This window comes from Bactrocera tryoni, chromosome 4 (assembly GCF_016617805.1).
Source record: "Bactrocera tryoni isolate S06 chromosome 4, CSIRO_BtryS06_freeze2, whole genome shotgun sequence".
NCBI lineage: Eukaryota > Metazoa > Arthropoda > Insecta > Diptera > Tephritidae > Bactrocera > Bactrocera tryoni.
In genome coordinates this window covers 19,585,877-19,873,583 of record NC_052502.1, presented here as the reverse complement: position 1 = coordinate 19,873,583, position 287,707 = coordinate 19,585,877, and the positions used below count along the sequence as shown (strand labels likewise).

At 36.5% G+C, this 287,707-nt stretch overlaps 15 protein-coding genes across 30 annotated transcripts; 5 read left to right on the top strand and 10 right to left on the bottom strand.

Annotated features, from left to right (window-relative positions):
- Nucleotides 1-209: 209 nt before the first annotated feature.
- Nucleotides 210-10,562, bottom strand: LOC120775145 (D-2-hydroxyglutarate dehydrogenase, mitochondrial-like). Of its 2 annotated transcripts, none has more exons than XM_040105173.1 (8): nucleotides 10,322-10,562; nucleotides 8,131-8,226; nucleotides 3,106-3,247; nucleotides 2,643-3,034; nucleotides 2,416-2,584; nucleotides 1,094-1,223; nucleotides 692-1,014; nucleotides 210-632 (listed from the first exon to the last, which is right to left on the bottom strand). In XM_040105173.1, exons 1-8 carry the CDS (start codon nucleotides 10,433-10,435, stop codon nucleotides 382-384), a joined length of 1,617 nt encoding a protein of 538 aa, XP_039961107.1. In that variant the 5' UTR covers nucleotides 10,436-10,562; the 3' UTR covers nucleotides 210-381. The 2 variants fall into 2 exon arrangements, with proteins under 2 accessions (XP_039961107.1, XP_039961108.1); XM_040105174.1 differs by having other exon boundaries at nucleotides 10,311-10,334.
- A 1,967-nt stretch (nucleotides 10,563-12,529) lies between these two features.
- Nucleotides 12,530-40,682, bottom strand: LOC120775146 (D-2-hydroxyglutarate dehydrogenase, mitochondrial-like). 2 transcript variants are annotated; one of them, XM_040105177.1, is made up of 8 exons: nucleotides 40,664-40,682; nucleotides 20,936-21,025; nucleotides 18,513-18,654; nucleotides 14,662-15,053; nucleotides 14,399-14,567; nucleotides 14,211-14,340; nucleotides 13,812-14,134; nucleotides 12,530-12,847 (listed from the first exon to the last, which is right to left on the bottom strand). In XM_040105177.1, the coding sequence occupies exons 2-8, from the start codon at nucleotides 21,020-21,022 to the stop codon at nucleotides 12,597-12,599; spliced, it is 1,494 nt and encodes a 497-aa protein (XP_039961111.1). In that variant the 5' UTR covers nucleotides 21,023-21,025; nucleotides 40,664-40,682; the 3' UTR covers nucleotides 12,530-12,596. The 2 variants fall into 2 exon arrangements, with proteins under 2 accessions (XP_039961111.1, XP_039961110.1); XM_040105176.1 differs by lacking the exon at nucleotides 40,664-40,682 and adding an exon at nucleotides 25,642-25,745.
- Nucleotides 39,674-62,152, top strand: LOC120775144 (polyhomeotic-proximal chromatin protein). Its single transcript, XM_040105172.1, has 6 exons — nucleotides 39,674-40,561; nucleotides 55,914-57,069; nucleotides 57,148-57,766; nucleotides 57,859-60,066; nucleotides 60,230-60,529; nucleotides 60,615-62,152. The coding sequence occupies exons 1-6, from the start codon at nucleotides 40,527-40,529 to the stop codon at nucleotides 61,439-61,441; spliced, it is 5,145 nt and encodes a 1,714-aa protein (XP_039961106.1). The 5' UTR covers nucleotides 39,674-40,526; the 3' UTR covers nucleotides 61,442-62,152.
- Nucleotides 62,153-74,276: 12,124 nt separating this feature from the next.
- LOC120774769 lies at nucleotides 74,277-103,827 on the bottom strand. 11 transcript variants are annotated; one of them, XM_040104533.1, is made up of 7 exons: nucleotides 103,754-103,827; nucleotides 103,139-103,441; nucleotides 98,067-98,677; nucleotides 97,232-97,875; nucleotides 75,082-75,230; nucleotides 74,925-75,005; nucleotides 74,277-74,801 (listed from the first exon to the last, which is right to left on the bottom strand). In XM_040104533.1, the coding sequence occupies exons 4-7, from the start codon at nucleotides 97,290-97,292 to the stop codon at nucleotides 74,676-74,678; spliced, it is 417 nt and encodes a 138-aa protein (XP_039960467.1). In that variant the 5' UTR covers nucleotides 97,293-97,875; nucleotides 98,067-98,677; nucleotides 103,139-103,441; nucleotides 103,754-103,827; the 3' UTR covers nucleotides 74,277-74,675. The 11 variants fall into 11 exon arrangements, with proteins under 11 accessions (XP_039960467.1, XP_039960465.1, XP_039960468.1 ...); XM_040104531.1 differs by having other exon boundaries at nucleotides 103,174-103,441; XM_040104534.1 differs by having other exon boundaries at nucleotides 97,232-97,845; nucleotides 103,174-103,441.
- A 4,548-nt stretch (nucleotides 103,828-108,375) lies between these two features.
- On the top strand, nucleotides 108,376-113,111 carry LOC120774823 (tryptophan 2,3-dioxygenase). The gene is made up of 7 exons (XM_040104630.1): nucleotides 108,376-108,549; nucleotides 108,666-108,826; nucleotides 111,859-111,992; nucleotides 112,054-112,413; nucleotides 112,479-112,728; nucleotides 112,793-112,886; nucleotides 112,970-113,111. The coding sequence occupies exons 1-7, from the start codon at nucleotides 108,524-108,526 to the stop codon at nucleotides 113,076-113,078; spliced, it is 1,134 nt and encodes a 377-aa protein (XP_039960564.1). The 5' UTR covers nucleotides 108,376-108,523; the 3' UTR covers nucleotides 113,079-113,111.
- A 13,381-nt stretch (nucleotides 113,112-126,492) lies between these two features.
- Nucleotides 126,493-174,770, bottom strand: LOC120773712. The gene is made up of 9 exons (XM_040102753.1): nucleotides 167,853-174,770; nucleotides 144,012-144,465; nucleotides 136,157-136,327; nucleotides 133,292-133,662; nucleotides 131,118-131,500; nucleotides 130,678-131,029; nucleotides 130,007-130,606; nucleotides 127,909-128,601; nucleotides 126,493-127,819 (listed from the first exon to the last, which is right to left on the bottom strand). Exons 1-9 carry the CDS (start codon nucleotides 174,768-174,770, stop codon nucleotides 127,271-127,273), a joined length of 10,491 nt encoding a protein of 3,496 aa, XP_039958687.1. The 3' UTR covers nucleotides 126,493-127,270.
- Nucleotides 174,771-193,161: 18,391 nt separating this feature from the next.
- LOC120775331 (period circadian protein) lies at nucleotides 193,162-215,372 on the top strand. Of its 3 annotated transcripts, XR_005705317.1 has the most exons (14): nucleotides 193,162-193,515; nucleotides 201,913-202,179; nucleotides 207,005-207,088; nucleotides 207,244-207,404; nucleotides 207,502-207,618; nucleotides 208,745-208,836; nucleotides 210,502-210,925; nucleotides 211,000-211,356; nucleotides 211,417-212,759; nucleotides 212,827-212,955; nucleotides 213,015-213,113; nucleotides 214,541-214,684; nucleotides 214,851-215,050; nucleotides 215,119-215,368. XR_005705317.1 is itself a non-coding variant. In XM_040105473.1 (13 exons), the coding sequence occupies exons 2-13, from the start codon at nucleotides 202,088-202,090 to the stop codon at nucleotides 214,914-214,916; spliced, it is 3,108 nt and encodes a 1,035-aa protein (XP_039961407.1). In that variant the 5' UTR covers nucleotides 193,162-193,486; nucleotides 201,913-202,087; the 3' UTR covers nucleotides 214,917-215,372. The 3 variants fall into 3 exon arrangements, 1 of the variants encoding a protein (XP_039961407.1); XM_040105473.1 differs by having other exon boundaries at nucleotides 193,162-193,486; nucleotides 214,851-215,372; XR_005705318.1 differs by lacking the exon at nucleotides 193,162-193,515 and having other exon boundaries at nucleotides 202,088-202,179; nucleotides 214,544-214,684.
- On the bottom strand, nucleotides 215,318-217,046 carry LOC120775333 (N-glycosylase/DNA lyase). The gene is made up of 4 exons (XM_040105474.1): nucleotides 216,742-217,046; nucleotides 216,341-216,685; nucleotides 215,971-216,088; nucleotides 215,318-215,906 (listed from the first exon to the last, which is right to left on the bottom strand). Exons 1-4 carry the CDS (start codon nucleotides 216,825-216,827, stop codon nucleotides 215,421-215,423), a joined length of 1,035 nt encoding a protein of 344 aa, XP_039961408.1. The 5' UTR covers nucleotides 216,828-217,046; the 3' UTR covers nucleotides 215,318-215,420.
- A 199-nt stretch (nucleotides 217,047-217,245) lies between these two features.
- Nucleotides 217,246-224,105, top strand: LOC120774397 (transmembrane protein 41 homolog). The gene is made up of 5 exons (XM_040104015.1): nucleotides 217,246-217,336; nucleotides 217,596-217,891; nucleotides 217,962-218,214; nucleotides 220,020-220,148; nucleotides 223,079-224,105. Exons 2-5 carry the CDS (start codon nucleotides 217,822-217,824, stop codon nucleotides 223,584-223,586), a joined length of 960 nt encoding a protein of 319 aa, XP_039959949.1. The 5' UTR covers nucleotides 217,246-217,336; nucleotides 217,596-217,821; the 3' UTR covers nucleotides 223,587-224,105.
- Nucleotides 224,106-225,451: 1,346 nt separating this feature from the next.
- Nucleotides 225,452-227,213, bottom strand: LOC120775718 (platelet-activating factor acetylhydrolase IB subunit beta homolog). Its single transcript, XM_040106030.1, has 4 exons — nucleotides 226,966-227,213; nucleotides 226,685-226,895; nucleotides 226,396-226,518; nucleotides 225,452-226,294 (listed from the first exon to the last, which is right to left on the bottom strand). The coding sequence occupies exons 1-4, from the start codon at nucleotides 227,025-227,027 to the stop codon at nucleotides 226,013-226,015; spliced, it is 678 nt and encodes a 225-aa protein (XP_039961964.1). The 5' UTR covers nucleotides 227,028-227,213; the 3' UTR covers nucleotides 225,452-226,012.
- Nucleotides 227,214-227,537: 324 nt separating this feature from the next.
- LOC120775442 (zinc finger protein 84) lies at nucleotides 227,538-229,986 on the bottom strand. Its single transcript, XM_040105628.1, has 3 exons — nucleotides 229,366-229,986; nucleotides 228,641-229,259; nucleotides 227,538-228,566 (listed from the first exon to the last, which is right to left on the bottom strand). Exons 1-3 carry the CDS (start codon nucleotides 229,870-229,872, stop codon nucleotides 227,755-227,757), a joined length of 1,938 nt encoding a protein of 645 aa, XP_039961562.1. The 5' UTR covers nucleotides 229,873-229,986; the 3' UTR covers nucleotides 227,538-227,754.
- A 415-nt stretch (nucleotides 229,987-230,401) lies between these two features.
- LOC120774797 (zinc finger protein 709-like) lies at nucleotides 230,402-232,343 on the bottom strand. The gene is made up of 2 exons (XM_040104589.1): nucleotides 231,853-232,343; nucleotides 230,402-231,794 (listed from the first exon to the last, which is right to left on the bottom strand). The coding sequence occupies exons 1-2, from the start codon at nucleotides 232,294-232,296 to the stop codon at nucleotides 230,412-230,414; spliced, it is 1,827 nt and encodes a 608-aa protein (XP_039960523.1). The 5' UTR covers nucleotides 232,297-232,343; the 3' UTR covers nucleotides 230,402-230,411.
- A 4,321-nt stretch (nucleotides 232,344-236,664) lies between these two features.
- On the bottom strand, nucleotides 236,665-260,074 carry LOC120774798. The gene is made up of 4 exons (XM_040104590.1): nucleotides 260,003-260,074; nucleotides 256,485-256,915; nucleotides 237,858-238,138; nucleotides 236,665-237,789 (listed from the first exon to the last, which is right to left on the bottom strand). The coding sequence occupies exons 2-4, from the start codon at nucleotides 256,583-256,585 to the stop codon at nucleotides 237,110-237,112; spliced, it is 1,062 nt and encodes a 353-aa protein (XP_039960524.1). The 5' UTR covers nucleotides 256,586-256,915; nucleotides 260,003-260,074; the 3' UTR covers nucleotides 236,665-237,109.
- Nucleotides 260,075-261,076: 1,002 nt separating this feature from the next.
- LOC120774393 (tRNA methyltransferase 10 homolog A) lies at nucleotides 261,077-262,316 on the bottom strand. Its single transcript, XM_040104010.1, has 2 exons — nucleotides 261,517-262,316; nucleotides 261,077-261,458 (listed from the first exon to the last, which is right to left on the bottom strand). Exons 1-2 carry the CDS (start codon nucleotides 262,289-262,291, stop codon nucleotides 261,277-261,279), a joined length of 957 nt encoding a protein of 318 aa, XP_039959944.1. The 5' UTR covers nucleotides 262,292-262,316; the 3' UTR covers nucleotides 261,077-261,276.
- Nucleotides 262,317-262,700: 384 nt separating this feature from the next.
- Nucleotides 262,701-281,588, top strand: LOC120773909 (rootletin). 2 transcript variants are annotated; one of them, XM_040103093.1, is made up of 13 exons: nucleotides 262,701-263,174; nucleotides 263,281-263,422; nucleotides 263,501-263,967; nucleotides 264,041-264,122; nucleotides 264,181-264,287; nucleotides 264,455-264,562; nucleotides 264,625-264,714; nucleotides 264,787-269,439; nucleotides 272,716-272,811; nucleotides 272,890-273,203; nucleotides 276,712-276,811; nucleotides 277,538-277,816; nucleotides 279,505-281,588. In XM_040103093.1, exons 1-13 carry the CDS (start codon nucleotides 263,136-263,138, stop codon nucleotides 281,176-281,178), a joined length of 8,151 nt encoding a protein of 2,716 aa, XP_039959027.1. In that variant the 5' UTR covers nucleotides 262,701-263,135; the 3' UTR covers nucleotides 281,179-281,588. The 2 variants fall into 2 exon arrangements, with proteins under 2 accessions (XP_039959027.1, XP_039959028.1); XM_040103094.1 differs by lacking the exons at nucleotides 272,716-272,811; nucleotides 272,890-273,203; nucleotides 276,712-276,811 and having other exon boundaries at nucleotides 262,702-263,174.
- Nucleotides 281,589-287,707: the final 6,119 nt, after the last annotated feature.

Sequence of the window (287,707 nt, the reverse complement as noted above, 5' to 3'; positions counted from 1 at the left end):
GGTACTAGTTTACCTTGTTCACCAATTTTATTTAAAATGATACGAACTTTTCAACATATCTAGCATACTGAATTAACTCCGTCATATCTCGATGAAGCTTTGACTAGAACACGTAAATTTTTTACTCACAAAAGCTACAATAATGCATTCTTCCCCCATTTGGGTAACATAATACTCCAAAACCATTATTAAATACTTTTGTACACTCTTTGAAAAAACTTTATTTTCCTTTTTTATGGCAAAATTTTTGAGTTTGAAACTTAACTAAAGTGTGTTCGTTAACGTCAATTTAATATTTATCACACCATATTTATATTTAGTGGTTTACATACATACATATAACAGCTTCAAGGTCAACAGCTTCGTTTGCAAAACCACAATTCAGTTCAGCACTTTGTAAGGGTTCAAGATGCTATTGGGATCCAAAAGTTGCTTCAATTCGCGCATCTTCAAAATGGCCGCTGGACTTTTACTGTATTTCAAATAGTTCTTCTTCAAAAAGCCGATACCATGTTCCGCGCTAATGCTGCCCTTCACTTGGGATGTATACTCGTAGACGAAGGGTTCAATGCACTTGTAGATTTCTTGTGTGAACTCGGGACAGCAGATATTCAAATGTAAATTCGAATCACCTGTAAGCATTGACATGCTGAAAACCATGCGGATAACTCAGAAACTACTCGAAACTCACCCAAGTGTCCATAGCCACAAACACGTGTCGCCAAATTTCCCACACGTTCCTGCATCACCTCAACAATATGGTAAAATTCACGCAGCGGCAAGGAGATGTCATATTTGAAGCAGAAGCCATCCTCGATTAGCGCAACGGGCACCAATTCACGCAACTTCCAAATCTCTTGCATTTTACCCACTTCGCCGGTGATGGTGCCGTCAATGATTTGTCCCTTCTCCATGCCATTTTCGAGGAAACGATTGAATTTCTCCATATCATGCTCAGCATTGCTGCCAGACGTCTCGATCAGCATGTAGAACGGATAGCCTTCGATCGGTGAGCTAGAGGTCAGAGTTAAAGTGGAGAAAATTTCAAATATTGCTCCTTTAAAGGTTCATTTGACGAAAAACTGACGCTTACTTGAGTTTAAAGTGATTAACGCTGGCATCCAAGGAATTGGCATCGATCAACTCGCAGGAGGATAGAATTTCACCCAAGAACTGTCGAGAATCGCGGAAAGTCTTGAGCACGTCATCGAAGGAGGATAGACCTGCAGATGTTAGGGTATAAAGAGAAGACGACAAAAATTTATTTTTGATTTCATTCCTTTAATTATCTGAGATACGAGTATCATTTTTAGATGAAGAAATTTTCAAGACTGTCAATTTTAAGAGGTTAACTACGTAAACTAGCTGATAGGAGACGAGAGTCTTGAATAATCCCACTTAGACAACATGAAATGTGAGTCCTTTGTGATGACAAGAACTCCTAATTTTGGATCTACTCCTAATTTTGGATGTACTGAAAAGAAACTAATATCAATTCTGATCAAACTGGGTTCGCCGAAGGTGTGGCTACCGAAATATTTCAGCCTCAATCTACCGAAACCTGATGAGATTGCCAATAGTGCCATTTGCTTGCCTACCGAAGTTCGGAAAAAGCCGCTAAACGATGCGCAATGAAATTTCCTAAAGTGCTGACAGACGGATCTGGCTAAAATGGAATGCTTTGCGGACATGGAGGATTGCCAAGATCATGCGCAAGGGAACGGAAGTAAAACACGGATGCTTTCTACTCACACAGTCTTGAAAAAACTGCAGGCCGGTTTTTGGTCTAGTCAAAGTTAACGATGACACATGTAGAAAGCGCAAGTAAGTAGGAGAGACGCTGGAAAACTTCTCTCCGGTCTTATCTAAAACTCTGCTTAGATATCTAAGAGCTTCGCACTACAAGGGACTGGATGAAGTATCAGTTTTACACATCAAGACTCTATTAAACTTCACAAAAAAGGTTGACGTCCTGTACGATGTAAACTTCGGCGCATATACGTATTAAACTGAAGCTCTATCCGGCGTTACAGTCCTGTAGATCCTGTACGTCGTGTCGTGTCAGTCAGAATAATCTCACCGAACCCACCGAAAACTAGACAGTAAAGAAAGTGTCTATATGTTTTCTCCTCGGCCTCGTCCACACAACTTGGACAGTCCGGCTTTATTTTTAGCCTCGCCGCATGAATACCTCTACGACACTGCTCTGTTGGAACTTCCGCCATTGCGGCCAGATGAATCTTGACAAAAACAAGCGAATGCTATAGACCTCTTACAGTCCACTCGGGAATATTGGCAGCTATGTCGTCAACAAATCCGCCGATATTGAATGACAAGCTAAACACTAACTGTCTACAAAGGCAGCCTTCCTTCCTTTGCTAGGTTTGACGTTCTTATGCACAACAAATTCCTTACCCAAAAAGGCGACATGCTGCGCCTGTGACTGCGGCGCACACAACATGGATACCTTGGTCACCACACCGAGTGTACCCTCTGAACCAATAAAGAGATGCTTCAGATGATAGCCGGTGTTATCCTTTTTGAAGTCGGACATGAGATCGAGCACATCACCGTTGGCAAGAACCTGCAAAAACGAAAAATTATAGAAAACAATTTCAACTGCCAAAAATTGGAATACCTACCGCTTCCACACCCAGAACGCTGCCGTGCAGATTACCATAGCGCAGCACACGCAAACCGCCAGCATTTGTCGACACATTGCCGCCAATGTGACAACTGGACTTGGCGCCCAAATCGAGTGGCACCACCAAACCCAATTCGCGCGCTTTCAAATCCAAATTCTCCAAAATACAGCCGGCTTCGCAAGCCGCTATGCCCGTGATCTCATCGATATGTAGAATCTTATCGAGGCGCGCCAACGACAAGACGATTTCATCGCAAACCGGCACTGAACCGCCGACTAAGCCGGTGTTGCCACCTTGTGGGCATACGGCCAATTTTCGTTCGTTACAGTATTTCAATATGGCGGATACTTCCTGTGTGGAGCTGGGTCGCAGCACCAGTTGGCTGCTACCTGAAGAAACGAAGAAAAAACGGTTCTTACAAATTATGTTCTTCGTGCTGAGGGGTGGTGTGACAACGTACCGCGTACACTGCGCATAAAATCAACATTGTAGCCCTGCAAATCGTCTTGCACGAGGTGATTTTTCCCCACGATGGACTCGAAGAAGGCTATATCCTTGCCTTCTAAGGTGGCATAATTGCCACGTTTTACATTGTGACGCACCTGCAACGGAAAAGGAAAACACAAGCACACATAATAATTTTTAAAAAACACACACAAATACATGAGAAAATTGAGTCATAGGAAAAGGCTGAAAACCACCCCTAATGAGTTTTCCTGCGGCTTTGTCTTTGCTTTTGTTAACTTGCATGTGTTAGTGTGTGTACGACATGGTGTCGTTTGCGTGCACCCCAAGAAAAGGGGTGTCCGAATAGAAGCATAAAACCAGCAATGAAAAATAGAATTTTAAAAGGCGGAGCTGGCCCGTTTAACAAATGATAACTTAAAAGGAAGAAGAAGAGATGGACAATTTTAAATTCAACGCCAGTCTTACTAAACTTCACATGTCTCGTATTCCATGGTCGTTCTTGTTATTGTCAGCAGCCGAATAGAACGTGAGCAAACCCATAAGCGACCCGATTCTCTGATAATTCGATTTACTGTTCATTCGACAGATATTTGTGTCGGATTCTTCGGAAGCTATCATTCTTAGCAACTCACCTAAGTTCGATCACGAACAAAGAAATGTTGATAAAATCTATAAGTTTTTCCTCTATGCGGTAGTCTGTTACCTACACTAACTCGGATATATTCAAATTTGGTTAAGAGAAAACTAATTTAGTTTTGTTCGACTGGAAGTTCGAAATAATTTCATTGTCTGGATATTTTACTACATCCTTCACCTTTCAACATATTTTATGGAAGTTTTGAGACAGTCTTCCTGTCTGTCAGCTCTCAGCTCCATCTTTCAACATATTTTTCTGGAAATATTAAGACAGTCTTCCTATCTATTAACCCTCAGCTCTATGTTTCAACATACATATTTTTATGGAAATTTTGAGAAAGTCTTCCGATCTGCTACCTCTCAGCTCCATTCTTCAACATATTTTATGGAAGTTTTGAGACAGTCTTCCTGTCTGTCAGCTCTCAGCTCCATCTTTCAATATATTTTTCTGGAAATTTTGAGACAGTCTTCCGATCTGCTACCTCTCAGCTCCATTCTTCAACATATTTTATGGAAGTTTTGAGACAGTCTTCCTGTCTGTCAGCTCTCAGCTCCATCTTTCAATATATTTTTCTGGAAATATTAAGACAGTCTTCCTATCTATTAGCCCTCAGCTCCATGTTTCAACATATTTTTATGGAAATTTTGAGAAAGTCTTCCGATCTGCTACCTCTCAGCTCCATTCTTCAAAATATTTTATGAAAGTTTTGAGACAGTCTTCCTGTCTGTCAGCTCTCAGCTCCATCTTTATACATATTTTTCTGGAAATATTAAGACAGTCTTCCTATCTATTAGCCCTCAGCTCCATGTTTCCCTTAGATACCTATCAGTTAGTGGAGAACCTTATCCTGCCTATCATATACCCAGTGGCGTAGCAAAGGGGGCGAAGGGGGCCGTCGCCCCGGGCGCAACGTCTTGGGGGGGGCGGCGGCAAAACGATCTTCGTTGTTTTTTAATATTCAGAAATGCTTTGAATGTAACAAATACTTTTATTTCTCCAAAAATGGTATTTAAAAACTTCAATTCGGGCAAAAATTCCTGCATATTGTGTCAAAAGTGTACAAGATATAGGGCGAAAATGGGTTTTTTCTATGACTTTTAATAAGATGTCATGTAAATTTACTATCAATTTCCACAAAAACCGTATTGTGAGAATTTTGAAATTTCAGAATTTACGTAAGGCCGATGTAAACACGAGTTAAGGTAAAAAAAAACCTCAGAGATAGAATTTCCATCTTCCAATTGCTGCTGAATCGCAAGCATCAAGTGATCTAGGCTGGGTCAAATATGACAAACTCAAGCGGAAACGGTAGTGTCCGAATCGCAATGAATCGTGGCCAAGGTAGGATTTACAAGCATAGAGATTTTGCTAAGTATTGTGTGAGATTGGAAGGGAATCATCCACTATTAGCTGCTCCTCACTGAAATCGGACCAATTAACAGTTGGACCGTCGGAAAGAAACAATCGCCCAGAAATTGCCAGCTGTCGCCAATTGGAAGGGAATTATGTGCCATCAGGACAGCGCCAGGCCGCACCAATTGATAGTGGCTCGCCCGAGGCTCCGAAGCTTATAATTCTTCTTCTGAACCTACCACCAAGCCACCAAGATATTACTACTCGTACCAGTTCCTGCTTATGGCGCATGATTTTGTTGTTGAAAAATTCGTCTTAAGAGAAACTTGTGAAAATAGATTGTCCCAGTTTTTTGCAAAAAAAAAAAAATTAATAAAATATTTCAAAACTATTGATCTACGTCAGAGCTCATAAAAAAGCATCAATTTTTGGAATAATGCATTGTGGAGTGTCGAAACAAGAGTTTATAGTATAGGAACAGATCGTGAGCGGAATCGCTGCGAATGCTGGAAAAGGTTTACAATGGTTCAGTTTTATCAAAAACAAAAACCTATGACTGGTACAAAGCCTTCGAAGACAGTCGAGAGATCGTTGAAGACATGCCTCGTTCTGGACGATCTTTGACCTCTTCAACTGATGAAAATATCAAAAAAGTGAAGGATATGGTGCTTGAAAATCGTCAGGCAAGTGCTAAAGAGATGGCAAGATGAATGTTTTAGTAACATGTTCTTGCTCGACTCGCCCCGAATAAGCTGAATTTTTTTCAAACAGAGTACGGTAAACAGATTTCTATGGGCATGCTTGATCGTGTAAATTCCGATCACACATTTATGTATTATAACTGCCGATGAGACATTTCCGTACATAATTCTTGACGATTTCGTTCACTTCATTACCTTCGATGCCTTTAAAAGTAAAGTTGCTTGCTTCTGGCAACACTTTTTCCTGCTGCCCTGCTTCTCAACACACTTCTGGCCGATATGCCTTCATTGCTGCTTGGCTGTCTGTCCTTTATGTGGATTTCCATACGCCTGTCCACCATACAACTGCACCGTAGAGCAGAAGTGGCCTTACAGCTGTGTAGCACAAGTGCCAATTAGAGCCCCCATGTTATGCCGAGCATCTGCCTACGTGCATATACATAAAGCATTGCTGACTTTCCTCACTCTTTCTTCCAGGTTGCGCTTCCAAACAGTTTGCTGTCCAAGACTACTCCAAGGTACTTGGTGCGGTCTTTGAGAGAGAGTTGTGTCCCATTTATAGACGGGAACCTCAATAGAGGATTTCTTGTGAACACCAGCAGATCCGTTTTCTCCGGGTTCACCCCAGACCCGCTTGCGATGCCCAATTCTAGACTGTAGAATTGAGAGAGTGGTGGTCATAGTATTGCTAATGGTCTGTAGACACCTTCCCGTTATTAATATGCGGGCGACATTATGCCACTATCTTAGGGGCTTTGACTTCCAGGTTCCTTAGCAGTTTACTCACCAATAATGTCCATAGAAGCGGAGATAGCACTTCACCTTTGGGAATACTCCTACTTCCTTGGTCATTTTAACGTCTTTCCATTCTGCTCTTATTCGTCTAGAGAGACGTTGAACGCTCCAGAACTGTACAGGAATGCTTTGCTCTTCATTATATTCAAAAGCCCTTTTGATATTAAATACCAGTGTATGCTCCTGCTAGCAGCTACGCTGGATTGGTCATGTTGTTCAAATTGACGAAAACACTCCAGCTCTGAAAGTATTCGACGTAGTACCCGCTGGAAGCAGCAGAGGAAGACCTCAACTCCGTTGGAAAAACCAAGTGGAGAAGGACCTGGCTTCGCTTGGAATATCCAATTGGCGCCACGTAGCGAAAAGAAGAAACGACTGGCGCGCTGTTGTTAACTCGGCCATAATCGCTTAAGCGGTTTCTACGTCAATTAAGAAGAAGAAGTATGCTCCTGCTCTACTGATCTGCCTTTTGTATGTGCGCGCTGCGCCTTGGACAAACTTCTAGCGTTTTCAGACGGAAAAAGGTTAAGCTTATAGGCCTAAACTCTATTATGTAGATTAGGTTGTTTCTACCTGCCTTCGGTATGAAAACTACCCTAGGCTCTCTCCATGAGTGTGGCACATAATTGAACTTCATGCATCCCCTAAAATTCGCCTTTAGCGACGGATAGACAGAGCGTATTCTGTAGCATTGCTCGAATGATTCCGTCCGTACCGGTAGATTTCTACGGGTAGAACATGCTGCCAACATTGTAAAAGAGTGGCTGCTCGTTGTGTCTCACATACACGAAATAGCGAACAAAGTGGAGAAAAACTATCATTATATTATACATACATATGTATGTACATATGTATGTATGTATGTATGTATATTTTTAATTTTTGCTATTCAATTAAACAATAAAAGCAATAGTAAAATTTTCTTGCAATTTTGGAAAAAAAAAGTTGAAAAAACATTTTTTAATTTCATAATTGAAGTAAAGAGAATAAAAAGGGATAAAAATTAAAAGATTTGCATATTTCGTAATAAAACCCTATAATTAAAAGCAACTAAAAATACAACAATAATACAAAAGAGCTAAAAGGTGTTAATATTTCATTTACAGATTTCCTCTTTAAAAGATAACCAAATTGTAGAACACGAAGTAAGCTAACGCGTGAAAACTTAAATTTTTAATTATAAGCTTGGAATTCATTTTTTTCAAGCAAGTGTAAAAATAAATGTTTTACACGGTTTTGGGTTAATTTTTTTTTAATACGGCATTTGGGATTAAAAAATTAAAAATTATGTTTAATTATTATAAGATACATATTCGGGATTAAATCAATTATTTTTTCAATGCTTACTTGCAAGCCTGTTTGTTACCTAGAATATAATTAAATATGGTTAACGGTTTCTAATCAGGAGTCTACAATAATTTTCACATCTAATTGTTTTTAATATAAATATGTATGTATCTATGTATGTTTACATTTTTTTAATACCAGTTAGCAAATATGTACATACATATGTATATGAATATTTACCAACCTGTGTCAATTCCGGAATGCCCGAAGCTTTGTATGTTCTAAAAAACGATTTCACCACATTCGGTCGTAGCTTAAGCAGTCCAGTTGCCGACATTTTCTGAAACCGAAAAAAATTAAAATGAATATATGAAAATTTCGCATGTTATGAATGGCCATTTTCTATTTGTTAAACAACCCAGGAAGGCGGCCTTTAATTTTTTGGTCAGTCAATCATAAATTTAAGAAAGAGATGGAATGATATGCAACGGTATATTCACCTACAACAAATGGCTGCAAATAAAGAGTGTAGTTATGGCAGCAAGCAATATACACTCTCTCTCTTTATTAGAAAGGTTTGCCTCTTCAAACGAAAGCCAGCAGAAAACAAATGTCAGAAACGAAATCCACACAAACCGCAGCCAACTTTGTACACTATTGCATTGGACGTCGTTTGTTGACATTTCGTTGTATCTTTGTACGCTTTTCGTCTAATTGTAATTTCATTAAATCTTTTTTTCTTTTTCTAATAGAAAGTGTAACTGTAGTAAAAATGTTCATTGCAAAAAAGCGACGTTATTAATATGATGTTAATGTGGTTGTTTATATATTGTTTATAGTGTGGTGCATTTAGAACAAGAGGAAAGTAATTAATTTTTGCTGTAAATGCATTTAAAAACGATAGACGCGTTCTCGGCTATGTATTCGTTTGTGTGCGTGCATTTTTAATTAAGCACTGTGCTAGATTTCTCGTATTTCAAACGTTTTTCTACTTGAAATCCACGATTTTATTGCAAGTTTTAATCTACTACTACATACAGAGAAAAATTTGTTAAATTTTTGTTTAATCTATATACAAAAAAGAGATAAATGCCTGAAGCGAACTGCCAGTTATACTCTGGTTTATGGTAAGTAAACTTTGTGACTTAATTTATGTCTGGTGTCTGGCCGAGTGGCAGGCAGTCAAATTTTGTGGCAGGTAAACAAGCAACAGTTGAAGTCAACCACTGGTGGTGGTGGGCACATCATCTAATTACTAGTAGAATTATAAATGCATTGGTACAATGAACTCTTGTATAAGTTTATGAGAATGTTTTGTGTGTGTATTTTTTTATGTGGAGCAAATGTGTATATACGGTGGCGATTATTAATGCACAAACATTTTCGGCAGTAATTAGATATGCTTCAGTTTGTTTTTGTGTGGTTTAAGTTTAAGTTTGTTTATCTTGTGGTTATTATTTTTGCAAATATTTATTGTTATTATTTTCGCAATTTTAGTACATGACAACACGAGCGTTAGTAAAATTTTTGCAGAAAAGTGTTTTGCCGACGGCTTTTGTGAATCGAAATTTGTCCATAAAAAATTATGGTTTCGAAATGTGCGACAAAAACTTATTAATTTTTAAGTTTTTGGATTTAATATTATTTATAAATATAACTTCAGTATGCACTGCACATTAATCAAGATTTTTAAGGGACAACTTTGTGGATTATCATCTTCGTGCATATATAGCAACATATAATGAGATTTAATTATAAACAAACATAATACACATATGTATGTGTATTTGTATATTTGTCATAAACCTAAAGATTCACTATCAAGTCGACTTTGTATATACAAAACCCTTATCGCTTGTGATGTTGAGATGATTGTGCATAATTGCTTAATGTCACAAATTAATTTCACGTATTAGCTCTGTTTTAGCATATTTTTTTTAATAACTAATGTTCTGTTCTCAAAAGCGTTGTCGCACTATAACTTATGCAATAAATAAAATTGTTAAAATGATGCACTCAAAATTCGAGTGTGGCTTAATAAAAAATTATATTTCTGTCTGTATTGATAAGCGTACTCATAGCAAAATGTTTATGATTTTGCTTATCGTACTGCTATATATAGTATATTCATTAAAGGATTGTAGCTACCGTTGTGCAAAAGATTTAACACTTCACACAAAAAACCCCTTAGCATTCGTTATGGAATGCAACATTTTACAGGTGTAACAACCCTGCGCTTGTTTACAATTCTTCTTCACTTAACTCTTACAGCGTTCGTGTGTGTGTGCGACATGTAAACAAACAAGAGCATACGTCAGAAACTTGTTATACACTACACAATTTTCACATATTTCTAACTATAAATGTGTGTTCATTCATTAATTATTATTCTTATTTAGCTTGCATTAACTTGAAGCCGCTTACTTTTTACTTACTTTCACCTTTTGTATAAGAAATATCACACACAACTTATTTAAAAATTGGAATACAAAACAAAAGCAAGTCACACCGTTCAATGGTTGCGTTCGACTAGAGAAAATTTTGCGCATTCAAGCAAATGCCGTCTGTCTCAGCTGTGAAATCAAGCGAATTAGAATATGATGAAAATAGAACAAATGATAATAGTGAATGCGCCCAAGAATTGTGAAAACGCGTGATAAAAACAACGGCAAACACATTAGAATTGTCGGTGTGAAATCCTTGGTGATAAAGAATAATAATCGATTGATTTTCTAAGTATCGATTGTTATTATTTGTATTAGAAAAAGTTTTTGAAAAGTTTTATTGAAGAAAAATAATAATTTTAGGGTATTTATAAAATGGAATTATGGACTTTATTTAATTTTTATTATAAATAGTTTTTGGAAAGTGTTATTCAAGAAAACAAATAAAAATTTTTAAAAATTTATAATGGTATTAAAAAATTCACGGTTACAGTAAATATTTAATGCTTTTTAAAAACTTTTTTTAATCCTAAATAATATTTCAACTAGTGTTAATAACTAATATTCAAATAAAGCAGTTGAAAGAGCTTGAAATAAATAATCGATTATTCCAGAAGTGTCAGCACTATATTAATTAAGCTCCATAGATAAATATGTACATGTGTATAAGTGTAGCCGAGCAATAAATAAACATACAAAATTACAGTGAAGCCAGAAAACATTTCAATTAGCTACCTTTATTATTATAATTAGCAATATAAACATATTGTTGTATATAATAGCTACAGTTATTAAAATATCCAGGCTTTCAATAGTTATTCCTTTGTGCTGTTTTTTTATAATTTAATTTCTAATTCTGTTAAATTATTAATTTATGTGACAACCTATATTTTTTGTTAATAAATATTAAAATCCAACTAATATAGTCTTTACTGTACTGTATTTTACTATTCAGCAGCTTATCAAATAAGAACATTTATGCGTTTGTTCGTCAGTCAGCGTTTCTTAGTGGACAAATAAATATTTAAGATAAAGCAGAAACTGGCTAAATCAGAGTTGCCATCTCGTATGATTAAGTTATTTGTATTGCTTAAATGGTGCTAAACAATCTTATCTTGATTCTTGTAAAAAATAGTGAGAGAAAAATAATAACAAATATTTTAATGAATTAAAATTTGTTTGAAAATAAAAAAATAATCGGAAGATGGAAATTATTTTTTGCTGATTTCATTATATACCAATTCAATCTGCTCAAAATGCATTACTTTATTTAATTTTTTTTATAATCTTTAAAAAAAAATTATACAAAAAGAGTTGAGGTTCATTAGTCTTGCATATGTATGTATGTATGTATGTATTTGTGAACCAACTGATCAAGTTTGACTCCGACTGACAAAAAGTAAAATTGTTTCACATATTTGAATACAAATGTTTGTTTGTTTATTACAAAATTGCTTGCCGATTCACTTTGCGTGATTTTTTATTATATTTTATTTACTTCATTCAGTATTCTCAACCAACATCTTTGTTTTTGTTTTCTCAATTTTCATTATTTTTCTTAATTTTGCGTCTAGTGGCAATACCCTCCTACTATTGTATTCAGCTATTTTGCTATTAATTTTGTTGTTGGTTTATTATCATCTAAAATCATTGTTCCTCCAACAAAGCCGTAAAAGATTTTGAGTAGCGGCGCGTGTAGGTATTATTGCTCTTTCGTTTTACACCATTTTCGCCAAATAAACAATAAATATCACCATAGTTGCAGCGTAGCACATACTCACCAGAGTGAGTTGAATATATCAACTTCTGTGAGATTCTACATATAGCAATCGTGGTGCTGTTTAATTGTTTTGAAGAGAATTGTTTCCAAACTAATTTCTCTTCACCAGTTTAGAAAGCCACACCCAACGGACCGGCATAATTTACGTACCGATGTGTATAACTTTCCTCAATGACATAAAAAAGCGACGGCATGTTTCGTGCTCAATTACGTTGTGTTGCTGCTTGCTGTTGTAGTCATTGGTAGCTCATGTGACCGGCGAAAGAGTTAGGGTTTCATTTGCTGCAGCCGAGGAAAACTATTTAAGCGAATCGCATTGAGCTGCTTTTTCATGGAAATGAATGTTGTACATACATATGTACATGTATGTATGTTTATTAAAAAGTAATAATAAAAGGCAGTTTATTATAAATGCATATTTTGAGGTTATGTTTATTTATTTTTTTAAGCAACACACATATTTAGTGTAGTTATGTAATATGAGTGTTAATTTAACACCTTATATGGGTTTAATATACCCTTGGGATCCAACAATTTCTTCATATCACGCATCATTGCAATCGCTTCCGGTGACTTGCTATATTTTAGGTAATTCTTTTTGATAAAACCAATGCCGTGCTCAGCACTTACGCTGCCTTTCAGTTTGTGGGTATACTCGTAAAGAAAAGGCTCAATTTTGTGGTGCAGTTCGTCGGTATATGCCGGACATGAAACGTTCAAATGTAAATTCGAATCACCTAAAAGGAAAAAAATAAATAGTAAATTATAAAAAATATTATTGAAGCAAAGAAAAATTTCATATAAAATTTAATTTTATCTAATTTAACCGAAGCTGACACATTTCGAAGTTCCCTACTTCTTTAAAGAAACTTTTTATCAATCGAATAATGCTTTTAGGCATTTATTTTTTGACGATAATTTCTTTCAAATGCTGGTCTGCCGCTGCGGCTCCGATATTCCATCCGTTGAGTCCAATTATCGATGACTCGTTCGAGCATTTCAACTTGTAACTGGCGAATGACAATAGTGACGTTTTGCTGCAAGGCCTGAATCGAAGCGATATTTTCCCATAGGCCTTAGACTTTACATATCCCCACAGGAAAAAGTATAACGCTCTGATATCACACGATCTTGGTGGCCAATCGATCTGTCCAAAACGTGAAATCATCTGCTCACCAAAGTGTTCTCTCCATCCAATCCAATTGATTGTTGCGATGTGGGGAAGTGGCGCCGTTTTGTTGAAACTAAATTTCGTCGAGATTACACGCATAAATCTAATATCCGGTTATCATGCCGCGATTGACGGTAACGTTTTCACCAACATAATTTTGAGGAAATATTGACCAACAATCGGCGCCCGACCTCCAACCACACCAAACCGCTGTTTTTTAGGATGAAATGGCAGAACTTCAATCTCTTCAGGTTGCTATCCGTCCCAAATGCCATACATACCCATTGAGCCAGAAATGGGCCTCATTGCTGCACAAAATTTGGCCCGAAAACGTCGAATCTTCCTGGAACTTTTTAAAAGGTCATAGCGCGAAGCAATGTCGCTTGGGAAGTTATAGCGACCTCAGTTCTTGCAGTTCTTACAGGTGTAAGTCCTTCCCATTACCCGTCCCCTTTCCCGGATCACCCGTTATAAACTTCGTGTCAAACTTATTGCACGCTGTTTAAAGGTATGCAAGTTTTTGTACTTACCCAAATGTCCAAAACCTGTGACTCTTGTTGCCAGCGGTCCTATACGTTTTTGCATAACCTCCACTATACTATAGAAATCGCGTAACGGCAACGAAAGATCATAGTAAAAGCAATAGCCATCTTTGGTTAAAGCCATCGGTGCCAGCTCGCGCAGCTTCCAAATTTCCTGCATCTTACGCGCTTCAGCCGCTATGGTACCATCAATAATTTCGCCCCTTTCCATGCCGATTTCCACGAACTTATTAATTTTCTCCAAATCATGTGTGCCATTGCTGCCAGATGTCTCGAGTAGCATATAAAATGGAAAACCATTAATTGGTGAGCTAAAATAAAATGGTATTGCATAATTTTCAATTAAAAAACTATAAAAATTTAAATATAAAAATGGTGTGTGCATACTTAAGTTGGAAATGTTCCAAACTGGCCTCCAAAGTTGGTGCATCAATCATTTCGCAAGCCGATAAAATTTCACCCAAATATCGTTTGGCGCTTTTGAATGTTTTCAACACAGCATCAAAGTTGGGCAAACCTTAAAAATCGCTTTCAGACATAAAATATAAAAATAATGAAACAGTTATCGCAATTACCCAAAAAGGCCAGATGCTGTGCCTGCGGCGCTGGCGCACACAAAATGGACACTTTAGTCACCACACCCAAGGTGCCCTCTGCGCCAATGAAAAGATGCTTCAAATGATAGCCTGTGTTGTCCTTTTTGAAGTCAGACATCAAATCTAAAATTTCACCATTCGCCAGTACCTAAACATATACATACAAATATATATGTATGTACATATGTATGTGTATGTACATATGTACATATTTCATAAAAAATTAACGACTTATTACTCACCACTTCCAAACCCAACACGCTGCCATGCAGATTGCCGTAGCGCACTACACGCAAGCCACCAGCATTGGTGGAGACATTGCCACCAACATGACAGCTAGACTTGGCACCCAAGTCTAAGGGCACCACTAAGTCTAGCTCTCGCGCTTTGTTATCCAAATTCTCCAAAATGCAACCCGTCTCACATGCCGCTATGCCAGTAATTTCATCAATGTGCAGAATTTTGTCCAATCGGGTCAGCGATAGCACGATTTCATCGAATACGGGCACCGCACCGCCAACCACACCGGTGTTGCCACCTTGCGGGCAAATAGCCAGCTTACGCTCGTTGCAATACTTTAAAATGGCAGAAACCTCTTGTGTGGTACCGGGTTTCAGCACCAGTTGGCTATTACCTGTGGTTGCATGGGTAGTACAGTTAATTTTTATTATTATTATTATTTTTTTTTTTCAAAATATCTATACACTCGTGATCCGAAAAATGCTATAAGCGCTCAATACGGTATAAATGTACATTTAATAAGCAAATAAAAAGTAGTTCAATTTGACTTAGCATTCAGAAGTACTCTCATAAGTATGAGAGTGTTATCAACGTGATATTAAATTAACTAGCATATCATCAATAGTTTGCAACAGAACGGTTGTGGCGGAGTGTGTTAGTGCGCAGAAAGGAAAGTAAATAAGGGCACCCACAAGTTGGGAACCTTTCCTTTTTGCTTTGGATCCTAATGGTGAACGAACTTTCGAAACAACTTGAGCATAAGCGTTTACGATCTAACCCAAGGGTATTTAAATGTAATAACCAAGTGGTCCGTTTCTCTCGGATTAGTCATAAGTCCAAATAAATTTGAGCTAGTTTTATTTACTAGGAGATACCTGATGTTACTCCCTCTTGTTGAGAGGCTCTATTCTTCAACCGGTGGACGGGCGAAGTAACGGGTTTTTCAATAAGAGCGCTAAAAGATTTTTTTTTAATAAAATATTAATGAAATTCTTTATTCCTGTGAAAGTACATTCGATGGCATTATGTATGGAACTCGATTTTTTTTCAGACCCTGAACCCAGTTTTCGACGGTTTTGAAGAAGAATCGGCCGATACTGTTGCAATTTCACGTCCGATATTCGTACGAAGCTCATCAATCGTCGCTGGCTTGTTGGCGATTGATTTGACCTAGCCACACAGGAAATAGACTAACGGCGTCAAATCGCACGACCGAGGCGGCCAATTGACTGAGTCATTTCGTAAGATAACACGTTCACCAGTTGGTTTTCAATAAAGCGATTGTGACATTCGCTGTGTGGCTTGTGGCGACGTCCTGTTGGAACCACATATTATCCGGGTCCAGATCATTTAATTCCGGCCAGAAATATTCGGTTATCATTGAGTGGCAGCGATTCCTATTCACACCATAAACCGCACAAAAACGTAATTTTTTCGGGATGCAATGTTGACTCACTGAGTTCGTGCGGATTGCTTACTAACGAAGCCATTCGATCAGAAATGAGACTCCGAATTTCGGTAGTAAATTTAATAATTTCAACTCGTTGTTGGGTCGGATATCTTTCTATGATGAAATACTACTACTACTTTTGTACCGTCTCTATTGAAAACCCCGTTACTTGGGGCTTATACTTGATAGGAAGCTCTCACGGAAGCCAAACATCGAGGAGAGAGTGAGGCCTTATCAGTCAACTTTTGTAGAGGAGCAATTGAGAAGAGGTCTGGGGGAAGACACTCGGTAAAACCACACTAGCTAAAGAGTGGTCCTCATCGGCATCTGTGGTGCAATAAGGACAACCAAAACAATGACACACAATGCGATTCTAGACGTTACACCTGTAAACAGGTATGTTTAGTGGGTAGGTGATTGACAACGAAGGCTGCTATTAGACTTAGGAACTGCTTCGATTGCATTCCAAACAATCTCGATTACTGCATCCTTCTCGGCTCACACACCTGCCATGGATTTGTGGATGGCGTGAAGCCATTGGAAAAGAGGTGCGGCGAGCCTTTTTACTGATGAATTGAAGTTAAGAGAGAGAGTGGGATATGGCACCTGTCGAGTGCTCTCCATAAAATCTATTTCCAGACTACCAGATCACTGCAGCGTTTCTCAAGCTAAGGTGGCTGCCATCAAGGTACCTGTAGATGTATCTACTGCTCCGTAGTGCAGTTTCTTGCAGAGATAAATCTTTCGCAAAACTTTTCTCTTGAACAATCATATGGCCGATCCATCAGATGTCGCCATCGTCCATGCCTCTACACCATATAGGACGGGAATGGTGAGTGGCTTGTAGAATTTGGTCTGTGTTCCTCGACAAAAGACTTTAATTTCCTACTCAGTCCGAAATAGCACCAGTTGGCAAGAGTGATTCTGCATTGGATTCAAGGCTAATTGATATTAACCGCCTGAAAAAATTTATGGCAAGCTCAAAACACTTGGTTGATCTATGCAGATATGGTGATTTGCTTTTAGAAGTTTTCGGTTAACATAAAGGACGAATATCTGTCCAAGTGGAATCCATCAATTTTGGATCAAACCCACGACCTAACCGAACTAGTTTAAATAATCTCGAATGCAATAATGATTTGCAAAAGAACTCTTAGAGCTTTGACTAACGGTTGCTTTTTATACCCTGAACAGGCTATATTAAGTTTGTCACGAAGTTTGTAACATCCAGAAGGATGCGTCGGAGACCCTATAAAGTATATATATAAATGATCAGTATGTTGAGCTGAGTCGATTTAGCCATGTCCGTCTGTCTGTCTGTATATATACGAACTAGTCCCCCAGTTTTTAAGATATCATTTTGAAAATTTGCAAACTTCATTTTCTCTTTAAGAAGCTGCTTATTTGTCGGAACTGCTGATATCGGACCACTATAACATATAGCTGCCATACAAATTGAACGATCGGAATCAAGTTCTTGTATGGAAAACTTTCGCATTTGACGTGGTATCTTCACAAAATTTAATGGGTTACTGCTTAAGGGGTTAGGGGTAGTCAGAGGCACGAAAAAATGAGAGTTTTCAGTATTTTGTTTATTATGTATTCTAAAAGCTGCATAAATTTCATTAAAATCTGCTGAACGGTTTTCGAGTTACAGTAGTCACCGGTTCAAAAAACATAGTTTTGAGAAAAACGGGTTTAAAGTTTCACACTAGCGCTTTGAAGTGCCCGAGCTCTCTTTGTTATTTGTCGAACAACTCAAAAACTAATTATCGGATCAACGTGAAATTTTCAGGGAATATTTTTAAGATATTACACTTAACGAAAATAAAAAATTAATTTTTTGAAAATTCTAACTACCCCTAACCCCTTAAGGTAATAATATAATCTCCGAAAAAACTGTTCAGATCGGATTACTACATATAGTAACGTATAGCTTCCATACAAACTGAACACATAGTTACTAAAAGAAATGCACCTGTGAAGGGTATATTAGCTTCGGTGCAGCCGAAGTTAACGTTTTTTCTTGTTTAGTCGTAAAAATGTCATATTGGAACCTTCCACAGATGCCGATTTTTACAGTTTTTAATAATATCTCAAAGGATGACTCTTGTCCTGGCTACAAAAATATCTTTTCCAGAATTTTTAAAATTACAAAAATAAATTTAAACACTGATTTTAATAAATTAAACATCCCTTCTAACATTAGTTGATACCATTTCCAGCTAATCTAGTTAAATTTTCGGTTCATTCGAAATAAATATAATATTACCGGGTTTCTAAATATACATATATATAGATGCTCTCGAAAAAGTTTGTGTTTTTAACTATAAAAATTATTCTAAAAGAATATTGTAATATTTACTGGACCTAAATTTAGATGTAAAGTGCGTCAGAACGTACCTCGTACAGAGCGCCAAAAGTCCACATTGTAAGCTTGTAAATCTTCCTGTAGCGCGTAATGTTTACCAACAATGGACTCCAAGAAAGCAATATCCTTGTCTTCCAAGGTGGCGTAGTCGTTGCGTTTTACATTGTGACGAGTCTAACAAAATACTTTTACATTAATATTTAAATCTGCCAAATATGTAGGTCGTATAGATACATACATATGTATATGTTATAATACTATATATTCATAGTATTGTTTTAGCAAAAAAAGCGAAATGGAAATCATACCTACATATGTACATCCGTATAGCTGTCAATGACTCATAAATTCGTTTTTATCATTTAAATAAAATAAAGATATGAATAATAACAAATATGGAAGGGCTAAGCTCGGGTGCAACCGAATATACTCTTGCAACTTGCAGAAATCAAAGCCAGGGAAATGCCTTAAGATGTAAAACATCAACCAGAGCATCGAAATCCAAGCAATTTTATATATACATACATATACTATATATAACTCATACACTGACCGACATATTCGGCAGAATATTTGTGGGAAAAACCAAAATCATCACATGTACGTAGAATATGGGAGTTGGGGTAATATCTACGCAATTATCTCTATTAACTATTATTATGCCTAAACTAAAATCTTCCACGGGTTTCATTAAGTTACCTCACATATGTACAAACACCAATAAAATGGAATAAAGTCAGCCGGATGTTCGAAAATCCTGGTATTAGTTATATGGGGAGTAGGTCAAGTTTTCGTCCAATTTTGTGTACAATAAGGTCAAAGATACACTGTTTTATGTAAAAACCGTTATTTTCGGTCAAAAGTCAACTATAGATGCTGGGGTACACAGATTCGGTACCTAGGGGCTTAATAGTTTTGGTTAGATTTGGGCAATGCTTTAAAGGAATTATTAATGCGAAGTTTTTTTTCCCGTTATATCACTTGATTTTGTGTACCGGAAAGTGAAAGAATCAGATGGAATTTCAAATTGTGCTATATGGGTAGTAGACGTGATCGTAGTCCGAGTTCGCCCATTTTTGCACCGTCACCTAAAAAATATGAGAAGAATCACATGTACTAAATTTAGTCGAAATCGGTCAATCGGGTCCCAAGATATGTGATTTCACCAAAAAGTGGACGATGCCTCGGCCATCGTCATTTAATGTCTCTTGCGTTAGTTATTGATTTATTGCGCCTTTAGTAGTTTTTAACAGTACCGTTATCTCGGGAGTGAGCGTGGTTATCTTTCTGTTTCATTATCACGCTGTCGGTAGTGGTTCTTTTAGTATTTGTGCCAACCAATTTTGGTTGTTTTAGCTTTAGTGACATGTTGCAAGAGTATAAAAATTGAAAAAGGAACTTAAATTTCTAGGAGATAATTAAAAGACATCCGGTATCACTGACTGAAAAAATGTTCAGCTTTCTGTGCCTTCCTTCATCAGTATCTATTATATCCGCCATTATTTTCAATTAACTGGAACTGGACCTGATTTTGGAATGATTGCTTCCCAATCTATTGTTTCAGCTCCCCCTAAAGGTTTTCAATTGGATTCACGCGGGGGACCGACTTGGCTAATAAAGAGAATTCACACCGTTGTCCTGGAACCAATCCCTTACCAACTTCGTATTATGTTTAGAATCGTTATCCTGCTGAAATGTCCATCCATATTAGTGCCATAATTTCCTAAGTATTTGACAGCATCGCAATACCCGAGATATCTTTACATTGACATCTATTCAAGGTGTCTGTAATACGATATATGGGCAGGCTATACACCATACATTGAAAAGCAGCATTCCTGCGGTAAATTTTCCTGCCTATTTCTTAAGCGTTTTTTATATGAAGTTTTTACATTTCTTCAGAGCTGGAAACTACCCTTAAGGAGTTAAGCCAGTCTAGACTATAGCCCTGAATAAAGACTGAACTTTGATATTTTATTCTAAAAGTAGGGAAATTTTATCGAATTTCTCTCTCTCATGCTTATTAGACATGGTTTTTAGCTATAAAAAATATTAATATTGACATTTTGATGCGAAACAAGCTTTGAAAAAATCTTTTTCTAGCGAAAAAACAGTAAATTGTTTATAAAAAATGTTGCAATAATAACAAAAAATCGTAAAAATATATGTATGTACATGTATGTACGCTTGATAGTATTCGATTATCATTGTGACCAAATTTGAAAAATACCGTTTCGAAAAAACGCATTCAAAATTTTTCGACCTGCATTTAGCTAACCCAAATGCTCATTACCTCTTTTCCATTCTACAAATTTTATATTGTTTTTTGAAAATCTTAGACCGGCCTAATTCAGTAAAACTTGGGTTAGTCAAGCATGTTCTCATATTTCTGACGTAAGCATAATTTTTTTGATATTTATTTTATACAGTTATTTGTTAACAAATCTTTAATTACCTGTGTTAATTCTGGAGCTGCTGAATAAGCTCTACGCAGCGGCTTTGTTATCAGTGCTTGCAATTTTACTATTCTTCTAAGTGCCATTTTCTGAAATATTTATAAAAGAAAATATTAAATTGATTCCGCATACCGAATTTAATAGAACTGCGTTGTTGAATAATTTCACTCATAAATTTATGTGCTTCGGAAAGACAAGCGTATAGCAAACACTAATGATTATACACACACAGCCACACCAAACTCGAAAAAAAAAATATTTCGACGAATTGGTTTCGCACGAAATTTAAATTAAAAAGTCTTACTATTTTTTGCCCACAGTGGTTATACTCTATGTAATAAATCTTTATTTCCAAGTTCAAAAATAACTTTCAGTGAATGAACGCAGCAAGTATATAACAAAGAGTTACATACATACATATATATTACTATGAATAGCTATGTGCATGCCTATGTTGATATACAATATGTAAATACATATTTAAATATGTCCACCATAAAATCAACAACATCAGCATGCAATACAGAGAAAGCATCCCTCGCTGCCCTATCTCATTGCCGCACATCATTGCATATATGTACATACATACATACATATATACATACATATATATGTACATATGTGCATGCAAACATGCATAAATAAAAGATACAAAAATGGAGAAGACGTCATCGAAGTCTCAAGTCAGCACGAACCAAAAAATGTCGTGTGTACGCCATGTTGGTAGCGGGCCGTTAGCATAGCCACAAGCAACGGTGCAGCGTTCGTGTTTGCCGTCGGCAAACAGTTTTAGCGCTGTGAGAGTTTTTCGTTTCAACTTGTGCGCACAAGTTAAAGAAGAAATAGTTTTATATTTCTATGAATAATTATTTACTATTTATAAACAAATATAACGAAATAAGTTTCAATGAGCCGTATAGACAAATTAGATTTAAATAATTTTTATGGCTGAGCAAATTTGTTGGATGAAAATATTTTTAAAATGAAAATAATTTTAAGAAAAAAAAAATTAATAAATAATATTTTTGTGAACCCTTTATGTGAAATTTATTCAATTAAATGCGCAGTCAAGTGGCTATTTTGGAATACCCGAACTAAAAAAGTCTGCTTTGGAGTGTGTAGTCGCTTGAAGGATCGTCTCTGTGTGACTCTCCGAAAAATCACTGATTTTCGCAATTTTTTTATTGTTGAAATGAACTAATCGATCCGTTTTTTTATAAATAAATACATTCATGACGAATACAAAATGATTGTTTTATGTTTATTTATTGGGTGTATAATAGTATCATAGTATAACGGCAGTTTGAACAAAAAATCGACCACAATAACTCGGATTTCAATTTCAAAATTTGAGAGAATGTTTATTATATTGTATACTATACGATAATGCAACAAAAAAATCCATTTTTCGAAAATTTCACACTGAGACGATCCCTTAAATGTGAAAGCTTCAATTAATCCTTTAATAGCTGTTGTTTTCTATCACTGAAAGCTTGAATAGTAGCAAGAAGAAAGATATTTGAAATGTTATGCCAAACCCCTTATTCAATTTAAGAGGCAGAGGTACCGGAGTTGCGAAATAAGTTTAGACGAATAAGCAACCTCCGACGGTGAGCAGCAGGAGCGGCGGAATCGGTATAAAAACCAGCAAGCTAGGTGATGTTCCTGTGATAGTGGCGAATCGACGCTGCCTCTTAGAAGTAAAAATGAGCGAGCGGCAGACCCACAATGAGCGGGATTCTGATCAGGGTTTGTTCACAATGTTAACTCCGACTGATATAATAACCTGACCGGTGCTCTCGAAGTCCCTGAAAGTCTCAACAGCGAAATATTTGTTCGTAAGATGCAAAGGGTAATGTGAACTTGCTCTGCTGAGATGATAACCGCTTGGTGTATCAGCCACTTCGGTGCTTGGTTAGAAGTGAAAGAGTTGTGTATACAGAATTAGGTGGGTGGAGTCTGACAACGTAACTAATCCTATAAGAGTCCCATTGTTATACCACCGGGACTAATGTTCCCTCACTCTATTGTCTCCTTACTAAATCATCCCGTTCTTCTGATGAATTTCATCAGTACAAAAAGTTTTGTTTGTGCAACCTCTGAAACATCGGTCAGAAAACCTCGACCAATAGTTTTATTTTTCTGTATAGGCCTTTGCATTCGCATAGAAGATGTTTTACAGTCTCCTCTTCTTCTATCTCCTGGCGGCCTCAACAATAGTCATTGTATATTTACAAGTGGCAAGAGACATATAAAATGTCTCTTTTTCAGAGTCTAATTGTAGAGTGGTGCCTTTTATGTCTAATTCATCTGCTTCACAGCTCCCTGTGATGTCACTATATCCTGGGACCCATTGCAGGTTTAATGCGAAATAGGATCCACTAAGAGCATTCTAGCCTTGATGACTTTCTTTGTTTGCTGTGATCTCCACTTCAAAGGCACCGAATGCGGTCTAAAAGGATACCATCTCTCACTAGATTATCTAGTTCCTGAGGTATGGTTTTTGGTCCATAAGTGGGCGGCGCCACGCCCATTTTTAATTAAAAAAAAAGCCTGGGTGCAGCTTCCTTCTGCCATTTCTTCCGTAAAATTTAGTGTTTCTGACGTTTTTTGTTAGTCGGCTAACGCACTTTTAGTGATTTTCAACGTAACCTTTGTATGGGAGGTGGGCGTGGTTATTATCCGATTTCTTCCATTTTTGAACTGTATATGGAAATTTCTGAAGGAAACGACTCTATAGAGTTTGGTTGACATAGCTATAGTAGTTTCCGAGATATGTACAAAAAACTTAGTAAGGGGCGGGGCCGCGCCCACTTTTCCAAAAAAATTACGTCCAAATATGCCCCTCCCTAATGCGATCCTTTGTGCCGAATTTCACTTTAATATCTTTATTTATGGCTTAGTTATGACACTTTATAGGTTTTCGGTTTTCGCCATTTTGTGGGCGTGGCAGTGGCCCGATTTTGCCCATCTTCGAACTTAACCTTCTTATGGAACCAAGAAATACGGTCATCATGATATCTCAATTTTTACTCAAGTTACAGCTTGCACGGACGGACAAACGGATGGACGGACAGACAGACATCCGGTTTTCAACTCTACTCGTCACCCTGATCACTTTGGTATATATAACTCTATATCTGACTCTTTTAGTTTTAGGACTTACAAACAACCGTTATGTGAACAAAACTATAATACTTTCCTTAGCAACTTTGTTGCGAGAGTATAAAAATCAAGTTTGTTTGGAACATAAGAAGATCGGCTTTCACAAAATAAAAATTCAACCACGTCCCTCCTCTTCCTTCTACCGACCTCAGTTTACCCGTAAAGAATCGGCAGTTATAATGCTCTCCATAAATGTGTGATCGGAATTTGCATAATCAACTCTGTCCAAAGAGACCTGTTTACGGTATTCTTTATGAAAAAAAAACTCAGCTTTATCGTAACGAGTCGAGCAAGAATGCGTTTCATATCCAAAATATCCACCAAAATCATTCGAAAGAACTCGCGAGAAATGCCAAGCTCTCTTGCCATCTCTCTAACACTTTGCTGACGATTTTCAAGCACTATATCCTTCACTTTTTTTTTTTAATTTAAAGTTAAGTTAAATTGTTCGAAGGTAGTCCAGAACGGGGCATGTCTTCAATGATCTCTCGATCGCCTTTGAAGGCTTTGTACCACTCGTAGGCTTGAGTTTTTGATAACTGATTCACCGTAAGCATTTTCCGACATTCTCAACGGTCTCGCACACGAACTTCGGTTAGAAATAAGAAATTTGAGACAAATTCTTTGTTCGATATTTTTATCCATTGTACTCGTAAAAATCGCAACGCACTACTGAGGTGTACCGACTTAAGCAGCTGATGTAAAAAAACTGGTTGACAGATCGCGCTCATATTTGGCATAGTAATTGAGGACACTCCTACCAAACTTAGCAAAATACATTTTTTTGGAAATATCATTTATCCGAGAAATTTTATTACAATTTCCGGTAACTTTTTTGTCATAATGTATTTATATTATTATATATGCTCACTTATCATCTCAGGAAGCATTTGCATTGATAAAAGATAACTAATTTGATATGCACAACTACAAAAGAGTTAATTTCGCTTAGAAACACTGATGTGAGGTCGGTATAAGTATGTTTAAGCAGATTATTTGGTTTAATTAATTCGGGTGCATTATGAAAGCAGTAAACGCTTAATTTATACATTATCAGGTGCTTAACATGCTAGTGCAAGGTGAATTTTATGACAAGCGTATATGCATACCATAAACGCTAGACGCTTGTTATTATATAATATGCTAATGTGCGTTGCTCGCCGCTGAGCAACAAAACAGTATTTGTTTATGTTTTTAAAATACGACATGTTTTCAATACTAAATTATATGTTATCTTTAATTATTAAAAAAAAAAAACAGTTGAATATTTGGGAACAATTTTAGTAGCATTAAATTTAGGTAAGATGTTCGTAAGTGCTATATATTTTTACGAAGTTCGTCGTTTGCAAATTAGCTCACATCACTACTTGATACATTGATTGTAAACAATGACAAACGTGTTCAAACATGTTTTCTCTTTTCGCATATTTTATGGTTTGATTGGACATTTGCACTTCTTAAAATAGTTTATACAGATACATATGTATAGTTTTCCGTTAGCTGAGAATTAATTTACTACTTTACATAAATATTTATTTACACTTTCTATTCTTGCTTCTCTGAGTTGTCGGCTAGCTTTATGCACATTCGGCGTCGCGCCCGAAACACTTGTGAACGTTGCCTTTTTAACGATCAACCTCACCGTCAACGATCAGAACAAAAATGAAATGCCAACAAGTGAATCGGACAATTTTTATTATATGCTCGTGACGGCAACAATGCACAAATCGTATTCGCAGATAAGGCATAGAACTATTTGCAAAGCACTTACAGTGACTCTTAAGGTTTTTCATGTGTTTTGTTTAAGTAAAAATATTTTATTTATGCTTACATTTACATTTTTTGATATAAAGAGTGATCTATTTCGAGGTTCTCTACTTTTTTAAAGTAAAAACAAATAAACTTCAAATTTAATGGGGAATGTTTATTATCATTCAAAAGAACATTTTTTGGCATTTACTCTGTGAAGATTATCTCTTTGAAATGTTGACCGCAGCTGTGACTCAGATGATCCATCCGTTGAGCGTAATTTTCGATGACTTCTTCGGGCAATTCGACTGATAACTGGCGAATGATACACGTGATGTTTTGCTCCAAGACCTGAATCGAAACGAGAGTGCCGCAACGTCACATATCCCCACAGAAAAAAGTCTAACGGTGTGATATCACACGATTTTGGTGGCCAATCGACCGACCAAAAAATGGAAATTATCTGCTCACCGAAGTGTTGTCTCAATAAATCCATTGATTGATGCGGTGTGAATGAAGTGGCCCCATCTTCTTGAAAAAAAATGTCGCCGAGATCACGAGATGCTGAATTTCAGGCATCAAATAGTCGGTTATCATGGCGTGATAACGGTCGCCATTGAGGGTTATGTTCTCACTGGCATCATTTTTGAAGAAGTGTAGACCGATGATTCCACCGGCCCCCAAACCACAGCAATACGTTTTTTCCTGAATGAAATGACACCTATTGAATCTTTTCAGGTTGCTCTTCGTCCCGAGTGCGGCCCATTGAGCCAGAAATGAGCCTCATTGCTGAACAAAATTTGTTTCGTAAACGTCAGATATTCTTGTAACTTTTCAAGAGCCCATAGAGCGAATCGATGTCACTTGGTAAGGTCGAGCTCCTTCAGTTCTTGCAAAAGCTGTATTTTGTAGCCTTTCAATTTAAGATTTCGACGTAAAATGCGCCATGTAGTTCCATACGCTAGTCCGAGTTGTGGTGAACGTAGCCAAATCGACTCTCCACGGTCTTCGTGTACGAATACGGCTACTATATTGGAAAAAATAGCGGCTTGATTAGTTAGAGGTCAGGAGTTATGCCAGTCTAGAGCCTTCGATAAAGGCCTAATTTTAACAGTTTATTCTGGGTGTAGGGAAAAAGTAAAAAAATTGTATTTCAACCTTTAAGCTTGTATTTGAGGGTATAAAAATTTATATATTGCCAGATCGATATAAAATTGCGAAGTTACTATTCCTGGGCTAATCTTTTTTTTTTTTTTTTTTTTTTTTAAATTGAAAAGGTAATTTAATTACATATATATATAGACTAGCGGTTAAGCCATCAGCTTAAACTGGGCTAATCTTCACAGCAACATCGTTCAGTAGGGCCCTTAGGGTTAATTGTGTTATTTATTTATTTTTAGTTTTACATCAATTTTTGGCAAAACGGCAAACTTATAAAAAAGGATTTTAAATGGTTAAATTTTTTCTTTGAAAAATTTATCAGCACATCATAAACAAAATTGCCGATTTGAAAAAATTAACTTTGAGAAAAAGTAGTTTAGGGATAGAAATAGAGTTTTAGCATCGCAAATATGACCAAAATTTTTGATGAAATATTTTTTTTTATAACGCCGCCATTTTGACAACTTTTGATCGTGTAGAGAAGGTTTTTTAGGATCGATCATCATCCACGGAGAACACCGGAGTCACTGCAGCAGTTTAAAGTTCTACATGCTTTATCTAACTGATCTTCTAACCCATTGCTCCAAGGAGAGATACAGGAAATGCTGATGATGTACATAACTGATCTGAACGCTTTTGACAAAACCAACATTTACCAATATTGTACCGTTTGAATAATATTTTTTCAAACACTAAAGCGTATTTTAAACCAAAAATAATCGAAATTCTTGACTGGTCCTCCTAAGCCAATTATTTTATTTGTTATACATATGTGTAATTTTGCAAGTTACTGTTACTACTGAAAACAGGTTCACGCATATGTAGCTGCATCGCTGTATATTAAAATAAAGATTAGATTAATTTTGCTAATCATTACTTCATCTGAACTTAATTAGTTTTCTTCTTTTTTTCTCAATATTCTTTAATTTGATCGTTATATACTAGTAATCAGCGTTCCATATGTTTTCAATAGGTTCATAAATGATTTACGTTTTTCATACTGTCGTTTTTCTCTCTACATTCGCAACAAATCTCCGAAAACTCACCACTTGTTAGAAGGTGTATGGTGTTTTTTACCACGTTGCCTATTATCTGCCTTGCTTTTGGTGAATAAAATAAGAGCGTATACTTTCGCCTCATTTTTGTAAAGAGCGCCTATGTAGAAATCAAATAGAGAGCATAAAAGTAGTAACTAACTATTTCTCTTTATAACAACAAGCCACACCTGCGCTAAGTATTAGCATCTCTCTCAGTCTTTCAATGCCAACAAAGCATATGAAGCCTCTCGTGTTGTTTTTGTTTTTTTTTGTTTGAGGGCGGTTCGCTAATGAAAGCAGAATGTACACTGCTATCTGGGCTATACTCGAATGTATATAAATGTATGTATATGTGTAGGTACCTTATGCAATGTGCTGTCACCTCGGCAACATAGCCATTCGCCATTCAATAACGGGTTTAAATACTTGCATGCAATCGTGCCGACGAAAGCAGTCGTGAGTCATTACACGAAAGAAAAAGGGAAAACCAAGAAAATGGTGGTGCTGGCGGTGGTGGCGGCATGATTTGAATAAAATGACGGCAGCGTACGGCTTGTGAGTAATGGCAAAGTAAATAAAAAAATGGTTGTCCTTTTCTGTTGAATTATGTAAATTAACGTAATAAATATTAACAAATCATTTAAAATGTGTAAATATTACATTTATAATTTCTCTATATGTTGAGAGATATTATATGCGTAAGTTTTTGTTTCAATAGTCGTATGAAAAATTTTGAAGGTAGAATTTTTTAATAAGTAATACCAAGAATTTATTATCTCATAATTGTATTTAGTAATTTTGTAGCAACAAAAATGGCGTATAATTGTTGTCCGCATATGACATTTGGATTAATATGAGATTTCTCTGGCCGAATTTGAAGGGAAATATTGCTTAAAATACAGTCGGACTTCTCTATTACGAACTTCTGTGTAACGGAGTTTTCTTTAATTTCCAAAAGACTGCAATTTATTTAAATGTTCCGTATATTTTGAACTCTTTATAATGAATTTTCTAACATAAAATCTTTCTATATCATAATTTTTTTCTCGAATTTTCATGCTTAAAATGGCTTTTGAAGCTTTATTTTTATTTTATAATTTGATTGATAGTAAAATGAAAAATATGCTCACAAAATTTTAAATAAAATTTAGGATTCGTTATATTGTTATAAGCCATCCTCGTGAGCTCTCTTTTATAACATTTTTTGTTGAAAACGACGCTATTTTCCCAAAATAATTTTTATAGACTTGCAACATGTTGCTACAGAGTATATGTATGTAATAGTTTCGTTCGTTTTTATATCGTAAAAGTATGCGATATAGACTTAAATGTTTAGGATGAGAAGACGGCTTGAGATCCGACTGTCTGTCCGTCCTTCCGTCTTTTCGTGATATGATCAATTGATCATTTTCCGTGGTTTATCCTCCAAGTTTTCCAACCTAAAAAGATTAATTCCTGGAAAAATAAGGAAACAGCAAAAAAAGCAACGACAGCGTGATTCTTCAGAAGGAATCGATCGATCTTGCAAAGGCATCAAATATGATAGATACGCTGCTTCTCGATCCATTTATTCATACACGAAAAAATTGCGGCAGAACTGAAAGTTGTCGAAGAAAACCCAAGAATCTGCGGCCGACAAACAAAACGCGGAATTTTTGCTTGAGAACTTGCGAAGAATACTAAAGAGTCTCAGTGTACCATACATTCCTCTGTCGGATACAATCGGCGAAGATTTTAAGACGTGTTTTGCGGTTATTTTTTCAGTCCTCGAAACACTTTTCATAAGCACATTTTGAGATGACTTTCAGCTCCTTCCGTAAATTTTGACTGATAAAGGGTTACATTCCGATGATTTTTGACTTGTTTGCAGGTCAAAGTCATAAACCCATTTCTCGTCGGCAGTTATAATACTTTCAATGAATGTGGGATCGGAATTCACACGATCAACCATGTCCAAAGAGACCTGTTTAGGGTATTCTTTTTGAAAAAAATGTTTGCTTTATCTGGACGAATCGAGCATCTCCCTAACACTCCTTGCCTGACCATTTTCAAGCACCATATCCTTCACTTTTTTAATATTGTCATCAATTGAAAAGCTCGACATGTCTTCAACGATTTTTCGACCGTCTTTTAGGGCTTTGTACCACTCGTGGGCTTGAGTTTTTGAATCACCGTAAACCTTTTGGTTAGAAATTCAAAATTTGAGACGAATTCTTTGTTTGATATTTCATCCATTTCAAAAATCGCAACGCTCTACAATTTGCGGGTACTTTTTTGTCACAATATATATATGTACATATGTATATATCGACGAGCTAAGTCGATGTAGTCATGTCCGTCTATACGTCCGTCTGTTTTTGAGATATCGACCAGAAATTCGGACTAAATCCATATCTCACCAAGACGCTGCTATTTGTCAGAACCTCCGATATCGGATCAGTACAGAATATACAGTATTGAACACAACTAAAGCACCCCTTAATATTTGTTAGGAAAAATAGTACCACGCTACTTTAAAAGTGCGCAATAAACCGTTACAAATACTATTAAGATATTTTGTAAAGATATTTTTGCCGTCGTCACTGTTCAGTTGCGATTTAAAGTTTAAGAATTAAAATTGGCGGAAAATACTTATTCAGCCGACTTTACAATAAAAAAATAAGTGATTGGCAAAACAGTTTATCTCAACATAAAATTAGTTAAAACAAGAAAAAACGTTAACTTCGGCTGCACCGAAGCTAATATACCCTTCACAGTAACTATGTGTTCAGTTTAAATGGAAGCTATAAGCTATAGTAATCCAATCTGAACAATTTTTTCGGAGATTATATTATTACCTTAAGCAGTAATCCATGCCAAATTTCGTGAAGATACCACGTCAAATGCAAAAGTTTTCCATACAAGCCGATCCGATTCCGATCGTTCAGTTTGTATGGCAGCTATATGTTATAGTGGTCCGATATCGGCAGTTCCGACAAATGAGCAGCTTCTTGAAGAGAAAATGATGTTTGCAAAATTTCAAGACGATATCTTAAAAACTGAGGGACTAGTTCGTATATATACAGACGGACGGACAGACGGACAGGGCTAAATCGACTCAGCTCATCACACTGATCATTTAAATATGTATATGTATACTTTGTAGGGTCTCCGACGCTTCCTTCTTGGTGTTACAAACTTCGTGACAAACTTAATATACCCTGTTCAGGGTATAAATATTCTGTGAATATGTAGATCAGTGGTGCCCCCGATTAATAAATAAATTTCCGCAAACTGGTAATGTACTTTCTCGGCACAGCTGAGGAAGACAGCAAAAAACTACATAAAGAGACGATTCATTGATCAAAAAGGTTACCCAAATTTATCCCACAGTCTTTTCCAATTAAATACAGAAACACTTTTGTTTACTAATTAATGCACGAACAATTAGAAGACGAGCTGTTGAGGCGGGTTGTTCTGTTGGCGTCCCGCTAGGAAGTCCTTTACATCAGCAAAAAAAATTTAAAAGCCAAACTCATATTTGAGACAGCTCATCTCGATTGAAGCATCGAGATATAGAATACCATTTTATTCTCAGACGAATCGAAATATAATTTAAAAAATCGAATGGCATAAGATGTCTGAGAAGGCCGAAAGGACAAGGACTCAAACCTAAGTATTATATTGCGACCATTAAATATGGCGGTGGTAATGTTATGGTCTGGAGCTCTTTCTCTAGGCACGGGACTGGACCTATTCATATAATAAATGGAATAAGGGACCGGTTGTTTACACCGACATTTTAAAAAACGGGGTGCTACCGTATGCTGAAAAGAATATGCCACTATAACGGTGGTTCCAGCAGGACATTGATCCTAAGCATAACTCTAGGCATTGAAAATCGTGGTTGTGAAGTTAGAGAGTTGATGTTTTAGATTTGCAGGCGTAATCCCTCGATGTCAAAAGGGTGCTTTAGTTTTGTCCAGTTAATTTTTAAACCATAAATGTTTTTGCAGTTTTAACTTATTTAATTTTGAAAACTGAAAATGAAAATAAAAATTAATAAGCAACCCATTGAAAAGTGTCAAAATATTACATTTATTTATTTTTATTCTCTGAAAATAGCTAAGTTCGAGCGGAACCATAGTAAAGGGTGCTTTAGTTTTGTCCAATACTGTAGCTCTCATATAAACTGAACGATTGGAATAGAGCGCTTGTGTGGAAATCTTTATCATTTGACGAGATATCTTCGAGCAATTTGGCATGGGTTATTTTCTAAGCCTACAATGTAATCTCCGAAGAAATTGTTCAGATCGGTTAACTATAGAATATAGCTGCCTTACAAACTGAACGATCGGAAAAAAGTTCTTGTATGGAATACTTTTGCATTTGACAAGATATATTCACGAAATTTCGTATATATTATTTTCTAAGGCAACAATGTAATCTCCGAAAAAATTAGAAAGCTCGTCGTCTGTGCAGTTTCTGGCGATACCACTGCGACCAGGTAACCAAGAAAGTCGGATAATAAAGTAACTTGATACTACTTATAAAAAGGTCAAGCACTCTTTTACTAGTCTTGAACGCATTGTCAGCGAGCTCAAGGACTCTTTGCTATTGGAGGGAACCTTGTTAAAAGCAAGCAGTTCAGAGGACATTTTAGCGATTGACTTTGGATCAGAAAAATCCCGCATCTCCACAAGTACTGTTTGTTGACCAATACTTGCCAAACTCGCGAGAGTTCCATAGATCCAATGCTAAAGCTAAAATGGGCAGTGGGATAACAAAGTAGCTTGATGCTATTGATAAAGAAGTCAAACACTCCTTGACTAGCTACGACTTTCCGGTCGAATGTCAATTGAAAATTTCCGCCCTACCAAAGTAAAACACATTTTTTTTAGCAAAATTTATTTTTTTTATTCAACATAGTTCCTTTCAAGCGAGATACACTGATTATAATGACCCTCCAACTTTTCGGTACCATTTTTGTAGTAGCACCATTTGTCATTTGCCTCAAAATAGGCCTCAGTTTCGGCAATCACCTCTTCATTACTGGATTTATGCTATTGTTTTCACTGAATTGTGACAAGATACATTGACTTGATGAATCAGCACTTTCTATTTCTTCAAATGCGGTCGTGTTCCGGCCCAATAACGCTATGTAATAGTCGCTACTGATGATCCTTCCTTTTTAAAGAGATCAATAAATTTGATTTCACGGGCATCTCAAAATTCAGACGCCACATAAACTTGCCAATCTTCTGTTGTGCTTTTTGGAGCCTGCTCAACGTGCGCAGTCTCCTCAAACTACTGTCGATGGGTCTTCGGAGCGAAATGATGGAGCTATGTTTCATCCATAGTCACATATCGACGCAAAAACTCGGATTTATTGTGCTTGAACATCTCCAAAAACCGCTCTGAATCATCAACTCGTCATTGCCTATGGTCAAAAGTAAGCTCACATGGCATCCACCTTACACAGAGCTCTCTCATATCCAAATAGTCGCGAATGTTATGGTGTACACACTCAGTTGATATCTTTAGAATGCCTGCTATCTCGAAAAACTTCACCTTATGATCAACCAATATTATTTTGGGGACTTTTTTGATGTTTTCATCGGTAATAACCTTTTTAGAGCGTCCACTGTCTTTATCCTCTTCGTTGCTCATTTCGCCTCGTTCAAACTTAGCAACCACATTTCAACGGTTGATTTCCCTAATTATAGTACCGCCATCTACATATGTGACACGCCTAGTACTTTTCAATTGACCTGTAATGTGAACCAAATTTCTTATGCTTACGCTACTTTATTCGGAGAAATTACATTATTTCTTTAAGGGGTTGTTAACGTGTTGATTTATTACTGTCATTAAGTTAGTGGTAAAATTGAAGACTTTACGATTCTAATAGCAAATACTAATTTTTCGTAGAGGGCATATTGTACGTTCATGTTTATTTACTTTCATTTATATTTGAAGCAATAAGGGTTGAAATGCTCTTTTCTGTCCATAAGCTATGAATGAACTGTTAATATTTAATATTGGATAAGGGCAGTACTTTATACCATACACATCCATGGATGAGGCGGCAAAACTTTAAAAATTGTGATTATTTACCGCAGAGTTGGAATAGAAGTAAAATGGTGAGCATAGCTCTTAACTTATTCGTATTATGACTTCTTATAGGGATAATGTTCTTGTACTTAATTCTAAGTAGTTGTCTTATACAATACAAAATTAGAAAGAATAGTGATGGTTTTATGTATACGACCGAGTTATTGTAATTTTTCATAATCGTATATGAAATCTGAATACGTGAGTCAGTGAATTGGACTCAAAAAAAAACGATAATTATCGGATATTTTTTGAGGTAACCTACGTGTCGATCCAAAGAAGAATATACGTACTTGGTTTCAAACCCGTATATTGTAATATTCTTTTCTTAAATATATTTTATTAAATCGGTATGTTACTTAAAGCATATTGCCGTCCCGAAAACGTAGTTTCTTCGAGAAAATAAAAAATCAACAAAGTTTAAAAAACTTAAAATAGAGTTCAACAACGTGGCTTGAGTGAAGACTTCTTGCTGTCGGCGCAGGGAAAATTGTATGACATGATTACCTATGTAAATGAAAATCTCTCTGCTAATACATATGTGTTGCAAAATGCAAGCAAACAACAATATTTTAATGTTTCATGGTAAAGTGAGTACAGACTGCTTTAGGGGAACTTAGTGTTAGTCCATTACAGACCGTGAGTTCTACCAATGTGTATGCCCTATACATTGGATCAAGGTAAAAAGAAGTGAGATTTCCTCAGATCAGATGAAAAATGTCACTGCCTCTTTCGTGGGCCTTAATTATAGTTTTTACAGGGATCCTTTGATCGATTGATTAGAGTAGCTAAGATTCGCTTAAATTTAATCCGACTTAAAATTCTCACTCTTGTAGAGCCCCCAGAGGTGATTTGGTAACTGATGCTCAGAGCATACTAAACTTGTGGAGGGAACACTGCTGCAGTCCACTGAATGGCAGTGAAAGCTTAACTTCAGGAGATGGTGAACCCAATTCGAATGAAAAATCGATGACGATAGAGCGAACATTACATTGCCCGACCATGAAGAAGTCCCAATAGCAATTACCCGTCTGAATAGCAACAAAGCGGCGGTGGCCGATGGATTGTCGGTCGAGATATTCAAATGCATCATCTTCTTTGTAAAATGTGATCGGACGAAAGCATGCCCGACGATTGGAATTTAAGTGTGCCCAATCCAAAAAAAAAAAAGTGAGAGCCCACATTCTGCACCAGCTACTGTGGAATAACCTAAGATTAAAGTCCACCGTCAACAAACTGATGGGATTCTAAACCTGGAACATCAACAACTGACCAGAAATTAATCATGCGCCAAATCTTGAAAAAGACCCGTGAAAAGAGGATCGACCACACGACTTACATATTTGTCGATTTTAAAGCTGCTTTTGATAGCTCGAAAAGGAACTGCCTTATGCCGTTATGCTATGTCTGAATTTGGTATCACAGCAAAACTAATAAGGCTGTGTAAACTAACGTTGAGCAATACCAAAAGCTCCATCAGGATCAGGAAGGACTTCTACGAGCCGTTCGTTATCAAACGAGGTTTCAAACAAGGCGACTCCCAATCCGTCGACTTCTTTAATCTACTCCGGAAGAAAATAATTTGAGCTGCTGAGCTGGATAGAGAAGGTACAATCTTTTATAAGAGTGTACAGCTGATGCCCAGGAGTGAACAGAACATAATCTATTATTTTCTATCTGCTTTCTAAGTCAAGTATAACACATTAGGTTCGCATATTTTATAACATTTAGAATTTGAACATACTTAATTTCAGCCGTATGGACACCCCGACTAGATCTTACGAGGTCCCTCTTCTCCTCCCAAATTCTCAGGTATTTTTGTCGTTCATCTTACATCGCCAATAACACGCAATCTTTGATTGTCAAACGAATCATTTATAGCTAGTTTAGCAAGATGGATCCTAAGTAAGGGTCTAACGGAGTCAAATTATGTAACCTAGAAGGTGACAAAGTACATCTCTCTGGTACCGATCAGCAAAAGTTGGAAATGTCAATGTCAGTTCCCCTCAGTGAACGCGATTTTCATATAACATAGATTCCGATGAATAGTTCTAAGTGGTAAATTTTCAAAATGTATTTACCATAAACATCGGTCAAATGTATTACTTTGACAGCTTTACTTCTACCAGGTGTACCGGTTTTCTCTTCGAGATAAGATAAGAAGAATAGACGAGGATTGTACCGCGACCTAAGGTCTATTGTGCCATCTTCTTAATCACAACGACCCAGTGATCCAGTCCAGTCCAAGGCTCTTTATTCTGCTATGTAGTCAATTACAGAACACCTGCTCTTCATAGTTTCAGGCTTCCTGTCGCAGAACCGGCAATTTGCACAAGAAGCTAAGCTCATGTTATTATCTAAGTACTTCTTGAGCTTAGAGTGGCCAGTGCAGAATGCGACAAGTAGCCAAAGTTCGTCTCTAGGGAGGATGATTTCATATTTAAACCTGCTGAGGTTGTAACCACCCATTAGTAACTTGGCATAGCGCATGCCTCGGAGTTGCTGCCAATATCTCTCCCTGCCTACTCCTTCTTCCATGCGGAGTAGTTCCTTTATGGTATGAAGACCCAGCGCGATAAACGGTTCATGTCCTACCATAAGTGGATGCTGCAGAGCGGACGAGCTCATCAACCAGTTCATTCCCGGTTAACCTTTGTGACCGAAACCCAGATAAGGTGCATTTGAATATGGTCCGATAGCTCTTCAGCCGTTCTCTCAAACAAATAAAACACCTTTAAATAAACCGCCTGTATTTGTATGGTTAATTTGTAAATATTTGCGAAGTGGCAAACAACAAAATGCTGGCAGATAGTCTTTAGAATCAGGTGTAGAAGTGCAACATATACATACATACATACATATGTATGTGTTCATATATGTATTTATGTTCAAATGTACATAGATATGTATTAGTCCTGAGATCTTGTAACTTTATAAGATTCAGATTATTGGGCATACTCTGTCCAATGCTTAATGGCGAGTTGTGCTTTCGAAAACTACCCGGCTCCAAATGGGGCTTTTGTTCATTATTTTATTTATTCTCTACATTTACATGAGTAGCAGTGTACTTACAAATGTATTTTTACAGATTTATGCAAATTAGCATTTGCTTGAGCGAAACAGTGCTAAATACTGCTCACAAATCTCTTACAAATACATACATACATATGTACATGTCTATAATAATTCTAACATAAAGAAGTAACAACACAGTGTATTGATAGCTATTGATAGCTATTGATAGCTCATTGCGATTCATAAGCCCCAAGCTATGTGTAGATATAGTAGCGTTTCCAATAAATATACGAAAATATCTCAACCGTAAAGGCGAAGAGCTGAAGATGTGAGAGCGGAAATTTGTGCACAACACGAAGAGAGCTGAGGCAGTAGCGGCTGATTGAAATCAGCGCATGCGCCTCAAATTCCGCGACAATGCGGCGCAAGAGTAATATTAAACCCAAACGATTGTCATCTCCATCGCTCATATTGATATTAGATTTGTCAACGCCAACAATGTACAGTTGGGAACGAAAATGACAGCAACAGTAGCGGCAACATGCGATGCATGCATACTCGCGCTTACATAAACACAGCGCACACTAAGATACTACTAGACTAAGCTATGTGTGTATGTTTGACTAAATAAAATGAAAAGAGCGATAAAAGCGCTGAGGCATTTAGCCACACAATAGGCAAAGTGGTGGGGACTGCGTCGCCAGCGTCGCGATTGCCGCTGTGCTCTAGGAAAATCAGGCGGCGGCCACTAGCCAACAGGGTGTGAAAGATTAAAATAAAAATGAAGAAATCTACGCCAACAACAACACACAGCACAGCACAGCAACTACAAGAACAATAACAACAGCAATCACACCCAATGCCAACGCAGTGTAACAGCGCAACAACAACAACAACAACGTATACATATAATTAAATGAAAAGTAAAAATAATATGGCGGCCAAAGCTGACGGCAGCGAACGAGATATTCACGATGAGGATCGTTCGGCGGCCAACAACAAGCGGCCAGCAAGTCAAAGTCACACATAGTCCAGCGCCGCAAAAACAATCAAGCGCAAACGAAATGAAGCATGGATTTGGAACAACAACAATAACTATTGCAAATGTTGCAATCATCAAATGGCATGGGGTTGTTGCCATCAACATTTTTAATGTGCACCTTAGAAGCGGTTCAATGTGAACCAAAATTTTTCACATTTTATGGTTACAGCAAACGGCCTGCAGCAGCGCATAACAATAACAACAACAATGGCGTTGATTTCTAACAAACGCTCTGTATGCATGAGAACGCATGAAAATCATGTACGAACAAGTTATGCATTGTGGCTACCTTGTGATGAAGAAGCAGCAGACAACAATAATATATGTATGTATGTACATAAGTATATCAACGAACGATACGAAGTGCAAAAGGGGAAGTAGACAAATGTCTGCGCTCTAAAGTCATTATTTGTTGCTGCTGTGTGTTTGTTGTTTGCTGTCTTGTGCATATTTCAAACATTGATATTTGCACTTTTTTATTTTCTGTCTTTCCATGCGTTCGTTTGTTCGGTTATTGAAATGCTATGCGCATGGATGGAATTTATTTTACGTTACCGCACAATCATTCGTTCATTTTTTGTGTCGTTGCAAAACAACAAAAACTCGAAACGAAGTAAAAATAAATTATTTTGGCAGGTAGACAAACACACTATGAACCCCACACAGACACACCAATATACACGCGCGCGAACAGCGGCAGAGTCGCATACTGAAAAATGTGTAATGGTTGGAAGCGCGCGGTAGGATAGCCGGGCAGGAAAAATGAAGAACGCGCGCGGGTTGTCGCTCGCTCATGCTCGCCTCATTGTTTGCTTATACGAGCTGGCTGACTTGCTCGCTTGCTTAGTTGCTTGCTTGCCTGCTTTGGCCGTCATTGTGTTAATTGAAAGCAGTGTATTCAATATAGCAGAGGGTAACAGCGATCGCATAAGAATACACAGTAATACACACAAGCCACCAACAAGGCAGATGTCGCATTGTTGTTGTTTTTGTTAGCGATGTAGTCATACAATACTGGTTGGAGGGAAAAGCGGCAGGCATAACAAATTCGCCAGATGTATTTTATGACATTTTTTCTTTCGTTTGCCTTTCCGCCTGCTACGGCGCATACGAGAGATTACAATCACCCCAAAAAATATTTTCGCCGCCTGCCTGTACGTATGCTAAGCAAAAGTGTGAGCGAGTGCGTGTAAAGCGCTTACGGCCATCTCATTCGCACGCTTGTGCCAATCATAAGCGGGTAGGCGACGTATTTGTTGTAGATGTTTGCCTCGGCGCAAACGTGTTATTTTTTTTGTGCTACACGAACAATGCTTGGCTGCCATCGTCTTTGCCCGCCGCTAGGCAGTTGTTGTATGCTGTTATTGTTGTTTTATTGGCATGTAGTCTGACTGCACTGTTTTTGTTGTTGCATATGTATTTTTGTGCAGGCCAGCACAGAGTTGCCGTGTTAGTTGGTTTAGTTGAAGTGTGTCCGTCGTAGCGTTTGGTCGTGTATTTTATTCCGTTCCGCAATTTTGTGCTGGTTGTGTGCTCAGAAAAGTGAAAACCGCAACAAAAAATAAAACCATTACCACTTCGGGCCTATGCATTATTATATTTGCTCGTTGAAAAGAGAGCGGGAGCGCATGTAAAAGCCCGCTCACATAACACGACAAACCATTAACAAATATATAATTACGTAGAGAGCGTTCGGCATAGCTGCAATATGAAAAACATAATGCTAACAAACCCCATGCATTGCTGCAATATGAGTGGGGGAGTGTCGTCTACATAAAAACTAAAGTGAATTATTTATATGTTTCAATAAATTAAATGCGCTATATTGACGTTGAGACAATATTTGAATTAAAGTGCTCGAAAAAAATATTTTCTACGTTTTTGGCGACTTTTATTTAAGCATACATAAATATGGCATGTTTGCACACCAGCAACGTTGGTCCTTAAGCTCCCGCATACAGGTGCTTGACCCAATTGTTGTATATCATCAATAAAATACAAACACATTACAAAACAAAAACAGCAAAAAAAACTTATTTTACACAAAACCAAAAAGCAGCAGAAAAAAATTTAGCTGCTTTTTAATACACAGTGTTGATTTCTGCATTTCTGTTCGTTCGCACATTTGAGTTACACACTTTTGTTGTTTCTCTCTCTTTGTTCTCCCGTTTATGTATTTATCTTCTGCTTTGTTCAATTTGTTGCTCATTGTGTTTCTGTGAAGTGAAGTATTTATAAGTTGTAAAGCGAATGCAAATCGAACAGAACTGACTCGACTATGCTGCATGCAAACTTTTAAGTTATTTCAATTGAATTTTTCGTTGAACGATGGATCGTCGTGGATTGAAGTTTATTTCGAAAAGGTATTTCTTGCTTTCCCTTACATTTGTTTACAAGTAAAACCGTAGTTATATTTATTTATTTTTTATTTTTTTGTTAAATTTTGCTTTTGATACTATGCATACTTGATTGCGGTCGTCTGGCGTTTTGTTTGACGTACACAAGTTGAGGATTGCGTTTCCCCAAGAGACTAAAGTGAAAAAGCGGGAGAGTGCATGAGCACTCAGGTATGTGCTGTGTTGATTAAGCAGAACAGTGATGCCAGAATTTTGTATGCAATTCGTATGTTTGAAAATTATTAAAAATATGATAATTATTTATTTTAATCAATGATTATTATTATTATTTTAACTAATATATAAGTAAAAAATAGTTGCAAATTAAGATTGTAGAAGGTTAAATCACGTAATTAACCAACATTTTAATGAGTTTTGACTATTAAATGACATTTGAATTAATGTATTAAGGTGATTCTCATGAAACCGGTAACTTGCTAACATCTGATTCTAAACTGCTCACGAGTCTGTAGACGCAAGATCAAAGGAATGGATCTATATATTCGAATAGGTATCACATCGTGCCAATAGTACCCAATAGGATACTGTAATTTATCAGTGCACCGGGTCTATGTAAGTCTGACCAACAGATCTTAGTGCGCAGCGCAAGTCTCTGTTTCAATCTATCTAAACTACAAACATTTTTAATGCATTTTACTGCAGAAATAACAATTTTTTAACTATATGAGTTTGCTTCTCAACTTTCTGCGAATGCTTATTAGCAATAATGGAACATTCTCTCGTATTCTGGCAACTACGCTCTCTTTAATTGAAGTTACTCTCACTCTAGCGCTGAGAGTTTTACACCCTCGTGCATAAAAACTGAACTGAGCATGCTGTCACTCAGCATATTCACTGCTTTGCTTTCATGCTTATGAAAACAAACGATTTGAAAGCGAATTTTTGTTGGGGTCTGTGTGATTTCCGCAATTTTTAAACAATATAAAAATGCATGAAAGTTCAGAAAAGTTAAAGATAAAACTAGGTTAATTTCAAAGATTGCGTAAAGTATGATTTAACAAATATTTGTTAAAAAATGTTCACTAACTTCTTCTTGCTAAAAAGAAAAATCAAGCTGTAAACATTTGTTAAGCCCTTACTATACCGAGCACTATGCGCCATCAACTATTCTTACAGGAATTTATGCGCCCTTTTTCGACGCTCTTTCTGCTATTTTGCTGCGTTTTAGTTTTCTTTTTCTCTGCTTTGCTCATCTTAAGTATGCAGCCAGGTAGATCTCGCTCTATTGAGACTTTTACGCCGACAGCAGCCGGCAGACTTTACCCACCACTTTACTCAATAAAATATCATTGAGTATGATTGAAAAGTATTCATTAAGTGTTTTTATGCATATTTGTTGTTGTTAGTTGTGTTAAGTTCTTAATATTTAATGTTATGGGTATTTATATTCTTAATGTGCCTGCAAATAATTGCCATTAAGCAGATTAAGCAAGCAAAACTTATGAAATTCAAAATATATGAGAGGAGAGGGTTGAACGGTTAAAGTACGCATTTATAAGGTTTCATTTCAAAATAGCGTGGATTTTTTTTCGAGGTAGATTTCTGTACAAAAAAGGGGAAAAAGTAAGAGAAAAAATGTTCGTTTTTAGAGCATTGTAGTATAAAATTGAGTTTTTTCCAAAGCTCTTGGGAACTTATAAGGAATATTTTTTCTACGCAATTTTATACTACAATCTGTCAAGTTTATTTTGTATCTAATTAGGTGAAGGTGCTTGTAAGCAATAATTTGACCTTCAGTATACCTATTTATTTTACAATATAATATAAAAAGTTACTTGATTTAAAAGAAAAATTAGAGTGGAATGTTTTGCACATGTTCTAATTTTCCTCGTAAACCTAAAACTGCATTAAAACCCTTAAACCCCTTTCTAACTAACAGTTTCCTATTCGACGTGACGCGATTTTAAATCGAAAATGAGAAAAGCTTTTTTTTTTACCATTTTACATGTTTTTTTACTGTCTTCTAGCTAAGCTCGCTTTAGAATCGCTCAACTTGCTCTGCTTACTTTACTCTTTTCACCTCAGTTGTCTACTCGAATTGCACATTTATCAAAAAACCAGTTTCTCGGCCGCGTAGCACTTACTGTTGTTGCCGCCGCTAGCTGGCTGGCTGGCCAGTGTACTCCACTGACAGACACTACCGTTGTGCGCTGTGTGAGGGAGCAAAGTTTTGCAATGCACCATGAACTGTCTGCCATGAGATGGGTTTCATATTGGAGACGGTCGCTTGGTGCGTCCGAGCTTGTGTAGCAGTTGTTGTTTTCGTTGTCATCATCATCGTCGACTACTTCTTTGCCGTCTGGCAATGGCTGATATACCTATTATTGCAAAGGAAGCAAGGGTACTTGAAAATTAAAGAAGAAACAGCAAAGAGAAAAAAAGAAACTCAGACTGATATTGTTGGAAATATCAGATTACTAGCGGGAAACGAAATGATTTTAGCTGGTGGTGGTGGCGGCAAATCCCACAGGGGTTACCAAGCACCAGCAGTGACACGATTCCTACGCCTTTGGAATAGACAAATTCAGAAAATGTTTGCTACAGTAGCAAGTTTATGTTAGGCGGGGATAATTTGTGGCAATAAGTAGCTACTCTACCCTGCGCCATAAATTACCATTTTCTGATGAGTTTTTAATGTTTTAATGCCGCTTGAGGGTAAATTTAGCCACTCAACGAACCACCACTAGCCGAAACATATAAATTTCCACGCAAAATCATGCACTTTCCGCCGATTTTCGACGCTCACGAAATACTGCATTATGTTGCGCTCTTAAAAATTACGAATACACGCTTTACGTAGCGTCTGGCAACCCTCGTGGCAATTTTAGCAATTCTTTTTCATTGCCACGATTGCTCTCCGCATTCGCTTTCAACATGCTTGTATTGCATTATTCGCATTTCAAAGTGTTGGCTGCTTGCTGCGCTCTTCTAACCAGCGGCCATTAAAAGGCAGCCGTCGCCATCCTTTTTCGTCACACGCGTGCAGTATGGCGGACCGGTTTTTGCTCGCTGTGTTTTTTTTATTGCTTCTTGCTTGTGCAAATGTTTCTGACAGGCCGGTCGGGGTACACCATGTTTGAAAACTGTGCGAAAAAGGCACCGAATAATCGATAAATTGTTATTGTTGCATTTTGTTTTTGTTGCTATATTAGCTAACGGCCCGCATGCGAGTGAGAACGCGTGTGTGTTTGCGTGTACGAATTTTGTGCTTGCTTCAACGGCTGCGCCTTGTTTTTTTTATTTCGACAAGATGTTTCACCAACCACCATAGCAGTAGCAACAACAACGACACGCGTATGGTTAGTGCTCCGGCGACGGCGCAAGGGCGAGTTTTTCATACAAACGACGAGTTGCTGTTGGCTTCTCTTTCTACCCGTCGCACAAGTTAATTGAGTGGCTGGCAAAGCGTAGAGCAGCCGTCGTCACCAACGCAAAGCAACGCCACCACCAAAGCCACTTTATCAGCTGCTACCGCTGGCGCTCTCTGCTGCCCCTGCGTAAGCATTTAAATGGTTTTTAATTTTTGTATGGCTCGCAAAAGGTCTACATACAAACATACATGGCACACACATATACACATATATGTATGTATGTCGTTTCGTTTCCCATCATCGTCATTATAATCATCAAAAGAATGGACGCCATAAATTTGTACAAAAAAGAGGAGAGCCACAGAAATTCAACCCGCAATACATACAAACAACACAACTGTGGCTGGCAATGGCAAAAACAGCAACAAAGTGGTTGTATTACATTCTGGCGCGGAGAGCGTGTGTAGTTATACCAATATATATACATACATATATGTATAGAGAGTATAAAAAACGAGAAAATTATGTGTATGTATGTATATGTATGTGTGTGTGCGTTTATGTTGCGTTCGAGCATAGAGCAGCAAAATATAGAGGCGGCACAGCACTCGATTAATTTTCATTTCAATGTGAATTGCAAAGCGTCTGAATATTTGTTGTTGTTGCATACACATTTGTTCTTGTTGTTTTTTTATATTAACGCTTGCTGCTTTTCTTCTGCGTGTTTTTTGCCTTTGTTTTTGTTTTTTCTCGCTTATTACATTTATGTTGTCTCACCAGTGCTTGTTGGTGTTGTTTTTCGCCGTGTGTTGTTGTTGTTTTGCATTGTCTTGTTGTTGTAATGCATACTCCACACGTACCGCCAACTTTTTGTTGCCTGTTCGTTGTTGCTCTCGCTGTTGTTGTTGCTTTTGAGCTTGTTGTTACTTTTGAGCTTGTTGTTGTTACTTTTGGTTTTGTTGTTGTTACTTTTGGTTTTTGTTGTTGTTGCCGTGCATTGCACGATCAGCCATCAACGCATCAGCAAGCATTCGAGGCTCGCTTGCGCTTCGTGCCCGGCGACAACTGTTTTGCAAGCAGTGTACAATAACAACATACACATAGTCAACTATATGTGTATATGTGTTTGTGTGTGCATGTGCATAAGAGCATCGATGGCCAGCATTGAACGGCCAGGCACGCAATTGTCGGCCTCAAAGTTAATGTTGTCTGTCGATGAGTTTCAGTTTTCCTACTGAAGACTCACGTTTGTTGTTTTTGTTTTTCATTATTTCTTTTCTTTTTGTTTTTGTCCTTTTGCTGACGCGCGTTAATGATGATGTTGCTGATATTTCATTTTAAACAGCAAATGTTGAAGAATTAATAGCATTGTGCAACGCGAACCAAGCCAACAACAAAAAGCGGTAGGATAAGATCGGTGGAAAAGAAAGGAAAAAAATTAATGCCTCAAGACAAACGTTGACAGTGTTCTTTGTTGTGTTTGTTGTTGCCAGTTTAACGATTAGACACTGCAGGCGAGCGCATTCATGCGCTGAGCGCTCGATAGTAACTCTAGAAATATAGTTTTACACTACACAGTCACCGTATTTAGTTTGTATGTATGTTTGCAGTAAATCGCCGAAACCTCTGTGCATGCATAGGTACATTTTATTTTATTTTTATATCTTCTTGTACTCTTCTCGGGTATAAAATGTGCTTAGGTTATAGGGGTAACCCAGTGAACAAAATTATTGCCGGTCTGCATGTACATAAATACGCGAACTAGCACCTTGGCTTTTAAGATATCGTTCTGAAATTTTGCACACGTCCTTTTTTCCCCAACAAGTGGCTCATATGTCAGAATAGCTGCTATGGGACCACTGTAGAATATAGCTGTCATATAAACTGTACGATCAAAATCTAGTCCTTATATGGAGAACTTTTTTATTTGAAAAGATATCTTCACGAAATTTTGCATGGATTATTGTCCAAAGCAACGTTACAATATGTGAAGAAATTTTCTAGATCGGACCACTATAGCAAATAGCTGCCATACAAGCTGATCGGTTAAAACCACATCCTTGTGGGGGAAACTTTTTTATTTCACAAGTTATTTTCACGAAATTTAACGTGAGCTATTGTCTGAGCCAACAGTGTAAAATCCAAAAAAAAATTATTCCATTCGGATCACCATAGCATATAGCTGACATACATATGTATAAACTGAACGATCGAAATGAAGTATTTGTATGGGAAGCTTTGTCATTTGACGAGATATCTTCGAGATATTTGGCATGGATTATTCCCTAAGCCAATAATGTAATCTCTGAAGAAATTGTTTAGATCGGACCACTATAGCATATAGCTGCCATACAAACTGATCGGTCAAATTCATATCCCCGTAAGGAAAACTTTTTTATGTCACAGCGTATCTTAACCAATTTTTCATGAATTATTGTTTAAGGCAAAGCTACAATCTGCGTTCAAATTTTTCAGATCGAACCACTATAGCATATGTATACAGTAGAGGCCCGCTAATCCGAATCAATTAAAACCGGCCCCTATCCGGAATATAAGGAAATCCGGATTACCAAAGACATATCAGAACTATGTATTAAGAAAAAATATTTATAAATTTCTGTTTGTTTATTATAACAAATAATACACATGTTCCAAAAAAACAAAAAAAGCTTAAACCAATAAAGCATAAAAGCGAATGTAGTGAATAATAAACATGTGATCCGGATTAGAGAATATGGATAGAGAATTTCGGTCCGGATTACAAAGAACATAATAGAAATTTTGAGTTTTTTAACCCTCTCCGGATTACAGTGGAATCCGGATTAAGCCATGTCCGGATTAGCGCGCCTCTACTGTATGTACATACATACATATGTATGTAGTTGCCATAGAAACTGGCCGATCAATATCAAGCTCTTGTATTGTTAATGTTTTTATTATCGCGCCATCTTCATAATTTTTCATAGAAATACTTATTTATGGTTAAGTTATTTACCCTTTAATTTATAATAAAATTGTATAAATCTTACTTTTAGTTCACTGGGTATAAGCCAGTGCCGCCGCTCTTTCTTGCCTTTGCACTTAACCATTCCTTCTCCACGCATTCATGTGTGTTGCTCTTGGTTACGATACCTTTTTTCGTAAACTTATATACATATCTACATATGTGTATGCCTGTGTGTCGATTATTTTTTCCAAGCTGGTGACAGCCTCGGCACCCTCTTCTAACCGCGCTTAACGCGTCGACGCCACATATTTCGCACACTACCAATTCTCTGCTTAAGCACATAAGTATGGTGGCAGTTGAAAGGGTTCCCGTCGCCAAACTTGGTCTGCGTTTGTCATCTGCAAATGCTGTTCTTGAGTTGTGCTGCTTCTTCTTGTTTCATATTTTCATTTTACCTCGCTTTTTTTTTGCAACAAAATGTGACGGTTACACGGCTATAGGCGGTTTGAGCACAGTCACCGGGGGTTGCCGCGAAGCACGGTCGCTAGCAGCGGTGGTGGTCATATTGCGCCGGAATACTTCCATACCCACGTACAGACATACAAACACATGTATGTAGGAATGCATATGGGCGTCATACGCACGCATGAAGTCCGGGGCAAAAGGTGGTGATTTTGTTCCGGATGCTGCCATCCATCCATTGTACAATAACACATTTGCTCTAAAAACGCCGTGGTGGTGGTGGTGATCGGTCTCAATTTTTTTTTATATATTTTTTTTTATTAGTTTTCCCTAGGTTTCTCACAAATGTCACACAAAGCAATTTCTCTCACTCTCGTATAAAAACGTATGCCTATTTTTTGTTATTGTAACCATGTTGTCCCTCACCTAGCAGCAGTAGGCAAAGGTATGATTGCTGATGGATTGCTTTAAGCACAGCTTCAAGCCGAATGCAAATTATTTGTTAAGGGCAACCATGACGGTGCTATTCTTAATGCAACAACAACAACAATAACAATAGTGTACTCGCAAATTTAATGTCCTGAAACAACAACTGCGAAACACCAGTGCCATAGCGACCATCTTGCTACCAACCCTGTGAGAAAATTATGGTTGTACATAAAAACTGGTTTGTTTTGCATCTTTTGGGATGAAAACTATATATGTATGTGACCTGGTCTACGAAAAGGGAGCTAACGTGCGAAAAAAAAGCAAAAAAAAAAGCATCTCATCTTCCATCCGAATCAACTAAAAAGTGAAAATTGATTTTTTTGTCATATCGGTCCGCAAGTTTGCAAACTTTCTTTTCTTTGCACTATAGCATATGCATATGTATGTAGCTGCCATACAAACGGATCGATGAAGATTCAGTCCTTGTATGAACAACTTTCTTATTTGGCAAGGTATCTTCACGAAATTTTATTAAGGATTATTATCTCAGGCAACGGTCCAATATCTGAAGAATTTATGTAGATTGACCCACCATAGCATATATGTATGTAGCTGTCATACAAACTGATAGATAAAAATGCAGTTCTTGTTTAGAAAACTTCTTTATTTGACAGGATATCTTCACGAGATTTGGCATGGACTAATATCCAAAGCAGAGGTGTAATCTCCGAAGAAATTCTTTAGATCGGATTACCATAGCATATAGCTGCCGTACAAACTGAACGATAAAAATCCAGTCCTTGTATGAAAAACTATTTTATTAGACAAGATATCTTCACAAGGATTATAACCTAAGGCAGCGGTGTAATCTGCGAAAAAATTATTCAGTTTGGATCACCATAGCATATATGTACATACATACATACATATGTAGCTGTCATACAAAGTGAGCGCTTAAAATTCAGTCTTATATGAACAACTTTTTTATTTGACAAGATATCTTCAAGAAATTTAGCATGGAATATTACATATATCTGGCAACGATGCAATCTCCGAATAAATTGTTCAGATCGGAGCACTATAGCATATAGCTGACATATAAAATGACTGATTAAAATCAATATAATGAACTTTTTATACCCTTTTATGCTGAAAAACAGCACCTGTGAAGGGTATTATAAGTGCGGGACAGCCAAAGTGATATTTTTTCCTTAATTTTCATAATTATTTTATGATTTTTATCATACATACATACATAGTGATATGTATAATCGATTAACTGATAATTAAATATAGTACATTAATATTAATTTGCCATAATTTCAACACATCATTACTAAATTGTCTTCCCAATCCAACTTCTTACCATCTTTTAAAAAATTCTTAAAATCTCTTTCACCTTCTTTTACTCACAATTTTTCCTACAGGGCGCTCACTGCCACCACCACAACTATAAACGCCTTTGCTACACATATATTAACTACTTCTTTTTCTTGCACATATTTTTCCTTTTTGCCCTTTTGTTGTCTTTATTTTTAGGCAACCATTTCTTTTGTGTGTCTCGCTTTGTCTTTCCTTCCCCTCTTGCGAATATAAATTTCCTTTGCAAATCCCTACGAAATGCAATAAGGAACACAGCAGGCAGGTGACCTGCGGGTCAATGCTGTACGGAATTTGGCGATACGCAGCACAGCCATCAATATATCCCGAGACATTTAGACTTTCGCAATTTTCATGTTGCCTTTCTTTGTAATGTTGCTTTTGTTGTTGGTATTTTTCAACTATTATTTTTATTTTTGCATTTTCCATGCAGTTGACAAATGTTGCGATTTCATGCTTTATATTTGGAAAATGCTAATCCAAGAGCCCATAATGATTTCCCGAAATTGCTTTCTTAAATCGCCGTAGGAGTGTCTTAGGTATATAGTTTGAGTTGAAGTGTTCTACTTTTGGGTTTCATGTAAATTTTTGGGTATCTTTGACTTATTCTGCAATAAATTGTGTTTAGGCCATTCTTCATATAACTGGATTCACAAGTACAGACAGAGTTTTTTATTGTACGTTTAGGTACTAAACATAAGAGGGGTTTGAGCTTTAGGTGTCAATGTTTTACAAATTCATATTGGAGAAAAGCACAAAATTAACTGCGGTTGAAATCACTTAACTGTAGGTCCGAGAACATGAGAGAGAATCGTGCTTTTTCGATAGATTGGCAACATAGAGAAAGGAGTGTTTCGTGAGTTGGTTTGTTGAGATGTACAAAGAACATTTGTTTAGTATGTTATGACCAATACTATATAGGTAGAAGCTTAGTTTACTACACTATCCAAAATTCTCCGGTAGAAGGCCAGGTGGAAACTGGCGTTGAAACATCTTAATGTCATATTTTCGGTGACTGAAACTATCTAAATCTATCTACCATCGAAAGCGTTAAGGGGTTAAGCAGGAATCAGTCCAATAACCTAACTTAACCTAACTTATTTTAGAAGTGTTTTAATAAAATGGGAATGGCACAAATGTTTCTTATACTTATCACCTCAAATATCTGAAAAAAAAACGTTAACTTCGTCTACACTCTCCGGGGTTAAGCGGCAATCAGTTCAGCTACCTAACCTAACCTAATTTATTTGACTAGAGTTTGAATAAAACGGGAACGACTCAAATGTTTATTATATTTGTGACCTCAGTTATCTGAAAAAACGTTAACTTCATCTGCACCGAAAACTCCCTCCACAGTTGAGTTTCTTACCGCATAAAGAGGTATAAATTGCCTTTTATATGGCAGCTAAATGTTACAGTCGGAATTTTCGGATATTGTATCACTGCGTCAGTTAATAATAGCCCCTGCCAAGTTTCGTGAAAATATCTTGCCAAATAAAAATCTTTTCCATACAAGAAATTGATTTTGATCGATCGGTTTGTATGACAGCTATATGTTATAGTGTTCCGATCTGAACAATTCCTTCGGAGATTGTAGCATTGGATGGGATTAAGATCCATGCCAAGTTTCGTAAAGATATCTTGTCAAATAAAAAAGTTTTCCGTACAAGAGTTTGAGTTTGTTCGATCAGGTTGTAGTATGAAAGTTGTAAGAAATATAGTGATCCGATATCAACGATGATGGCAAATTAGCATCTTTTTGGGGAGAAAAGAGCTTATGAAAATTTTCAAATCGATATCTCAAAAACCGAGATGGTCTCTCACACCCATGCGAACGAACTTTCATTGTAGTTGTTAAAAACTTCGTGGCTAACTTAATATACTCGGTTCAATGTATAAATGTGTTGTAGATAGTATGTAAACATTAATTCATACCGAAGTGTGCTAGTTATCCATAAATTATATTTTACTAACCTCGCTGCCTGGAGAACAACCGTATTTCTTGAGCTGAATTATAAAGATTCGTGGAAGTATGATATGTGATAATTTCCTTCTAAGTCTTTCTTCTGCCTAATCAGTTGATATATCCAACAATATAACAATCTTAATTCATCAGAAATACAACCATGCAGCTTTTTTGTTTGCAAGTGGAAAAGAGATCTGTAATCAGCTTACATTTTCGTTCAGAGTGACGATCGAAGAAAATTGTACGTAAAAAGATTGAAGGAAATGTGCAAATTAAAACTTCAATGTCTTCTGAAATCTGTTCAGAAAGCAAAACGAGGTTGAATACAAGTTTGCTTGGTATTAATTAGTTTGCGTCGTTTTTCGCCCGTTTTTTAGAGCTACTTGGCGAGGTTGTTTGGATTTGTAAATTAGACCAGGAACTTCCAACAAACATCGCTCAATTTTGAAAAAATTGTACAGCTCGTAGTGTAGCAGCATTACTCATATCACCTAAAGGGAGAAAATACGTGTTTTAGTTAAAACCTTAACTTACAACTTGTCAAGTAACCAAGAATGCTCTACTTATATTAAATTTTCGGTTGACTGTACTTTCTAACTTCACTTTTTCCCAAAAATTTCAACTGCAACAGTAACAAATTGTTTTAATTTCGCTTCACCAAAAGATCCGTGCTAAGATTATGAATGCAGTGGTGGTAACGTATAGCCGTAAATTGTAATGTAAATTTAATTACATTTACATTTAAAATACGAAAAATATTTTTGAATACAGTAAGGTTGCGCTTAACTTAACGCTGCACGCTTAGCACGCTTTCGTATAATAAAAAACCTATAACCTATAATAAAAAACTCTTATAATCATGCATACAGCAATCGCAACTTCCGTAGAAGCTCAAATTTTTTCCTCAAAAAACAAACTAAAATAATGTAAAATCTCACAAAAATCACGTTTTCATGCATTTTGTATGGCAAACAAACCGAAAATTGTTGTAATTCAAAATTTTTTCCTCACATTTTTATTGAACTTTTAACAAAAAAACCAAGCAAACCTTTTTAATTTTGTTTTAAACGAAAAATCAAACCAAACTACCACCTTTTTAAATAAAAATATGTAAATAAAGCAAGCCGCGTTGCATTTTGATGCCAAAACGTCCGCATCTACTTTACCCTTTTCCCATTTCGTCCTTCGCTGTCAAATCACATCAACTTTTTTCAACACAACTTTGACATATTTTTGTACTTTTTTCCGCGCACACTTTTGCCTGATTCTGCTTAGTTTTATGCATCAATTCCTTCCGGTTTCCATTTTTGGACAGCCTGCTAGTGCTAATACGAAGGCTGCAGGCAAACAGCATAAATTTATTCGAATAATAATAGCATTAATGAAGTTTGTAGGGGCGAAAAAAAACAACGAGTTCAACCCCCGTTGGGACTGCACTATTCCCCTATATCCCATTAGCGAACGTGTTGAGCCAACAACCAAAAAACATCCCTTGCACACGGCAAAGTCTCAAACGACAACAAAAAAAGAAAATAAAATAATAATAATATAACACTAAAACATCTTGCTCCTTCGTGCGCTGCCGTTGGCTGTGTGCACTTGAAGTTGCACGCCGATCAAATTAGTGGCATGCAACAAACTAAACTGCTCTGTTCGAGAATACCGAGCCGAGCAGCAGTTGTAATGGGACATGCGCACGAAGCGCGGCCAAACATGTGAAAACGAAAAATGCAATGTGAGCAGAGGTCAAATCGAAAAATTGGCGGCAAAAAGGTGGCATGGAAAAATATTAAAAAATAAAAGAAATATTAATAAATTTAAGCGTATTTTGAAGTAATTTTTTTTTGATTTTAATAGAGTTTTTAAGAGAAAATTAGATTTTGAGCGAAGTGTTTATTGCAACTTTAAGAATATTTTATATATTTTTTTTTAATTAATTGTTTTTATAATTTTTTTTAATTAATTTTTTTTTTTTTATATTTAATTTTTTATAATTTTCTTTTATACATTTATTTTAAAATTTTTTAACATTTTTTAATAATTTTTTTATAAATTTTTATTTATATATTTTTTCTTTATAAAATGTTTTTCAGTGTTTTTTAGTGGTTTAACGATTCTCAATTATATTTTTTATGAGCTGTTTCATTCTCTTTTTCTCAGCAAGTATTATGCAATTTTAAGATGTTTTGAATTAATTTTTTTATAATTTTTTAATTAGTTTTTTTAGTTAATTTTTTAATTAATTTTTCTTATTTATTTTTCTTTTATAATTTTCTTTTATAAATATATTTTATTATTTTTTTTTATATTTTTTTAGTTTATAATTTTCTTATATTCTTGTTTATAAATAATTTTTTTATATATTTTTTCTTTATAAAATGTTTTCCAGTGTTTGTTAGTGGTTTAACGATTCTGAATTACATATACATACATATGTATTTATTATGAGCTGTTTCATTCTCCTTTTCTCAGCAATTTTAAGATTTTTCAAATTAATTTTTTAGCTAATTTTTTAATTAATTTTTTTGTTAATTTTTTAATTAATTTTTTTTATTTATTTTTGTTTTATAATTTTCTTTTATAAATTTATTTTATATTTTTTATAATTTTTTATATTTTTTTTATATTTTTCTTTTTTATTATTTTTTTATTATTTTTTTTTTTATAATTTTCTTATATTTTTTTTATATATTTTTTCGTTACCGAACTTTAATTTAGTTTTTATGTTTCATTATATTTCTCTTCGGAAGTATAAGGCAAACCTCGATTGTAGCTTTAAATAATATTATTTTGAAATATTTTCACCCTTTAAACGCCATTTTTTCACAATTGTGCAATCAAATGTTCTCCAGCGTGTTAAAAATATTATTTCTCTAAAAAAAAATATCAAAATTCACCAAAAAATTCTTTCTAACATTGTAAATATTCATGACATGCAACACTAAGCAGCGCTGAAAGCATGATTACCCAATATTTTAACCCTTTAAACACCTTTATTATACAATCAACTGCTATTCAGGGTTGTTAAACATCCAAATATTTTTTTCGGCAAATTTTCTAATTTTTTTCTCTAAAATAAAATGTTATTTTTAAGGGTTAATTTTCTAAGCATAATAATTTTTGTTTTTTCAGTTTAATTTTTTTTTTTAATGTTAAGTTTCATTTACATTTATTATAACTTAATACCCAAAAGACAATTTACAATGACAACAACAACAATTAACATTGTTGCATTTGTTATGAGTGTTCCTATTCATAAGCCTTTTGGGGCAGCTGCCTCACTTCATGTAAATTTATGTAATTACCTATATGCATACATAAATTACTTAAATTAATGGGGTTTCAAGTTATAGGTTATGTACACATGTGCCGACATACACACATAATTAACTATATACGCTGGTTATAAGCTAACAGCATTTTTCAGTGCTATTTTATGACAGCAAATTGCACATTTTAAACACAAAAAATAAAAACAACTCAAAAGCAGATAATTTTTCAATTTTAAGGGTTAAACTGTGAAGGATTTAGTATTTTTATACCCAGAACAGGCTTAAATTAGCGTTGAAGTTGGCAAAACAAGTAAGGAAAAGTTGGAGACCCATATATGTATGTATAAATGTTTAGCTTGAGAAGCTGAGTGATTTAGCCGTGTCCACCTGTCTGTACATATGTGAACTAGTTTTTGAAATATCGGTCTGAAATTTTGCACACGTTCTTTTCTATCTAAGAAGTTGCTCATTTTTCGGAACCGAAGTTATCGGACTCTATAGTGGTCATACAAACTGACCGATCATAATCAAGGTCTTGTATGGAAAACTTTTTTATTTATTACGGTACCTTCACGAAATTCGGTATATATTGATATCCAAGGTAGACCTACAATATCCGAAGAAATTGTTCAGATCGAACTACTATATCATATAGCTGTCATACAAACTGATCGATCAAAATGAATCCCTTGTATGAAAAATTTTTTAAATGCCAAGATAACTTCACTAATTTTGGCATGGATTATTGTCAGAGGCAGCGGTACAATCTCCGTTTAAAATCAAATTCAAGATCTTCATAAAAAAACTGTTTTCCTTATTAAGTAGTCTTAATTGGGCCTGAAAGAGTTTTATGTCAAACACGTGGCTAGAAAAAAGTAGGAAAACGTTTTCCTTTGAATTCTGGATTAAATTATATGTATATAGTTGGCATAAGAAATGTACATGTGAAGGGTATTTTATCTTCGGTACAGCCGATATTAACGGTTTTCTGTGCTTTATTAATTTTTTAGACCTTGTAATTATTATTTTTGATTTCTTCTGGTTTTTTGTAGCTCGAAATTAAAAAAAAAATTTTTGAAGCCAGTCTATTCATACCTTAACCCGTTGACGATGAGGCTGGGTCGTATAGTTGTTATTGTTATTAATTTCATATTGTTTCATCTTCATATTAAGATTGTTGTTGTTTGGATTTTTGTACTTCATTTCGGGAAAAACGAAAGTTTTTGAATTTTTTTTATTGAATTCGACATTTTGTCCCATAAGGGTTAATGTTTTCAATGGGAGCTAAGTTTTTTTACTATTTTAATTTTATTACTATAATGATTATTATTAGTATAATTCTTATTACTATTATGAATGTTATTATTTTTGTTTTTATTGTTACATATTTTTATTGTAATTTATTCATTTTTTTTTTAATTTTCCTTCGAGCTATTTTTGCTTTTATTTTTATTTAAGATTTTTCATATTCTTGCCTTTAACAATCTACAATTTTTACTAATTATTTTTCTATGTTTTTCTTCACTTTTAGAACGGATATTGAAAGCGACGTCGTCACACATCCAACGCCTACCAACGTCTACTTACCTACTCAGCCATTGAAGGATAACTCGAATATTAGGATTATCAGAGTGAATTCGGAGTACACACAGTCAGTGGATAGCACAACAGCTGCATTAAAACAACAGCAACAGCAACAACAACAAGCGAACACCACCACTACAACTACCACAAACAATAGTGTTCATACACACATAAGCAACAATAATAACAACAACAATAACAATAGCAACGTAAATTCTCACAAAAACAACGAACGCCCACTCAAGTGCCTGGAAACACTCGCACAAAAGGCGGGCATTACATTTGACGAGAAATACGATTTCGCCAGTCCACCATATCCGGATACGCATATTAGTAGCGCTAGCAACAACAACACTCATAATATCAACATCAGCTATAAGCAGCACCCCTTAGGTAGCAGTGGTGGCGTTTCGTCATCAACATCAACATCATCGGCTGCCACAGCAACAACATCTACATCCATACCATCCTCTACATCGTCGACGTTTGTCAGCTCCTCGACAACGGTCGCTATAAGCAATACAACAGCGCCGCCAAACAACGTAGCAACGCATAAAAACTTCACGCTGGAGAAATCACAGAGTCCAGCCCAACAGGTGGCGCCCTCATCGGTGCCACTGCAAATCTCACCCGAACAATTGCAGCAGTTGCAACAATTGCAATTGCAACATGGCTCACCATTCGCCACCATACAGGTGAAACAGGAATTTCCCACACACACTGCCACCACACATCAGTTGAGCGCCGCCGGCGCTGCGGGCGAACTAAAGCATGCCGGCCTACTCGATCCCACGCAAGCAAATCAACTGCAACAAATGCAAATGCAGTTGGCCGATCCAACGGCCGGCGCACCGGGCAGTCCGGCTAATCAGCAAACACCGAGCAGCGCTGCGGCTGCTGTTGCCGCTATGCAACAACAACACTCGACCACCATAAGCACCATGTCGCCGATGCAGTTGACCGGTCAGGTGTTGGGCGATTGGGCGCAGGGACGCACCGTGCAGCTGATGCCGCAGCAGACGGCGCTCAATTCGGGTTTCATCTATCCACAGCTGGTCTCTGGCAATTTGATACACTCCAATTTGGGTCAGCAGCCGATACAGGTGGGTTTCTTGTGCTTAATTATGTCGAGATTTATTTGATTTTTCTAATTTATTATTTTTTTGATATTATTTAACTAGGTTATTGCCAGCAAGCCGTTTCAAGGTGGCACGCCGCAAATGATCACGACCACCACACAGAATGCCAAGCAAATGATTGGCGGCAATGCCGGTTTCCCCAACACTTATGCGATCCCGTCCAGCCAGTCACCGCAGGCGCTGCTCTTTACGCCGGTGCTTGCGCAGTCGCCGCAGCAGCAACAGAACCTTTTCAATTCCATGGTAGCCTCAGCCGCCAATGCACAACAGCAGCAGCAGCAACAACAACAGCAGCAACAGCAAGCACAAAACGTCAAAGCCACAACCGATGCGCAGAAGAGTCTGCAGCAGAAAGTGGTGCAAAAGGTGACCACCACCACGAACACCGTGCAATCGGCAACGGGCACTGCTGGTGGCGTGGCACAGCAGCAACAGCAACAGTCGACCCAACAGTGTGTACAGGTGTCACAAGCGACCATGCCGACGCAGATTATTAGCCCGTTGCAGGGCGCCACCGGCACACAGCAAATGCAAATCGGTCCTTGGGTGCCGTTCTGGCAGAATCCGATCATAATACGCGGCACACAGCCGGACGGCACGCAGAGCATGTTCATCCAGCAGCCGGCATCACATCAAACCATACAGGCGCAACAGCAAAATCGTAAGTGAAGCCACGTTTGCTGTTTTCTCTACACTTTCGATTTCCTTGTTAACTTATCACTTAACTCTTTCCTTTTATTTTCTGCCCCACAGCGATTACTTTGCAGTGCAACGTCGCACAGCCCACCGCAAAGCCGCGCCAACAAATCGAAGCGCTCGCACCCAAGCAACAACAAAGCCACCAGCAACAAGCCCAGCAGCAGCAGCAACAAACGGCTCAAGCCGTCGTAGCTGCACAACTGCAACAGCAAGCGATCACTGCTAGCCAATTGCAACAGCAAGTGGCGCAACGCGTACCGCAAATACTGCCACAGAATGGCGGACAAATACGTCCGGCCAGTTCGGTGTCGACACAAACGGCGCAGAATCAGAGTTTGCTGAAGAAGATGCGCACCAAGCAGCAACCCGTACGGCCGGCGCTGCCGACGATGAAGACTGAAAACGGCCAGCCGCAGCAGGTGAAAGCGCAAACGGTCGCCACAGCGGCGGGACTGCAGCAACAGGGCGCCACAATGCATCAGGTTGTGACGCCGGCGGGCAAGATGGTTGTGATGAGCACCGGCCCGTCGATAACCATACAAAATGGCCAGGCCATACAGCAGACCACCACGACGGGGCATGTGGATAAGCAACAGCAACAACAGCAACAACAACAGATACAAATACAACAAATGCAGAAACAGCAGCAGCAGCAACAACAAGCGCTGCTACAACAACATTTACTGCAGCAGCAATTCGCCTCGGCTATACAAATGCAACAACAGCAGCAGCAACAACAGCAATTGCAGCAGCAACAGCAGCCACAACAAATACAGCTGCAGGTGGCACCGCAAACATTCATAACACAGCAGCAGCAGCAACAGGCGCAACAACAACAGCAACAGCTACAAACACAACTGTTGCAACAGCAATTGGTGCAACAACAACAGCAGCAGCAGCAACAGCAGCAACAACAACAACAGCAGCAGCGTGAGCAGCAGCAACAGCAACAGCAAAATATAATACATCAAATTGTTGTACAACAACAGCCGCAGCAAGCACAGGCTCAAGCGCATCAACAGCAGCCACAACAACAACAACAGACGCACCTACCAACACAAATCGCCGGCGTACCATTTTCGGTGTCCTCCTCAACACCATCGAGCATCGCATCGTCTGCGGCCGCCGCATTGCAACAACACGCTGTCTATCAGTCGAAAGCTTCGACACTGCCGACCACTTCGGTGGTGACTATTACGAATCAGGCTGGCCCACTGGTGACCAGCACCATTGGTATTAATCAGACTGCACAACTGCAGCAGCAGCAACAACAACAGCAGCAAAGTTTGCTGGCAGCCTCGCTTGCTGCTTCGCAACAACAACAAGCGCAACAACATGCACAGCAACAAGCGCAACAGCAGGCACAGCAGCAGCATCAACAACAGCAACAACAAGCTCAAGCTTTAGCACAACAACAAGCTCAGCAGCAACAACAACAACAGCAAAATCAAATGGCGCCACCAGCCGCTCAACCGCTGCCGCAGCCCAGCATTGTCTCCACACCCACACAGAGTCCACTGCTCGGCCTCACTTCCATGATGAACGCATCCATGGGTGGCCTACAGTCCTCACCGGTGACTTCAACAGCAACAGCAGCGGCCACTATGGCATCACCGATAAATAGTGGCGCAGGCGCTGGTGTGACAGCTGTGTCCTCGCTACCCGGCACGCCAATTAAAACGCTCTCGAACGAACAACAGCAGCAACAACAACAACTGCAGCAACAACATCAACTGCAACAGCAATACAAAAACGCTTTGGCCGCTCAGTCGCAAGCACATATAGTGGTGGGCAGCATTGCCTCCGAGGCGAATCGCACAATGCAAGTCACATCGGCCACCATAGCGGCCAACAGCAATCAAATGATACATTTGAATAACGCCAATGCAGCGAATGTGACAGCAGCGGCGGCGGCAGCAGAATTGAAGGAAGCCGCAGCCAAAACAGCCATGGAAGCGCCGAAAGTAGCTACGCCTCAGCAACAAACGGTTGAGCCAACATCGGCCAGTTCCACCACCACCACCGGTGCGACACAACAGCAACAACAAATGGCAGCTAATAATGCTACCAACGGCGGCAACTCTGCAGCAGCAACCACTGCCAATCAAGCGAACGCAGAAGCGGCTAAAGCTGCAAGTGCTATGGACACTACGCCGGCGCCAACAACGCCAACTACACCCACCACTACCGCTGCATCGCCAACGAAAAGTGTCGCGAATGTGACATCCCTTACCCAGTCCACTACACCATCGCCAACCAAAGGTGAGTAATAAAAAAGATTGAGGTTAGAAGCCATTTAGATTTTTGTTATAAAAAAATGTTGAGGTTAGTTACCTGGAGCTGCTTGTAGTGCTCTAATTTTTTACATTTCCTTCAAGCTCTACACAGAATTTTATTAAAAATTCTCTTCCTTCTCAATCCATAGGTGCTCGCAATGACAACGCCAAAACAGCCAACACTGAGGCAGAAAAGTCTGCTGCCGCCGCATCTTCTACAAACGACGATGGCAATACTCAAGTTGTTAAATCCAACAATGCAATCTCAATGTCTAAGAATATGTCCAGCATGGCAAACATTAAAGTGGAAAAGGACCTACCCAAAGCCATGATCAAGCCCAATGTGCTGACCCACGTCATCGAAGGTTTATTGATAAAGGAAGCCGACGAACCGTTCCCGGTGACACGACAGCGTTACACCGATAAGGACACCGAGGACGAGCCGCCCAGTAAGTATTATTTACAAAGAAATACTTTTTTCCCAACAAACCCTGTATATACTAACCACAAATTCCTTCAACTTTACTTCTACAGAGAAAAAGATATCTTTGGATGAAGAGACGCACAACGCGATCAACCAAACCAACGGTGTCAGTGCGTTACCGCCCGATATGGTCGCCTGCGAGCAATGCGGCAAACCCGAACACAAAACGAAACTGAAGAAGAAACGCTTCTGTTCGCTAACATGCGCACGCCAATCGAAGGCATCGATGAACGAGCAACCAACCGAGGCGCCAACGCAGAGTAACAACAGCGTCAGCGCCGCCAGCAACCAGCAAAACAATGCCGAACAAATGTTGTCCAACAACAGCAAGAACGCCAACGAGATCTCCAGTATTAGCAGCAACACAAATGAAGCGCCGGCGCCAGAGAAAATGCAAACGGACCAAATACCCTCCGCGCCTATTACAGGCTACAGCAATAATGTGGCCGCCAACAACAAACACGAAAATGCCGCGCTCGTTGCAGCTGAAGCGCAGCACGCGGCAAATGTGGCTGCCGCAGCCAATGCGGCGGCGGTCGCCACAGCTGCTGCTACCGCCAACGCCACGGCAGCCGGCAATGCCAGCGCTGCGACAGCACAAGCGTCCGCTGCTGCACCCGCGGAACGACCCGCCATGGCCGATTGGAGCGTGGCTGAGGTGTGCGAGTTCATACGCCACCTGCCCGGCTGCACGGACTACGTTGATGACTTCGAGCAGCAGGAGATCGACGGTCAGGCGTTGATGTTGCTCAAGGAGAATCATCTGGTGAATGCGATGGGCATGAAGTTGGGGCCGGCGCTGAAGATCGTCGCCAAGGTGGAGTCGATGAAGGAGCAGGCGCCAGCGCCGAATGCTGAGAAAGAGCTGCAGCAGTAGAGGCGGCGACTGAAGTGTGTAAATAAATTTTGTGAGGCGTTAATTTAATTGAGAATTTAGCATAGGCGGCGTCAACTATTTGATAAGTAGGCTTTGTACATAAAATTTAGCGGAAACTGAAAAGTGTGGTTAACTGTAAAAGGAGAACTTAAATTTAAATGGCTTAAACTTTTTAATTTCCTACTAAGGCAACGTGAATTTCTGCTATTGTGTGGCGGCAAAGAAAGTTGAATTATTAACACGGCATAAATTGGATTAACTGTTTTTTGGAGTATTTGCGCTATTTTGTTGAATCATATTTTTTATTATACGAAAGTACAGTTTTTATTATTATATAATTCTACTTTATTTTTGTTCCACTTCCTTTTAATCGCGAAATTAGTGAATTTAGTGCTTAAGTTCTATTAAAAAAGTTAATATAAGTAAAGTTTAGTTTTAGCGCTGGTGTTTTTCATGCGCTGGAGACGCCCTGGCACACATTGAGTTGTGGATATTTGAGAACTCAGAAACCTACATATGTAAACTCAAAGAGTATTTTTATTTTTATTGCCTATTGCTATTACATAATAACGACTATGTAATACTTAATGTTAGTTTGTAAGCGTGTACATGTAACTGAATACTAATATATAATATTGCTACTCAAGCATATTCGAATTAAATAAATGGCATTAACTGCAAATAAGTTTATGTGAACATTTCATAAAAGAATTCAAAGCGTTTTTTGTTCTTCTTTATTGGCGTAGACGCCGCTTACGCGGCCATAGCAAGCTTACAACAGCGCGTCAGTCGCTCTTCCTTTTCGCTGTTTGGCGCCAATTGGAGACTCCAAGTGTAGTCAGGTCCTTCTCCACCATACCTCTGCACCATACAGCAGGACGGGGATGATGACTCACTTGTAGAGTTTGGCCTTGATTGATGGAGAGAGGACTTCACTTCTCAATTCTTGGTAGGAGTTATTCTGCGTTGGATTTTGAGGCTGACGTTGTTGTAGGTGTTAATGCTGGTTCCAAGATAAACGAAATTATCTACGACTTCGAAGTTATGACTCTCAACAATGATATCACCAGCAGCTGGACACTATTATAGAAGATTTTACCGTCTCTATTAAGCTATGCAGCTTGTATTATTTTCTCCATGAGCAGAAGAAGTCGCATGACAGTTAGTCACCTTGTATGTAACTTCGTTTGGTACCGAACGGTTCGGAGAAGAGAGCGCGTGGCCTTCACATCTGAATTTTAAAACGTATTTTTATCGAAACTCAATTTTTTAAGCTGGCTTCCACGATGTCACAAAAACAATTCCATCGAGCGTTTGTATTGCGAAAAAAGCGCTAAGATTCAAAGGTGCCGGCAATTCTTTACTCCTTATAAGGCAAAAAAGACGTCACTCCAAGCATAGAGAACAATGTAGTATTGCTGGAAGATGAATTCCGGAAATAAATATCTATAACGATCGCATAACACTCAAATAGTATTCCTTGTTGACAGTTTGGCCGGTCGGATGGAATTTGGTGTGCACCACACCTCGATAATCGAAGAAAACTGCCAACAAAACCTTGATTTTTGACCTGCTTTGCTGTGGTTTTTTCGGCTTTGGCTCACCTTTGTCACGATATTCGAGCGATTGATCGTCTGTTTCCAGGTTATAAGACCCAAGACTCATCTCCCGTAATAATAGGTTTCATAACATGGTAGTCGAAATGCACGTTAACGCGACGCTGTTCTTCGAAAAAATTGAGTGATTTTGGAACCAATCGTGCTTTCACTTTAATTAGGCCCAATAAACTTTGAAAATGGGTTTCATCGATCCTTACGATATTCCAACGATGCCAGTAAGATCTCTGACTGTTAATTGACGATTATCCAGCACCAATTCCTTTATTTTATTGAGGTGTTGATGATCAGTTGATGTTGACGGGTGTCCTAGACGTGGTTCGCCGTCAACGCGTTCTCGACCCTCTTTGAATAATTTGTACCAATCAACACGCTTTTTCGCGACAAACAATTATCACCGAAGGCCCTTTCCAGCATTCTCGGCAAAAGCTGGGAGAGCTTGGCTGGGAAGTTTTGATGCCCTGACCTTGGACAATCGGACTACCATTTATTTCGGTGAATGGAGAACTCCCTTAATGGAGTAAAGTTGGCTTCAAGAGAAACCTGTGAAAATTACTTGAAAAGTTTAAGTGGAATAACGTCTCTAGCGGAAATATGGCAAAAAGTGGTCGGCTTAAATGGTTTGGTTCATTAAAGTTCATTATAAATATAAAAAAATAAGTTGAAGTTTAATTAGAAATACGAAAAAACTTTTTCGACTACCCAATATTTAATTATTCATCAATCATTAATTTGTCGCCTTCAATGTAATCCCCTCTAGATGTAATACACTTATGCCAACATTTTTTCCAGTCCTCGAAACACTTTTCGTAAGCACTTTTAGGGATGGTCTTCAGCTCCTTCAGCAAATTTCGTATTATCTCTTCGACCGACTGAAAACGGGTTCCACGGAGCGGCAATTTTAGTTTGTGAAATAAGAAAACAACAAGACTTTTGGTGGTTGATCGATGGTATTCTTTCATTCATTGCGTTTATGGCTTTAAATTCAGTCACAATCGTGACTCGATGGTGCATTATCATCATGAAAAATCCTTGAATTTCACAATTCCGGCCTTTTTCGAACACCTCAATACGGCCAAATAGAATTTTTTATTGACCGTCTGTCCCTTTGGAACAAATTCATGCACCTAACCACGAATATCGAAAAAAACAATGAGCATCACCTTGATTTTTAAAATGCTTTGGCGTTGTTTTTTTGGTTCCGGCTCGTTTTTTCCCTTCATTCCGATGATTGTTGATTTGTTAAGTAAGGACAGTCCCACCAACTTGGCAAAATATATTTTTTTTAAATATCATTTACCCGGGGAATTTGCTTACAATTTCCGGGCGCTTTTTTGTATACTTACTTTTGTCTGCCAAAACGTTTCAAAAACTGTTAAGACAATTTTAGTTTTAAATTTGTAATTATTTATTAGTTTTTCTTTGTATTTTGTTGCTCTGAGACTATAGTACATGGTACATAGTTCTTGAATTTGGGGAAAATTTAGTTTTTATTACCTATGCGGTTAAGAAACATACATATTGCTATGTACAAATGTACAAGTATATATATTTCCTGTACTAAGTGTATTGTAATAATTGTAAGTGTGTGTTTAGGTGTCCATTATAATTATATAACAAGCTTAATAGAAATTTAGCTTACATAATATTAACATGATTATTATTTTTTTTTGTTAACAAACTCGCCTCATCTGTGGCATTTAAGTTTACAACAAAAACAAAAGAGGAATAGTGTGTATTTTTGCCTTGGAAAATACAGTTAAGTGTTATTATAAAAAAAATGTTGCTTTGTTGTTGTTATTATTGTAAGTTTTTAAATTTCTTAAAGTTGTTTTATTATTTTTTGCAGAAAATGAAAGTGTTTAATTTAATAATTATTTTTTCTTAAAATTTTTTTATTGAAATTGATTTTTTAATTGAAATTTTTATTTAATTTTTTTTTCAGAACATTTTAATCAGTTTTTGTTATTATTACTTAATTTATAAATGAATGGACATATGTACTTTGTATTTTGAGTATTAAGAATTTGCTCGAGAACTATAGTATTTTCATTTCTTTCGCTTCTTTAAGTTTTCTTTCAATCACTTTTTAATTGTATTCTGTATTAAAAAGATTTGTCTATTTTCTATATTTACTTGAAAATGTATTTTTTTTTTGTAATTTAAATTCAAATTGACAAAATGTTATTAGTTTATTTTATTCACAATATTCGTTTTATGCAGCTAAATCTTGCATTTTGGAGTTATGACGTTTATGGTTTAAACATTTCTTTCATTTTTATTTATAAATATTTTTTAAAAGCGATTTTTCAAGAATTTTAATTTATTAGTTGTTTATTTTTATTTTTTAAATTAATATTAGAGGAAGTGTTAAGTAAAGCTGGTAATAAGATCTGAAAATCGGGGCGCAAGGGAGACAAATGCGCTTCCCTTGTTGTTCGTCTGTTTAAATTTTCACATGTTTTAAGGTTATGATTATAACGAGGGATCCAAGTAGAGAGCCTTTTTTTTGACAAATCACGCGTGAGTCGTGTCAAGCTTTCAGCTTATTTTTGTTTGGCGTTTCGTCATGGAAAGACCTACGCCGGAACAAATCGAAAATTTTCGTTCTTTAAAGAATGTGTTTCGCGCACCTCGCCCAACTTATGGCGAACATAATCGGTCTGCTGAGCATACTATTCGCAACACTATCATCCATCTTGACACCCAGCGTTCATTATTGGATAATATTCGAGCGAATAGATCACGTCCAACACGCACGGAATAAAATATAGTAGCCGTAGCTGAGAGTGCTTACGAAGACCATGACGAGTTCGGCGCAGTTCAGACTGACGCTTGGAATGACTTGGCGCATATAACGTCGAGATCCTAAATTGAAAGCATAGAAAATACAGCTCGTACAAGAACTAAAGCCGCTCGACCTTACCAAGCGACACCACTTCGCTCTATGGGCTTTTAAAAAGTTTCAAGTAGAAACGAAGTTTCCGAGCCAAATTTTGTTTGACGATGAGGCCCATTTCTGGCTCAATGGGTATATAAACAAGCAAAATTGATGCATTTGGGGCGAAGAGTAACCTGAAGAGTTTCAAGAGCTGCCAATTCATTCAAAAAAAAAAACGGTTTGGTGTTATTTGTTGGCCGGTGGAATCGTCGGGTTCAAAAAAGATGTCGGTGTGAACGTAACCGTCAAAGGCGACCGTTAGCGCGCCATGATAACCGACTGTTCGATGCCTGAAATTGAAGCTTATGATCTCGGCGACATTTGGTTTCAACAAGACGGCACCACTTACCACACATCGCATAAATGAATGGATTTATTGAGAGAACTTATCGGTGAGCAGATAATTTAATGTTTTGGGCCACCAAGATCGAGTGATATCACACCATTAAACTTTTCCCTGTGGGGATATTTAAAGTCTAAAGTCTATGCGAACAATACCGCTTCGAATCAGGCCTTGGAGCAAAGCATCACGCGTGTCATTCGCCAGTTACCAATTGAAATGCTTGACCAAGTCATCGTAAATTGAACTCAACGGATGGACCATCTGTGCCTTAGCTGGGACCAAGATTTGAAAGAGATAATCTTCAAAAAATATATGCCAAAGAATGTACTTTCGAATGATAATAAATATTCCCCTTTAAAGTTGAAGTTTCTGTGTTTTTTCTTTAAAAAAGTAGGGAACCTCGAAATAGATCACCCTTTAGAAGTTCAAAATCAACATTTTAAAACTGAATTAAATTTTGGATTTGTTTAGTTACAGTTGCAAAGCTGTTCTCTTCCTCTTCAATATTATAAATAAAGTATTTATTTTTTAAGGTAAAAATTTATCGTTTACCTCGGCTCAACTGTTTAACTATCTAAGCGCTAAATACTAATCTAAACCCGGTTTACTATGTAAGCAAGTGGAAAAAGAGTGCTTAAGTCAAATCTATTTTTTGGAGGTTTCAAATTCGTTCGAAGGGAGTGCCACGTTTAGAAATCGTTTATATTTCAAACCAATCCGTAGAAATAAAAAGTTCTTTCTTTGTTTTTTTTTTTTTGAGAGTTTTTTTTTGCCACTCGCTTACAACAGAACTAGCTATCATAATGTGTAATTTACCATTTCTGCACCCCTGACATACTTGTTACATTAGTATGTATATATGTACTTATATATAATTTACTTTAAATATATTTAGTTATTAAGTACATTTTTATTATTGATTTTTTATTGTTTCGTTTATTTTTTTCTGTTTCTATGATTTTAAGATTTGTAATTGTGTAATTTTAAAGCAAATATTTCTCACAGCCTTCTCTTGATATTCTTTCGAAAAGAATCTGACTCAAACACAATCGGCGCAACCAACAAACTGGACCCAAACAATCACTTTTGCGTTTTTAAACGCACTTTTCACGAACCTAAATTGCAATAATAAAAATATATAGCAATATAAGTGTGTAAATATATATGTGCAGCTGCTAATTTTGCATAATTGACGCAACAAAAATACACTTAGGACTAAAGCTTAACCGTTATTATTTTGCTCTATGTAAATTTGCATTATTTGTATATATAAAAATATTTAAAGCTTTGCTATTATGTACATATGTATGTGTATATCTTAGTATGTTTAATCTAATAAATATTTTAATGCGACTAAGTTTTATGCTGAGCTTATTAATTCTAATAAATTAATTTTATCTCTTGGCGAAGGCGATAATTGTGAATTTAAAATTTTGCTATGAGTTTATCCTACTATTCGAAACAATAAGCATTTCAAAAGAAAAATTCGAAATCGTTCGATATGGCTGATCACTCATACACTTTTAATGTGAGCTTTGCTATTTCAAGCACGAAACAGAAACTTTTTAAAAGCTTAACGTAATTGTAAAGCATTTATCAAAAAAGTGAAAACTTTAAGGAAAAGCTTGTAAATTAATTAAATGAAAAAAAAACTTTTTTTCAGCTCAAAAAGCTTTTTTTCAGTTCAAAAAGTTTTTTTTCAGTTCAAAGCGCTTCTTTTAGTGTCACATTAACCAAGCTTTTGGACTTTATCAAAAAAATTAAAACTTTAGATGAAAGCTTTATCGAAAAATTGAAAGCTTGAAGTGAAAGCTTTTTCAATAAACTAATGTAATATCGATAAATATTTTTCATGTTTTCAAATCTTTCCATGCCAACAACTGTTATGATTTACATAAAGCGGCTGAAATTAGCTTTTTTTAATGTTTTAAAACATGTAATTTAATTCGTTAAAAAAGTTTTTTTCTGTTCAAAAAACCTGTTTTTAATACCATATTAATCAAGCTTTTAGCTTTTATCAAAAAAATGAAAGCTTTAAGTGAAAGCTTTGCATAAAAGAGTGAAAGTTTTATGTGAAAGCTTTGTTTAAAAGAATGAAAGCTTTAAGTGAAAGTGAAGTGCTTTTTCAATAAACTAATCTAATCGACAAATATTGTTCAAGCTTTGAAATCTTTCCATTCCAACAACAGTTTTCGTTTTACATAAATCGACTAAAATGAACTTTTTTAATGTTTTAAAAGATGTAAATTAATTAAATGTAAAAAAGTTGTATTCAGGCTTCTTTTAGTACCACATTAATCAAGCTTTTAGACAAAAGTTTTTACTTATCGCATTGCCAAGTGAATACTTTAGACTATATTATTTGGCTTTTGAAATTATTATTATATATTTTCTAAATATTTTGAAATATTGTATGTGGTTGAAATTTTTGCTATAATTTCAAAAACATGTTTTTAGTTAATTAAATTTTTTTTACAATAATTTCTACTTCTTACTTTTTAATCTTCTCCTTCTGCTTCTTCTTCTATTATATGCGTTATAATTTTTTTTAATAATTGTCAATAAATTTCTGCTTAATATTAGAGACCACAGTTATGAGTTTTTCGTCATTTATTTATCTATGCAAAATTTTCCTATATTAATGCTTTTCAACGGTAATTAAAGTTTTTAGTTAAAAAGTGATTTATTAGAGACTTATTTTACTAAAATCTAAAGCTTTTGGACTGTGTTCATAATTCTTTGATATCCTTTTAATGAAGTTTGTTAATTAAGTTCTTCTGACTTTGAAATTGACTTATTTTTTCTACTATTAATTCGTCTTCTTTTATATAAATTTATTTTATTTGAATTATATAATTTAATTTTTAAACAATTTTTTTTTTATAATTTCTTGTTACTTTTACTCTTCTTCATATTTTTATAGTACATTTCTAAGGCAATTTTCGTTTAATTATATAGATTTGTTATCTTTAGTATTTAAAAATTATTATTTTATCAGATGTTCTGAAAATAATTAGGAAAACAACTTTAGAATTTTTACATTTATTCCATGATAAATACCGAAAAATATAAAAAGACAAGTAAATAAATATCAATATAATTGTAGTTCTACCATAATCGTATACGTAGCTCTCAATTTTCGCTCGACGGTATTTACAATTAAATCTTCGTGTTATTTTCTGTTTCCTATCTTGTTGCTTCTACGCTCTCACCTAGCGATGAGGCAATTTAGCCACGTAAGTCTGTCCGTCTATATGGCTGTATACCCGAACTAGTTCCTCAGTTTTAGAAATATTGATCTGGAATTGTCGATACCATCGGACCTTCATATTTACCATGAAAATGTTAATGGGTTCAACTTTCTGTAGTTAGATGTAGAGTATTTTCTTTATAATTGTTTTAAAATCTGACGCAATAATTAAAGAACCTCTACACTAATATTAGTATTAATTTCGAGAGTTTTCTATCTGGAGTTTCCCATGAAATCTACCGGGAAATCAAGCTACCAAACCATTGCACTGTCTATCAAGCGCAGGTGGTTGCCATTAAGTTAACAGGAGATGCACTGCTGTGTGTAGTGCAGTTTTCCTCAGAGAGATGTACATTCACTCTGATAGCCGGTACTGCATCCTTAAGCTCGCTGAAAGTGTGCTCAAGACTTCTCAGAAGTATTTGACATGTATATAATCAGCATCATCATAATCAGCATCAAGCTACTTTGATATCCCACTTGTTTGGGCAGATTACAGTGTTGGAAACTACATAGCTTGCTTGCTGGAGAGGGTGGCGCATTCCGATTTCATCAGAGCGGCTACAAGAACGCTACTCCACTGTCCTTTTGATACTTAGTTATACTTTGATAAGCAAATATTATAAGGAATGCGTTCCTTAACTTGTTCTTGCGTTAGATCTGTGTACGACTGCGTGATTTCTATGGCTCAAAGTGAAAAGCAATGTTTGTGTACCTCTCGTGAGCTAAGCGCTAGTCACAACTCAAAACTTGTGCTGCTGCGAGGTTCTTCTAGCCCAAAGTGAAAAACGCAAACTTGTCTGAACTGCTTGCGCTTAGTTAGGTTCATCTTGCCGCCATGGTAGGCGTGCTGACTGGACGCTGTCTGATAAGATTAACAGGCGTGGAATCTAAATACAATAGAGATATTGTGGCATACAAAATGTCAAAGCTATAGAGATGAATATGAGCTAGAAACTTCTAAATAATTTCATCTCAACTGTACTGCTTTTGCCAAACTGAGGCTGTGGTTGAAACATCTCGGTAGACACACCTTCGATGCCGAACTTAGCAAAAAAGCAGATATTGGTATTAGCCGCCTTAATTGTAGTCTAAATTCGACCACGACCTATAAGGAACGGGTGATCCATATCTAAGAGCTTTGGGAATCACAAATGACCAGCGTTTACAGGGGTCCAAGTGGGATTCTGCGTCACTTCTGGTAATGGAATCAGATCTCCGACTTAATCTAAGCAGTTTTTTGGATGATTTTTTGGTTTACATTGTTATCATATATAACCAATTGGTATATCGATATCCTCATATTTATCGATAAGTTTTAATTATTGATTACCAATCTAAAACGCTAGCTTATCAAGAAAATTATGTAGAAAGACAAAACTATTATACTAAAAATATTTATCTAAAAGGAGCAATAATATATTTTATTAACAGTAACGATGATTTCAGATTAAAATGTAAGAAAATCCGTTAATGTGCCATAAAAAATGTTAAAGTTTTTTAATTGCTATAAAAAGTAAATCATTTGCCAAATAAATTGCAAAACCTTATTCAGAAAGTAGTGTGAAAAGAATAATTTGAAATTAAAAAATAAAATGTAATAATATTGAAATAAAAATATATAGGTAAATAAAACTAGAGCAATTGTATATTTTTTTATTAATTTTTATTATTTATAACAAAAATGCTGGATTAGCTGCAAAGAAAAAATATAATTATAGAAAAAAAAAATAAAAAATAGAATTATAGAATAAAATAATATAGAGTATAATAAAATAAAAAAGAAATAATAATAGAAAACGTAAAATAAAATTAAATTAAGTTAAAATAAATTAAATTAATTTAATTAAATTAAATTAAAATAAGTTAAATAAAATTAAATTAAGTTAAAATAAATTAAATTAAATTAAAATAAGTTAAATTAGTTAAAATAAAGTGAAATAAAATTAAATCAATTTAATTAAAATGAAACAACTAACTAAAATAAAATACATCAATTAAATAATCTCAAATTTTCTAATAGCTTTCATATTTCATATTTGTTTGAAAATTTATATAATTCAGTTAATTCGTTTTAGTCATACTTTTATTTGTGTGTTATTGAGATTCATAATTTTACAATTGTTATATAATTAAAATTAACAGTTTTCAAAGCCATTACCGCTACATTCTAAATATTTGTCTATAAATGGAAACGCCCTCCCCTGCTTATAAATATATTTTTGGTTACTAAAATCGGATTTATTATTTATTTATATGCATGTATATATATATTTATATCTTTTTAGTGTTTTGTGGAATTATATTATTATAATTAGGTTATGTAAAGATTGGTGTTTTTAATGCCTTAAAGGCATTTACCTAAGAATTCAAAGCTACCAAATATGTACATTTTATGTACAAATATTTTCAATCTTGCATATATGTATGTTTGTGTGTATGTATATGCAAGTAGATTTGTAATTTTTACAAGTATGCATGCATAAAAGTACAATTTATCGATAAATTGTGTGTACTATGTACATTGTATATGTGTGCAAGTATGTACTATGCAATTATATATGTATGTAAGTGTGTGTATTTATGTATGTAAAATTGCTGAATATGTTCATTTTGCCCAATCAATCTTTTTTTCATCCAAATTTTATTAAAATTTCTTCACTAGCACCAATTAAAAATGTTTTTATGTCGTAAATGATATTTGTCATGTTGTGCTATGTTATACACACATACTCTTGTTGTATATACTATAAATGATTTTATTTTGGTTTCACTTGCAAGTCATTGAAGTAGATATGTTGCTCTAGACTACTAGGGAAATGAAAAGGTAGAAAAAATTAAATTGTTGATGTTCTAAAAATAAGAATTGTTTTTTTATTTTTCCTTAAAAATGTGTAGAATTTTTTTTCAGTATGGCTATAATAATTTCAAAAGGCCATAAATGCCTGGAAATGTAAATTTTTTGCATTATTATTATTTTTGTTCGAAATGTTTGAAAATATTTAATTATTATTATCATTTATTTATTTTTTTTATTTCAATTTAATTTTGTTTTTGTTTTTATTTTTATTAATTTTAATTTTATTTTTTTATTGTTATTTATTAGTTTTTGTTTTTAAATTTTTTTGGTTAGAAATGTTTGAAAATATTTAATTATTATTACCATTTATTTATTTTTTAATTTTTAATTTAATTTTTTTATTATAATTATATATTTAAATTTATTTTTTATAAATTTTTGTCTCTTACTTATTTTTCGTTAAATTTATTTCCTTGTGAGTTTCATATATGTATATTATCGAGCCGTTAATATTGGTATATCTATATGTACATATGTATGTTAATATTAGTTTGAAAATGAGAACCTGGCATATATTGTTCATTGGTCTATATACACCTGCATCAGTTTTAGCTATAGTTGAATTATATAATTGCAGTAAATTTCTAGATTTTCAAAATTATTATCAGTTTGCATTAAAGATATTTTTATAATATTATTGTTTTAATTTTTTTTTTTTAATTAATTAATTTTTTATGTACATGTATGTATATTTTTACATAACCTTCATAAGTATTTACAAATATAACTACGCAGGAGTCATATGTACATATTGTAGTTTTTATTAAATTTTGCTAAATTTTATTTTTTCACAAATTTGCCCGGATTTATATATTTTTATAGTTTTCATATATTCAAAAACTATTTTTATTTTCACTTTTTTATAATTTTTTCTTAATTTTTCTAAAGGTTTTAAATTTCCTTTCATTTTTTTAAATTTTTAGTTTATTTATCTGAATATTTAAAACTTTTCATTTAAATTTTTTTTATTAATTTTTTCATTTAAATTCTTTCTATTTTCTTAGATTTATTTTGGTATTTTTTATTTTTTCACACATTTACACAGATTTATGTGTTTTATAATTTTATGTATTCAAAATTTATATTTATATCCCCTTTTTTATATTTTTTAAATATTTTTAATTTTTTTGAACTTTACAATTTTCAATTTTAATATTTTGATTCATTTATTTGAATATCTAAAATTTTTCATTTTCATTATTTTAATTTTTTATTTATTTTAATTATTTTTATTATTTTTTTATTTTTTCATAAATTTATATTTTTTTATAATTTTAGTGTATTCAAAAATTATTATTATTTACAGTTTATTTTTATATTTTCTTCTTAATTTTTTTAATATTTTTAATTTCCGATCTCCTTTAAAATTTTTAATTTTATTATTTTAATTCATTTATATGAATAATCAAACTTTTTCATTTTCATTATTTTCATTATTTTAATTTTTTCATTTTACTTATTCTAAATTTTTTTATTACTTATTATTTATCTTTTTATTATAATTATTATTTTTCTCATATTTGTTATTACTTTTTATTTATCAACAATCTTTATTTGAATTTTAATATATTAATTTATTTATTTGAATATTTAAAATTATTAATTTTCATTATTTAAATTAAATTTTTTCATTTTAATTATTTTTAATAGTTTTCGTATTTATTGTTTATTTTCTCATTTTAATTATTATGATTTTTCTTACATTTATTTACAATTTTTCATTATTTTATATTTTTTATTTTAAATCTTTTTATTATTTACTTTTTCATTTCAATTATTTTAATTTTCTTATATTAATTATTACGTTTTATTTTTGTTTTTTTTTAATATTCAGTTTTTATTATTTTTTATTCATAAATTTTTCATAATTTTCCCACTAAGCTTGTTTTTACCCTCTGCTCTAATTTATTGTTATATTGAAGTATGTAAAAAAATGTGCTAAATCCATATACTTGCATAAATATTTATGTATGTATGTACATATATGTTAGCACGTACTACATATAGCTTAGTAAATATGCGCGAATTTTTGCGCAAAAATTTGTTAGACCACCACCGACAGCGACTTCCTGCTCTACTACTCTACAGACACACACACACAGCGACAGACACACGAATAAGGCGCTTTCCGTTTCTACTTTGTTTCGCCACATTTTGCTCTCAACACCTCTTCCGCGCTTCACCACCACCAACCACCATCTGTGATTTCGCCTTTCGCTTGAAGTTATAAATTCAAAAAGCTATTTGTTATAACTGTAAACACTATGGTGGAGACGGCGAGTGGAGTGATGCGATGCATCGATGCAGTGCTATTGCCAGCCAGTATTTCCGCCCGCTTTCGCATGCGTTCCTAAAGCGGAAGAGAAACACAACAGTATGTATGTGAATGTGTATGTGTAAATAAAATTGGTTTTACTACTCTAGACTACTAAACAAAATCTATGTATATGTAAAAAAGTGAATAAAATATTACCTGATATTTATTATCCTCTCCGGGCGGATCTAAACACTCGAACTCACAACAGCGCTCGCCTACACGGAAATTTTTACAGAACTGCAAATAAAAATTATAAGTAATTGCCATTATTAACCCTTTCTGTATGTATGCGTATATATAATAATTTATTTACATAGGGTGGATCACAGTAGATGGCCTTGCACCAAAGTGGCTCTGAGTGATAGCAGACACATAGACTGCAGACGCCCGGTCCGGGCACATACAGCATGCCATGATTAACGGAATTACCCTGGAAATCAATGCAGTCCTCTTCGAGGGCAGCTGTGGAGTGAAATATGAATATTTATGAAATCATTTTTAATAACAATAAGTTCATTTCTCAAAATATTTGAGATTAACATAAAAACACTATAATGAAGCACTGAAGAATGAACTTCTTTGGCCACCATAAGACAAAACGAGACGTTGTAACTTATTTATAGAAGAAAGAATTAATATAAACCGCAATTACTTTTACATAATAATTGTGATATTCAAGTCCCTATAATCTACAATAGAACCTATTGACGAGATATAGAGTTCCATAAAGAAAAATTTTGTCAATGGGTTTAGGATGATCAAACCTTTTATCTATGCTTGTTAAAACACGATTAGCTGACAAAATTTTCAGCAGAACATCGAAGTTTTATTATCACCTGAATGGAAATTATCAGGAGCTCTGATGTCTTCTCAGGATTTACTACTGGATGACTGGACTTCACGAAAGCTTGCTGAGCTTTTTTGCAGTCTGTAAGCTCTTCCAGTTCGAGATAAACTACAACGGGATTAATTAGTTCACATCATCTGCGAACATCATAAAATGAGTTATTTGTAGAAAGGAATTGAATAATAACTTCAACAATTCCGGTAGGGTGAAGCCGGCAATATATAGCACTACTGTATTACATGGCTATTGAGAGAAATCCGGGGCCTGGGGATGATTTTCATGAATTGTTAGACAAAAATATGCACAAAAACTATTGCAGAGGTTTAGCCTCCCCTGAGAACTCCGGACCTCTCTCCTTTACTGTTTAACTACAATAATGAATGAAAATGAAAAAATATCGAATCGATCCTCTCAGACTTTAATACACCCGATGATGACGAGAATATCAACTATTACTCAAAGCGAGTCTTAAACAAATAAGCTCTTTTGAATATTGTAAGATAAATGCTCTTCCGCGCCGTTAGGTCTGCTTTCTCCAGAATGGATGAGGAAGCGAAGCAAATGGATCTGGCAGTGAACGAAGGCAAAACGAAATATCTCCTATCATCAAACAAACAATCGCGGCTAGGCTCCCATGTCACTGTTGACAGTCATACCTTCGAAGTCGTAGATAATTTTGTCTATCTTGGAACTAGAATTAACACCAACAACAATATCAGCCTCGAAATCCAATGCAGAATAACTATTGCCAACAGGCAATAGTCTCTCGACGAACAAAAACCAAACTCTATAAGTCACTCATTATTGCCGTCCTGATATATACATACATAGTTCAGAGGCATGGACGATAGCAACATCTGATGAATCGACGTTACGGGTTTTCGAAAGAAAGATTTTGCGGAAAATTTATGGTCCTTTGCGCATTGGCTACGGCGAATACCGCCTTCGATAGGACGATGAGCTGTATGAGACGACATTGACATATTTCAGCGAATTAAAAGACAGCGGCTACGCTGGCTAGGTCATGCCATCCGAACGGACAAAAATACTCCAGCTCTGACAGTTTTCAACGCAGGACCCGCCAGGAGAAGCAGAAGAAGAGGAAGACCATTGGAAAGACCAGGTGTAGAATGTAGGAATTCTATGTATGGCGTGACATCGATTCCATAGAACTTATACGAGTATTTTTCGTAGTACGATCTTTTAGGCACAACAACTGATAATTACAACAACGTATGTTTTTTGGGATTTTGAAAAATTCTTCCTTATCAAGTTGAGAGGAAACTTTACTGACTTTGCGTCACTAACTTATTGAACTGTATCTATATTAAATATTGAAATGATTACAAATATAATTACAATCAATACAGGAAGCACCTAATAATAAATACGAGGGTCAACAAAGGTGAGATTCACTTATCAAACAACAAACTGAATTGTGTACGATCCGGTTAAAGTTTTCAAAAACTGCGCATGAAGCTAAACTGAACTAGATTACAGTTACAATACGTCAAAAATAATCAACACCACTCACTGATGAAATTATAACACACGATCTGTCAAATAACTGTGGGGAATGTGCGCCTGCTGTGCTTCCAAAGTTTAAGGTCAACACACATATTTTTTTTCCTTTTGCGCACTTTGTTGTCAGTTATCTCTATCTGGGGAATGCTTTCGAATAATAGGCAATTTCTTGCCGCCATCAACAAGCCGTTAAGTTGCTTTGACACCAACAACTCGGCCAGCCACTGCACCATGGAGTATTGAGTCAATTTCAAACGTCGAACAGACAACCGAAGCGGCGTTAGACTGTATGAGCGCATGCACAAAGCAACGGTGGGAGGGCGACACAACATGCTGCGACGTGGAGTGAGGCGTGGCGTGGACCACATCTGGTTAATGGTGTTGACAAAATGACAAACAAAATCAGCAAGCGAAAATTGGGTGAACGCGTTGAATGAGCAAAACGAATCCTGAGAAGCGTTGCTTTTTCAATGCATAAACAAACACGAACACTAATACATATGTGGCACACACACAAACACACACACACACCCTTTCATGCAAGTGAAAGCCATTATCTGCACTTGTTTATGGGAGGCAAATGCATTTCCGTTGCGAATTAGACGCCTTGCACGTGTTTGCTTTCGACTGCTGGGTGCAGTCAGGAGCAGGAAGGATGTGTCAAGCGGCAGACTTGACGCGCTCTTGCTCTCTCGCAGAGAGCGCGCTCGCTACCCGCACGACGTATTGCGCAAACGCGGCGAAAATCGCACTTTCGCTCTCGACCGCACGGCGGCTCGAACTTGGTTTGGTTGCAACTTTTACTGTTTTACGCTGTTGTTGTTTTTGCTTTCCTTATTTTCAGCTTGATGTTTGCCGACCAACCAATAAATAGCCACATGCAGCCGAGCAGATGTTCCGCGTTCGCTTGCATCCAAGTGCTGGTGTTATCGGCGCAAATTAGGTGGGGGTAAGGCTTAATGTGAAATGTGGAGGCGCTCGGTGCACACCACACGTCCCACGTCCCCCTATTTGCCCGTCGCACACGTTCAATTACATAGTGCCCGCGGTGAAGGTGATGTTTTACGTAGTCACCCGTTGGCTTGTCTCAGCTTCGCCCCGTTGTGCCGTTAATGCGCTTGTTGTTGTTACGCGAGATTTTGCTGGTGTTGCATGCATCACCTCTGTCGCTGTTGCCCTGTTCATAGCCTAGTGCCGTCTAGTTGGTGCTGCTGTTGGCGTCTGCTGGTCGCATGCACCTTCGGCCGCCCTCAGCGTCGCCAGCATGCCGCTGATTGTGTGCCAAATTGGAAGGCGCATAGGTCGCGGTTACTCGGTTAGTTAGTGCCGCAGTTGGTTGGTTTTCCGTCTTCTTCCACATTTAAGCGTATAATGGTATAGTCAGACTTTATATTATAAATTGACGCGGTATTCATTTTGGCTAAATTTCATGCGAAGTCCTTGATCTTGTAATTTAAGATGTCCTCAGTTGAATTTATGAGACTTTCAGTTTTAACCGGCCACCGGCCACAATTATTGAGTAGTTACGGATGATGTCCCTTCAAATGCCACAGAGGCAATACCAAATGCCGCCTCTAAAGAATTATTATCAAAGATTTAGCATTGCTTGTGATGAGTCCAACGGTTTAAAAAATGATATTCGACCGAATTTGACTTCGAACCGGAGTTCTGAGTAGTAGCAGTGAGATCCACAAATCACTAATAGAAAATTTACACAAATTTTCCTAGTTGACTTTTCAATCGGCCCGTCTGGTCTTTTCTACGAATCTAGTGAGCGCATGTTAAAATATAAACGAAGTCTATTCAGCTGACTGATAAGGCTCTACAACTCTTTCATCAGGAGTAATCCTCAAAACAGCTGTTTCCTTAGCAGAATCTTTATCATCATTATCAGGTTGGCACTACAACAGAGTGTCGGTTCTTTCGTACCGAAAGAGTTGACCTCAGAAGGCTACTCGAATCATTAAAGTGTGTTTAAAGTAGTAGTCCAAAAGCTGTGGAGCGATATTGGCACCGAGCTCAGGGAGTCATTGGGGATTATAATGCGGATGACCCGCCAGGGAAGCGCAATAACGTCTCATTATTAAGGGCCTCGGTGCGAGTGGGGATTTCCTCGTCCCTCTTACGGTATCCTCTGTGACAACTGGATCTAACGATGTTTAGTATAAACCGGACAATAGCTAGGACTCATTATAATGTTCAATATGACTCGAGTTAAAGCCTTCTTTTTCTTTATTGGCGTAGATACAGATTACGCGTTTATAGCCGAGTTTACAGCGCGCTTGTCGTTCTTCCTTTTCGCTGTTTGGCGCCAATTAGAGATTCAAACTGTACCCAGGTCCTTCTGCACCTGGTCTTTGCAACGGAGTGGAGGTCATCTTCATCCTCTGCGTCCCCCGGCGAGTACTGCTTGAGAGAGCTTGAGTGTTTTCATTCATCCGGACGAAATGAGGGGCTTGTAGAGTTTCGTCTTTGTTCGTCGAGAGAGTCTAAGTCTTAAGTTAAGAAGTATGACAAAATATTAGTAAACCTCTAGTGATTTGGTAATATATTGCTTGTGTGGGCAGAGCCAAACTTACACAAAAGTATGGCAGACCTTAATGGAGAACAAAAAAGGTGTTCAAAATCTCTTAGTCAACTAAAACCACTTGATTGTACTGCGGCTTTTTCCTAGAGTTAGAATTTTTACTCCCACTCTCAAGTCGTCTAGGTCTCTAGTATTCTAAATTTATTAATTTTCGTATTCAAATTTGCTTCACTCTTAAATTTTAAACGTTTTCACAATATTTTGAAAATTTCTTCTTTCCGTAACTGCGGCAATTGCTTGCCTTTCTCAACTGCCACCACTGCGGGTGCTTGAGTAATTGTTTCTTCTCGCGGAAATTCAGAACAAAATACTACCATATATGTATGAAGCACCCATACTTAGTAATGCTAACTGGTGCCCCCATTTTTTCTCTGTTTGGTTTACCTACTTTCTTCGTCTCATTCTTAAGGCTTTTGAATAATTAAAACCGCGTACTGTTTGTCAGTTGAGCGACAGCGCAGCGCAATTTCAGTAGCTTGACTCGGCACATATGAGAGCACTCACCTAGTCACTCGTACTCCCATGTACCGTTATAGATAAATACAAGCAAATGCGCGAATTTATGTATGTATGTTTGTTGTAGAGGGCTTTATGTATTAGTGCCATAAGTTGACGTGGGTTTGCTGCTGACGGATGATGGCGTGTCTCGAACCTAAAATAACTTATGGATTGCTCCTAAAAGTGGGCAAAGATATATGTATGTATATGGTAAGGCCTGGGGCTGCTGCCGCTCCTGCGTGGTGGCAAAGGAAATAAGTTAACGGTGGAATTATGTAGTGTTGGCTGTTACTATGTCAGCCGCGGTCGTGTGCAGCGCCATTGAGGCATACATAAGTCCCGTTAAAAGTATGAGATGAATGTCGTGTTGCAGTAAAAAGTTTCACTTTTATATCTGTGGACTTTTACATATATGTGTGAATGTATATAATATATGTATATACATATGAATATTTATATGAGTGTGTATTTCATGCGTGCACGATTTTTCACAACCGAAATTGAAAGATTCGTTGGAAAGAGATAAGTAAAAGTGAAAGGATTATAAAAATGTGAGGAAATATGACGAATTTCGCTAAATTAATTAAAAGGTTGTGTACTAATTACATCACATTTTTGCGAGTTGCTGCATGAAAATATTAAGAAGACATGCGAAGCTGCCAGAAATTGTTTTATTATTGTTGAAAATATGATAAGGACTTAGATTAGCCAAACTAGATCAAGGTGCGTCGCTCCAAAAATGCGCCGAAACCGAAAAAAAACAAAAATTGCTGAATGCACTGAAGTCCATCCCAGCCGAGGCTTTTAACAAGTGTATGAGAAATTGAATTAAGCGTTGACATGCTTGAGTTAGTCCAAAAGGAGCCTTTAATAAAGGGTTATCCATAATATTGCAGCATGCGAAAGAACATCCTTTGGCATTTACTTTTTCATGATTATCTCTTTCAAATATTGATCGCGGCTGCGTCTCAAGCTAAGTCCAATTTTCGATAACGGTCGAGCGTTTCGACTGGTAACAAGCGAATTACACCGTTGGTGTTATGCTCCAAGACCCGAACCGAAGTATTCACTCAATAAATACACTGATTGATGCAATGTGCGAGAAGTAGAGCCGTCTTGTTGAAACCAAATGTCGCCGAGATCACGAACTTCACCTTCATCAAATAGTCGGTTATCATGGCGTGATAACGTTCCATTGGACCACAAACCACACCAAACCGTTGTTTTTTCTGGATGAAATGACAGCTTTTGAATCTCTTCAAGTTGCTCTGTGTCCCAAATGAATGATCTCCTTGGAACTCTTCAGGAGCCCTTAAAGCGAAGCGATGTCGCGTGGGAAACTCGAGTGGTGATCTGCCAAAACAAGGATATTGAAAAAAATACCTCTTCCTGGATCACCTGTAATATCAAAAACATCGTCGAGAATCTGCTTCCTATGTATTTGAATTGACGGCAGATATCATTAAAATAAGACTTGTCGAAATCGACATTTCCAGCTCCCATATACGACTTATACGTCTACGGTTGACTTTATACCGATCGAGGTCTGAAACCCATTATTTTTCCAAAGCATGGCCTGTATCTATCTGTATCTCGTATTACAGGGTTTGTTCGGAAAGTAATAAGACTGAGTCGATTTAAAAAATTTATTAAGCCAATCGTTACAATTCTTTAAAATAATTTCAAAATAAGTTCCTTCTGCATCGATGCAGCGCTGCCAGCGCGATTTTCAAGCATTGAAGGCGTCATGGAAGGCATTCTCCGGAATAGCCTTGAGAGCCGAGGAACTTGGATCCCTTCTGTCGTCTTAAAGTGCTTGCCTTTCGTCGGCCTTTGTCTCGGGATCATACTCGAAGATCCATGAGTCGTCGCCTGAAATCACGTTATTCAAAAATTGAGGGTCACGTTCACACATGTTCAAGTTTTCTTGGCACACTTTCACTCATAGCAATTTCTGGTCGTCAGCGACGAGCGCACATCTTGCGCATGTTAAAGTGCTCTATCACATTGTCATGAACCACAGATTTTGATAAATTTAACATTTGGGCAATTAAACGAATACTTAGTCGACGGTCTGAGTTCAAAACTATACGCACTCGAGTCACATTGTCGATGTTTGTCGAAGTCGCAGGTCTCCCAGCACGGTCTTCATCAGCGACCACTTCCCGGCCCTCCGAAAAGGCCTGGTGCCACCGAAACACACCACTTCTTGCTAAAGCAACATCTGGGTAAGCCTGTTTGATCACATCAAACGTCTCTGTCTCAGATTTACCGAGTTTAACACAGAATTTAGTCGCATACCTCTGCTCTAACGAACGCTGCATTTTCGGTTTGCACCACTCAAAGAGACAAGTCGCGCGAAAATGTTTGTCCTGGCTCTCCAGGCTCTCTGAGACAACTGACCGGCCGCAGCTCGTTCGTTAGCTGGGAACGTCCTCTATCGCGCACACTCCGAAGTACAGTCGCGGCGGAAGAAAATAGGTCCTATTACTTTCCGCGCAAACCCTGTATATAATTCGGTTTCACTATATAGCCTTAGATAGATAAGATTTCGTACCATAAACTGCCCATACAGTTTTTAAGATTGCTTGACTCATTATTGTTTGAGCACTCATTAAAGATGGACACTAGCGAAGAGAAAATGAGTTACCTTTTATAGTTCTTATTCGAAAACGACGAAAGCGCCAGTCAGGCGGCAGAAATTCTGAAAAATGTTTAATAGCAACAAAATTGATATTTCAAAAAGATTTTTGAAGCGGTCTGTTAATGGTGATGAAAAATGGTTCACTTGCGGCAACATCAAGTGAAAATGTTAAAAAGTATTGACGGCGAGGAAGATTTGCTATGTGTCTGGTGCGATTGGAATCTTCTATTATGTATAGCACTTCCTCGATCAAACTTTTGTCACCTGTACCGTCAGCAATAGGACAGAATAAAGGGAGTAATTGGCTTGTAGCGACCAGCTTTGGCCAATAGGTGAGGATATGTGTTCCATCAGAATAGCGTCAAGCCATTCACACAGTGGCGTAGCTACAACTTCGGGCGCCCGGGGCCAAGAATGTTCTGCCGCCCTTTATCTACCTACCTACAAGTTTCATAAGGTGGTTCGAACAAAAGTGATTTTTTACAAAATATCTTCGATATTAAGTGTATAAAATTTAGGAACTAGAAGCCACGCAAATTCTGAAGTTCCAAAATTCTCGCAATACGGTTTTTGAGGAAATTGATAGTAAATTTACAAGACGTATTAAAAGCCATAGAAAAAACCCATTCTCGCCCTATATCTTGTACACTTTTGACACAATTTTCAGGAATTTTTGCCCGAATTAGAGTTCTTAAATAACATTTTTGAAAATTTGGAGAAATAAAAGTATTTGTTATAATACATTCAAAGCATAGGGTAACTGTGAGAGTGACACGTCGCTAGACAAAGCTAGAAAAGTGCATCTTTAAGTTCTATCACAATTTTTAAGAAAGATATATGCCAAAAGATATAAGACAAATTCAAAGACTGAAGAGTATTCGAGTAAAATTTTTCATTGTTATTCAGATTATTACATTGTGAGTATACAACTCTTTATCCTTTATAATAAATTCTGTAAAAAAATTTGTTGACGTATTTTTCTGAATAATAAAAAACAGCTGAGATCGTTTTGCCGCCCCTAGGACTTCGCCCCCTCCTAGCTACGCCACTGCATTCACATTAATAGTTAAGCTCTGGGAGCTTGGTATGTATCCAACTTTTAATTTAGACTTGGTACCAATTAATTACTACCTGTTCCTTTTTTTGGTTCAAAATTTTGCTGGTGAAAAATGCACCCCAAGAAAAGCTTAAGGAAATCGACTATTTTCAATACATCGCATGAGCTGGTTCCAAAGGGAACTTATTTATAAAAAAAAATATCATTTTCGCAACAAAAAATCTTCCGATAATTTTTATTTTTTATAAGTGCGTCAATTAATGGTTGATTCATACAATAATTCTCCACTCAGCTGCAAAAATAAACCTTTGCAGCTGTCAACACCAGCCTACACAATTAATTTGCGCTAACAAGATTGCGATTGTGTGTACGTAAATCCAATTAATCGATTTATTTTTGTATTTAAACACTCCGAAGTGTAACGGTTTATTATTTGCGCCGCATGAGCTTGCCTATTGTCTTCTCACTTTATGCCCACCGGCAGGCGACAGCCGTCAGCCGCAATGCAGGGGCCAAGCGGGAGCAAAGCGGGGTGTCAATGCATATTTAACCATTGATTGACCGCAGACAATGGAAAGCGCTTCACTATGCAATATTTAGACACACACAGGGAATTGACACCAATCGACAATCGACAAATGGCAATTGACGAAGATGTGCTTAGACACTTGAGCCCTCCGAGATATTTACATACAAACCGTGCTATTTAATCTATTATTTGTGGAGGAGACGATAGCAATCGAAAGCACTTGATCGCGTGAGACATACATACCATATTTACTTTGAAGATTCAGAGGCATAAGAAAGATTCATGTGACATAACGGGATTTTGTGTGAAGGGAAGACAAAGCAAACGATTTCTCAGTGAATGGAGCCGATTTATGGTTGTAGATATACTTATACCAGAATAGGTTTTTGTTAGGTAAAAATATTTTAAATGTCTCCTTCATTAAGAAGAAACGAACAGGAGCGAAACAAACGCTAAGCGAGGCAGGCTGTCTCATAGAACTGGGTGTTTTTAACCATAGTGGAGAAGATGAAACCATCCTCCACAAAAAAAGAAAGCGGATTGTTGCCGCGTTCTTGGCCCGGGATTCCCGTTGATCACCTTCTAGGTGCGCGAATGCGGATGGGCTCCACGGTATATACAAACTTGTCAGGTGTGCCGACTAGTGGTCCGCCTCCTTGAATAAGAAAACAGTATCCATGGTTGGAGAAGTGTAGAAGCGGTAAAGATAGGCGAAATGTTGCTATATTGTAATTTACATCCCTCTACTTACGACTACAATAAGATTAGGCTGGAGACAATCGATCGGTATTTACTAAATGAGAACTTCATTCGGCCTCCCGGCGACTCAAAAAGGGATATCAGTTGTGGCTTCGAAATGATGGTTTCTAGGCTTCTCCCGATCAATGTCAATGCGGATATTTTACAGCCTCCAGGTGGAAGGGGTATTGTGGTCCAAACAGGCATGAAAGTGGATTTAAACCTTCGTAAGTAGCGAGATTTGGAGGCGGATCTTTGCTAGATGATTCCTTCTGTAATCTCGACTAGTTATTATTGGAGGATCGACTAGCGAGTGTTGCTGGTGCTAATCTAAATCTAACTAAAAAGTTCATCGGACCTCTCGGCGACTCAAAATAGGTAATCAGTTGTAGGTTTAAGGGTTCTCCCGATCAATGTCAAGGCGAATATTTTGCAGCCTCCAGATGGAAGAGGTATTGAGAGCTAAACAGGCATGAAAGTGGGTTTAAACCTTCGTAAGAAGCGAGCTTTGAAGGCGGATCGTTGCTAGATGATTCATTATTTAATCTCGACTAGTTATTATTGGAGAATCGACAAGGGAGTGTTGCTGGTGCTAAACTTAAGCTAATTAAAAAGTTCATCGGGGCTCTCGGTGACTCAAAATAGGTCATCAGTTGTGGATTTGGACTTGCGGATTATGCGAGCTTTGGAGGCGGATCCTTGACCGGTTAATAATTCTTCACTCCCGAGTAGTTGTTTAGGACGATTGACAAGGGAGTGTTGCTGCTGCGGAATTCGCATTTCCGAGACAGCGTCGGTCAATCTCCTGTTTCCTCAGGGAAGAAAAGACGCCAACGTTGTCCTAATCCCAATGGGCCGAATCCCGCTGGGCCGAAATGTGATTGTGAATTTTTTTTTTTTAAATATAACTTCACTAGCTTGGAAGAAGTGACTACAAGGCTAGATTGCGACGCCGGAGAACTCTGGCTAGTCTCCTTTTTAATGATTCGATTTAACATTTTGTTTTCTTAATAACAATAAAAAGGAAAGGCAGCAGCTCGCAAATTACTAAACCAATTTCTTACATCATTGCCCTCATACTTAGTTCAATATGGAGACCCCATCCATATGGCGATGTATTGGGATCATTAAAAGTTAAATGGCTTTGGTTATATCATATCGAAATTTTCATAATTCGCGAATCAAGAATTTTTCTCCCTTACTCGCATTTTCCTACAGGGCTTGTAAGCATAGACAAGTCAACATTTTTTTGAGTGCACTCATTGTCAAGAAAACTATTTATTCTGTAATGTTTCAAGTACAAATACATAAGTGCTAAGCTTGCTATGTATCTACACGTAGTATATAATAAATATGTGCCCACATCCATGAGCACGCCGAAGGTATGAGTGCATAATTCATATGCGCTAATACCGCTGGAGACACTGTGGCAAGGTAGTCGCTTATCACCTCGCCATCTGCATCGACCGCAAGTCTCACCATTGTCAAGAATATTAAATAAACTAAACGATTTCCAAGTTGAAAGGCAAACAGATTAGTATTTATTTATGTATGTATATAAGTTTGCATGTAGGTAAACGAATTTCATGTTTGAAGGAATACGCTAAATTTGAGCTAGCGACGCGGTGCTCGTGCAGAGATGGTATTTAGTTCGATATACTCGTAATATACTGTAATTGTAGTAGCTAATAGTACTAGTATAGAGGGAGAATAAAAAGTGACAACCCGGCCATACGAAGTCAACAAATGAGAGAGAGGACGGAGAACAGGGACAATTTCCTTCTGTCCCGAAGTTCTCAGAGTGGACTGGTGCTCTGCAACAATTTATGGTATATACTATAACATCAATAAATTGACGGATCAGGTGGTTTGTAACATTTCCAATATCCTCCCCAGGCCTCGGTTTTACCTCTACGGCAATATGTGATATAGTTGATAGAACAGAAGCTTCAGTGAAGCTTAGCTATTCCGACTGAGGACCCACTGGAATCTCTTGGCTCTGTCCAGCATGGTATAGGAAAAAGATGCGTACGCTCGCCTTAGTTTAAAATAGGTATTTGAAGTCAGCCTTTGCAGATGGGTTAGTCTTCTTGTCTCAATGTAGCATACAACTGCGATGAAAAAGAATGCATTGTTCCGGATAAGATAAATTACTCTTCGGCTATACTCTTTAGTGGATGAGGCTACACAGCTAATTGATAATCCTCGTAAAACTTCCGAAGACTCTATAGCGGATTTGTTGTGTGAAAGGCAATACGCACTTCGATCACTTCTATGAATTAATGATTTTGTTCGGTAGTTGAAGTGAATAAAACGACCTTGACATACTAGAAATGCATCTAAGAACTTTGCTTCGAAGGCGATATAGTAATTGTAATCGATGATTTAATTTTATGTTAAGAAAAGATAGTGGAGGATGGAGCCATGCGTAGATGATCTTGCAAGTGAGGAAAGTTCTCTGAACTCCATTCGCTTGGGAGAGGCCAAAAACGATTATTTTACATATGGCTCAGTCAGCTCACGACTTACGGTCATAGACCAAGTATCTCTGGGTAGCCGAAAAACTTCCGTAAATAGGTGAATCATCCTTTCCGAAGGTTGTGCGCTGGGTTCGGGACCAGCGACGTAAAAAACACCCGCAATGAAAAGTTCAAAACAGCCAAGGATGAGAGACCTCCCTTTTGATGACAGCCACTGCAAACGTGTAGAATAGTAAGAGCTATAGAGCTAAATAGAGAAGGTACAATCTTCTGTAAGCCTGCTGGCGTACGCCGAGGATATTAATAACATTGGTCTCAACAACCGCGCCTTTAGTTCTGCTTTCTCCAGACTGGAGAAGGAAGCTACGCGTACGGGTCTGGTTGTGAATGTGGACAAGACATCAAACAAACAGTCGTTGCCCTCGCCACTTGACTCCCACGTCACTGTTGACAGTCATAACTTCGCAGTTGTAGATAATTTCGTCTATATGGAACTAGTATACGCACTAACAACACTAAAAACACAGCCTCCAAATCCAACGCAGAATACTCTTGCCAACAGGTGGCACTTCGGACTGAGTAGGTAATTGTGAAGTAAAGTCCTCTCTCGTCTCGTCCAACAATGACCAAACTCTACAAGTCACCCATCATCCCTGTCCTGCTATATAGTGCAGAGGCATGGATGATGACAACATCTGGTGAGGCAGCGTTATGAGTTTTCGAGAGGAAGGTTCTGCGGAAGGTTTATGGTCTTTTGCGCATAGGTAATAGCGAATACCGCAGTCGATGGAACGATGAGCTGTACGAGCTCTTCGACGACATTGACATAATTCAGCGACTTAAGAGACAGTGGCTACGCTTGCAAGGTCATGTCTACCGATTGGATGAAAACACTACTGCTCTGAGAGTATTTGACGCAGTATCCGCCGGAGGAAATAGAGAAAGAGGAAGACCTCCACTCCGTTGGAAAGACCAGGTGGAGAAGCAACTGGCTACACTTGGAATCTCCAGTAAAGAGAACAATTTATCAACTATGGCATTTTTTCACCAAACAGTGAAAGCACAGATAGAATTATACAAATCACCATTGAACTAGTCCAATACTAGTTACTAATTGCTAGTTCACCAACCACGTATGAAATGCCTACCGACTTTCTTTTCGGATTTCCCAGCGTTAGAGCAAATGTTTATTTCTCTTATGTTTATATATGCATTTATGCCTGTGTGCCATGCCCGCTTGTTGTCATTTATTTAAATGAACGTTTTATTTATGGGTGAGAATTAGAAGATAGTTGCCATGTCTGGGAAAAGTTATTTGAAATTCCTATCCGAGAATAGCAACAATGACTATAATTCTAGTGACAGTGTGCAATTTTGTAATTATTTTTTCTCTCAAACAATTACCATATTAAAATATGTAGTGCGGCACGCGATTTTCATGCGAGCATTCATTATAGTAGAAGCTGATGTGAGTATCATTTGCAATCTCTTATTATTGAGTGGCATGTTCTGCTGCATATGAAGGACTTCGCGGTTTAATGTGGCCTCTAAAAAGTCATAAAAGTGACTTAAACGGGGAGGTTCAACCGTTCCACAAGACAATTTGAATACAAATTAAGCAGCAAATGGAGTTACTGGTATTTATTTTAATAGTTTAATGCCAGTGTCATATAGTCATAAGCTGTAAATACAATCGCATGCCAGAATTTTAATTACTCCTCGACTTTTATTCTTGAATGAATTTCTTGCAGTGATTTCCTTACCAAAATACATAGCTCTTTTGAAAAGTTAATGGGAGATTGAGTTCAATCCGGTAGTCCACATTTTTGTTCTAGAATATGCACTTCCTGCGGTCCTATACTCCAATAAGTTGCAGTTTCTTTTTTCTAGTTATTAAATTTTTTACTAACCACTTTTAAGACAAAGTTTTATATTTTTTTCCTTTCTAAAAGTTTTCTCAGTTGAATGTCGTTTTTCAACACTCTAAAGCTGCCCCAATACCGGCAGTTCTTCGGTAAATCCACACAGCTCAGTTTTAAATTCATTTCGACCCAGTAGGGAACCTTATATCTTCGCATAAAATACAGGTGTATATAAGCGAATTAAAGAGATATATTTGTACAGAGAAATTTCTAGTGATATAACCGCATCATATTCCTTAAAATAGTAATTAATAGAGGTATAACGCTAATTTATACATTTCTAATAAAGTATTCTATGGATTTAACGGTCCACTGAAATATATTACTTCTGGAGAAAATAGTTCGAGCTGCAGAACTAAATAGAGAAGGTACCATCTTCTATAAGAGTGTACAATGAGTCGACGTTGCCAGTTTTCGAGAGAAAAGTTCTGCGAAAGATTTATGGTCCTTTGCGCGTTGGCCACGGCGAATATCGCATCCGATGGAACGATGAGCTGTACGAGATATACGACGACATTGACATAGTTCAGCGAATTCAAAGACAGCGGCTACGCTGGCTAGGTCATGTTGGGTCCGGATGGACGAAAACACTCCAGCTCTGGAAAATATTCGACGCAGTACCCGCCGGGGAAGCAGAGGAAGAGGAAGACCTCCACTCCGTTGGAAGGACCAAGTGGAGAAGGACCTGGCTACGCTTGGAATATCCAACTGGCGCCACGTAGTGAAAAGAAGAAACGACTGGCGCGCTGTTGTTAACTCGGCTATAATCGCGTAAGCGGTGTCTACACCAATTAAGAAGAAGAAAAAGAAATATATTACGGTAGCCTGGAGCGGCTTTCTTGCAACCAGAGCATACAAGTATGGCGAAGCTTTTGTTAAAAACGGTTTTACAAGTAAAATTATTTCTCGGGGTGTGATACTATATTTATTACTAAGATCTGTAGGAAGAAGCTTAAAGGTATGGCTCTTTAAGCAAGTTGACTTGATACTCTGTTCTTAAAAACCAAGGGAAATGTAAATATCACTCCTAAACTCCAAACACTTGAACTACATAATTTAGGTCCTTTCTTGGAAATTATCATATGATAATATTTGAATGAACTGCATGCGAAAAAAGAACATATAAAAATACTTTCTTCCTAGATTTGTATACATAAAGTTGCTTGAAACACAGTGCTTCCAATGGAATTAGGTTGCAGAATCATTTAGAATTGTTGCAAAATCGTTTTGGGGTTAGGTTACATGCCTGATCAAAGATCGCATGCAGACTGTTATATGCAGCCATAGAAAAGAAGAAGAAGTTGGAACTTATATATTAGCAAAACGATTAGTAGCCAGTACAAGTTTGCACAGGCGTTTGATTTCCATTCCCGCCAGTTCGATGGGATGTCTTATATGGGATCCTATATGCGGGCCAGTCAAGTGCTGAGTTATTTTCACCCCATCTTCTTCCATACATATTCTGCAGCTGGCGTCTGGTAGGATTCCCAGGCTTACTGTTAAAAACCCCGCACCCAGGGGTGGCTAGCCTGAGTGAGAACAAAGGTATCACTAGATCTTTTGCTATCGATCTTGGGCCAAAAGGCTTTTGCATCATCGCATGTACCGATGGTGGCCCTGCGTTGGCCAAGTTTCTGCGAATCTCAGATATCTAGTAGTAGAATACATGAGGATACGGGAGCACCGACCCGCTCCAATTCTACCGATAATGGTTCTAGGGTGACTTTTCCTGCTGATAGAGAGCTCCTGACAGTAAGTCCCTCCACCAACCTTCCATCAAGCTTTGACCCATCCGTACAGAAGCTCACTGTCCCTCTCCTTCAACTGCTTCTTCCCACCCACAACTGCCCTCGCCAGTATATTGGCAGTGAAGGAGCCGCCAGAGTTCGGCGACTCCATGAAGTCAAAGTGGGTGAGGATTTCCGAGTGGTCAGACATATATTTTTCAAAAGCGAAAATATCCACATACATATGTATGCATGCTCACCTAAATATATTGAATACCAACTTTGACTTTATAGAATGCAGAAATTTTATAATTTCCTGCACTTCAAAAACTTTCTGACAAATTATTTTCATATATACTGCAAGAGACTATGAAATGCCAGACTTACATTCAAGTGTTTGTATGTATGCATGCATGTGCACACATATCGTCGACATTCGCAAACAATCAGGCTACCTTGTCAGTTGCAATTGCATCGTATTTGCCGTTGCATTGCATGTTAGCACGATGTTGCACGAGAGTCATGGCCGTGTACTTCTGATTTTATTATTTTTAATTTTTTTCCGAATTTTTGTTGTTGGAATCCTCTTAGTTTTAGCATTTTCAATGCTGGCAACAAAATTTTCTAGGGATACAAGAAATACTGCGACTACAACAACAACCACAAGACAGTGTGCTGTGCCGGCATAAATGAAATATGAAAGCGGTGCCGGTTGGGCAGACGTGCCCTTATGGAGTTACGAAATTGGGTTCAGCAAATGCCACTTAGAATGCGAAAGAGTTTCGTTTTCGATATGTGTATGTGTGTATGTATATCTACAATAGATATATTCACCCAAAGTGTCTAAATCAAAATCGAAAATTTATGATAAGGTCAATGCTGTTATTAAGTATTCCATCTCTGTAGCTTTAAAATATTGATGGAACTTGCTTTATAGTCATTTTGAGTGCTTTGATTTGTGCTCTTATAAACTCAGTGAAATGAGTAAATTGCAGAGTTTAAACTCCGTAGCAGGTGAATAGCTCTAGAAACTCTACTTCTACTTTTATTGAGTTATAAGAATATAATTTGATTTGATTTCCAAAAATTTAGTAATAAAAAATTACGTAAAAATATTATTATATATAAAATAAAATTATATAAAATTTAGTATATGTATTTTTAAAACTTTCAGTTGTAATGATTCTGATGATGAATTATTTTATGATTAGTTTAAATACGTACTTTGATATTTTATTTCATATTTTTCCAATCTAATTTTACATGCGATTTTGTATTCAAAACTGAAACCTCTTTATGATTTATGGATTTCGGAAGTTTCATGTGCAAATTAAGTCGCGCGCAGAGGTTGCTCATACGCCCAGTGGGTCTTTTTCACCAATGCTACCAGTATATCGTAGTGTGGTTTTATAAATAATTATAAATTCGCTGATCTAATATGAGCATGGTTGCTTTCAGATATGTTAAAAATTAATTAATTTGTAGTTAAATATGTGAAAATTGCCAGAGTGGAATCTTTACTTAAGTCGCTTTTAAAGTAACAAACTATTATGGAAGAATCAAAGCCAGGGTAATACCTTAAGATGTTAAACGTCAAACAGGAGATCGGAATGTGAACAATTTTATCTCTACTTATAATCTATACAACTTATACACTAACCGACATATTCAGCATAAGGTTTATTAGAAAAACGAAAAATATTGTACGTAGTACATGCGAGTTGGTGTAGCATCGACCAGATTTTATCTATTAGTTATTATCATGCCACATACCAAAAAAATGTTCCCAGAGTTTCATTAAGGTATATCATATAACGGGTTTATCAATTAGAGTGCTATAACATTTTTTTTTTAATAAAACAAAAACGGTTTGGGATATCAATGAAATTCTTTATTTCTGTGAAATTAAATTTGATGCCATTATGTATGGATACTTCTTTTGCATGGCTACCACGGGCACGATTGCAGAAGACCAGATGCTGAACCCAATTTTGACGGTTTTCAAGCATAAATTGGCCGTTTCAAATCAATCATCGCTGGCTTGTTGGCATAGACCATAGACTTGACGTAGCCCCACAGGAAATAGTCTAACGGCGTCAAATCGCAAAACGGCCAGGCGGCCAATTGACTGGGCCATTTCGTGAGATAATACGTTCATCAAACTTGGTTTTCAATAAATCGATTGTGACATTCGCTTGTGGCTTGTGGCGCCGTCCTGTTGGAATAACATGTTGTCCAAGTCTTTATCATCTGATTCGGGCCAAAAATATTCGGTTATCATGAGCGATAGCGATTCCCATTCACAATAACGTGCAGGTCTTGATCATCATGGAAGAAGTACGGCCCAATGACGCCGCCGCTCTATAAACCGCATCAAGCCGTAATTTTTCCGGGATGTAATGGTGATTCATGGAGCGTGTACGTATGTACTTTCACAGGAATAAAGAATTTAATTGCTATTCTAAACCATTTTTGTTTTATTTAAAAAAAACTTTTGCAGCGCTCTTATTGAAAACCCCACTCTAAACGTTGAGGCCACTGAGCTCGAATTTCGATAATAAATTTTAGTAATTTCGACTCGTTGTTGGATCGCATATCATTCCAGGATAAAATGGCAAGCCTAACTGAAGAAAAATGTTGAAAGCGTGGGAAAAAATATGGCGTCGTTGGCTGACCCTATCGGTCTACTTTTGTTGCGTTCCTATTAAAAAACCCATTGCAATTACCAATCATATGGAGCAAAGTCGGCCAGATGTTCGGAAATACTGATAATAGTGGAAGCTGGCTCAAGTTTTCGTCCAATTTTATTTATTTTGGGCAGGAAGATACTCTGTTATGATAGGCATTAAGATAGTCTGTTATGAGTAAAAGACGTTTTGTAATTATACACTGAACAGGGTATATTAAGTATGTAACACCAAGAAGGAAGCGTCGGAGACCCTATAAAGTATATCTATAAATGATCAGTATGTCGAGCTGAGTCGATTTAGCCATGTCCGTCTGTCTGTCTGTCTGTATATATACGAACTAGTCCCTCAGTTTTTAAGATATCGTTTTGAAATTTTGCAAACGCTTGTATGGAAAACTTTCACATTTGACAAGATATATTCACGAAATTTGGTATGCATTATTTTCTACAATCGATCGGTGCAACCGAAGTTAACGTTTTTTCTTGTTTTTATTGAGATAACTTAAATACTGGCCGATAAAAACTGTAAAAGGTCACCCTGGAGTTCAAAAATCTTTATATTAGGTATATGGGAGCTAAGGGAAGTATTGATTCGATTTAACCCATTTTCGCTACATAGAAATACTATTGTCAGGAAAAGTTTCTGTCTGAATTTCAATTGTATATCTCACACATTGACCGATATTTTCGAACAAAAATCAACTATAGATACTGGTGTCCACATATTCGATACTTAGGGTCTTGAACAGTTTTGGTTGGATTTCAACAACTTTTTGCCATGAAGTGGCATACACTAAAGGCATTATTCGTGCAAAGTTGTATCCCATTATATTAATTGCTTCTTGATTTGTGTACTGGAAACTGAACGAATCAGGTGGAATTTAAAATTGTGCTATATGGAAAGTAGGCGTGGTTGTGGTCCGATTTCACCCATTTTCACACTGTGATATAAGAATGTAAAAAAAATGCCACCCACAAAATTTTGTTGAAATCGGTTGCTCACGTCCCGAAATATGGGATTTCAACAAAAAGTGAGCGGTGCTACGCCCATCGTCCAATTTTCACACCAGCTCCTAGTAAGCTCTCTTATAACATCTCGGTGGTAAAATTTAATGTCTCTGCTGTTTTCATACTCTCACAACAATGTTGCTAAGAAAGTATTATAGTTTTGTTCACGTAACGGTTGTTTGTAAGTCCTAAAACTAAAAGAGTCAGATATAGGGTTATATATACCAAAGTGATCAGGGTGACGAGTAGAGTCGAAATCCGGATGTCTGCCTGTCCGTCCGTCCGTCTGTCCGTCCGTACGTGCAAGCTGTAACATGAGTAAAAATTGAGATATCATGATGAAACTTGGTACACGTATTTCTTGGCTCCATAAGAAGGTTAAGTTCGAAGGTTAAGTTCGGCCCACTGCCACGCCCACAAAATGGCGGAAACCGAAAACCTATAAAGTGTCATAACTAAGCCATAAATAAAGATATTAAAGTGAAATTTGGCACAAAGGATCGCATTAGGGAGGGGCATATTTGGACGTAATTATTTTGGAAAAGTGGGCGTGGCCCCGCCCCCTACTAAGTTTTTTGTACATATCTCGGAAACTACTTTAGCTATGTCAACCAAACTTTATAGAGTCGTTTCCTGCAGGCCTTTCCATATACAGTTCAAAAATGGAAGAAATTGGATAATAACCGCGCCCACCTCCCATACAAAGGTTATGTTGAAAATCACTAAAAGTGCGTTAACCGACTAACCAAAAACGTCAGAAACACTAAATTTTACGGAAGAAATGCCAGAAGGAAGCTGCATCCAGGCTTTTTTTAAAAATTGAAAATGGTCGTGGCGTCGCCCACTTATGGACCAAAAACCATATCTCAGGAACTACTTTACCGATTTCAATGAAATTCGGTATATAATATTTTCTTAACACCATGATTCACAACCACGCCTTCTTCCAATATAACGCTATATTGAATTCCATTTGATGCCTTTTCTGTATAATATTTATGTACATTAGGAACCAATGATGATAGCGGAATAAAACTTTACAAAAATACGGTATTTGAAAAATATGTAAATGACGTATAATGAAATCTCGATTATCACTTAATCATGCGAGAGTATGAAATGTTCGGTGACACCCGAACTTAGCCCTTCCTTTCTTGTTAGTTATTGATTTATTGCAATTTTAGTACCTTTAAATGGGGAGTGAGCGGGGTTATCTTCCGATTTCGATTTTTCGCACTGTCAGCAGGAGCTTTTATAATATTTACGCTAAGCAAATTTGGTTGTTGTGGCTTAAGTGGTTTTGGGGATATATACATTGAACTTATTAGAGCGCGGAGCCACGCCCACTTTTTCAAAAATTTTTGCACAAAAGATGACCCTTGCTACTGCGATTCCCTGTGCCAAAGTGCGTCTAGAGGTTTATATCTTAATTTAGTGCTTAGTTATGGCACTTGATAAGCTTTATGTTAATGGCAATTTGTGGACGTGACAGTTGACCGATTACGCCCATCTACGAACTCGTAAATTTTTTTGTACTTGGAAACCCGCATGCCAAATTTCATATCTAAATTTTGAATCTAGTTGTACAGACGGACGGGCAGACAACCGGATTTCAACTTTTCTCGTCAACATGATCTTTTATCTATATACATATAACCCTATATCTGTAATGCTTAGTTTTAGGTGATACATACAACCGATAAATGAACAAAACTATTATACTCTGTAGTAACAGGTTGCAAGACATAAAAGATTTTTTCCAGTAAGTTTTATTTCCAGAAAAGCCTGGAGCAAGTACAAGGCAACAGTCGAAGCAGTGGACTGCACCCGGCGAAACTTTTTCGGGAATACAAATGGCAGATTCAATTAATAACGACTACTTGTGGAAGTACTTGCGGTTACTTTATAAAGCTGAATATTTGTGCTAATTAATATGTACAATAACAGAATTTTTCTATAAACCAAACGATATTATTTAATTTTTTTGTCAAACCTTTTAGGTATATACATTTTTTTAATTAATTATTTTAAAAAATTTTGTGGTCTATTGCATACTATTTGCATACTAAAAATCTAAAAATTGCATTCAAAGAAAATTCCCACATTTGCCACCCCTAACAAAATAGTTTTAACATACATATGTATAATCTTAACGATTACTTTAAACAATGTCTCATTATAAAAGATAATTAAAGAAATCTCTGTATAATTACCGCTTAATGTAAGGCATAGAGTGAAGAGTAGCATGAAAACCGATTTGTGTTGCGACTCCATTGTCCTTATCCGCACCACGACAAGTTTCCGGCAACAAGTTTTGCGATTCCTTGGCGATGAGAGGTGAAGTGAAGTGCCTGCTCACTTGCGCTCGACGACACTGGAGACTGCCGCTGTTAGCTGGGGGCGCCACTTAAAAGTGACTTGCACTGGTGATGTTTAATATGGAAATTTACTGCTATTCTATTCTATTTCCACTTTCCACTTTTTTTGCTATTTTTTTCGTCACACGGAGCTGAACAATGCTTATGTGTGGGAGTGCTTTGTGTTGTTGTGTGTTTGTAAGATATAATCAAACGACAAATTGCGCATAAAAGTCGAGTGGTTGTCACTTTCTTCTTATAGTTTATATAATTTTATACACATATGCTTTATATATTTGTATGTACATATGTATGTTAGTAAATATGTGGGCGCGCTCAAATGTTGCCTTTATTATGTTATTAAGGTACTAAAAGTAGTTTGTTTGTATTTAAGTTGATTTTTTTTTTTTTTGGTAGGTTATGTTCTGCTGCATAAGTTATATCACAGTGAGGGGAATTAGCACGAAATTCTTTGTATAGAATTTATAGATTTTTTTTAACTTTTTAATATAAGAAATTTATTATATAATTCATTAATTTTTTTTTTCTTGCTTATTTATATACATATTTTATAAATTTTATTCGATTTTAATTTTTTTTAACTTCAAGTGGCACTCTTTTTTATTTATTTTCATATATGTATAAGCATATTATATAATTTTTCTAGCTGCACAAGTGTCAATTTAAATACCGTAAATCTCATTAAGCGACAGCAGTGTGCTTGTTATGCGTGGAATTAGTACGTCAAGACACTGTGGAAGTGTCGCCCTGGCGCGCACAGCTTCTTAAATGGCGCTGAGGTGCGACTGGGCGTATGATTGTTCTACTATTGTTGTTGCTGCACTTAAGTTGTTGCCTCAACTATTATTGCTGTTGCTGCCTCAACTATCGTTATTGCTGCTGCATATATGTATGTATGTGTCTGTGTGTTGGTGTTTGTGTTGCTTTTTAATGCACACTCCGCCATCCGCACAACTGCCTACACACTTTAAATTATTCAATTTCTATAAATTATATGCCACAACAATGCGCACACAAACGGCGACAGACAGACAGACATTCCTTCCATACAATTTGTTGTTCATTTGATACTTTTGCTATTTTTTGTTACTTTAGTTTGCCTTTCTGTGCTCGCACTTCTCTGTTATTATTTGATTTTCGTTTTTCTTATACTTGGCATTGATCGTATTCACTGACCGTTAGATGGTTTGTTTTTGTTTTCGTTGCACTTTTTTAGTTGCAGTTATTTACTTTACACAAGTAACTGTGCATTTGTGGTGCTTTTGTTGGCTGCTGTTTTGGCTGGTAGAAATTCAATGGAGCCAAAGTGATACAGACGCTCACCACTGAGACGCTTTTACATATATACATACATACTATATACTTTGATGTTCGTATGTATTAGGGTGCGCCAAAAACTAATTTATCGATTTACGGGTTAATCGTTTCCAAACTAAGGATATATCTATACATATTTTAGAAATAACCAGAAAAATTTTGGAAGAAAAAATTAAATTTTTTTCGAATTACACGCGATCTCCGGCGGTGATTCTTAGTGATTGAAACCTATAAAAAATTCTGACTAGAAGATATGGTACAGATAGAGTACACTCGAAATGTGAAGGGAACACTTCTCTAACCTGCTAAATGGCAGAAGCAATACTGTGACGGACGAAGAAGAACCCATACTAACAATCTACAGCTCTAAGTCGGCTAAAGAACTACAAAGTCCCAGGTGCCGTCGAATTTTAAATTAATTAAGCGAAGACTGAGGGAATTCACACTCGTCTGTAATAAGATACATTCTATACATAGCTGCGTGGAATAGCAATTGATAAGCAAGCATTTTTGAAATCACTAAAGTGTATTAAGATTTCATCGAAGATAGAAAAATAATGCCTTGCTCTCTTAGTGGATTTAAGATTAAACCTGCAATGGGTTCCAGGACACAGTGATATTCCTGGCAACTGTGAAGCAGATGAACCAGCCCTACAATTAGTCTTGGACAAAGAGGTCAAAAAGGACGTCGTCAGACATGCACCCATCGCTCACGCGAACGGCACCAAAGATCTTACGAAGAACATGTCATCTCTTGTTGTCATCGTCCGTATTTCTGTGCTAAATATAGGATAAGAATAATGAGAGACTTATAGAGGGCAAGAGTTGTTCTGTGGTTTATATCTTGCATTAGATTATTGGTACAATTTATGCTGCTTCCGAGATGTACAAAGTCCTTAACTTTTTTCAAATTTATAGCTGTCAACAGTGACGCAGTTCAGTAGACCCATAAGTCCAACCTCTTTCGCTTCTTTTTAAAGGCTTGAAAATACTACGCTGACGGTTCTGTTGTTAAGGCCTACTATGATTTCACTATCACCTGCGTATCCCAGTAGCATGTTGCTTTTAGAGTATACAGTGCCACATCGATTCAAAATAGCGGTCAGCATTATATTCAAACAGACGCTCGAAAGAAAATCAGCCTGTCTAACACATCGTTTGATATCGAACGGCTCGGAGAGGTCTTTCCCGATTTTCACGGAGCTGCTGGTCGTGCTCACCGTCATGCTGCATAGCAGTATGAGTTTCGCATGGATATCAAATTTAGACATGGTGTCGAAAGTAACTTTGCAGTCGACAAAAAGGTAATGAGTATCCCTCTGTTTGTCAAAAGTCTTCTCCAGGTTTTTTCGTATTGTGAAAATTTGGTGTATGGGGGATTTGTCAGGTCTTCAGCAATGTTAAGTTCTAATAAGTTTATTTACAATGGACTTAAGTTTCGCACAATACTGTCGAAAGAACTTTATATGCGATATTAATAGGACTGATTCCACGATAATTTACGCAGACTGCGGGATCTCTCTTCTTGTGGATAGGACAGAGTACACTCTTATTCCAATCATTGGGCATGTATTCATCTGACCAAATAATGCTTAGCAGCTGGAACATGCACCTATCCAGCATCTCGCCGCTGGCTTTAAACAGCTCATCTTGTAATCTATCGGCTTTTGGGGTTTTGTGGCCGACTTGCCGACTTAGAGCTATTTTCACCTCCTCTTGGTCGAGTAGTGGGACGACAATGTTGTCGCGGAAGATTGTTGGTGCGGGTTCTTCTTCCACTGTCGCAGTATTACTTCCGCCATTTAGCAGGTTCGAGAAGTGTTTCCTTCACATTTCGAGTGTACTCTATCTGTACCATATCTTCTAGTCAAAATTTTTTTGGTTTAAATCATGTAGAAAGCTGGAATCACGGAGAACCGTCACAGATAGCTTGTAATTCGAAAATATTTAATTTTTCTTCCAAAATTTTGCTCGATATTCCTTAAATATGTATGAATTTGATATATCCTTAATTTTCAGATGATTGATACCGTAGTTTTTTCAATTTGTACAAATGCGTTTTAAGCTGCTTTGCAGGGATATTTTTTTCTTAGCAAATCGAAAGGATTGGTTAGTTTTTGGCTCACCTTAATGTATGTATATACCCTATGTAATAAGTATATATTTACATATGTATAAATATAGCTAAGTTTATATGTATGTGCGGCACATTCCTTTTTGGCCCGTTATCTTCTACTGTTGGCGCAATCGGAAAGTGAGTTGCAGCAAATGCACCGTAAATTTTGTGGTTATAGTGCAGCTGCGCCTCTAGAGCCTACCAAAAAATATCTTTTATTATTTTACCAATGCCACTGCAGTCACAACGACATGAGTAGAGCAGTGTGAAATGAAATGAAACTATTTGTGACATAATCCGAGGATTAAGAGATAATGAAGAAGGGAGGCAAGTAATGTACTAAATAAGTAAATAAAATAGTGGCTAGTTGGTAGGTTGCGTGGGTAAAGTGGGTGATTGTTAGGACAACTGACCAAAAATGGTAAAATACTTAGTTCAGAGATCATTATGCTCTGCAGCTCTTTATGTTCATGACCAAATACACCAGCCTTATTGCAAATATAGTTCATCAGAAATTCCAATATACATTTGTATGTATCTATCTCCGGGTCGCGGATTGACTCACAAGCACCCGGAAGTTGTTTAATTACAACCAAGCGTAAGTGAAATGAATTTGGCTAAGTTGGTAGGACTGTCTCTAATTACTATGCCAAAAATGAGCGCGATCTGTCATCTAGTTTATTTACGGCAGTTGCTTAAGTCGGTATACATCAGTAGTGAATTGCGATTTTTATTAATTAATGGATAAAAATATCGAACAAAGAATTTGCCTTAAATTTTGTATTTCTAACCGAATTTGTGTGCGGAATCGTTGTGAAGGTTGGAAAAGTCTAACGGTGATACAGTTGTATTGAAAACTCATGCCTACGAGTGGTACAAAGCCTTCAAAGACGGTCGCGAGATCGTTGAAAACATGCCTCATTCTGGACGATCTTCGATCTCTGCAACTGCTGAAAATATTAAAAATGGAAAGGATATGTTTGAAAATCGTCTGGCAAGTGTTAGAGAGATGGTAAGAGAGCTCGACTTCTCTCGCAATTCCATTCGAATGATTCTTGTGGATATATTGGGTGCGAGAGTGTTCTTGCGCGACACGTCCCGATAAAACTGATTTTTTTTTTTAAAGTACCGTCTCTACTACGTCGTACAGGTCTCTTTGGGCATGCTTGATCGTACAAATTCGGAGCCATTATCGGAATGGAAGAAAAAAACCAGGCAAACCGAAAAAACTACGCCAAAGGCGCCTAAAAATCAAGGTGACGCTCATTGATGTTTTCAATATTCGTGGTTTTGGTGCATCATGAATTTGTTCCGGCGGGACAGACGATCAATAAGGCTTTCTATCTAACCGTCTTGAGAAGTTGGCGGTAGAACATGCCTTGAAAACGGCTGGAATTACGGAAAAATTATAGACTTTACACGTGGATAATGCACCATCGCATCGAGCCACGATTGTGACCGAATTCAAAGCCAAAACCGCAATAAATACCATCGATCAACCGCCGTATTCATCAGATTTGGCTCAGTGTGATTTTTTCTTGTTCCCCAAACTGAAATTGCCGCTCCGTGGAATCCATTTTCCGTAGTTCGAAGAGATAAAACGAAATTTGCTGAAGGAGTTAAAGGCCATTCCAAAAAAGTGCTTATGAAAAGTGTTTCGAGGACTGGAAAAATCATTGGCATAAGTGTATTACATCTGATGGGGACAAAATAAATATTGATGAATAATTAAACATTTTACGTTTTATTTACAATTTCCGAATACTTTTTTGTTACAGTGTATGTAAATTTTTGATTTATTTATTATATGAAGCACTACAGCTCTCTAGTAGTTTAATTAATATAAAAAGGAGTATGCTTCACTCTAACTGCCATTACAATGCATTGATTGCTCAGCCTGCAGGCCTTTATTTAACTGTCAATCAGTCAATTTACGACTGACTAGTTGGCATTATTGACGTTTTTTTCTTCCTGCTAGCTGGCCAACAGCTTCAAAGAACTGCAAGGATATGTGTGCCGCACGCGCTTTATAATAAATATATATAGATGTACGTATATATGTAAGTATGTATATATTAATTGATTTTTTCTAACGCATTTGTGTTTTTATTGGCAAGGCATGTAAAAATATGAATATTTAACTTTATATTTTAATTTTTTTTCGCTTGGCTGCAATTATTTGTTAATTTTTAGTGTTTTGTCAGCACATCAAATATGCACTTGTACATAAATCGGTATATAATATATAATTACATAGGTATATATGTGTAGTTGCTTATATCGCTTTACAATGTGTGTACTTTTCCTACTCTGGTTTTAAGGACCTGCTTGCCTGCCAACTCACTTTTTTCTCGCCCATGCGTGACCCTGATTTCTTTCATTTGCCACAAAGCGCGTTTTTGTTGCAGCTTTTTATTGTACTGTTCTCATATAATATTTATATTGAGTGCTTTTGCGCTTTGACTTTGATTTTTCTTCTACTTTTTTGCTTTGTTTTTTCTTTTACTTTTCGCTTTGTTTTTTTTTTGCTCCTTCTTGTGCACCAAATATTTACAGCGTGTGCAAAATTACCGAAATGTCAAATGGAATGCGAGTTTATTGCTGGCAGGTGACTGCAATAAAAACAACAATGCACGAATTAAATCACACGAAATTTCCTAAGAAGCGCACACACATACAAATGCGCCTGCATACACGTAAGTATGTATGTAAGCAGTAAGGCATTGCAAGGAGCAGATGCGTGCAATGAATGGACGCAAAAGCAGACGCGCTACGAAGGACACACACACACAGACACGCAAAAACATTTTGCACTTTATTTTCGTTAATAATTTTTATGATTTTTTGCAAGTTTTTTTTATATTTGTATATGTGTGAATCCTTGCCTATTTCATTATTATATTTGAAGCGCGCGCGTTAAATACCCAGTCAACGGGACCAAGTCCTTGCGAAAACGTCCAATTGGGGCGAAGCTTAAAAAGAAACTGACTGATTTAGTGAGCTGCTGCTGCTCGTATTAAGTTATTTGCATTGAGATGCCGTTATTCGCCGTTACCGACAGCGACAACGACGCAAACGAACACGATGCGCGCCGAACAAATGAAAGTCGAACAAAACAGTTAATTTTCGCTGCAACCAACATGTTGTAACATATGCTGACATGTTCAAACTTGCTGACATACATACACACCTGTATATGTATTTACATACATACATATGTATGTATGTGCTTGCAGTCGGTGTAATGCTTCCGTGATATTTGTTTACATTGCAGGCAAACGTCAGCGCTGTTGCTAACAGTTGCTGTAATCATACCGCCACGTGTACGCATAAATGTGTGTGTTTGTGAGCTTTCTTCATTACTTTAGCAAAAAGCTCAGCGCACTTTCACACACACACACACAAACTTTCCCGCATACTACCTCAGCCGTAGCATGCATTTACTTTCTCGTTTCGGTCACTTTTAAACACAAAGCACAGCCTTTACATGCCTTTATTGCGTTTGTGTACGTGTGCCATTTTCCACTTGAGTGGAACGTAAATTCAACCAACCCACTAAAAGTAAAATAATAAAAGTTTAAGTGGCCACTTTTTGGCGTTTCAACACTGAGCAGACCACTGACCACTCGAAGTCCTGCAAAGTTCTGAAGGCTACTACCGGCGAACGTAACTGGTTAATTAACATTGCAGTTGGCTGCAGAAGAGCTGTGCAAGTTATGGAAAATACTTACAATACAACATATGTATGTATAAACATAAATAAAAAACATTAAATGTTTGATGGAATGGCTTAAATTGGAATATGTTTTTTCACCTAACGGTTGTATGTATAACCTAAAACTATGCAAGATAGATATAGGATTATATACATACAGTGCTGTGCATACGCTAAGCAACTCATCCCGACTTTCAAAAAATTGTCAAATTACTCTTAAATAAACAGTCATCAGGTAAACGTTACAATATTTATTGATAGCTTAGGTGAAAACAAAAAGAATACGTAACAACAAAACTTGTACTTTATTCTTTTACTGTTAAATAAAAAACAAAAACAAAATCAACCCAATAATAAGGTGTGCATAATCCAAGCAACTTTTTAATATTTTGTATAAGAACCGTTATTTTTTATAACGGCAGCACATCTTTTGGGCATTGAGGCAATTAAATTTCCCAATGTAGTTTTTTCGATGCTTGTCCATTCTTTTTTAAATCCTTTAAACAAGTTGTCCTTGCAAACAAATTTTCGATAGGATTCAAGTCAGGTGATTGTGCCGGCCAATCAAGGACTTGAATCCTTTTCGTCCTAAACCAAACTTTGACCAACTTCGATGTGTGTTTCGGATCGTTATCCTGCTGAAACACCCAACGAAGTGGCATATGCCATTCTGCATAAGGGAGCATCTTTGTTTCTAAAATGTCCTTATGCATAAAACGGTCCATTTTGTCCACTATTTTGTGTACAGGGCCAAGCCGATTTCCCGAGAAGCATGTCCACACCATGACATTTCCTCCACCATGCTTGACAGTCTGTTTACAGTAACGCCGATGTAGCCGATCACCTTTCTGGTGCCTTACTGTACACATGCTGACATATACATATGTATGTATGTACATAATGTATTTGCCAAAATATGAGTTACCTCAGTGGAAATGAAATAGTGTGTTTTACTGATAACCTGGGAGAAAACTTGACCCAAGCTATATAACTATAACAAACATATTACATCTGGGTGACGTTACGCCATATGGGTATGGTATTGAAGTACCTTAATGAATCTCTGGGGGCATTTTTTTATTATGTAGAATGTTAATAGCATGTAGTATTGAATGAAATGGGGTCGAGACTACCACTGTAATTGCTTGAATTCCGATCCTCTGGTTGACGTTTCGCACCTTAAGGTATTTCCCTGATTTTAATTCTTGTAAGATGAAAGAGTATAAAATGTTCGGTTGCACTCGAACTTAGCTCTTCCTTACTTGTTTATTTATTGAGCAAGTTCCGAATAGTTATGGATAGTTAGATAAAAATCCAAAATTGTACTAATTACGTGGACCTGACTTTATCCAGATCAAGTGCATATCAATTCGAGTGGTCCAACGCTTTTGCTGTTCCCTGCCCGTGTAGAATATTACATATATCATTAAACCGACAAATCCTTAATGGTGTCTATCGCATGACATGTGACAGCGTACATAAAGAAAAAAGGCTGAAAGAACTGACCGCCGTAGGAAATTCGAAAGGTTTGTCAGACACTACAAAAAGATAGCTCTGGTCTGATAAATAACACAACCTGGCGATTCATTGTCAAACCTTTAACTTTAACAATGCAGACATGGCAGCAACACAAAATTTTTTGAAAACAAGCTCAGTTGCAAGAATGTAAAATAGCGTATTTCTTGCCTGAGCATGATGTGAAACTGCAACTCAAATAAAAAAAGAAAATACTATGAAGAACCAAGATGCTTACGCTTCCCATTCCCACATTTTTTCTAAAGCATCACTATAAATAGTATTAAGCGTTACAATCCCTTAATGGTTTTTACTTTGAGGCTCAATAACACCAAATGAGTGAGGAAAAAGATTATAACACTAGCGGATCTTCTATGAAGATACCACCTTCGAAGCCAATTATTTCCATGAACTATAGTTTAAGAACAAGCATCTCATAAACGTACTATCAGACATCGTTTATCTACATACATATATACATTCATACTTGTAAACTGCCACACCAGACAAGAAGGAGACCCAATATCACCGATCAAGAATAAAAATGTTTCTTATCACTTTAACATACATACATATACCATATAATATGTAAGTATGTATATCAAAGAAAACCCTTATCGTGCTAAACGATATGTCATCAATGCAAAGCTTATAACCATTGTAAAGAGCGGATTTTATTTTGATTTAGCGCGTGCAGTTTTATACATACATATGTAAAGGGTGATCCCTTTCCCCATTTTCTTAAAGAAAAAAACACATAAACTTCAAATTTAATGAAGAATATTAATTATCATTCGAAAGAACATTTTTTGGCATTTATTTTTTGAAGATTATCTCTTTCAAATGTTACCCGCGGCTACGTGTCCGATGATTCATCCGTTAAGTAGAATTTACGATGAGTCGCTCGAACATTTCGACTAGAAACTGACGAATGACTCTCGTGATATTACATCGAAACTGGATTGTCCGCATAAAGTGTAGATTTTACATATCCCCACAAGAAATAGTCCAACGGTGTGGTCACGATCTTGATGGCCAAACGACCGACCCAAAACGTGAAAATATCTACTTACCGAAGTTTTCTACAATAAATCCTTTAATTGATGAGATGGATAGGATGTGGCGCTATCTTGTTGAAACAAAATGTTGCGAGATCACGAACGTCAATTTCAGACATCAAATAATTGGTTACTATGGTACTATAACGGTCGTCCTTGACGACTACGTTCTCACCGGCATCATTTTTGAAGAAATATGAATCGATGACTCCACCGGAACACAAACCACACCAAATAATTTTTTTTTAGTGAAATGACAGGTCTTGAATCTATTCAGTTTTGTCTTCGTCTTAAATGAGTAAATTATGTTTATTTACATACTCATTGAGCCAGAAATGTGCCTCAACGCTGAACAAAATTTGACTCGAAAACGTCGGATCTTCTTTTAACTCCTAAAGACCCCTTAGAGCGAAGCAATGTCACTTGGGAAAGTCGAGCGGATTCAGTTCATGCACGCTTTCAATTTAAGATCTTGACGTAAAATGCGAGTGCGCCAGTCCGAGTTGCTGCAAACGGCGCCGAATCGACTCTCCACAGAGGAAGAGTTCGAATTTGGCCTTTCATACGAAAATCTCCAAGAAAGTACTTTTATATGTATGATAAAGTGTTGCTAGAAACTAGAGTTTGAGTAGTGAAAAACTCTAATCATTTTTAAAAATACCAACCAAATTCGTTAGAAGCAAACCGGTTAAAAAAATCACTGCAACCGGCAATCCGAACCAAAATTAATGGAGAGATTGCCAAATGGGATACCAGATAGTGCTTAGCTTGTAAATTACTATTTACTGGGAACCTTCGTGGTTCGAATGATTTAGGAGCCGTTCTTTGTTAACAATCCTTAAACAAGCACCCTATATTATTATCTTTACATACATAGCTATATTACGGTATAAGCTTAAGTGTGTCGAAGTAAGTCAAAGACATAGCCTAAAAACACCGTTTCTGCAAGACACTTCTTATGTCATATTAAATGGCAACAAAACGTAGCGGAGCTGCATTGATAAGCCAACCACGCCGGCTCTCTCCGCATGCATACATACTTACATATGCACAAATATATAAGAGGCACACATTTGAAGAGTTAGTTGTTGCATAGTAATCTAGTATATGGTGCTGATATTTGATCTCGAAGTAAAATCGATCGTTGCGAACTTATGCTCAACGCTGACGTCAAGCCACAGACTAAAGCGAGGAATCCGAAGAATTTCCATTCAAAACTCAGCAGCTCATTCAGTTTTCTTTCAGCGTTCGACGGTTTCAGTGTTGCGGTAATTACGCGGTGTGACTTTAAGTGGAGCATTTACAGTTAAAGAAATCAACAGCGTGTTTTTCAGCCACTACGCGTGTGTGTGTGTGTGTATTGTAATCAGCTTAGTAATCGTAATCGTTAGGAAACTTTATTGAGCATGGCTTGTCCGTACGCTGGAAATGGGTGCGTAGGCGTGTTGTCTTATCACTACACGTTTTTGTTGTTATTGTTTCACGTGCACATTATCTTTTCCTAAAAATATACGCGTTACTTTAATCTAATCTCTTATGCACCGTTAGTTCATTACATGATGACACTGCCACGCCTTTGGGTACCGAGATAGGCATGATCTATGGCGAGTATCTGATGCTGGACAAGGTTTTGAGTTCTCAACGTATGCTGTCGGTGGTGGATAACCGGCCCGTACATGACGAGCATCTCTTCATCGTTACCCATCAAGGTTAGTAGTGAATGCTGTGCGTTGAACTCAAATATCACTTCTTATATAAATTCACACTGGAGCAAAGGAATATAGATTTTTTCGAAATTGGATTGTACGATGAGTGATGCTTTCATTTGTTTGTTAGGTTTCAGTGAACTCTTATCAGTCTATGGCGTGTATGAGTTCATACGTAGTATAGTATGTATGTATATTATAGCTGTTGCCCAAAATAATGTTGCTTTTACTTCCTTAAAAAATATATATATGAATTACGTGTATACATACTTACATAAAAATATGTAAATGATTAAAGCTAGTGAAATTCGCACGTTCACTAGCTCTTAAAAAACTATCTTATCAAGGTCTCATGTGCGCAGTAGTTTTTAAATCCGTGAACTTTCCATTAAATGTTGTGTCTGTCATAATAAGTCGTACTAATTGATACCAAAAAAAGAATTATACAAATTTAATTTAATAGTTTTCTTAACAACTCATTATACCCTGAACAGAGTGACGAACTGAGTTAATTTAGCCGTGACCGTCAGTCTGTCTGTATACACGCGATGTATAGTAGTTCGTCAGTTTTTGTGACTTCGAGCTGAAATTTAGCACACGTTCTCTTCTCCCCAAGAAGCTGCTCATTTGTTGAGACAGCTGGTAGCACTGTAGTATATAGCTGACATACTACTGTAAGCAAGGCTTGGTACATAACTTTAAAATTCTTCATTTATACTTCAAAATCTATGTCGTCCACCTCAAAGTAATCCCCCTTGGTTCCAATATACTTGTACCAACGTTTCTTCTAATCCCCGAAACAGTTGTTAAAGAGTGAGGCGTGCACCACACCTCGATAATCGAAGAAAACTGTCAACATAACCTCGTTTTTTGATCTGCTTTGACGTGTTTTTTTCTGCTTTGGTTCACCTTTGCCACGATATTCGGCCGATTGTCCGATTGTTCATCTGTTTTAGGGTCGTAAGCATAGATCCATGACTCGTCGCCAGTAATAATAGGTTTCATGACATCCTGTTAGTCAGAAAGCATTGTTCCGCAAACGTGAACGCATCTATGTTTTCAAAAAAATGAGTGATTTTGGAAACAATCGCACTTTCACTTTTCTTAGGCCCAAATGATCTTTCAAAATTGTTTTCACTGATCGTTACGATATGCCAACGATGCCAGTAAGACCTCTAATTGTTCATTGTCGTTTCCCAAGCACAAATTCCTTTAGTTTATTGACATGTTCATCATCAGTTGATGTTAATGGCCGTCCTAGAGGTGGTTCGTCGTCAATGCGTTCTCGACCCCTCTTTGAACAATTTGTACCAATAAAAACCACTTGCTCGCGACAAACAATTATCCCCGAAGACCTTTTCTAACCTTCAGAAAGTTTCGGCAACAGAAATTTAATGGAACTTCTTTGTTGAACAATTTCACTCATCGTAAAAATCGCCGAATACACTTTATGTACTTCAGAAAGACGAGCGTAAACTAAACACTAATAACTATATTGATGTGACATTTGGCAAAGATGTCAATGGCAGTCATACCAACCTAGAAAAAAATATTTCGACGAAGGGCGTTTCGGACGAAATTTAAAGTAAAAAGCCTTACTATTTTTTGCTTAATAGTTGTTTGACACTTGAGAAAATATCACGATGATATTATCCTCAGATTATTGTTCACAGGAACGCTTCAAACTCCCACTATAAGATATACCTACCATAAACCGACCGATCCAAACCAAGATAAAGATATTTTTATGCTATACGAAATGCGCCTGTGAAGCGATTTTTTTGTTTTGTATGTGAAAAACTGTTTAAATATGTAAAAAGAAGGACAATTTAAGCTACTTGAATAAAAATATAAATATGCATTAAGATTCTCCATCATCAGAAATCAATCATCAAATTCCGGTTCCTGATTTATTAGATCATACATGAAAAAACACTGACCTTCAGAAGTGAGCACCTGGTGAGAATGATTACTGCTTTTTTTGGACAGTAATATTATAAATAGAACTATAGAAGTTTTGACTTTACCTAATACCTTAATTGAAACCTAGTTTCATAGCAACGTCATCACATATTTTGGTTATCCATTTTTCATCTACAAGCTCTCACGAACCCTTAAGCATTATTTTGCTATGAAAAAAATTCTCATAGAACTGGTAAGAATGATGTCGGAATCGCCTATAAATAAAGTAGCTTCTGCAAACCGATTTGCTGGACTTTCGCAGTACGACGGCAGTAATGTTGTCAAAGGCACTGGCCAAAGTGGGTCACCCAGTCTCCTCTCTAATAGCTTCAACAAAATCTTATTCAACAATTAGGCTGAAATTACTGAACTCGGCAACCCATATTAGAAAATTGGAAATATCCTATAGGTATGGTTAGCTTACTATAAAACATACCCCATAGGCTTATTATATGCCAACCATAGACATCGTTAACGAAATGATTTTTTTGTTTCCTGCTTCCGCAATACCGATTCCTCATGTCTTTTGAATAAAATATATTGGAAAGGAAGTGGCTACAGATATTGTATAATTCCTCCAATCATAATTTGTTGATTATTCGGGGATATCACTCCTCCGATCATAATTGGTTGAGGATTCGGGGATATTTTACCTAATCACTTCTCCACCCAAAGCGAAGAAAAATTTTGTGACACAACGACTGTCTAAAGACTTGCGTTTAACCCACTTAATATCTCATCTCTAACCCACTAGTTAACCGTTTAAATGTGCTACCATCTTGATCTTTCAGCTCAGCGGTTAATGCTATTCGAACATTTTTCTCGATCCACAGAAAACCGGGCCTGTCGTAGAAGAGATTTTAATTCCGAAAACTTATAGAATCTTAACCTAACGTCGATGAACTATTTTAAGAGCCGTACGACAATCACCCCCTGTAGTTTTTATAAGTCCCATTTACACTGGATGACTTGGATATAAAAACCCTTTAAGATGATCCCTTCTCTTTTATGTTATACTCTATAACCCCACGTTTTTCTAACTTTTCTTCAAATAACATTTTTTATACCTTCAGCATACGAACTATGGTTCAAGCAGATCATTTTCGAACTCGATTCCATACGTGAAATGTTGAACATAGAGGATCTTGAGGAATCGAAAACGTTGGAAATTCTAAAACGCCTCAATCGCATTGTACTCATACTCAAGGTGATAATTACAATAATTGCAGGAACTGACATAATAATTACTAATCATTTATAACACACAGCTGCTCGTTGATCAAGTGCCCATATTGGAGACCATGACACCGCTCGATTTCATGGATTTTCGCACATATCTTGCGCCGGCTTCCGGTTTTCAGAGTTTACAATTTCGTCTAATTGAAAATAAGCTGGGCGTCAAGTCCGATCAGCGCGTTAAGTACAATCAAAAATACTCGGAGGCATTCGGCAATGAATCGGCCGCAATGGATGCTATACAAAAATCAGAAAATGAACCCTCCATGTTGGATTTAATACAAAAATGGCTGGAACGTACACCAGGACTGGAGACGGACGGCTTCAATTTCTGGGCCAAATTTCAAGCGAGTGCTGAGAAATTCTTAGACCAGCAAGTGCAGACAGCAATGGTGAGTTCGTCAAGTTTTAATATAAACATACATACTTACATACATGCCACGTATTATCGTTACAGCAAGAGCCCGTCGAAGCGGCACGCAACTATCATCTTATGGACATTGAGAAGCGACGCGAGGTCTATCGCAGCATCTTCGATCGTGACGTGCACGAGGCATTAGTGTCGCGTGGCGATCGTCGCTTCAGCTATAAAGCTCTGCAGGGTGCCATTATGATCACCTTCTACCGCGACGAGCCACGCTTCAGCCAGCCGCATCAGATGTTAACACTGCTGATGGACATTGATTCGCTAATTACGAAGTGGCGATGTAAGGCAAATGAAATACGTATGCGAATACGAATTTTTATATGTATGACTTGTATCGTTTACAGACAATCACGTGATCATGGTGCAACGCATGATTGGCTCACAGCAGCTGGGCACTGGTGGCTCTTCGGGTTACCAGTATTTGCGCTCCACATTGAGGTAAATCGATTTGCCTTGGTCTTCATTTTGTTGAGCAAAATGCATTCAATTAACGCTCGTTTGTTTTCGTTTTGCTTTCGCAGTGATCGTTATAAGGTGTTCTTGGATTTGTTCAATTTGTCGACGTTTTTGATTCCACGCGATGCCATTCCGCCGCTTGATGTCTCAATGCGAAAGGAGTTGATTAATTGACATTCGTTTAATTTCTTTTTTGCTGCTTTTTAGGTTACGAATTTTACATATTTTTAAGATAATATACTTAATATGTTATCATAATTCCTTTAGTTGTATTTATGAGGTGTTTATATCCCACTGCCGTTTGCAGACCTGTCTTGGGCAAGTTGGAAACTCATGCTCATATTTTTCACTGCCCCAACCTTTCATTTAGTTAAAAATTTATTGAAATATAATAATTTTCAAATATATTTGTGTGTTTGGAGATATTTCCATGGATTGGCTACTCATTTTATAGCCTTTGAATAGAGTATCGCACAGAAGTCTTATCCTTTTCCCTATTACAGGTCTATTAAAGGAGATACGAATATAATAGTAAGACTTTTTAATTTAAATTTCGCGCGAAAACCAATTCGTCGAAATATTTTTTCTAGGTTGGTATGACTGTCAGTGGCATCTGTGCGAAATGGTACATGAAAATAATCATTAGTGTTTTGTATACGCTTGTCTTTCTGAAGTACATAATAGGTGCATTCGCGATTTTTACGGTGAGTGAAGGTATACAACAAAGATGTTCCTTTCAAATTTGTGTGTGGAATCAAATTTATGTTGCTGAAAGGTACAGAATGTCAGAAAAGGACTTCGGTTACCTGTAGCGAGTAAGTGTTTTTGATCGGTAAAAATTATTCAAAGAGGGTCGAGAACGCGTTGACGGCGAACCACGTCCAGCACGGTCATCAGCGTCAACTGATCAATAAAATAAAGGAATTGGTGCCTGAGAATCGCCGATTAATAGTGAGAGATCTCACTAAATTTTTTCGAAAAACAGCGTCGCGTTATTGTCTGTGAAACAATGCTTTTGGACTACCAAAATGTCATGAAACCTACTATTATTGGCGATGAGTCTTTGATATATACTTACAAACCGGAAAAAACGATCAATCGGCTGAATGTATTGGTACTTTTCTTCGATTATCGAGGTGTGGTGCACGCGGAACTTCTTCCGATCGACCAAACTGTCAACAAGGAATACTATTTGAGTGTTTTGCGTCATTTACGCGAAGCGATTATATATCGCATCAAGAGACCGAAATTATGGGCCGACAGCTCTTGATTTTTACACCACGATAATGCGCCGTCGCGTACTGCATTGATTTTTCGGGAGTTTTTCGACAAATTTTCAACCAATATTGTGCCATTACCACCGTATTCGCCTGATTTAGCTCCGTGTGACTTCTGGCTATTCAGCAATCTGAAACCATCGCTGCAAGGAAACCGTTTTGAGTCAAAAATTGACTTCCCAACTGTTTCGAAGATCAGACAAAACGTTGGCACCAATTTATTGGGACCAAGGGAGATTACTTCGACGGGAACGACATAGATTTTGAAGAACAAATTGTTAAACTATTAACAAAGTGTTACTATTTTTTGCTCAAAGTAGTACAAGGAAGATGATGAAAATGGAATTTAAGCGAGGTGATAGAGTTTTTGGTTCACGATTTCATATTGACAGATCTTAGCTTGTACGACTAACTGTGTGACTTAGTCTAGAAAGTAAACTTTTCAAAAATCGAGTAAAATATTGCACTGTTCCCGAGATCGGTGCCGCATTTGCGCACTCTGGACTATAAGCGCAATCGTGAGACCACTTCACATCAGCCTTTGTCACTATTTAAGCGCAATATGAAAGAGCTTCAGAGTTGAAACGTAGGTCCACTAATATATCAAGGAAAGATCAATAAACTTTACACAGCAAACCTACTAGAAGACTGAGAAGTCGAAGACGGAGCCGGAACCAGAGTTTTTTCGGCTTCACAAAGTGTTTATATATAACGGGTGATAAAGTTCGAGATTCCCTACAATTTTTAAAGAAATATTTATTATAATTCGGGAGAGCATTCTTTGGCATTAATTTTTGAAGATTATCGCTTCAAATGTTGGCCGCGACTACGTCTCAGATGGTCTATCGATTGAGTTCGTTCGCGTGATGTTTTGCTCCAAGGCCTGAATCGAAGCGCTGTTGTCCGCATAGTCTTTGAACTTTATATATTGCGGTTCTTGAATCTCTTCAGGCCGCGAAAACTTCGGATCTTCTTGGAATTTTTCAAGATCCCATACAGCGAGGCAATGTTGTTTGAGAAGGTAGAGCGTATTCAGTTCTTGCACAAACTGTATTTTGTACTCTTTTAATTTGAGATCTCGACGTAAAATGCGCCAAGTCGTCAGCCCGAGTTGCTGCGAACGACGCCGAATTGACTCTCTATTATCTTGGTGTACATTCGCAGCTACGGTTGCTCTTTGGCGTTTATTTTTTGAAGATTATCGCTTCAAATGTTGGCCGCAACTACGTCTCAGATGGTCTATCGATTGAGTTCGTTCGAGCATTTCGACTGGCAACTGGCGAATGACACGCGTGATACTTTGCTCTAAGACCTGAATCGAAGCACGGTTGTCCGCATAGACTTTGGACTTTATATATTGCGGTTCCTGAATCTCTTTAGGTTGCTTTTCGATCCAAAAGCGTAAATTTTGATTTTTTACATACCCATTGAGCCAGAAATGAGCCTCATCGCTGAACGAAATTTGGCTCGAAAACTTCGGATCTTCTTGGAATTTTTCAAGATCGCATGGAGCGGAGGCAATGTTGCTTGGGAAGGTCGAGCGGCCTCAATCCTTATACAGGCTGTATTTTGTACACATTAAATTTAAGATCTCGACGTAAAATGCGACAAGTCGCCGCATACGTCAGTCCGAGTTGCTGCAAACGACGCCGAATTGACTCTCTATGATCTTCGTGTACATTTGCAGCTACGGTTGCTATATTTTCTTCACTCCGTGCATGATGTGGTATATTCTGTCGAATAGAATTTCTCACTTGAGTGAATTTCTGCACATGGTTCTATCCTCTTACCTATCACCTCTTCGTCGATTTCTGTAGTGAACGAGGGCAAGACGTAATATCTCCTGTCATCAAATAAACATTCGTGGCACCAGGAACCTGGTTCCCATGACACTATCTTGGAATCAGCATCTACCTTGAAATCTAATGTAGAATAACTCTTGACAACAAGTGCTTCTCCGAACTTAGTAAGCAATTGACAAGTAAGGTCCTCTCTAGACGAACAAAGACCAAACTCTATAAGTCCTTCTTTATTCCTGTCCCCCCATGAATGCTAGGTCCCAATATGGGTGATGGTGTTGCGAATAGTAAGCGCAGTAGGCCGATTATGTTGACCAAAAGTTGAGCGAAGCACGTGAAACACATTCTTTACGGTACGTAAATACGAAGTACTAAAGTTGAACGATTTGTAAACGTTGTTCAGGCGTAAAGCTTTCCCCAATGAAATGCCAAGCAATATTAATCAACAATGACAACTTGACACGACTCACCCGCGATCTGTCAAAACAAGACCATTGAAAAAAGTACCTCTACTTGGATCACCCGTTATAATTCAGAATAAAGCACACAGTTTTTGTAAATTTTTACGAGTTATTTACTCAGTCGTATTATATATTTATTTATATATATTTATATATATATATATATATATGTATATGTATGTATATGTATGTATATCTATATGCATATACATGTCTAATAATAATATACAATTTTAATTCAAATCTCAATATCATAATTTAATATATTAATTTCGGTTTTTGGTATCCTTTCATATATATGTATATATGCATTGTATGTATGTGTGTGTGTGTTTCAATTACTTTTAATATATATTTATTAATTGCTACAACATTTTTACTTGCTATGCTCGTATCAATTCGAAAATCCAAACAAAACGCCCGTTAGGCAACACAACCGCAACGTGTTGGTGCAATTTGTCGTCGAAGGATGTACATGCATATGTATTGGTAAAGTGTGAGTTTCAGCATCAAATTGCTATAAATATATATATGTATATATATATATGACAGTACAAACATACATACATGCACTTGAAGGTGTTTGGTAATTAAATTGCACCATTCCTTTATATAACTTACTGAAGCTAATACAGAAAAATACAGTTCTACATTTCTTTTAACGCTAAGATTTTGTTTAATTTTAGTTTATTCTCAATTTTCATGTTTTTTGTTTTTGTTTTTGTTTTTATTTTTGTGACTTTGTTTTTTGGTTGCTATAAAAAGTGGTTTTCAAACTGTTTTTATTTTAATGTTTTTATTTTTGTTTTTTGTTGTTGTAGACCAGCAATTTATATATAATATGTATGCGTGTAATTGTGTGTCACACGCTTTTTGTTATTGTTTTAACGGTATGTTCTTTTAGTGAAGTATAAAGTTTTGCTTTTGCACTTGAAAATACAGACACATTTATATGTGTGTGCGTGTGAGAATTTAACTTTATTTACCTTTATTTGTATTTTTTTTTTTATTTTTTTATGTGTATGTGTTTTCATTTGCTTCTTAGTTTATTTACTTTTACTGCCGTTCTATTGATTTTCGGTAATTATTGCGACACATTAAATTCTTTATTTTAGTGCAGCTTTTTTCATTTTTATTTCATTTTTTTGTAAGTGTGTATGTGTTGCAAGTTGCAACTATTAACGGCGCTCACACAGAATTCTTATGTGCTTAACATACATACCATATACAACTATACATAAGTATGTATTAAATATGTATATGCAACTGTTGTTTTTATTGTTTTTTTTCTTTATTGTTAAACACTCAAATGCTTACGCACATCTTTTAGCCATATTTTCCTTATGCGCATCAATGTATGTGTTGCTTTTTTATATTTGTTTGTTTATACATTACTTTAAAACTATTTTCTCACTGCTTTTTGTGTGGTTTTCATTTTGAAATTGTTATGTCTTTCAGCGCTCATTGGAATTCTCGGTCTCACTAAAATTTTTCATAAATATCAATATAGGGTTTTACAAGTTCTCATATACATACATACACACATGTTTGACATACATATGTACAGTGGCGAACGAAACTATGCGTACACTACTTTCCACGTTACTTACACATTTTTTTATGGAGAAATTACACAGTTGACACTTAATGTTTTCTTTCAGCTTAACAAAAGAAAATAGCAAAAAAATTTAAAAATTTTGTTTAATCTTTTTCCCAACATGGCTAACTAGAAAGCTCCAATCTACATTATGCTGCACAAAATAAGTGCCGTTATGCCGTTTTTTGATTGGTGTGCTATGTTATAGTTATAAATAATTCATAATGTACCGTTATTTTCCATTTCTTCTTATGTTTATCGCTTATTGAACTGGTATTGTTTTCTTTCAGCATAAAAAGTGGAAATAACAAAAAAATCATAAAACTTTAAATATTAGTTTTTGGAGCGTAATAGGAAACTGTTTATCAAGACATCAGCTTTAAGGGGTTATATTCAGTTAGAATTTTCAAAAACTCGATTTTTTTAGTTTATTTTCTTAATGTACATATATTTAAGAATAAACACAGAAAATTTCACATAGTTTCGGTGAATATTTTGGAAGTTACACGCAAATTCGAAAAGGCGTTTCAGAGTCCTCGGAAGTGCAAGTGCAAGGCATTTTTTCTCAAAATAATGTTTTCAAAGAAAACTTGGATCTCCGAAAACGATGGAATGGTGTCGTGCGACCTTACCGTTTCTTGAAATTTGACTTCTTAAAGCACAAGAAAACAATGGAGATCTTAACGGCGAGCCTGGGCTATTCAGCCAAAAATTCATAACTAAAATTGTAAATGAAAATTTTAAATGTCTATTTTTTTAGTCACTGCTTTCTAAAATAGCCACATTATTAGGTTTCATCCGAGAAGAAGGCCGAAATCAGCGCAGCAGTGGAGGATATCTTTTTAGCATCCTCGATCATCGCGTGTAACTCGAAAAATGTTAGATTTTTTCCTTCAAAACTTCTTACTGTATATTTTTCAAAAAGTTATAAATACATTGTGACAAAAAAGCACCCGGGAAATGTAATTAAATTTACCGAGTAGATGAAAAAATTTATTTTGTTAAGTTGGTAGGACTGTTCTTAATTACTATGGCAAATATTAGCGTGATCTGTCAGCCAGTTTGCTTACAGCAGCAGCTTAAGTCGGTACACCTGACAAAGAATTTGCCTCACAGTTTGTATTTCTAACCAAATTTCGTGTGCCTAATCATTGTGAATATTGGAAAAGACTCGCGATGATTGAAAAACACAAGCTTACGAGTGCTACAAAGTCTTCAAAGACGGCAGAGAGTTCATTGAAGACTTGTCTCGTTCTGAACGACTTTCAACCTCTTCAGCTGATGAAAATATGAAAAAAGTGAAAGATATGGTGCTCGAAAATCGTCAGGCAAGTGTTACAGAGTCGAATGATTTTTGCAGATATTTTGGTTATGAAACGCCATCTTGCTCGATTCATACCGATAAAGCTTAATTTTTTTTCAAAACGAGTACCGTAAAAACGTCTCTTTGGGCATTTGGACGATTATAACCGAATTTAAAGCCGAAAACGTGTACCATCGAACAACCACCATACTCACTCATTCACTTCTTAAAGTTGAAATAGCCCCTCCGTTGTATACGTTTTCGGTCGCTCGAAGAGATAAAACAAAATTCGCTGAAAGAGCTGAAGGCCATTCCAAAAAGTTCTTATGAAAAGTGTTTCGAGGGCTGGAAAAATCGTATTATTGGTATATTACATCTGGTGGAGATTACTTTGAAGGCGACAAATTAAATATTGATTAATAATTCAATATTTTGCGTTTTATTTGCAATTTCGGGATATTTTTTGTCGCAATGTAGTTTTTGAGTTTAAATTCGCAAATATTATCTTTTTCAGGTTTTTACTCTAGCTCTGCCCCTAAAGCGTTTATCGATTTTCCTGAATGGCATAGCAAAAACGAATTTTATAGTCTGACTGTTGTACTGATCCTTTCCGAATATCGATCTCGATTGTGAAAGTAGCGAAAATAGCAGAAATATTTATGTATGCATACTTTTGTTCGTCACTTTATATACTGTACACTTGCATATATGTACATATTAAAATAATTTTTATATTTTTCACATTTTATATATATTTTTGCAATATCGTTATATTTGGTTTATGCCATTTTCAACATTTCTTTTAAACATAAAACTAAACAACTACAAAAAATACAAATTTAAAGCATAAATAAAATATTAACCATACAATTACATATTTATACATATACTATATGCTATATTGTTTACTTTCCTGTAACTACAGAGTGTGTGTGTGAGTATTCTTCACTTAAATCTCTATTTTTATACTTCTATGGAATTCTATTCCCGCTTGCATTGCTGTTGCATGCCATTTCTATATAGTATATACACATGGATGTTTGCGCCGTGTCGCCTAAACTACTTTGCATTATTCCTACGAATTTAAAACTCCCATTGCAAGTTAAACGCTAACTGGTTTTTTATATAAATCTCTAACTAAACATTTTCCATAATAATATATAATGATTTTAAGGTTTTAAGTTTCCATCTAATTTTAAATACTGACTGCCGCACATTCTGAAATTAGTACATAAGCACTATATATTTCTTATAAGTTGTTGTTGTTGTTGCGTCACTTTGGCACTGTCACAGAAAATTGTCGCAACTATGTATGAGTATATAAACTAATTGTATATGTACATATGTGTGCACCTACATTCATATGTATAATCTTAATGCTAAACTTGCTAATTACACAGTTGAAGTATTTGTAAGTATAATTAAACAGCTATACATACAGAAATGGGTTATATAGCAGGCATGCAAACTAAAAATTAAAATTTTGTAATATTAAATACTTTTCCACAATTTTTCTCACACAATTAAATATTTTGAAATAATATAATTTTATAAATGCCACGTTTAAACTTAAAAACACGCAAAAAAAATAATTAAAATATTTTTTCCTTACACTTAAAAGCTCAAAAAAAATTAATTCAAATATTTTTTTTCCATACATACATACATATTCTATGTATGTATGCACTAATTAAGTAATTTCGCCAAACATGTGGTTTAATTCAATTCAATTTCATAGTTTTTAATTAATTTTTATAATTTTTTAAATTAATTTTTAATTTTAAATTTTATAATTTTAAATTAATTTTCAAATTAATTTTTTTTAATTTTAAATTAATTTTAATTTTTTTAATTTTTAAATTAATTTTTAATTTTTTTAATTAATTTTTAAATAAATTTTTTAATTAATTTTTATAATTTTTCCTTTTTTAAATTAATTTTACCTTTTTAATTAATATTAATTTTGATAGTAGTTTAGTTAACTTCGATAATTTTTTAATTAATATTCATTTGTCCGTTAATTGTGAGCATTTTTTAATTAATTTTGATAATTTTTTAATTAATTTTGTTAATTTTTTAATTAATTTTAATTTTCAATAAATGTTAATTTTTTGCAATTTAAATTTAATTTTCAATTAACATTAATTTTTTTGCAATTTAATTTAAATTTTCCGAAAATTCGCATTTATTTAAATATATTGGGCATATAAATTTTGCTAAGCACAATTTTTTTGATTTTTCGTTTAATAACGTTCCACCAATTATTTGGTTGCAATTTCAAAATTTTACTTTAATGAGTATATTTAAGTAATTATTTTTTGCTAATTTTCGCAGTAACGAGTACATTTAAGTTATATAATTGCTTAATTATGCAACCACAGAGCAGCACATACAACAATTAAAGTAAATTAATTAAATTATTTCTAAATTAAATTATGCTTATTTATATTATGCAATAATAGTAGTACTCCAATAAATTGAATTAAATACTTTTGAGCAATAAAATCTGCTAACCTTAATTTTTCACTCATTACACTAATTATACATACATATGTATATAAAACTGTAGCACCCACAGTGGACTGTACGTATGTATGTATGTGTGTGAATTGTTTTTACACAAAAAAACGCAGTTGGTTGCCACCTGTTTGAAATTTGTTTAGTTACCAAATGTGAATAAAATTAACAAATAAAACAAACTGAAATTTTTTAAGATTGCTTCCTGGGGAAAAAAAAATTTGAAGAGTTGCCACCCGATAAAAGAGGTACAGAAGAGGCTCGAGAAAGCGATCATTTGAAAATATGTTTGCGAAGTGTTGCCACCTGCTTGAAAAATTAAAGTTAAAAAATTTAAATAAAATTAAAAAATACCAAAACCTTAAATGTTTTATGATAGGTTTCTGTGGAAGAGTTGCCACCTGATAAAATTTTGATGTCATTGAAATTGGCGCGTTAAATGAAATACTACTTTATGACTGGCACAAGAAAGCTATTGCTCGAAATATTTTTGCCAAGAATTGCCACCTGTTTGAAATTTTTATGTTAAAAAATATGAATAAAATTAAAAAATACTAAAAACTAAAATGTTTGAAAATAGTTTTCTATGAAAAAAAAAATATTGAAGAGTTGCCAGCTGATAAAATTTTGATATTAATTAAATTGGCACGTTAAATGAAATACTACTTTATAAGAGACACAGAAAAGACACAGCAGAGCAACCAGAAAGCTATTATTTGAAAATATTTTTGCGAAGTGTTGCCACCTGCTTGAAAATTTGAAAAACATATGAACAGAATTAAAAAATATCAAAACTGAAATGTTTAAAGATAAGTTTCTATGACAAAATTTTTATTTTAATTAAATTGGCACGTTAAATGAAAAACCATTTTATTAGAAGCACTGAGAGGCACAAGAAAGCTATTATTTGAAAATATTTTTGCGAAAATATTTTTGTTTGAAAATTTTAAGTTAAAAAATATGAATAAAATTTAAATGTTTTAAGATATGTTTCAGCGGAAAAACTTTTGAAGAGTTGCCACCTGACAAAATTTGATATTAATTTAATGAAATACTAGTTTATAAGAGACACAGAAGGCGCAAAAAAAGCTATTGAAAATATTTTTGCGAAGGGTTGCCACCTGTTGAATTTTGTATGTACATATGTATTTCACATTAAAATATTTTCATTAAATTTCAACCAGAGATACATATGTATCTATATCTGAGAAGTTTTGCCACCTAACCTTAAAAGTCAAAATTTATTTTTAATAAAAAAAACTTAATAAAAATTTTAAAATTTATAATAAAAAATGCTACAATACAATGCTAAGGTTACTTATTATTGGAAATATTTTTGGGAAGCTTTGCCACCTCTTACAAATATTTATAACAATATAGAATACTAAAGGGATTAAAAATATGTGAACTAATGAAACATGTGCATGAAGCAAAACTGCTTCCAGAAAATACTTTGTCGAATATATTATTGAAAAAAATTACCAATTGTTCGAAAAACTTAAAATTGATAGAGCAATTAAACTATTAAAATATTTTATGCAAATGAATTATTTGATAAATGTTTCATTAACAGATTTGTCGTCGGTTCGAGTTGAATATTATTTAGATTATCTAACCTTGTTTATATCGGTAAGTTTTCTAGTGGACAGATCACCAAACTGAGTGATTATCTTTCTATAGGCTATTGAAAAATTGCCAAACTAAAAAATGAATTTTATTTTCGTCAGATATATTATCAGGAAAACTTGATTTCAGCCAATCGGCGTTCAAAAAATATACCAAGGTGGTTAAAATGAAAAAAAGGAAATATATCCTTTATTTTATTACATTTTGGAACGTTTGAAAATACTACATATACATACATACAAGTATATAGATTTATGTATAATTATGGGAAGCTCAGTTTGACATTTTGTAAAGCAGAAAATTTTCAAAGCAAGTAGTGAATGTAAAATTATAAGTCAACAACTAGAATTAAACTACCATAATAATACCAGTACGGTGTGATGCTAAGGAAATGTACATACAAAAATATACGTTATTAATACCTAGTATATGTATGTACTTTTAAACGTAGGCAAGTAGTTTAAACTAATCAAGTACCAAGTAAGAAGACTTGAACTGTTTTCTGGTATGTTCCTGCATTATTTCGCCTTATGTTAATAATAAGTATAAGTACTTTAATATTTACAACGTTAAATGTAATTACATGACAGAGCTTGTTCAAAAAAAAAAAAGATAATAATAATTGCCATTAAACGACAACATTTCAAATTTTAATAAACGATATATGCTTAAAATTCTTAACTTAAACTATAAAAATAAAAATAATAAATATCTGTAATAAATACTTTAAATATTAAAATACATTGCATATTTATGTAATGACTAACTGTATGCCTTAAAGCACATATTACACACATACATTATTATATTTTTATGTTATACTCTATATATATACTTATAACACTATTTTATTTATATATTTATGTAAACTTATGTGCTTGCTTCCTTACATAATATATTCTTTTAATATCAATAATTTTTGTTTCTATTATTATTTTTGTGTTTTTTTTGGTTGCATAAATGTTGTTTCTGCTTAAACTTTGCCATTTAAATTTTGGTATAAAAACATTGTTGTTTTTGTATGTCATTATTGTTGTTTGAAATTGCACTTTTGCTATTGTTGTCTCTTTTTAATGAGTATTCGATTTATGTGCGTTTTGTTTTTAGATCAACCAATTATTAATGTTTCAGTTTCGTTTTTCGAATTCTAGCCAATTCTTCATATATTTTACACATGTATATTACTGTGCAACAACAAAAAATAATGTTCGTGTAATACTATTTTCTTCTTAAATATTGCAGTTAGCGACATAAATTTATGAATTTTGCTTGGAGGCGGAGTAGCGAATTCTTTATGGACAATTTATGTCCATAGTCTTGACCGTTGACGGCTACAGAGTAATGAAATATGATTTTTCGAGACAGAAATTTAAGTCTTGAACTTTTGAATTCAGCATGATGTGTCGCAGAGTATGCCTAGTCACTTCGGCGTAGTCAGTTAGCCAACTCATAATTGAAAATCGATCATTTTTTGTAAAAAAATTAAAAACTTTTAGACTCTTGAGGCGAAAGGCAAGCAAAACATGCAATAATTAAAGCCCGATGCAATAAATTAGCCCGGGTTAATAGCAAGCGCTCTTCCGAAGCGAACCTCTGTAAACATTTTCATAAAATCGTAATCCGAAAACAGAGTTCTCTCGACGAAATCGCTTGATAATGTTGGTAAAGCGCCGGGTTAACAGCACTCTGTAAACATTTCCATAAAATCGTAATCCGAAAACAGAGTTCTATCGACGAAATCGCTTTGCAATGTTGAAAAAGTGCCGGCTTAACAGCAAGCTCGCTTCGGAAGCGAACCTCTGTAAACATTTCCATAAAAACGTTATCCGAAAACAAAATTCTCTCGACGAAATCGCTTTATAACGTCGGAAAAGTGAAAATTTACACGATTTTGATGGGAATAGCCTTCAGACCTTGCTTTTGAGCATGGTTAGGCTTTTATATATGCAATCCGAGTAGTGATCCGATTTGAACATTATGTTCGAAGATGTTAGACTTGTTTTGGGCAGCACATTCTTGCTAAATTTCGCGAAGATAGCTTTTGAAATAAACAAATTTTCAAGAAAAAAACGTGACTTTGAACGGTCAGTTAGTACGTTAGCTATATGCTTTAGTGGTCCAATATCGGCGGCTACACCAAACGATCATATTCTTTGAGAGAAAAGGACGTGTACAAAATTTTAGTTCGATGTCTTAAAAAGTCAAAGTCAGTCATATACAGAAAGACCAAAATCGACTCAGTTCGCCACACTGATCATTTATACATATGTATGTATGTATATTAGGGTGATTCAAAAAAATTTTTATTTTTTTTTTCAATTGGTACTCGCAAAAATAGGTTCCTAGACACCTCTAAGAAAGCCTTTCCAAATATGAGTTTTTAGTTGTAACGGGAAGGTCCTCCGCCTAACGGTTTTCTATTTTTTTCTTGTTATCAGATAGAAAAATTTATATCTCGCTTCCAACTACTTGAAAAAATATCTTGTTAATTAGGTTTTGTAAGAAATTTAATGCTCTAAAATATGGTCTCTTATAATTTTTTCGAAAACCCAACCGTTCAAAAGATATTAACGGTTGAAATTTGACTATTTTTGGAAAAATTCATTATTTCTTATTAATTTTATAACTCAATGAAAAAAAATTATTATGAATGATGAAACACATAGTTTTGTAGGAAATTTACTGTTCTATAAAAATGGTCTACTATGATATTTCGATTAAGTTAAGCGTTTACGAGATATTCATCGTCAAACAACAATGCATATTAGGGTGATCAAAAAAAAAAAAAATAGGTGTCTAGGAAACCTCTAAGAAAGCCTCTCCAAAAATCTATTCATCATCATCTATCTGATAATAAGAACAAATAAAATATAAAACCGTTAGGTGGAGGACCTTCCCGTTACAATTAAAAACTCATATTTGGAGAGGCTTTCTTAGAGGTGTCTAGGAACCTATTTTTGCGAGTACCAATTGAAAAAAAAAAAAATTGAATCACCCTAATGTATATACTTTATAGAGTCCGCGACGGGTGTCACCGAATTCGTGACAAACTTAATATACTCTATGCAGGCTACACAAATCCTTACTAACTCTGCTCGACTGTTGCATTAGCTCAGTATACAAGAAAAAAAATAGTAATTACTGAAAATTAAAAATGTTGTTGCACAGTGTTCTTTTACAGTTTTAGCATTTCAAAAACATGCTGCTATTGACTACTTCTAAAAATTGCTATCATCAATTTGCAATTAAATGGAAGCTTTCATTTCTAATGGAATATGACACGTTCAACCGCTGGCCAGTACCGCCGTTACATAGATTATACATACATATGTATATTTAAAATTTAAAGTAAGTACATATATGCAGACATACATACATATGTGTATACCAGTACATACATATAATGATGTAATCCATTCATAAATGTTCAATGTTCACTTCACTATGACTAATAACACTAAATCATTTCTAATTAAATTCCCTCGTTGCTGTTGTTGTTGTTTACATGCATGCTTTCGTGCTAAGATACATAACCTCAACGCGCTGCATTTTGTATGCACTTACAAACCCACAGAACACACAACAATGCATAATGCATGCATATGAATGTGTGTGTGTTTGTGTGTGCGCCACAAATTACCCGTACTTTTACCGTTATTATAATTACCCATCACCCTCCATTGCAGTTTACCGTGTGCTCAGCTGTACCGACGACATTTCGACGCGTTGACACTGACGGCGCTCCACAATGACCGCCGTCGTTGGCGCCGACTAATCGGCCGCGGGTCATACATTCATTGCATAATAGACGGAACCTTGAGCGGCGGCGGCGGCAGCGGCTGCGGCAGTTTGCTGTTGCTGTACTGCATTCGGTGGTGCTGGTTGCTGTTGTTGTTGCTGCTGCTGCTGCTGCTGGTGCAACTGCTGTTGTAATTGTTGTTGCTGTTGCAGTTGCTGCTGCTGTTGCAGTTGTTGTTGCATTTGTTGTTGCACACTTGTTGCCTGACTAGCGGTTGGTGAGACCATGCTGTGGCAATCGGTATGCGACACCGCTGCCGCGCCCTCCGGCACGCCGCGCTCACTGAAACCGGGTATGTTGCCCTCCTGCGCGAACTGATAGCGCTGCGCCATGATGCGCGGATGCGGTGGATGCGGATGTTGATGCGGTTGGTGGGCGGCAGCAGCTGCTGCTGCTGCGGCTGTGGCAGCCTCAACGCCTACCGCTTGCTGCGCGTGTTGCGCGTAGTGTGCGGCATGACCGCGTCCGGCCATCACGTGCAGTTGCATGCCGGGCAGCGCATAGCCGATGGGTACGCGTATGGTCTGCTGGGTCACCTGCAAATGGCAAATGGCAAATGGATTTAGCGTGTGACATAATAATAATGTGTAAACAATTCGTCATTGGACGGTGGTTCAGTGCACACCTGTTGATATTCCAGAATATTTTGGCGTTGTATGTGCGCCATCTTCGGGTCCATATTGCTGGCGGCGAATTGTGAGTACGTCTGTGCGTTGTACGGTATCAACACCATTGTTTGATGGTAATTACGCAGCGGTGGCGGTGACTCTGGCCGTCGTGTCGGACTGCGTGCATAGTGGCCGTAGTGTTGTTGTTCGATGGCGGTAACACTTTGGCAATTTTGCGCCGCATACATCATGGCCGCTTCGTCCTGACCTTGTTGCATAATCGTTTGGCGGAACATGGCGCCACCTGGTAGTGTCTGGTAGTACGCCTGCTGCATGCCGGCGCCTTCGATGGGCAAACGTTGCTGCTCGCCAGCACCGCCTTCTGTGTAGAAGCTCCAAGTGCGTTGTTCGGTTTGTTGTTGGGCGATTGTGTTGGCCTGCATTTGAACGGCTTGTGTTTGCTGCTGCTGTTGCTGTTGTTGCGCCTGCTGCTGCTGTTGCTGGCCCACCATCACCTGGGAAGGCGGTTGTGGTTGCTGTGCTTGTTGTTGCTGATGATTTTGCTGTTGTTGTTGTTGTTGCTGTTGTTGTACAACATTTGCAGGATGTGGCACATTTTGTGGTGATGGATTTTGTGAGATCTGCTTAGTCATGGAACTGGTTGAGGCCTGCTTTGGCAGCGTATAGCTCTTAATTGCCTGGTTGATGGGCTGTGGAGGAGAGAAGAGGATGTTATATATTTCACAAAAATTAATAGAATAATGAATTAGTCATATTTGGTTTTTTTAGACAAACTTTCTACTATAAACTGCTGGATTTTGTCAGACTTTTTAGTCTGAATGAGTTATAGACGAAAGTTAGTTAGAAATATTTTCTGGAGTTATAGATATTTAGGTATTTTGGGGGATCGTTGAATTTATTCGAGAGAATTCAAGAAGATAGCGAGAAGCTAAAGAGGCAATACCGGAAGCAGTACCATAAAAATATACGTGGAATACCAACAAAAAATCCCGTAAGCCACTCCGCATTACTCGAACATACAGGGTTTGTGCGGAAAGATATAGAACTGAGTCGATTTAAAAACATTTATTGAACCAATCGCTACAGTTCTTTAAAAACTTTCAAAATAGGCTCCTTCTGCGTCGATGCAGCGCTGCCAGCACGATTTCCAAGCATTGAAGGCGTCACGGAAGCATTCTCCGGAATAGCCTTGAGAACCGAAGGGCATGTTGCTTGGATCCCCTCTGTCGTCTCAAAATGATTGCCTTTCATTGACCTTTACAGGCAAGGAACGGGGGGCACACATCTAAGCTGTTGGGCGGCTGCGGAAGCGTTGAAATCCCGTTGCCGTGGTATAACTTCCAATCGGCTACGATGTTTTGTGGGACCCGATTGACCCTTTGTTTGAGTCTCTTGAGGACTTCCACGTAAAACTTGGCATTGACGGTTTGTCCAGGAGGATCAAATTCATGGTGAACGATGCCTTTGATGTCAAAAAAGACCATAAACATCGCTTTCACTTTGGATTTGCTCATTCTTCCCTTTTTTGGGCGAGGAGACGCCGGCGTGTGCCACTCGAAAGATTGCCTCTTTGTCTCGGGATCATACTCAAAGATCCATGACTCGCCACCAGTGATTACGTTATTCAAAAATTGGGAGTCACTTTCACACATATTTAAGTTTTCTTGCTACACTTCCACTCGCCGCAATTTCTGGTCGTCAGTGAGCACTTTTGGGACCATCTTAGCGATTGCACCACTCATAGAAACCCGTCGCGAGAAAATGTTTGTCCTGACTCTCAAGGTGCTCGAAGATAACCGACCAACCGCTCTTTCGTTAACCAGGAACGCTCTCTGCCGAATCCAGTCGGTGCGCGCACGCTTCGAAGTACAGTCGCGGCGAAAGAAAATGAGTCCTATTACTTTCCGGACAAACCCGGTATTCAAAAAGTATGGATAAACATAGATTTGGACATGAAGTTGAAGCGTAATCCATTCTGAAAAGAAATTTCTCTCATTTGCTCCAAATTTTGTCGAACAATTAATCTCTTTAACCCTGTCTTAATAGAATTCACAGTCTTTAAAGTAATATTCGACTAATTATTCCCTTCCTTACCTGCCCCACAGCGACGCTGGGCATCTGCTGATTCAATTGCTCCTGCATCTGCTGTAAAATCTCATTGGTGGAGCTGAATTTCGGTTTGATGCCACGCACTGATGGGCGCTTGTTAAAGCCATAATCATTTTGCTCGTCATCATCGGAGCTATTGTTGGAGTTCTCGTTGGTGTAGCGCTTTTTAATTTTTTCCGTGCGATTGGCTTCCTGCTGTGCAAATGCGGCCAATTCATCTTGTTGCTCTTGTCCCGGTGTGCCGGCAATGACGTCGGGTGCCACCTTGCGTACCTCATCGGGACCACCACCAACACCACCGGCTGGTGTCACGCCGACCTGTTCACATAAATTGGCGCCGGCTAAATTGAATTCGGCAAATTGTGCATTGTTAGCCGCATGGCCGCTGTGATGAGCAGCCGCCAGTGTATAATAGGAAGATAGGTCGTCTTTGTTGCCAGCCACACAGGCGGTCAGTGGTGCCAGGGTGGAGAGGAATTGGCGTTTCGGCTCCACTTGACGTGGTGGTGTGCGATGTATTTGGGTGTGGACAACGGGCACTTGTATGCCCATACCAAGATCGGGTGCGGCCGGACAACGGCATTCCTGTGATGAGAGAGGTTTTTGAGCAAAATTTATTTTTGTATGAAGCATGTTAAAAAGTGAGTATGATATACCTGAGGTATTATGACTATTGGATTCTCTTCCATCTCCAGTATCTTGTCTTGTTTCTTGTCGCGGTTGAAAATGTCGGAAATCTTTTTGTAGGCCGATGAACCGCTTGACGAGCTCGACACAGACGAACTGGGTGAGAAACTCTTATCGCTATTGCCATTAGCAAACTTCTGTGGATTCTCTTCTCCCATGGGACTGCCACGATGTGTCAATTCACAATTGGCCTCCGCAGCCAGCTTTGAGCTCTCCTCATCACCATTCTCCGCGGCGCTATCCTCATTCGTTTCGTCAATGTCACAAGTCAATTGTTTGATGCGTTCTTCGAGTGAAATATCGGATTTGACAGCTTTTTTCCTAAAATAAGTGCAAGAAACCCAAGTTTACTTCATTGAATAAGCGAGAAAGGGGGGAAGGGAGGAATAAAAAAAAGTTAACCACTCACTTAATCAACGACCGTCGCAATATATTACGCTCAATGCTACGTCTTATGGTATCTGTATCACCGCAGCCGGGCAGATTTGGCACCAAACAACCAGCACGCTTGGACTCGTCGAACGCGCGTAATGCTTCCGAAGTCAGCACCGGTGTTTGGTGAGCGACGCTTGGGAACAACTGGCGTACGGCGGAATTGGGACGTAATGCGTTGTTGAATAATGTGGAATGTTTCTTGATCGGTATGAGTTCGTTTATCTGATTCTCCCCTTCAGCGGCGTCGCCAGTTGTCTGACCCTCGCCGTCAACGGCCAAATCTTCAGTGACGAAGCGTACCGAACGCTTTGTAGTGCCGCCCTCATCTTCCGATGTGGTATTGTTTTGGTCATCCGACTGCAAAAATGTGAGTACGGAAGTTTTAAGTATTTTGAAAGAATAAAAAGATGTTAACGAATTTTATAACAACATTATACCTTAAATATAAGATGTATAGATATAAAAAAGGTATAAATAAAAACTCAGAAACTCGGTTATCTTAATCTCAAAAACTCAGTGTGGTGACCGCTCCTTTTTCTGACCTTAGATCGCCGTGAAATATTTTTCCTTTCATTTTTGTTCTTTCATCTTTCTAAAGGGGTTCACCCGACTATGACCTTTTTTACCATCTTAACATTTTCAAAAGGAACGCCTTCAAAGATTTCCAAAAAGATGTAATTTTACAGTTTTGTTGGGAACAACGATATATAAAACTAGAGTTGGTGAGAAGACACTAATAAATTAGATACGGTTCCGATGAATTCGATATTTCTGATATTACGGGATCGCTTTCATGAATGCTCTCCAAAGCACTCGCGACTTGAGTCACATGACACGGTTGATCGGTCGTAATATTGAAGATCTAAGCATGTTCATCTTCATATTCTGAGAGTATTCGGCGCAGCACCCACCGGGGGAAGCAGAGGAAGAGGAATACCTGGACTCCGTTGGAAAGACCAAAATTGACAGTTGTTGGCCGGATAAAAGTCCATTCCGGTTGCGTAAAACCGACTGTCGGACTGCTATAATGTCGATTGTAATATAATGCGGAGGATGGAGTTACGTGTAGAAGTTCACGCAAGTGAGGAAAGCTCTCTGATTGACATATACTTGGGAGTGGCCAGAAACGATTATTTAACATACGGCTCAAGTAGCTCCCAACTTCCGGTCTTAGCTAAGTACCTTCTGACTAGCCAAAGTACATCCGTTTGAAAGAAAGTGAGAAGGCGAGCCATCTTTCCCCAGTGCTGTGCGCTGGGTTTGAGACCCGCCACGGGAAAAACGTCCCCAATGAAAAGGATAAATCGGCCATAATCGCGTAAGCGGTGTCTACGCCAGTAAAGAAAAAGAAGAAAATATGATGTAGATTGTAAGACAATGGCAACATCCTATATATTAAACCTTTTGACCGTGTCGAAAGAAAAATTTTGCTAAAGACCTATTGTTGGGAACGTAAGACATTCATAAGAATAGCTACATACTCGTATATGATCTGTACAGTGATGTTAACATTGTTATGCGGCTGAGGTGTCCAGAACAAGTCATCAGAATGGATCCACACTCCGAATCGAAGTGTTTAAGCTTTTACAAGAACTTGGATACACGTGGTTCTTTGACTTGGTGTCAAATTTATTAAAAAAAGAAAGACTCGACAGAAAACACATAGCACGAACGTCACTTTTTCCAAGAGATTACATAGACTTTGCTAGACAGAGTCAGAGTATAACCGTCTGATATTAGTTACTATAGAAATAGCAGAGCTGGATAGTGTCGAGTATATTCAACTTCACCCCAGACTATACAGGATTTACTGAAGCTTTGCTGTTTTTGAAACTTTAGTAGATATCTATTCTATTTTTCTTTCTGACATTCTCAGTGTTACCAACTTTCGATAGTTGGCAGTTATTGATTTAGTGAGTTTTCTCAAATTTTCATGGATCGATGCTAAAAGTCAAAACAGGAGAACAGGTAGAAAGTTTATCGAGTTCTGAGATCATCTCCATAAAACGATAGAACTCATATTTCCCTGCCTAAATCTTAAAGATTCGTTTAATATTAACAGACATACATATATTATTTTAGAATAACACTTAAAAGATAATTAAAACATTTACAGAAATATTATATAGCAAACTCTGCATTCCTTACCTGTGACATTGAGTCCTGCTTCCACAATTTGCCGCCCTTCAGAATGCCGCTAATTTGTGTGGGTGACGACTCCTTGGGTGGTATGGGTGGCGGTTTCTCCTCATCGTACACCTCACCGGCCACAGCTGACGCCGGTTGTGGTTGCTGCTGTTGCTGTTGTTGTGCTGGCATTGGCTGACCGGCTGCGGCACCCACAATAGCACCGGGTTTGGCCGGTAATGCTGGTGGCAAGAGATCCGTGGCGCCCGTTACGTCCTCGCTGGCTTCACGCACGATGCGCCGCTCCGTTACTGTGGTCATAGTGGTAATAGTTTCAACAACAAAACGTTTATTCTTCTTGGCATTCAAACGATTATCCTTTCTATCTTTGACTTTATTACATAATATGCGTTCAAGTCAAATATGTACGAATGTTTACGATTAACGATTACAACATAATTACAGCACAATTACATGTACGAGATATTTATTTATTTTTCATATTTTTTTTGTTTTTGTTTTTCAAATATATTTTGTTAGTATTTGTTGTGTTAGTAAGACAGTAATATTATTATTATTGTTTTTTTTTTTTAATTGAAAATTGGTTAGTTCGGTTAGTTCAGTTGGTTAGTTTTCGGTTAGGAGCGCATATATGCAGACATGAGCGCAAAGCGAGTTCACCGCGTCGCCCACAGTGGTTTTGGTTGTTAGTAGCGGTGGTGCATATGTAGCGGATCACCCCCACAAATGTGATTTGGCAGCATAATGAGAATTACATACATACAAACATTACGAATAACTACATACCATATATTTGCACTACATATGTACATATGTACGTATGTATGTATGTTGGGTGTGAAAAGCGCGTTAATTATACATATTTACATGTATGCAGGTATGTATGTATGCGGCTCATGCAGTTGATTGCGGTATGCGTAATGCGAAATTGGGAATGCAACTCTGTTATGAATGCTTCATTAAATGGCTTATGCGCTATGTTTATGCTTATGCTTATGCGTTTGCGTTTGCGTTTGAGTATGTATGCTAATGCTTATGCGCTCATTTGCAGCATGGAAATTACATACATATACATATTTATGAAATCGCGCATTAGTCTACAACAAAAAAGTGTCGGTTGAAAAAGCAAAGCGAACGAAAATTATAGTGTAACTCAATTAAGCTTGCCAAAAGCGCAAATTATAGATCAATGCTTCTTCTTCTACCTCGCTTACTGCGATTTTTGCGTTATTTATATTATGAATAATGAGATATAATGATTTTTCAGTAATATTTTGTTAGTTTAAGCTTTTATTTATACAAATAGGTAGCTATTCAGGTATGCATACCGGAAACTAAACAAACAAATCAGAGATCAATGGCGCTAGTAATACGGATCGTAGCATTGTAAACGGGCGATTGGGTTATGCGATTAGAAATATTGAAATTTCGTGCTAAAAAACAGTTTTGTGATTGTTCGACACAGTATTGTTTGAGAATGTGTCAAAAGTGGGCACCAGAAAAGCGAAAATACCCCATATTTTACAAATTTTCTGCAGTGAAGGCGAATATGCAAGCTAGTCCGCTGAAGCTGTAAATAATGTTAGGGTTTTGAATCAGTATGTGTAATTTTAGTTTCGATTCAGTTCCGGTACTTTTAATTTTAAAGTTGCACCACTCTGTGGAAGACCAATTGTTGAAAATATCGATGAAAGAATGGATATCATCAAGACCGACTATCATGAAAGTACTGTTTCGATTACCCTAGCTCCTGGAAAAGGTTTATGGTGATTCAAAACCACAAGCCTAAAAGTGGTAAAAAGTCTTAACTTCAACCTCTTCTACTGATGAAAATATAAAAAAAAAGAAGGATTGGTGCTTGAAAATCGTCAGGCAAGTGTTAGAGAGATGGTAAGATAGCTCCAAATCTTACGCGAGTCCGCTCAAAAATCAAGGTGATGCTCATTGTTTTTTGGATAATCGTGGCTTGGTGCATCATGAATTTGTTCGAAAGGAAGGAGTAGTCAGAACATATGTGAGAACATCCGTCGAAAATGGCCGGAGTTATGGAAGAAAATTAATGCATTTTACACGATAGTAATGCACCATCGCATCGAGCCACGATTGGGACCGAATTTAAAGCCAAAAATGCAACGCATACCATCGTTCAACAACTATAATCACCAGACTTGCCTCCGGGTGATTTTTGAAATTCGCTGAAGCAGTTGGAAGCCATCCCAAAAAGTGTTTATGAAAAGTGTTTCGATAGCTGGAAAAATCGTTGGCATAAGTGTATTACATCTGGTGGGGATTGCTTTGAAGGCGACAAAATAAATACTGATTTTTCAATATTTAGCGTGTTCTTTACAATTTCCGGATACTCTTTTGTCACAATGTATATAAAGGAATCTATAATATGAGGTATTTACAGAACTAATATTAATTTCCTTTTTTGTATGCGTTATTATGGCTTTTAAGTTTGTCAGTTGGAAATTCATATCTGCTGCAATATTTAGCTCTTCAAACTCTATTTAACTTAACCCCAATGTGTTCGAAAGTATTTAAGGTCATTTTCTATAACGATTTTACACAAATATTTCGCACTTTTTGTCATTTGCATTAGTGACTCAACGCCAAATAACAGTAATAATAAAGCAAAAATACGCATGATAATTGAAATGAAAGCACCTAATGCCAACAAATACGAATACAAAGCGAAGCAAAGCATATTATGCATAGGTGTCTAAGTAAATGACATATTTACAAATATACAAAAGAAATAACAATGTACGAGTATGCTACGAATACATATACAATATACATCAGAATATGGCATATATAACTACAGTTAGGTAAGTAGGAGAGAGGTCATATTTCATTTCATACCTGGCGATGGCTTATACTGCGATTGTAGAACGTATTTGGGACGTTCTTCGCCGGCGATGATTTCTTTCTGTGTGATGCGACGTTCGGGTGAACTGGTGTGTAATGGCAACAGTGCAACGGCCGACACGCCGAGTGGGGTGAGCTCCTCTTGGCATTGTGGCGAAGTGCATTCTACGTTACAGTACGAGCGCGCGAAAAAAAGAAAACGAAACAACAACAACAAAAACAAAGAATGAATAGGTGAAATCAAAAGTTGTGACACAATCAATGGTTGCTGTACGCATTTGTGCTGTGTACATATGTACATATGTATGGTTAGCTTAAAGGTAATGCTAATGAATATGGATGTATATTATATGTATGTATGTGTGTGTGTAAAAAAGTCGATATGTAAATATCTAGAGAATTTAGCGTATATAAAAATTGTGGTGGTTGTCTAAATATTTACAATTTAAGCGGGATGGAAAAGGAGACTAAATATGACGCAGTGTTGTTGTTTTTCATACAACAACAAATGCATTTCAAAATGAAATTGCTACTGCAATTGATGGATGCACAATTGACGGACTGAATATTTCAAATTTTTTACATCCCCTCTAAGTGTACACACACACGCACACTCTTATATGTATATATATACATACCTAGATACATATATACATGGGTGCATATGTGTGTGTTCAGTTTAAATGCTAATTGTTGCATACAATTGCCGCGCGTTTTTGAATTTTTTATGCTCTGCGCTTGCACACGTGCGCAGCAATAAACGAAAATGAACGCTTCAATGAACGAGTGATTGAGTGAACACGCGTTGCTGATATGCTTCTCCCCCAAGCCGAAATAAAAAAATGTAAAATTTTTAAATCAAACATGAAAAATAGAAGTGCATTTCTGAGCGGAACTCTGCTTGAAGGCATCTGCCTGTGATGTCACGCAGTTGAGGCGTGGCCGTTGGGGCTTACGCGTCATTAAGGCAATTTCGGCAAATGATTTTCAGGGTTTGGTTAGCTCGTGTCACAAGTGACTCTTGTCCGGCGCGCAGCTGAAGCGCAATTTTACGCTTCTAAGGGTCAGGGCAAAAACAAAAAAAAAATTAACTTGCAATCTGTTGGCTTTCATAAAGTACATACTACTCTTTTTCGTATTTATGTAGTGGAAGTGGGTGCATTTACTTCAGTTTGACATTCCTGCATAAAGTACAGTGTGTTTCACATGAGTGTATGATTTTCAGAATTTTTTGTTTTTTTTGTGAACTTATACTTTTCCATATATTTACAAATACAGTGTCTAGCAATGTCATCCCTATTGGTGATTTTGACAGCTCGTGGCAGCCATGTTTATTTACGGATTTACATATGTCAAATTTCGTCAGCGTGTTCTGCAAAGTTTGCCATTTGATTATATCATGTTTCGCTTTGGTTCAGCACTTAGAAATTGTCCAAGACTATTACGCAAAATTATGTACTCTTTTTTTTACCGAAAATTTTTTTTCTCTGACGGGGCCCATTTCTGGCTTAATGGCTTCGTCAACAGACAAAATTGGCGTTATTGGGCAGAGTCAAATCCACGTAGGGCTTAGGAAACGCAATTACATCCCCGTTCAGGCACTACTTCTTTAGAATGGCGACAGAAAAGGCCATTAACATCAATAGCGATCGTTGTAACACGATGTTGACTGACCTTTTTTCCCAGAATTTGATGAAATCGACGTTGACGATTCCTATTTCCATCAAAACCGTTCGGCATCTTATGTTTCACGTCAAAATATGGACCCATTGCGTGCACAGTTTGGCGACACGTTAGTTTCAAGAAATTGTTCAATTTGGCCGATATTTTGCCCTTTTTGATCAGATTTGATTTTTTTTTTTCATTTTAACATCTCGTCGTTCTTGTTTATAGCGATTGATAGAAATCATAACCGATAAACTGATTTCGCTGAAGATTTAAGGAAGCTTTAAGGACACCACCAGGCCCACAAAAGAGCAAGATTTAAATTAAATAAAAATTTTATAGTTTACCATATTTTGTATGAAATTGTTGAACTACGGCCGCCAAACGTTCGCTATTTTTGAAAACGTTGAGGAAAATTTCTTCCAAACGTCTTAACAGATCGACTTGAAATTTTCACACGACCTTCTAAGATATACATATTTATCGAAGGAGTACGATTTGTAATAATTTCGATTTTTAAGCCACACTGAAGTATTAGCTCGATCAAAATAATCGACTTTATTGGGGTGCATGGACTTATTGAGAATTAGAAGACTGTCAATGACAACGACTGGCATGATTATTTTTTAGTGAAATGAATTCAAATGAAAAAGATTCTCAAATACTACTGTGATCAAATTGAAAGGTGAATTTTGTCCATTTCATCTCCTTCGAAGTAATCTCCTCCCGCTCCAATACACTTATGCCAACAAATTTTCCGGTCATCACAGCATTTGGAAAAACCCTTCGTCGTGATGACCATGAGAGCCTTCTTCGATTCAGCTTTTATATCCTCAATTGAGTGATAACGGTGTCCTCGGCGTGGTCATGTGAATCAGGCGAATGCGGTGGCTGTGACACGATATTAGTTGAAAATGTGGCGAAATGATCACGAATAGGTGCATTATCGCACTTCTTTGTTCAATAAGTTCAGACATAGTAAAAATCGAAGAATTCACTTTTAGAGCCTCAAAAAACGACGCGTATCTCAAATACTAATTAATATTTTGACGTGAAATTCAGCATAGATGTCACTAACAGTACTTCCAACTTACACAAAAAAAAAATTTACCGATTCGGAAAACACGTGAAGTATAAATTAAAAATTCACCCTTCAATTTGATCACAGTAGTATGACAAAGAAAGCTTTTCCAATAAGTACAGAAACATTTTTTATAGTTTTGACAGATCCTGCGTGAGTCATGTCAAGTTCTCATGTTACTTTTTTCGGTATTTCATCATGGAGAGACTTACGCCTGAAATCCTTCAACTTTATTACGAAAATTCACTTTTTGTAAAGAATCTGTTTCGTGCACTTCACTCAACTTATGGTCGACATAACCGGCCCACTGAGCGTACTGTTCGCAACAATATCACCCATCTTGAGACCCAACATTCATTATTGGGTAATATTAGACCGAATAGACTGCGCCCTGCACGCAATAAATAAAAAAAAATAGCGCTGGTAGCTGAGGGTGTACACGAAGATCGTGGAAGATCTCGGCGACATTTAATTTCAACAAGACGGCACCACTTCCCACACATTGGATTTATTGAGAGAACACTTCGGTGAGCAAATAAAACGGATATATGAAGACTAAAGTCTATACGAACAATCGATTCAAGCCAAAACATCACGCGTGTCATTCGCCAGTTATAAGGCGAAATGCTCGAACGCGTCATCGAAAATTGGACTCAAGGGATGGATCATCTTAGACGTAGATGATCTTGAAAGAGATGATCTTCAAAAAATAAATGCCAAATAATGGTCTCTCAAATGATATTAAACATTCCCGATTAAATTTGAAGTTCCTGTGTTTTTTCTTTAAAAAGTAGGGAACCTCGAAATGGATCACCCGTTATATGCTAGCATGCTGTCTACAGTTCTATCAAAAGGCTAACTAGATAACAGTTTCGCAGCGCAGTTGCTTCGGCGAAACTTTTCAAAGAGATATGAGGTTAGAATTCAAATTTAACAAAATAAAAAGTAAATGATAAAATCAAACACTCTGCTGCGTTACTGCGGTGGCTTTTAAAAAAGGGTTATGAGTGCAATGAAGCATGACATCATCGAAAAAAAGGCTAGCACACATATCCTACCCTTAGAAAATGCATGCACACACTATTTCATGTATAAAAGTTCTGCACCGAAAAGTACTAGTTCCGAACTAATACGCTTACAGTGAACTAAACCTCTTTGCTATATTATTTTAATAATATTTTGCAAACAAAAGTATCACTCCCTTGGAATTGGTCTTTGAACTGCTACCTCGCTTATTAACCAAATCTCTTCTTTACTGAAACTACCATAAAGGATAATCATTAACTCTTTCTAACCTCAATCTACATTTCCATACTTGCATAGCAAATTATCTTTCAAATGCATACAGACATAGCAGTAGGGTCTTTTACTAAATAAGAGAGAGTTGAAGATAAAACAAAACTGTGTCGAATTTCGATAAACTCCAGCATATGGGGATCAGAAAATTTGTTTGTTTATAGGCTCTTGAAAAGTTCCAAGAAGATCCGACGTTTTCGAGCCAAATTTTTTTTTACCTATTTCTGGACTATTTCATAACGGATTGACCATCTGAGTCGCGGCAAACATTTGAAAGGGATAATCTCCAAATAATAAATGTCAAAGAGTGTTCTTTCGAATAATTCCCCATGAAATTTGTGTGTTTATTCTTTGAAAAAGTAGGGAACCTTGAAATTGATTTTTTGTTACCCATTTTATTTTTCGTAACAACCATGCATTTTCTATTACCTTCTTAATTACTTTTACTTTCACAGATTGGCAACCCTTTTCGCTCACTCTCACATACAATTTATCATCATATACTTATATGTCAATAGCTCAATCTATATTTGTGAGCGCCATATTTGTTTTTGTTAGCATTTACTGCTATGCGCAAATCATAAATCAATCAATTAGCGAATGTCGATTTGTTGATTTTATAATCGAAGCGAAACAATGACGCTGCGCAAATCTATTCATGTCAGTCAACCGAAATTAACTGCAGCCAACTTTGTGTGGGTTTATTTGTCTTTTTCTTCTCCTTCAATTCTTTAGAAAAGCACAAGGTCAAAGCGAAAAAAGTTTATTAGATGCTGCTACATACGAACGAATCTCATACATACTTGTATGTATGTACCGTATATGCGCATATGAGAATTTCCATTGGTGAACACACTACCCAAAAAGTTTTTCCTTTATGCGCCTAAAACGATGCTACACTTATGCCTAAATACGTATGTGGGCTTATGTGCTATGGAATTTTACTACGACGTAAAATCATATGGATGGAGGATGGTCATGTGTAGTAGTTCACGCAAGTGAGGAAAGTTCTCCGACCGCCATTCACTTGGGAATGGCCAGAAACGATTCTTTTACATATGGCTCAAACAGCTCACGACTTCCGGTCTTAGACCAAGTATCCTCTGGGCAGCCAAAAAACATCCGTGTGAAGGCGAGCTAAAGTGAAAAGGCGTAACATCCTTCCCCAGAATCGTGCGTAGGGTTTGGCACCCGCCACGTGGAAAACACCCTCAATGAAAGGAAGAAAAAAAGACTTGCTGTTGTAAACTCGGCTATAACCGAGTAAGCGATGTCTACACCAGTAAAAAAGAAGAAGAAGTATATACTATAACTATATAAGCAAGAGCTAATTGGATTTTCGTACATTTAAAGTTATTGAGAGTTGAGTTATTGATCTCGATTACCAAAAAGGACTTCCTAACGACCTCTGTTCTGACAAAAATCTTACACTTGCATATACATATCCTTGATATGACTCTAATAAACAAAAATGGTTAGATCGCTAAGGAACTGTTCATAAACTCAAAAACTCTTTTTTGATACTGTAATGAGTATAACATCCACTTATCAAGTCTTAGTCTTCATATACCAAAGATATGTCCTGCAAAGAAACGGGTCCTAACAAGACACTAGGCCTTTTGCTTTGCATGGTTATTCAAACTTGTTCTTCTAACATAACTTTTCTTACGATCTAATTTCCTCGAATTTCTTATCGATGAACGCCCCCGATTTCTAATGACCAATCGAGATCTGTACAACTAAGGGACTCGTTCGCGCTTATACTGGCGGTCGGACAGATAGACATGGCTAAATCGGTTCAGCTCGTCGGCTGTTCATTTTTATATATGTACACTGTTTTCTTCTGACTATAACCAGATACCCTGTAGGAATCTCGTGCGCAAAATATGTCCGAAGGGAGTCGCAAAGGAATATAACACTAATACCACTTTGGAGCTCCTTACTTTAAATCGATGTTTGCTTAACCACTTTTATTAAATATTTGGCGGCTCTTGAACTAGTACTAGACCTGCCAGTGCGTGCAAAATTGGCGGGAGGACTACTGGCTGCTGAATAATTTACATATAGGACCTCTGGGCATAGCTTGGTGGGTGCTGGCGGTTGGGCAAACACCGATTTCATGATGCCACTTTTCAACTATGAATGAAGGTTCAAAGTAAACTTAGAAAAGAGATGGCTGGCTTAAAAGTATGTTCGCTGAGCGCAACACTCTAAACATTTATACAGATACAGATGGCTCGAAAATGGACGATGGTGCGGGAATATACTGCCCAGGGTTAGCCAAGTTTCCGGTCCACTGCAATACATTTAAAACTGAGGGCTTTGCTATTGCGAAAGCCGCGGAGCTGTCCTCGAATGCACCTGCAGGCAATTCTAGAGTCCAAATCTACGTAGACAGCCAACCAGCAATCAAGGCAGTAACCTCGTATCGCACATCGGCCAGAAGTGTCTTGGGAATATGGGAAGTAGTGGAAAGTGTGTTCACTTCTACTGGGTGCCGGGCCATGAAGGCCTTATTACTGCCTGGTCGCGATACACGCCCGCATAATGGGACTGACAGATCGAGAAGACTACAGAAAATATCCAGTGCAAGGAATCAGGAAAGCAATGAAGCATCTCTTGTACACTTGTCGCGCATTGGCAACACTACCCTGTAAGCATCTGGGATTTCTACTGGAGTAGGTATCGATAGTGAGGCCGCACAGTCTATTAAAATTGCGTCCTAAAGGCTGACTACTCCTCATGGACGTAGCAACTGAACGCCATTTGATATAGCAAAGAACCAAAACTGGTCTATGTGGCTTATTGCACTACCAGATTAACCAAACCTAAATATTTATATTATTTATATATTTCCTTTAGACCTTTACACCGCCCTAAAGCAAAATATGGCAAACAAAATTTCACCAAAATTCGATTAGAAAATACTTGGCGTTTCGTTATCACTGCCAATGTTGCCAGCGGACAAAATAAAAGCATAATTAAAATACTCCAGCAATATATTCAAAATAGATTGCAGCCGGTCTCCAGTGAGTGTTTGAACTGCGCTCTTCATGGAAAATAAAAACTTGAAAATAAATTATTCCCCCAACAGCGGAATGCCGTTATGGCCAGATTCTGTGCTCATTTATGGCGGAGACTGCGCTGCTTGTGATGTGGGCAAAAAAAAAAACACAACAAAAGCAACAACGTTCAAATCCAACGGCATAATTTGCGATTAATTGAAATACCGTGCCACTTGTACGTTCACCTCTGCCAGCCAGTTGGCAACCCGCCTGTCCAGCAGATGCCAGCGGAGGAAGTGCAGCAGCCCGTGCGCGCAGCTGACGGTGTGGGTGCAGCCACCAAAGCAGCCAGCGCACAATAATCACAGACTAGACTGAGCGACTCGATTGCTATTGCGGCGGGAGACCGGCTGACAAAGTTGTGAGCTCGTCGTGCTGCTCCGCCAGCTCTAATGGCACATCATAATTTGCCAACAAAGTCGGCTGAATGTAGTCAGACTAATTGCATTGTCACCGCAGGTATCTAACTTAACCACATGCTCGAACTTCCATTAGTACACACACACACACACACACATACACTGAACCTCGACACACACACACACACACATGAGCACAGATGGAAGCAGCCAACATCCGGTGATTTGCGACGGCACAGACACCTTTCGGTTTACAGGTGTTTGTGCCACAACAACAACAACTAAAATAAGTAGACACCGTAAAATAGAAATGCGATAGGCTAGAATTGCTGGGTAAAGAGTGGTGTGGAGTGTAAAGTGATTAGTTAGATTGGTGTATTTACCTGTATCCTGGAGCTGCTTGGCCGCGCACTCGGCACATTCGGCGCACTCGGTGCAAACGCCAAGCGAGTCGTCGTCAGGCGAATGTTGTTGCGTCTGCTGATGGTGTTGCTGCTGCTGCTGTTGTTGGTGCAGTTGTTGCGCTTGCTGTGCTATTTGTTGTTGTTGTTGCTGCTGTGCTTGCTGCTGCTGATGTTGGTGATGCTGGCTGAGCGTTGCGCTGCCGACTGGCGGCGGCGGTGGCGGTATCTGGTTGTTGTTGCGCGCAGCCAACATGGCGGCCCTTTGTTGCTGCAATCGCTGTATGACCTGCAGCTGTTGAATGTGCTGTGCGCCGAAGATGTGTCCGCTTAGCGCGCCGCCGAGCGTGTTCTTCAAGCCATTGTCCTTGTAGCCGTCGGGTGGACTCAGTGCGGCCTCGTCAACGAACTCAATGGGTGGCGCATATTTGGGACTCTGTTGGAAAGGGAAAAAAGAGACAACGACGTGTGTTTATAAAGTTGAATAAATGTCAAAATAATAATTTGGAGTTAAGCTATAAAAGATATCAATTATTATAGAGAGCTATCTGCTTATGAATATGAAGGTGATGGTAACATTGAGTACTCTATACAGTCTAAAGAATGTCTGCGGACGAGTAAATAAATTATATTCCAGTCCTAATCGGAAAAAACTCCTTTCTCCGCAGGGTATTTGACTTTGTTCACGGTAAAAGTCTAATTTCACATACCTTTTGTCCGCTTCTTCATAATTATTTCCTGTTTCTTGAATCTTTCACCCAATCCTCCTGAATAACTTAAAAAGTTTTCTCGTCTGATGTTAACATGTTCTGCGGTTCGGTTCGGTATCTAATATTCGTACGATTTACCAAGAGATGGCTTACTTGATTAATATTTCATTATTCCCATATGACAAACAAGCATTGGAAAGCTGCTGTCGTGTCATTCGTTTGAAGCGTAAACAATTTTTTTAGACTCAAATATGTCGAACTTGGTTAGAGAAAAAGTGTATTTGAAAAAGTTCTTCTTCATTACTTTAATATAAAGAAAGTCAAAAGCCATTGTATATTGGTAAAAGCGTACGGTGAATATGCTCCAAATAAGTAGGTTCTGAACGTTCCAGAAGTGATGTACACGACTTAAAAGTGGTGAATATGACTTTGAAAACGAAGCACGCCTTGGACGACCAAAAGAGTTTGAAAATGATGGAAGGAATAATCGATGAAGATTGTAGCCAAACATAAGAAAGCGGCAGAATCTTTGGAAGGTACTCATGCAGCTGTTTCAAAGCGTATAAAAACAGTCGGATGCATCCAAAAGCAAAAAAAATGTCATATCAATTGAAGCCAAAAGACATTGAAAGTCGATTTGCACGTAAAAATGGTGTTTAAACGATACAAAAATGTCGTTTTGACGTCGGATTCTCATTGTTGTTGAAAAATATATCCATTACGCAACCCTAAACGTAAAATATCATGTGTAAAACCTGTCCAACTAGGCAAATCAACGGCAAGGTCGAATATCCATGACGCCATGGTAATACTCTGCAATCGGTGGAGTCAAATGATATAAATCAGCACTTATGAATATATTAAACCGGGTGAAACCATTAGTAGAAAACACTGCCGACAACAACTCTTCAAATTGCTACAAGCGAAGTGCTCGAAATTCGTGACAATGCACGAGGCAATCATTTTTCATCATGACAACGTCGTTTCGTTGCAAAACCGGTTAAAAACTATTTGTATACAGCGGTTGAGAGATTCTGCCTCATCCGTCTTATACACCAGATCTTGCTCCTTCTGACTATAAATCCAATAATTACCAGAAAAATGAGAAAATGTTAGAGTTTCAAATATTTTAAGAGTTTTTCTTAAATAAACGGTCAAATTAAAAACAAAACTACACGATTGACTCAATATACATATAATACAAGTATATGTAACAAATCTGACACATTAAACAATTTTTAAAATATTTTTAATAAAGTGTTAGAGTTGTTTCTCGAGAGAATGACTGAACGTTGAAGTACCTTACCGGAAAAACTACTAACTAAACTAGTAATCTGTAAGTATTTTAACGATATGCCCAAATCAATGAAACACTAAAATTATAGTTCGAATACCAAAACTAAACCTTAGATAACCATAATACAATTCAACACAAAAATTAAGTAAAGTGATAGGTTATAAAGATGGTCGAACTAAAGGTAGCGTTATTGAAGAAGACAAAGTTGTTTGTATAGTTAGGAATCTCGATATTTTTCTCCAAAATTTTTAATGTAATTATATTTGGAGTTAATTTTAATTCAGGACTGCCTTATTAATCTTGTCGATTTTTTTTTTTTCTAAAATCGGGTATGTGGGAAAGGTTCTGCGGATTACATATTCTGAACAATTTTGTCTGAAAGACTATGGATCTAAAACTGGTTTCGAGCCAGCGATTTTAAGGCGAAGTTTAAAAGGGTTGGATAATCGGTTGTTACTGACCGATGTGGCCAATTTCGAAATTGATCAATAAAATACATTTCGCGGGTGGGTGCGTGTGTATCTTGGCTGCAACAGTGGTGAAAGTCAATGTTAGGACCTCGGAGCGTACGCACGTCTAAAACACTGGAGAATTGTCTTCGTCTATCACAACATGATAGATCTGGTTGGTGGCTCTGGAGACAGACTGGTAGCTTAAAGAATTTTCCTATGCTGAATTTCCATATTTCGGGCCTCGGCGAAGCCTCTGGGAGTATTCGATGCAGTACACACCGGGGGAAGTAGAGGAAGAGGAAAACCTCCACTCAATTTGAAAGGCAAAAAAAAAGCCTCAAAAATTCTAAACCCGGTTTAGACCTATAGTACCTTAGACAAAGTTCAGATTAATCCGAATTTGCCGAGCACACGATTTTTCTATTTTTTCGCCTGTTTGTAAATCAACTAAGCTCCAATATTGAAGATTATTATATTAAATATAGTAGTCTTTAAATAGTTTAATATCCTGGTGGGAAAATTTCATGGAAGCATCAAACTCAGTTTAAATCCATCCAATACTTTTCTAGAAAAGCGCGTTTTCAAATCTTTGTCGGTTATCGTCCAACAGACGAATATACACTGAGATCTTGTAGTATTCTTCGCAAGTTTTCACATAGAAATTTTCGTATTTTATTTTCCCCATTTCCCTATTAGAGCCTAATAAATATCTGATTGATGGCTGGAGATGAAATTTTTAATGTTTAAAATGCTTTTAGACAGAAAGAATAAAGACCACATTGAATAGTCATATATAGACAAATACTCGTAATAGATCTTCTTTTAACATAATTTTTGAAAAACATGTTAGAAAAGTGATCATACTCGTATATCGTCACCTAAAATGCAAAATAACGTATAATCAAAAAATTCGAAATTGAGTATCTTATTGATTACGATTCACTACTTCAAATTACATTCATAATATGACATTTGTCCAACATTTTCAGGTTCTGCGCTCAAATAGTATAAACCAGTTTTAACCAATATAAATTTTTTTTCACTCTTGTTCCATTTTATTTCGTGTTTCATTCACGCCACTGTAAATTTTCGAAAATGTTGTTACGTTATTTTGCATTTTAGGTGACGATATGTAGATGTCATATCTCACACAGAGGTGAGAGAACCAGGTTTATCTTTTTGTAGTTTTTTCTGAAGACCCATGTTTAAGTACGAGGGAGTTCAGTAGCGACTATAGCAGCCACCGATCATGTTTGTAGAACTAAATTTATCACACTAAACTCTTATCTTTCGTAGGATCAAAAACATTGCCAAACCTTTCAAGTTTCGAACTTTCATTGTTTTAGCGAAAAAAAGTGCACCTTTACCGCCACGCGTTATATGTACAAACAACCAGCGCTCACATACATATATATAAATATCTTTAATGTGATGTTTGCCAGTGTTTGCTTAAGTGTTGGTTGTTAGGCATCTGTGACCGGAAAATTAGGATTTCCTGTCAGGCAATTACAGTCGTATGAATTTTTGATGTTCTTCGCTGTTAGTTGACGGCGGCCAGGCCCCTACAATGGTGTTACTCAGCGACACAATGTAACGGCGAGGGCGACGTTGATGATAACAATGGGAGCGCTGCAACGGCCGCCAACGATAATATACCAAATATATGTACATAAGTGTGCATATATATGTGTGTGCGTGTTTGTTGCTGTAAACGCGCTGAAGTCATTGTACGACATTTCGCTCAGCAGGCGGATGAATGGCAACAAAATCGCCTCTGGAGCGTGTGAGAAATGCGGTGTGAGCGATGTGCCAGCCAAACTATTGTACAACGCGCACATATACACACCTACACGCTTACAAATTTTACTTAGCTTGCAAAGCTCACACATATGTATACACATGTATATATGTATGTATACTTATATGTGCATGTGGAGGTGCAATGGCTGAAACGTGTTGGTCAAAACTTTTTTGCACTACTTTTCTGCCATTTTTGTTCGACTCCGAGTACATGAAAAGGGATTGCAAAGTGGCTTGGCTCTAATGTTTCTGCTATTTGCTTTGAATTGTCGTGGAATTGGCGACGGCGCTTTGCATCCCTTTCACCATTAAATATTTAACTTTATTTGCAGTTACTTGACTTGAATGATTGTCAAGCTGTTAGTAGTATGTACATATAGTATATGTATATGTGCATACATACATATACATATTTATTCATGCATATAGAATCATATAATATATGTATGTATATGTATTTCGTGTGTTTTTAATATATAATTGTATTTACATAAAGCGGAATGAAGATGAAATGGCAAAATCATTTCAATTACATAATTTGTCAATAAGTCTTGTTTGGCTCTCTCGTACGAGAGTAAAAGCAAATATTAGCATTTCAATTATTGACTTAACCTTTTAATGATTGTATGGACTTATTGCATTTTCGCCATTTAGTATGAAATCATATACTCTTGACCTAGTGGAACCTAGAACTCGGAAATATCAAATGAAAACAATTTAATGTAATAACAAATTGTTTAAATGTCTTAATTATAGTAAGCACAAAACAACAACAATAAATAAGTGTGTTTGTACTATAAAATCATGCCACAATAATTTAAGGCACTGACAGTTTAAGGCAAGAACAGAGCTTTTTTGTAACAAAACATTTTTTATACCATTAAAGCCAGGTATTAATTAGAGATTACCCAATTTAAAGAAATTTAGTGTATGTATAGAAGATCACTTGCGGCGAATTAATCCAAAACTAGATGATATACATACTATTATAGAACCCCCAGAGGTGATCTTGTGACTGATACGCAGAGCATACTAAAATTATAGAGGGAACACTTCTTCAGGCTGCTGAATAGCAATGAAAGTATAACACTAGGAGATGTTGAACCCGAATCCCCAATCGATGACGATGGGGCAGACGTTCCATTGCCCGACCACGAAGAAGTTCGAATAGCAATTACCCGCCTGAAGAACAACAAAGCGGAGAGGGCGAGAGATTGCCGGCCGAGCTATCAAATACGGCGGGAAAGAACTAATAAGCATCAGCTATTAGCTTCTTTGTAGCATATGGTAGAACGAAAGCATGTACGAATAGGAATTTAAGTGTGCTCTGCCCAATCCACAAAAAGGGAGGCCCCACAAACAGCGCCAACTACTGTGGGATACACTTCCTCAACATCGCATATAAGGTTCCATCGAGCGTATTGTGTGAAAGATTAAAGGCCACCGTCAACAAACTGATTGGACATTATGTGTGTGTGGCTTTAGACATGGCAAATGAACAACCGACCAGATATTCACCATCCGCCAAATTTTGGAAAAGACCCGTGAAAGGAGGATCGACACACACCATATCTACGTCGATTTAAAAGCTGCTTTTGACAGCACGAAAAGGAACTGCCTTAATGCCGCGATGTCTGAATTTGGTATATCCGAAAAACTACACCAACACCAAAAGCTCCGTCAGAATCGGGAAGGACCTTTCCGAGCCGTTCGATACCAAACGAGGTTTCAGACAAAGCGACACCCTACTTCTTCAATCCACTGCTGGAGAAAATAATTCAAGCTGCAAAGTTGAATAGAGAAGGTACAATCTTCCACAAGAGGGTACAACTGCAAACGCGCCTCATGTTTTTCGATAAATTGTTGCTATTTTCAATTTCGAAACACCACTTTCACAGAAACCTTCGTTCCGATTGGCAAAAAACTCGAACTCGATTTTCACAAGCTTTTCTTGAGCCGAATCATACGCCATAAACAGGAACAGAATGCTTGTTTCCAGGTGCGGACCATAAATTGGATGCATAATAACCTCCCAACCATGTTCCGAATCTTCTGACAAGTAACTATCGATGTGTGTGGAAAACAATTACTCGCATATTAACCAAAGCTGACTCCTTCAGGGCGATTACTTTCTTCAGGCGACTCAATTGTTTATAGTGAGTCCTGGAAGAGCAGCTGATAGTAGATGGTTTCCTGCTAGTTCTACCAAACACATAGTAAATCCTTCCTGGTTGTCTATTTTGACTTGGCCACGGTTAGCAACAGCTCTCTGCGCTTTGACCATGATAGTTTTCTTTTCACTTTTCATCGCCAACAACCATGCGCTTCAGAAATTGATCGATTTACTGCGATTCAGCAGCGAGTCGCATGTCGTTGAATCTGTATATCCAGTTTTTTTTCTTTTTCAATGTTTAGCTTCCGGGTAATCGAAACAGTGCTCGTCGGACTTTACGACTTCCAATACTCGTACTCTATCAATTATTTCAATAACTGACCTGCCAGAACATGAAACTAAAATTGCTAGTAATTGATTCTTACGGTATAAGGACAACAAACATTATTAACTTTTCAACCATTCCGTATTTTCTCTGTTTCGGTGTCCACCTTTACCGCGTACTCAAGTGTTGTACTGAGCTTTTTTAGTACAAAATATTATCTTATACATGTGAGATATAGATTACTACAGGGCACTCGAAGTGTAACCAACTTCAGACCGTTCGCGCAGCTGTCGCACTGGAATCAGCTGTTTATAAATTTGCTGAATGACAGTTCGGAGTATTGTTCACAAGTCTACAAAAGAGGTTTGACAAAAGCGAACGCAAAAAAATATATATAATAGTGTAATTGCTTTATATTTAGCTGGAAAATCACAGCCAGCAATTGTTCGTGAGCTCAAACACCTTAATGTGAATAAAGATTTTGTTTATCGCACCATCACTCGTTACAATGATACTGGTAGTATCGCAAAGCGCCATGGAGGTGGTCATCAAAAGACGGCAACGTCACTTGAGATGGTTTGGAAAGTGAAGAAGCGACTTGAGCGAAATCCCCGACGAAGTGCCAATCAAATGGCTAAAGAACTGAAAATATCCGACCGCAGCATCCGACGCATATTGAAAAATGAGCTCAAGGTCAAGCCTTACAAGTTCCAAAAGGCCCATGATCTCACACCGAAGCAGCAACAAGTAAGACTTAAGAGAGGGAAGTAGTGATGGTTTGGACCGCAGTCACCGCAGATGGGCGCTCTTCAATTGTTTTCATCGAGCCTGGCGTCAAAGTAAATGCGACATATTATCGAGAAAGTGTTCTGGAGGCTGCTTTGAAGCCGTGGGCAAACAAACATTTTGGTTGCAAACCATGGATGTTTCAACAAGACTCAGCACCGTCTTACAAAGCGCGAGTGAACAAAGAATGGCTGAAAAGCAACGTTCCGAACTTCATTACGACCACATAATGGCTCTCGAATTCACCAGATGCGAATCCAGTGAATTATTCTCTCTAGGCCATTTTGGAGAGCAAGGTCAGATGTAATAAATACACCAATCTCGAGATGCTGAAGAAAGCCATTATCCGTGAGTGGGCCAAAATACCGGCAAGTCACATTCGGGCAGCTTGCGATTCGTTTTTTGAACGTCTCAAGGCCATAGTTAAGGCAAAAGGTGGTCATATCGAGCAAAAGTGAATTGGTCCTGAATTTATGATTATTTTCACACATTTTGTACTTTAAAATAAATAAAAATAATTTTCCAAACCGAATTTATGGACCTTTTAATTGGTTACACTTCGTGCCGGACCCTGCAAGCCCAGCTGTAAGAAAAATACAGGATTTCTTCCTAACAGACCTTATGTGAGCTTATTGAAGACGAAAATTTTTGGCTTCCCCGAACAACAAGCTGCTCCATGGCTGAAAAACACCCAGATATGACCAAAAACAAATACTGTTTGGAACGCGGTACCGATTTGCCATCCTATCCTATTTATAACTCAAGCTTTTTTCGTCATTTACTTATAACTTATACAGTGACAATTTCTATGCTGTTTTTATAATATAATATTGCAAGTAAAGTTAAAAAAAACAAATAAAGCTTCGAAATAATTTACGTTTATAACTAAAGACAAATATTTTATTTGTATAAATTTAATGCAGTTCGTAAAGCAATTATTATTTCAATATAAATATATATTGAAATCACATTATATGACCCAGCATTGGCAACATTGGAAAAGCATAAGTGCCACCTGATGTGGTAATAATTTCACATACCAACACACAGGCAAACAGACCCACCTGCAAATTTATGCACTAGACAAACAAACAAACAAAGAAAAAAATTTAACGAGCATTATGTGACACTAATCGTTGTGATGGAATGTCAAATGTCAATAGATGCGATGCATGCCAAAATGTGATAAAGCAGATTCGCTCATTTATTGAACACATCATATGTATGAGCATAGCTATGTAATTATGTATGTGAGTATGTATAATTATGTAGTCGAATGTGCTGAAAAACCTGAGCTCGTTTCCATTGCTCTCTATATCCTCTGTAGATACATTTGTGGGTGTATAAATATTTGTGAATGCCAGTGAAAATGATTTTTCTAAAAATAACTTTTATGAGTTTGCAAAACGTGTTAGCAAATCAGAGGTTACGTCGTTACCCTTGGCTCACTGGATATATGGAGGTTATTAATACACATGTTTATATAAATACATTTGTATACGAACGAGGTTTTCAACTATAATTAATTAAGAAACAATACTCGTTCATATTCCTCGAAAATTTTTACACAATCAGTGTTATTCAATCAAAGCACCAAATGGAAAATTATTAAAAAAAAATGTTTGAAAATTCTCTTCTAAAAATGAGAAAGGACTTTAGAGTTTTCACATAGGCTCCTATTTCTATTTCTAAACCCAAGCACTTTTGGTTACCAAACCGGTTGTGTTGCAGAGACATTGTGGATAAATCCATAGAGGTGACGAATAATGGTTTTAGGCAGAAGATATCGGACAATTGACTGTTTGGACGTCTGGAAAAAAAATCCGGGTTCGTTTCGATTACGTAGACCCGACTGGCATGGGAATGGAAAGATGTTCGCTCCTGAAGATTTGCTACCATCAAAATTTTTTATCCACGAAAACATCGATTGCTGAGTTTTCTTCAGCGAACATGGGATCTAACGAAAACATAAGTAGGTAGAACGTAAAACACGTTAACTTCAGCTGCACCGAAGCTATAATACTCAGTTTAAATAACACCTATTTTGGTTCGATCGGAGATGTTAGCATCGCCTTGGGCAATATCCTACGTTGTATTTTGTGAATATGTCTTACAAATAAAAAAAAGGATTTTTATAGAACAATTTGATTTTGATCGATTAGTTTGCATGGTAGTTATGTGATATAGTGATTCCATATCTACGGATCCGACAAATGAGCAGCTTCTTGAAGAGCAAAGAGAGATAACTCGAAAACAGAGAGACAAGTTCGCGTACATACATATACATATACATACAGATATACCTATACGTTGGGCAAGTGCAAACATAATCATGGATCTGTATGGAATACACCTTACCCAATAACCTATGAGAGTTGTTATGAGTTACTTTTAAAACAGGCGACTGTATTTCGATACTGATGAAAGCCGCAAGAGCTACTCTACTTCGAGTGGACTACCGCAAGGCTCGGTTTTAGGTCCCTTTCTATGGAACCTAATGTAAGAGTGAGAAGAAGATACCAACCAAAAGCCGTTAAGTTAATAGCATTCGCAGAGGACCTTATTGTGGTAGCAGTGGCTAAACACCTAGATGACTTCTGGAGTGAAAGTATATCTCTCACCATAGGGGAGTGTGAAATTCCTACACAGCCAGAACTAAAATATCTGGGAGTAATAATAGACTCAAGACTCAAATTTAAGGATCACCTGGAATACACTGCAAGTAAAGCGAATAAAATCCTAAACGTCTTATCAATAATGAATGACAAATAAAGACTGCGTGCTTTCCAGCCGCCTAAGTATTTTTGCTCGCAAAGGTAATGAGGTCGGTAGTGTTATATGCGGCACCAATTTGGATCCAAGCGCAAGGCATTAGAGCATATGCCAAAGAAATAAAAACAGAGCAAAGGCTGTCGGCACTAAGAGTGATCAGTGCTTTTCGAACAATATCAAGCGATGCTGCTGAAGTAATAGCCAGTATGATGTCCATTGACGCCTAGGGTGACGAATACGAGCAAGTATACAAGTTATCAGAGCCGACGCAGCGGTGGCAAAACTCACTCAAAGGACGTTGGAGGCACATATTGATACCGGACATCCATTCGTAGATGGATAGAAAACATGGGGACCTGGATTTGTACTTAACCCAAATACTAAGTGGACATGGGTGCTTTAGAGCCCACCTGTACAGATTCCAGCACGACGTTAGTCCGAATTTTCCAAATTGTTCATAGTGTTTTGAAGACTCCGAGCAAGTATTCTTTTATTGCGCTCGCTATTTAAATACAATGGAAAAACTTAAAACTACACTCGGTGGACGACAGTCATGAGTCAGTTCACTGAGAACTGGAAAGCTGTCAGCGAAGCGGCAGCCTCAATCATGACAAAACTGAGAGATATGCAGCAGATTAGGCGTCTGTCAGACCGCGCCATAGAGAAGACTTAAATGTCTTATTATTCCCACAAAGTAATACTTAATCAGATGGTTCCGTGGAGTTGAGAATACGTTAGGTTTAGCGAATTGAAGTTCCGGACTCGGGCTTTTGACACTTCCCTCTAGTTAAAGAACCAAAAAAAAACTGACACTTTATAGGGTCTTCAACGTTTTCTTCTGGCTCCCACTTTATGGTAAACTTCATTTCCATATGTTGTTTAATATTATAAAAAATGTCCCCTTGAAAAATAACAATTTTAATCGAACCCTCATGTTGATCAACTTGGACCTTTAAATTTCCATTTTTCATAACTATGAAACGACATATACATATATATATATATATGTATACATATACATATATGCATGTGTAATAGCTGTACTATCAATTGGTTTACGAAAAAGTTAACAAACTAAATATTATAAATTTCTCACATGAAAGCGAGTCTCAAATGTATTTTAAACTCATTAGCTGAACAACAAAGCCACAACGCATACAAACTAGCCAAAAGCTAAGAAGTGAATTCCGTACAAAGGCTCATACGAGTACATACAATTTGTATAGCAAGTTGATACGAGTGGCTAAGTAGATAGCACATCATGTATGGGTATTTTATCCAGAGGGAAGCAAAATTTATATGAGTATACATATATCAGAATATGTGTGTGTATGTGCTGGCAGTAGTTACCGATATTTAAATGTAACAAATTTGTAAGCGAATTTCGTAATCTTTCAAAAAGTAGCACAGCTTTAACAGTAGTTTAACTCATACAATAACAATAACATAACAAACAGCAGACAACCAAAAATGATCCATTCATTAGCACAAAATTTGAACTGCTCTGAAACTAGTGTGAAAAGAATTTGTATGTGCGGTATGCATACGACAGTCTTGACAGTCCATGAAATATATAAGTATCATGTCGTTATTGAAGGTGGTTCTTGGTACATACATATATATTAGTCCAATATTATAAAATTCGAAATAATAAGAGAAATGTATTTTCATTTAGTACATTCTTCCTTTCAAGGGGATGTTTTTTACGTCCGGGTGCCAAACTCAGCGCACAACCCTGGGGAGGGATGTTTCGCCTTCTCGCTTTAGTTCGCCTTCAAACGGATTTTTTTTTGGCTACCCAGAGGATACTTGGTCGAAGACCGGACGTCGCGAGCTGCTTGAGCTATATGACCATAGACCTCTAATCCGTTGGAAAGACAAGGTGGAAAAGGACCTGTAGCCAGGTTAGAATCTCCAAATGACTAACGAACTGTTGTAAACTCGGCTATAAACGCATAAGCGGTGTCTACGCCGATAAAGAAGAAGAGGTACATTCTCATATACTATGTAATACCTGGCGCTATATACATATATACGGTGTTTTAACGGACCACCGATAGAAAGTGCGAGAGAGCTACTATCTAAGGATAAAAATATGTATCTCAAAAAATCATTTGGGTCATATCTTGCTAGAAATATTGGATATGAGGAAGCTGAAGACGCTATGAGTGCCGCATTTAGTTGCTCTGGACAACAAGGGCAGACATTAAAACACTCCCCAGCTAGCTTTTTTGCTATGTAAGAGCAGTACAACGAAGTTCATGAATGTTTCGCGGCCGACGGCGAAACAAAGATCCACTATTTACACACCAGAGACCAAACGTCAGTAAAAAACAGTGAACTTCACCAAGTGAAGGTACTCTAAAGAAGGCGTAGACTGAAGTATAAGCTGAAAAGCTTATGGCTTCCGTTTCCTGGGATTCGCTAGCTGTGATCTGCATTAAACTAAAGGCTGGGTTAGGTTAACCTGGTAGGCTAATAAGCCTCGAATAAACCAGTTTTAGCCATTTGGAATACCTGATTGAGTTCAGTTAACAGGTCGATGAGGAGTAGTCAACCTTTAGGATGCCTGCGCTTAACGCGAATTTAAACAGACTCTGCGGCCCCACTATCGATACCTTCTCCAGTGTATCATACCGTGGGGGCACCAGATGCTTACAGCGTGATCTTGCCAACGCGGGACAAGTACACAAGTGATGCTTCATCGTTTCCCTGGTGCCGTGCTCTTGTCATTTCCTGCGGTCTTCTCGATCTGGCAGTGCCATTCTGCGGGTGTGTGACTAGTTGGTATTCCGATCATGTTCCTACAGTCTCTTCTATCAGCTAACGTCAAGCGTCACAAATAACTTTCGCAGCGGAGTTGTTTTTATTCAAAAAGCTTAAATTCAGTATTAAAAGCATCATTGATATAATTGCTCTTTCAGAGCTTCTCCTGTGTCTCTTTGCTCCCAATTTCACAGGACATATGGAGGAGCAAAGTGTCTTTAAGACCATATAGAGATATCCGTATAAAAATGTCGTCTTTAACTCTTAATTATCAGGCAAGAATGCTTTTCGTTCAACTGCTACGCAATTTTGAGAGTTTTGATGGCTCATCTCTTCTCATTTTTTCACTCATAAGCAAGCCCAGCACAATCTTTGAAAACCATCTTACTTAGATATTAACTAGATTCTTGAGAAATTTGACATATTTTGAATTTTTCACATTGTGTAAGAAAATCTAACGGTTACATATCTGCAAATGGTTCAAAATACGCTAACTCTCTCTCAACTTGATCTCAAATCACCTCTTTCGTATGTACATATATGTCTGCTAAAAGTAATGTTGGAAGGTGTTCACATGTTTAATTTGTTTGCGCAATTTATCGGGCACGTGCCAAGGCTGGGTTAACAAACTACCGTCGTAACATCCTTGCTTACACACGCACACACTTGCAGCTATATGGAGATAGCCAAATATCCCACACGCATAATTAAGTAGAGTATCCTTCGGGTCTTATGCAGTAGCTCATATTTTTACTGGTAGTTATTACTCAAAATGGGTGTGTGTATGCTAATGCATACATATGCACTTACTGTAAATGCGTTTGTGTGTTAAAGTGTGTGTGTGTGAGTTCAGGACTGCAATCAGCTCAACTCAACTGTTTGGAACTAAACTCAGCTGAACTGAAATTCCTTGGAAATTCTTAAATGAACAACAAAATCATACAACAAAGCGGCCAGTAATAGTAGCAGCAGCTACAAAAACAACAACAACAAATGTTGCAGCAAGCACATACTATAACAAAAGGAACAACAAACAATTTTGTTAAGTATTGTACAAACAGTTTTGTTTCCTTGTTTCGTTGGCGTTGTTGTTGTAAATGCTTCCAGCAAAGTTGGTAAGTGCAAAGTAGCTACATGCACACACAGACAAATACTGCTACATATGTCTAGTATATGTGTATAGGAGGCGCTTACATAAGTGAGTAAGCATGCGATGGCAGAGCTTGTAGCATTTTCGGTTATGAGTAAGAAAGTTTCGGCTGATTTATGCACTTCTTGCGCCGTTCGCATTTATTTTATATTTACATACGTTCATATATTCGGTTATTATATGCTCGCATGCACATACATACTATGTATTATGTATTATGTATTATTATTGTACAATATATGTATGTGATCAATGTGTGCTTTTAGGCGCAAGAAATTCGTGCCGCTAATGTATACAGTTATGAACACAAATTATATCGGCATTTATATAGTTTAAATTTTCAGTTTTGGTATTTTAAACGACTTTTGCACAAACTCCTGAATAGCGCCTTTTAAACATGTTTTTCTCGAAACAGCACCTTTGTGCTTACTCGGAAACAAAGTATCCGCTCACTATGATGTTTCTCCATGTTTTGAAAATATTATAGTTATACATATATACAGTAACCTATCTGTTTTTAAGCTGATCAAAAATCGAATTTTTGCAGACCAAAAACGACGAAATTTTTGGGTAAAACTGGATTAAAAACAAGAAAAAACGGTAACTTCGGCTGCACCAAAGCTAATATACCCTTCACAGGTGCATTTCTTTTAGTAACTATGTGTTCAGTTTATATGGAAGCTATATGCTATAGTAATCCGATCTGAACAATTTTTTCGGAGATTACATTGTTGCTTTAGAAAATAATCTATACCAAATTTTGTGAAGATATCTTGTCAAATGCAAAAGTTTCCCATACAAGAACTTTTTTCCGATCGTTCAGTTTGTATGGTAGCTTTATGCTATAGTTAACCGATCTGACCCATTTCTTCGGAGATTACATTGTTGCTTTAGAAAATAATTTATGCCAAATTTGGTGAAGATACATTGTCAAATGCGAAAGAACTTGATTCCGATCGTTCGGTTTGTATGGCAGCTATATGTTATAGTAGTCCGATATCGACAGTTCCGACAAATGAGCAGCTTCTCGAAAAGAAAATGACGTTTGCAAAATTTCAAAAGGATATCTTAAAACCTGAGGGACTAGTTCGTATATATACAGACGGACGGACAGACAGACAGACGGACAGGGCTAAATCGACTCAGCTCAACATACTGATCATTTATATATGATATGTATACTTTATAGGGTCTCCGACGCTTCCTTCTTGGTGTTACAAACTTCGTGACAAACTTAATATACCCTGTTCAGGGTATAAAAAATGGGCATTTTCTCAATTTTTGATTTTTTCGACCGTAGGTCATTCCACGGACAATATTTTCTAGAAAGAGTTCTTTTCATCTTTGCTGTAGTGGAGGACCTTGTTACTTTTAGTGACGTCGGAGTGTACCTCGTAATTTTTTTCAAAACCTTTTTCATAGAGTAGTTTTTTTTTTCTTCTCAAAAATCGATTTTATTTTAAACTTTCATAGTTCATTTCATTTTCTATAATGAATTACCTGACCTACAGCTTCAAAACATTCTGAAAACATAGAGCGTCTAAGAAGTCGGCTTGTAAGAAAACTTTAATCTCTATGCAAATTTCGAATGTTTTTTTTATTTCTATTAAAACGAAAGCAGGATAATGTTCAATATACTAATGATATCTAGAGCCGTCAACCTAATTTACTCACACTTTATTCCTCAAGAAAGGGTGGCGAGGACAAAGGTTACAAAACCGGAACATAGTCCCCAAGAGATTATCTAGTGATTGATGCCCAAAGCATACTGAAATGAAGCAGGGAACACTTCTCCAGCCTGCTGAATAGCAGCGAAAGCATAACACCAGGAGATAACGATGACGATGGAGCAGACGTTGTATTGCCTGACCATGAAGAAGTTAGAGTGGCAATTACCCATCTGAAGAACAACAAAGCGGCGGGGGCCAATGGATTTCCGGCCGAGCTATTCAAATACGGCGACGAAGAACTGATAAGAAGCATGCAACAGTTTCTTTGTAAAATATGGTCGGACGAAAGCAAGTCCAATGATTGGAATTTAAGTGTGCTCTGCGCAATACACCCACCCACTATCTGCGCCAACTACCGTAGGTTAAGTCTTCTCAACATCACATATACGGTTATATCGAGCTTATTGTGTGACAGATTAAAGGCCACCGTAAACATACTGCTTGGACCTTATCAGTGTGGCTTTAGGCCTGGAAAATCAACAACTGACCAGATATTAACCAAATTGTTTGGAAATTTGTGGTCCTTTACGCATTGGCAAAGGCGTATATCACATTCGATGGAATGATGAGCTGTGCGAGATATATGACGACATTGACATAGTTCAGAAGAAGATCTCAACTCCGCACGCAGGTGAATAAGAACCTGGCTATACTTAGAATCTTCAATTGGCACCTAGCAGCGAAAAAGAAAAAAAAGACTGGCGTGCTGTTGTAAACTCGGCTAAGACCGCATAAGCGGGGTCTACGCCAAGAAAGAAGAAGAAGAATCGTAGTGGTAACGTGTATACAAGTATGTCTAAAGTCTACTATCTCTTTACTCGTTAGCATGCAACGGTATTTTCATGGTTCTCAGTTATGAAGAAGAAAAGAGGAGGAGATTAGAAAGGGAAAAGATAAGAAATAAAAATGACTACACTCTGAATATACATTATATGAAAACTTAAATAAATTCAGAAGAAGTTTATAAAGGGCTTGAGGACTTAATATCAACGTACGTCTCTCTGTCTTTAAGTCTATTCTATAAGCACGAGCTAGTCGCTTAGTTTTTGAGATATTGACCTTCAACTTTGTACACGCCTTTTCCCCACAGGAAAGAGTTCATGCGTCGATACCACCGTTATTGGACCACTATAAGATATAGCTGTCATACGAACTGGTGAACAACTTTTTTATTTGACAATATATCTTTACGAAATTTTGATTGAATTATTGTTAAAGGGAACAGTAGAATCTGCAGATAAATTGAACTCCATAGCAAGCTCATCATAAACCTTACTAAAAATGAGTTTTTTTTTTTATTCTTGTTATTATGAGCTCTGATTTTGGCAAGTATCTTTTAAAACTTAAATAAGCATATCCAGACATAACAAAGTGACTTTAACCTCAAAAAATAAAATATTGATCTCACAATGTTCCCCTAAGCAACCCAGCTAAAAAGCATCACCTCCACACATCCATTCAAACGAGAAACACTCTTTTAAGATGCGAAATGTGTTTCTTGCTGGAAAAGAGAAATTAATCATAGAGTCACTGTGTTATTATATGTGCCAACCAGCGTTTTCCGTTAAAAGCCAATTACTTTCTTAAAGCTTAATACTTTCTTTTAATATCTGCGCTAGATAAGCCACACAAAAGCACAACAACAACAATGGCGAAATCCACCTTCACCTCGCGGTAATTTATTGGCATAATTGTTTTTAAATATTCGCCATGATTGATGATTTAGTAAAAAGCTGACAGAGAAAATAATTCAAAATAACTCAATGTGCGGTTGTATGTGTTTGTATACGATTGCGCTCTAATGTACTCGGTTTATAGATATATGGAGCACGTATACGCCCCGTAGTCCACATTGTCTGCTCGTCGAAGTACTTCGGGTGTGTGTCGGTCGGTGTGCGCGCTTCAAGGATTTCACTGTTTTTCCACGTTCTCAAGGCAACAACGCTTTCGTATAATTGAAATGTTTTCCACCTCCAACAATGAACCAACAACAACAACTAACAACCAACAACAAACCAAAAAAGCGCATTCAATTTTGTACATAAATAATGTGTTTTTCTGTGCTATTCCTAGAAGGTTGCCTGCGCCTGACCTTTTCTATGTCAAAGCCAATGATGCGTGTCAAGTGTGTGGGCGGAGAGGAAGCCGGGCGAGAGAGACTACTGTTAAATTGTGCGGTTGAAGTTCCTAAATTTGAATACAATAAATGTCTAATCGGATATTTTTGGTAGCTAACTATTGTATGTATGTGTGTATGTATTTGTGAGCGCAAATGACAATGTGTCGAAAAAGTTGGCATTACTGTAAATTTTTGGATCCTGTAAAATTAGTATTATAGGCCAATGAAAAGTTTGCGCTATTTTTTTACCTTGGGAAATTAGTTTTCGGTGTTTTATTACAAAAAACTATTTCGATTAATTATTACAAAACTTTTTTCTAGGTTTTGAATTGTTTTGCCTTCATAAAATTGCTTAACTATTTTTTATAAAATTGAAAATTCGAAAAGTTCATTTTTAATGGAGTTGCATAATTCTCAAATGTGATATATTTTTTTCATGGAAAGTGTGGCAACAAAAAACTTTATGATATTGCATATTTTTTACTTACTTAGTTAATACTTTTTCTGATTTTAGTGAATGCGAATAAAAAATAGTTAGACTTTTCTTAGACGCAAAGCAACAAGGCCACTGATTCAGCTTTATAGAAGATTCTTGTTTAACTGATCTGTGAATGTAAGCCCATATCGACCTGGATCCCACCCACATTATTTCATTATTTCCTTATTCATAAATTGTCATACTTTCTAATCCGTTTGACTCCCAGTAACATCAAGTGGCAGCGTTTGGCTCCGAAAAACATCTTTTACAACAAACACATCATTCTTTTGGAAACTCAGCATTCTTTATTGGATAATATTCGGACAGAATACACCACGTCCAGCAGGCACTGAAGAAAATATAACAGCCGTAGCAGAGAGTGTATACGAAATGAGAGAGTGTCGATTCGGCGCCGTTCGCAGCAACTCGGACTGACGGATGAAACGACTTGATGTATTTTATGTCTAAGTCATAAATAGAAAGTCTACAAATACACTTTGTGCTTCGCTCTATGGGCTCGTGAAACGTTTCAAGAAGATCCGATGCTCCCGAGCCACATTTCTGGCTACGTTAACAAAGAAAATTACCATATTTGGCACGAAGAGATTTAAAAACTGCCATTTCATTCAGAAAAAACAACGATTTGGTGTGGTTTGTGGACCAGTGGAATCATCGGTCCATTTTGTTTTTCAAAAATGATACGGGGAGAGCCAACATTAAATTTTGTTTTAAAGTTGGTAAAACTTTCATCGAAACGTTTCAATTGATGAAACAAGTTTATGGCGATGATTGCCTATCCCGTAGCAGAGTGCACGAGTGGTTTCAACGTTTTCAAAGTGGTCGTGAGGACATAAATGACGAACAACATGTGGGCCAATCAAAATCCGTGATCACCGGAAATTCCACCGAAACTGTGCGCGAGTTCATCAAAAATTAGTCGAAATCTTCATTGAAATTTGTGGAAATGGAATTGAACATCTCCAAAACATCGATTTATCGCATTTTAACCGAACATTTGGGCTTACGAAAGGTGTGTGCACGGTTTGTTCCGCACAAATTGACTGACAACCAAAAATTGCTCAGAATCCAACATTCAAAGGACGAATATTTGACCAAAAATCACATTTTAACTATTAAGCACTCCCCGTATTCACCTGATATGGCACCGTGCGACTTCTTCCTTTTCGGAAAAATGCATTTTCCCATGAAAGAAAAGCGTTATGCAGACGTAGACTATTCAAAAGGCTTGCACCGGCATACTGGCGGCCATACCGGCCAACGAGCTAAAACACTCGTTCAACATGCTTTTGGACCGTACAAAAAGCTGTATTGAAGAAGGAGAAGGAGATTTTTTGAATAAAATAAATAGATTTTGCCGAAAAAAGCATTTGTTCTGCTTTTGTTTCTTTTTTAAGTCCTGTTTACTTTGGAACGCACCTTGTATAGCAGCCGTAGCTGAGAGTATACACAAACACCGTGGAGAGTCGATTCATCGCCGTTCGCACCAATTCGGACTGACGTATGAAATGACTTGGAGTAGTTTTTTTTTTAATTAAAAGAATAAGATTGTGCAAGAACTGAAGCCGCCTGACCTTCCCAAGCAGCATCACTTCACTCTATGGGCTCTTGAAAAGTTCCAAGAAGATCCCAAGTTTTCGAGCCAAATTTTGTTCAGCGATGAGTCCATTTCTGGCTCAATGGGTATGCAAACAAGCAATATTGCTACATTTGGGACGAAGAGTAACCTGAAGAAATTCAAGAGCTGTCACTTCAGCCAGAAAAACCAACGGTTTGGTGTGGTTTGGGGGCGGTGGAATCATCGGTCCATATTTCTTCCGAAATGATGCCGGTGAGAACGTAACGTGATACCAGAAATTGAAGCTCGTGATCTCGGCGACATTTGGTTTCAACAAGACGGCGCTACTTCCCACACATCGTACCAATCAAGGAATTTATTGAGAGAGCACTTCGGTGAGCAGATAATTTCACGGTTTGGACCCGTGAATTGGCCACCAAGATCGTGTTATATCACACCTTACGCTTTCCTATGGGAATATGTATTGGTATTGGTAACAAAAACATAAAAATACATTCCTTTCAGAAATCAAAGATCTCAGATCATTTCAATATCGTTAAATTTGTTCAAATCATTCTTCAGAATACATACATATATATTACCACTTTATCTCAAAAAAATTGTTTGGCGAACTAAAAAACTAATCCCAAACAAACTCATGAAAAAACTATAATGAAACGTCTTTGAAAGTGTTTTCGTCTAATCAATATGAGGCAACTCTTGGTAACATTTATGTCAACAAAAAACTTGCAATAATTCTTACGCTTTACAACCAGCAAGAACCTTCTCGTAAATAAACGTAGAACTTAAGCCAATTAGGTGCAAATAAACGTGAATGACTTTTTCTGGAAAGCAAATAAATTAATTGCTCATTTGGGATGGAGCTTGGACACGACATGCCGTGAAGCATTATTTGCAGAAACGAAACGGTACTTATGTACGTACACTTGTAATGGAATCCTAAAAACCGAAGAAAAGAAAAACTTGTCGTAATAACAGAAGTCATTGAGCACACATATACCATAGATGCATGTGTGTATGTGTCGGTGTAGGGTAGATTAAATATTTGCTGTACATTTGTGCAAAGTGTAATGGCGGTGGGAGGGAAGGAGTTGGAGTGGTGTAGTGATGTAGTGGATTAGTGTAATTTCGATTGAAGTGTTTGTCAGGGAGGTGAATGTTATTGTTTTTCCTTACTATCAGCGTGTTTGGTTTCTTTGTTTTGTGGTTAATAACGGTTTTTTACTTTCAAAGATGAGAAAGTAAATGTATACAGGGTGATTTCCGATATTTTAGAAATTATTTGGGGAGATAAAAAATAGCTTCTCAAATTCAAGTTATTCTTCTTTTAAGCCAATTACATATCTTACTATAGAAGTTTGTTTTTTTAAATTCAGTCTAAGAAATGCCGCCTACTTTTTTTTTAGTCTACAAGAAATTTTTACAAAAACTATTGGCATTTTCAAGGTCAGCATTAAACTCAAATACCTTTAGTTTTGTGCTTTAGTTCGCCAGCAAACATATTTTTGTACAATCATAAAACTTATTGCTGCGAAACCGATTAGTTCCCTTCACCTGCCTTCTAATCAACTTGAGAAGCTCATGCGAGAACGTTTCCTGATAATAGCAATATCTAGCGAGTCTGAGAACATATTCCTATTTTCCAACCTATTTTAAAACATCAAATGTTTGGTAGTTTTGCTAACTAATTCCATGAAATATAAAATCGGGATGCCAAAAAGAAATTAGCAATATGGTTGTACAGTTTCTTTTAGATAATTAAGTCTGAGAATACGAAAGATTTCTGTTAATATGTTTCAAAGGTACAGACCTGTGGCTCATCAATCCTCGAATCAATTTTTTTACGTGAGGTTACAAGAATATTGTCCTAAATTCTCAAGTTGATCGGAGAAATAGTTATGGAGATACAGGCTTGAAAAGTTACGCGTTCGTGACCAGCTATAACATACATCGTGACAAAAAAAACACACGGAAATTACAATTAAATTCCCCGGTTAAATGATATTTCAAAAAAATGTATTTTGCTAAGTTGGTAGGGATTTCCTTAATTAAATACCTAGCCTGATTTCGTATGCGGAATCATTGCGAATGTTGAAAAAGGCTTACGCTGAATCAAAAAAACAATCCTACGAGTCAGACAAAGCCGTCAAAGACGGTCGAGAGATCGTTACAAATATGATTCGTTCTGGACGACTCCTCTTCAACTGATGAAAATATTAAAAAAAATTAAGAACACGGTGTTTGAAAATCGTCAGTCAAGTGTTAGAGAGATGACAAGAGAGCTCGACTTCTTTTGTGAGTTCGTTCGAATGATATTTTCGGTATGAAACGCCTTCTTGCTCGACTCGTCCCGATAAAGCTGAATTTTTTTCAAAAAGAGTACCGTAAACAGGTTTCTTTGAACATGCTTGCACGTACAAATCCCGATTCCCACATCCATGGAGAGCATTATAATTGTCGAAGAGACATGGGTTTATGAGTTGGACATGCAAACAAGTCAACAAAGATCGGAATGGAGGCGAAAAAAATGAGCCGAAACCAAAAAAAAACTAAACCAAAGCCGTTCTAAAATGCTCATTGTTTTTTTCGATATTCGTGTTTTGGTGCATATAAATTTGTTCTGGAGTGATATGAAAATATCTGATCGAAAATGACCGAAATTGTGAAAAAACAATTCATGGACTTGACACATTGATAATACACCATCTCAGCGAGACACAATTGTGACCAAATTTAAAGGCAAAAACGCAATGATTACCATCAATCAACCACCGTATTCACCACATTTGGCTCTGTGTGATTTTTTCTTGTTCCCAAAGCTGAAATTGCCGCTCCGTGGAAACCATTTTCAGTCGATCGAAGAGATAAAACAAAATTCGCTGAAGGAGCTGAAGGCCATCCCAAAAACTGCTTATGAAAAGTGTTTCAAGTTTATCAGAGAACTCTCACTAGGCTTCTGAGACAACTTTTACTGAAGATTTAGCTTTGAATCTGCAGAGTTTATGCTAATGAAGGTTAAGTAAGCTTGAAAAAAGCACGAATTTAGAACATTTGTAATTGGCCACTGCTGGATAGAAAACTTTATACGTCACAAAAATTCCCAAAGTGAACTCTCTCAGAATCCATACACATGACTTTTTTCGGTTAAGTCCCACTACAAAACAAATGGGCTCAATTCGAGTGATAATCTCTGGTAGGAACAATCAAAAGGTACCAGGAATTGAAACAAATTATTTGGAGGCATAGAAATTATCAATATACGGGAGCTAAAGCCTTAACATGCCTGAATGTTACAAAACTCTGAGGTAACATAAATAATGCTTGGTTCTCTATGGAAAACTAATGATCAAACCGTAACAATCCCTACATTAAAAAAAAATCTTTTCGAATTTTGTACGCGGTTCAAAAATTTCGATGACAATGTCAAAAAGCCTCACCCAAACGGTACATTAACCGTCACGGTCTAACGGTTTCATTGTTTATAGAAAAAACGTGTGTTCGTGAGCTTCCGTACAATAAAAATAGCGACTTTTTGGAATACAATAAAAAAAAGAATAAAAAAACAACTTAATAAAAAATACGTTGACATAGACGTAACGCACGTGACATAATTTTTTCAAAATCTAAGGAAATTTGGAAATTTCACTTGGCGTTGTCTCACACTTACACTACTATAACTGTGCATTCACAGTTAATTTGTGGCGCAATTGAAATAAAAGTGAACTTACCTGCGGCGTGCGCGTATCATCGCCAGGTCCGGTGACACCGCCACTACCACCACCGCCAACGGTGGCACCCACCGCCGAGTAATTGCATTGACAGCCCTCCTCACAGCACAGACGCACCAATTCGTGCTCGCCGCATGTGCACGGCTCCTCGTCCTCCTCATCGTAGGCGCAATCCTCACGTATTAAAATAATATAATCTGCCTCGAAAAACTCATTGCGTGTCTCGTCGAAGACGACACGATTCTTGCGCGCCGGCGGCGGACGATTCGGTTTTTTGAGCAGACCGCGCAACTGACCGTTAACTTCACGCATTTTGTTGGTGTCGATGTTAAAGCTTTGGTATTTACTTTGGTTTTGGTTGTTGTTATTGTTGTTGTGTGGATTTGTTTGTTTTGTTATTGCACTTAAATGAGCTTTGCTCGCACAAATCTCGGTACGCGTTGTCACGTCCGACGCGCACGCTTCACTTTGGTTTAAACGAGCGTAATTGCTTTCACTGTTCACTGACAAATTATTTACACTAACCTCGTTGTTTTTGTAGTTGTTGGTATTATTGTTGGTTTTTAGTGAATTAATTTCATTTTGCTCACGCACACAATTCACACAATCACAAATCGAATTCGTATCAACGTCCGCGCTCACAATGACCACGGCGTTCGGCTGCACAACCGTCGCGTCGTCAATACCGATGGACGACACCTCGTCGAATAATTCGTCGTAACATTCGAAATCGACAGAATTTGCAAAAACGTTGCCAGCGCTTGGTCGCAACGGCGGTATGACACAGCTGCTGGTGATGTGGCCGCCGTTGCCGCTGCCGCTATCTTGGCCACCGATCCGACTGAGTTCACACTTATTTGTGTTGCGCACGAAAGTCGGATTTTGATTTGTGTCCACCACACCAACGGGCAATGGCGGCAATGTACTTGTTGCTATTGCTGTTGTTGCTACGTAACCAACACCACCGATGATATCACTCAAACGGCGCGCATCAAACTCGGACGTCGAATGGCCCACCAACGGATACAGCGCGTATATGGGCCGATAAGTGGCGCTTGGTAGGTAATATTCAAAGTTGTTGTTGTTGTAACTGGTGGTGTTTGTATTGTCAGCGTTGCTGTTGTTATTGTTGTATAAAAGAGGTCCTGGTGTCGCTGGAAAATGCTGCTGATTTGTGGGTTTTGTGGCAACGAATGCGCTTAGCCGACCACAACTCAATGCCGCTTTCGGTAGTGGCGGACGTGGTGGTGGTGATGGTGTAGGTGTGCGTGATCTTGCGGGTGTTACTGCAACTGGTGTGGTACTGGTGCTTGACGCTTCCAAATCGCCTACCGGCTGCTGGACTAACGGTTGGCGCGGCGCGTTCGTAAATGTTGTGGTTTTCGTTGGGTTCGAAGGCGTCTCACTCAATTGCGAGTTAGTTAAAGTTTTCGGCGCATTTATTGTTGTACTGGCACTGGTTGCAGCAGTTGTCGTTGTTGTCGTTGCGGTTGCGTTGGTCAGTGCAGTTTCGCGTGACGCTCCGCTATCCGTGGCATCTGTTGTGCCAGCTTGTTTATGGCGTGTCGACGCGCTTTCAACTATTAACACGCGATTTTTGTTATTGTTTGTTTCTAACACATCACTGTTTGTTGTTGTTGTTAGAACACTGTTGGCATTCGCCTCACAGGCATTTGTTGCCTGCGTTGGGGTGGCTGTTTCGCTACTCGCCGCAACCACTACTTTCTGCACTACTGCCGTCGTCTCCGCTCCGCGCTCGGCGACAGTTATTTTTACCTCGGTTGGGGTTGTATTGTGTGCCGTTAGTTTGTCAGCAACAACACTAGTCGCTAGCAGCGAGTCAAGTGCACCTGCTCGTTGCTTGCTGGCGATTACAGCTGTTCGGTCGACTTCCGTCTCCTCTACCGCGGCTACTGTCCGCTCTCCCACTCGCTCGTTGCTCTTTTTGCACTCTTGGCGTGTGTGCGCTGTGGCTGCTGCGCACTCGTTGCTGCTGTAATGCACAAAAGTGTTGCTAATATCCTCAATATTATTGTGTTGATTGCAATTATTTTTATACGCTTGATTATTGTTGTTGTCTGCTAACGTAACGTCACCAGCAGTGCTGTTGTTGCAATGCGTTGCTGTTGCTGTTAATTGGATTGCACTTGGCTTTTCAATGGCTGCAACTGCTCCGTTTGTCGCTACAATTACTGGCGACCTTACTGCGCCAGCACAATACCGTTTCTTTGTGCCACCTGCAATTTGTCCAACCGCAAGTGTTGTTGTTATGATTTTTGCTGTATTTGCAACGTCGTTTGCTGCTGTCGTAGCCACAGCCACTAGTGCTTCATTGCTTGCGTTTGTTTGCCTTGTGCTATTGTTGTTGCTCTTTGGAATTTCCTTCGTCGGTGCGCTCGTCGTCGTCGCCTGTCTAGCAGCACACTGCTGCGTTGTTGGCGTCGTCGTTGTCGTCGCCGCCGCGTCGTCTCCCAATAAGCCTTTGTGCTTACCTTCGAATTGTTTGCCTTCGCTGCGGCGTTTCAAGGCTTCTACCAACTCGTTGTTGCTGTCTGCTTGTTGCGATACACAAACTGCACGTTCGTCCTCGTGCACGTCCTCGTCGTCCTTATTGTAGTGGTCGTCGTCTAAGTCGGCGTCACCACCGTTTTGTATACTCTGCAATTTCGTGTGCTCGTCCACACCTGCCGTCACTGCGTTGGTATGTGCCTCGTCGTCGTACTCGTGCGGAGTTTCGTCTTTCAAATGATTGCGTGTCACGCATATCAATCCGCGAAAATGTTGTTGCAAGCGTTGCAAACGTTGACTAGCTGCGAACTCATCGCTACCCCGGTATGGGGGTGCGTGCTGTGTGTGTGCTCCCTTGTGACTTTGTGTCTCGGCGTCGTATGCTTTATCGCTGACGTTGTGTGGGGCGCCAACTTCGGCTATGTTTTGTCTATGCACAAGTACTTTATCTGCCTCACTTAACTTTGCATTCGCTTGCGGTGGCTTTACAGCAGCATGTTCCCCATATTTTTCTGCTTCGAGTCTAAATATTTGCTCCGCGTCTACTGCCTGCCTTTGTTCTTCACTGCAGCAAACCTGCTCGTAGGGAATATGCAGAGTTGTAGTTTCTTCTTTGCCGTCAATAGTTTGCTGTGCAGCAACTTGAACTAAATTGTCGCAGCAGCACCCCAGCCGTTGTGTGGCACTTTCGCTTAGTGGCAGATTAGCTAAGAAAGCTGAGTGCGTGTTGATCGTTCTCGCCTCGTTAAACACTTTCGCATCCTTTGCTCCGCTGGCTTCTATGGCAACATTAGCCACTTGTGCCTCAACGCCTGGCTGTGTGCTGTTGTCGTTGTCGGTATTGCTGTTGTTGTTGTTGTTGGTGCGTCCTTTTGGCCACTTATCTCGTGCATTACTTGCACTTTCTGGTGCCGCGTCGCTAGTGTTGCGCCCACTTGCAAAAATTGCACACTTAAATAAGTTCTCTGTGTGTTTTTTTCTTTCCGCTTCACACTTTTCACTTAATACCTCTGCCTCTGCCTCTGCTTCGTGCACCTCCCCACTTTTATCGCTTATTTTGCTTTCTTCGCTCGCTTTGTGATAACTCTGCCTTATCTGGTCGCGCGTCGTCGTCGTCGTCGTTTGTAGGGGTTCACCACCCGCAGTCGCTGCCCCAATTGGGCTGCTAATTACAGTGGTGTGCACAGAAGGGTTGTTGGTGGTCGCGTAGACCGTCCCGCTTTCATTAATAACTTCACAGCGGCTTTGGGTGCAATCTGGCGCTACTTGTGCCTGCTCCGTGCCCGACGCTGCCTTCGACCACTTCTGTTGGTATTTCTTCGACTGCGTCTGCTGTTCGTATTGTTCGTGGCTGTGCGCTCTCCCGTCGCACGGCGCTACCTCACTGTGCCGCGCACTTCCACTTGTAAGCTGTGGCCTCACTAAGGTTTCGTCTGCTATTCCCCGCCCCCGTAAGGCATGTACACTCGCATTATTCACTTTATATACTAATAATTCGTTGTCGTCGGTGTTGTTGTTGTTGCTGTTGGTGTTGCCGTAGTTGGCGTATTCAATGAGCGCAACATTGGCCGCCGCGCATTCAGGCTGTTGTGGCTGTTGAGGCTGTTGAGGCTTTTGTTGATGGCGCTGGTCGCGGCCGCTGCTCGCAGTGATAAATTTGAAGTTCTGTTGCGAATTATGTATTCGTTGCGCTCGTTGCGTATTCGTTGAATCGTAAGCAGTGCCTATTCCACTATGGTTGTTGGTATTATTGCTGCTGGTTGCTGCCTTGCTCTGTGTCTGACAGTGTCCTTTGTTCGTGTTTCGCTGACAAAATATTTGTTTAGATTGATTTGCGCAAATCACGCTTTGTCGCTGGCACTTTTCAATTTTATCTACACTTGCTTTGGCTTGTTTCTCTTCTAGGCTTTGTTCTTGTTGGCTTTGTTGTTGGCTTTGTTCTTGTTTCGCTGGTTGTCTTGCACTAAGCTCTTTTTTATTAACACTCACCACACTTTCTTTGCATTCCTCATTCGCTTTTTGTTGCTGTGCCTTGTTCGCAACGAGTGTAGACAATTCGCATGAAAAGTATTCCTCAAAATTTTCAACCTCATCCACCCTGTCTGTATTCGAAGTCCTATGGCGTCCTCCACTGCCGACGAAGTCGGGCTCCTCAGCTGTCGCTGTCGCTGCTGTTGTTTCTTCAATGAAATTCGAGTGCTTAACTGTTCTAGCGCTTACAATTGGCTTTAATTCAGTCTTATTTTCGTCACCCAACACTTCTACACACCTCTTATAAGTGCTACAGTTTTTGCCCACTAGGGCCCGTTTTAGACAAAAGTTGCTTTCTCTAACTTCTGAAATGTTTTCATGAATGGCCTTTATGGTATCGACATTGGCACCACTACGTCGTCCACTACCTATGGTACTGACGCTGGTACCGTTAGCGCTGCGCTCAGTAGCTGTGTCGTCTTCGTCGTTTTGCTCGCCACCCTCCTCCGGTGCTCGTTTGGCCGCACTGCAGCCTCGTCGTCGTTGGTCCCCCCTCAACGAATACGCTTCACAGATACACCACTCATTCGAATCACTTAAATTACATAAATATTTGTTATCAACACTGCCTTTGGCATCAAATTCACTACACAATAGATTTTCACAATTCGCTACAATACCGTTATACACTAAAGCGCTTAGTGTCTGCTCAACGCTTAATAATTTGCAATTTTTCACAATTTCCCAATTTTTCCTCGAATTTAATGAAAATTTCTTCTCAGCTGCTACAGCTTTTTCAGCTGCTGCTGCTCCAGCCACACGTCGTACTCGTATGTCGTTGTCCTCGTCGTGCTTGTCGTCGCTGGCCAAGCTGACTATTCTATGTGCTTTCACATTCACCACACTGCTTTCATCATAGCTGCTTTCACTAGTTCGCCTACTGGCGCTGTCGTCGCTACGCTCGCTGCTGTGGCCTGCGCTTTGGTTAATGGTTTGTTGCTGTGTTAAGGATTTCGTGACGCTGCTCCTTGCCGCTGTCACGTCCTCAGCCTGTTGGAATGTGTCGTTGGCAGTGGGGAGTATTACATTCGTTGGCGCCACACACGTACTGTCGTAGTCCTTCGTGCACGTAATCGTTACTCGTTGTGGTGAGCTCGTTTCGATCGATGACGAAGTTGATTTCGTCACGTCCCTTACCGCCCCGAGCAAGTCGCTGACTCTTTGCTGTATGCTGCTGCTGCTGCTGCTGTCACAGCCACTGGCACTGGCATCGTCGAAGCTCGCCTGCTGAGTGTGGCTGTCATGACTGTTGGTAGCATTGCCGTTCGCTGTGTTCTGGTCAGTGTCGGAGCGCACTGTTGTTATTATATTTGTCGTTGCTGTTTTTGTTGTTGTTTTTGGTATGCTTGTTGCTGTTGTTGTTGTAAGAGCATAAGTCGCACTCGTCAGCGGCATTGTTGCTGTCAATGTCGCTGGCGCCGTCACAGCGCATGCTCCTGCTCTCCCACCTGTGCGCTGCGTTGCGTCGTGTTTACTCTCCATACCACCGTTATGTCGTGGCAGCGCCGCCTCCAACCACCCAAATGTTAACGCGGCTGTTTCGTGCACTGTACTCGCTGGCGTTTCCGTTGCACTGTGTGGACATGTTAATGCCAAGCGTTTTACAAGTGGCTCTACTGTTGCCGTTGTTATTGTTGCTTCTGTCGCGTTATTAATAGCTTTTGTATCTGCCGTTCCCGCTTTGTCGCCTGGCATTGCCCGTGCGTCCCCCGGGTGCATTGAAATTTCAGCCTCGACGCATTTCTCCCCGGCGCTGCATGCAATCGGCTCAAATGCCGTTGCTATTGTTGTGGTTGTTGTTGTTGTTGGTGCTTCTATCGGCGGCTCTGCTGGCATTGTGCAGCGATGCATTGCCACTTCGCTGCCTTGGCCACCGCAGCCACTGCCGCTGCAACTGCTAACAATTGGCCAACAACAACGACAACAACTATCATTTATTGCCGTATTCCTACTGGCACCACAAGCACTTCCGCTGTTGCTCCCAACGCTGCTGGCATTGTGCTTGTCGCTTTGACTTTTATTGTCATCAACAAAGCGCAGCGTTGCATTGCCCTGTTCGCCGTCGCTTACTGCCGTTTTGGCGCTTGGCTGCTTTGCACTTTTGTTGTCGCTTATTGCCCCTTGTTGTTGGTGGCTGCCTGCTGTTGTTGGTGAGTTGCCAACAATTAGTTGCTGCTTTTGTTGTAATTCGTTTGCGGTTTGCACGCTTTGTTTGCCCTCAGTTGTCATTTTGCCAATTGCTATTGTCGCTGTTGTTTCTGTTGTTGTCGCGGCCGCAGCTACTTCCACACCCTCAGTTACGGTTGCCGTTGCCACTGCGTCGCTTGCTGATCGTTGTGAGTTGGCCGTGGAGAAGATCAGTAAATCAAGAAACATCATTTTTGTTGTTGGAACATTTCACAATGCGTCACCAAGCAGGCCGTTCGGCTTCACCGGTTTTCGAACATTTAAAAACTGTAAACAAAAATAAAAATATTATCAAGATGAGTCCACGGTTAATTATACATACTTATGTACATATATGGCAACTGAACGTGCTTAAACAAAGCGGAGGTAAATGAGACGTTCCCAAACAAAATCAATGAAAGATAAAGAAAATAATACGCCAAACGCATTGCGGATCAATTCAAAAATCACACGAGTTCTTTACTGACGAAATTAACTGGGCAAGTCAAAAATTTCATGTCTCTATCAAACAGGTCTAATTTTAATTAAAATATATTACTAGCTTGCACTAGTCTAGTTGCAGTCGATTAGCTTTAGAATGTTCAAGAGAAAGATGTCTCAAAAGATTTGTGAACCTTTAATTGTTACATAATATATATATACATATACTATATAGTCCCTATAATCACCGCCCTTTTAGTTTCTGCCTTGAAAAATAGCATTATTTCGCATAAATGGCTCCCTCCATATAGTAGTTCGATGGTCATTTGGTTATAATGAAAAATATAGAAGTATGTATATTAATGAAGAAAGACCATTTTTTGATAAACACAAATGATGCAATTTCAGACAGACCAAAAAGCTCCGACTTCTGAGCAAAAGGGAGCTTCATAACATTTTAGGGGTTATCACAGGGCACCTACCCTTCAGATTCCATCTTTAGGATATGGGAAGAGAGTAGTCGGTGGAATGCAGAGAATGCGCGGAGGATGATAAGATGCTGGAATATTAACTATGAAAATGTATGAGAAGGAACATATTCTACGGCTCCAAAAACTTCCAACTTAAAAAACTTTGGGCAGTTGGGGTTGAGTTGCTGGATAAGGCTTAATTTGGTTACGAACCGGGAGCACAATAGGCATAATGATGACCAAAGTGCGGACGCCTGCGGCCTTGGGCTCACGCGCCTCCTCTTTTCAACCAACCAACAACCAAAGGGCAAAATTGTGGAATCTGTTCGTTCCGACGACAGTCCGGTCTACGTAACCCGAACGGGCCCGCATTTTTATACGACCAAGGACTGTCAACTCGGGCAGAATCCTGCCTTACAACAACAACAACTGTGGATTCTGTATTTTGGAACGTACAAGGAATAATTTCCATCGATCATCTTGCAAACGGAAGAGCTATTTTCAATATTTTTCTGTTAATGGTCCATGCTATTTCTCCAAGGTGATGCACCATGGCACAAAGCAATGAAAACGATATGAAGAGTGCATGAATTATGTCTTGATTTGACTTGAATTGACTTGAACTTCAAGAGAATGTTCGCTGGAAATAGTTTTAGGACCACTGCAAAGATAATCTCCGAGACTATTTTCAATCGGATTTGGAAGATCACTAAAACCGTCGGATTACCCCTTTGCTTGAATATTATTATCGGCCGGTATTTGGAACATGGAAGCCAGCCTCCTTGGTATCTTTTAAAACTTTTCTTCTTCTTCTTTTAAAAGCGTTTTATATTATATCCTGTTTGGAAAGATTCGGTATCTTATTTAGAAACAATAAAATGATACGGAATAATTGGAAATGAAAATACATTGGGAAGACAGTATTAGGTGACATCGATTTATTGTCTTGAAGAGTGGCGAATCGAACAAACTACTAAAAAGAATACAAAAGTCTAGAACAATTGACACGACAATTTTAAAATAAATTAAATCAAATATGAGCAAAATTATTTTTTTTACAAAGAAATTGTAACGAACCTTATAATTGTAAGATAACATAAAGACGAGCGCTAACTTCAAAAGCTAGTCGTAAATGAGACATAAAGGAGTTTCAATATATCGAACTAAACTTTTTAAAAATTCGACCCAGATGTCATATCTACGAAATCGCGATATTAAAACTTGTTTGTAATCATAAAAGAAAACACTCTTTTAATTCGATCAAAATGGGTTCATGAATAGAAGTTTTTAAAAATCCGATTACAGCGCCATCTAATGAGTTCCTACAGATTAAAATAGACCCAAAAAAAAGGATGTGAAAATTCGTTTGAAATATATGTAGTGGTTTATGGGTTTACGTCGAAAATATAAATAAAACAAGAAAACACCTTAGTTTCAGAAATGCAACCAACGGAAAAAGTTTTGCTAGTTCTAGAAACAATTTGTCTGGTATAAACAAATATCAGGTCGAAGTAAGGTTGCTTAATAAGGGAAAAGGTTGTTATGATATTGTGGTTCGATATATGTAGGTGGTTCTGACAAATGAACATGTTCTAGACAAGAAAAGAACGAGAAAAATCTCAGAGTAATATCTTTAAAATTGAGAAATAGTTCACAGGCAGATTGACAGATAGATGGACATGGCTAAATCGTCTTAACTGATATGTATACATAGAAGAACAAAGTTGGTAGAACTGTCTTTAATCACTATGCTAAATATAAACGCGATCTGTCAACCAGTTTGTTTACAGCAGCTGCTTAAGTCGGTACACCACAGTAGTACGCTGCAATTTTTACAATGGATAAAAATATCGAACAAAGAATTTGTCTCAAATTTTGTATTTATAACCAAATTTTGTGTGCAGAATCGTTATTCAGTTTTATCAAAAACACAAGCCTATGAGTGGTACAAAGGCTTCAAAGATGGTCGAAAGAGATCGTTGAAGACATGCCTCGTTATGGACGACCTTCGAACTCTTCAACTGATGATTTGATTAAAAAAAGTGAAGGATGTGGTGCTTGAAAATCGGAAGAGAGCTCGACATCTCACACGAGTCCGTTCGAATAATTTTGGTGGATATTTTGGGTATAAAATGCGTTCTTGCTCAACTCGTCCCGATAAAGCAGCTTATTTTTTTCCAAAAAGAGTGCCGTCAATAGCTATCCTTGGACATACTTCATGGAGAGCATTATAACTACCGATGAGACATGGGTTTATGTGTTTGACATGCAAACAAGTCAACAATAATCGGAATGAAGTGAAAAAAACGTGCCGAAACCAAAAAAAACTATGCCAAACCCGACCAAAAATCAAGACGATGCTCATTGTTTTTTCAATATTCGTGGTTTTCGAATGCCAAAAATCAAGATGATGCTCATTGTTTTTCAATATTCGTGGTTTTCGAATGCCAATTTGCTGTAACAAAGTCAATTATTAAAAAATTTTGAGTATGCTATACTTTTTCAACAGGTATAAACCGATAATAGTAAACCGAATGCAAATTAGTGTACATATGTATATGCACCAAACTTCTTTCAGAATTAATTATTTTTATCACTACCAAAGCGTGGGAACTCACTCAACTTTTAACACACACACACATAATACACACATTTATAGAATTTTCTTATCTCATAAAGCATTACCTTCTTATTATAACCAATTTATATTCGTTACTTTCACGGTAGTCAATATTTCGCGCTCGAAAACCGTTTTCAATTTATATTTATGGATATTTTTCTTCGATTACACATGACAGGTGCATGCCACCTTAGATACACACACACACACACATGAAGATGTCCTCACAGGACATTGCACAATACACTTAGCTTCCCACAAGCTGAAGCCAAGTACGACCGCCGAAAAGTACACGAAATTCCCTTACACACACAAACACACGCGAAGAGCCGAGTGCGCGCAGGTAATAACAGGTCACGCTTCAGAGGCGATCGCGCGTTTGCATAAAGTATTTATATTTTTACTTGCTAAGTACGGTGAACGGGGGTATTTTGGCCGCGTAGAATAGACGAACACAACAAAAAGCCAAAAACAAGAAACAAGAAACACAAAACATTAATGACACAATAAAAGGCAATAAAAAAGTCGCGATTGGTGGTTAAAATTGTCTCGTTCGGACGGTGGTTGTTCACTTTCAGTACATTTTTTCGGGTTCCGAGCCGCACGCTTGTTTTTGTTATTGTTTTGGAACGCGTACATATAATAAATAAGAATTAATTCAGCAGACTACTCATGAAGACGCAAGAAAAACGCGTCCGTTCTCAAAGGTTTTCGGAAGTAAACTGAATTGCTCGCACAGAAGCCCGGCCCTGGCAACCCAATACGTGCGCATGTTGAAGTCGTTGAATGGGCTGAGAAAATAATATGTAATAATAAGTAAGTAAAAGAGGGACATTTGCGACTATCTTTATATGTATGTACATATGTATGTTTCTATAGTCTAACTTAGTTAGTTGTAAATTTAATTTTCCAGCGCATAATAACAAAGTCGCGCGTACATAGAGACAATCCCCTGCACGAATACAGCGTTAAGCATGCATTACGGTATACTCACTGCACGCATGCGCAGAAGCGCAACACAAACTTAAGTCGAGTTGGCCCTGTTCGAGTCGTGTGTAAGCCCAGACCAATACAGACACGAGCTGTGGGAGTCTACTAAGTGTGTGCGCATGCGCATGATACATAAATACCTATGCATGTGCGCATGTGTAGGAGTGAGCGTTTGCTGAGTAGAGTCTTCTTCAGTTTTTGATACTTTCTTGGTTTTTGCTACCGCTAGAGCTGGAGCTTTGCTTGTGCGCGTGTGAAAATTTAGCATCAGCACTTGGTCTTGGAGACATCTTTGTCAGCACCAGCGTAATATCCCCTCCAAGACTAATACAATTAAACACTGCAACTATTGTTCATCGCTCAGTTCTCATGTTTGGGAATTATGCGGCACCATACTTAGTGATAGCGGTCTTACAAAGTGTCTTAAGTGAAGTTTGGGCAGCGTTTTTAAGAAGTGATCTTGCTTAGTAAACATAATAAATGGTTAGCGGTAAATGTAAACTTCGTATGTGAGTACATAGGAAGTAAATGATCCCTCACTTAAGTGTGTGACCGGGTATCATTTGACGAAATCACAACACTGCTCTACCTCAATGGAAAAACGGGTTTCTTTTTGATTTAAATTTTAAGCAGCAAAGATTGTGATAATTATGCAAGTGTAGAGACGATCTTTTTTTTTGCAATCTTGCCTTTGTTGCTGTGTCTGTGGTTGTTTTACGTAGAAAATTAAAATAATAGGAAAACACTGTTTTATGGCTTATTCGCCAGTGATCCACCTTATTTAGTTTTTAAAGAGACAGCTAAACTTGTTTTCCGGATGAAAGAGAACACTCCAGCTTTGAAGGTTTTCAATTCAGGAACCGCCTGTGGAAGCAGAGGAAGAAAAAGACATACACTCCGTTGGAGAGAGCAGGTGGAGAAGGACCTGGCTGTACTTGGTATCTCTAATTGGCGCCATATAGAGAAAAGAAGAAACGACTGGCGCGCTGTTTCAGTCCATAATCGCGTAAACGGGGTCTTCTTCTTTGCTGGAGAAGAAGAAAATAAGCACAAAAATATAAGCTTACAATGACAAATGGCAATATCAGTAAATTAGGGGAAAGGAAAGTGATATGGTTCTCTCCCAGCCCTCTCCCCTGCTATCGTAGAGGTAGCTCGAAAACACTACTTCGTTATCAGACTATTTTTAATGGCTGGCCATAGCAAAACTGCTGAAAACTTCAAAGCCAATGAACTCGCAAGAAACAGCACCCTTGTCCCGATTGCTACGGATTGGAAACGAGCTGGGGTTCCGTTGCTCTCTGCAGTTCTAGCGGTGGATCTTTAGACCTTGCGTAAGCATAGTAGACGCTGATGAACAACTAGCTCTTGTGAGGTTGAAAGATCCTTCTGGCCCAAAAGGCAGGAGATCCACTGAATTACTTGACCTTGTTCATCTTGTCGCAGTGGTAGGAGTTTTTACCGAACATTGCCCAATAGGCGTAAATGTAATAAGGATAAAAACCTTGTCAGCAAACGCTAATTGTCAAAGTAGTATAGAGAAAGGTAAGGTAAAAACATTCAGAAACTTTTTCCTCCACCTTTCGTAAAACTGAGATTGAAACATCTGGGTAATCATAACTTCGACCAACCGAGTGAAATGGCTGAGACTGGTATTAGACACCTGAATAATTTTGTGAACAACATGCTTTGTGGATTTATAAACGTAAGGATCAATACTTAGGCGTATTTAGGCAGCCCCATGGACTGTCATACTCAGTATACCAAGTGAAATCCGTATTGGCCTTTGTCACAAGATCGAACTTTTAACATATTTAACCTAAAAAAGCAACAGCCAGCTGGCAAAAGCATCTATAATTCGTGATATTTTTAGAATAATTTTTCTTGACTATCTTGCAAAAGCGAAAACCGTCATGAACCGCGACCATTATAAAAAGTTTTTGAAACGTCGGAAAGACAAAACCGCTAAAAAATCATCACTGAAGAAGAATAAAATGCGTTTTATCAAGAGTTTATGTCAAAATGTTTTCCTCTTTTCAGACCTCAAGAATGTTCGATGGAAAGGAATTTAACTGCAATGAAATATCGTGCTTAAAATTAATGCCTTTTCTGAGGCTAAAGACAAATTCTTGCATAATTAACGGGTGATACAAGTAGTGGAACATTTTTCAACAGCCTTTTATGGCGTAGCTGAGAGTGTACACGAAGACCGTGGAGAGTCGATTCGGCGCCGTTCGCAGTAACTCGGAATGACATATGGAACGACATGGCGTCGTGATCTTAAATTGCAAGGGTACAAAATACAGCTTGTGTAAGAACTGCAGCCACGTCGAACGGTCCCACTCTTGAACTCTTGAAAAGTTCCAAGAAGATCCGAAGTTTCCGAGTCAAATTTTGTTCAGCGATGAGGCCCATTTCTGGCTCAATGGGAATGTAAACAAGCAAAATTGCCGCATTTGGAACGAAGACCTGAAGGGATTCAAGAGCTGTTATTTCTTCCAGAATAGATTGGTTTGGTGTGCTTTGTGGGTCGATGGAATAATCGGTCCATATTTGATTCTTGAAATTGAAGCTCGTGATCTCGGCGACATCACACCGTCAGACTTTTTCCTGTGGAGATATGTAAGGTCTAAAGACTATAAGGACAATCCCGCTTCGATTTAGGCCTTGGAGCAAAAACACCCGTCTCATTCGCCGGTTGAACACCTGTCGAAATACTCGAACAAGTCATCTAAAATCGGACTCAACGGATGGACAATCTGGGACGTAACCGCGGCCAACATTTGAAAGAGATAATCTTCAAAATTTATTTTTCATTTTCGAATGATAATACACATTCTTCATTAAATTTGAAGTTTTTGTTATTTTTCTTAAAAAAAGTCAAGAACCTCGAAAATTATCACCATTTATATCAAAAATTTTAAAGGGTGTATACGAATATAAAATAGAAGTATAAATCTTAAAACCATATTTTCAACGATACACAGTCTTAAGCGTATCTGATAAATCGATCTCACATCTAACATTATTCAAGTGGAAGCGAACACTTAGAAAGGATTGGTATATTCGAATAAGTACTGGCGATATTGCTATCAATGGTACCCATAATTCGTTATAGACGGTCTAGTATCTAACTATCTAACAATTTCGAGTTTAGTCAAGAAATTTATTTTCTTATTATTTCGCTACTTTTTCCTTAAAACACAGATATTTTTCACATAAGTTGGAATAGTTTTAACAGAACACAAAAGTAAAGATAACTAACACACATGTATGCCTTTATTATTATATTTTGTAATTAACGCTTCATTGTCACCAATTAAATACCTGCAAAGTGTGCCTACAATGATCCACCAGACATGGTTTTCTACAGCTAAACCCTTGTTCTGAGAATTCCATAGCTTGTAAAGTGCTAATATGCTGATGGGAGCGATAAATGAGTTGGCAGTGTCAAGAAAGAATACGCGCACAACAACAATACATACAGATGGACATTTCTGCACCATAAGTGAAAACACAAACAATATAGATAAGTACTTGTAAGTATGAGCGCTCTACAAACGCTTTTGTCGCGGTGAGCTTCCCGCATTTGCAATTTGGAAATGAAAACAAAAGCGTTTCGCTTGCTTCACGCTCGAGCTTCTTGTGACACATTGTGTCATACTGCCCATAGCCGGCTCGCATTCATGCATACAATTGGACCGACCGCTGCGGGTATCGCATTCACCGCAGAGCACAATGTTTTGTGATTGTCCCAAGCATAAGAAACGCCTATGCTAAGGTAGATAGCAATGGCGCATGCGCAACAATGCCACGAAAAAAGCATAAACTACTTTCGGGGCGAGACAAATAACTACAATGCACCCATACATACATACATAAGTACATATGTATGTACATTTGTAGGTAAGCTGAAATGTGATTCTAATTACGGGTATAGCTCTGCTAAACTATACAACAAATAAATATGTGTATATACATTGTACATACATACATACATATATGGTTTATGCATGTTGGTGTGGTTGTGTTTCTCGGGGACACATTAACATTTCCGACAACTGCGATTACATATCAAATGATGTTGTGTTTTTTGTTTTGCTGCTGGTTTTGTCTAAAATTTGGTTTGTTTGCTTTTATTGCCATTGTTTTTGTTACTGTGCAGACTTTTTATAACGCATTGTTTGGCCAACAACAATCACTTAAATATTTGTAGACAAATCTGAATACATGTACATATATATAAATGTGCATGTTTCATATTTTAATTCAGAAATGAAGTGAGCGCTTTGCATGAAGGTCCTCATTCCTATTGTAATTCATCTGCAATCCTTTTTCGCCACTCAGCGCACAATCAGATGACTGGGCTGTCACTTAGCTACTTCACTAAGCTTTCACACCTAACTAATGCTAATTGTAATAAATATTGTGTAGCTGTAAGGCCATGTTTCTCCTAAAATACCAAAGTGTGTCTCTCATTGTTGTAATGTTAGCTATTCTACTATTTGCAGTTCATGCTAAAGGTCATTCTTATCACAATTATTCGTATATTTATTTATTCTGGTTTCTTTAATCAATTGGTTTAATGTGGTTAGATGATCAACCTTGCTTTGTAACCTAGTACTGGGGTTGTCAGTATTTTCTCTAGACAGGCAGAACTGTAGGAGTTTCTTCCTAACTGATGATACGGCTATACAGCCTTTTTTCGGGAGTCAGAGCTTAATACGTAGTGAACAGAGGGTATTGCCGAAAGGTGAGGTTGACGATTGTGAGAAACATAAGCTATGTTTCACTTCACCTCACTTTTATAGAGCGACACACCTATAATAGCAATCTTCACATATTTCGACACCATTTTTTGTAGCTTATGTTGTGATTAATAATGGATCTCAACCTCGGCGATTTCTTTTAGGAACATTTTACGCAAATCTGAGGAGAAAAAAAAGTCGTTGAGTGTAAAACCGGGAAATATAATGGTTGAAACAGCAATTCGAATACCTATACATGCAATTTTGTTATTTTTTCCATTGATTTCTAAAGGGGCGAATCTGTAGATTTAACTTCAACTTTGTTTCATACAAACTGCCTTTAGATCAATTGTCCGAAAAATATTTAAACGTGTCTCAATTGAAAAATAGCTTTAACTGCAAAACACGCAGGTTTAATTCTAATTTTCCACTCTTATTGAAACGATGTCCTGTTATATAATTTTCAAAGAGCTGAGCTACAATTTCTATGCCCTATCATCTTTACCGACGGCCACTGTAATCACGTCAGATATTATGTCAAGTCCCAGTGGAGCGTCAATTACTTTGTCTGTTCAAAACAGCAAGTAAACTCAGTCTTGTTCGCTAGAAAAAAGGTCAGTTTTGTCAGTTTGATTTACGTGGGCACCTAAAAACGTCCGATCGGCTAATACTTTTTCTTTCTTTCTAAGAGAACTCATAGTTAATTACACCAAGTTAGTGGTCAGAAATGACATGCATTGATTTTTATTTACAAAAGCTTGGCTTTGCCAAAACAGTAGGACCTTAAGCGTACCGTCATTAAACTGATTGAACCTTATTAGTGTGGCTTTCGGCCTCGAAAAATCACGAACTGACCAGATATTCACCAAAATATTGGAAAAGACCCGTGAACAAAGGATCAACACATCAGCTCTTCGTCGATTTCAAAGCTGCTTTTGACTGCACGAAAAGGGGCTGCCTTTATGCCGCGATGTCTGAATTTTGGTATCCCCACAAAACTAATACGGCTGAGTAAACTGATGTTGAATAATACAGGATCGATATTCGTCAGAATAGGGAAGGACCTCTCCGAGCCGTTCGATACTAAATGAGGTTTCCGACAAGGCGACTCCCTATCGTGCGACTTTTTCAATCTACTCCTGGAAAAAATAATTCGAGCGGCAGAGCTGAATATTGATATCATTGGCCTCAACAACCGCGCCGTTAGTTCTGCTTTCTCCAAAATGTATAAGAACCAAACAGATCTGGTAGTGAAGGAGGGCAAGACGAAATATCTTATTCGCGCTTAGCTCTTACGTCATTGTTGACAGTCATAACTTCGAAAACATAGATAATTTTGTCTAGCTTGGAACCAGCATTAACACAAAAAAACCGTTAGCCACAAAATCCAACGCAGAATAACTCTTGCCAACAGGTGCTACTTCGGTCTGAGTAGGCAACTGAGAAGTAGAGTCCTCTCTCGACGAACAGAGACAAAACTCAACAAGTTACACATCATACCCGTCCTGCCGTCCGGCATGGACAATGACAACATCTGATGAGTCGGCTTTATGTGATCCTTTGCGCATTGGCAACGGTATTCGCTGTTCGCAGTCGATGGAACAATGAGCTGTACGAGATATACGACGACATTGAATAGTTCAGCGAATTAAGAGACAGCGGCTAAGCTGTCTCGGTCATATCATCCGAATGGATGAAAACACTCCAGTGCAAAAAATATTCGACGCAGTACCCGCCGGGAGAAGCAAAAAAAGAGAAAGACCTCCACTCCGTTGGAAAGATCAGGTGCAGAAGAACCTGACTACACTTGGAATCATCTATTCGCACCAAACAGCCACTCAGCACAAACCAGTTGATGCCAAATATGAATTTCGGCTAGCCTTTTAAATTGAAATTGAACATTTTTCAAACCAAACCTTTTACAGTCTCATCACATCAAATATTTTTTATGAACGAATAACTGAAATTTAAAACACCGATCAATCTTTTTACACTTTGTGCACCAGAAGTGGCCAATTCACATTACAATATTATAATCAAGCAACAACAACTCTTGACAAGTGCTCATCTTTAAGTACATATTAGATTACACTACCCGACAACATTAGTGTCAGCATCTTTGATTACTTTTCCCCCACATTTTGACACCAGCAAAAGGTTCGTACCAATACATACCGATGGAAGTGTGCAAGTGTGTATGAGTGTGTTTGTATGTCGTGGTTTTTAATTCAGCCCCTCGGTATGTTTGTAATTGTGTGGGCCATTAAATGATGGGAAATTTTCACGTAACGTGGGAAAGCAGCGCCCGCGTCGCTTTTAGCACACAATGGGCCCATTAAAACATGCCATGCCGCGTACCGCGCGTCGCACGCCGCACGTCCATCAAAGGGTCAGCAAACAGCAGCGCAACACTCAGCTGAACTCAGCTCAAGACAAGACACGCCAAAATCGGTTCAACGATATTCATATCCATGCACAAAATTCATATTTAATATGTAGAGTATGAAGAAAAAACGGCTGAGTGCTGCTGCAGAGCCGCATAAAGGAAATTGAACCCGAACGCTTGCTGGCGCGCCGAGCTGGAGCAGCCGCGCCTTCTGTTTTAACGCTTCTTTAGCTTTGTCTGCTCCGAAACCTTTGTGCTACTAACTTTATATGTATGCAGACTTGTATGTGCTACTGTATATGTGTGCGTGCATATGTAAGCGTATGCTTGTGGCTTGTAATCTGTGGTTAGGCGCTCTGGCGGGTGTTGCGTGGCATGGCAATGTAATTTGCTCGATCTGAATCGCAATTCATCAGAAATTCATCGGGGAGCAGCGTAGAAGATTTAATTGCATGTTGAATGAGTTTTAAATTTGCACTAAAAAGGCGTTTATGTGTTATTTTTTTAATAACGAAAAATATAAATTTAATTTACAATTATAATCTGTGTGCGTGGAAGAGACAAGGTTAATGTTTATGATAGCGTAAGGCCGTTCATGTACGAGTACGTATGTTGTCAGTCGAAGATGTTGGTGAGTTTTTGAATTTACCGTGTGATAACTGGATGCGCTTGATGGGGCGAAAAAAATTGAAAAAGGAACTATTTGGATTTTTCTTTCCTAAAACAATACAACATCCACATGAAATTCTTGATTATATTGGCAATACTTTAGACTAGAGCAGATATATTCAAGAATGATTTATTTTATTCCTTAGAGAAAAAACGGTGAATGTAAGTAAATGGTATTAAGTGGTTAATTAATGGAATGTTCTAGCCTTAAAAATTGAGTTTTATATTTTTAAAATTTGGCTAACCAAGAATATGTCTACAAGAGAATTTTTCAAAATTCGAAATTTGTTCGTAGATATAAAATTTTTACTCGGCAACCAAACGGTTTCAGCCGAAATTGAAACGAAAAAAGCATTTTTCTCGAAACTCCCTTTTTTAAAACTTTTTTAAAACGATATTAACTGAAATTTTAGAGTTTCTTCTTTATTGACTTGTCTATGTCTGAAACTATCCATATCCCCAAACTTTAAAAATTCGAAACAATCAAAAAAATTGTACAAAAATTGTTTTTTTTTTCAGGCAGTCGCCATTGCATGAAATCTTTCTTACAACATTCCCGTAGAATCAGACATAGCGACATTATTCTACATTAATATTTTTTTTTGTTTTATATTGCTAGAGGATTGGAATCGTGGTTATGGTCACATGCCAATTTTAAAGACAAAAATACAGAAACTTCAAATTTTATGGGGAACGTTTATTACAATTTGAAAGAACATTCTTTGCCATTTTTTTGAAGATTAACTCTTTCAAATGTTGGTCGCGGCTACATCTCGGATGGTGTTGAGTTCAATTTTTGATGACTTGTTCGATCAGTTCGAGTGGTAACTGGCGAACGACACCTGTGATGTTTTGTTTCAAGGCCTGAATCGAAGCGGGATTATCCGCATAGACTTTAGACTTTACATATTCCAGAATAAAAAGTATTACAGTGTGACATCACCAGATTTTGGTGACCAATTGACCAGCCCAAAACGTGTAATTATCTGCTCACCGTTATTTTAAAAGATCCATTGACTGCTGCGATGTGTGGCAAGTGACGCCATCTTGTTGAAACCAAATGACCCGAGATCACGAGTTTCAATTTCAGGCATCAAATTGTCGGTTATCATGGCGTGATAACGATCGCCATTGACGGTTACGTTCTCATGAGCATCATTTTTGAAGAAATATGGGGCGATGACTCCACCGGCCTACAAACTACACCAAACCGTTGTATTTTCTGGATAAAACGGCTGCTCTTGAATCTCTTCGGCTTGCTATTCATTCCAAATGCGACAATTTTACTTATTTACATACACATTGGACCTCATCGCTGAACAAAATTTGGCTCGAAAACGTCAGATCTTCTTGGAACTTTTTAAAAGCCCATAGAACGAAGCGATGTCACTTGGGAAGGCCGAATGGCTCCAGTTCTTGCATAAGCTGTATTTTGTACGATTTGAATTTAAAATATCGACGTAAAATGCGCCCAGTCTTTCCATAGGACAGTCTAAGCGGTTGTGAACGGTGCCGAATCCGACTCTTCGTAGCCTATTCTGTTGAATATTATCCAATAATGAACGCTGGGTCTCAAAATGGGTGAGGTTTAGCGCATAGTACGCACAGTGGGCCGATTATGTTGACCATAAGTTGAGCGAAGGGCGCGAAAGACATTATTTACAGAACGTGAATTTTGGTAATAAAGTTGATCGTTTTCTAAACGTTGTTTAGGCGTAAGTCTTTCCTCAATAAAATACCAAACAATACTGAAAAAATAACATGACAGCTTAACACAACTCTCTCGTGATCCATACCACCGTAATGGAATTTTATGTCAAGATATCCGGTAGGTGCATTGCTGCGATGGTTACTTTCAAACTTGGGAAACTGAACACATTAAAGGGATATTTCGAAGTCCTCTCTCAATTTGACCGCATCCCTGATAACTTCAAACTTTGCGTCGCGGAATTTACTCCTAGTGGCATCTTCTCCATCACATACCTCCGTGTGATATGTACGAAGGCGCTGGATAAGAGATATAAGAGATTGATAAGAGATTCTACATGAATTCTAGCGTTGGATCGATGGGCCTCACGCGAGCTCAGCAAGCGTTGGTCAGCGCTTGTGTCCTTCAGTTCTTTGAAACTGCATTTTGAACTACATTTGTGGGAAAATCTCCGCATATCTAACCCAAAGTCCATTAATATTTCGCTCGGCCCCCCCTAAAAACCCCTATCGTCAATGCTTCTGACTCTAACGGTAGTGTAATCAGTAATACGAAAAGTTTGTAAAGTGCCAATTCTCTTCAATTATCGGATAAATCGATTGTACATATACTTATTTTCAGTGTTCATGCTTGGTCCTTTATAGGTGGTCGACAGCTTCAAAGTGTGCAGTGATATGAGGTTGTTTTATTTATTGACAGACCCATTCACCCTACTCTTATACAATTTAAAAGACCAAACTCTACAAGTCCCGCATCACTCCCATCCTGCTATATGGTGTGGTAAGACGGATAATGACATCATCTAATGAGTCGGCCCTAGGGGTGTTCCAAAGAAAGGTTTTGCGGAAGATTTATGTTTATTCCGCATTGACAACGGCGAATAACCCAGTCGATGGAACGATAAGCTGTACGAGATATCCGTCGACATTGACATAGTTCAGCGGTCATGTTGTCCGAATGGAAGAGAACACTCCAGCTTTGAAGGTTTTCAGTACTCGCTGGTGGAAACAGAGGAAGAGGAAGACCTCCGCTCCATTGCAGAGATCAGTTGGATAGGGACCTAGCTGCACTTGGTATCTCGAATTGGCACCAAATAGCGAACAGAAGAAACGACTGGCGCGCAGTTGTTAACACGCGGTGTCTACGCCAGTGAAGAAGAAGAAGGGCTAGTGAGAAAACATCAATATCACAGCAGCAGAAAGCTATTTCTTTTCGCCATTCGAAAAGTAGTCGATTCAGATCTAGTACTTCACGATGCCGAACACAGCAAATAAAAATAACGGTATATCGTGTAAGAAAAATATGTAAACAGTGGCAACCCTATAAAACAAAACGTAGAATTGTTCGCTCTCGCGCACCGCCAATGCTAACTGCTTTCTTCAGCAGTGTTAGTGAGCCGCATCCATACCAGTACAAAGCTTGTATAAGCGGCGACGATCTCCGTACATTAATTGTGAGTGAGAGCATTTCTCTGACTTACATAAAAGCTGTTTTCGCAAACAAAGAGAGCAAGAAGAATTAAAACTGCACTGCGAGCGTTTTTTACCAGAGTAATGCGTGACAATAATTTTTCCGAAATCATTGCATCTTATACGCAGCAAAGTTTGTTCTGCGGCGTGGCCTTTCGCTTTTCACTAAATCACTTAGCTTTTAGCGGGCCCACCTACTTTCCCGTCCAGCGGCCTTCAATGCGCTTTTGCGCGCCGCTAACCAGGTCGCGTTCGTTTAGCTATCGCGCCAACAGCTCATACATACATATGTATGTATGCGTGTAAAAACAAATGTTCGTTTGTTTGTATATATGTACACACACACATATGTGTGTCAGTAATTGCGAATATCTACGAATGACAAACTGCATAATGTGCCAGACCGAGAAACGAGAACGGCGCTTCGCGGCAAAATAGAAAAATGAAAATGAAATTTCTCACTCAAACTCACGTGTGGCAATGCGTGACTCGTGCGCTGCGATGCGGCGGCACAGCCGTGGGAGGCGCCATTGTATGGCATTATCGGACTCGTAACTTGCGCGCTGGCAATTTGAGTTGTTGTGGATGCACGTAGTCAATCAGCAAGCTTGTGTAACAAATGTATAAGTAAACACAAGTTAGAATTCTCACTTTAGCGTACAAATTACATCGAAGATATCGTTTAACCGGTTGCTTGGCGTCAAAATATTGTTGTGGAGATAAGCTCTAGAGCACGGTGCTGTGCTATGGTGGTGGGAGTCATGTATACAACTTGTAGTTATGAGTGTACGAGGCTTACTCTTGAGATTTGGGGGTTAGAGCATACAAAACGTTATATTGTATATACCTAGTACCTTTCTTAAGAAAGGTTTCTAGCATTATTAAGCTCGCTCAACTGCCGATAAACGATGAACTTGATTTAAATTTCCAATAAAAAATACCATAAAATATACTTTTACATAATATACATATACATATTCATATATATTCTTCATCACACACCTTACAATAAGTTGAGCCTTAAAAACCTCACAAAATTTCTTTGGAAAGTTCTCTATCGCGATTTCATAGAACCTGTAACAGCACCCTCCATCAAAGATGTGCCTATTTTTCAGGTTTTATTTCATGTTATTAAATCTATAGTTATAATAATGTTAGGTAAAATCAACTCAAGGCTGATAACAAATTATGTAACAAAGAGAGTATTGCCTTCTTATCACCACTCTAAAATCTATTTATTTACTTAAAATAAAACTACTTTATTGCAGTGCCTATAGAGTTAATTGTCAATATGTCGTGTAGATTCTCATAATATTGACACAAGCCCGGAAAGGGACTAAAATAAAAGTATTGTAAAAATGTCCCAAAAAACTTATTTAGTACAAAATAATCTCAAAACCCTTTATCAAGGTAATACAGGGTTTGTCCGGAAAGTAGTAGGACTGCTTTTATACCGCCGCGACTGTACTTCGGAGCGTGCACGCAACGACTGGATTCGGTAGAGGTCGCTCCTAGCTAACGAATGAGTGGTTGTCTCTGAGCACCTGTGAGTGTTGCAAGCCGAGGTACACGATTAAATGCTGTGTGAAACTCAGTAAATCTTCGACAAAGACGTTTGATATGATTAAGCAGGCTTACCCAGATGTTGCTTTACCAAGAAGTGTTGTGTTTCAATGGTACCAGGCCTTTTTGGAGAGCCGGGAAGAGGTCGCTGATTGAAACCGAAAGAATGAGCAAATCCAAAGTGAAAATGGTGCTTATTGTCTTTTTTAACATCAAAGGTGTCGTCCACCATGCATTTGTTGCTCCTGGACAAACCGTGAACGCCAAGTTTTATGTGGAAGTTCTCAAGAGACTCAAACGAGGGGTCAATCGGGTCTGACAAGACATCGCAGCCGATTGGAAGTTGCACCAAGTTTGACAACGCCCCGGCTCACACCGCTTTTCTTGTGAACAGTTACCTAACCAAGGGAGGCAATCCAACGCTTCCGCAGCCGCCCTACAGCCCAGAAGTGGCCCCCCGGACTTTTTTTGTTTCCTTGCCTGAAAAAGCCGATGAAACATTTTAAGACGACAGAGGGTATCCAAGCAGCATGCACCTCGGCCCTCAAGGCTATTCCGGAGAATGCCTTCCGTGACGCCTTCAATGCTTGGAAATCGTGCTGGCAGCGCTACATCGACGCAGAAGGAGCCTATTTTGAAAGTTTTTAAAAAATTGTAACGATTGATTCAATAATCGACTCAGTCCTGTTACTTTCCGGACAAATCCTGTATTGTTTAGATTGAGAGATATACTAAGCGTTAAGGAAAAATGTATGTCTCAACGAACTAAGAACTATTAGCGAGCAGAGCATTGACGAACAAGTTATCAGAAACATCCAGAAAAATGTTCGAGAAAAACTATCTGCGCGAGTGAATGGGGTAGAATAGAGGGTAGGTTAGAGGTTAGACAAAGTGTGGGACTACAAAGAAAGGATCAAAGTAGGATAAGCTAGCGTAATTTTTGAAGATAGTATGTAGATCATCTTAAGTTGTAAAAAATAATAGCTAACGCCAGAATTTTCACATTGTATCCGGTTAAGAGTTGCTAGGCTAGTTAGAAAAGTGTGAAATTTGATTCGAGACACACTCACCCCTTCCACCACTTAGAAAAGTAATTTAAAACGTGATCTCTGAGCAAGAGCAATAGACAGACCCCACACGCTAACGTCAGTCTCTTGACCTAGGCCACTTAGTTGGGTCTCTGGAACAACATCATGTTTGACAACGATGCTCTCAGTTTTGCGGAATAATACCTCTAAACTTTAACAACTCAAAACTGCAAATTATATTGATTGCAACCCTCGTAGCTACCACCCCTTTACTCACCACCTGGTAAAATAAAAGGTAAACAGTATAAATTACTAATAATCGCGACAGAAGCATTGCAAAACTCATGCGCATCAGAATAAACACATTTTCGCAATTTGTGTTGAGTGCAATCGTGTATGGAGGTGTGTACTCGCCACTTTTCACTCAACGAGCGCTCATTCAACAGTTGTTTGCCACTGTCCAACGCAACGAGCGGCAATTTGAGTAAAATTTTATGAAAACATTTTCAGACAATTCAGTGCTTTTATGAATTCACTACGGATAAGTTGTTGGCGCGTTTCAAAACGGTTTACCGCTAACAAATTTCTAAAAACAATAAAATAAAAATATTTTAACAGCAAAATGAGAATGAACAACTGAGCGATACTTAAATGTCATTGAACGCATTCTCACAGAACTTTTTAGTTTTTGCTGCTTTTCGCTTGGTGTGAAAAATATGAGAAATTGAAAATTAAAATAACAAAAACAAAAAATTAAAGTGTTGTTTACAAGAGTAAAGCGCTAGCAGTTAGTGATTGCTACAAAGTGTAGTCAAATAAATACGAGTATCTACATATGTATGTGAGAGAAAAGTAAAAAATAAAATGTATGTATATACATATAGGTGTGTGTTCTAAGTGCACAACGACAAAACAATTTATATAATGCAACAACAAGCGTTTTTTTAGCGTGGTTTTAATGACATTAATTTCGAATTGGAAATTTAAAACACAAAATATTTAAAAAACATTAAAATATATAATAAAGAAATTAAATGAAAATAATATTATATAATAATGAAATGAATAAAATATTAAAAAAAAATTAATATCAAAAGAAATATTAAAAATAATATCAAAAATAATAACAAAAACTTTAAAAATGTATTTAATAATAGTATACAAAAAAAACTGAAATAAAATATAAATTAAAATTTTCTGCAGTTGTTTTAATGAAGTTTAAAACTCAAAATACTAAAAAAAACTTTAAAAAGAAAAAATAAAATTATAGAATATTAATAAAATTTTAAAGAAATTTAAAAAAAATTAAAAAAAATTAAAAATAAATAAAAATTATTTTAAAAAAAGTATACAAAAAAATTTATATAAAATATATAATACACAAAAATGATAAAATGTTCACCACATCTTTATAGTACCGTAAATATGCATGTAAATATTCTAAAACGCCTTAAAAAAACCCTCCCTTGAGACACTATTTATATAGTACGCATTTAAGTGCAAAAAAGTAATTTTTTTTTGCTTAGTGTTATATTATATAAAATACAAAAGAAATTTGATATGTGAAATATGATTTGCCAGAGAGCATGTTCGTGCCAACAAAAACTCGCGAGAAAAATTGCATAAAATGTAATGCAATAAAAACAATTTAAAACAAATGTGTTTAATGAGTGTAAATATTATTTTATACATATACATACATACTTTTATATATATGTATGTATGTATAAATAACATTTGCAACGAGCTTTCGCCTACATTTGCCATTCATGCACTTTAACAGTAGAACGAAATTCGAGTAAAACAGTGTTGCCACAACCAAAAATATATAAATTAAAGTAATTACAACCTTGAATCTCATTGCTCTAAACCTGTAACAGGAAATGGTTTGAAACGAAACGTGTTTAAGGTATTAGAGACCGTCCATTCAGTAAGTATGTTGGTCGTGGGGGAGAGGTGGCAAGCTAAATCTTTCCCAAACTCACTTTTGCTTGTAGAAAATGGTGTAAAATTGTATGAATATAAGGTTAAATTAAAGTAAAAAAAAATATGGAATGTAAATATGCCGAAATAGTTATATCTGCAGAGCAGCACAGTAGCTTTTGTTAATGTGTATGTACTATGTGCTCCAGGAAGGGCACTTTGTACACTTATAAAGGGTGATCCATTTCGAGGTTTCCTACTTTTTTTTGAAGTAAAAACACAGAAACTTCAAATTTTATGGGGAACGTTGATTATCATTCGACGAAAGAATATTTTTTTTTTTTCGTGATAAAGTTGAATGATTTGTAAACGTTGTTAGTCTTTCTAAGTCTTTCCACGGTAAAATGACAAAAAATACTGAACAAAAATAATATGACAGTTTGACACCACTCACAAGTGATCTGTCAAAAAATGGCTATTGAAAAAAGTACCTCTACTTAGATAACACGATAAATGCGGATTGACAGTTAGAACTTTAGAAAAGTCAGCGATGGCGCTTATCCAAAAAAAAGTCTTGCGGTATTTTTATTGAATTTTTTTTTTTTATTGAAATTGAAATGAATTTTTGATGACTCATGCCCAGCTCTTGACCAATGCTACGGCTGCTACTATGCCGGTCTCTTTCGACCAATTCAGCGATTTATCGCAATTTTCGACGACGGGCCTTCCGGAGCGTGGCGCATCTTTGACCACCTCTACACCAGAACGAAAACGTTGAAACCATCGTTGTGCGGTGGAAATGAAAACTGTATCGGGTCCATAAACTGCACAAATTTTATTGGCGGCTTGAGATGCATTTTTGCCTTTATCGTAGTAGTACTGTAAAATATGCCGTATTTTCTCTTTATTTTGCTCCATGTTTGCGACGCTATAACTCACGAACGACTTAAAAAAAACGACAATCAATCAAACTCGTGTTAGCGCGTGAAATGAGCTTTCCAAAAAGGAATAGCATGACCCGATGCGACGAATAAAACTAGAACTACGCGCTTTCAACGCCAACTAGCGAAAATACCGCAAGACTTTTTTGACAACCTAATATTATATCTAAACTCGGACATCCGGATAATTGCACATACGAATATTAACTGTTTAATATCAACAGATAATCCAAACCTATTTCCGTCACATAACCTAAAAAAAAAATATTTTAAAAAATTTCCACAGTTCAGATGTCATGCTATTTATCGCATTCCCTTAACCTGAAAATCATAATAGTGCAAACCCAAACTTACTACTTTTCTTTTAGTTTCAAAATCCACAAGAACTTTGAAATATATCATTTTGCTCTTCGATCTGCTGTTTTTCCTTCTCTCTCCCTTTACTTTTTCATAAGTTGTGTTATTGCATCTACTAATTTCTCTCCTATTCTCATTTTATTCTTTATAACATGCATAGGTTGGGTATCTCAAGGTGTTACATCGGTTTCACGGCTTAAAATAAATTGTTTTTAATTGTATTTTTTTAATTCTCTAACATCTTCAGAATATTGTCCTAAATGATCAAGTTAACCCGAGCCCGGATTTAGACCTTTTGATAACCTTTAACATGAGATTTATTTCTAAGCCTGAAATAACTCACAATTAAATATACTTGTAGAAATATACATAAAAACAAGTAAGGATAAGTTCGAGTGCAACCGAACATTTTATACTCTTGCATCCTGCAACTTTCATTAACCAAAGCCAGGGAAATATTTTAAGCTGGATCGGAATTCAAGAAATTTTATATAGATATATATAAATCTATATATGTGACCTGGTCTACGAAAACGGGGCTTAGGTGTCAAAAAAAGGAGAACAATTAATGAGATAACGAGAAACTGACGATTATTTTTAACAGCTTTTCCCAGAAAACTAGTTTTCGCACGTTAGCCCCCTTTTCATAGACCAGGTCACATATAGATATAGATACATACATATACTATATATGCTCATATACTGATCGACATGTTTGGCATAAGATTTGTTAGAAGAACGAAAATCATTATATAAATGTATTATAAGGAAGTTGGAGTAGTATCGATTCGATTTTATTAATGTTCCCTGAGTTTCACTATGCTACCTCAAAGACCATCACCAATCATATGGAGTAGTCAGCCGGATGTTCGAAAATTCTGACATTAGTTATACGGTGGCTGGGTCAAGTTTTCGCTCAAATTTCGCTCGGAAGTACGAAAATCTTTATTTTAGGTATATGAGGACTCAGGGAAGTATTGGCCCGATTCAAACGATTTTTGATACACAGAGTAACTATTGTCAGGAAAGGATTCTCTCTAAATATCAATTAAATATCCCATACATTGACCGATATTTTCGGTCAAAAGTCAACTATAGATACTGGAGTCCACATTACCGATATTTGGGGGCTTGAACAGTGTTGGTTGGACTTGGGAAATTTTTGGTCACAAGGTGGCATATTTTAAAATAATTATTAGTGCAAATTTTTATCCCGTTTGTCTACTGGAAAGTGAATATGGGAAGTAGGCGTGGTTTTAGTCCGATTTCGCGCATTTTCGCACTGTTACATAGGAATATATGAAGAATGATTTCGGTTCCCGAAATACGTGATTTCACCAAAAAGTGAGCGGTGCCACGCCCATCGTCCAGTTTTTAGCCCGTCTTCCAGACATCCCTTTCACACCATCTTGAAGGTAAATATTAACTTCTCTGGCTGGAACCAAACGTTATTGAGGGGAATAAGTCTTCGGCGCATTTCAGGGTAAAAAAACTGATTCAACATCCTTAAATAACGTTGCCCATTGACAGTTCCTGTTACACTATTTTTTTTCAAAGAAGTATGGCCCGACAATACACCTTGATGAAATTACACATTACACAAGGACTCGTTCTTGGTGAAGTTCCGTCTGGTGGATTATTTCTGGATTTAATTGACTCTATATACGGTAATTTGACTTCCGTTTAGATCAAAATGGGTTTCTCCAGGCACAAACAGGCAATTTGTCGAGTTATTGTCTTTTTCGGCCATTTCAATCATTTTTTTTTTTGCAAAATTCCATGCGAATGCGCAAATCTAGAGGGTTTAACCGGCCTGTTATATGGACTCAGTACCGAAACAGGTTTAATTCATCATGAATTATCTGTTGTAATGACCGTCTGCTAACTCCAGATTGCGCTGATAGGTTAAAACTCCTGACGATACAACAACCGCGATTGTTTTTTGAACACAAACTTACGGGTCTCGATGGAATGGTCTTCTTGCAATACTTCCAGATTCCGCAAGGATGCTTACCAACATCATAATGGTCCATCTACTCGGAAGAGTACCGGCAAAATTCCGACTGAACTCCCTTAAGGCGGAAATTGCGGACTGAAAAATATGGTACCGCTACACTATCCAAGCCCTTTTTACAGCACTCCAAGCATTCATTTTTATAAAATCTAAAAAATAACCTGCCAAATAATAAAAAAATAACACGATTCGTGCGCCACCCTGTATGTATAAAACTATACCTACATATACTTTCCTATAATCCCATTTATATAATTATCCTTAAATTTCTTAAGAAAACCTCCGAACTTACATCCATTCGGAAGCGACACCGCATTTTTAGGATTTTTTTTATTTGTGGTACAACAAAACAAAATTGCCTAAAATATCCATAAAAAAGAACCAAAAGCGTGAGTAAATACCGAAAACGTGACAACTCTTATCCTTTTCCGTAGCTGTTTTAATATAGCATCCGACTTTTGAAAACGGAATCTTTCTACCAAAATATATTTCACAACAGTTTTTGTTGTTTACGCTTAACTGATTACTATTACTTACTCCACAAGCGATTGCTGACGTATTCCACTCAAACGCCGCTGCTCACTTGCACATTGCATTTGCTGTGTGTTCAGCAACGGATGCCAATATACCCATCCACAGCACATGCATATGTGAGCGGCGCGTTGCCACCGTGGCGTATGCGGTTGCACGTGCACACGTACGTTTCTTCGGCATTTCGACGTACCTGAAAACTTGAATCATCCCTGAATGGGTGCGAGTGTCAACATGCATGCTTTAGGCGCGCACGCTTTGTTGACTGAGGCAGCAAGTGCATTGGCTTTTTTTCCTATTAGAATGAAATGCCGCATTTTTTAGGTTTATAGTACATGCGAGTAGTATTTCATGATGCAATGAAAGGTGTAGACACTTTTGTGCCAACGTGATGGTCTTTTGCAATTCTGCGAAATTCTCAATAAGAATGGCGTCGTACACATTTCGACTGCATATGCAGATAAATTTATAGTATATATGTACATATGTGCTCAAAATGCGATCACCGAGCGCCACAAGTGACCCAACGTGCTGAGCAGCCGACTTAAAAATGTGTGGAATATGTTTTCAAAGTCAACTGTATTTGCAAGAAACGTCAAAATTAAGCTTTTGAAAAGATATGCGTGAATCATGTTCATCACTTGTGAGGTCAGATGGGTTGGATATGCAGGAGAATAGTAGCGGATCGCAAGGCCAATCCAGGAGTGGCAAGGTTCTAAGTTGAATAAGAGCTAAGTTTTTCTCCCAAAAATAGCGATTTTTGTGTAACATTAATTATTAACAGTTGCTTGCAAAATCGAAATTTCCATCCAAAATTGTATACCTTCAATCATTCCCGGACAAATAAATCGATGAGGGTCATATGAAGGTTTCAAGTCAATCAGTTCAGCCGTTTCGGAGAAGTTTTCTCTCTGAAAACAGCTTTTCGATAAAAACTTTTTTAAAGGTTTAGGAGCTGATTACACTAGGTTAAAGCATCTTCTTCTTCTTCTTCTTTTTTTTATGTAGACACCGCTTACGCGATTGTGGCCTTTCCTCCCTTCCGCTGTTTGGCGCTAATTGGAGATTCCAAGTGCAGCCAAGTCCTTCTCCACCTGGTCTTTCAAACGGAGTAGAGGTCTTCCTCTTCCTCTGCGTCCCTCGCGGGTACTGCGTCGAATACTCTCAGAGCCGGATCCATTCGGACGACCTAGCCAGCGTAGCCGCTGTCTCTTAATTCGCTGAACTATGTCAATGTCGTCGTAGATCTCGTACAGCTCATCGTTCCATTAACGGCGGTATTCGTCGTTGCCAATGCGCAAATGATCATAGATCTTCTACAGAACCTTTCTCTCAAAAACTCGTAATCAGAGGTTGCCATCGTCCATGTCTCTGCACCATATGGGAGGACGGGGGTGTTGAGTGACTTGTAGAATTTAGTCTTTGTTCGTCGAGAGAGGACTTTACAATGAATCAACAGTGACAATGACAGTTGTTTGATGACAGGAGATATTTCGTCTTGCCCTCATTCACTTCCAGACCCATTTGCTTCATCAGTTATACGCTTTTTTAGGAGATTACACCTTCCTTATTCAGATCTGCAGTCCGAATTATTTTCTACAGGAGTAAATTGAAGAGGTCGCACTTGGTCTGAAGGCGGAAGAAGGAGCCACCATTCACTCGGGAATGGCCAGAAACGATTCTTTCACACATGGCTCAAGCAGCTCACGACTTCCAGTCTTAGACCAAGTATCCTTTCGGTAACGAAAAAACATCCGTTTAAAGGCGGGCTAAAGTGAGAAGGCGGATCATCCCTCCCTAGGATTGTGCGCTTGGGACCCGCCACGTAAAAAGCACTTCCCCCCAATGAAAAGGACAAAACAGCCTCGGATGAGAGACCCTCCTTACAAATATCGGGTGCAGGTAATCGAGAAAAGCTTGGAGAATTTTGTGCGGTAGTCAACTTTCCAATTTCGATCTCAATCTAAGACCCATGCACATATCTTTTAGAACAAGTCCTCTTGGACCCAGTAATTTCTAGATACATATCGAAAAGTAGAATGGTGAGATCAAATATCTAATGAATACCGGCGGTCTCTCTTCCCTTTTAAATCGTTTTTTCACTTAAATAGATTTTGATCTGAAGTCTCTCTTCCGTTTTAAATCTTTTTTCCACTAAATAGATTTTTAAATATGTAAAGTGAAATCTATTTTGAAGCAATAACAATTCGAATATATTCTGCCCTTCAACTTTAAGTTTAGCAAGCTAACCAAGCTTGCAATGAGAAACATTTACTGTTATTGAATAGCTCGGAAAATAGACAATACAAAGTTTTCCTTTCAAAAGTATACTGCATGTTGCCAGAATAGGAAATAGTAAAAGCCGCAAAAGTAAGTCGAGCAACAAAGTTTTGCTTTGCGAGAAGCACTCTCAATTACTTATACAATCTAACAACCTGCCTGAAACCATACAGGCAAACTGAAATAAACCGAACACACCCCCTAAAGCGTGCACCCACATGTTTACTTTTAAACAGCCATATACAGGCATCCACATTTGTATGTAAGTATGTATGTATGTATGTATTCAGGCGGCCCACAATTCAATGTGTATCCCTATGCGAGAAGCTGGCAAACTTTAAGCATAGACATGCTGGTTATAAATATTATCAATGCTCGCACGAAGGTAAAAGCAAGACTTTCAATGCCCTACGCTTGCCGATTGATCTATAAATAGTTTGAACAGCAGCAACCCTAACCTCACTTCGAAACCGTTGCCGAACACGAGTATACACCTTCGTGCGCGTGTATGTCGGCGTTGGTGTTGGCAGCGCGCATTGCTGGACACGCCGTCCGGCGTTGAGAGAGCGCCAACGAGAGAAAGTTCATGTGCAAAAGCTAAACCAACGCGACCGAAGAACGTGCAGACATGTGTGATGAGCTGCCTGCTTTGAGGCCCCCTGCTGCACTGCTGACGCTCGAGCGTTTGGTGCCGGCCACATCACACGCGGCACATACCACGAAGAAAGGTGCCGTTGGTGTGGTGCCGATTGGCATTGATGTTGGCGATGGCGGTGAAACGTGATTGTGCGATAACACATTTGCGAATAAAACAAATTGTAGCGACTTTGGAGGCTCAGTCGTAGGAATAACGTCGCACAGCATTGTAAGGATTAAGAGGATAACGGCGCGAAACAATTTCGATCTCACAACAAGTGATAAATATTTTTGATATTAATAATATTTCATAAAAAAATGTGGTGAATAATTGATAAAAATATTTAATAACTGTAAAAAATGATTAAAATTTTGAAGAGAAAAATATAAATGAAACCAAAACGGAATGAAAATAATTTAAAAAAATATTAAAAGCAGCTGAAACTATTTTTTATGCATTTTTAATAATATCACAAACTAAAAAATACTGAAAAATTATTTTAATAAAACTCCAAAAAGTTATAAAGTGTATGTTTCACCCAAAAATATTGATTAAATAATTAAATTTTTTATTTTTGTAGTTTCAATAAGATAGTTTATGGAACAAAATATATTTTAGTACAAATATTATTTTAAAAAGTACTAAGGCATAGTTTTTATGCCAAAGAAAGTGTAGTGAATTTTCGTAAAAATACTTTTTATACAAAAACAATTTTGAAATAAGTATAAGAACGGGTTAAAAACACCGGATTAAAAATGGAGGGCGAATCAACGGAATCTACACACAACACAAAGGTGTCGGACTCCGCTTATTCCAACAGCTGCAGCAACTCGCAGTCGCAACGCAGGTAAGATTGAACGAAAAAAATATTATTTTGTACTTTGTTTTTAGAATAATTTCTAAGGCTTGAAACTATTAAGGGGTTACATGGGTTTCCTCGACTAAAAAAGAGCCTTTTTTAACAAAACTTCAGTGAAAATTTGGTGACATTTCTTTTAAAAAGTTGTAATCGAAAAAAATCCTTCGTTCAAGTCTTTAAGAATTGTATCCCAAAGACCTGTGCAAAACTTCATGAAAATCGGTTGCGTAGTTCTCGAGAATTCATGCCAACCGACTTCAAAAACACAGTTTCGAGAAAAACGCGTTTAAAGACGGTCCACTTATCCAGCTAGCCTCGAGCGCACAAGTTCTTTAAACTGTATATCCGAAACTATTACTCGGATCAACTTAAGAATTTAGGACACTATTCTAGAGAATTAAGGTAATAAAGAATGAATTTTTGTAACCCGTAGAAAAAAATGTTTATATTATTAAGAAAAAGTAGAGTAAGCAAAAATCCTTAGGATCATGATAAGATCAAAATTATACAAACTATTCTTTTCGGCAATGGCAAACCTCGGTGGATATTTTTGCAAACAAAAAGCAAAAATTCATGTAGTCATTAAAGTAATATACTCGTAGGATTTAGTAGAAAGCACAATTTTCAAGGTAATTTCATAAAAATCTCGTGCCTATTGACGAAAAAAATAGAACGGTCGATTTTCACAAGCTTCTCTTGAGGCGAATTTTTCACCAATAAAATCATTTGTTATAGAACAGACAGAAACAGAGTGTAAACACTTCGTGCAAGGTCCAAACTATGGAATAGGGGAAGTATAAGCTCCGCACCTGCTACCGAGACACTATCGATGTGAATTTCCTGACTGTCAATGAAAACTGTGCAGTCAGAGATCTTACTGGCATCGTTGGAATATCGGAAGGATTAGTAAACACCATTTTGAAAGATCATTTGGGCATAAGAAAAGTAAAAGCAAAATTTAATCCAAAATCACTCAATTTTTTCGGAAAACAGCGTCGCGTTAACGTCTGTGAAACAATGCTTTTCGACTACCAGGATTTCATGAAAGGTATTATTACTGGCGATGAGTCTTGGATTTTTGCTTACGACCCGGACACAGACGATCAATCGGCCGAATATCGTGGCAAAGGTCAGCCGAAGCCGAAAAAACCACGTATAATCAAGGTTATATTAACAGTTTTCTTCGATTATCGAGGTTGGTGGGTGGTGGGCACTCCGAATTTCTTCCGACTGGCCAAAATGTCAATAATGATTATTATTTGAGTATTATGCGTCATTTGCGCGAAGCAATTCGTAAAAAGAGGTCGGAATTATGGACCGATAACTCATGGTTTTTGCACCACAATAATGCACCGTCACATTGATCCTTCGTAAGTTTTTCGCCAAATTTTCAACCAATATCGTGCCGCAACCACCGGTGTTTGCTGATTTAGCTCCGTGTGACTTCTGGCAATTCAGCAAACTCAAACGACCGCTTCAGGGAATTTGTTTTGAACCATTTGAATGTATTAAACGTGGATAGCTACGAGCATTGAAGGCTATTCCGAAAATTGACTCTAACAACTGTTTCGAGGATTGGAAAAAATGTTGGCACAAGTTTATTGGATACCAAGGGGATTACTTTGAGGGGGACGACATAGATTTTGAAAAATAAATTAAGAATTTTTAAATTACAAGGTCTTACTATTGTTTGCTCATAATAGTAGATCGATCGTGTAGCCTGATTAACGATTGGCCTTCCAGAGCGTGGTGCATCTTTGACATGAAAATTACCGCAACCGAATCGACTAAAATTGCGTGTGGATGACAGTTACAGTACCAGGACCATAAACACTATTCACATTTAAGCTGGTTAGCCTTCGTTGTCCCCTTCATAGAAAAAAAAACTGCAAAATATGGCGTAATTTAACTTTAGTGGTCTCCATCAATGACGCGTGCTTAAAAATACTGAGTTAAGTTATCAGAAAATAGTTGAAGAAATTTTTCAGTACAAAATCTTATCTTTCAAATGACATATAGCGTTACCCACTCGCAACGCATCCTAAGCATGGTAGTAGCAGACCGGCAAAACTATATGCCAGGCGATGGCTCAAAACTTGTTAAACCCCAGGTTCTAGTAGTCTTTGTTAGTCTATAAACTATAAAAGGATCTTTTAAATCATATTTGCTGAATGCTTTTGTCGTTTGTAGATCACATTCAAGGTAATTATCATTATCATTCCTTCTTTGAGGCATCACATGATGATGAGATTTAGGTGTAGCATCAGAACTCAGAACATTTGCGTTTGGCTCGATTTTTTCAGTTAACGCCAATGGTGATTCACAGTTCATTTCAAATCATGGGTACAGTATAGTATAGTATCTGGTACTACTTTATTTACTGTGTCATCCCGAATATGGAAACGCAATGCAGATCTTCACACTTTCTTCGAAATCTTTTAAAGTTTGAACTGTTTTCGATTCGACAACTATTGATGAGTGGTATATCGAACAAACAACTGGCATAAAGCATTTAATGCTGCAAATAAAGATGAAAATAAAGATAGATAACTCTGTTATCTGACATCCACATACTCTCTTCTTTTGAGACCAGGGGGATACTATTGTTTTCAGAGCATGGCATGTCATAACATTTTAATTTTTTTCAAATACCCTAGTATTTGTTATCACCCAACTCTCTCACAATGCATGTTTCTCTGAGAATAGAACCAGTACAATTGCAAGCAATATCACATTTATTTGCACTACTTAAAACGTTTGTTGTTTTGTAATTAGCTATGACTAACGACCGGAGCACATTTTGTTCCATAAATATTATTGTATAACCACAAATCCGTAAGCCAATGCAAAACCTACGACAAAGTGCACAAAACAACAATAAATGAGTGTTGCAAGTGTTTTCCACCGCATTAGTTTACGGCGAATCCAACTATAAAAACAATGAATGTTCTAACTAAAAGCAAGTCGTTAGTTTTAAATAAAACCAGAAACATGTACCAATAAACGTGACCGCTACTGACTGTTTGCATTCAATGAGTGCTCATACATATTGTGACTCGCGCTCGGTTAGCGCAATTGAGTGGTTTTCTGCTTCACAATGCAAATAGGTGAGAGAGATTTCAAAATAGCGAACACGAGTGGTTGAACACCGGCATGGGCACATACTCGGTTTAAAGTGCATCACTATGTATTGTATGTATATACGTATATATACTCAACGTTGTTGCTAATTTTATGATCAGGATTTACTTTATCTCAGAAGAAAAGTCATAAAATGCTTAAAAATAGTTTTGGTATATTATTTACAGAGAGAAAACTCATTCTTTAATAGTTTGAAGAGAAAGCTCCATAATTTCTGAAAAGCTTTTTTGGACTTTTCAGAAAGTACACAAAGTTTTTAGTATTATCCAGAGAGATTGTGACTATGATCTTATTAGAAATATTTAGGACTCAAAGTCTTTCTTTTAAGGCAACAAATGCAGTTTTAGTAATCGTCGTCTTTATTTGCGTAGACACCACGGCTATTGTCTAGTTTACAAAGCGAGCCAGTCCTTCTTCCTTTTTCGCTGTGTGTCGCCAATTGTAGATTCTAAGTGTAGCTAGGTCTTTCCCCACCTTTTCTTTCCAACGTAATGAAGGTCTTCCTCTTCTTCTGCTTCCTCCGGCGGGTACTGCGTCAAATACTCTCAGTGCTGCAGTGTTTTCATCCATTCTCACGACATTACCTAGCCGACGTAGTCGCTGCCTCTTAATTAGCTGAACTATGTCAATGTTATCGTTAATTTCGTACAGCTCATCGTTCCATCGACTGCGGTATTCGCCGTTTCCAATGCGCAAACGACCATTAAATCTTAGCAGAACATTTCTTTCGAAAACTCGTAACGTCGACTTATCAGATGTCGTCATCGTCCATGCCTCTGCACCAAATAGCAGGACGGCAATAATGAGTGACTTATAGAGTTTGGTTTTTTTTCGTCGAGAGAGGACTCTACTTCTCAATTGCCTACTCAGTCCGAAGTAGCATTTGGTGGCAAGAGTTATTCTGCGTTGGATTTCGAGGCTGAAGTTGTTGTTGGTGTTAATGCTGGTTCCAAGATGGACGAAATTATCTACGACTCACGATCTCAACATATTTTATGGATAAATTCAACACAATGCTAAATTCATACCAAAAACCATGAATGCGCCGTCACATTCTAGCTTGATTGAGGCTGACTTTTTGAGCAAACACTAAACTAGAGTCATCGCCGAGCCACCATATTCGCCAGATTTAGCTCCCTGTAATTGTTTCCGTTTTTGGAACCGAAAAATGAGCTTTGTGTTAGGTTAGGTTAAGACCAAAATATATCTAATCATTCCGTGAAGTCAAGAAAACTGAAGTATGAAAATGCTAGGAATTCTTGGAGCAGATGATGCCAGATAACTAAAATTATTAAGAACGCGTCATAACTCTCACAAAAATATATGAAATATATATGTATATAGCTCAAAAACTCTGGCTGTGAACCATTAGAGAGCAGAGAGACCTTTCCTTTCATGGGAAGTCTTGTATCTTGTATATCCTATATTCTATGTATATTATTGGCTGAAAGTAATGGCGTTTCCGAGATCTTAAAATATGCCTCGATATAAAAGTTTCGCGGCAGTAAAATGTACCATAAATCTTTCTGTATGGCCGAGCCTCTTTTTCAACCGATATAAGTTATAACTTGTAAGATTGATTTACATTATAAAATTCTGTTACCAAGCAGATATTTAACAACAACAAAAAGCGTAATAATTTAATATTGGTATTATTGACTTTCATTTCCAGCGGCAGTTCGAAATCACGTCTAAGCGGTAGTCACTCATCGGGCAGCAGCGGCTATGGCGGCAAACCATCAACGCAGGCGAGCAGGTATGTAACCAAATCCATGGCATGACCTGAATCCTTCTACATTATACATTATGACGTCAATTCAATTCTAACTGTTATTTAATACATTAAATTAAACTTCTGTTTTTGTTTTTGTTTCTTTTGGCCCGTTATTAATTTGTTTGGCCTAAACGCAGCAGCGACATGCACATTAAACGCGTCAAAGATAAGACACGCAAGAAGAAGAAGTTGAAGTGTTCAGCACAAACGAATATTCTGGAAAATCAGGACGATGTCCCGAACACCAGTGAGCCACAAAATGAAGAGCAAATCGCTTTGGGCTGTGACAAGGCAATCGGTAAATTGATACTTTCGTATCTCGTACGCAATAACCAAATTATTATATAAGTAACAAGAGCATGCAATTCATTAAAAAATATGCTTATTAATTGTAGCGCAATGCAGTCGCCAGAAGGAGAATAAAGAGACGTCATTATTGCTGGAAAAGGAGACAACCGAACAAACTAAATCGGAGATATCATTGCAATTTCCCACACCATCACCGTTATCTAGTGAGTTCCCTAGAATAATTATGATCTCGTATTTATGTTTGGGTGTATAACAAACTTAGTACATTTTTGTGACAGTTCTGTGTTTAAGGTATTAAAGATATATAACATTAGTAGGTCTATGACGAATATTGTAAATTGTTATATTATACATAACATAAATATGAATTAAAGTTTTTGGTATGTGTCTTCGATAAGTTATTTATCAATACGCCCAATTGTAGGCAATATATCGCTTTTATAGTCGAAAGATGTCGAAACATTTGACATATAGTAATTGCACTCAGAGAACGTATATTATCTCCTGCCGAGCCAAAAGTGGTGAAATCCACTAATAGAAAACTCATGGCTCTTGACAGTTTACACGCTTGTCCGTAGTTGGACCTTCTCTATATTATAAGTTCTCTGTAACTCTCTCGTGTATTTCAAGTTTATAGATTATGTTATGTTCACGAAATAGTTGTGCCTCATCAAATACCGAATTAGCGGGCTATTTAATCATACTCAATTACAACTTAGCGAGTTGAAAAGCCGACTGGACGATGTCTTAGTTGTGACAGGAAAAATGTTGTCTATTAATAAAGTATTTCAAAGGAGTCTTAAAGATGTTAATCACACAAGAAATTCTGTCGAGGAGTTTTTAGTAAAGATTTCCCAGACTTATTTCTTCTTCTATAGCCGAGACTTATATACATATGGATAATCCGATGTACAAGTATTAGAAAGTAGTTATGGAAACAAAGATATAACCAGGAAAGTTTTCATAAAATATCGCCTGGGGCTACACTCTTAAGACATAACAGATTAGAAATCAATATAATTGATAACCCTAGATGAACGAGCCCTATGTTCCACCTAGGAACTACGAGAAAATATATATATAGGTGAACCCAGAAGTACAACAATGCCTTAAGTGGCATGGATTAACAGAATACGCCCTACCATATAGTAAATAGCAAAATAAGTGATTATTGTAAGTCTTCGAAGAATCAGCTTCTTAAAGAATCCTTAGTAATGCGAATATATTATTCAAAATAATTAATCCAGTTTACTAACTTATTCTATAAGACTAGTTTTCTTGAATATAAAATTATCTAATTCTGATTTCAATTTTCTTTTTTATTTTCAGCTACCACACAGCAAGGTGGAAAATCGGAGAGAACCTGCGAATCGGCACCAGGGAAATTGGAAAGCTCTGGCAAGGCGGAAAAACTTAAGGAGGTAAGAATTTAGAATTATACTTAAGTGAGTCCATAAATTAAATAATTTTGATGGAAACGATGAATTAAAACAAGAAAAACTTTAAGGAAATAAAAAAGATCTTTATCTTGATTTTGATCGGTCAGTTGAAATGGCAGCTTTATGATAGCACCTAAACAATTTGTTTGGAAATTTTACCATACCGATCAGTTTATATAAAAGCTACAAGGTTCGTTCCAAAGTAAACAGGACTTAAAAAAAAAACTTAACAAATGGTTTTTTCGGCAAAATCAATTTATTTTATTCAAATTAGTCTCCTTCTGCTTCAATACAGCTTTTTGCCTGGTCCAAAAGCATGACGACCGAGAGTTTTAGCTCGTTGGCCGGTATGGCCGCCAGAATGCCGGTGCAAGCCTTGTGAATAGTCTACGTCTGCATAACGCTTTTCTTTCATGGGAAAATGCATTTTTCCGAAAAGGAAGAAGTCGCACGGTGCCATATCAGGTGAATACGGGGAGTGGTTAATGGCTAAATCGTGATTTTTCCTTTCGTAAGCCCAAATGTTCGGTCAAAATGCGATAAATCGATGTTTTGGAGATATTCAATTCCATTTCCACGAATTTCAATGATGATTTCGGCTGATTTTTGATGAATTCACGCACAGTTTCGATGAAATTCCCGGTGATCACGGATTTTGATTGGCCCACATGTTGATCGTCATTTATGTCCTCAGGACCACTTTGAAAACGTTGAAACCACTCGTGCACTCTGCTACGGGATCGGCAATCATCGCCATAAACTTGTTTCATCAATTGAAATGTTTCGGTAAAAGTTTTACCAATTTTAAAACAAAATTTAATGTTGGCTCTTTGTTCGAAGCTCATTTTCGCACCGATAACACAAATATGCTGACACTTAAAACGAAATAACTTCACTTCCAATCAATGAAATGTCATGAAATTCTCACTGGACAATCGATAAAGATAGCAGATTCTAACGCATCAGTCGGCATATAGATGAAAAATGTTCCTGTTTACTTTGGAACACACCTTGTATGTGTTATAAAAGTCCGCTCTAAAAAATTTGTTCGAAGATTATATTGTTACCTTGGAAAATAATCCATGCCAACTTCATGAAGATATCTGGTCAAATAAAAAAGTATTCCATACAAGGAATTGAGTTTCATCGATCAGGTTGTATGACAGCTGTATCCCATAATGGTTCGATATCGACGGGTCCGCCAAATGAGCAGTTTCTTAGGGAGAAAAGAACTTTATAAAAATTGCAGATCGATATCTCATATACAAACGGACAGACAGACAGATTTTTCAAAAACCTGTCATGTGGAATCGTTAAATAATTATGTGGATCAAGTCGGAGCGATTTAGATATGTATTTTACTTGAAGTAACTTAAGAACATCTGATGAATGATATTTGAATACACTGCAAAGGACCCCATTATACTTGTAGGACACATTCTAAATTTGTACCTGTAATAGTAGACTGTACAAACTTCTAAAATGTTTAAGGATTTCACTCGTCAGAGTACCTCAGCATTCTGCTAGAGCTTGTGAAATTAGTGCAAGAAAAAATACACCACTAAAACTCACTTTGAACCCCTGTTTAGTTAGCGCTTTCTACAATCAACTCTAAAACTAATATTTCCTAAATCCTTCTTACGATAGGAGAGCTTCTGCTGTGTAATATCGATGCATGATGGCATAGTGCTCTTCACAACACCCAGCATTACCGATGTGCTTGGTTTTCCACGCGATATGTGGCTAGGGCGTTCGTTCATAGATTTCGTACACCCCAAGGATCGCGCCACTTTTGCCAGTCAAATAACAACCGGCATACCAATTGCAGAGTCGCGCAACAGCGCACCGAAAGATGCACGCAGCACCTTCTGTGTGATGTTACGTCGTTATCGTGGCTTAAAATCCGGTGGCTATGGCGTTATTGGACGTCCGGTGAGTTATGAACCCTTCCGTTTGGGACTGACATTCCGCGAAGCACCCGAAGAGGCGCGTCCCGACAACAATCTCGTATCGAACGGTACGAATATGTTGCTAGTCATATGCGCCACGCCTATCAAGAGCTCTTATATAGGTATGTATAAATGTTTAACTTAATATTTGTTGGCTCATTTGCTTCAGCGTATTTTTTGGGAAATTCTCTTGCAGTGCCAGATGAGATACTCTCGCACAAAAGCCCTAAATTCTCCATACGTCACACAGCGACGGGTTTAATCTCGCATGTGGACAGCGCCGCCGTCTCCACATTGGGCTACTTACCACAAGATCTTATTGGACGTTCAATATTTGACTTTTATCATCCAGAAGATCTAATGGTATTGAAGGAGATCTATGAAACAGTTATGAAGAAAGGACAAACAGCGGGCGCTTCATTTTGTAGCAAACCGTATCGTTTTTTGATACAGAACGGCTGCTATATTCTGTTGGAAACAGAGTGGACAAGCTTTGTCAATCCGTGGTCACGTAAACTGGAATTCGTTATAGGACATCATAGAGTGTTTCAAGGTACGTTTTAAGAAAAGTAGGCGCCGAACGTTGAAAATAAAAGTTTTCTTTGAATTATAGGTCCGAAACACTGTAATGTTTTTGATTCGGCACCTGCAAATAAGCCAAAGCTTTCCGACGAAGTACGTAGTCGGAATATGCGCATAAAAGACGAGATACTCAAACTACTGGAGGAGTCGATATCGCGACCTTCGGACACTGTAAAGCAAGAGGTATCGCGACGTTGTCAAGCGTTAGCTTCATTCATGGAAACTCTAATGGACGAAGTGACGCGCACAGATCTAAAGCTCGAGCTACCACATGAAAACGAGTTGACAGTATCCGAACGAGATTCGGTGATGTTGGGCGAAATATCGCCACACCATGATTATTACGATAGCAAAAGTTCGACGGAAACGCCGCCCAGCTACAATCAACTCAATTATAATGAGAATTTGCAGCGTTTTTTTAACAGCAAGCCTGTTACCGCGCCCGTCGAGGTCGACCCAATGAAGAACGAACAGTCTTACAGTATTTCGGCTGATGCACGGAATACGCTCAGTCCGGTGCAGTGTTTCGAGGGCAGCGGTGGCAGTGGGTCCTCGGGAAATTTTACATCCGGCAGCCACATACACATGAGTAGCATTACTAACACCAGCAATGCCGGTACTGGCACGTCATCGGGCAGTGCACAGCTAGTCACGTTAACCGAATCACTATTAAATAAACACAACGACGAAATGGAGAAATTCATGTTGAAGAAGCATCGCGAGGCACGCGGTCGTTGCGGCGAGAAGAGTAAGAAGGCAACCGAAAAGGTGATGGAGTATAGTGGGCCGGGGCATGGTCTTAAGCGCGGCGGTTCACATTCATGGGAAGGAGATGCCAACAAACCGAAGCATTCGCATACCAATGTTATGGATGCGCAACGTGATTACGTGGATCACCACAATATGGCGACCAATTCGACTAGCAAAGCGTACGGCACGCTACAAACGACACTGGGCGAAACATCGTTTGCCGGTTCGTATGCTGCAGCCGGTCTTTCCTGCACACGCAACGTCAATCTTTGGCCACCGTTCTCGGTTGGCATCAACACCTCGCACACATCGCAGACGGTGGCGCAAAGCGGGTTCACGCCGCAACACAGCATCTTCCCGACATTCTACTATATACCGGCGACCGCAGCAGCTGCTGCCGCTGCCGCAACACAGGCGCAAGTCAAACCCAACTTGGCCGACATGCCGAGCACATCGGCACAAGCTCTGCCGCTGCAATATATGACTGGCGTTATGTACCCACACCCCTCGCTCTTCTACACGCATCCGGCGACAGCCATGATGTACCAACCCATGTCGTTCTCAAATATGGCCAACTCTTTGGCTTTGTCCGAACAGGGCAACAGCGCGAGCGCATTCAAAACGGTTAGTACATATGCAACATATATTTCAGGGTTGGCAATTTATTCTTAAATTTTATTATCACAATCAGAATCAACCATGTATGCTGGCGCCGACGCCAACGAAGACTCAGGGCGCCTTCCACTCGATCACACCTGCGCAATTGCAACGTCCGTCATCGCAAGCGACTTCGGTGAAAGCCGAACCCGGCTCAAATATGGTAAGGTTATACGTTTTAAAAGTACAGTAGGGAAAATTATTATTTACTTTTATACGAAGGCGCCTTCGGATTCATCGAAAAAGGGTATTGCTGACTCTCCCATTCCATCGGTTATTGGCGATTATGTGTCGGATCAACTCAATCCAAATGATCTGAAGGTGCGTAAGTTAATTATTTAGCTTAAGTAGACATTTAGATGAGTTGCTTAAACCAAATCTTTAGTTCATATTCTATTTCAAGGCAAGCCTTGAGGTAAGCTATTATGTCAAAATAGAGAAAACCGGGAAATGTTTGTAGTCCCACAGAAAAATTTTAGGTAACCATGTTTAACCCATTACTATACTAATACTGATCTTGGGAGTAATCTGGAAAAAAGTAATTGTTGTTATTTTGGCTCGCACTATGTTTTTCACGAGAGTTGTCGAAGGTGAATAGTGTTGATGTTATCAAATGACGTGGTCTTTTAATCTCAGTAGATTTTACCAAGCCACTCTTGATATTATGTTACTTTGAACTGAGTCTGCCTGAAGCAAATATGCGGTCTTTTTTCGGTGAACATGGTAGACAAAGCCGAACGATTTTTCTTATTTTTCTTCAACAAGGAGCGAGAAATCTTTGTCGGGATTACAAAAAAAAAGGGTACATATTCGGTCACTGTCCGAAGTATGATATTCGGAGAGGTGGTCTTATGGGTGTTACGTAAACATAGTCACTTAACCGTTCGCCTGCAGAAATATTGCCGTTTAACAATGTGATTGTTAGGGATTGTGGACCTGCTGTTCTCAATTTTATACCACATATAAAAAAGGAATAAAGACTGTCGGGATTTTTTGGTTTAATACGTGTCGTATAATGCAGAGAAGATGCTAGGAAAAATTAACCACCTACTTTTGGAGTCGTGGACATTCTGTTCTTAGTCGTAACCTGTAATAAAGAGATTGAGACTCTTGTTTTCGTTGTTGTTGGAACGGGTACCTAATCCCCGTTGAAATGGTAAGGATTAGATAAGTTGTCATCGACGTCATCCAACGGTAAGCTCAGGAAAAGTGCTGTTTCGACGGGGTCGGACCAAAGGAAGAAAGGTGTCAGTTGTATAGGGTTAGCAGGGCATGCAAAGTCTTGGCTTGTGTCATGCCGGGACTCATTGCACGCTGACATATGTTTCATATGTCAGAGCATATTCTGAACAAGTAAGAGCTTAACTTGCTACAGTATCCAGAACAAAGCTCCGCAATGGTCACTCTTGTTTCTCGCAGCAACTCGAACTCTTCGTCTGCAACAACGGGTTCTACGTTACCAGAATTGACCCGGATTTTATGCGGCCAAGGGCTGTTATTTCGAAGATCGAACACGGTTTAGATCGGTAAGTCTTTGTATAAGCTAAAAAATGTCAACATTTTTGGTTAAATACATGACGTCCAGTCCACAGAAGACACGGGAGAAAATTAGTCACCTAATTTTGTTGTGGTTGTAATAGCATAAACTGCTACTTTCCCTCATTGTCCAATAATAAGTCGAATCGTTTAGAAATTCAGTAATAATTATGTCTTTTTAATATATAAAAAATTATAATTTTATATTTTAGCAGCCAAACACGGATAGCAATGCCAACAGTGATGATATGGATGGTTCCAGCTTCTCATCTTTTTACTCCTCTTTTATAAAAACCACCGACGGATCAGACAGTCCACAAGAAAACGATAAGGACGGAAAACATCGAAAATATAAGGTATGTTTACGAAAGAGAAGGACATTCTGCCTTATTGTTGTAGTGGCAGAGTTCTGCCGAGTTGACAGTCCTATCTAAACTAAACAAAACATGAAAAATAAATCTTAAGAATTTACTTGAGTCATCATTATTTTCCGTTAAAGCAAAGTTAACCTCTTTCTTCCAGGTACAAACCGACTCTAAATCAATGGACAATGCAGAAGAAGACCAAACATTACATGGTGATGGTTAAGTACAAGTACACGTGAGTTGCTCATCAACGTGATGGCAAGTTTTGTGGCAACGTGACGATCAGTAAGCGGCAATTTTATTTACAAACTATTCCCACACAAGTCCACTTTGGCACAACTTACGATACGAAGAAGTGTGAGTCAAGCGTACAAAATCACATTGGAATATTTTTAAGGCAGAATTCAACTTATTCTGAATTTCAGATTAGCGCAAGTATTGTCGCTGGCATACAATTAAATGCTGAAAATCATAATTTGCGATTCGCTACGTAACAGTTGTGACGACGCTATGGTTATGAACCCCCATTTTTTTTAACGGACGTAGTTTTCATTATAGAAATTGTTTATGTACATAAGAATATACATATGCAGAATTAAATTAAATTTAAAAAAACTAAGGAAGTTTACTCTGTTACGCAACAAAGTGAAATACAATAAAGACAGAATATATTTATTTAGAAAAGAAAAAAAAACCAAGAACTTACTTATATGCAACATATAGTTTTTCATTTTCGTTTCTTTTTCGGCTTAGCGCTACCACTCTCCGATTTCTCCTTATCAGTGGGTTTTTTAGCTGACTCCTTTGTTGTTTGAAATTGTTGCAAATCGGCACAAAAAAGCACAGCTTGCGCCCAACCCGCATACGGACCGTAAATGTTACGTAAGTGATTTGCGATTTCTTCATAAATGCGCGGCGTGACGGTTTTCACCGTCGCCAATTGTTCGGGCATATAAACAGTTTGCGCAACTTTATAAATGTGAGTATCAATTGGCACTGCCTCTAAGTGACCCAACGACATGAGACAAATGCAATCGGCCACTTTGTAACCGATACCAGGTAAGCGCACAAGTTCTTGCCGTGCATCAGCGTAGGACATCTCACGCAACTTTGTAAACCACGATTCACCGCCAAACTCTAGAATTTTAGCTACAGTCTGCGCGATAAATTTAGCACGATAGCCGAATTTGGCTTCGCGCAAATTGACTTCTAACTAAAAAAAGAATTAAAGATTGTTTTTTGGTACATAATTATGATATACAATATGAAAATCATACCTCCTTCTGATTTTCCTTTAAAGCTGAGAGCTTGGGAAAAGTAAACTCTTCTCTTTCATTAAAATGTCCAATGCTTTGACCATATTTTGAGCAAAACCAATCAATCATTGCAGAAATTCTTAAATGAGAGCGGTAAAAAATCATGAAAGAATTTTTTAGTACAAAGAAATTGACTAAATTAGATTTAAATTATAACATCAATTCCTCGATAAGATATTCTATGAATTTTTACAGTAGTTTTGGAAATACAAACAAATAAATATTAAAAAATACAACTACTTCTACTTTTAAAAATATAAGTTGCATTAAAAAACACCTTTGCTTTGAGTACGCATTGGATGCACTATTTAAAAGTACAATAGCTTCTCACCTTTTAATGTGATTGTTTTGGCTGCATATGAATGATAATATATTTTCGAGTGGTTCTTGATCCAGCACACGCACAGCTTTAATATGTGGCGTTATGGTATCAAAGTGATTGTGTGCCGTGCGCCACTTATCCATATTTTTATTTAAATCGAAATTAAGGCGGAAGTAACGTTGCAACAATTCTCGATAATACTCCGCTTTGTGTGTATTTGTATTAGGCACATCCGGTGCTGGAAAGACTTTATATGAAATAGCGGAATCTGTTTGACTTAACTGCCAATATGCATTGTAAGCTACTCCTTGGAATAATGGCGATTTGGTATCAATCAAATTGAGTTTCCTCCAGCTATAAAGGACGCATAGATGGTTAAAATATTAAAGGTCATTAATAAGCAATCTCACCGGAAACTCTGCCCTCCAACTAGAGTAACCTCCAGATTAAGCAATTTGGCTGGTATTGCTATTTCGCCAGCAAAACAAAGAACCATTTTAAAATAGTTTTTGATATTACTTTTTGCTTTGCATTTAAATTTGAATTAAAAGATTTGTTTATACGCCTTGCAAAGAACAGCTGAGCGGGATTTATATCAAGTTTACGAAACGGTGTTGGGAAACGTTCAAATAAATATTTTATCTTATTGGTCTTTCGCGCAACTAACTGGATAAACCATGTGGTTCAGAAATTTTTTAATTATGGATGTCAAATATAATACACATTTTGTACTGGTATTACATACTTCTCTTGGTTATTTATTAAATCCTTTACGATGTTTATTAATACATGCTTGTTGCAAATGATTGACGATTCTGACTTGTCAATCACTTTTGACAGCTGTTGTAACTACGGTTCACAATAACGAATAAGAAGAAGACAAGTTAGTCAAATTTTTCACAATCGTATTTCAGCAATCATACGTTTTTTGGACTTCATTCTATTTGTTTGGGTTGTGGTGTAATTTTTGTGGCGCACACGCGTACAACAGTAACATAAATTGTGGTTGGAATTATATTTAGTGTTCTGAATAATGCAGAATTAAATTATATAAAAATAGTGATAAAATTTTTAGTGTAAATTGAATTGATCAAATATACACAATTGGAATGTGTATACAAAAATTTTAAAACGGAGAAATACATGTGCCATACAAACAATTATATTTATCTCGAACATACTAACGTGTAATAATTAAATAAAATAATAATTCTCTATGAGCTATATAATATTATCCTTTCAACTACATTCGTTCCATTGATAGTTACAGTAACGATTTGCTAAAAGTGGTAAGCATTAGGTAAACACGGAAATCAACAAATAGAAACAATCGAATATAGAAGTGAAACAAAGAAAATACATAAATCTAATTTAGTGTGTGTGAGAAAAAAAGTCAATCGTCACATTCAGAGCGTGTTTTAAAAGCTATCGGAAATTATTGAGCGAGTGGAACATTGTTTAATTGAAAGCTGTAGTTATCAAACAAATTGATGGAATTTGAAAATACGCAATTCATTGAAGCTGCTGCTGCGGCGTCGGCAACAACAAGTATTGCAAAAGGTAATCTACGAATTCTAAAGAATGTCCAAATAAAAATTATGTCTAAATGAATTTCTCTAATTTATTGCAGATATACCTGTCGCTGAACATATGCAATCCGGTTCCGGCCGCTTATCGTCCAATGACAATGACGCGGCAACCACACAATCGGCATCCAACGTTACATTGGAAAATAAACAAAACCACCCAAAAATGCAAAAACAGGCAATGTCTGCTGATGAGCGAAATGCAACAAAACGATCTCTAGTCATACTGGCAGCGATCTTCATTGCCAGCTTATTCGCAATGGCCTACGTATACATGATATTTCCCCAATTGAATGAGTAAGTAGTTTATGTTACGTGTGGATGGGGTGATCACTTCAATGCCAATGATTATACAAATTGTATACTGTTTTGTTGCTTTATTGCTTCCCACATGTGTACATAAATTTATGCATGTATGCTTTTTATTTGTTGCTTTGTGGGTTGAATTTTATATTAATGGCATTAAATTTAAGTATTTTGCATAAAAGAAGCTGTCGTTAATGGTAAAGTGTTTGATGTTTTCGATAAATTGATTGTATGTACATATTTAATTTGCTTTCAATCACTTAAAAGTAATTCAATAATTGACAGCAAATAGTTTGCCACTTCTGTGTTGGCACAATGTTAGACAATTTTTAAGGAGCTAATATAAACACTAATAGTTGTTTTAATGAAAGTTCATTCATATTTTTAATAGATGGTGAGAAGGCGATAACGCTGACTTGAATATAGCAAAGAACGTAATTAAAAATGAAAGTGAATGTTATAAAAAAAAAAATTATAAGCTATGCATTTTTTTCTATTAAGGCCTATGTAATTTTGCTAGAATATATATTTATGCACAACATACATACATATATATGTAGGTACGAAGACATAGGTACGTTGTGCACCTGTTCAAACTAATATGTATGTACAAAAATATGGGAAAATATGTAGACAAACACATCCGCTACAAAAATTCCATTTTATATACGCCCTATGTTCTTACAAATTAGTATTCATATGTGTTCATAGTTCGTTTTCAAGAAATTATTTAAATTACAGTTTTAATCATAAAAGTTAAAAAAAATTTAAAATTTTAAAAGAAAATAGAGAAATGTTAGACATATCACTTCAAAATTATAAAAATAATTCCACTGACTTAACTACATAAATATCTGTGAGATGAGCTAATAATCCTAAAGCCTTAATATTAATTCGAAATTATTAAAAACGTTAGTAACAGAAAAAATAATCTAATACTTAAGGCGGTAATATGTGCGCGTGTGATTATAATATCACAAAGCCTGCACATAGCTTGAAATTCAGAAACCGCCTTGAATTGAATTTGCAGGAAATATGACTCTTTACAAAATCAAATAAAAAGATATCTTATTTTCCATATACTAGTAGGGCAAAAAGCAAATTACATGGTGAACGATAATACCAGTAACAACAACAAAATGCCACGTTTTCTTTCCATACTTTTCCATTTACTATCTTAATAACTTTTCACACACTTAAATTGTTTTTGCAATTATATTGCAGTTTTACGCTGCCAACTGAAATTGACATTTGCAGGCGTAAACATCGTAATGTATACATATGTCTGTGTGTAAACAATGAATAAATCTTATATGCCATTATTGTGGCTTTTCGCAGAAAAAAATCAGCAAAATATGTAGATAAATATATTTTGTACACAGTGCAGAAGTACAATTAGAACACTAAAGAGAGTTAAGTATATATATCACATCAGTAATTTGATTAGATGCAGCTTTTCATATTCAAGTATAATAATCTTTTGTCGTAAAATATTTTATTTGACACTCAATTAAATTTGAAGTGTTGTGTTCAAAATTGTTCAGAATCAAGTTCAGCTGTTATGGCTGGCATACCTAAATACATACATATCTACATACAATGTATTATTATTAATTTTTTTAAATTTGCTTTGTTAGTGTACACAGTAGCTATTCGTTTGGTGTACATATTTGCGATTCTGTTTCAACTTAGTCACATGCAATACAAATTGAATTTCTTTCTCATTGTTCTTTTGTATCTGGAAAAAAATGTTTCATATATATGTGTATATATAACTGTAGTTGTTTTTATTGCAGATCGGAGAAGCAGCACATTAAGATACCCCGTGACATTCAAGACGCTAAAATGTTAGCCAAGGTTTTGGATCGTTACAAGGACATGTACTACTTCGAAGTGATGTTTGGCGTCGTTACGGCTTATGTATTGTATCCTTTTTGAAAATTTTTATGTCATCGAAAGGTTTGACCAAAATTCAAGGAATTTTTAACCTATGTTGTGATGCCAGTTTGTATATACTATGTACATACATATTTGTGTATGCATAACCACGTGCGCACATCTCTCTAATAATACACAAATTCCAAATCGAAGGGGGTTCTTGTGTGTGTATATCGAACATATGTATACTTATTATTAAATTTGGATAGCACCAACATTGCGAGGCGTTATTTACTAAAATATTTATGATAAATAACATAAGTCTTGCGCTCAATAGCACTTCATGTAAACTTTTATGTTAGGTGCTAGGCTAATTTAGCTTCCCCACTCTTATTCTTAGTCAAATAAACATTGTGGACGTCCAAAGTTCAGTCTAAGCTCTGAATATATGGATATTAAATTACCTTAAATTTGTCAGCAGAGTTACGTAATCTCGTTTTAAAAATTCAATTCACAAATTGGCTATACATAGAGTGCATACATACATACATAAACAACTAAAAGCACAAAGCTTAGTTAAATTTGAACGATCAGTTGTATGACATCTTCAAATGTGCTATAATCGTGCTATATTTCTCGCAGATTTTTCCGTGACTTGAACAATTATTCGTGCCAAATTTCATTAAGATATCTTGGCAAATAAAAAGTTTTCCATACAAGAACTCGATTTTGATCGATCAGTTTGTAGTCCGCTATCAATATTCTTGACAAATGAGCAGTTTTTTGAGGAGAAAATTACGTTTGAAAGATTTCACATCGATATTCCATAAACTGAGGGACTAGTTCGCTATATACACACGGATGGACATAGCTAAATCGAATCAACTCGTCACGCTGATCACTTATATTGCATATGTGTATATACATATATTATAAGATCTCCGATGTTTCCTTCTTGGTGTTATAAATTTTGTGGCGAACTTAATATACCTGTTAGGGTATAAAAAACGGGAACGATTACGTGTACTTTCACCGAGTCGCGGTGTATACATACATATATACCTATGTACTTTTATATAAGTGAGCACGATTTTTACAAATTAACCATAACAGTATCATTGTGTTTACATACATATACATATACGTACGTGCTTATGTATTTTTTTAATTTTGTTAATTCTTTTGACGTTGCGGCGCCGCAAAGCGACTGAGGCCAATAAACCGAAAGGCACATGTCTGCTAAGCAACAGAAAGCAACAACCTTGACCCAATTTCAATCTTAGTAGGTACATTTGTCGTCTGTATTTATGTCGCGTTCGACCACATTGTTGTTGCCTTCACTAATGCCATTGTTTAATACATATTTCATTTTCCTTTTCAGACGCTTTCGTCTAATACCGAATCAAAAATTTTAATACCTATGTTTGTTTGTGTACGTGCAGACATATAAAGTAACCTTTCGTTGCCACAGCACACGATGAAAGCGATCGTTGAAAAGGTCTGCCATATCTAAGCGCATGTGCGCATGCGTAAAGACATATCAATATGTAAGTCGAGGCGCCAAAAAGTCAAGATAATGCCATTAGTGACATTAAGGTAAACATTAGAATTGGAAAATCTCCAATGACACAACGGTTAGACACGTGAAAACACACACAGGCAATCTCCGAAACGTAGCTGAGAGTAATCGCTTTCCACATTTTTCTGTTACGGCATACTTTTGTATGTCAATGAACCGTTATCAGCCTATTTATTTATTATCTCTGAATTGTGAGTGTGTAACAAAAAATATGAATTCTAACGGGAGGTGTATGTGCATATGATGTAATATATAATAGATAATTATGCTTCGAATTTAGCTATGAGATAATATTTTTTTCATGCAGAGTATGCATTTATGTAATAACAAGATAAATACCACAAAAAAAGTTAAATCGGAGGCGCTTAAAAACCTCTGTGCTGTAAAGTGACAGGTTGAGATTTTAGTATTTCATCAAAATATAAAAGAGAGAGAGAGAGACATTAATGTTGGTTCAAATGACCTAAAAAGGCGGATACCATATAAAGTAGATAAATCTCGGAATCTTCGATATCAGACAACTATATCATATAAGTAACTTTCGTATAGTATGTATTTATATGTCAACTGACCGAGCAAAATCAAGTCCTTGTATGAAAAACTTTTTTATTTTACAAGATATCTCGAAATTTAGCAGAGATTATTACCAACGTTGCAATCTGATCGATCAAAATCAAGCCAAAGATCTTTTTATACTCCTTTATGCTATAAAAAATGCACCTAGGAAGGATGTTATAGCTTAAACGACGTTAACTTTTTTTTTATTATAAATAGAGTAAGGTAGCAAAAAAGCGGTGCAAATATTATCTGATAGTTATAAAATACTATGTATTCTTCATTTTCACAAAAAGTATCGGTTTTTAGTAATGTAATACGTGATCGTGAGTACTGCGCCATATAAAATTGAATAATTACAAATATGCGCTATCGTATCAATTAGTTTGCTCATGCACTGTAAATTGAAATATGATGTATATGGTACAGATGTATATTTTCCTATATACATACATATGTATGTATGAATATACCAATATACATATAATAAACTTTAAAATTTTTAAAGCTAGATTACATTTCAACATCCAAAGCGTTCTTTGGCTTGATTAGTAATCGAATTCAGAAAATAATTTAAATATGTAAATTACCGTGAGAAAGACATTTGCTGAATTTGCTGTTTACACAATAAAGTAGACAAATTCACTTTGACAGAATTATCGGTGCTAAAATTAGCGATCATGAACTCGTGGGAGAGGCAATATTAACGAATCGATATCTTTATTACTTTGGAATATTACTATTATAATATAATTCAAATTTTCGATTGAATTATATTTCTTTTATTATTTTCCCGTATCAACAATGTTTTCCTTAACTAATTTTCTCAACACACGCAAACAGCCTACAAACCTTTGCCATTCCAGGATCTTTATTCCTATCCATACTGTTAGGATTCCTGTACAAGTTTCCCATCGCCCTCTTTCTCATCTGCTTCTGTTCATCGTTGGGCGCCACACTTTGCTACAGCCTCTCGAATTTGGTTGGTCGTCGCCTGATACGCCACTTCTGGCCGAAGAAGACAAACGAATGGTCCAAACATGTGGAGAAACATCGCGATAGCCTCTTCAACTATATGCTCTTCCTGCGCATGACACCTATCTTGCCGAATTGGTTCATCAACCTGGCATCGCCGGTAATCGGTGTGCCCGTGTACACGTTCGCCTTGGGCACCTTCTTTGGCGTGGCACCGCCGTCTATTGTTGCCATACAGGCCGGCAAGACATTGCAAAAGATGAGCAGCTCCAGCGACGCATTCTCCTGGACATCGATGGGATTGTTGTCGATATGCGCACTGATCTCACTGCTGCCGGGTTTGCTGAAGAACAAGCTGAAAAAGAAGGTCGAATAAAGTGGCGTCTGGACGCAAACTATGGTAAACGGGGATTGGTTTATTGAACGGCGCAGTCAATACGACTAACGGGAATGGACAATGCGTGATTTTGTGTTATTGGTTGTTTTGTCGATTAATTTAAGTGCGTGCGTTAAGCGTTAAGAAAATGATATAAAGCTGAAAACATAGAAACACCCAACGTAGCTGCACGTGTATGTGTGTATGTTTTATATGTTTTTGAATTCTTTGATATTTTTTTATAGAATAATATTAGTGCTATGTACATGCTATGAATTCACCTATGTTACACATATGTAACGGAAAACAAATGAAATGCTGCAATATATAGCTTCCTTCCTTTGAATGTACATATGTATGTATGTATGTATATGTATATTATTCCAATAATACCTTAAGCTGCTACAAAATATAAGTTAGTTAAATTTTAATTTATTTATTTGCAAACTCTAGCACTTACATAGCTTTGCAGTATTCCAATCAGGGTTGCAATCTTTTTTTATTCCAAAAATTAAAAATCTAATTTTTAACCTCAACATCATCGATTAAATTTTCCAAATTAAAATTTTTAATGCTGAGGTTGGGATTAAAAATTAAAAAAACATTTTTTTATTCGGTTTTGTGGATTAAATTTTTTTTTAATCCTGTATGTTAAAAATTTTTTTCAGTTTCATTAAGTTTTTTTTTATTTTTCAATCCGGTATTTGGAATTAAATAAAAATTATTTCAAATTTTTAATGCAGTTATTTTTTAAATGTATTATTTGCAACCCTGATTCCAATTATTATTATTTTCTTTTCTGTATGATTTTATGAATTGCTCTAGACTAGTTGTAATATTCCATATTTGCTATGCTTAAAATATCTTTCCAATGTTTCACCTTATTTTGCACTAGTAAATGTAAAAATGTAAAAGACATTCTCAAAAGTGTGTCCACAAGTGAAATGAATTTCCTAAATACAAAATTTTTATTAAATTTAAGTGTCAATATAACCTAAGTGGCCCCTCAGCATGCAATATGTGTAAATGTTAGTAGATAAATTGGTCTAAGTACTCCTCTAAAATTGCCATAAATGCATAATCGGATCGTAGATCGAGCGAAAAATTTTTCGAAAACGATTTCATAACTTCCAGATGTGTACTAGAGGCCGGAAATGATTTATATTTGCATTAAAATGTTATAAGTGATTTGCTTTGTATTAATTATTATATTAAACACCATAATACGAGTAATATATTATAATATATAGTGCAAATTATTCCACAAAATAAAATAGTATTTTGAAAAACCATAATGTTCCGAATTTATATATATTTTTTTTTCAATTTTTCTTTTCAGCAGAAATTTCATTAAATGGCAAAAATCTTGAAATAATATTAATTGTTTAAACTTTTTCAATTTGCATAATCGCGAAATGATATTTTTTTAATTCTTGTAAGAAAATTCTTCGGGGAAAATAAATATGAATTTAAAGAAGTGTTCAAATATGGCTGCGGTTGATAAGAAATAATGTTTCTTACAAATGTGTTAATTATTTGGGCGATCATAACCTAACATTTGGTTATCGTACTTTTAAATATGGACTCCTGGGCTTGTATTTTATTTTCATATACATATATATATTTTTATTATTAATTATTTTGAGAAATCCATGCTCAAATATTGATGAGGTTGACTGAAAAGAATATATCTTAGTGCAGTTCAATTATTTAGACAATCATAACCTAGCATTTGATGATCGTAGTTTCGAATACGGACTACTGATACGTATAGTAAACCAAAGAATTCAAAATTTTGCATAAAAAATATGTTGCTTTTATTTACTTTCAACTTAAAATAATAAGTATATTCATTGTATCTATGGTTCAATAAAAATAATACATATATAGTGCGACTCAGTTAAATGAAATATGGAAGATATAATATATTTTTTGTTTTTTTTTTCGATTTTGTATGTTGGCGCTAAAGGTCAATTTGGTTGTTCAATTACATTTTTTACATGATGTGGAATGTGCGTTTTCCATTTCTACAATTGATTTTGAGATCTCTGCAAAGCATATTCCTATCAAAAGTAGCAATTATAATTAAATTTCTCTCATATAAGCGCAAAGGCCAACATACTCTTTGGAAATTTTACTTATATAAGTGCTAATATGAATCCATGCATGTTAAATTAATATAATAAATAATATAAAATATATTTTAGGTGATGAGATAATTGTTGATTTTTTTTAGTTTTGTTTTTGTATATAAATTAGCTTTTTTATGTGAGCATTTTAAGAAATGACCAGTTGCCGCTTTAAGCTGCCGAGGAAACTTTTATCTGGCATTTGTAGTCTTCGTTCCGTTTGTGTGATGCCGATGTCGATAATGCAGTTACAAGAGTTTATTGGACCTTTTCGGCCCAATAGGCATATCCATGCAACTATTCTGATGGCGTTAAATCCTTTTCTGGTTCATTTTCATTCAAAATCTGCGAGAGTAAATCATAAACCGGCTCGAATGCTTTTTTCGCGCCACTATTCGTCAAATTCTTATAGTCGAACATGTCGTGATGACTAATGGTGTTGTCTGTTTGCAGCAGACCCTTATCAATGCAAACAGTTTGCACCTGATTGAGACCAATTACTTTTTCCTTAACAATTCGATTTACCGCATCGTTTTTCTCTCTCAATTTATTTGGTAGCTGACCGCGAGGCAGTAATGTCTGAAATTAAGTGTAAAATTAGAAAAACGATAACAATTCTACGCCGTGCAAATAAGATAAACATCAATTGTTTACATAAACCTTGTTAAAAATTAACTTACAGGTAATACGATATAAGTGTCCGGCAACTTCGCACGTATTCTTTGCACAATTTCCACTATACCTTCCGCTATCTGCTCAGCCGTATTTTCCGTATTATTAGTGCCCACATGCAATACCACAATCTGCATATGAATAGAGAGATAATATTCCCAAAAATTATGTTATAAAAAATGTTGTAATTACAGAATATCCAAATCCATACTGCTAAATACAAATATTAATTTAGTTTAAATTAATCATATTTTATTTTAACGTCCTACTTTGCAGCTTCTTAAAATTGTTACTCACCTTCGGTTTAACATTGTCCAGTTCACCGTTTTCCACACGCCAAAGCACATTTTCCGTTCTATCACCACGTATGCTGAAGTTAAGGCAATGCATTGGTGCAAAATATTCATTCCATGTTTCCGAATCCTGCAGTGTTTCTAGAACACAATCTCCCAGAAATATAACGTCAGGATCCTTTTCACGACATTCAGAAATAAATCGGCGATGAATGCTGTTCGAAAAATTTACAACTCAATAAGTATGTAGGGTGGATCAATTAATTGGGAAACTAATTAACATACCAAATCCAGCGTTCGTCGCCATCTACGTCCGGGTGTTGGGTGGGCACAGCACAGGGGTTCATTCTTTTTATTTTTTGGTTTTTGGCTAAGGAAATAATTTCCACACTACCTAAATATACTTAAAATTATTCGGAAAAACGTATAAGGTTTTCGTAAATTTTGTTTCTTTCTTTAAGATTTTTCCGGCAATTAATATTTCAATAAATTTACAAAAAAGAAATTCGGCAGACTAGTCTGACGTTTATCTAATGCTTCTTTTCTTTTTACTAACCATTCACAATAGTGTTTCTGTGTACTTTAATGAAAAGCTTTAGTTTAGGGGCCTGCTAAAGACATTTTAATGGAAATCAAAAATAAATGTCGATTTTGTAACTTGGTAATTAACCGTATCGCAAAAGAAACATTTATTTCAAAGCGCAATAACAACAACTCACATCAAACATCACTTTTACATGATTTCCCATATTATAGTACGTTACGTACACCTGACAGTACTGATACCAGAGAACGTATAATATATGTACGTTCTCTGCTGATACAACGAAGAAACGGAAGTTTTAACCCATGAAAGATAAATATATACCAAATTTTATAATTTAATAAATATATTTGTATTTAAATTAATGTAGCCAATTCATGTTTGTGAATACGTATGTACATTTTCTAAGCTAGTTTATGCAAGTGGTGGTAAAAATTACACATCCATAAATATTCAGGAGTGCTTGCAAAATAATTGCCATATTAATCCGTTCAAGCGAAATCATTTAGTGCAAACGATCTGTCTGCAATTCAGTTGCTACTCTGCGAACTACTATAGCCCATATAAGCCTGGCTGCCTTGTTCGTTAATTGATTCGGTTTCCATTACGTGTTCTCCAAGACTATCGCCAGCGTCTTGATACAACTCATATTCATTACGCGCCATCTCACGCAATTCTTCTTCCGTATGCGACTGTTTATGCACACCCAGATCTTCAATTGAAAAGAAGCCACGACTACAGGTGTTACATATATGGGGTTTATCACTTTGGTGACGCTTTTCGTGATCAATTAGATTTTTTCTTGTTATAAAACGTTGCGAACAAAACGAGCACACATGTGTGCGCAAGTTCTTATCATGACTTTTCATATGGGATTTGAGGCCTTCCACTTGGGCGTACCGCTTGTGACAGAGTTCACAATTGAACGGACGTTCGCCAGTGTGTAGACGTTCATGGCATACTTGCGAATTACGTGTACCAAAACGTTTGGGACAAAAACTGCATGGAAAGCGTCTTTGGCCCTCGTGTACGACACGCACATGGCGAGATATAGCATTCTTATGGTTGAATTCCTGCGGACAAATGCTGCACTTGAATTTCTCCAGATTCGGTTTATGTATACGCATATGCGTTAATAACTCCGTGCGCGTTACTTTGGCAACGCCACATACTTTACAAACGTGATCCTTGATTTGGGCATGTCGTTTCAAATGTTCGGAGAGTGCACGCTTTGAGCTGTATGTCTTGAAACAGTGTTGACAAATATGATTTATCTCTACTTCTTCATTCAGTTGGGCTTGGTGAAGTTCTAACATATCCTGTAGGCCGTATGAAAACGTAGCTGCATTGAAATACAAATGCAATCAATCGACTTATTTACAATTATATACGGTTTCAGTAAAATATTTAGATTACCTGTATGTACGACTTGTCGATGAGTCTCCAAGGTATTGCTCAACTTAAAAACGGCGTCGCAGCCATTTAAACCACATATAAATCTTTGTTTGATTAAATGCTTAGATTGAATATGCGTATGTAGATGTTCGTAGCGTGTGAAGTCCTTCTGACATTCCAAACAAAGAAACGGCTTCTCAAATCCTTCATGCACGGCCCGAATGTGAGCGTCCAGGTACACTTTTTTATAGACTTGTTTATCACAACGAGGACACTTTAATGACTTTTTGTTGCGGTCACGTTTACGGGAGGATGCACTAAACCTTTGTCTTCCTCCTACAGTTATTGGTGAATTATTAAGAGACATACTGGACGTATTGGCCGCGCCATTCCTCAAAGCATGTTCCTCATCATCTGCATCATCGCTAATAGAGTTATCTGCTGCGCTTAATGCATTACGTTCATAGAATAGGGAATTATCTTCCTCGTATTCCGAATCAATTTCATGCTTTACAACAATATTCGATGAATTTTCCGAATTATCATCATTTGGTAATATAGTTTCAGACTCTGACTTATAATAGTTTTCCGGTTCTGTTTTAATTGGTCGTTCCATCAATGGAGCTAGTTCTGGTAAAAGCTAAATTAAAAATAATAATTATACAAACAAAACCATATTTTTCTGTTAAAATAACTTTCAAAAGTGAACTTAATATTCATACGTATAAAAGACCATATATTCTTACCAACTGATCATCATCATCATCATCATCATTGAATTGATAGCTTCTTTCCCTTACTACAGTCTCCGTTTTTATCTCTTTGGTAATTTCAATTGTTTGAAACGTTGGTGTTTCAGCAGAAGTTTTGGACATTTCATCATCCAAACTATTAACAATTTTGTATAAGACTTCCGCAGAATTAATGGCCAAGTTTCGAAACTCTTGGAAATCAATCATTTTTTCATAGCATAGTTGACAGAGACTTCGTGGGTAAGCATCTTCATCACTATCCTCCGATATTTCCAAGGAAGTAAATAACATGAATAATTTTTGCAATTGCGGTAGCAAACTAAGATTATAACTATGATTTGTTTCAGAATCATTTTCGTTATCTCCTTGATTAACCTTAACCTTCAGCTGGTGAAAACTAGTAGGCGTATCCTCCTTCTCACGTCTGCGACGTTTTTGCAAACTGCTTAAGCAGGTTCGACAAAATTCTTGCAAATTATTGCGCGTAAGTTGATTATTCATAATTTCACTGCTTCACAATTACTATATTTTATAATTATTTTTCACAAAGTTCACAATTTGTCAATATCAAAACTATAATCGATTTTCTATGAATTTTTCTTGAGCGTTGGTTATTTTGACATTTCCTGAATAAAACAGTGTTGTGACATCATTGCATCAGCTGCTAATAATAAGTTGTTTTAAACCGGTTTGGTTTTTTAATTTGTAACATAGTTTGCTTTAACACATACATAGTCCAAAATTCTATTTTCTGCAAATATCAATTTTAATACACCCAGTTATTTTTGAATTATTTTTATTAAATTGCGTACCAAAAAGTTGCATAAAATAAAAGTAAAATGCAAACATGGAGCAGGGTTGCAAAGTAGTCTACTAACTGAATTGACAGGATAACAACTAAAAACAGCTGTGCGTAAACAAAACAATTTTCTTCAAAATTTGTTTTGATTTGGCATGGAAACAATTCACTGTTTTATTTAAATAATTATTTTCAATTTATTTACAAAGATGTAAAAAATTATAATATTCATAACAATATATTAAAAACTACTAACACCTTTCGAGCAGCTTGGTAATTCTAAATCCGTCTCTTCTTTTGCTGACTCCACTATTGTTTCAAAAGGTTGTTCTGTGACCGAGGGAATTATAGCTTTCAGTGTCGATCCCTTTTTATGGGTTTTCATGTGCGCTCGAAGTGCTACAATCTGTATAAAACGTTTGCCACATAATACGCAACCATGAGGTTTTTCACCAGTGTGCCTCATTTCGTGGTGTTTCAAAGTATCTTGTTTGCCAAAACTGAGATCACAGAATCTGCAAGTAAAGGGTCGGATTCCCTTATGTACAATACGATCATGCATTCCAAGATTCCCAGAACTGTTGAAGACACTTGGGCATTTTGGACAGGGCCATTGTTTCTCTTTTGTGTGGTAATTAATGTGTGCGCGTAGTTCATTTTGTGTAGTTTTTTTCATGCCACAATAAGTACAAATATAATTTTTAATGCCGGAATGTCGCAATTGATGATCCTTATAAGTTCGTTTAGAACGATATCTTTTGCCACATTCTTCACATTTAAAAGGGTAATCTTCTTCAGGTGCGTGTTTATAGCGATGCTCTTTGAGTGTGGTTACATTTCTAAATGTTCTTCCACAATCCTCACAGACATATCTTTTAGGTTCACGACTTTCATAAGGAACTGCTGTATGTTTAAGACGGTAGTGGTTTTTATAAGTATTTTCACGCTTGAATATTTTACCGCAACCTTCAAACGAGCAGATATATTGCAGTGTCACAGGTCCGTGATCTTCACGTACATGGGCACGGAAATGAGCTGCTCTATTAAAGCTGCGATTGCATTCATTGCACACATATGGCTTCAGGCCTTGATGGGTACGTAAGTGGGCTTCATAATTTTCCCAAGTTACACAACGTCGAGGACATTGCTCACATTGAAATTTCACTTCAGAAAAATTGTTTCTACTTTTTTTAGCGGGTGGCATTCTTAAGGAACTATCTCCGCTTTTTGCAGGTTTCTTCGTTTTATTATGAGGAAATATTTTATGCTTTATAATTCTGGTTTTGTTGGTGTCCCCTGTTGTTGTTGATAAACTTGGGGAATATTCACCATTTCCACTACCTGGTTTGCCACAATCGTCTTCGTATTCATTGTGTTGCGCATCTGTAGTTTGAATAGAAGTATCTATATATTGAAATCTTTGATCATTTTGTTCCACGTTTGTTGCTCTCGAAAATTTTAAATCATCCAATGTATCTTCATCGTCTGATGTAGTCTTTTGGTCTCCTTTAATATCACTTATATCTATCTCTATTTCTTCAACAACTTCATCAAATATTTCCTCTTTAAAATCTTTATTCATAGCACTGTGTGTACCGCCAGGGTCTTGAAGAATTTTTACTACCTGCCAAATGAATTGAAAATGTATTCAAAAATTTAGATATCATAATTGTTTTTCATACCGTATTTTCTATACAATTTTGAAGCTTTTCACGACTTCTTGTTGAGTATATATATCCATGAAGAACTTCAATATCAGAGATTCCCACACTATTATCTTGTTGGTCTTCACTACCTTGACCACTGTCCAACAACCTTTCATCTTCGAAAGTTCTACTCGAATCTTTATGCTCTTTTAGAATATTGTTTAAAACGAGATGTGACTGAATAATTTTATCACGGAAATCATTAAAGGACTGTAATTTTTTATGACATTTATAGCATATGAACTGCGGTAGATCGTCAAAGTCTTCTGGTGACGTTGAATTGCACGATAGTACAAGTTTTTCGATATCTTCATTCTCATAAATGCTATATTTTTCACCCAATAGCGATGACTTGTCTCCCAGTTCATCAAGGCACGTCCGACAGAATGATTGCATATTTTCATGTGTTATTTCACTCATTTTGTCAAACAATTTTTAAAGCGATAATTTCTTTCAAAATAATAAATATTCCCAATAACAATATATGAAATTAAATAAGAATTTCGTCCTTTTGTTTATAAAATTGCCGAAGAATAAAAAAATACAAATTGTTTTGACAGCTAATAAATTTGTACGGTTGCATTCCACAATGTGTTGTAGTGCCAGATTGTCTCAAAAATAATATACAAATTGTTTTTGACAAAAAAAATAAATAAATTAAACAAAATTAAATAAGTATATAATGAGATAAAATGTTTATTAAGCAAATAAGCTGTGTGAAGGTATATAAATCATTTAATACTCAAATTGCTGTCAAACATGCATAAAGTGTTTCTTACGAGGAATTCGAAATATTGATAATTGGCAGATAAGAAACAGGCCTTTTAACATTTTTATATACAGCCATTTGAATACATATACGCTTTGTTTCCGCAGACAACCGCTATTTCCGTTAATTCTACCAAAGGTGACAGTTTACCGACGTAATCATTAAAAATGGCGGTTTCGCTAAAGAAAAGAGCAAATATTACATTTAACTATTTTGAGAAGGAAAGAAACATAACTACAAGCTTTGGAAAAATAATTATACGCTTCATGTCAGGTCGGTATCAGGGATAGTATTGTTATCAGACAATCCAATTCCGACATAAGTCTGGCGGTAAATCATATAGAACAAAAAGCAAAAGGTATTCTAACCTGATTACCTAAAACCAGCCACAGCTTTGCTCAAGCTATGGGCAACTGCCATGTCGCATAAAATCGACGAAGAATAATTTTCGAGTAAAATTATATTCTTTAATCAGTTTCACATAAATGCAAGAGTAAGGCGTAAATTCCTATGTGCGAGGACACTCCTAAAGCACCCGATTTATCGAACCATCACAAAGTACTTTTCGAATTATGTTTAGAACGTCGAGGTCCAAACTGAAAACTAAACAGTGTTTCCATATTTTGACTGCCGCCACCGAATCCCAATACTAAATTAGGCTCAACCGTTTCCACGGCAATCGGGTCTACGTAACCGGGATGGACTCGGATTTTTAGTCGGCCAAGCATTGTCAACTTGTCAGAATTCTGCCGCTAGAACAACAAGAACTAAATTAGGTTCAACAACAGCAAATAAGCATGCATATAACGTGACTTCAGCAAAAAGGTAATCTTTCACGGTTAACAGTACAGCAACATTACCAACCTTTTAACCCCACAACAGTGAAATTTCGATCTACTTTATCTCCCCGGTAAGTGAAATTAAATGAAAACAAGTTTCATATCGGTTTTTAAATGTATATATTTATGTATATTTACTATTAATTTGTAATATAATAGGGTATTCATAAAAACACGTAAATGGATTTAATAAGTGTAGCATTATAATTATTTTACAAGTACGATTTGCCCTAAAATGTTCATTTTCGTTTTAAATTAACGATAAAAATTGTGTCAAATGCTCAATATCTAATTTATCCGATTTTTTCAATTGCATTTGTTTCATATTTTACAAGCTTGTGATGAAAATGACAAATATTCCAATACGTTGCAGGCTATATATGTACGTATTTCTATGAGTACCGCTAAAATATATAGTTCATTACTTACTATAACTCAATTCTCTTAAGCGTTAGAATTTTTTTCATTTAGTAACTTTAAACTTATATAACTACAAATGTACTAATATATGTAATCGCATTATTATACTTTTACTAAGATTAATTAAAAAATATTTATCCAGTTATTTTTTTAGCATTTACATTTAGACTTAATCTTAGTTCATTATTCCTCATTGAATTGTGATCCTTATTATATTGTAGACAGTAAGACAGACAACAGATTCACATGTTCACGTTTACATATACAATTACAAACTATAATATATATTTATATTTTTTTTTACTGTAGGTTATAAATTTGTATGAATTCATTGTGCATAATCATATTTAATATTAATAATTATTTTACAAATTCCTTAAACTTTGTTAGCTAAATAATAATAGATCAGTTATATGTAATACTTAAATGTAGATATGAATTATTTAAGTATATGTTTACAAATATGTTTATATATTTTTTTAACTTTGCCTATGTGCCAAAAATAATAAAACAAAATACAAGTTATATAATCAGTTCTCTTCTTAATTTCCAATGTACAAGTATGGTAAAAAATATATTAAATTAATTTTTTTTTTAATTAATATTATTTTTTTTATTAAAAATTTCATACTTAATTTTGGAAAACTTTACAAAGTGAGTGAGTAGTAAGTATGAAACTTTGTTATTTTTATGATTATTATTATATACTATAAATACGCAATTTACAAATTTTATATACAAAAATTGTTAGATAATTAAAAAAAATACGATAATAAAATAAGCACGATTTTTGGCGCACCAATGTCGTATGTTTAGAAAATACAAGTACTTTTATTAAAATTTCAATAAAAGAAACCTGAATAATTGGGTGCATTATTTTTCAAGTAAAGTAAATAATTGTTTAACACTACTAAAATTTTCAATAAAATATGTTTTTTTTTACAAAAATTAGTTAATCCATTTGAATTCATTTTAAATTGTCAATAAAATGTGTTTGTAGAAATTGGATTTTTTTTAAATTCACCTAATCCAATTTTTTTTCAGAAAAATTTTCAATAAATTTATATATTAAGAATAATATAGATATTATATTTCATTTATTTTATATATAAAATGTTAGCAATCAGGAACTAATAATATATATAATTATATTTGCCATTCATTTTTTTTCATTAAAAAATTAGAAGTTTTTTGCCCGTTAAGTAAAAATTTAAATTTATACCAATTTAGATTTCAGAAAACTTTATCAAACATACAAACATATGTATGTGTACATATGTAAATATACATGTATGACTTTTATTTATTTTTTATGGGCCGTTAAATCGAAATAACATTTTTAACTAAAAAAAATGCAGAAAACTTATGAATTCGACATTTAAGAATTTCGCAACAAAACTCAAAATATTTTTTTTTTCAAGTCAAGTTCGTGTTTAAAATAAAAACCCGACGAAAATATGCAACTTGATTTTACGAAATGTAAAGAAAAAAATTTTAACTCAAAATATATTTTTTATAAAGTCAAGTTCGTGCTAAAAATAAACCTCAGAAGAAAATATAAATTTTTTCGTCGAAATTTAAAATAAAGAGAGACATAAAAGTTAGAAGCTTCCGATTAGATTATGTCTTCTGGCATAATTTGTTTCAACAAATATTAAAGCAGCAAAGAACGAAAAAAATTAAGTAAAAAAGCGATGAAAATTTGGAGATTATAAATTTTTTAATAAAGAAGAGCTAAACAAATTTAATTTCTTGTTAAATTAAACTAAAATGTTTTGTTAAATCGGTTTTGTTTTTTAAATCGAGGAAAATTTTAAAAAATTCAAAGTTTAGTTATAAAAGTATGGTGTATTTAAAATCGTTTTAAATAGAATTATGTAGTCTAGCATAATTTATAGAAAAAAAGTAAATAAGGAAATAAAAAAAAATATGTTGAATTCAATTTAGATATTTTTTAAAGTTCATCAAAATCAAAACAGTTATTCTATATTCTTTTTTATTTATTTATTTTGTTATAAATCAAAGAGGAAAAATTGTGAAATAAAACATGGTATATTAAAAAGGTTTTTAAATTAAATTCTTAATGTTTTCTGGAGAAATTCACCAAAAAAGTGGAAAATAAACAAAAAATTATTTTCAAAATCAATTCAAAGTAAATAAATAAATAAATAAATAAAAAAATATTTTCAAACTCAATTAATTATTTTTGATTTTTATATAAAATTTTTTTAATTGTGTAAAATAATACAGAAAAAAATATTTAAAAAATCATAAAAAATGAAGATTTACATAACTTGCCATTATGGAATACAGATATCAATGTATATGTATGGTAAAATCATAAGAGATAAAAACAAATATTTTATATTTTTGCAAATTAAAACAAAAATTCTTAATATTTTTTATAAAATTAAATTCGTATAAAAAATAAAAATAAAAGAGAAAAAAACAAAGAAATTTCCCACCAAATTTAAAAGATAAAAATATAAAAACTAAAAAAATTGGTCAAATTTCAATTAAAAATAAAAGTTAAAAATTTTGAAAATAAAAAAAAAAAAAAATTTAATAACAAATAAATAAAGGAATTTAAAAAACAAATGGGAAAATAAAATTATCGTTTTTCTTGTTAAAAAACACCGCCGAAAAATTGCGTCCAAATAGATTATCAATGTTGAGGAAACGAGTCATAGCAAAAAAAAAAAAAGATATTATTTAGTTTAAACTGAGATCAATATTTTTAAAAAGTAAATTGGTTGTAGGGGCAAATATGTATACATATGTATGTCTTTGTAAGTTTTCAGTATTATTTTGTATGTTAAAAAATTGTAATTATTGTTTGAAAAGGAGAATGGTTGATATTTAAAGGATGCATCAGGAATTTAGTGGACTACAAACAAATTACGGATAAAATGATTGCCAAAAAATTAATGAACATATATATAATATAGTAAAAATTATAATAAAATGAAATTTATTAATTAAACTAAAAAAACAAGCTGCTACTAAAAATATGATGCAAATCCTTTAAATAATAGTTTATATATTTTCAAATTCATTAGCTAAAAATAAGTACAACTGTATTTATTTTGAATTGTGTTTCACTTACTAATTACCTTTCCTCGCCAGTATACTAATATATCTATAAATATATGTATGTACATACATATATTATTCTTTGGACTCGGGAATATTATAAGCTGCGTTCCTATTCGTGATCGATGATCTCAAAGTCACTTTCGGAGGAGCGGTCTTCCTCCTTTACTTTGCTTTTGCTACTGTTGTTGGTAGCTACATTTTTGTTTCCTAGCCCGATTAGGCCGCTGACAAGGCTAGGCAGTAGCTTGCTGCCACCTTCGAGTAGTGCTTGAGCGGATGTTGTGGCGACTAAGGCGGCAACAACGCCATCATTCGTGGCGGTGTTGACTGGTTTTGCCGAATCGGTAAAATTTAAACCTTTCGACAAATTCTCCTCCGATGATGAGGAGGAGTCAGACTTAAAGTGACACTTCTCAAAGCGTATATTACTGGCAATTGTGCGCGGATCTGCATTTAGTTCATCAACATTGATGACCGGCATCAGATCATCATCATCATCTGTGGAGTTTTCATTCAACTCCGGTATGGAGTCGGGGATTAAAAGCTCTGATGGTATATCATCACTTCCATCACTAGCGTCATCACCATCATCATCTTTATCATCGATGTCCTCCGTCTTTATAGAGTATGAGGCTTGATCGCTTGCACGTGCCAATAGCACAAGATTATTTGAGCTTGTGTCTGGCAAAAATTCATCATCCGTTTCGGACTCACTGTCCGTACCTGTCTCTGTGCCGGTCCCTGTTTCGCTACCACTGTAGTCGTCATAACAGCGTTTGCCACGGCGTCCTAAAATATAAAAAAATATATGCATAAATATTATTGATGGGATATTTTATCATAAAAAAAAAACTTACGCTCTCTTCGTAAAGCCTCATATTCAACCTTATTCGCTAATATAACCGCTGTCGCCACTAACACCAGGCCCAGAGAAAGACCTGTTAATATCGGACCACCGAACGCAAGGATTCCTCCAACAGTAAACAAGGATGCGCCGAACATTTTTCTATTTTCTTTGCGAAATTGGTCAATTTTTTGCAATTCAGGCGGTGGTATAATTCGGAAGTTGCAGCGCGTCTTATAAATCCAGTAGAAGAATAGCGATAGAAAGAAAATGCCTAATGGACGAAGGTGTAGCCTAAATAGTTAAAAGAATTAAGACAATATTAGTATTATGTTTATTATAATATTATGTTCACAGATTTAAAAAAAAAAAGTTAAAAACTTGTAAAGGGTTAGCGTAATATTTTATTAAAAAAAAAACAAAAATCATAATAGTTGTATGTGCAATATGTAAGTGCATGTACCAGCTGATCAAATATGACCCTGATCTGATCAGTTGAAACTGCACGCGTAAACCGAATTGTACAACATTTTTTCCCCAGATTGGTAAATGATTTTATGTATGTATGTACGTGTAGAGTTTGATCTTCATATGTCAATTAGTGTATTTTTGACAGCTTTTTATTTACGACAGAAATAGTTGGCGATTTTTACTACGGAATTTATCTAACAATTTCGATAACATCGAAAAAGATAAAGAAACAGTGCTTCAAAATCAGTGTTGACATCGGATCAAGTGAATAGAGGATCTCCATAACTCTTATGTTTCGACTCAGCACATTTTGGTTAATATTTTGGGTATGGAGCGTGTGCCAAACTGGTACCAAACGACCTGAATCTTGAATGTTTTGCTTAAACGACGTTAAGTAGAGGTCTCAAAATAGATGCTTGTCAACTGAGGACCCTACAGTCATCAAACGCTACATTACTGGTGACGCGACGTTAGTTTAAGAATATGACTTCGAAACTGTGCAAAATGTTGAGAGAATATGCCGCTCCAAAAATGAACCGAAACCGAAAAAAATCTAAATTCGCTAAAGGCACTGAGGTCTATTCCAGCCGAGGCTTATAGCAAACGTAAAAGAGTATATTTTGAAGCGATAATAGATTTTTTTATAAGATAAAGATTTTTTATTCCGTTCCCGTTCCGGAACGAATTCGGATTTTTTATCGAATCAATATTTTATTTTATTAATTTTTACATGAACATTTATTTTATTTGCTTATCAGTCCGGGTCAAATTTGATCAGATGGTGTGTATGTAAAAATTGCCTACATCAATGTATATAGAAGTATTTTTATAACGAATAATATCTAATATTATTTAACGAATATAATTTTCTATCTTTTGAAATGTAATTTTTTTTGAAAATAATTATATCATAATGTTTTTTGCAGTTTAATATTATGGGCACCATTGCCAGATGTAACTTTAATCAAAACGCATGCAACATACATACATACATACACATGCACATATGCATGTACATATGTATATCAACACATACTTATTTTTATACATTTATGCTTAGTTAAGCCACTAAGAGGTGTTCGACCTTGATGCCATACATACATATGTAAGCAATATATGCAATGTTTCAATTCCATCAGCATTAGACTGCTTACAATTTGCTATAATTACCATCTACTTTATATATGTATGTATGTAGTATGTATGTATGTACATATGTACTCTATTAGAATATACATATGTACATACATGGTGTTATAATATATGTACACACTTATAAATATATACAAATATTCATAGGCTTGTGTGCTTGCAAACAATACGGAACCAAAATAAATGATCTAACTTTGTAAGAACACAAACAAGCACCGACTGCAGTGTCAATAACAATAACAACACAAGCGAAAATAACAGATTGCTGGCAACAACAACAAAATTCACTTTATCGAATTATCAGCTGATTTTTGCGACGTACGAGTGAATATATTCCACATACACACTTCGTAAACACGCATTCATACACTGAGCCATAGAAAGAGATGTGTGTGTGTGTACTTGTAGACAGCTGTCTAGGCTGGTGTGTGCAGGTGAAAAACGCCACACCATTGCTCATAACAAGAGGAATACCGCGTGAAATCATCAACCGATAAGACAAAATTAATTGCAGGCACTCACACAAACCAAAATACAAATTTATACGTATACATACGTAGGTGTATGAATGTACATCAAGTGTGCTTACACAACGCGATATCACAACCGTTTTGTTTACAAACACAAAATGCGTTCTATTTATTGTTCTTGATAAACTTTCATATAGTTTAAGGTAATTTTACTTAAATTCGTTGATTGTGTTATGCGTATGGTTCATGTATGTACATACATATGTAGATATAGTCATCCTCTATATACATTTGTATATGTATGTATGTACATACATATGTATATTCGTATCAATTAACTTTGCAAAAATAGCTTATTTGTAGAAGACTTTTCGCTCAATAAAAGCCAACAATTAATGGGCGTTGGAAAACAAAGCGGACGATACACAAATCCATCTACACATGTGTCTACTTATGTACATACATATGTATGTACATACATATGTATGTGCAAGAGCATGATGTCAATATTTTAACAACTTGGTTTTGATCTGCCAGTTTATATGGCAGCTATAGGCTATAGTAGTCCAATATCGGTGGTTCCGTCAAATGGCCAGCTTCTTGGTGAAAAAGGATTTGTGCGAAATTTCCGATCGATATCTGAAAAAATGAGGGACTAATTCGCGTATACATATGTATGTATATATACATATATTACAGACAGACAGACGGACATGGCTAAATCGACATGTGATAATTTTTATATGAAAAATTTGTAGGGTTTCCGGAGGCATTCTTCGAACTTAATATGCCCTGTTCAAGGTATAATTGGAATTTTTATTTTTTTCTAAGTGAGCAAATTTTGGAAAAATAATCTTTAACATCACAACAACTAAATTTGATTTTGAAAACTCACTCAAAATATTTAAAAAACTATGATGTATTTTAAAAACATTTTTTATTATAATATACATACATATATTAAGAGTTAACAGTTATAAATATTTTTTTAATTACCTACTGATGCACTTACATACATACATACATTTGTATGTACATATGTATGTAGATGTATGTAAGCATGTATATTTAAAATGGTATACTTTGAAAAAAAAAATATGAATTATAAAAAAAGTAAAATATTTTAAAAATACTTTAAAATTAATAAAAAAAATTTTGATAGCTTAATTTTAAAATTTAAAATTAACCCGCAAATGTAATTTTTAATATTACAATTTTAAATTTACATATTGACTTATATTAAAAATGCCAAGCATTAAAAAAACAGGCACTTCTGCTTAAAAAAAATATAATATACAATTTTAAAAAGATCTCAAAAATTGATATAAAATTTTTTAATGCTTCATTTTTCAACAATTTTTAACTCATTTTTCAACAATTTTTAACGCATTTTTCAAAAGTCTAGTTCACAGTATACCTTTCAAACATTTTACATTCATATGTACATATGTACATACGAATCAAATTTTGTATATTTTGTTTCGAACCAAACACGTGTGAACAGGTTTAAATACGCATTCAATAAAGTCTCACACTTGCACGGAACAACGTTTTAAATTTATTCAAAAATCATTACTATGACTCCAATGTTTTACGCATTTATTTGGAGCCATTAGATTAGAAATAACAAACAGCTGTTTTCCCAATGTTGAATGAACAGTTACTTTTATTCTACATAATGGCGCTGACTGTCATCGTTGCAAGTCAGCTGACCGCACAGCTGCTACAAATGCATTTTCGAATTTTAGCTTCATTTGTATGATCTTAGCATTTTATTTACACGCTTGTAAGTCAATTACAGTGCATATTCGATTCTCATTTACACGCTGTAGCCACTCACTAGCTGCGTTGACGGCACATGCGCATTTACACTGGCCACCGGATGCGCAGCACGATAAAAAAGCGAAAGAAAACAACAATGAAACAAAAAGTGTTGTCGTAATTACGCCATACTACAACGTACTACATACATATGTATATACGAGTTATTTCTATGTGTGTAGGTACATACTATTTATTCACAAGTTTTATAGCTTTTTTACAAAAATTACAACGGCGGGAATTCTCGCTAAGCAAAAGTACCAAAAATTACGACTGCCAGCGAACGACTAACTGACAAAAATCAAACAAAACTCAACTTAGGTCAATACAAAACTTAATGTAAACAAGTTATTCTTGTTTTTGTTTGAGTTTTTAATTTTGCTTAAGATAAAAAGAGGTTAAAACAAATTCGTAGTGAAATATTTAGCAATTTACCATAATCTACTCATATAATGTACATAGGTATGTATGTATATCGCTAAGTATAGTTCTAATCTAAGTCGGTTTTGTATTTGTATAAGCAGGAAGCTTAGAAGTACCAGTTATATTATTTAAAAACAAAACCAGCTGTTTGCGCCGTCACTCAATTGCGCCCAGAGCGAGCGAACAGAAGAAGAGGCGACGATGTACGCTCGGCTGTCACTGGTCAGTGTTGTTTTCTAATATGCTTAATTAATATTATTAAATAATAAGTTATTTCTTCATTCCTTCAGGGTTTAATATACATAAGTATGTAGGTTCTTCACTGATAGTCTCTCCAAAGCCAGAGTGCTAGAGAAAAATTTTTTATGACTCAACTAAGCTTAGAAATACTGACTAGAAATTCCTAGAGTGATAGCTGTCAAATCAAATTAAAAAGTTCTGATTGACATTGAATTGTGTCTTCGCGCAAAAGTGCGATGCAAATTTTCTGGAATCACCTTTTTGAATCATATCAAGAAATAGACAACTTTTTATGAATTGTTGAAGAAAAATATCTGCCAAAAAATATAGTACGAGGAAAACTGCGCGCCCGGGAAAAAATGTCCCCGAGCTCGCTGCTCTCTCGTGAACTGAATTTGACTCAGTATACTTTTTGTTGGAACCAATGATCAATGCTGCTTAACTGCCTATGACTGATCATTTGGAAATAGAATTATTGGTGAGAAAAGGCCGAAATTTTTATACGAAATTGGAACGAGAAGGTGATATTCATAACACCCAGACGCTATGGCTACAAATTGTGACAAAAAAGCACACGGAATTTATAATTAAATTCCCCGGATAATGAAATTTCAAAAAAATGTATTTTGCTAAATTGGCAGGACTGTCATTAATTACTATGCCAAAAATGGCCGCGGTCTGTCAACCGGTTTATTTACAGCAGCTTCTTAAGTTGGTACATCTTAGTAGTGCGTTGCGATTTTTACAATGGATAAAAATATCGGACAACGGCCTGGACGACCTTCGACCTCTTCAACTGATGAAAGTATAAAAAGTGCTTGAAAATCGTCAGGCTAGAAATTGCAAGAGAGTTCGACATCTCTCGCGAGTCCGTTCGAATAATTTTGGTGGATATTTGGGTATGAAACGCGTTCTTGCTCGACTCGTCTCGATAAAGCTGAATTTTTTTCAAAAAGAGTACCAAAAACAGGTCTCTTTGGACATCCTTGATCGTACGAATTCTGAGCCCACATTCATTGAGAGCACTATAACTGCCGATGAGACATGGATTTATGAGTTTGACATGCAAATAAGTCAACAATCATCGGAATAGAAGAAAAAAAACGAGCCGAAACCAAAAAAACCACCCCAAATCTACTCAAAAATCAACGTAATGCTTATTGTTTTTTTTGATATTCGAATTTAAAGCCAAAAACGCAATGAATACTATCGTTCAACCACCATATTCACATGATTTGGCTCAGTGTAATTTTTTCTTATTCCTCAAACTGAAATTAGCGCTCCATTGAACCAATTTTAAGCTGATCGAAGAGATAAAACAATTCACTGAAGGATCTGAAAGCCATCCCAAAAAGTGCTTATAAAAAGTGTTTCAAGGACTGGAAAAATCGTGTAAGTGTTCTACATCTTGTTTCCGAAAACTTTTCCGTCACTACCAAAGCCAAAATTTCACTCTATTTTATTCCAAATAAAAGTTCTTTAACTTTATCACCCGATGTATAGTATGTATGTACATATATGTAAATATATATTTGGAGTACTACGCACAAAAAAAACAATAAAAATAAAAATGAAAACAAATAATAAAATAAACTTATAAATGTTTACTATAATAGCAAAAACACCGTTAAAACAGAATTATGCTATAAACAAAGTCCAAATAGCGAGTTGAAGGTCGCAAAGAATGATGAACTCGAAACTTGTTACTATTAACACTGGCTAACTGGAATTTTAAAGAAACTGGCAAAAAAAAAAAAAAAAAATAATAGGCAAGCATTAGCAGTGCAAAAAGACTAAATTTAAAAGCAAAGAAAAGAAATGAAAGAATTTTATTTGCATACAAAGGCAGTACTTATATAGACGCTTTGAAATAAGTATAGTATATTCCATATACTTATAAGTGTATTTAAAGCACAGATGGCAAGTAGTTTTATGCCTACAAAAAAGGAAAAATACTACGAGCTCACAAGTTGCATTCAGAGACGTCTTGGATTCATTAAAGGGGCGCACATACTAACGCTGGTTGTTAATGTAATTTATGCGCTAATTAAGTAATTTAAACAGGTAATTGATTAACTGACATTTAAGTTATGTCTGCAACACAAAGGCAAAGCAAATACAAAGCGAAAACAGAGATAAATTGCATTAACTGTAATATTATCTGAAATGAGCAACAAAATGACACAAAACGTGTAGTCTATTTAAGCTTAAAATTCAAACAAAATTGTTAATTAATTGCGAATCATATTTAAGTAAATAATTAACTCTATAATATTAATGATTAAATTAAAACAAACAATGAACTCTTCTTTAGTTAAAAAGCAAAGGCCCTAAGGGCACAATTTCATTGCTTCAGAACTCTGGAAACCCAGATTGTATCAGCTTCACGTTCGTTACTGTGTGCAGCTGCAACGCCTACTGTGTACACATGCTCACCTTTGGCAAGATAAAAAGCATGCGGAATTGGAAAGCAACATTTATTTATTCTTTTTCGTGTTTCATCAATGTGGAATTGCATAGAGTCACGTTTTTTTAATTGTGAAGAATGTGCGCTTTGCTCAGTAAGGCTCACAGGTTAGCGATTCATTTGCGAGTGTTTATAGTAATTAATATAAGCGATAAGTATATAGATAGGTATTATTATATATCAATATGTATGTATGTATAAAAATACTACGGATATACATATATTGTACAATAAATGGCCTATTGTGAGAATACTTGCTTTTGTGGAGAATAACATGATGCCCCCTAACTTTACATGGGAACACACGCAAATGTTCAATTGTATGGAAAATAGAAAGCGGAAGCGTTTTTTTAACACGTTTGGTAAATAATTAGTAGTGAAATATTTCTTTACCAACCAAAAAAGTGGGATTAAAGAAAAAATTGGTGTAATATTTTTTATGATGGTAGCTGTTCATCCGGTGAATTTTGCCATGGAAAAAATTTAAAGACGAGTTTGCTTGAAAATTTGTGTGTTTCAATGGATGAAAATATTGAAAAAGTACTTATTGCAACGCCAGAACGTAAGGATAACTCCTTACAACATCATATAAAGTGAAAAAATTCGTGTTTTAGCTGAAACCTTAACTTAGAACTTGGACGAAGGAAAAAAACTGAAAATGGGATTTTTGGCAGACAATTTTACAAAAAAAAAATTGAAAATTTCACTTTTTTTTCAAATACTTGTAATAGAGAAAAAATCCAAATCAAAAGTCCAAGTTTTTAAGAATTGTATCTCAAAGACCTGTGTAAAATTTCATGAAGATCGGTTGAGTAGTTCTCGAGAAATCTTGTCAAGTCGACATCGAAAACATAGTTTCGAGAAAAACGTGTTTAAAGACGGCGCACTTAGCCTCGAGCGCACAAGTTCTCTAGGCTGCATCTCCGAAACCATTATTCGAATCAACTTGAAAACCTAGGACAATATTCTAGAGGTGCTGTAGAATTTAATAAGATAATAAAATAATTGATTTTTTAAAACCCGTAAACCCATGTATCCCCTTAAAAAAGAAGTCTTCTTTGTCACAAACAAATGTATTTGAGTAGTACAAAGCACTCAATGAAGGTTGCGAAGTCATTGAAAATGAGGGGCACTCCTCTATTAATGACGGTGAGAACAAAAAAACCAAAGAAACAATACTTGAAAATCGTCGTGTTGGCAAGAGATCATTCCATAAGGGGATCGAAGCCTCTATATATTTATTATGAATCGACTACACACATTTTATGTTAATGTTTTGGTATAAAGCTATGAATGAAACCTAAACTCGTACACGGAACTGAATAATGTATTTTTTCAAAAATAAAGTCTGTTAGAGGTCTCAAAGAGATGATTGACAACGTAACTAAGAAGCCTACATCCAACTTATACAGCATTACTGGCAGTGAGACGTGTTTTTATGAATATACCGTCGTAACCGCTCAATAATCTAGCTAATAGCGCAACAAAAAGGTGCCGAAAAAAAATAAAATTCCTAAAAGACTTTCAGAGTCATCTCAGCTGAGGTCTATAAGAAGTGAAGCCGATAATAAAGTTTTGTATTAAAATACGTGAACATGTTTTTTGCTGTCAGTCCGGTTCAATTTTGATTTCTGTCAGTTTCAGCACATAAAATGGACATTCACCTTTTTATTATAATTATAATTATTATTTCTTAAAATACATATGCCATTGTATAGTAAATAACAAAATTAGAAAGTATTAAACACCTAAAATTATTAAGTAGGCGTTAGTCTCTTCGCATTTTTATGGCAACAATCCGTCACTTCTGCCAGTAAAATGTACATATGTATGTATGTACACAAGAATATATGTACATATGTACATATATATTTTTACGATCTTCATACATTCTCGTACGAAGATAGATATATTTTATTACGTTATTTGTATTTAATAAAAACATTGATTAATTATTATTTATTTTCTTGTTTACTCTTTATAGAAAGGTGTCTATATTTGTACATATGTATATGTACATATGTCTTCAATGACAACGATAACAAAGTCAAGGGATTTTAGCAAGTGAAATCACTTATCTAAGTGCAGAATTTTTATTATTAATGTGTAAATAAAATATTTCAATTAAGTGCCTCAAAGTGAGTGATCTCTTAAAGCCATACAAACACTTGCCAACTTTACACCTATGAATCTGACCCACATAATTTCTATTAAAAACTAGTAGCTTAAGCTATTTTATTTTAATTTTTTGCTCATAAAAATAAGGGGCCTACGCAATTCGCAATAAGAGGCACGTTTCCGTTGTTATCATCTTCTTTACTGGCGTAGAAATCGCTTACGCGGTTATAGCCGTTGCTATCAGCAATAAGTAAAAGTAACTACATAGTTGCTGTTATGTACATATGTATGTGAGAATGTTTACCCACTATTGAGGTATGTATGTATGTGTATGTATGTACATAAGTATATGTAAATACTCATGAGGTGTTCCGCTTCAATTTCAATGTGCGATAAGAGCAAGAAGTGCTTATCAAGCAAATTTGTATTTGAACAAAAAATACAGTGTTGTGCAGCGAATTGGAAATGTAAACAAACTGGCTGAAAGAAGAAATGCGTTTAGCGAGGATATATTTTTATAATTAAAATAGTTCTAGCCAGATCATGAGATATTTGTATGTATTATATGCCTTAATTCCACATGCCTCATTAGAAAAAAATTATTTAAAAGATGGACAAAATTTAGTAACTGCTATATCTTTACTTTCGAAGATATATAACTAGCTGGCTACATATATAGATAGCAAGTTCAATACACCAAACTCAAACTCAAAACTATAAAATTTTAATTAAAACTTGTGAGAGAAAAATAAAAATGTCACGCCACTTGTATTTACCGCAACGCTGCCAATAAACTTTACATCACTGTAAGTGGCTGAGTCAAAATGTGATACAATATGTATGTATGCTAATTATGTATTTATATTCATTTGACAGAAATATTTATTTGCTTTTCTAGCGGCGAATGTAAATACAGAGATAAGAAAAAGAAATATATATATACATACATACATATGTATGTACAAAGTACATTTGTTGAGCTTTCTTTACACTAGTCATTTGCGAGAGAATGTATGAGAGAGTATGTTCATAGGTAGGCAAGCGGACTGTATTACATGTCTCTTTAAATACTTAGGAACATTTAAGAATTATGTAAATAAATTTGTGCTTATATCTGCTCTGATCTCTTGTTAGTGAGCGTCAAAAGAACACTCGCTTAGGTAATAAAAATGTTTGTTAAGGGGTTACGTGGGTTCCCTCGAGTAAAACAGTATAACTATCAATATCATCAATAGACAAAAGTCCTTCAACCAAGTCTTCTAAGACTTGTATCTCAATCTGAGTAGTTCTCGAGAAATCTTGCCAACCGACTTCAAAAACAGTTTCTAGAAAAACGTGTTTAAAGACGGCACACTTAGCCCAGCTAGCCTCGAGTGCATAAGTTCTCCGGGCTGTATCTCCGAAACTATTACTCGGACCGACTTGAAAATTTAGCACAATATTCTAGAGGTGTTGTAAGACAATAAAAAATTCGATTTTTTTAACCCGTAAACCCATATATAGCCCCTTAAGAAAAATTGGTTCATTTATGTGACTTTAGAAAATCAAACGTAAAAAATATTTCGAAAATCTCAAGGATTTTTTATAGAAAATATTTCAGAACACCAGTGAAAAAAACAGAAAAATAAACATATCAGATTGGAGAGATATAAATACATCGAAAGCGACTTTAAAAATAAGAATAAAGCCTCTAAGAAATTAAATAAAAGAAGTGAATACCTGTGTTCTAGTATAACCTACTTGTCAGCATTTCTTCAAATCCGATAAGAAAAAAAAAACATGTTTATTACATTTTTAACCCAAAAAGGGTACTATTAGTTATGTTAAGTTTAGCACGAAGTTTGTAACAACCAGCAGAAAAATTCGAACGTACAAGTATACCGATCTGAAATTTTGCACACTTTTCTCCTCAAAAAGCTGCTCGGAAGCGTTGATATCGGAAAACTTTGGAATCTACGTACTACATACAAACTGAACAATCAATTTCAAGCTGCTGTATGGAAAACTTTTTTATTTGACAAGAAAGCTTCACATGACATGGATCTTAATCCTATCCAACGCTATAATCTCCGAAGAAATTGTTCAGATCAGATCACAATAGCACATAGTTTCTATACAAATTGATCAATCAAAATCAAGATCGTCAAAATTATATTGCTTTGGTGTAACCGAAATTACCGTGTTTTCTTGTTTTCATTAAAGGTTGTAAAATACGAAAACTGCCATTGTTTACCGTTGTTTGTTTATCATTGAACGATACGTCATGGCAAAAACAAAGTTGACAGCGCATTATCGAATATTTACTTGGCATTTTTATTTTACAACTAAAGTAAATAGTTTTTATACAATGCATATACTATGTACAATATAATATATACTATAAAACATAGCTATCTGTGTATATGGAATTTTCATTGAAGATAGTGTCGGATAAACGAACTCAAATTGGCGAGCACACAAATTCGTAAGGAATTTTTTTAAAAATATCCAAATGACGTGTGCTCGCTATGTTTACGTAATATTAAGGTAAATACAAATTTTCTATGTTACATATGTAACTTACCTAACTAAATATACTACATATATGGGAAGGGTATATAAATGCCATCATTTATGTAATTCTAACCTCAACAAAATTGACTTTCGTAGCTGATTTTCTTGGCACCGTGCGAAATCATTGCAATTGAGCAGGAGCCAATAACATCTGTTGTGCTGCTAGTAATTAGGTGAATCGTCGTCGCGCTACACCTCATTGCATCTTAGAAAGGTGATGAGCATGGGTTTAGTCATACACACACACACATGCATGCAAGCATGTAGTCATAGACAAGTCAAGTGATAAATATGTTTATTGTGTGAGGATGAGCGATAAAACACTACGCTTGCATAATTAACTGCAAATTGACTGTTTGCGGCAATTAAATTTCGGTGCTACACAAAAACACATACTTGCATATATGTACATATATGTATGTACATATATGTATACAGGAAAGACACATTTATACAGTGTATGTGTCGAGCTAAATATAAGGCAGACACATTGTAATGATTTTCTCCATATTTTCCTGATTAGTTGTGTAATAAGTAGCAACGGTAAACTATTTCTAGAAAGGTGTGAGAATTATACATATTAAATATGTGAGAGTGCACACACATTTTACAAGTAATCTGTGACTTTCATTACAGTGCCCTTGTCAGTATATGTAGAAGGTGGAGTATATAAAAAAAATACATAAATACATATTTTCGAACACGTAACCTAAACGGGTGGTTGGGAAAAATATTGAATTGTCGATTTTTCCGAAGGTATACGAAAAAATTGACGTATACTCCACAGCAGCTGTGTCTATCACATATGTACATAACTGTGGCCACCCCTCTTCACCCTACATATACCACCCTTATATTTAATCCGTACAATATTTAGTCATGTTTCCAATAAGCCGCCTAAAACTGTATGTACGCAATAAAATTACGTTTTAAATATAAAAATATATTTTGCCGTACTCTACCTAGCCGTTAGCAGCAAAAGTCGCTCTGTAAATATTTTATATACATATATTTGTACATACATATGTATGTATATAACAATATATAGTATGTTTCTAGAGTATGTAGTTAGCATTAGTGGTGAAGTAATACAATATAATATTTACGTAGACTGAGCTTCAAGTACTCTTTTAAATATTATACAATATGTAATTTAAAGGCATTTCTTGGAACTGAAGTACGACCTTGAATTTTAGCAATATTATAATATTAATAATAATTAATTACATATTTTATAAAAATGTAAGCTATTGTCAACAAATCAAAACAAAGCACTTAATTTTCATAATCTATAAAGATTTCATTTGTTTTAACTCGTCATAATGAGATACAAGCACAATGTAGAACCTAGTTTCGGTACATTCACATGGTTCTACGTTATCGAATGCTTTCTTAACCAGTGAAGCAATGTCAGCTCGGCACAACCCTATTCGGAGCAAGTTCATACGTTCTTCGGCATATCTCCAATCGTATTTCAGACATGAAGAGTTTTCTCATGGAATCTGTTTGCTTTTCGGCGTCGGCAAGAGAAGGCCATGACAAACACCGTATTTCGAAATACATTTTTAACATAGTTCGTGAGTTCTTAACCAAGAAAATCCATCTCAATCTAACCCAACTTTACTGTCTCTCTATTCTCAGATCTTATATCCAAAACTTTTTATTATTATTTAATCGACTTAAATCGTTGGACATTAATATACCTTGCCCTGGGTATATCAAGTTTGCGAACGAAGTTTGTAATACCCAGTAAAAACGTCGGAAACTCTATAAATGATCGACGTAACGAGATGAGCAAATTTCGCCTAGTAGGTCTGCCTGTATATACGCGAACTAGTTTTTAGTTTTTGAAATATCGATCTGAAATTATGCACACGTAATTTTCTCTCCAAGAAAATGCTTTTTTGTCGGAATAGGAATATGGCACTACAGCATATAGCTGCCATACAAACTGAACGATGAAATTTGGTACGGATTATTGTCTAAAACAACGCTATAATCTCCGAATAAATTGTTTAAATCGAATCAGATAGCAATACTGGCCGATCAAAATAAATTTTTTTATGGTTAACTATAGCATATAGCTGCCATACAAACCGACAGACCAAAACCCAGATAAAGATCTCTTTATAATGTCTTCGGCTATAAGAAATGCACTTGTGAAGGGTATTATAGTTTCGAACAGCTGAAGTTAATCCTTTTTTATTTTTTTTATAATTCGCAATATATTATAAATATGGACATTGTATAAAGCCTTGCTCTTTTATTTAATATTTCGCAGTTTTGATATATTTTATGAGCTTACGATATTTAAGAGAGAAAAAACTCCAAACATTTAACCCATTTAAACAAAGTCGTTTCTTTTAGCTGAAATTTTTAACTATAGCCATAGCAAATGTATGAATACAAGTACGTATGTATATATGTATGTATGTATATACGACTATATGTACATATATAAATTAATGTAAGTAATCGCGCTGTCGGCATCGAAATGTGTCAGACGACGGTAAATTGATATAAATATGCAAAATGTGCATATGTATATATTTATTTTCAAGAGGCACGTCGCAAAGTAAAAGTACATACATACATACATACATACAAAGCGTATACATTTGTACATAGCATGTTCGTCATATGAGTATGATAATATTTTGAAAAGAAAACGACAGAGTACATTTTTGAAAAGCATCAGCCGATTTCGGTATTAAAATGCATTACGAAAGAATATACATATACATACATATATATATGTATATGTATATAGTTGCCGCTGACTTCCGGTTTTGGAGATATTTGAACTTTAAGTTATTAAAGTTATATATTTAAAGTGTTTCGTTGATTTATAATGAAGTTACACTTAAATTTTCAGCTTTCACATGAACCAAGACTGGCGTTGGCTGCCGCATTTCACAAAAAATAACCGCCGAACCAAAACCGAGGCGGTTTCTTAAAAAAAAAATTACCCTGTTTGATCCATCACCGGGGTATATTTAATTCTTTTGCGTTGAACTTCGTCCAACTTCGGGCTATACCTACTGGAACCAGCACCTTTTTGTGTTGACTACCTTCGGCCGCGCTTCAAAAAAATTACTCCCCACGAACCAACACAGAGATCTTTTCAGTTCTTTTGCATAGAACTGCATTTTGCTCTTCCCGGTCCAAACCGACGTGTACACGTAGAGCTTCCATTTGCGTTGACTGCTTTCGGTCGCGATTCAAAAAAATAAACCTGGTCGGACCAACACCGAGGTCAGTTCTTTTGCGTAGAACATCCTTTCGAAAAATAAAAATAACCCTGGCCAGACCAAAACCGGGGTTTATTTTCAAAAAATTACCTTGGACGGTCCAATCTTTCGCGTAGAGCTTCTCTTTGCGTTTGCGGCTTACGACCACCTTTCACAAAAATAACACTGCCCGGTCCAAACCGGCGTGTATTCGGTTCTTTCGCGTAGAGCCTCAAAAAAATAACTCAGGTCGGACCAACACCGAGGTTTTTTCAGTTCTGTTGCATAGAACTTCTTTTCAAAAAATAACCCTACTTGAACCAACACCAGGATGTATTCGGTTCTTTCGCGTAGAACTTCTTTTCAAAAAATAAAAATAACCCTGGCCAGACCAAAACCGGGGTTTCTTTTCAAAAAATAACCTTGGTCGGTCCAACGCCGGACTATATTCGGATCTTTAAATCCGAAATCGAGAGATGCTATGCTAAAATCCAGCCAAAAGACATTCTGTAATTATACATATGTACATGCATACATTTATATATACTTTTTTGAAAGCACTCTATCTACAAATTTATGAAAATATAGACATAAATATGTGTGAAAACTACATATGCAATAGATGTGAATAACTCATTTTAGATACATTTTGTTTATTATACATATTATTTATTGAAAATGCCGGTGTAAACCATTATAACCATGTATCTAACGGTAGCTACATATTCTCATATGAACGCACAAAATTCAAACCAACAGCCAACAAGTCACATGCAAGTACACTGGGCAGACGGACAGCTTTCAAATCTAGATAGACACACATTCATCTGCAACTAAATGAGCACATTCGATATTCATATACTATATAGTACGTACTATATATGCTACATATTTATATATAGATTTTAATTTGTATGGCCAGCTTCTCCGCAGTGTCATTGCAAACACACCCACTTGCACTACCATAACAGCTTTGTATGTTATATGGACATACATATGTTTATATGTATGCACATGTGCAATACCAGCATTTTCGTTTTCATATTGTAAAACAATTATTGGCCCCCACTTGAGTCCGTCGCAGCCAAGCGGTGGAGTCACATGTTGCTTGTCATCACACCGGCGCGCCGCTGTCGCATTTTGCCTTTGCCTTTGCCTCCGCCTTTGTTTTTGTTTTTGCATTTATTTTTATTTTTGTTTTGGTTTTTATTTATATTTTATTTATTGTTCGTTTTTATTCACTTTTTGCGGTAGCAATTTTGTTAACGATAGAACGATTTGGGAACAACTCGTATATGTACGGTGCATACGACGGCTTCCGACGACTTTCAGTTCTTTGACCCAAATTACGCGTTAAAATAAGATAAACCGAAAATAAAACGCACTCTTTGTCAATATCGTACGCTGCCAACCGATCTTTAGTCAACAGACATCAACAAGCGCCTCCACACCCCCACTTGGCAGCCGAAATTTTACAATTTTTAATGGGTGCGCGGCTACCTCCTGTCGTAGCTGCGACATGCCGACCGCCTTCTTTCGACTTTGCTGCGTTTCAATTATTCGTGTCACATATTATTTTTAAATGAACGACTTTTCCGTTGTTATTTACTATATGTTGAGGAGCCATTTTTGTTGTAATTTCTGTGTCTTAATTTTCGCTTTGTTGATCAACAGCAAATGGTCAGTGCGTCAACGTATCGCCTGCTTTTTGAACACATTAGACCGCAAATATCTTTGGCAGACAATTTCCTCCAATTATGGGTTTGTTATTATCTCGCATAAAATATATTATATATGTATGTGCATGATACATAAATACGTATCTGTTTTGAGTATTAGGGTGCAACCATATTTTTTGTCAATAAAACAGGAAAAAACCTTAACTTCATTCCAACAAAAGATATAATTCCCTTCAAAAGAGTATAAAAATATATTTATTTAGATTTTGATAGGTTAGTTTGTATGGTAGCTATATACTATAGTGGTCCAATCTGAAGAATTTGCTGTAGCGTTGACTTACATAGTATGTACATAACGTACTCGATATAAAGTGATATGTTTTAGATTTTTTTGGAAGAATCAGCATGTGTGCTTAGAAACTAATGAAGAAAATTGCTGTGCTTTCAGTTTATTTAGAAATGGGAATTTTAGCTCTCCGTTAGGTAAAACTTTAATTACTTTAGTGCTAACTCATGTTCATTGCATGAGTCGAATGTACATATAAAGCATTATTATTAGGGTGACAAAAAAAAAATTTATAAACATTAGGACTTTTTCCAAAAAAAAAAATATAATTTCCCCTAAGAAATTATTGAGTGTAAAATCCTTCAACAATCAATTACCGCAAGTGCACGATCGTAACAAGGCTAGTCGTGATACCGAAACCCATCATCGAAATCTCGCCTCTCCGTTAATTATGTTAACATCGGAAAAGTTTAAGATAAAGTGTTTGAAAATTATCAAGTTGTGATTAGTATTGGCATATCAGAGAATCTTAACATCTCTTACACACATTTTGGTTAATGTTTCGGGTATGAAGCGTATCAATGGTAGGCTCGTTCCAAAAGACCAGAATCTTGAATCTCTTGTAAAAAAAAAAACAACTTCGAATAGAGGTTGCAAAAGAGATGCTTGATTTGATTGATCCAACAATCTTGGCGCTCCTAAATGAGGCCAAAACGGAAAAAAACTAAAGGTTAAAAAGGAGCCTTTAATTCTTCTTCTTCTTAACAATTGTATTAAGGTTCGTGAAAATATTGTTTTCTTCTTGGTCCTGGTCATATAGTCCATGATCAAATATTACATACATATGTATGTATGTATATTTGCTTACGTTTAAACCCATATACATTATCAATTACAAATGTGCGCCTCCCTACATACAGATGAGTGTATATATTTATTACAAATAAGTCACTGGTTTGATTTCAAATCACTAGTTTGCTGTGACCATGAATGTACCAAAAAAGTAATCAAGTAATCGCAAAAAATGTAAACGGCTATATACATATATGTATGTATTAGATGCGTATATACATACATACATATGTAAGTATTAGATGTGTATAGAGACTACTGTATGTATGAACATTTCTTGCAAGTCGCGCACTGGTTTCAAGGTAATTAACTCGGGTTATTACTCCGTAAAGCGATGGTTGATTTGCCACACACCAAACTATATACACAAGTATATTAAATTATTTACTATATAATTAAAAATGTGTTCTACAAAAAGCGCTTAGAAATTTCACAATATCACGTTCGAATGGCGAAGAAGAAAATTTGAGCATATTTGTGGGGAAAACGGCAACAAATCCAACACTGAATGTAGTAAATAAGACTAGAGAATCAGTATAAATGTACACACAAACAAGAATAATTCGTTGGAATACAAAATTAAAATTATATTGCACAGCAGAATGTTCTAATGTGCCACTAATTCTTCATTTCGCAATTAATAATACAATGTATGCTTTAATATTTTGTTCGAAAAATTAATAATACTGCAAATAAAATATTTAAAAGCAAAGCAATAATATGTGCATGTATATGTATGTATGTGTAGGTGTATGTGTGGGTAGCCAAAAATTTTATGAATATTAATATTTTTATGAAATTTGTATGAATGAATGCGTGCAGTGGGGTAATTTTGTGTAATTGTAGTTGTCATAGAAATTTTTGGTAGGAATACTCACCATGACAATGCTACCAAAGATATCACAATCGCTGCGACATTCTTCAACACTAGCCTCCATGGTATGGAAATATTTGACAATTTCGCCTTTACCGCTTGCATTGTGTTTTGTATTTAATTATTTGTTGTTTTTATATTAATTGACTTTTATAAAAAACAAAAATTTGCTATTTTTGTTAGACACCACACTTTAATCGAGCACAAGTTGAATATTTAACGTATTAAAAAATGCACAACATAATTGCAATTCTTGCCCAACACACTGTGTACTATTTGAACTTTAGTGTAATATTTTTTATTTTTTACTTTTTGGTTTTTGCAATTGGTATTTATGAAGTATTGCTGCACCAAATTCGTAGCACTTCGTCGATCAGCGCGTTCTCATACAAAAATTGCTGGCCGCTGACCAAGCTTGCGTTGTCACTTTCGTTTCTAGAGAGAAATTGAAAATTGTGAATGAAGCAAACTATTTGAAATAGACCGCAATATACATATGTATTTACAATATATAAAAGGCTGCAAATGCAAAGCATGTATATATGTACATAAATATAGTGAAAAGCGCGAGAATGAATGATGAAAACTCGAACCTTCCTTGGACCAAATTTTTGCGCAAAATATTAACGCCAGCACAGCGCAAAGGAAAGAATTGAAACAGCGACTTTTTGGCAAAATGACGTTTTTATAAACAGAAAATGTGTATATACATACTGTACTGTGTATATGCACAGCACTACAAAGATCACACCAAGACTAAACTGACGCGCGCCATATTTCAACAAAACAAGAAACCATATTTTATTCTATTTATTGTTATTTTTTTTTAATCACATTTGCGGCTAAATCTCGTGTTTTCTTTCATGTGTGTACATATTTACAAAAATGGATTTATGTGTACTATTTCGAAAACAAGGCGAAGAATAATGCTGGCATTTTACCAAAAACGCAAAAATTTAGCATATCGTACATATTTTGTTTTGGTAAAAATTGTTTTCCATTTGTGAATACAAAGAAAAAAGGAGAAATAACAAAATGGAACACCAGCCAAAGTATAGGAATAATAGGAAGATAGAGAGTTATGCATAAAAATGGAGTAATAATATAAAATGGCGTTTATTACTCAAATTTTTATTTAAAAGTAAGAATAATAATAGATAATTCACTGTATTGGTCGTTCACAGAACGGAAATGGGTAGTTTTTGTAGTCATAACCGAAAAATGCACATGTACAATATATTGACATAAAACTGTACATCAATACTTCCTTTATCGAGAGGGTTCGAAAAGGACCTTATGTATTTACAAAGTAAATATATTTAGTCTGCCATTTTGGTACTTTATTTATAGGCAAGGTTCGAAAAGGACCTTATGTATTTGCAAAGTAAATAAAAAGTCGACCATTTTGGTAAACGATCAAGCCTGAGTGACATACAGGTATAATGTAACTCACAAAATGTCTAAGTGTTTTGACGGTAGATCCATCAATGATTTACCCACACACATAAATATATGTGCATACGCACGTGTATACATATAATACTCACATGCATAAATGTATGCACATATCTACCCAAATATACTTTTAGAAAGCACTGTGTTTTCACAAGTAGATAAGGTCGCAAGTAGGTATATGACTTTGGGTAGATCCTAAATAGATAGATACAAATGCATAGCAGCATGGCAATATCCTAATTCTACTAAAATTTTAACATATGCATGGCATACGCTTACAATTGATGGATTTCTCTGTAAAGATTTTCCAGATTACACTGCAAACAGATTTTTCTTTGTTTTTTAAATGTGACATTTCAAATAACATTTCTATTTTCACACAAATTTATGTATACAAATTTAAAATCTGCCTACCTTCTTAAGGGCGTACCTAACTTTTGTGTTGGAAAATGAGAATAATTGTGATGCCTTCTGCTGTAACAACAGCTGACCAGATAAGGTTTCCAAATAGGCTAGGTAACCGTTTTTGTCTAACTGATATGTATCTACACATAGAAAGCTGATAAAATAGTTACATTTGGAAGCGAAATAAGCAATTTTTATGCATATATCTTATATTTAATATACGATAAGTTATACAAAATGTATTTGTACGAAAAATAGCATCTGTCAAATAAAAATAAGTATTCGTTTTATAGTTTTACCGCTCTACCTGCATTTTCAGGTACACGACGCCATTATAAATATAATACAGGTACTGACACAGGGCACAAAACTGCAATTTGGAATTAGTTTACACTGAATTCGTAAATTTTGAACGAAAACTTCTATTCAAGAACTCTTTAAAGATTACTACCTAGCTACAACTTTTGGGAATCAGTTAGCTATGTCGAATTCAAAGTAATGGAGTTTTAAGTATGGCGTCTTCTATTACCTCCCGCTGTACTGGACACACATGGCGTACAGTATACATACATAGGTGCAAGACGACGAAAAGGCTGATTTTTATATTCACAAAGATACATATGTATGTAAACCTACATATGAATGTATTTAGAAAAGCTGTTTGGCCTTCGTTGTTGTCTGTGGTTATTGCGTCGCAGGGCCGCAAATGAAAATGTTTTCAATGTTTGATATTTCTTTTTAACAATGTATGTACGTATGTATATAAGGCGTATACAAATGAATATTGATGTATTATGTATGTACATGGAAGTTGCGGCTATAGTTTTAGCATATTTTATATTGCTACTGCAGCGCTTCGCAAGAAGAACATATGTACATACTTATATTTATAAAAATATTATATATATTTATATAACACTGCGCATCATGTTGTCGAAAAGAAGTAACTGCATTATTGAATTAATAGCGGTTTGTATGGAAACTCCATAAAATGTCACGCACCGGTATAGAAATACATACGCACCTACATACATACATACATACGCAGTAACGAGGCATAAATTAAATAAAAATTACGTACGTAATTTAGAAAGTATTCATTCTTAACGACATTATTAAAGTTGAAATTCAAATGCAAGCCAGTACGCAACAAACATATGTATGTATGTACATACATATGTATAATATATAATGCCCAGACGCGTTTGTTCCAAACATATGATTTGATTGCAGGCGCAACTTGTATTACATACATACATATGTGCATATGTATATACTTTCTTTGTTCTTAATATATGTACCTAATTATTGCACAGCTTAAAAGTTGTCGTAAGTTTTTCATTATAACAAATTAATATGGAAATGGAATCCATTCAATTTGCGGCACACATTTATTTATATTCCTTTTTTGCGCATTTAGCACAGGAAAAGAAACTCAATTGCGTCAAAACACAATAAATGAAAGATGAAATTGCCAGGGGCGGAGGCACGAACGCGCTGCAGCCCGGGACGCATACCGCACGATATCAGCGGCCTTCAAGGCATATTATGCGACCTTAACAATATGAAAAGCCCTATCTAAGATATAGTAACAATTTTGCAAATTGATGTGCTATTCCTAAACTATGAATTTAAGGGTTTAAAAAAATAAATTTCACTCACCGTTGAATCTTCACACAAAAAAACGCACGAATAGAAGTTCTAAATAAATTTAAGTTTTTACCGCACTGTTCGAAAATCGAAGAGTAACTAAATTGACCATGGTGTTTTCGCTTGGCTTGTATCTTGTCCGCTTTTGTGTATCTTCGCATTTGCACGATTTCTTTTGCATTTTGTTGTTATTTTCATTGTGTTTTGTTTTCCTTGCTTAGCATTTGCTCTCTTCTATTCGAATTCGCGTGAGTGGGAGAAGGAAAATTGCATCAGCCGGTGCATTACAAACAGAGTTGCATTTTCAATAAATTTAAAATTTAGTAATGCCTTCTTAACACCGATGTAAGCACATGATATATCAGATATGTTAATGTTTTATATTAAATCATTGGAATATAATATATTGGAAATAATATTTACATTGTTATATTATTTTTAGGATATTTATACCATTAAATGCAATGCAATCTTATTAATAATTGAAGCTGCAACATAAAATGAAATACAAGTTTAATATTTATAAATAAAAACTGGAAGTCTACATATTTTAAAATTTTATGACACGAAAACTAAGAATCAGTTTCTTAATAAACTTTTGCACTTAATTTTTTATGGTAAAGCCGTTTCTAGGTTGAAATAAATAAAATATACGATCATATGTTATTTTGAACAGTTCTCAGACTCTTATTCACAATGGATTGACAACCATTCTCCACGGAGCCAACCGAATCTAAATTATTTACTAACGGCTAGTTCACATAAAATTTTTGGATCGCTTTGCGTCAGGCATTTTTTTTGACAGAAAAGTGCGATGTACGCATCTATATAGTATGTTCACGTAAAACTCTCATTTTTACGAGAAAAGCACTGAAAGCAAAGCGTTCATTGCTGCACACCCTTTGTTTTCTGTGCTGTTTCAGTGTGAACTGTCACGTAAAGCGAGGAAAGTTATATGTTAAAGGATGTTAGATTACACGAAGTTCATATAAGCAACTAAGATAAATTGTAATCGCGGTAGACTGAATTTTAAAATATAAAACTAACGTGTTGTCTTTAGAATATAATTCCAAAATTTAATGCACATTTAGTGGTACTGTGCCATGAAATCTATGCTTTATTGCTTCTTTAACCCAATTTCATGGATTTTCAAAAAATACTTTCAATTGTGTTTATTCTAGCTTTTTACGGCCAAAGTGTATATATTTTTGCTTATACCATTCAAAAGGTTTTTAATATAGTGTGGAAAAAGTTTTTGCTCCATAATTCAAGAAATCATTACGACGTCAATTCAAATCGTAAATGTTATCAGCAATTATTTCAGTGTTTGCAACTCCTTTGTCATTCAAATGTTTTCCTGTCTCTTCTAAATTTAGTTTAGGTTTAGCCCCCTTTCTTTCAGGTAACGTTTCAATAATGGCTTCAGTCCACGACTTTCCTTCCGAGACCCGCAAGAGTATTTCAAATACTGAAATCATTTGAAAATCGTTAAATATATCGACATCATTCTTAATCAAATAACTTACCATGAAATGTACTAAGTACTGCACGTGTTTTCATATTCACGTGTTCGTTTAGTGGAAGACGCGCTGTGTGTAATCCGTTGTCAATTGCTCGTTTATGACACAGACCCTTATGATGATTGTGATCCACTAAACCTCCAATGATATAGATTTTACCCTCCTCAATACTATCCAGCACAGTATCCGATTCACATGTCAGGTATATTATATTCTCTTTAGGAAAAACTTCCATATGTGTTGTATCAAAGTGATATTTCAAATGCCAATTTTCCCAGCCATCATTTCGCTTAAGGCTAGTGTGAATACGACCGTCAGTTTTAATACCAGTTAGGTGCAGTTGTCCTGGACATGTTGAACGACGATTTATTGTATAAATACGTAGACATTGTTTTATGCATTTCGCCACGTCGCGATCATGCATCAATTCATCGTAGTCTAAATCAATTGCTACGCTAAGTTTGCCCAACTCTTGTTTATCAACCTCAGCTTGACGTTTCTTCAGCTCTTTACGTGAAGGACCGTTTCTAGTGGGTAATCCTTGAGCTTGTGCTTCAAGTCGCTTTTGCTTTTGTCTTTCACGTTCTTTCAGCCGACGAGCCTTTTTGAATTCTTCATACTTTTCCAAACGTTTTTGTTTCTTCAATTGATTTTTGCTTAGAGGATTTGGTGGGGTTTCTCCAGGCCCATGCAATTTTGTTTCACATTCTACCTGTTTGCTTTTTTCATCATCTTCAATTTTTTGCAATTTTGCTTGTGGCTCCAAAATTTCTTCGGGCATTATTGTTTTTATTTATTTTCTTACACGCTGTTGAATCAGCTGATGGCGATTTGTGGAACGTAAAACTATCAGAAATTAATCAGATATGTTATGAAGACAAATGCTGAGAAGAAAATGAGTGCCCTACCCATTTCAATCGGGTGTAATAGTATTTTTTGCAAATGAAATTCCATTTATGTCGTTTTAACTATGATTTTACTTCAATAAATTTCTTGTAATCATGAAGAGATAATTAGTATATTTTAAATATGTAAAAATAAATTATGTGAAATATTTATAATAATTCAATGCAGCCCTGTTATTTCCACCGTACAAAAAACAAAAAAAGCCGAGCGTGCGTCGTTTTGTCTCGTACCAAATGTCAAATAATTCGAAAGCAATAGTTAACGGCAGTTGCGTTTTTTCTTCAATCTTAAAATTTATGAACTTTAGATTTCTTTACGAAAAATTATCATGACAAATAGATTATGTTAATTTTGGAACTTATTATAGTTAATTCATCACCGCTAAAGGGCGTAACTATAAATAAACAAACAGAAAGCGCAGAGTGAGAACGAAACTAAACAACTGCGACATTTTGAAAAAGAAAAGACGCGGCAAAAGAACGATTAATGAATTAATTTTTTTTTTTTCTAAAATATATCAACACTAGGATTTAAAAATCATCGGTTATTATATGTATATTCGTTCTACGGTTTGTCATTGCTGTTGTGCTGTGGTTTTGTGAAGAAATATATATTCAAAATTTTCTTATAATACAAATTCCAAGTGAGCCAGGTAGGCAAAAAGACGTCATAGGGAAAGATAAGGATTAAGCAAGGAACAAAGCCAATATTTTGCTACAATGGATGTGAGAAATTGGAAAAAAGTCCTATTGCATTGGGTGAGTAGTAAAGTCAATAAAATTTTGAAATAGTAATAACTAATAGCACACAAATATTTACTGATGTTTTCACATATAATTTTTTTTTAATTTTGCGTTCTCGTAGGTAACTGAATGCGGATTTGTTGCCGCTAATTACTTCAGCTTGGAACAGACAGATATTGACGAATTTTATAGAAATTTTCGCTTAAATCACAATTTATTACAAAAGTCAGAATTACAAGACAACGTAATAAGTTTCTTAAAAGGTAATATTGCAAGCAAACTGAATATATGTATATATGTACTATTATTATCAATATTTTAAAAACTTTCTTATTTTTCAGACCAATATGCCGATTATACTCCCCTACTGGACGATGAAAATACTATCAGTTCAACAGAGTATATCTATGTTTATTCCCTATTTTTACATTTTTGTTGTGTAAAATGTCCAGAAACAAATTTTCATGACATCTGTAAGAGATTGTCTGTAAACAATCAACGAAATATTGCTGCCTTCTTCAATGAGTTAATTGATTGTCAGTCCATAAACCGAGAAAAGTTGCGACAAGCTATTGCTGGTACAGCTTTGCGAAGTAACAATTCGCCGGGTACAGCAAGTGACAGTCACTCTAGCAGCAATAACTCAACGGGTACCACTAATAATTATTCGTCATCATCTTTCCCCCGTCTGGACTCACCATGTCGACCGTCACGCTATGCTGCAGGCAATAGCAGTCCACGTATTGTACCGCCAACACCAAAATCTGCAATGTTGGAGGAGCGAACACGAGAGCTCTATAATTTGCGAGTAAGTATAAAGCATAAAATATTGATTTATTGGAAATAAAACAATAATAATTATCTTTAAAAATTTTAAATAGGCACAACTGGAGACAGAGAGATACGAGAAGGGGCTGCTGGAAGTGCAAATAAAACAAAATGAAGAAAAGATGAAGAAATTAAGTAAGCGCTACTGAGCTTTGTTACAATTCAAATATTTAACTCCCACTTTTTCTCGCAGATCAAGATCATAAAAAGCTGCAACAAACAATTCAAGATTTAAAAAACGATATACTCACGCAAAATACAACAGAAAGCAGTTCCCCAAAAAATAAAGATGGAGAACAGGTAATGCTACATTTAATTGTTTCAATTTCTTGTTATTTTACTCTCGGCTACTCCATAACGGCCCAGTCCAAATTTTATTATAAAATTTATATTAATGCCTTCAATTATCAAAATACAACTATTATTGTATTTTTATTTCAAAAATGGCTTTGGTAATGAATGTTTAGATGAAACGTCGTTTATGCAGAGAAGTGTCCCAAAAGGAAACCGAAATAGCAAAACTCAACGAGGTGCTGGGAAATCTAAGGGAGGAAAAGAATTTGGTTCAAGAGAAGGTAACGTAAACATTTGTTGTTCGTCATGTTGTTGTAAACTGTATGCATATTTTATATTACAGCTTCGTCATGCTGAAAAACAAATAATGGTTTGCATGAATCGTATTACAGAGCTGGACCTGAAAGTCGATGAGCTTACTACTGAACTCGAGGTAATTATACTAACTGTTTATGCATATATTGCATGTGATCTAATAAATATGTTTACACTTATTTATTAATAGCAAAAAGAGTTCACCATACAATGTTTAAGTGAAAACAAACTAGAACTGGAACAGTTTATAAATGAAACGCGTTCGACGGGGAATAATTCACGCCCTGATTATTTGGATGCTTCATTCTCCCCACCCACTGATGGAAGTTCAAGTAGTCCTGAAAATCTCGCACGCTCTGTGGTCGATGTGCAATTGCGCGAAAAGGAACACGAAAATTCTGAACTACGCGACGAATTGTGCATGCTAAGGAGCAACAACAAACGTTTGGCCGACTTAATACGAAAATTTACAACAAAACATGCGCAGGAATTCAACATAGCCACAAGAATTGGAAGAGCGGAAGAGCACAAAGAAATCACGCCAGCCGATTGTCTCAATCATTTGGTTGACTATGTCGAACAACTGGGTTCGTATTATAAAGACGAAAAGGGTCGGGTGAAAGCCTTACAAGGCGAACTACAGTCCAAGCAGCGGCGTAACGATGAACTCAATCGCAGCCTGTTAGAGTTCGAGAAGGAGGTGGGCGCACTGAAGGAACAACTAGAAAGTGTAGACAATTTAAATCTGGAGCTGGAGCAAGCGAAGAAACGTATGCAAGAAAAGATAATACGTTGCGAACAGGAGATTACCAACATTAACGAGCAGAAATACGAGTTGGTCGCCAGGCTCGACACGCTGGCCAGTGACTATGACACGCACAAGCATAAGTGTGCCGCACAGCGTCAAGAATACACGACAAAAATTAAAAATCTAGGTAGTGAAATATCAGACTATGAAAAAGTCAATGCTTCGATACGGAAGGAAAACGAAGACTTGAACGACGAGGTGGCCACGCTGCGTAAGAAGATAGAAACACTGCAACAAGGCATGCTCAACAACACCGATGAGATACGAACATTAAATGATCGCATCAAAAACTATCAAAATGAATTGGAGGCGCACGACAAAACCGAGAAAATGCTGAAGGAGAAATACGAAAAAATACTCGTGCAACATGAAGACACCAAACGTGACAGGCGTGAAACCGCCGATCACCTGGAAGCCATGCAGAATAAGATCACGGTGAAAGAATTCGAAATGGGCAAACTGGGCGTGGAAATAATCGAGGTGCGCAAGAAGAATGATGAGCTGGAGACGCGCATTGACACGCTTCTAACGGAATTCAAAACCGAAAAACATAACTACGAATTGGCCATAAATACGCGCGATGAACGCATACGTAAACTAACAGACGAGCGTAATACGGTGGAGGAAAGCTTCGGCAAGCTAAAGAAAGAGAATGAGCTATTGCAGCAGGACTTCAAGGAGGCAAAGGAAGAGCTGAGCGCGGCGCTTAAGACATTCAATGCTTTGAATGTGCTATTGTGCGGCGAAAAATCCAATACCTCCGTTAATTTGGCACAAAGACTATCGGAAGTCTTAAGCAGCAACAAACGCTTGGCCGAGGAGAAACTGGAGCTCAATAAAAAATTGGAGCATATGAGCTGTAATCACAACGAAACGGTTTCGAAAATGGAAGTTGTGGAACAGCAAATGAAGAATCTCATCACAGAAAAAGAGGAAGTGGAAGCCAATTACAAAGTGCTATTGGAACAGAGTGACATGAAGCTGAAAAGTGCGGAAGATCAAATCAAAATTTACGAGGAAGACATTGGCAATTTGAAAGAGGCCTTCAAGCAGGTCACGGATGAGATGCAAAATGCGCTACAGGTGAACACCGAAGATCACACGGTGCGTTTGATGGAACTTGGTGTTGAGCACGAACGCGTTGTGAATGCGCTGCAGGTAGAGCTTACCGCCACAAAGGAAGAGTTGAGCCTTAAGGAACACAATCTGAAGACGCTCATGGAAGAGAGTAGCGTAGTCAAGAAGAAGCTGGAAGAGAGCATACAGCGCTTGGAAGAAGTACAAAACGAACACTTGCAATTTGGCAAAGCCAGTACTGAAAAGCTCAAAGCTTTGGAGGCACAAATGGATAAAGTAGTAAAGGAAAATAAAACGCTGCTGCATGAAATCGATACCTTCAAGGCTGAACACAACAAGGTCAATGGTAAAATACTCGAAGCCGACAGCGCCTTAAACGAACTGAATGCGCAGCTGCTGCAAGAGTTAGATCACAAGGGTGAATTGAGCGTGAAGCTGCAGGCAAGTGAAACGCGGTTATTTGAAACCGAGCAAAAGCTCGAGAGCATACTCACGGAGAAGGCGCACACTATAAGTGGTCTGAAAACCGCCTACGAGAGTCAAACAGCCGTGCTGAAACGCGCCGAAAATCAAGTGAGCACCTACGAAAAGGCAAACTTGAAGCAAACCCAACAAATTGCCACACTGCAGCAGAATTTGCAAAAGGTCAGCGAAGAAAAGGAGCGACTGAGCAAAGATGTCGCTTCGTTCACATCACAATTGCAGCGCGAGCAAGACGAAAAGTCGGCGCTGTTAGCTTCGTTAGAGCAAACAGCCGATCAACTCAAGTTGGCGATCTGTGAGAAGGATCAGCAAGCAAAGATATTGGAAAAAAGTTGCGATGAGCTCAATAATCAACTGCGGGATGCCAATGAACTTGTCGCTAAGCTACAAACTGATATCTCAGCCAAAGAGGCACAATTGCAGCGGCTGCAAGAAGAGCAAGAGCACGAGCGCGACAATTGGCAGACGAAGTTGTCGGAAATGATGCGCATGCTGGCCGAGCAGTCGGTGGAGCAGGAAAACAACGACAGCATATTAGAGCAAATCATCACGGTGATCGAGAATCACTGCAATTCAGCGGGCGATGCGGAGAAGACGCTAATCGATGAGTTCATAAAGGTGCCCGCCTCTGAAAAGGCCACGCAACTGGGTAAACTGCGTGGGGCGCTCAATGGGCTGCTGCATAATATCGCACAACTGCACACACAACTCGACCAGACCGAACAGAAACGACAGGGCGCTGTTGAGGTGTTGGAAAAGGCGAACGACAAGCTGAACAATCAACTGCTTAGCCGAAATGCCGAAATCACCGAGCTGCAACAGCAACTAATTGGCGAGCGTAAGCAAAGCGCCGTGGCGGAACATCTGAAAGACGAACTGCATGAATTGAAAGCTGTCAACGAAAAGTTGAGAGCGCAGTTGGTACAGCTCGAGCATGAGTACAGCGCGGTTAAAGAGCAATACCAGAACGCCACAAGTGCGCTGGAACGCTTGGAGCAGGAGAAGCAAGAAGTCAAAAACGAACTGCAACGCGCCAATGAGAATGTTACGCGCCTCATACAAGGCAGCGATGCATTGCGGCAGGAGAAAGACACGCTCGTCGAACAGCTGCAAGAGCTGCGTCTACAGCTCACACAAACCAGCGTGCAGCACAGTTCGACCGAGTCAATGGTGAAGAATATCTTACAGAATTCCACTACACTGGAGCGTAAGCTGGACGCCACCGAGAACGAATTGAAATTGCTGCGTATGCAGTTGCAAACGCTGGAGAGCAAGAAGGAAGAATTGGCTGCTGAGAATATCAAGTTGCGTGAAACACAGGAGGCTTATCAGAAACGTATTGAAAAAATGGCTGTCAAGTTGGGCGATACGCAAGCGCGTTGCTCGAAGAGTGAGCACGAAAACGAAAAGCTCAACGAGACGCTGAATACAACAAAGAGTAGCGTCGAGAAGTTGAAACGCGAAAAGAGCACGTTGGAGGCTGACAAACAAGTGCTGCAAGAGCGCGTAGCCGCCACAGAACGCAGCCAACAACAGCTAATCGCCAAGGTGCATCAACTGGAGCAAACGAAGCAGACACTCGAGACGGAGAAAAAGCAATTAGAAGCCGCTGAGGCAGATGCTAAAGCCAAAGTGACAAAACTCGAGAAAATACGTCAAATGAATGAGGAGAAAATACGAAAGTTGAACTATTCGCTTGAGACAACCGAAGCGAGCAATGTGCGTTTGAATCACGAAATCGGTGCCATCAACTCGCAACTGAACGAACTACAGAACACCATTAGTGCAGACAACACTGCCGAGAAGTTGAAGGTCGCACTTGAGGAACGCGAACAAGCGCTGGCACGTGCTAACGAATACGAAGCGCTTGCAAATAAGCTGCAAGCCGATGCCGAACAATTGCATGAGCAAAATTCCAATATCAACGATCAACTATCGAAAATCTCTCTATCACTGCAGATATCACAAGAGAAATGCGAAAAATTGTCGCAACAAATGTGCGACCTCGAGATGGACATGTGCGCGCTGAAGGAGGAAAAAGCGCAAATTGAAAACGAACACTTGAATACCTGTGCCAAGTTGAAGGCATACGAAGTGCAAAATAGTAACTTGCGTTCGGAGCGCGAGGAGAAAGTCGTCGTACTCGAAGCGCAACTGGAACAAATCCGAAAGGAGTTAAGCGTCAAAGCCGAAGAGATTACAACGCTGCAGTCGGAGCGTGACAGCTTGCGCTGTGGCAATCAAGAGGACGACGAGGAGCTGGAGCAATTGCGTAAACGTTTGGCTGCTGCCGAGAAGCAAGTCGAATCGGAGCAGCAGGCCAATACCCAACTACGTGTGGACAATCAAATTTTACAAGCCAAATACCGCGATTCCAAGCAACGTCTGCAGGAGCAAACCGAAAAGGCGGAGGAACGTATCAAAGAGAATCGCCTGGAGATGGAGGTCAAGTTGGATAAAATGAAGAACAAAATGGTAAGTTGTACCGCCGGACAATACACACATTTGTACGTAGTTAGTACTCGGTGTTGTAGTCTATAAAGTTTTTTCTTTATATTTTTCGTAAACTTAGTTGAGCAAAGTCCTTGCGTACTCTAGTCATGCCCAATTGTAGGGACATCACACTGTTAACAGTCCTTAAGTGTCTTAAGCTAGTTTGTTCTATGTTTTTATGTACGTTATTCCGTCTGTTGCAAATGAAAATGGTGTTGCAAATGTTTCATGAGTTTGTGGTGGAAGCTTCTATGGCACTCTTAGAGTCACTAAATCGGTTTGCAGATTAAAATGAGTTAATATGCTTTATTTTTTTAATCTCACGAGTTCATAGAGCGAGTGGAAATAATATAAGTATATAACATATAAGGAATTTTATGCTTCTGAAATCTATAAGTGGAGATATTTTATATCCCAAACTGCCAAGGCTTACTTGAAGTAATTTAGCAAGTTTTTCTGTTGATATTTCCATGGCTTTCTACATATGTTGAATTTCTCTTTATCATGCTCCTAAATGTAGGCAACATATTTTTCTAAACATTAACATGTTCGAAAATATTAGCGACGGGACAAATTTTTTTTAACTGTAGTTGTAATGGTATTATTCGACCGGTTGCCACGCACACAAAAAGTGTTTTCGAAAACAAAAAAAAACGGGACTGAGCTGATTTTCATTTTTCTTAAGGCAAATTTTTCACCAGCAAAATTATTCGTCAAATGAAAGAGCAGTATTCACTTTATGTTAGGTTGTTCTGATGGAATGCAGTTTTTGTTGTTGTTGTAGAAGTGGCAAAAAACATTCCTGAAGTAATTTGGAGGAATAATGCCGGTTAACAGTCCTTGGCCGGATAAAAATCCTGGTCCGTTCCGGTTACTTAGACCCGACTGTCGTGGGAACGGACAGTTGGCCGCTTTTGGCTGATTGCTTCCTTCAAACAGTCCAATTGTTAACAGTACAAAAGTTTGGCTATAAGGAAGTACTTTATAATGGATGATTCTCTGCCAATCACACCAAATACTTACCAAAACCTTCTTCACTAACAATCCTGGCTTTGCCACCCTTTGTGCCGGCTCATTGCGATTCGACCACGAACGTTTTTGCTTGACGTTGTCGTAAGTGATCCTCTTTTCAATACCAGTAATTTTTTAATTTTGTTGCCACTCCGCAGCGATTCGCAAATGGACTTTTGGTCCATGATCCTTATTTCATATAACTCTTGTGTTACCCATACATCGCCCTTGGTTCAAAGACGAGACAATATACTGCGAGAATATTAGTCCCGGTAGTTACACAATGAGTCTCCCAAAGGGCTAGGTGTGTCGTCATACATCTTCTCTACCTACCTACCCATAAATCGAGCTTCTTTTTGTATCCAGCATTATTTGAATAGTAATAACTGTTTTACTATGCAGGGTTTAGCTCTTGGGTAATGAAAATAATACTTGTATTGCGTTTGGGCTCTAGATTGTCAGTATTTTATCGAAAATTCCGACAATTGGCTTTTCTGAGCGTAGCGCATTTTTGAGATCAAAATTATCGGAATGGAATAAACTACAAACTTCTTTTTTGCCGTAAACACCGCTTACGTGGTTATAGCCGAGTTGACAACAGCGCACGTTTTCGCTGTTTAGTGTCAATTGGAGATTCCCGCTGCTTTCCGGCGGGTACTGCGTCGATTACTTTTAGAACTGGAGTGTTATCGTCCATTCGGACGACCTGACCTATCCAGCGTAGCCGCTGTTTTTTAATATATGTATATTTTTGGGTAGGTTGTTCGAATTCTTAGTCTTGTATTTGCATACTTTTAGGCGTAGGCGTTTTTGTCAAAATTCACTGATCTTATCATGAGAAAATCATAAATTAAACACTTCAATAAATAAATATGCATTTGTATATCATTTTGTTGCGCAATGGACGGAGCTGGATACATAAAAATATTCCATACTGTTAGACGTCAGATATTTGATATAAATAAAGGCCTATTTAGTCTATTAACTTCAAAACTAAGCTACAAAACAAGAGAAATGCGCCTGTATTTCACACAAAATTACTTTCATGCAACGCATAAATTCATAAATACATAACTGGGCAATTTCCCCAACATCACCATTAACACGAGCACTGCCAACGCAAAACTCTGTCATCGCAAACAATTTTCTCATATACGAATTGAACTAAACTTACCTACTTAAAGCAACATTTTTAGCGAAATTAGCCATTGCTGACCTTGGTTTTTCTTTTTCTCCTTTTTTCATTGTTTCTTCTTTAAAACGAACTCGAAACGAACAACGCAGACGCAATGTCACAGGTTCGAAATCTATGGGACCCGGACAAAGTGGAAAAAACGATTCAACACCTGTTTCAAATATTTCGTTGTTGTATTCATGTCGCAAGTAATGCTTGCAATCACGCTCAATATCTTTATGTCGCGCAATGATATGGAGCTGTCCATCAAAAGCAACTCTCCGGCGGTTTTCTAAGCGCGCCACTTACGTTACGTAACTTAATTCCACCAAGGCTTGTGACATACGCGATGATTTCTCTCAGCATCTATCATGTATTAATATTGTTATAGAATTTTAGCTTGTACTTAATCTTAAACTGTATATATACGTATATATATGTATATGCGCGTCTAGATTTATCTATTTGAGTGTTTTAGTTTTGTTATTGTAAAATTTTGAATAGATATATAAATAACATTATTTTTTTAATGTTTAACAAACGAGCAGCCAGCGTGTGTTTTTGTGCATGTGTGTTTGTATATTTTTTTGCAAGTGAGGAAGTGTTGCATGCACCGTTAGTAGATGCAGTGCACACTCTTTGTACAGCTGTGATGTCCCCACAGTTAGTTGACCAACTAATTACTCCACCATTTAGTTGTTGTTGTTATGAAAGCAGCATAATTTAATTATATATTAATAAAGAATTTTTAAAAAATTTTTTTATAACTTAAATTGCTAATAATTTTGCATATTTTCTTGCCTCGAATACACATTTGAGTTTTAGTCTAGACAAATGCATTGACTTCATGCCATACTCCCTGCAATCCTTAGTTAGTCCTTTAAAAAACAATTTTTAGAAGTTTTACAACAACAAAAGATAAATATTCTGATTTTGCGCCCTCTATTTGTTTCTCAATTTCCATTTGACCGTTTCCGGTCGCCTTTCCACATTAAATATTGAACCGCTTCGCCTCCCCGTCACCCTTCAAACCGTTCGCTTAACGTTTTGCTTGTGCAAATCTCGCTCATCAGAAAACATTATACACCGACGAAGTGACGAAAATGAAAGGCAAACAAGACCGTGAAGTCAGCAGCTTGCGCGCCGATATGGATGTACTGAAGGCACAGGTGAGTGGCGCCTCATTTACGCATACATAAATTATAATCGTGTATATTTTCTTAATTTTTTGAACTTTATCTACGCAGAATGAAAAGTACGAGGAGCACATACGCAAGCTCTCCGGTCAAATAATGAAGACGAACGATCGCATATTGGAATATCAGAAGCAAAATGCCATATTATCTACCAAACTAAATAAATTGCAAGAGACCGCTGCGGATGCACACTTCAAACGTCCCAGTTTTGCAACGAATTCATTGCCAAGATCGCTGTCGTCGGCCGCATCTAATGCGGCTACCAGCTCCAATTTGGCAATGGAGGATGAAGAAGGTGAAATTTTCAACAACACGTACCTGACCGATTTGCAAACGGGCCGCATGTCCATGTGCCGTGATGTTTGGTGAGTTTATATTTAAAAAATTTTAATATATTCAAAAACTGCAAAATATTTTTTGTGAACTGGAAAATTTTTCGTCTTTCGTTAGTTGTTGCATACATTCTGAATAAATGTACTTAACGCTATTGTTTTCTATAAAACATTGCAAGAACGTTGCGTATATGTATGTAACTAGGCGCATAAACCAATAATATACATTGTATAGGTATATTGATAGTTTCTGAAGTGCACATTTTACAGTTATCTTATAACAACAGTTTTTCTAGTTTCTAGTGTTTTTAGTTCGATTCAAACCAATATATTCTAGTTTTATTTTTCAAAAAAATATATTTTCGAAATAAATATTTTCTCAGTCCTGTTGTTGTTGTTATTGTGTCAAAATTTTTGCCGAGTTGGCAGTTCTTGACCGGATAAAAAATCCGGGTCCGTTCCGGTTACGTAGACCTGACTGTGAGAACGAATTTTCTCAGTCATAGAGTTGCTCAGTTTCATTTATACAAGCTGCAGATTTCTTTACTTTCAGTCAATATTTAATGCAATATTTCTTTGCGGAAAACATTTTTTATTTTTAAAAGTTTTTATTTGATATTTTCAAAAATTAATTACTTTTATTTAACTTTTTTTTTTTTAAATTTATATATACATATACATATGTATATATGTATGTACATATATATATAGAAAAACTATTTTCGCTATTTAATTGAAATAATTAAATTCATGTTTATTTTTGAAAAATATTTTATGTAAATACATATATTTTTTTAACATATTTTTTACATTTTGCCTATAAAATTTTTTTATTTATTGATTTTAAAATTATTTTGAAAAATAAAATCTGAAAATATTCTTTTTAATATTTTTTTTAATTTAAACTTATTTTTTAACTTAAATAGTTTTAATGGAAAAAATTAATTTTTTGTTGTTATTTATTTATTTTGTTTTAAACTTTTTTTTATTTTGAAAAAAAAAATCTGAAAATTCTCTTTTAAATAATTTCATTAATTTAAACTTATTTTTTAAATTAAATAGCTTTAATGAAAAAAAATATTTTTGTTGTTGTTTTCATTATTATTTAAATTTTTTTATTCCTTTTTAATTTTTTTTAATGTACACTATTATGTCTTATTTTTTAATTTAAAATAGTTTTTTTTGTAATTATTTTTTTTTTATTGTTTTTATTTGTTTTTAGCCAAAGATGAGTTGAAAGTAAGCACTAGCAGAACAAGCACGAAAAAATATTTTTTTTTATTTCTGTTTTATTTTTTAATTTGCTTTCACTGACTTTTCTGACACCATAAATATATACATACATACATATGTACTATATAAAATCTTTATCTTTATACATTGTACAAACTAAATACATACAGTCTGCGACAAAACTAAAGCACGAAATCTACCTTGTCGGTATTTAACTGGATAAAATCATAAATTAGGCATTACGTGATGTTTTATTGATTTGTATTTTTAGTTCATGTATTCTTCTTTTAAAATTAGTAAAAATTAAACAAATTAACTTATTAAAAAAATATATAAAATACCATATATGAAAAACTCCAAAAAATTTGGTGCGACAATACAAAAGCACGAAATGGTTTTATGATTGAAAAATTTATGTCTTTCAATATTTGGTTGCATATCCCTTATTTTTCAATACAGTTGCAAATCGGCTAGGCATGGCATGGACTCAATTAATTTATTTGATATGTCCCAGGAAATGCTTTTCCATGCTACCTTCACTTGAATGTATAAAACGGCCTTATTTTTACAATTCTCAATTCTGATTTTTCGATCTACAATTTACCATTGGTTCTCTATGGGATTGAGATCAGGTGATTGTGCGAGTCGCTTCAAAACCTCATTCCTGTTATCAACAAACCACTGTTTTACACAAATAGCAGTGTGTTTCTGGTCGTTGTCATGTTGATAACTCCATTTTAAAGCCATTTCTTCTGCAACATGTGGCAGCATTAATATTCTGAGAAATATTTTTATGCTTATATTTGTCCATTATACTGTTTATATGATGAATTTATCCTATTGCATTCCCTGGAAAACAACCCCACACTAGTACATTGTCTCCACCATGTTTCACCGCGCTTGTTTTATAACGTTGATTTAGGCATTGTCCCTTCGGTCTGCCTACCAGCTTCAGCCCATCTCAATCTTTGATATTAAACTTGCCATTTGGTAATCGCTCAATTTATGTGCATCCTCACAAATTCCAATCACGCCAGTCTGTTTTTTAAATAAATAATACGGCTTTTTTGCAATAACTTGCTACAGGTAGCATGAAAATTCCCCATCGACAGCTCGACGTTGTATGGATCTCTGTAATATATTTAACCGTAATTGTCTTTAATAGATATTGCCGATATAAAAGGGTAATTTTTTATTGCCCGAATGACTCCCTTATCCTCTCGTTCGGTTGCTCTCCACGGCCGTCTACCTCTATGCGCTGTAACCAAAGAGCTTGATTTGCCAAATCAGCTAAATGTTCGGGAAACATTAGGATGATTTATTCCAAACTTTTTTGCAATAGTCATAACCGAATTTTTTTTCTTAAAATCCTTAACAAATTTTTTTCTAAAATGAACAGAATACTTATTTCGAGCCATTGAAATATCTTTCTCTTTAACATACAACCAACCGTACTGAATGACGAACTGCAACTGAATATGCATTAATATTTTTCTAATTAGGTAATAACTACACATATCCAACATTTCTGATCATTAAAAACCGTTTGACAAACAATTAATGTGCAATTAATGTAAATTCTTAGTTATGTGCTTTTGTTTTGTCGCACCAGATTTTTGGAGTTCTTCATATATTTAATTTTATATAATATTTTAGTAAGTTAATTTGTTTAATTTTTACTAATTTTAAAAGAAGAATACATGAACTAATAATACAAATCAATAAAACATCACGTAATGCCTACTTTATGATTTTATTCGGTTAAATACCAACAAGGCAGATTCCGTGCTTTAGTTTTGTCGCACACTGTATGTGTCCGAAGACACAGTTTTCATTATTTATTTGTTTTAAATAATTGTTTAAAAAAGTAAATATTTCTTTTTTTACATTTTTTTAATTTTTAAAGTTTTGACATTTTTGTAAAATTTTTCATTATTAATTCAAAATGTTTATTTGAAAGAAAATAATAAATGTTTCCTTTTTTTCATGTTTTAAATATTTTTCTCTATTTATTCTAAATAATTGTTAAATGAAATAAATATTTCCTTTTTTACATTTTTTAAGTTTTTAAAGTTTTGACATTTTTTTTTAACTATTTGTTTTTATTATTAGATCGGAAATTTTAATTTTTTTATTTTTTTTAATTTATTTATTTTTTTAAATTTATTTTTTTCTTTTTTATATATATTTTTTGAATTTAATTAAAATATATATTATCTTCCTACCAAACATTATGCGAAACCAAAATTTTTAATAAAATACAGTTATCAATTCAAAACTATCATAATGATAATTTAACTCATTTCAGCGCCGAGGAGTTGCAATATCGAAACTCTCTGCTACCGCCGCACCTGAAAAGCACCTATGCTGCACAATACGACCATGGCTTAGCCGAAGATGAGTTGAAAGTAAGCACTAGCAGAACAAGCACGAAGCCGACGACGAGTCAAGACACAAAGCCCTCAGAGGGAGAAACAACAGTGATTACATCCAAAGCAGTATCGCATCCAACAATTTCCAGAATTTTTCACTGTCATAAAACCAAAAAGTTGAAATGAAAATTTCCACGTGGACGATGCAAAATAACAAATTGCTAATAATTCAGCACAAGAAAGCCAGCAAACTAAAAAAGAGTTATACACAAAAGTGACAAAAATGCGCTTCTAACCATTTGCAAAACAAAAAAAAAATTTAAAACGAAACGAAGAAGGCAAATTTACCCTTATCTAAAATTGACTGCGCCTTAAGAAATTGTATATTTCACAAACATACATACAAATTGTAAGGGTTTTCCTTCGAGTACATGTGCACCTATGCTAAATTTCACTTATTGCCTCAATGTAAACAATTTCAAGCAATTAAATTAGTTTGTTCAAAAACTTTGTTGTCATTGTTAATGCATTTCGCACGTTTGTAATTGTGTTCTCTCTATTTGATGCATTGTCCTGTGTACGAAAAGTCGTTTTAATTAATGTTCTTAAATTGGTCACGTGTTGTTTAAATGTTTGTACTTGTCAGTGGTCTTCGTTGTATGCTGTCTGCATAGAATTCAATAATCGCAATATTGCATAAATCTTAAAAATATATCAACTTTATAGAATTATTTACTCTCTTCTTCACTCGCACTCTCCTAGGATGGCCCCAACAGCTTGGATGACAGCATGAGCGCTTTATTAAGTACAACAGGTGGTGGTGGTGCGCGCAAGAAACTCACCGGCATCACGAATTATAAGCGTCCCGGCCCGCCGACGCCGAGCAAACATGGCGGTCGGCTCTCGTTGGGCGGCAGCTCGGAGCCGCCACGCGAAATACTCAAAGAAGTGAATGATTACGGCAGCTCGGCGAAAACTCCGGTGCGTTTTGGCTTCTTCGCGTCGAAATTCAGCCTGGGCAATAGCAATCCAAAGGATGAGGTGAGTTTCAATTGGCCACACTTAATGTTCATTGTTTTCTTTTCAATATTTGAGTGGAAATTTGAGTACTTATAAGTGTTAAGCTTGTTCGGTTTAGTGTTTTTTTCGAAACGTTGTTGTGTAAGTGTTAAGTTTGGTTATAATAATCATAGTTTTTTTTACAAACTGACCTTTTGCACTCTAAAAATAACTTATTCAAGAAAAAAATTTAATTTTAAAATTTTGTTTTTTTAAATATTTTAATTTTGAAATTTTTTTAATTTTTAAAATTGGAGAATTCTTAGCTAAAATATATTTTAAATCAAAATAAATTATTGTTATATTTTAACCTACAAATACATTGAGTTTCTTTTTGACATGAAGCGAGTGCGAAAGGTGTTGAAAAATTCTAAAAAAAATCGAAATTAAAGTTTTGGTATATAGTAGGTAGTATATTTTTATTTTATCTAAAAAAAAATTATAGCTTTTCTGATATTGTATATTTAGTATTATCTGTGACATTCGTTCGTGTCTCATTCTTGATTTTTTTATTCAAGATTATTTTTTTTTATAACCAAAAATTTCTATTCATATGAACAAAGATTTGAGCTAGATTTGTTTTAAATAAAATTTCCTTTTTAATTTTATGTAGTAGTTTTCGTATGACTAATGTATGAATTTCGAAAATTTTTACATACGTCTTTGAGGTTATATTTTCGAAATACTATGTTATCCAAGGTATCATACCAAAATCGTCAAATCTGAGTAAAGATATCATTAAAAAGTCAGAATATTGAACCGAAGAACAATTTTCGAATATCTAATGTATGAATTTTTACATACGTTTTTGAGGTTATGTTTCCGAAATACTATATTATCCAAGGTATCACACTAAAATCGTCAAATCTGATAAAATATAACATTCAAAATTCAGAATATTGAACCGAAGAGCAATTTTCAAATATCTAATGTATGAATTTCGAAAATTTTTACATACGCTTTTGAGGTAATGTTTTCGAAATACTATATTATCCAAGGTATCACAACAAAATCGTCAAATCTGAGTCAAATTTTTTAAGGTTATGTTTTCGGATTACTAAATTTTATATGTAGGTATCCCATACAAAAATCGTCAAATCTGATAAAGGATGATAGTATTAAAAAGTCTGAATTTGGAACAAAAGAGCAATTTTTGCCTTTAGAAAGCCATGAATTTAAAAAATTTAAAATTTTTTATTTTTACCGTTTTGTATTAAAAAAAAACTAGACCTTTTCCAAAGTCAAATATTTTTATAAAAAATCTAAACAATATTCCTGTGTATTCCGAATTAAACTTTTAACGATCTTCGAAATATCTCATGCGACATTTTTCATTATTGCATAAGTCGCATGCGATATTTTTTATATGTATCCGTAATTTTTTAAAATTTCAAATATTAAAAATTATCCGATTTTATGCGAATCGGCTTGTTCGGTAGTAGCGTCGTTTTCACCGCTGCTCTTTCCTTTCTGTTCTTTGTGTTGTATTCGTAAGAGTTTCGTTACCGTTATTGTACTCGTAGTTGGTTGTTGCTGTTCCGTAAGTGTTTCTTGAGCGTGTTTCAAACTTTGCCATTAACCAACTTTGATTCATTCTAATTGCTTTTGTTTTCTACTTCTACAAATGAAACACACAAATTTCGCTCAACAATTATAATAACAACGTAAAGGCTAAAAAATTGTCAGCTGATCTGCTTAAGGCTGTGCAAAGGAAAAACTTCGAAGCGATGTGCTTGAAGAGTCCCGATAATATTTGCACCTCAACGCCGCGCAAAAGCAAATCGCATTTCGATCGTCGTGGTCTATTCAAACAATTCATGGCGCTATCCGGTTCGTCGATGCTTTCGCTAACCGTCGAGAAGTGTCCGCCAACAACAACGCACACCGAAGAATTGAAAGCGGTGCCGGTGCCAACACTCTCCTTGGCCGATGTGTCGGCCATCAGTCATGCGCCAGCGTCGCAAACGCATTTGAAAATGTTGGAGCAACAACGTGTCGCACGTAAACGACGTAGCTCGCTGTTACGACTACAAATCGGACGTAGGTTGAAAAATTTGCCGGCCAGCAGTCCGATTACAACGGATACACCATCCACCGGCACGCCACAAACACCGCGGAAAGTTGGCAAGAAACCGTTAAAGCCGCTAATGGAAGACTTCGATCGGCATCGCGAAGACATAATCACTCCCACCACTGGTACAACCACTTCGGCTACTACGGCAACGGTCACCACGACAACTGCCAGTTCAGGCGATGCGCTGAGACGTGGCAGCGGTTTTGGCGGTCGCCATCGTCGTCGTTCGAAGCGTGATCGCGGACCACGTTTGTCGTTGTACGCCAGTGGCGGCGGTCATCGTACACCGAGTCGCAACAAATTGCGCGAACAAATGCGCAAGAAGGCACACAAACAGCGCCGCGACAATTTCAATCGCGGGCGTGCAATACCAACTGATCAACGCCTCCAAGGCGGCCAGCAGTGCAATGAAAGTGTGCGCGAGAGTGAAGATAACAATAATAGTCACACGATACGACTGAATGCCACGATTGTGCTGTCGAAAAAATGCGAACACCCTGAAGACTATGATACACCGGAGTATACCTCGAATTATTTCAGTGAAATTATATCCGGTTCGCAGGGAGTTATTGAAGAGACCAGCGCTGAACACAGAGCAAACGTTTCGCTCAATCCTCATGAGACCAATATTTCACCGGATTATGCTTACGATACGAACCTTACGCAATTAGCATTGAATGAGCAAACCAAGAGAAATCACTCCGGCGACGAAGATAGTTTAACGGAAACTTCGAACAACGGTGATGAAAGTGAAACGAATGCTGATGATAGCGATTCGTCCAGCTTAAACACTTCGCTGCCGGTGGAACGCAGTCTCAGAAACGAGCCAGCGGATGAACCATCAACGCTTGATGAAATCGAAATATACGATGCTCGCTCGCGACATTTCGAACAACTTGCTTCGGAGACTTCATCGGCGGCACCGTTCGCTGTAACCGACTTTGCATTCGATGTTATTGCCTCGCCGATAAGACGTCGCTCCGTCAAGCATAGACATTCCGTGACATACACACTCGTGCCGAAGTGCGCCAAAGTGACGCTGGCGGCGAACTTGGAGCTCGATACGCCGCAAGTGTTGGCTATGAAAGCGCTCGGCGAAAGTGAGCAAAACGATGGCGACAAAGCGGCGCAGATTACGCTCGCGGATGTGGTGCGTTTGTGGTCAAGCATCTGGGTGCGTTTGGACCAACAACTACAGTTAACCGTCACAATCGCGGTCTTTGCGCCGATAATCGCTTTGATCTATCTGATCTTTTCGTTATATGTGTGAATATGTGGTCGTAATGTAGAACTTTCGTGGTCTACTCAACGAAATTAAGAATTTTCATTTATTGAAAGGATTCGTGGTCAGGAATGTCATATTTATAAAGCATCATTGGAGCTTTATGTCCATTTAATGTGAACCTGAAATGGATTCAAATTTTGAAACCCTACAAAAACAAAAAAAAATATTAATAAATTAAAAATTAATGTTGTCTAAAATTATTGTTAAGATCAAACAATTGCTTTATGTATTAAAAAAAAACTATATTTTTTGTTCTAATTAGTTCCGTAATATCGTCTTGCAGCATTGATTTGCTCTGCCGGGAGCGAAATTCCATGCAAACACGCCATTTTGTTGTTAATATCTATTTGATTAATGTGCATATTTAGAAATTTTCAATTTGCTTAAGGCAAAATCGCTATGTATTTCTAAAATGATGATATTGTTCAATAAATTTTGGAAAACTGGAAATTTTTGAAGTTGCTTTTGAAAAATAAACGATAGATATTCCATATAAAAATCGACAATGCAATGTTCATGGTATATGACAGTGGCTGTTGCCATTCAATGCCCTCTTTCGGAAATCACTGACAAAAAGTAAGAGACACTTCTCTATAGCGATAATGTAAAAAACCCATTTTGCAGCAAAGAATTTTTTTTGCTTTACAAATTTCGAATATTCTCTTTCAACAATATACTTTCTCATACAAAAATAGATATACATACTATACGCGAATCGCCTTTCATATTCCGATAGTTTTACTTCGCTATTGACACAAAACGTGAGTTTTTAATTCTTTTTAGGTCAATAGTTTTCAAATATTTACTCTTTTTATTACTGTATGGAATAATACGCATTTTGAAGCGAGTAGGTGGTATACATATACTATATATATACATACATACATATGTATATGTATATAATCAACGTGACGAGCTGGGTCACATGAACATGGTCTGTTTATCTGAATGTACCCAAATTAGTCCTTCAGTTTTTGATATATTGATCTGAAACTTTGTAAACATAATTTTTTTACCCACTAAGTTTCTCTTTTGTTGTAACCGCCGATAATCGATCACTTAACTTTCTGGATACAGCTGTCATAAAAACTGAAAGATCAAAATCAGTTCTTTGTATGGAAAATTGTTTTTATTTGTTAAGATATTTTCATGAAATTTGGCTTAGACTATTATCCAGCCAACTCTACAATCTCTAAACATATTACTCAGATCAGACAACCATGACTTAGAACTGTTAAACGGACCAATTAAAATAAGATTTTCATAAAAAATATTTTTTCCTTATTAGGTATGTAACTTTAATACGACTTGAAGTTAGTTTATATTGAACAACGGGGTAAAAAAATTTTTAGGTTATGTTATCGTTTTATTGTATGATGCCTTTAAGAAAGTTATCGAAAAGAAAGTTGGTATATGTGATGCCAAAGGCAATATCAAAATAATTATTACTCTTTAGTATTTAGCTTGTCTTTCGGAAGTACATAATGGGCATTCGGCGTTTATGATGATTTGCGGAATCAAATTTCTGGTGCCGAAAACTTCAGAATGTTGCAACCAAGTGTTTTTCATTGATACAAATTATTCAAAAAAGCGTCGAGAACACTTTGACGACGAACAACATTCAGGACGGCCATCAAGATCAATAAAATAAATGTTGCTTGAGTACCGACGATTAACAGTCAGTGATATGACTAGCATCGTTCGACTATCGGAAGGATCAGTGAAAACCAGTGAACCAGTGAACCATTGAAACACTACGAGCATTGAAGACTACTCCAGAAATTGACTTTAACAACTGTTACGAGAATTTTGAACAAAAAAAAAAAAAACGTTGCCACAAGTGTATTGTGACCAAGATGGATTCTTTGAGAGGACGACATAGATTTTGAGAAATAAATTAAGAATTTTAAAATTTTGAACAAAGTCTTACTATTTTTTGCTCATAGTATTATAGCTTCCCCATGCTTCTATAAACCGAATACATGGATATTCATTTCTTTGACCGACTCTTTACCGTTGTTTTGGTTAACTCAAAGATTTCTTTAAAAATTTGCGGGTAATATAAATTTCATGTAGAAAATATAAGTTATCAAATTTTTTAACACCCACGATATCCACAATTTCGCGTTGCTAGTTGACCCAATCGTTGTTGCATGAAGTTGACCAGGTTCAAACACTGATATTGAAGGATATTTTTCCAAATATTATAGATGCAGTCCTTCATCCGACCAGGTTTTAGGGCATCTCTTTAATTATACGCATCTCTAGGATTGCCCAAGCATTCCAATTCGAAACTATTCAGGGATTTGAGAAGGTCACTTCAATACACTCACATTTTAATTTTTTATATATTCGATTGTGACTTTTGAAGTAAGAAAAGGTACGTTACCCTGTTGAAGAAGGAAATCCGGTCCAATTAGTCATTGACTCCCGGGGATGGTGTGCTATATTGAACAATTTAAATAAACTGTGCAAATTCCTTATGGTTGAACGTTTCTCATTAGTTAGTTGCTTAAACTTTACCATTTTCAGAATTTTTTTATTCACTCATAAAAAAAAGCATTAATATTTCAAAAAATTAAATTTAAATAATTCATTTAATTTATCAATTTAATTTCAAAATTTTAGAAAAAGAATTTTTTAACTTATTTTCAAGTTTTAATTCAAAATGCGGTTATCAATGAGCATTTAAAAAAATCAAGCAAATGTCTTATTAGATAAGCGATTTTCAATAAAATCAATTACGATACTTCGATAATGGAACTTTCGAAGAAATTCAAAAAATTTACTATTCTATAAAGCGAAAAAGTTGATAGCATTAAAAAAGCGCTGGTCGCGTTGATGACTTACTTTTTTTTATCTACTGTATGTTCATTTAAGGTGTTAACTGGGTTTCACAGGTATAAAAAAAAGGTATTTTTACGTTTTTTTTTTAATATAAACAATATACATACATACAAGTAAACATCATCAAAAAAATTGCTCTCGCCGTGGACAGCATAACTTAGTATTGGTTCATCTAAAATTAAAAAACCAAACATATTCCGTTAGTACATATGTATATAAATCTCGTTTTTGAATGTAGGGAATAAAAAAATTAAAATTTTAATTTTTTCTCAGACCTTGAAAAAAAACTCATTTTTGGTCCATTTATTGGTTAAAAAAATAAGTTGTAATGAATTTAAAAAAAAATCCTACGCTTATTAACCAGATAATGTTATTTTAAGGAAGTAGTAAGGTTAATTCGAGCAAAAAAAGCATATTTTCAATAATTTTTTTTTAAGATACAATCAATATTTATTTTATTTGTATAATTATAGCATAATTACATGATATTTAAAGAATATTCTGTGAACGTTTCATAGAAAAATATTAAAAAATAAGCCGGTGACAGAGAACCTTCGCAGACGTTCCAAAAAAAAATTGATTCGTGGTGAACCGCATAACTCATGACTGGATCATCTGAAATTAAAAAACCAAATTGATTTGATTAGTGGATAAGTTTCCTCACGTACGCTGTTGAGTTTTTTGTTTTTTTTTTTTTTGAATGATTTTTCAATTTTTTACAACGCCGGCTTCGAAAAAGTGAAGTGTGAGAAAAACACGTTTAAAGTTTCACAGCCGCTCATAATCAAATCGGAGGGCGGAGACTTGCAAGTGTATATCTCCGTCAATTTTGCTTTATAAATGCAATCAAAAAATACCTTACTACCCCCTTAAAGATGTGTACCCAATTCGAACTAAATCGGTCCACAACTTTTCGAGAAATCGTGTCCACCGACTTCAAAAACACAGTTTCGAGAAAAACGCATTTAAAACGGCGCACTTAGCCTAGCTAGCCTCGACCGCACAGGTTCCCAAGGCTGTATCTCCGAAACTATTACTCGGATCAACTTGAAAATTTAGTACAATATTCTAGAGATCTTGAATTTAAAATTTTTATTAACTAATAATTAATTTAATAATAAAAAGTCAAACCCACTTATTAACTCCTTAATAAATTAATAAGAAATAATAAAAGTGATTAAACTACATATAAAATTAAATTTAAAAATTTAAATCAGTTTTGTAATGGTGAAATTAATATTTGAAAAATATGTATATCATTTATTCAATTATCTACTTTATCCTTTTCAGAACTCTCCACCAAAGCGGCGTCTCAGCAACATATTCAAGCGGAAATAGAGCTGTACGCCAACAACAATGCATTTGAAGCCATAATTGAAAAACGAACGTCCATTTTATTGTTTTTAATATTTGGATATTTGCGGTATATGCTAACTTAAATTATTTTAATATTTATTCTTACTTTATTCAACAATGTATACTGTTTACATTTTTAATATTTGTGTTCACCTGTGTGTGACTTTGTTTGTGTACAGCAACAATGTAAAGCGTAATTTGCTGTTGCGATTTTAACCACAACTTTTGGATTATATGAGTAGTGGTACCAAAAGAGTGAGTGAGAGAGAGAGTGGCACAAACAATGATATCTGTATGTAAATTATTTGTGGAAATGCATTTATCAAACCGAAGAAGTATAGTAAATCAGTTGTAGCACAAATAAAAACACAAAATATTTACATATAGATTGGCAATAAATTTTCTCTCCATCTAACACATAATATAACTACAAAAACGCCAACAATTACAAACACACGCAGGAAACACTAATAGGTATATAATTGTATTATTATCAATTAATTTTTAATAATTTGTAATAATCATTTCAACGGTTGTTTTCTTTAATTACAAAAAAATCAAGAAAACAATAAAAAACTTTATTGTATTTGCATTGAAAATATATAGTTTTTATTTATAATAATAAGAATAATCAATAAATAATATTGTACAGTTGTTGAATAGCATTTGACATATTTGCGATTTAAATAAATTTATTGGAATTTTATAATTTAAAATTGTACCGAAGTATTTTTTTTTTACTAATAAGTAAAATTTTTATGACTTGTGGTGAAGCTTTATAACTGTATACATGTGTGTGCAAGCTTGTTTAACGTACGGTACCGTACTATGTATATGCGTATCGTTCATACGTCACAAACTTCATATTGAACTTGGTCCTAATTGCTTGCGCTATAGTTTAAAATCGCGTATTCATAATAAAAGCAGTTATATATGTATATTGCAACTACATATGTATTATATTTATTTATACTCTATATAATATTTGTGTGTATCTTATGAAAATGCAATGTGAAACATGTTTACAGTCGAGAGGGGCTTGTGCTGCGCGCTTCGTGTTCAAACGAGAAAAATATTTTTGTTTTTAATTAAGCAACTGCTTGATATGTTTACGTACTGTTTCAAGAATTTCGCATTAAAAAAGGAAAAATATACATATACATACATACATACATATATATATGACATATTTATTTGTGTTGTTTGCGAAAATTTATGAAACTTAAAAGTTATATACTTATGTAGATCAGCACAAAAATTGTCTCGGTGTTTAAGGAATCGTCTCAGTGTGATTCTCCGAAAAACCACTGATTTTCGCGATTTTTTTTAATGTTGAAATTAACTAATCGGTCCGGTTTTTTTTTCAACAAAATAAATCCATTCATGATGAATACTAAGTGATTTTTTAATATTTATTTATTGAATGTATAATATAAATAAATTGATGAAATTACACGTAAAAAAAGATCCTATACGATGTCCGCAATTTTGATCTAAAACCAAAATTTCAAAAAGATTACTAATCTGTAGAAAAGTCACTATCGGGCTATGGAACCTTTTTTTGGTTTTGAAATTTGACAAAATGGCGGCGGTTTTTCGTAGAAAAAAATGGGAAGATTTCAAAAAAAAGCTCCATAGTGCGTTAAAGAATGGCATGTAAAAATGTTTTCTCCAAACTGGAACTAGATATCTTCTATCTCTACCTTTGAGAGTGGAAACCGTTCTTAAAAGCACCACTCTGAGAAAAACGCGTTAAAAGATTGGAGTCGCTATGTTCATCACTCTGCTCCCTTTCTTCATTAAACGCTGTAGCGACAGTAATAATTTGAATTTCGATTTCAAATGTTTATTACAGTTTATACTATCCGATAATGCAACAAAAAAATTTTATAAGAAGCTACTTTTTTGTCGGAACCGTCAATATCGGACCACAATAGTATTGCCGTGCCAAATCAAGTTCTTGTAAGGAATCTTGTATTTGTAAATAGTATTACTATATAGCAATCGAAGATAACGTTTTTTGCTTGTTTTTGGTTAGAATTCGTTTTTATTCGAAATACATACATATGTATTTCAGTTCTTTTTTGATGAATTTTTTTAATTTGGTGTTTTGCATTTTTTCTTAAATTTATTTTTATTTCTTTTTAATTTATATTACTATATAGCAATCGAAGATAACGTTTTTTGCTTTTTTATTTTTTTAATTTATTTTATTTTTTTAATTTTTTATTTTTTTTAATTTATTTTTTTTTTTTTAATTTTATTTTTATTTTTTTTTTTTTTTATTTGTTTTTTTTTTTTAATTTTTTTT

Bases quoted from the DNA above. Each gene is read 5' to 3' on its own strand.
- LOC120775442 (XM_040105628.1), bottom strand. From the start codon at position 229,872: ATGAATAATCAACTTACGCGCAATAATTTGCAAGAATTTTGTCGAACC. The intron at 229,260-229,365 runs GTAAGAATATAT...TTTTTAATTTAG, and splicing joins ATGATGATGATGATCAGTTG to CTTTTACCAGAACTAGCTCC. The intron at 228,567-228,640 runs GTAATCTAAATA...ATTTCAATGCAG, and splicing joins TCGACAAGTCGTACATACAG to CTACGTTTTCATACGGCCTA.
- LOC120773909 (XM_040103093.1), top strand. From the start codon at position 263,136: ATGGATGTGAGAAATTGGAAAAAAGTCCTATTGCATTGG. The intron at 264,123-264,180 runs GTAAGCGCTACT...TTTTTCTCGCAG, and splicing joins AGAAAAGATGAAGAAATTAA to ATCAAGATCATAAAAAGCTG. The intron at 277,817-279,504 runs GTGAGTTTCAAT...AACAACGTAAAG, and splicing joins ATAGCAATCCAAAGGATGAG to GCTAAAAAATTGTCAGCTGA.
- LOC120775144 (XM_040105172.1), top strand. From the start codon at position 40,527: ATGGATCGTCGTGGATTGAAGTTTATTTCGAAAAG. The intron at 57,070-57,147 runs GTGGGTTTCTTG...TTATTTAACTAG, and splicing joins TGGGTCAGCAGCCGATACAG to GTTATTGCCAGCAAGCCGTT. The intron at 60,067-60,229 runs GTGAGTAATAAA...CTCAATCCATAG, and splicing joins TACACCATCGCCAACCAAAG to GTGCTCGCAATGACAACGCC.
- LOC120774769 (XM_040104533.1), bottom strand. From the start codon at position 97,292: ATGGAGTCGCAACACAAATCGGTTTTCATGCTACTCTTCACTCTATGC. The intron at 75,231-97,231 runs GTAATTATACAG...TTCACTCCACAG, and splicing joins TCTATGCCTTACATTAAGCG to CTGCCCTCGAAGAGGACTGC. The intron at 74,802-74,924 runs GTAATATTTTAT...CTTCCGCTTTAG, and splicing joins GAGAGGATAATAAATATCAG to GAACGCATGCGAAAGCGGGC.
- LOC120775146 (XM_040105177.1), bottom strand. From the start codon at position 21,022: ATGGCACTTAGAAGAATAGTAAAATTGCAAGCACTGATAACAAAGCCG. The intron at 15,054-18,512 runs GTACGTTCTGAC...ATGCAACCACAG, and splicing joins CTTTTGGCGCTCTGTACGAG to GTAATAGCCAACTGGTGCTG. The intron at 12,848-13,811 runs GTAAGTACAAAA...TTTTCCTTTTAG, and splicing joins CACAGGTTTTGGACATTTGG to GTGATTCGAATTTACATTTG.
- LOC120775718 (XM_040106030.1), bottom strand. From the start codon at position 227,027: ATGAACCCCTGTGCTGTGCCCACCCAACACCCGGACGTAGATGGCGAC. The intron at 226,896-226,965 runs GTATGTTAATTA...TTTTTCGAACAG, and splicing joins GGCGACGAACGCTGGATTTG to CATTCATCGCCGATTTATTT. The intron at 226,295-226,395 runs GTAAGTTAATTT...ACTTAATTTCAG, and splicing joins ACACTTATATCGTATTACCT to ACATTACTGCCTCGCGGTCA.
- LOC120774397 (XM_040104015.1), top strand. From the start codon at position 217,822: ATGGAATTTGAAAATACGCAATTCATTGAAGCTGCTGCTGCGGCGTCG. The intron at 218,215-220,019 runs GTAAGTAGTTTA...TTTTTATTGCAG, and splicing joins ATATTTCCCCAATTGAATGA to ATCGGAGAAGCAGCACATTA. The intron at 220,149-223,078 runs GTATCCTTTTTG...ACACGCAAACAG, and splicing joins GTCGTTACGGCTTATGTATT to CCTACAAACCTTTGCCATTC.
- LOC120774798 (XM_040104590.1), bottom strand. From the start codon at position 256,585: ATGCAAGCGGTAAAGGCGAAATTGTCAAATATTTCCATACCATGGAGG. The intron at 238,139-256,484 runs GTGAGTATTCCT...TTAACTATTTAG, and splicing joins TCTTTGGTAGCATTGTCATG to GCTACACCTTCGTCCATTAG. The intron at 237,790-237,857 runs GTAAGTTTTTTT...TTTATATTTTAG, and splicing joins TGAGGCTTTACGAAGAGAGC to GACGCCGTGGCAAACGCTGT.
- LOC120775331 (XM_040105473.1), top strand. From the start codon at position 202,088: ATGGAGGGCGAATCAACGGAATCTACACACAACACAAAGGTGTCGGAC. The intron at 207,619-208,744 runs GTGAGTTCCCTA...TTTTATTTTCAG, and splicing joins CACACCATCACCGTTATCTA to CTACCACACAGCAAGGTGGA. The intron at 212,956-213,014 runs GTAAGGTTATAC...TTTTATACGAAG, and splicing joins CCGAACCCGGCTCAAATATG to GCGCCTTCGGATTCATCGAA.
- LOC120775333 (XM_040105474.1), bottom strand. From the start codon at position 216,827: ATGGTTCTTTGTTTTGCTGGCGAAATAGCAATACCAGCCAAATTGCTT. The intron at 216,686-216,741 runs GTGAGATTGCTT...CGTCCTTTATAG, and splicing joins GTTGGAGGGCAGAGTTTCCG to CTGGAGGAAACTCAATTTGA. The intron at 216,089-216,340 runs GTGAGAAGCTAT...CTCTCATTTAAG, and splicing joins CAAAACAATCACATTAAAAG to AATTTCTGCAATGATTGATT.
- LOC120773712 (XM_040102753.1), bottom strand. From the start codon at position 174,770: ATGATGTTTCTTGATTTACTGATCTTCTCCACGGCCAACTCACAACGA. The intron at 136,328-144,011 runs GTAAATACACCA...ACTGTAACGTAG, and splicing joins CAAGCAGCTCCAGGATACAG to AATGCACTTCGCCACAATGC. The intron at 127,820-127,908 runs GTGTGCACTGAA...TGCCATTTGCAG, and splicing joins ATATTCTGGAATATCAACAG to GTGACCCAGCAGACCATACG.
- LOC120774393 (XM_040104010.1), bottom strand. From the start codon at position 262,291: ATGCCCGAAGAAATTTTGGAGCCACAAGCAAAATTGCAAAAAATTGAA. The intron at 261,459-261,516 runs GTAAGTTATTTG...AAATGATTTCAG, and splicing joins AGTACTTAGTACATTTCATG to TATTTGAAATACTCTTGCGG.
- LOC120774797 (XM_040104589.1), bottom strand. From the start codon at position 232,296: ATGAGTGAAATAACACATGAAAATATGCAATCATTCTGTCGGACGTGC. The intron at 231,795-231,852 runs GTATGAAAAACA...TTCATTTGGCAG, and splicing joins AAAATTGTATAGAAAATACG to GTAGTAAAAATTCTTCAAGA.
- LOC120775145 (XM_040105173.1), bottom strand. From the start codon at position 10,435: ATGCGCAAAATTTTCTCTAGTCGAACGCAACCATTGAACGGTGTGACT. The intron at 1,224-2,415 runs GTAAGGAATTTG...TAACATCTGCAG, and splicing joins GCAGCATGTCGCCTTTTTGG to GTCTATCCTCCTTCGATGAC. The intron at 633-691 runs GTGAGTTTCGAG...CAATGCTTACAG, and splicing joins TTGTGGCTATGGACACTTGG to GTGATTCGAATTTACATTTG.
- LOC120774823 (XM_040104630.1), top strand. From the start codon at position 108,524: ATGGCTTGTCCGTACGCTGGAAATGG. The intron at 112,414-112,478 runs GTGAGTTCGTCA...TTATCGTTACAG, and splicing joins AGCAAGTGCAGACAGCAATG to CAAGAGCCCGTCGAAGCGGC. The intron at 112,887-112,969 runs GTAAATCGATTT...TTGCTTTCGCAG, and splicing joins TATTTGCGCTCCACATTGAG to TGATCGTTATAAGGTGTTCT.